The sequence below is a fragment of the Malaclemys terrapin genome, chromosome 3 (assembly GCF_027887155.1).
Source record: "Malaclemys terrapin pileata isolate rMalTer1 chromosome 3, rMalTer1.hap1, whole genome shotgun sequence".
NCBI classification, from domain to species: Eukaryota; Metazoa; Chordata; order Testudines; family Emydidae; genus Malaclemys; species Malaclemys terrapin.
In genome coordinates this window covers 11,890,139-12,170,877 of record NC_071507.1, presented here as the reverse complement: position 1 = coordinate 12,170,877, position 280,739 = coordinate 11,890,139, and the positions used below count along the sequence as shown (strand labels likewise).

Below are 280,739 nucleotides of genomic sequence, written 5' to 3'. Positions count from 1 at the left end.
ACAAATCAGTGGCTGGAGAGATGGAAAGATCATAATGCAAAACAGTCCGAGGACAGGATAGTGACAAAAACAAACGTCGGTTTGCTGCTGTGCTCTGGGTAATGTAAATCCTCCCTGATCTTATGAAAGACTATGAACAAGTAGAAAGGCATCTTTAGTCCAGATGAGCTGGGTTTGTACTAGTGTGTGTTTCCTGATGGGGCATTAACTTCTTATGTGTCAAGCTGTTGTGCAAAGATGACGAAGGACAGAGCAACGATACTGTTGACAGTAAGTGGATGGCAGCAAGGAACTGGATTCTCTTGTGACTGGAAAAAACAAGGATCCACATTGTTTTAAAAATCTCGAAACATCACTTGTTCCCCCATGGTGCCAACAACTCTGCGTGGATGACTGCAGAGACATGGAAAAATGATTACACAACAAAATGCAGAATAAAAAGAGCAATTCTGCTCTGTGTCTGTTGCGTGGCTCATATAGATAAACCGTAAACATTTTTAAGTAGGAAACATGACTTCATTGGTACATCCAGTAGATTGAGGGCATAGCATGGGGTTAAAGTAAAGGAGTTTTGCTAAAAGCTGTGGGAGAACTCTTCCTCTGGTGTGAGGCAGACTTGCTCCACCACCTGCCATTTCCTCACTGGGTAGTGAAATGAGGACTCATCAGGAAGGGGGATTTCCAGTTGAGGACTGCAGGAAGAGCTGCTGTCTAGCCTGGGGAGTTTTGGGGGCTCCCAGCCTTAATGATAGCAATACCTAGCTTTTATGTAGTGCTTTTCATCAGTAGATCTCAAAGTGCTTTACAAAGGAGGTTAGTATTGTTAGCCTTATCTGTAAAAGCTGAGGCATAGAGAGGTGAAGGGACTTACCCAAAATCACTCAGCAAACCAGTGGCAGAGCTGACGGTAAAACCTAGGTCACCTGAGTCCCGATCCAGTGCTCTGTCCCCTGGGACACACTGCCTCCCACTTCTGTAAAGTAGACGCAACTCGGGTTTCCCAAGTCAAGAGACTCCTAACAGTCTGTTCTAGTTGGTGATGTGTCCCTTTGCTAGCTCCCTGAGAGTAACGAGTCCTCCCTCTTTCCTCTCCCTGCCCAGGCTCTGAGAGAAAAGGAGACTGAAGACCACTGCTCCTCTCACCTTGAAGGCTTCAGCTTCCTCTCCAAGGATAAAAACAGGCACAGACAGCTCCTAGAGCAGTAAAATGGCTCCTTTCCCCTCTGCTCTCCTGGAACTCCACAGTGAGTTGGGAAATGAAAACTGAAAAGAGACAGGCACATAGAATAACCCCATTGCCTTCAGATTATGCCCTCAGTTAACCTCACTGAATGAGGTTGCAGAGGTGTTGCTGAAGGCTTGATCTGGAGACTAGGAGGTTGTTTTTGAGGATAGCTGACTTAGCTTTTACAACCTCTTCTGCTGGTGACATGAAATGCAGGAGCCCATCTTGATGCTCAGTCTCAAGGGCAGTTTGCAAGGCTGGCAATTTGAAAAAAAACATCTTTTCACTTTCAAACTGAGCAAATTTGAGATGGAAATCGGTGCATATGAAACCACACTGTCATTTTCACAGAGTAACTTCTCAGGGTAATACCACACTTCTAAAATGCAGGAAACTGCATCAGTTATCCCCAACTTTCCTCTGGGAGGGACCTCCACTGCAAACACCTAGTACATGCCTATTCTTTGTCTGGCAGGGAGCCTTCTGGGAAACAAAATCCTTTTAGTATCAAAATTCATTAAAATTTCTATTACAGAGCATCAGTATTAGGCCCCCATTGTGCTAGGTACTGTACAGACACATATAAAGACAAAGTTCCTCCTCCTAAGAGTTTGCAATCCAAGAAACTCCTTTCAGATACGTTTCTTCTCTTGACCTAGTTCTCTTCTCCAAGCTGTCTCCTGTCACCACAAGAAAAGGCATGCAAAGCCTCTTCACTTCAAGGCATGGAAGCTATAATGACCACCAAAATGACTGAGTTCCCTTCTTCTTTAGGTGTACTTATATGACTAATCATAGCTGACTTTAGGAAGCAGCGTCTATCACTTGTTCTTCATCAGACTGCAAACTATTGATGCTTGAGGTGATAAAAGAGTTGTTAACACAAATAAGATCCTGAGCTGCTAGAGTCCTTGCATGGAGATACTCTGGATTTTATGGCTGACTTAGAACAACGCTCTCGTCCCCTAACACCCCTACTCTACTTGCGTTACATTGATGACATCATCATCATCTGGACCCATGGAAAACAAGCCCTTGAGGAATTCCACCATGATTTCAACAATTTCCATCTCATCATCAACCTCAGCCTAGAACAACCCACACAAGCGGTCCATTTTCTGGACACTACTGTGCTAATAAGCGATGGTCACATAAACACCACCCTATACCAGAAACCAACTGACCGCTATACTTACCTACAGGCCTCCAGCTTCATCCAGAACACACCACATGATCCATTGTCTACAGCCAAGCTCTAAGATAGAACCGCATTTGCTCCAATCCCTCAGACAGAGACAAACACCTACAAGATCTCTATCAAGCGTTCTTAAAACTGCAATACCCACCTGCTGAAGTGAAAAAACAGATTGACAGAGCCAGAAGAGTACTCAGAAGTCACCTACTAGAGGACAGGCCCAACAAAGAAAATAACAGAACGCCACTAGCCGTCACCTTCAGCCCCCAACTAAAACCTCTCCAGTGCATCATCAAAGATCTACAACCTATCCTGAAAGATGATCCCTCACTCTCACAAATCTTGGGAGACAGACAAGTCCTTGCTTACAGACAGCCCCCCAACCTGAAGCAAATACTCACCAGCAACCACACAACAAAAACACTAACCCAGGAACCTATCCTTGCAACAAAGTCCGATGCCAACTCTGTCCACATATCTATTCAAGTGACACCATCATAGGACCTAATCACATCAGCCATGCCATCAGGGGCTTGTTCACCTGCACATCTACCAATGTGAAATATGCCATCATGTGCCAGGAATGCCTCTCTGCCATGAACATTGGCCAGACCGGACAGTCTCTATGCAAAAGAATAAATGAACACAAATCTGACATCAGGAATCATAACATTTAAAAAATAGTAGGAGAATTCTTCAACCTCTCTGGTCACTCAGTAACAGACTTAAAGAACAGAAAAGCTTCAAAACCAGACTCCAACGAGAAACTGCTGAACTTGACTTAATATGCAAACTAGATACCATTAACTTAGGCTTGAATAGAGACTGGGAATGGCTGAGTCATTACACAGATTTAATCTATTTCCCTATGTTAAGTATCCTCACACCTCTTGTCAACTGTCTGAAATGGGTCATCTTGATTATCACTACAAAAGTTTTTTTTTCCTGCTGATAATAGTTCATCTTAATTAATTAGCCTCTTAGAGTTGGTAGGGCTACTTCCACCTTTTCATGTTCTCTGTATGTGTGTATATATCTCCTTACTATATGTTCCATTCTATGCATCTGAAGAAGTGGGCTGTAGCCCATGAAAGCTTATGCTCAAATAAATGTGTTAGTCTCTAAGGTACCACAAGTACTCCTGTTCTTTTTGTGGATTTACAGTGTAAGTGTGATCAGAATTTGGTTCCTTCTGGGCCAGATTCTCATCTGGTGTAAATTGGCATTGTTCCATTGGCGATCCTGGCCCAGGGAAACTTTGGAGAGCATAGTAGCAGTAACAAGTGCAAATTGCTACCAAAGGGCAGGTTTATTAAAACAATAATGGATGGGATAATATACAGCAGGACTATTGTTGACACTGCTCTAGTTGTTTATGTTCTTCCACAAGAAAATTTCAACCACTCTGAAAAGTGGAATTTGGCAAAGGGAATGCTGCTGAAGGCCCGATAAGTGATTCTGATTCTACACCGTGTTGTGAATCTCAGTACAAAAATAACAGAGTTTCTCATGGGGACATGGAGAGCACAGGTGAAAATGAAACTGCTGTACATGGGCAAGCACCAGGTTTCTTTTTGCCATCACACCTCTTGGATATAAGGTGACCATTTTTAGTGACCAACGGGATTCCATCCTAGGACACTGCTATCGTATAATCTTTGGTTGCTCATTCAACAATGTCATTTTGACCAGGGCCGGCTTTAGGCCAATTCCACCAATTCCCCCGAATCGGGCCCTGCGCCTAAGAGGGCCCCGCGCCCAATGGCAGGGCCGCCCAGAGTGGGGGGCAAGTGGCCGAGAATCCCTTCCCTGGCTAGAGGCGCCTTTTTAATTTTTACTCACCCGGTGGCGCTCTGGGTCTTCGGCGGCACTTTGGCGGCGGGTCCTTCACTCGCTCCGAGTCTTCGGCGGCACTTCGGCGGCGGGTCCTTCAGTGCCGCTGAAGACCTGGAGCGAGTGAAGGACCCGCCGCCGAAGACTCAGAGTGCCGCCCAGTGAGTACAAGCCCTGCGTGAGTACAAGCCCTGCGTATTTTTTTACGTGGTTTTTTTTTTTTTAGTCATCCCTGCCAGGGCCCCGTCAAAACTGTTCGAATTGGGCCCCACACTTCCTAAAGCCGGCCCTGATTTTGACAATATTGTAACACAATCACCAGTTATTTTACAGTAGGAAGTGTGACACACACAAGCAGGGGTGGCTCTAAGCACCAGCTAAACAAGCAGGTGCCTATGGCGGCAAAATGTATGGGGCGGCAAAATGCTGAGGGGCCTCCCCTCAAGCAGTGTCCTGGGCTGGCTCCTGTTCTGCTGCTGGGTGCGGCGGGGCACAGAGCCAGCTAAGTGGGGAGCATGTCCTCGCCACTCTCCCGCGGGCAGCGGCCACCCCCCCCCGAGGCGGGAGCCGGTAGCGCTGCCCTGCCCCGCCCCGGCTGCAGAGGACGGACAGCTCCTCCTTGGCTTGACCCCGCCGCTGCAAGCCGAGGAGCGGCCCATCCTCTGCAGCCGGGAGAGGGCCGTGCTACCGGCTCCGCCTGGGGGGTGGGCGCTGACAGCGGGAGAGCGGCGGGAGCCGGTAGCGAGGCCCTGCCCCGACTTCAGAGGATGGGCCGCTCCTCAGCTTGTTAGCGCCGCTCTCCCGCGGGCAGCGGCCCCCCCCTCAGGCGGGAGCTGGTAGCACAGCCCTGCTCCGGCTGCAGAGGACGGGGGAACATGGCGCCCGGGCGGTCCGCTCCTCCTTGGCTTGTCCCCACCTCTGCCTCCTCCTCCTCCTCCTCTCTGTACCGCCTCCTGCCAGGGGAGGGGAGAGGGGAGCGGAGCGGCAGCCCAGGCTGAGCCCAGCTCGTGCCAGGGCCAAGGCGAAGCCCAAGGATGAGCAGGGCTGGGATCCAGCAGCAGCCCCAACCCCTGGCCCTGGGAGCGGCGGTGACCGGAGATGACTCCACCTCAGGCCAGATCCGCAGCAAGGTAAGAGTCGGGCCAGGCGGGAGGGTCCCCAGGACTCCTGGGGAGCTTCTGCCTGCTGGAGCCCCAGAGGCTGCTGCCTCCCTCCCCAGCCCCTCACAGCACTCCAGTGCCTGGAGTCTCCTTCTGCCTCCTCTCCTGCAGGGGGCGAGCGACCTGGCAGAGAGGAGCAGCATCTGCCCAGCAAGCCCAGCACCTCTTCCTTGGTTCCTCCAGCCCCAGAGCTCTCTCCGTTGCATGCCCCTCGGGCTCCCAGCAGGGTGGCCTCAGGGTGCCGGTGCCTGGAGTCTCCTTCTGCCTCCCCCCTGCAGGGGGCGAGCGACCTGGCAGAGAGGGGCAGCATCTGCCCAGCAAGCCCAGCACCTCTTCCTTGGTTCCTCCAGCCCCAGAGCTCTCTCTGTTGCATGCCCCTCGGGCTCCCAGTTGGGCGGCCTCAGCGCTGGGAAAACGCCAGCAGGGCTGGGTCCAGTGTGTATCCGAGCACGTGGGGAGCTCTCTCGCCCCAATGACTAGCGCCTTACCTACGGCAAGTACAGTAGTGCACTAGGAGTGTGACGTGAAAAATATCATGTCACGTTGTGACACGGTCACTCAAATCATGATTACGTGTGCGTACTGTGCTGCCCTATCAGTGCCATTCGTGCTAATTTCCGTTTCATGTCAGTGCCGGTGGTTATAGGGCTAAAATGCCGGGACAAAAACGAAAATGACTTTCTGGTGCTGCTTACCGGCAACAAAGAGAGAAACGGCAAAAAGAATTAGAAAAACTATCTCGTACTTCAAAAAAGTATTTTAAAAAAGTCGACAATCAAGGAGAAGGCTCTAAGCAATGCATTGAAGGTGATTATTCATCAACTGATGAAGACCTATCGAACCAAAGATTACCTTTATCAATTGATAAAGATGAACAACAATCTGACCAAAGATTATCTTCACTAACTGATAAAGACGAACAATCACAATCCATCCAAAGATTTACTACTTCAGCTGAAGAGTCCAGAAATGAAGAACTGTTATCCAAATATAAAACTGAAGAACAATTATTGGAAGGTGGAGAGACTGACATAGGATCGGATCCAAGTACATGGCCGACAATAATTACTGATACAATGCGAATTATTATTGTGAAAAAAGGTCCTTCAAAACTAGATCCTACATTTGAATATCCATTTAATGAGTCGAATTGTCGATTTATGCCATCCAGTATGAAGAAAAAAATGAAAAATGGGGAACAAATTAATAGATCGTGGTTAGTGTATTCACAGACCAAAGATGTGGTTTTTTGTTTTTGCTGCAAACTGTTCTGTAACTCGGACATTTTTCTGGCAACTGCAGGTTTTAATGACTGGCGAAATTTGCATCAGCATTTGAAAGAACATGAAACATCAAAAAATCATTTATGCTCATTGACAAACTGGATTGAGCTGTCAAACAGATTACGTACCGGTACAACAATCGATGTGGTACAGCAACGTCAACTAAATTCAGAAATTCTACGTTGGCAAGCAGTGTTGGAACGTTTACTGGCAATCATTAATTTCCTAGCCGAACAGTGCCTTGCATTCCGTGGATCCTCAGATATTTTATATGAGAATAATAAAGGAAATTTCTTAAAATTGGTTGAGTTATTGGCAAAATTTGATAATGTTATGGCTGAGCATGTACGAAGAGTGAAAGATGGAGAGATTCACACCCATTATTTGGGTAAAAATACACAAAATGAGATAATAGAATTAATTTCGAATGGAGTGCGTAATGAAATTTTATCGAATTTGAAACATGCCAAATATTACTCAATTATAGTTGATTGTACTCAAGATCTCAGCAAAACCGAGCAAATGTCAATAGTTTTACAATTTCTGAAAATTGATGAAAATGCAGAAGTGAAAATTTGTGAACACTTTTTAGAATTTATACCAGTGAATGAAACTACTGGGAAAGCCCTCACAGATGTAATTCTACAGAGATTGGAACACTATGGAATACCTTTAGAAAATGTGCGCGGCCAAGGGTACGATAATGGCTCAAACATGTGAGGACAACATGCAGGTGTACAGCAAAGAATATTGAATTTAAACTATCGAGCTTTTTTCATTCCTTGCCATGTGCATTCGCTCAATCTGGTTGTCAGTGATGCCGCCAAATCATCTAAAGATGCGGAGTACTTGTGGCACCTTAGAGACTAACAAATTTATTAGAGCATAAGCTTTTGTGGACTACAGCCCACTTATGCATCCGAAGAATGGGCTGTACTCCTGTTCTTTTTGTGGATACAGACTAACACGGCTGCTACTCTGAAACCATCTAAAGATGCCGTTTCATATTTTACCACAGTGCAAGCAATTTACAACTTTTTTAATGCTTCCACACACCGTTGGGCAGTCTTGAAAAAGCATCTTGAACAAAAATTGAAACTTAAACCTCTGAGTCAAACTAGATGGGAAAGCAGGATAGAAGCTATTAGACCATTCCGATATTCATCAGGAGAGATTTACGATGCACTATTCGAAATAAGCCAGGACTTGTCGTAAGATCCTTTATTTCGACATGAAGCTGAAACATTGGCTCAGAAAATGATGCAGTTTCAATTTTCACGTTGCATGGTTATTTGGCGCAATATTCTAAATCAAATTAATTTGACCAGCAAAGTTATGCAGAACATAACCATAGACATATCCGAGGCAAAGATCATAGAATCATAGAATAGCAGGGTTGGAAGGGACCTCAGGAGGTCATCTCGTCCAACCCCCTGCTCAAAGCAGGACCTATTCCCAACTAAATCATCCCAGCCAGGGCTTTGTCAAGCCTGACCTTAAAACCTCTAAGGAAGGAGATTCCACCACCTCCCTAGGTAACCCATTCCAGTGCTTCACCACCCTCCTAGTGAAATAGTGTTTCCTAATATCCAACCTGGACCTCCCCCACTGCAACTTGAGACCATTGCTTCTTGTTCTGTCATCTGCCACCACTGAGAACAGCCAAGCTCCATCCCCTCTGGAACCCCCTTCGGGTTCTACTCTGCAAAGAGACTGCAAAGCTAGTTCTTAACCTCCAGCTGTGACCTGTGTGCAACAGATCAGTGACTAGAGTTTGAGCACTTCAGACTCCCCAGGGCGCCAGAGACTGCACAGCAGAGAGGGCAGCTGGAGTCTATTCCTACTTGTGCGTCAGAATGGTTGGATCTAGCCAGTGACACATGCGAGCCTTCTGGAATACAGGGGAGTGCACAGGGGTCACCAAGGGCAAGATTTGGCCTGCATAACCTATGTGAGGCAACCGATGAGCGAGAAGTAAAAATCCCAGCTTGACCTGGAAATAGGGTGAGGCTGCAGGGCTGGGAGTTCTGGAAGACATCCCTGCTGGATTCATTGAGAAAGTGAACACAGAGACTGCAGCGTCCTTCTTATAGGGACCCTTGCCAGAGAGCCGTGCCAGCCCCCCACCCCACACCTTTCCTCACTGATATCAGAGTCTGCATTGAACTCAAACTCCCCTTCTCCCCTGCACCTCAAGACCGAGGGGTCTCCCTCGGTCACCCCGCCTGGCACTGTGCTCACTTTTCTCAGGTTGTGCAGCATGGACAGTGGTGCTAACTGGGCATGTTCCAACAGCAGGTTATAAGCTACATCCAGGTGCTGCAGGTTCAGCAGCTGCTCCACCCCAAAGATGATTTTGAATAAAACGCTGGAATATTTAAAAAACTACCGTTCAGATGAAGGATTTGAAGAAACTGTCAAAGAAGCAACAACAATAGCAGAGGATCTTGATTTTTGAACCAACGTTTGCACCTCAAAAATTCATTCGTCCTCGGAAAAAAACAAGACAGTTTTGTTATGAGGCTCATGATGATCCTATTCTCAATCCAAACGAAAGGTTTAAAGTTGAATGTTTCTACTGTATTTTGGATGTAGCTATAACTTCCATTGAAGAAAGATTTTGTCAGTTGCATGGTTATTGTGAAACTTTCGAATTTTGATACAATATTGGAAATACTAAAAATCAGTTTTCCAAAGAAGACCTCTTGAAGCAGTGCCAAGACCTACATTTAGCGCTCAGTACTGATAACGCTGCTGACATTGATGCAGTAGAATTGTATGATGAATTAATAGCTTTATCTGAGCTAATAAGTCCTAAAACTTCTCCTCTAAAAGTATTAGAATTTATAGCAAGAAATGATTTTTTCACTCCAAACACTGCTATAGCATTACGCATTTTTTTAACATTACCAGTATCACTGGCTTCTGGTGAGCGCAGTTTCTCAAAACTGAAATTACTAAAAAATTATTTGAGGTCCACCATGTCTCAAAATCGTATGTCAGGACTGGCATTAATTTCAATTGAAAGTACTATTGCAAAAATTTTAGATTTCACTGACTTATTAAAAGACTACGTGAGTGTAAAAACCAGAAAAATTCAGTTCATATAAATTCTTTTAATTTATGAGAAACTGGAAGACACTAATGTTTTTCGTTGCAGTGTATAGTTGAACTCAAATTGTTTGTAATTGTGTTTTTGTTAAAATTAAATGTTAAAATTACACTAATAGGAAATTGTTTTATTTCACTAACTACAAATTCTCTGTTTTCATTTTTAAAAAAATTTTAAACAGTCAAAACAAAACTGCAAAGTGCAAACGTGTAAAAGCCAAAAAAAAAGCGCGGTGGGGGGAGCCAAAAATTTTTTTGCTTGGGGCAGCAAAAAACCTAGAGCCGGCCCTGCACACAAGCCGGCCTGTTGTAATCAAAGTACAATGTGGTCTTTTCTTTTATGTTTTTTTTTTTTTTTTTACAATAAATGCTTAATCTTCTTCTTCTTAGCATATGTACAACATGCCTCAGGTGACACATGACCAGGATTCATCACCAAATTTGGTCTGCTAGTTGGAACATTAGCTTCCCTGGCCGAGGCCAGGTACTGACAGGGAATGCAATGTGAACGCTGATTCATGCCCCCCAATGTATAATAATACTGTTGCAATAACATTCATAAGGTGCAGTTAATTTTTCTAACTGAATTTTAATCTGAGTTATCTGTATTAAATGTTTTTATGCATCCTGCATGTATTAAGTGGCAACTCTATTTATTTATTTATTTATTTATTTATTTATTATTTGTATTCCTGTAGTGCCTAATTGCCCCAGCCATGGGCCAGGACCCCATTGTGCTAGGAGCTATGTATACACAGAACAAAAAGAGCTCACAATGTAAGACGTATAGAAGTTTCAAAAATTGATCTTAATCTTTTCTCTTTATAAATACTTTGCAGCTATAGTTCTTTTATACCGCATCTATGAGATTCACTTGGGTATTCCAGTGTGTAACAAGTATTTTCTAAGTGAGAAATTTATGGTAAGTCCACTGGTATCTGTTAATGTAAAAGAGCCTTATTTTGGACTGGCATATAGGCTGCTTAATTGCATGTTGTGATGGTCTTGAAGCTCTGTTGATAAGTGTATGCAGAGTCTACTGTACTAGAACCTAGAATAATTTAAGCCTTATTCTCAGAACAGGGAGCCAGTGTGATTGCCTGACAAGAGGGCTGATAGGAACTGTGGAAGGTGGTGAAAAGTTAATGTTAGTGTGTGTGTTTCTTTCTTTCTTAGAATTACTGGGAATACCACCACTTTACCAAATCAGCTCCCCAGCCATTTGTGTCAGGTCCCTTGCTTTCCCCTGGCTGGTCCAGTGTTGGTGTCTTATCTTCCAGTTTAAACCTCTACTGTGGTTTCTAGGCTTCCATTGCTTGATTCTGTTTCTCATGGGTGGCTGTTCCAGTCTGAATTTTCCTCCAGGCTAGTAGATCCTCAAATGAACATAGCTTCTCTAGGCCCCACTCTCTCAACTCACCCGTATTCCTCTCCTACTCCCAAGACACTGTTGTTTGTCTTTGAGCTCAAAGTTTCTTTAAAACTCTCTGGGGTGAATCCTGGCTCCACTGAAATTTTTGACAAAGCTCCCATTGACTTCAGTGGGGACAGGATTTCACCCTAAAACTCTTTGTAGATTATTGGAGAATGAAAAGCATACATCTGGATTCTCAAGGGCTATGGATGGTGGTGACCTCTGCTCTGGTAAGCATTGAGCAAGACTGGGGTGAGATAGATGGCTAAAGTTTTCCCTGCCTGTTCTATTGTTTCCCCACAGCCCTTTTGCTTTTCAGCTCATCATCACCTCTTATCACAGAATACCTGCCTTTGGAATGTAGTGCCTGTTTGTTTCCCACCTCCTTCCCTCTTCTCCCCACAAACCAGGGACAGGAGACAGAATGGCTGATTAACTGCTAACTGGAACCTCTTAGCTGCAAGCTATAAATGCACAACCAAGGTTCTTCTCTACAAAATAATCTTCCCCCGAAGCAACAAAACTCTTGTTATGATGCATGGTTTTCTTGAATAACAATCAGAATCTTTTTCAAATAATTTGTCAACTTGTGGCATCCATTTTCCTGCTTTTCTTTTATCTAAGACCCCATATATGCAGCCGCAAGTTGGGCCTAAAGACAGTGGCAAGGTCCCTGGATTCTGCACAGTATCTGATGAGACAGACTGGAAATTCACTGGAATTTTTATGTATACATGCTATCGTTTGGAAATCAAGCGCACAATCCAGTACAGTATCCCCTGTGTTATTTATTTTTTTTATACTAAACTCTGTTTATACACTCCCACATTTTCAGTTTCAATATTCTACAAATTTTGTATTGACAATGTGGAACTGCATTGTGGAATTTGCCATGGGACAGCTGAGGCGTCGGGGAGGCAATGTGGGATTGTGTATTCAGCCTCACAATACAGACTATCGGGTGTGTGTATGTGTGAATTGCAGCACACATTATGGCCTTGGCTACACTCACCGCGACAGCGCTGTGAAGCGCGAGTGTAGTCGCGCCGCCAGCGTTGCGAGAGAGCTCTCGCAGCGCTGTAAGTACTCCACCTCTCCGAGGGGAATAGCTTGCAGCACTGCGAGGGAGCGTGCAGTGTTGCAGGCTCTGATTACACTGGTGCTTTACAGCGCTGCACTCACTGCACTCGGGGGAGAGGGGGGCGTTTTCACACCCCTGAGCGCAGCAAGTTGCAGCGCTGTACAGCCCCAGTGTAGCCAAGGCCTAAGTAATGCACTGTATCTGCTCCATGTAGATCCTGCTGGCAGGAACAGGACTATGTTAATGTTAACTAGGCAGCCTTTAGTATGTGCTAGCAGGGTCTTCCCTGAGCAGTTACAGTGTATGTCTACACAGCACAGCTACACTGCTGCAGCTGTAGTGTAGATGCTTCATATGTTGACAGAAGGGGTTTTTCCACCTCTGCAAGAGGTGGTAGCTAAGTCAATGAAATAATTTGCAAGCCTGTGTGATGTAGCTAGGGGGTATGTCTACACTAGAAAAGCTACAGCGGAAGCACTGTAGTGGACACACTTAGTATAGTAACAGAAGGGGTTCATCTGTTCTTCAGTGAGGGACGGTAGCAAATCCACTTCTCTGAGAAGTGTTATGTCTACCCCAGAGCTTAGGCCAGCTTTACTACATTGTTCAGGGGTGTGAATTTTTCACATCCCTGAGCAACATAGTGAGGTCAACCTGAATTTTGTAGTGTAGGCCAGCCCTAGGTCGCTTTAACATTTGGGGCAGATCAGGCCTTAATGCATGCTGCAGCTCACACCTCTCTAGTCTATTCTGTGGGGACATATAGCTGATACCTAAGTTCCATTGACTTTTGATGAGATTGGGGCCTTGTCACTGGAAAGTTTTGCCGCTTTAACTATACAAGTGTAGTTAAAGCGGCAAAACCTAACTATTTCAATATAGTTAAAGCTGTACAACCCCTTTATGTACATATAGTTATACTAATATAAAAGGGTATCCACACTAGAGCTGTTACCACTTTGTCTCAGAAAAATATCCCACCCCTAATCAACATCATTATAGTAGTAAAACTGTCAAGTGTAGACCAGCTTTGAGGTCCTGGAGTACCTACACCACTCTTGAAAATGGGACTTAGGGCATGTCTACATTTACAGTGCTGCAGTTTCTTAGAGATCTCATGGGACATCCCGGTGCATATAAACAAAGTTCTCAGGGGCTAAATGTGTGAGGGAATGAGAAGCAGATAGCAACTCCACCTCTGTTGGCTATTTCACTACCTCTACTAGTATGATTAAAAAGGAGTAAATGAACAGATGTGTCCCCGCAATATCAAAGCAAACTGCCTACTTACCAGAGGTTTCTTCTGCATCAGGCTCACCCGAGCTGGACTGGCTTGACTGCTGTGTGGAAAACAGGTCCTGGCTCACTGCACCACCGGATACCCTGGTTGCCTTTCCCCCATACTCCTCCTCCTCTTCCTCATCCAACACCTCCTCCTGACTGTTCACACCGGGGGCCTGTGACGCTGTGACTCCTCCAAAGTATCCACCAGGCTCTTGGGGTGGTGTTGAGGTCTCTGCTGAGGATGGCATGCAGCTCTTTGTAAAAGCAGCATGTCTGCACTCCGCACCAGAGTGAGTGTTGGCTTCTCTTGCCCTCTGGATGCCTGCCCCAGCTCCTTGGCTTTCACACAGCACTCCTGTGTAGCCCTTCTTCTCCCCCATGCCCCAAGTGATCTGCTCATAGATATCGACATTTCTGTGGCTGGATCGGAGCTGTGCCTGCACAGCCTTTTCTCTCCACAGACCCAGGGGATCCACCACCTCCTGTGAACTCCAGGCAGGAGCGCGTCTTTAGCCTCTAGCCGGCATAGTCAGCTGGGCAGTTGCCAGGTGAGCTCTCCACGCCCAGCAAACGGGAAATAGAATTTCAAAAATTTGTGGGGATTTAGAGGGGAGGGGCACATACGTCTGTACCTGGCTGCCAGGCAGCAGAGTTCAAAATGGTGACCAGAGCAGTCATGGTGGGGCATTGTGGGACATCTCCTGGAGACCTCTAAAGTCGATGTAAGTAACGCAGTGTCTACACTGACACTGTGTCGACTTAAGTGCATCGACCTAAGTGCTACGCCATTGTCAGAGACTGGATACTGGACTAGGTGGACTTTGGGTCAGATGCCGTCTGGCAATTACTATATTTCATCTAGAAATGTTTGAACAACACTTAGGTTTAGTGAAAGGGTTATAAAACACATATGTTTGTTATGATGCAGATGAAAATCTACAATATAAAGAAATTCTTTCTTATGTAGTGTAGAATTATGTTCAATGACAGGTTTCAGAGTAGCAGCCGTGTTAGTCTGTATCCGCAAAAAGAAGTACAGGAGTAGTTGTGGCACCTTAGAGACTAACAAATTTATTAGAGCATAAGCTTTCTATATGCATCCGAAGAAGTGGGCCTTAGTCCACGAAAGCTTATGCTCTAATAAATTTGTTAGTCTCTAAGGTGCCACAAGTACTCCTGTTCTTCTTTTATGTTCAATGAGTTCACATTGGTTACACAGTAGTTTGGCGTGCAATAGTGAAACATCCAACAGGAATAGGCAGAGAGTTACTTGTGCAGGTTAAGGTACAAACTATTTAAACTGGCATATATTTCCATTGTCTTCATATTTATTTGTTATATATCACCTAGATCTTCATTTCGCTTTGGTTGGATTGGAGACAGAAGATCCGATTTGCAATTCTCTTACACCATAGTCTGACTCCAGATAAGTCAATGGCCTTGCATGGGCATAAAATTGTATAAGAGAATGGAGATTTGACATAGAGTGTTTCTGTTAATAGCAAGAGAGTCCGTTGTTCTTTCCCTGAAAAACAGTTCTTAGTATCAGTAAATATTAATATGAATAATTAGTAATACAATTAGGAAAAAATTCTTACCTGCCTTGTAAGCTCCTTGGGATGAACTGTCTCTTTTTGAGGTATTTGTTCAATGCCTAGCATGACAGGGTCCTAGTTGATGATTCGTGTCCCTAGGCACTACCATAATACAAATAATAATAAATAATAATAGCAGTGAACAGTGCTAGACTCCCCAGATGGAGTCACAGTCTATATATATATTAGGGACCACTTGACATTTGTCTTCAAATGGGTACTGAGCTGAGTAAAGCAATGCAGCAACAGAGTAACAGAGCCTTGGCTGGAATAGGTGTGCCAGGAGAGCCCCCTGTAGAGACGCAGCATAAGCCAGCAGAAGTGCTCCTGCCAGCAGAGCTACCACCTCCCCAGATGGTGCTTTGTTGCATCTGTAGTGCAGGTTTGCCGGCATAGCTATGTCAGCTATAGATATGCCAGCAAAACTTTGTAGTGTAGACCAGGCTTCAGCATCTGGATCCTTTAATTCAACACTTTCCAGATTCTCAGAAAAATGTTTTCTCCTACCCTATTTTAAGCATCCAAGTAAGAAAACAAACTGGTTACTCTGATCAACAGTTAGGGTACGTCTATACCCAGCCGCTAGTTCGGCGGCTGGCAATCGAACTTCTGTGTTCGACTTATCGCGTCTTGTCTGGACGCGATAAGTCGAACCCGGAAGTGCTCGCCGTCGACTGCGGTACTCCAGCTAGACGAGAGGAGTACCGTGGAGTCGACGGGGGAGCCTGCCTGCCGCGTGTGGTCCGAGGTAAGATCGAACTAAGGTACTTCGAACTTCAGCTACGTTATTCACTTAGCTGAAGTTGCGTCCCTTAGTTCGATTTGGGGGGTTAGTGTAGACCAAGCCTTAGAGAAGTATTGAGAGTAGGGCTTGGAATGGAAGTGTAAATTCAACCTTATCTATATAGAGTCTTGACCAAAGCCTTCATTAATATGGTTGGGGAAATTGGTGCAGGTGTAAACACCTCTTTAATTCAAAGCAGATGTCCTATCTGTGGTGTCCCCCCACGCATCGTATTATGACAACAACTGCAAGTTATAAATAAAATGTAATGGGAAAAGTGCTTTCTGAACCCTGTGTCCTTCCTGGTGAGCTTATGAAGTTGACTAACAATTGGTAACCTTTTTTCCTTTTCATTACTAACATCCTGACCATCCTGCTGCAATAAGGATCAAATACCAAGGTTATTACTTGGGCCAAGTTCTTATTGGAGTCAATGGGAATATTGCCTGAGTAAGGAGTGAGTAAACACTGAGTGGAAAATTTGGCTCTAAATGGTCAAATATACATGTAAGTGCATCACGCATTGCTGTAACCACTGTCCAGTCTTTACAGTTATTTGGTATTCAGCTGAACACTAAATATCAGACATTCCTATTTATAAAGTAATTGTGTTAAAATGAAGGAAGAGTCTCTTTTTCATATTGACCAACCTGATACAGCCTCTCACTGTTTGGTTTCCCCTCTTTAGGAAGAGTTAAACGCTGTCAGGCAGTTTTGTGGGAATTAAATCCACTATGCAGGCGGTGGAAAGGATTACTGGCCCAAGAAAAAGAAAGTTTGTGGTTGGGCCCGTTATAAAAGGAAATTCTTTTCAGTGATTTACAAATAAATTCACTTCCATGCGGGCACGATCAGACCCTTGTTTAGGAAGATTTTCTCTTTTACTGTATATGGAGAAATGAAAGGGATCTTTGTTAAACAAGAAAAAGCCTGAAATGGAAAGGGCTTGAGGGAGAGGGAGGAGGAGAGAATTAACCCTCTTTTGACTATTGGTGCCTGAATTCAAGTAGCACCTTTAACAGATCCACAGGGGGTTACATCTGTAAAATGCTACAACTGGTTAAGTCATTGGATTTAACTACAGGATGCTGCGTTTTAACTATTACAGACAGGAAAAAGTTCCAATGACACCTGCTTTACACAACAAATGGTACACAAGTGATGAAACTCATTTCAAAGGGTCTGTTTGTTTGGATTGAAATGGGGTGTGAGTATTTAGGGCTCGATCCTGCTCCCATTCCATTCGATGGAAAACCCACTATCATTGCCTTGAAAGGTGCAGAATCGAGCCCTTAAGCAAGAAAGGCAGTTGGCTCGTGCTGATGTTTGTTACTAAAGATTCTGCAATAACTGAGGCTATAGAATACTTCTGAAGTGTTTCATTTGCAAGCCAGATGTTTGAAATATGAAGAGTCACACTTGTAAAACTTAGAACAACACGAGGAACGTTTAGTGAAAAACAATCGGGAGTACAAGAAAAGGGTGTAACTTTCTGAAGAGTGCTAAGAACCACAGTGTTTTGGTTTTTAAATGTGATTTTTCATTTCTTTGATTCAAGTCTAGTTCCTTTTCGAAAATTCTTCCTGTCTAAAGCAATTTCTATTTTGGGGGAAAATACAAACAAAAAATGTGCTGAAATTATGTTGTTTGAACTTCAACCCCCAAAAAGTTTAGCAAGGGGAAAGCCATTGAACAAAACTGTAAATGTCTGTGGTGGAAGCTGGTGCATTCAGCTGCCTTTATTATTTCAAGCAGGGCATTCTGCTGTATCCTCACTGCTCTTAAGGTTTCTCACTGCCAATGGTTTCTTCAAGATACCCTGATTAGATACTGAAGCAAACACTTCTTAAATGTCTATATGTTAAAACAAGTTCATATATAAATTATGTTTCAAAGGAATATGAGCGTGTGTGTATATATGTACACCCTTCCCAAATGATATTTTGTGCTTTGAGAAGATTACAACTCCTTCTATACCTACCCAACAATGCCACTCTTCACTGTGTTGAGGGTGAGGTTGTGAAGAATGGTTCTGGAGCTCAGTTCTGCCAGTTGGCAGAAAAAAGCATCACACTCAAGTATTCTGGCAGATCTTTGCTTCAAGGGGAGCAGAATGCTGTCTACCAGTTATTTTACTTTGATTTTGTGTCAGGGTTTCCAGATCCACACTCCTGCCAAATAACAGGCCAAATTCTGTCTTCAGATGCATACCTCTAATCCCCATTAAACTGGGGTAGGGTTTGGCCCATACTCAGTTTTTAACTCAGACTTATGATCATTTATGGGTCTACACTGATACCTATGTGTTTCTGAATGAAGATGGGAACAAGGGAGGGCAGTTAGGGAATTCAGATTCTCCTGAGTGTTGCCAATTTTTGTGACTTTATTTTGAAGCTCACAATTTGGGGTATTGCCTCAGCTCCTGGAATCATGTGATTATGCCAGAATCTCAGCCTTCACTTTTTAAAAAAATTACATTTCTAGCCCTTATGAATGTAGAAAAAAGCTTAAAAATATGATCCCTAAAGGTTCCAAAACCAGAAGGAAAATAATTTCCCCAAATCTCATGATTTTTGGACCCATGATTCATGATTTTAGTATGCAGTGGTGTTGTAGCTATGTTGGTACTGGGATATTAGACAAGGTGGGTAGGGTGACCAGATGTCCCAATTGACATTAGGGGCTTTGTTGTGTATAAGGAACTATAAGGGAAAAAAAAGTGTCCTGATTTTTCACACTTGCTTTCTGGTCACCCTAGGTGCGTGTGGAAGTTGGTCCAATAAAAGATATTGCCTCATTCACCCTATCTCTCATGATTTTAGAGCACTTGAGATTGGTGCTACCGGATTCAGCCCTGACCTGGCAATGAAGTTGAAGAGGCCTGTGAGCAGAATCTAGGGTAGTTCTCTGGGTTCATGCAGGTGTGATGCAAGGATGGGGCTATATGCAGCTGGATAGGATTCATAGCCTTAACGCCTCACTGTCTCCTGGAACTGCAGGTTCTTAACAGCTTATGCAACGTATGTATAGCCAAGCCATACAATAACATTTGTATGACAAAAGCCCCAATTCTAATGCACACATGCAAGGATGGGTAAAGGCTGGACTGGAGACAATCACTCTGAATTTCCTGCTTTTTGTAAGTTAAAAGTTTCACTCTTTAAGTTCCATTAGCAAAGGGTTTTGGTTTTGATTTTAGTGTTAGTGTAACATCCATTTGCTGAATTGGTTTGCTATTATTATAGTCCCAGGTGGTTACTAAGGGCTCGTCTAAACACAATTTTTATACCACTTTACCTAGATCAGTTTGAAACTAGTATATTTAAAGCTATACAATCCCCAAAGTGGATGCAGTTATACTAGTAGAAAGGTGCTTATATCAGTATAATTTATTCCCATACATTTAGGGGAATAAGCTATGCTGGTATAAGGCACCTTTATACTGGTATAACTGTATCCACACTAGGGGCTGTACCAATTTAATCATTTCTGTAAAAAATCAAATAGTTAAACAAGTACAATAACTGTGTGGAGACTACTTGTAAGAAGTAAAATGGCTAGAAAGGATGGCCACAATTGGCTTCATAATACAATTGTGTTTTGTGGTATTAGATTCCAAGAGACCAATTGCATGTATTAAAGATTTGGTGAATGTGTAGTGATGTGCCAACATTTGCAGATGACACAAAATTATTTAGGTTAATCAAGACTGGAGAAGACTGTGGATGAACTCAAGAGACCTAATAAAGCTAAGTGAATGGATAACATGATAGCACGAGAAATTCAGAGTAGACAATAGTTAAAAGAATCTTATTTTGGAAGGAGTAATATGAAGTACTCATATGCATTGTTTAAGAGCCGAGCTTCGGGCAGCCCCCTTGTCTCCGGACCCTGCGCCGCTGGAGCAGAGCAGCTGGAGCCCGGGAGGGGAAGTGCCCGGCCGGCGGCTGGGGTCCGGAGGCAAGGGGGCTGCCTGAAGCCAGTAGCGCTCGGGCAGCTTGGCTCTTAAACAGAGCCGAAGAGTCAGGGGAGGAGCACAGCAGCTGCGGGAGGGGAAGTGCCCGGCCAGTATTTTCCCGGACATGTTCGGCTTTTTGGCAATTCCCCCCAGACAGGGGTTTGATTACCAAAAAGCCGGACATGTCCGGGAAAAACCGGACGTATGGTAACCCTACCATTGTCTATAATAGGATTGTAAACTGGATTTTAAGTTAAGTTTTAGCTGGGATAAGTTTATAAAGTTATTTCAGCCCGAGCCATGTGAGAAGCACATGCCTCGGTAAATACCACCCCGAGGAATAAGTGAATAGCAAATAACCCAACCAAAACAATTTTTTCTAAGTTAATAATGAGCTAAGAATTTTATAGCTTCAGTTTTTACATGTATTTTATAATTAGAACGTGATGACTTTTTAAATAACACATGGACATACATATCCAACCAATAAAAAGAACAATAGATTAAAGGATTCATTTAATGAGTAAAAAACAATGTGGATCCCATGTACACCCTGCCAGTAGTGCTAGTGTTTTTCCATGATATGCAGAATGAATGACAATATAAATGAAAGTGCCAGCAAGTAAGTGCAACAGGTGTGCTTAACATTCCTGGGCAGGAAGAACAAAGAAGAAAAGGGAAAGACAAAGAGATTTGACATCTATTAACTGTTTTGGGGTTGTGGTTTTTTGCATTCAGTTGAATAACATGTTAACTACACCATATGTGCACAAGCTCAGTTTAGGAGGAGTTCATTAACTCTAGAAAAAAACAAAACAAAAGGCGTATCTCTCATTCCAATCCCTGACTCAGAAGGGCACAGGGCCAGATCCTCAGAGGATGCAAATTGACATAGCTCCTTTGACTTCAGTGATTCAACAGACTCACTCCGGGTGGAAGAGCCGGACGTTGATTAGTTTGGTGATCTTGCAAGGGAGATGGTTTTGATGTCATCATTGTCACCGAATGCAGCTGTGATCATTTAAAACCATATTCCAGGCTTTCCAAAGGGTATTCATCTTCATCCTCATTCAGCAGCAGTCTCTGCTAAGGCTGTGAGAGTAATTAAGTTTTTGATTCACTGGGTGAACTGAAAAATGGAAAGAAAAAATGTGTTTGGGTTGTTAAAATTTTTGGGAAACCAAAAAACCAAAAATCAAAAAAGTTGTGCATTGAATGAAAATATTTCATTTCATTTTTGACTTTTTTAACTTTTGTCTTTAATTTTTTTTAATGACATTGAAGTATACCAGAAACAAAAGGTTATTTAAACTCAAAAACATTGAAAGTTTGAATGCAGAAAATGTCAAAACGACAACTTTTGATTTTTTTTTCTGAATTCTTGTTTTTGTTTTTTGGACTGAAACAATTTGGCAATTTAGACATAAATTCAGGATATGTTTCGATTGATCTGAATCTGCATTTTTCAGCAAAACAAATTTTTGTCTGAAATACTGTACCCAGCGCTATTCTCTGCTCATCTTTGATGATGATCAGCAGCAGGAGTGAACCAGAGCCATAGCTCTTACACAGGAGTGGAGCAATGTCCGAACCAGTTTATCACATCACTTAAGTATCTGAGCCATCCCGCTAAAGTGAATGCTCCAAGTTAGACACATGTTTAAGTACCTGGCTGAATTCTGTTCTAATAAAGGATAAGGATCTGTGCAGCCAGGCTCTGGGATTTTATCTTATGCTAGATAGGAGTTTAAAGGATTTTCCTTCCTTTTCTATATATTTTAAATTCCATTGCTCCTGGTCTACATAGAAGCTAAAATAAATGAAACTGCTACTGAAATATTGGAGAGAGGCTTCTTTAGCTGGATATTTTGGACAGTGAATCCTGAGTTTGGTTATGTCTATACTACGGACCTTATAACGGCACAGTTGTACAGCTGAAGCTCGGTCACTGTAAGGTCTCCTGGGTAGCTGCTCTATGTTTGCGGCAGAGAGCTCTCCTGCTGGCATAATTAAACTACCCGGAACGAGTGGTGGTAGCTATGTTGGCGGGAGACGCTCGCCCTCCGACAAAGCACTGTCCACACCGGTGCTTTTGTCAGTGAAACGTATGTCGCTCAGGTGGGTGTTTTTTCACATCCCCAACTGACAAAATTTTGCTGGCAAAAGTGCTAGTGTAGACAAAGCCTTTTACCTCTTTGCTGCATCTGTTTGCAGTTATGGATTTGATGCAGTGGTGGTTTTTTAAAACTGTGAACACTGTATGGAAGTATTTTTATTTTTATTTTTTGACCTGATATGCATCAGGCTTTGCTCCTTTTCTGCATAAAGATAAAGATGTTATGTGAAAAAAAATACAAATAATATGAACATTTTAAACCTGACCATTAAGATTTCATCTGGATTTTTCTATAGATTTTTATGAGTGCTTATGTGTGTCAATCACCATTGGTAGCAATAACATATGCATGATAATCCTCTACTAATCCTTGAGTTGTATCCAGAAGGCTAGAGTAGCACAACTTGCTATTTTATTATCCGCTCTACCCTATGTCAAAAGTACACATGCCCTTGAGAAGTTTACATGGGAAGCTTAGAAATCAAATGACCATCCAATTAGCTACATCTCACTTTGGTATGTGAATAATAGATCTAAATGAGCATCTAAAGTACAACATGTTTACTTTAAATATCCTGACTCTGGAAAAGGGACCAGAGAGATCTATGAGGACTTTTGGGCAACATATAAAGATTTCCCTTCTCTTCCCTCTTGAATTCTGCGGTGGGCTTAGGAGGGAAGGGATATAAAATTGTGGAATTTTTAAAAGACTTTTCTTTTGTTTTCTGTTCTCCTTGGCTGCGTTTGTATATTTTAATGCCATATAATAGTAACGCACAAGGAGAACCATTCAACATATTTTTAATCTTTATTAAAAACAGAACTGTCATTTGTTGCCACTGGACCAAAGTTTATAGAAAACCCATAAAATCCTACAATGGCTGACAGGGCTGTAACCATCACTTTTATTCAAATTTTGAAAGGACTGTAACAAGACTTTAAATTATCTCAGTGAATGTAGAATGTTGTACTGTTTTCATATCCCAAACTTGCAGGCACCATCTCTCTGTCTTTCCTGTCTAAGTTTTTATATGATCCTGATCTCTGTAGTATCTGAACACCTCCTAGGAATCTAAGAGAAACAACAATAAATCTCTCTCTCACTCAGCAGATAGGAAAAATACTTTAGTTAGATTATGGGTGATTTCCCCATTTAGGCTCTGATTCAGCAAAGCACTCAAGCATGTGTTTAACCTTCTCTGACTAAACCTGAACATCACTGCTTAACTGGCCATCAGCGATGTCACATGGTACTAGCATATGCTATATAAAAACCTCCTAGGATCAACTTATTAAATTTAACAATAGAAAAAAGAAGCAGCAGCCAAGCTTAGTGGCAGAAGTTTAGCATCCAGCTCACTGGCGACTCTGGAAGAGTTGGATGCGTGTGCATAAAGGAATGGGAATTCGTAATACAAAAACATTTTTGAATTATGATTTTCCACCCCCACCCCAAAAAAGAAAAAAAGGGGGATGCTTTTTGACAAAGACAGAACCATGTTAGCTTTCAGATTCCTTGAACACAAATATTTTGAAGGAGTTCTATAGCCTGTGACTGTATTACACAGCAGGTCAGCCTAGTTGATCACAATGGTCCCTTCTGGCCTTGGGATCTCTGAAAAATATGGCTGGTTTATTTTGTTTCCAGGACCTGCAGGCCCACTCGCACCCATCCACCCACTTACTTTTATAGTCTGTGTCGAAGGAAGGAATTTTAAGGACTTACATGAGATTTGCTGGGGGGGTGGGGGAATTAGAATAGAATGGGTCCTTCATTGAGGGATGGGTGGCTAGATTTGATGATTTACTAGTCCTCCCCCCTCCCCCATCTCTAATGTTTAAGATTTTGCAGAAGTTTGCAGTAATTGGCAGTAAATTCCTGTGTTACTGGAATTCATGGATTTTCTCCACCTATGAATTTCTGTTTCCAACTCCAGTTTATAAAAGGGATAATATGTTTTATCCCAAATTCTGGCCAAGAGCAAGATCTCAAGCTTCTACACAACAGAAATCAAACCTGCTGATGAGTTTAATCCAGACTAATCAAATAGTCCACGTGAGTTGCTTGTTGATAGAAGCACAGCTATTGTAATTTGCGATTGATTGATTGATTGATTGATTTTGTATCTATTGATTTTGTAAAATGAGCACCAATATTATTATCAGGCCAGTCAAATGAGTCACTGGATTCTGAAGTAAAGTCATGCATGGAAGATTTTAAGAAAGGAACATTTAAATATGTTTACATAGAAAATCACTGTTAGCCATCAAAGAATCAAACAGTAATTTGGTCTGCACTATGTATGCTGAGCTTTCCCATAACTATCTTTGATCTTGAGAGGAGTCTTGCCTGATCTTGAGAAGTAAATATGTGAAATGCAAAAACAAATAAAGAAAACTGTAATCTGTCATCATCCTTTTAAAATCAGATGAAACATTCTCTTCAGAATGTGAACATCATAGTACTTCATCTCGTTACAATGGAAATTCTTTTTTTTTTGCCTTGTGAAGAACTGGGGAAATTTATCTTGAACAAATACCCTGCACACAGAGTAAACTGACTGATCACAGTCTATTCTCTATTCACCTAAGAAAAGTATCCAGCAGAAATTACAGCAACGTCACCCTATCTGGAGGGCAGTATATCTGAGGCCATTCGGAGTATCTATTATTGCCAGTTTTTATCTGTCTCCAAAGGGAAGCGATGTCTGACCCCGAAGGAAGGTCAACAACTTAATTATTGTACTCGAGACAAAGCTACTTTGTGCACAGGAAATGAAAGCAAAATAGAAGCACTTTGAAAAGAAAGACATTTTGCTCTCTGAAATAAATGAGACTTGCAGAATCCAATATTCTTTTCATCCCAAGCAGCATTCTGACTAGATGTTAACTGATGTGCATCCTGCAAACAGGGGAAATCCAGCATCCTTCCTGCCTTTGGAACACAAGAGTTGTAGAAGGATGAAGCTACTCGGAAGACAGTAACATAAAGGATTTTACACAGGATGGGTTTTTAAAGCTTTTTGCACTCTGTTTATACCCAATTAGAAGACCAAATACACTTCCTTTGGAGACCCAGCAACCACAGGGAATATTCTTATAAAAACACACATTCTCTGTACAAGGGCTATTGGGGAAAGGGAGGGGTGCAGCACGGAGAGGGTTCAGCTGGTTATTTCTCTCCCCCCTTGTCTTTTTGGAAATTAATAACTAATTATGTGGAATCTGCCATTTAAAAATGAGAAGGGGCAGGAGCAAAGTCTGTCTTAGCGAATCGAAACGTTCCCTCTCCTGGGTTTGGGATTTTGTTGGGAGGATTCCAGGGGACAGCCCTGTGAGACTTGGCCCTGGGAGAAGGGTGAACCTAGAGAGGTTGTGGGGAGAAGGCTTGGAAAAGAAAAACTATGGTAGGAAGAAGTCCAGGGGGGGAAGCAGCAAGGACTATATTAGAGCTGACCTTGACTGCTGGGTATTGGAACCCAGTATAGGGGGATGGGGGTGGGCCTGGGTTTCCCCTACCAGTCACTAGGGAAGTTGGCATGAGGCCCCTGAGATGTGGCTAAGGATGACTGAGAGCCCTGAGTGAAGGGACATAAAGACTGCAGTGCCCAGAGTTGCATGCTGAAGAATCCAATGTAAGGATTTGACAGGTATTTGTTGGCTTTTGTGAATCCCATTCTAAGGTGCCTATCTCTCCCTGTTCATTGTCTAGGCACCTCCCTTAGGCTTTGTGAGTGCCAATGCCTTTTCAAGGCCCCTAAAAGTTAGGTGTGACAATGCTCAGCCTTACCATGCCCAAGTTCCTTTGTGAATCTAGCCGTAGGAGTCTCGGTAACTTTTAGGGTGCACTGAATGTAGGGTGACCAGATGTCCCAATTTTATAGGGACAGTCCTGATATTTGGGGCTTTGTCTTATATAGGTGCCTATTACCCTGTCCTGATTTTTCACACTTGCTGTCTGGTCACCCTAACTGAATGAGACAGGGGCCCCATGGAAAAACAAATATGTGGCATTGTAATTGAAGACTGTATCATAATGCATATGCACAAGGCGGGGGAATTAAGGTTGCAAGGACAACTTTAATTGAGCCATTCCTAACTTTTGAGTGCTTGATTTTGCAACCTTAGAATTCTTTTAATGTAGTGTTTGGTATGTAATAAAAAATATACAACAGGGATCATTCTATTTTGTATGGTTTAAGTCCAGAAACTCTTCTTTTACCATTTAGCCAGTGCACCTTTTAAAGCATTTGGAACTGCTTTTAGATTTTTCTTGCTTTGTTTCTTCAGTAGTTACAAGATACTGAGCTGCTCTAAAACTGGAATCCCTTTTTTTTTTTTTAAGAATTGGAAGGGACCTCAGGAGGTCATCTAGTCCAACCGCTGCTCAAAGCAGGACCAATTCTTTAAAGTAACTACTTTAAAGTAATTGATTGTCATAACTAGTAACGTTCACAATAAATGATCACTGCTGGGGTGAAATAATGCACATCAGAGGGAAAGGAATGAACTGAGCTTCAAAATCAAAAGTGGATGCTTTCTACCTTTTTCTAGGTATGGGGAATTATGGACAGATTGTGTTGACCATGTGGACTTTAATCCCAGCCTACAGAGTGGCTGGGAATGAAAAAGCCTGACTACTTACATTAATCTGACATATTACATAGATTCAGACCAAACAAATAGATTTAAACTATGGAGGGTTGGATTTTAATTTGTCTGCATGTGTGTATTTACAAAGAGCATCGTATACATAGAAGCCAAAGTTTTTGCAGTCACTAGGATCCAGTCCCCCATCTATGTTCTTTGTTCCCAGATGTATGGTCTGGCATTTGGCTGTATAAACACATGTTATTCAATAGAGCCCAGTTTACCAAATGATACAGATTGCTGACCTGCCTTATTCATTGTTTACCACTCCAACAATCTTTGTCAGCTGCAAATTTCCTAGCAATGATTTTATATTTTCTTTCAGATCGTTGCTAAGATATTGCATACCATTGAGCGAAGAACAGATCCCATTAGAAACACCCCTAGCGGATAGTGAGTTTACTTTCTGAGATCCAGTTTTTAATTCACTAAATATGAGCTACCTTGACTTTGTAGGGTGCTAATTTTTTAATCAGAATGTCATCCGGTGCTAAGTCGGACAGAAGTCTGTTGTTATATCAGCACAATTCCCTTTATCTACTAAACTTGCAATCTCATGAAAAAATGTCAAATGTATTTGACAACATGTTTTCCATGAACTATGTTGAGTGGCATTAATTTAGGTGCCATCTGTTGTTTACTGAGTGAATCCATATCAGCCTATAGTTACCTTTTTTCCAGGCCTCTGGAAAGTTTCCAGTATGCTCTGAATTAAGGGGCTCAGACAAGATTGTGCTGATATAAAGTTGAGAGAGCTCTGTAGGCTACAGAAGAGAGAATTGGCTCAGATGTTTGGAAACAGCTGCAGGTTTCAACTCAGTCTGTATAGAATTGGATTGCTTCAGTTCTTGGGGGTTAGCTATGCTACATAACAAGTTTCAGAGTAACAGCCGTGTTAGTCTGTATCCGCAAAAAGAAGAACAGGAAGAAGTGGGCTGTAGTCCACGAAAGCTTATTCTCTATGCTACATAGTCCTTTCTGGCTTTGGTTTACTTGTGTTCAGCTCCCGGAGTGTCACCTCAATTTTTTGAGGTCCACACGAGCCCAAAATCTCAAAGCAAAATTCACTCAGTTTTATCTACTCATGGATCAAAACCATGTGAAACTATTAAGCTCTGTCTGGTTCCCACCTGTAACTATAAATTATCCTTGGTTCAGTCTAAATGTGGCCCCAGTTTGCATGCATCAGCACAACTGGCCTGAGTTGCAGGTTTTTAATAGGCAAAACAGGTAAGCGTCATCTGGCCTCAGTATGAAACTTTTGCACTGCTCTAACTTCAATCATTTTCATGGTTACAGAGGCAGCACCGCAGAAGTTAAAGATGGAGAAGACTCTTATCTTTCAGCCCGTCTCCACCCCTGCAAAATTGTTCTTGATGGTGCATTTTCAAGTGTTTTGCCCAGTCTAGTTTTAAAAGTCCCTAGTGATGTGGCCTCCACCCTTACCCTTGGGAGAGTATTTTAATTTCTCTACTGCACTAAATAATTCATCTCCCTCCCTGGTGTTTTCACCTTTCAAGATTATTATCCTCTCCCCTCTGAATCATAGCTTATTTAGTGAATCATAGCTTCTTCCCTAGACTTTACGGTAGCCTGCTTACATCTTGACTCAATGCTGGCAGAGCTCCCGCATTTAGTGTATAGCGGGAGGGGTGACATGTAGGGACAAGGAGGCACCTTCTTGCAGCAGCACGAGCAAAAGTTGGCTGGCTGTGTCCGCTGGGGGAAAATAACTCTCTGCTTAAGTCTTAGATCTGAAGAGGGGAAAAAGACAGCCATCCTCCCACAGTAAGCACCCCTCTGGAAAGCGAATGTCAAAACTGGCCGCCATGGGGCAAAACATCATTTCTAGTTCCTAAGGTTGGACTTGACTCGGTGCCTAGTCCCACAATTCCTGGTGCTTCTAAGCCAACACTGAGTCCCCCTCTCTAGAACCACCAGTTATCAGGGATTGGAATGTATACGTATGCTGGAGTGGCTGCCTTGGTGTGAGCGGGAATGAAGGAGCATGGGGGAGGGGAAGAGTATAGGTCAGAAGGAAGAAGTCAGGGAGCATAAGATGATGAGAAAACAACACAAGAAAAGGAAGAAGGGACATAAAGAGTGATGGAAGGAGAGAGAAGGAAGGATGGAGTAACAAACACTGATTGCGAGGGAAGAAAAAGAGAGACCAGTTTCTACATCGGCGAAGGCATGAAAGAGTAGAGAAATTAGAAAAGCATAACAAAACCAAGGAAGACACTGTACATTACATTAAAATTTATTACATTGAAAGTTGTCAAGATGTTACTACTAAGCATGAAGACTCTCTGATTGGATTCCTTGGTTCATAAAGAATAACTGTTTTGTCCCCTTTGGAATACATCAGATTGCCCTAAATGGCAGGCATTTAACGTTTGTTTTGTTTGGTGTCTCACAACCCACAGGGATTCTTTCAGTTCTGTCCAGTTCTTAAATATTTTGTCACCAGCTCAGAAGATACTAACTGGTTTGGTTGGATCAGCCCTATTAGGCGACAGATTTTGTCAATGGATTTACTGAAATCAGAATCTTGCATTTAGCTCTGTCCCCTTAAGCAGTAAGAGACCACACCGTTTCTGTACATCTGGATGCTATTTTAGGGCTTGTCTACACAGGTACACTCAGGAAAATTAATGTGGATTAACTGAAGGTGTGAATTAAAAGTGGATTAGTTACACTGCATTTAAACCCATGTTTGGACACGCACATTCAGAATTAAAGAGGCCTTAATTTGGTTTAGTTTAATTCATTCACTTCCAAAGTAAATTATGTCCAAAGTGAAACTAAACCAAATTAGAGCCTGTAGAAGGTCCGGACTCCCCCCTGTGGCACCTCCTGCTGGTCGTCCAGGGAATTAGCTCACCAGCCTCTGAAGCAGCCTCTGCAGGCCGGTGATTGACCTTATCCTCTGCACTGGCCCCCGTGTCCCTCCCAGGACCCCGGTGCCACTTGCCCTGGGTGCTGCGCCCTGGCAATACCCACACACACACTAGGTCTCCCCTCCCAGGGGAACCCCTACCCACTAACCCCACCTCACCTCAGGATAAGGCCACTGCCAGTCACCAACTAGCCCCCACTCTCTGGGGCAGACTGCAGTATAGGCCACTCATCACTGGCAAGGAGGGTTTGGACCTGCTGCCTTGGCCTAGCCCTGGGCTGCCCTCTGCAACCCCCAGTATCCCTTGGCCTCCTACCAGGCCGCAGCCTGGGGCTATCCAGGCTGGAGCTCCTCAGTTTTTCCCCAGCCCTGCTCCACTCAGGTACCCTGTCTAGCTCCCTGCAGCCAGGCCCTTCAGACTATCTAGTGAGCTCCTGGCTCCTAGCCTCTTATACAGGCCAGCTGGGGCCTGATTGGGGCGTGGCCCAGCTGTGGCTACTTCCCCAATCAGCCCAGAAGCTTTTCCCTTTGCCCCAGCCCTCTGCCAGGGCTGTTTTAAACCCCTCTGCAGGAGCGGGGTAACCACTCCGCTACAGAACCACATTAATTTTGAATGAGAATGTCCATACTTGTTTTTAACCCTTTCCATGCCAATGTTGGTGCACAAGGCAGAAAGCATTCTCTTCCATTCCTCTTTGTCATTTGCTGTTGCTTCCATTTGCTCTATGATGTTGAGATCGACTATTCTGCCCTCCCTGCTATGAGTTCTTCTTAAAGTTTCTCTTAAGCACCCTTGTTTGCTCACACCAGAGGAGTTGAACATCCCTTATAATCTGTAGCCTACCAGGAGCTGGAAAAACACTTGTTCAGGTTCCCACCCCCACAACCTGTGTCATGAGAAGGGATATGAACAGGGCTCTGCCACCTCTGCGGTGAGTGCCCTAACCAATGGGCTATAGATTCTTTCTCTGTCCCAATTAATATTTAATTTATGCTGGCTTTGTAGATCCCATTCTAAGGCAACTACGGCCTTGGCTACACTTGCAAGTTACAGCGCTGTAAAGCCGCCCCCAGCGCTGTAACTCACTGACTGGCTACACTGGCAAGGCACGTACAGCGCTGTATCTCCCTGGGTACACCGCTGCAGGTACTCCACCTCCCCGAGAAGCATAAGAGATACAGCGGAGTGGCTACGACTCTCCCCTGTGAGTATGTACCAGGAATCAACCTGCAGCGCTGTACTGATCACCTTGTCAAGTGGCCAATCCTCTCCATTGTTGTGACCGGCTGCAGGAATGCGGAAGTGCCAGTTTCAAAGCTTGTACCACGGAGAAAAAGCAAACAGTTTGCTGTTTTTTTGAGTGAGTGAATGAATGAGCAGGGGGCCGGGAGTTCGGAACTTGCAAAATAGAGAGCTGACATGCTCCAAAAAGCACTCTCTCTCCCCCCACACTCCCTGTCACAATCCACCCCACTCCCCCCCCTTTTGAGAAGCACGTTGCAGCCACATGAATGCTGGGATAACTGCCCATAATGCACCGCTCCCAATACAGCTGCAAATGTTGCAAGTGTGGTCACGCCATTGCGCTTGGCAGCTGTCAGTGTGGACAGACTGCAGCACTTTCCCTACTCAGCTGTACAAGGACAGGTTTACCTCACAGCGCTGTACAGCTGCAAGTGTAGCCAAGCCCAAAGTCTCCCTGTTCATTGTATAGGGAGCCAAGGCACCTAACTTAGGCTTTGTGGGTCACAATAGCGTTCCCGTTATTTTTCTAGACATTGCAACACTCAGTGTTGCTCTGCCTCAGTCCCTTTGTGGATCTGGGCTTCAGAGTGGGACTCAAGGTCTTATGTCCCCTAATGGAATTCCCCACCTTGAGTCTCCCCTGTAAAATGCATGGGGAGACGTAGGCACCTACGACTGGCGTTCATAAAAACCAGCACACCACAGGCACAGCTGCCAAAATATAGGTGCCTTGGGGATATTAACAGTGGAACGTAGGTGCCTAGGAACTTTGGCTCCTACATGGGTAGGCAGCAGCTGAGCAGGGGTTTTGAGAATGCCACTGGCACCTAAATGCTGAACTTTGCAACCTAACTGCCATATTAGGACCTGAGGGTGCAATTCTCAAGGAGGTATTAGGTGGTTAAATCCTACTGACTCTCTGAGACTTATGCTCCGAAGTTCCAAAGGTTTTGAAAAATGGGACTTAGACTCCTAAGTCACTTTGACACTTTTGAAAATTGCACCTCTGGTCTCTTGCTTCCTGGGTCAGAGGAGAATGAATACTTTTCCCTCCAGTGGGGCCTCTGGTCTGAGCAACACAGATGGGCTCCAGAGGCCATTCCATCCAGCCCTACGTGGCCAAGAGGAAGCTGATTCCTGCATGAGACTGGGGGCCAGGTTGAGGAGGAGCTGTGCCAGAGGGAATCTCCGCTGACACATGGAATGTGTCACTTCAGGAGCTCAAAAAGAGGCGCTTGTCAGCTGTTGTGCCATTAGCTGATCCATTGAGGATACCATTTTAGATGTTAGTAACGTGACCAGCTGCGAAGAGAAAGCCTGCATCTGTAAGCTCCACCCAGGGGTACTTTAGAGCACGGGTCTGGACTCAATAAAGCAGTGAAATATTAAAGACACGAGGGCTGATTTACCGTCATGTTACTCTGATTTTATGCCTGTGTAACACCGCTGAGCTCAGGTGGCAGGAAGGATCTGGATTCAGGCTATAGCTGTCTAGATAAGAATTCGCTGGGGTGGGGGAAGCTTTCAGGTGTCACAAAGCCAGTGGAGCTGGCTACTGTTGTAGCATTCCCCCTTTCTCCCCCTCCCCCCGCTATGGGATTAGGGATCATGGTAGGGCAGAGAGGGTGGCTGCTGGAGGTGGGCATGGGTGTGATGGGGGCTAATTCTCTTTAGGTTTGCTCTCACACCAGGGCCAGCTCAGCCTGGCCCAAAGAATCAGGGAGCCATAACTGGCTTCCCAATGCCTCCCTCCCTTCTCATATGCAAGAGATAATTTAACCCTACGGAGACAATCCTGCGCCAATGCCATTGACCTCAACAGGAGCTGGATCAAGCCCTATAACTCTACTCTGTCTAAGCCTCTTTTTATAATTGGGGGAAAAACTAAATGTTTATCCCAGCCTCCCAAGTGAGGCCAGCAGATTCCACCCGCCCATAGCATAACTGATTTCTGCATGAGTGCCTTAGCATAGAGAAATAAATAAATCCACAGGGTAAGAAGACTGACCCACTTTTATAGGAAAACGGGGTGTCCACTTAAAACTGAAGCCTCACAGATTTCTGAAGAGGCCTGGTAGATATAAGGATGGCGATTAAAGGGAAAGGAAGGAGAAGTTAGCAGTTGTAACAACATTAAGGAAGGAAAAAAGACAGTATGACTATCACTGAGGTACAACCTTCCAGTGGATGCATCTGATTCCAGTCTGACCATTCCTGCTCTTTCTTCTTGAGGGAAATATATTCTTCTGAAACATTAACCTGTCTTTGGGCTGGTCTACACTGAGGGGGGGGGTGGTCGACGTAAGATATGCAACTTCAGCTACGAGAATAGCGTAGCTGAAGTCGACGTATCTTATTTCGACGGCGCGGGATCGACAGCCGCGGTTCCCCCATCGACTCCGCTTCCGCCACTCGCCCTGGTGGAGTTCCGGAGTCGACAGGGAGCGCGGCGGGGATCGATTTATCGCGTCTAGATGAGACTCGATAAATCGATCCCCGATAGATCGATAGCTACCCGTCGATCCAGTGGGTAGTGTGGACGTACCCTTTGATACTAAAGATCTCTGAAATCAGACCCTTAATTATAGAGGAATAAGAGAGCCTGCATGCTGAGATCACATTAGGAGAAATCAAGCACGAGAACAGTTCTTTGATTACTGATCTTTCTTAACAGATCCCCTATAGATTTCCACTAAACATACAGTAGATTCAGCTGCTTGCCCCGGTGCTTGTGAATACAGACCTAGTCAGAATAAGGGACACTCCCCTCCCCTTGTCTTCTTTGTTAGGGGTACGTCATATCTGTTTTCTTAGAACATTCGTTTCCTTTCATCGGGAAGAATGGTGTTCACAGATACAATCTTTACATGGACAGAGAGGGTCAAACTTTGTGCGTTTTCCCTAAATCCAGACATAACCTACTTTCAGCAGTACAAAACTACATAATTACAGAACAGCTCAGCTCTGCTTTTAGGGTTGGATGCGATCTCAGCTTTTTCTTTCCAGAATAACTCTCTCTCTCAATATTATGTAGGTGGAATTGTCCTACAGTCATTAATGAATATTCAGAGGCCCAGCTCCTCAGCTGGTGTGACTAAAACTGTATTAAAAGTAGTGAGAGAGGAAAATCCAACCCTTAGATCTTGTTCCAGCAATTGGATCTACATGGGCCTACGTGGAGTGCCATTGGCTTCATAGAGGTGCAGGGCTCCAACTGCAGAGTCAGAGTTTCCTTGTGAATAAATGTATGTCCTTTAGTTGTGAAAGTCTTGTTTGTGCCTTACCTGACGACTCTGCTTGTATTGGGCTCTCCCTGTACCCACTGAAGCTTCTCTACCACTCTCGCTCAATCTTGTTGTGGGAAGGCCACCTGTGTGGAAGAGAGAACAGTTCAGTGGGTTGACCCCATTCTGTTCTTGGCTTCTCCACTGAGATTGCAAACAAGGATAGCTAGTTAGCACCAGATGTAATGTGCTCTCCTATCCATTAGGGACCAGGCTGAGATACTCACCTTCTATCACAGATATGCATCAGCATCATCAAACATGCACAGTCTACTGAGGACCATTGCGCCAGCCAGAGTGACCATGGTTGACGGCATTGCATCAAGCATTGTGTAGTGGAGTTCCCAGATTTGTCTCAGTCCTGTGAATCCATGAATTTCTGGGCCAGCCCCATGGGCAGCACCAGGTAGGGCAAGGTGTACTCCTCTTCATGCATCAATGGAGAGTTTGAGAGCATGGTGTGCTGAGGTGTTTTTGTCCGCCCTGGTGATGTGGCTGAAGAGCATGCAATGTTGCTTTTGAATATAATGAGGGATTGGAGGAAGGCCAGATCTCTGTGAGATTGTGACAATATGCACAAAGCCAGACCAGTTTATGCTCAGGATTTGGTGCTGACAGCACATGTAGAATACCTCTAGCCACGCCAAGTCTGTCTAAACGAGGGTCCAGGTTTCTGACCTGTCTACCAATACAGGTTGTATGCAGGTTTGATAGATCCTGAACTCTGTCTCAATGCAAAACATGGACTTCAAGCAGGAAGCAGTGAGACCTATTCATCAAATAACAACCAGTTTGCTGTGACCTTTTGGACTCTGCCTGCAGCCTACGTAGATGAACCTGTAATGCTTTCCACAATACTCAACCCCACCTGGCTCAGCTGTGAGGTTCGGGACCTTGGTCTTCTGCCATGAGACATATATGTATATGATATAATTAAGTGAAATCATTAAGGTTTGGTCACCATAAGAGCTTGCTCCTGAAAGCATAGAAATCCACTGAAAATTCATCTGTTTAATGTGGGCAACTGGAGTAGTGCTGATATTTCAAATCTTTCAGTCCTTGTCTGCTTTGCTTCCCCCACACCTAGAATGTGGCTCTGTTTCTGTCCATACATGCATGTCCAATGCAGCAGCAAATGGCAATGCAGTTTATACGGATATCGGAAAATAAGGGTGTTTTCTAGGGCTGTCGATGAATCGTAATTAAGTCACGCAATTAACTCAAAAAATTTAATCGTGATTTAAAAAATTAATTGTGATTAATCGCAGTTTTAATCACACTTAAACAATAGAATACCAATTAAAATGTATTAAATATTTTTGAATATTTCTCTATATTTTCAAATATATTGATTTCAATTACAGCAGATACAAAATGTACAGTGTTCACTTTATATTATTGTTTTTATTACAAATATTTGCACTGTAAAAATGATAAACAAAGGAAATATTATTTTTCAATTCACCTCATACAAGTACTGTAGTGCAATCTCTTTATCGTGAAAGTGCAACTTACGTAACTGTAACAGCACTCAGAAACAAAACAATGTAAAACTTTAGAGCCTACAAGTCCACTCGGTCCTACTTCTTGTTCAGCCAATCACTAAGACAAACAAGATTATTTACATTTACGGGAGGTACTGCTGCCAGCTTCTTATTTACAATGTCACCTGAAAGTGAGAACAGGCATTTGCATGGCACTTTTGTAGCCAGTGTTGCAAGGTATTTACATCCCAGATATGCTAAACATTCCTATGCCCCTTCATGCTTCGGCCACCATTCCAGAGGACACGATTCCATGCTGATGATGCTTGTTAAAAAAAAAAATGCATTAATTAAATTTGTGACTGAACTCCTTGGGGGAGAACTGTATGTCTCCTGCTCTGTTTTACCTGCATTCTGCTATATATTTAATGTTATAGCAGTCTTGGATGATGACCCAGCACATGTTGTTTGTTTTAAGAACACTTTCACTGCAGTTTTGACAAAACACAAAGAAGATTTCTAAAGATAGCTACAGCACTCGACCCAAGGTTTAAGGATCTGAAGTGCTGTTCAAAATCTATGGGGGATGAGGTATGGAGCATGCTTTCAGAAGTCTTAAAAAAGTAGCACTCCGATGTGGAAACTACAGAATCTGAACCACCAAAAAAGAAACTCAACCTTCTGCTGGTGGCATCTGCCGCAGATGAAGAAAGTGAACATGCGTCAGTCTGCACTGCTTTGGATTGTTATCAAGCAGAACCCCTCATTAGCATGGAGGCATGTCCTTTGGAATGGTGGTTGAAGCATGAAGGGACATACGAATCTGTAACACACCTGGCATGTAAATAACTTGCGACGCCAGCTACAACAGTGCCATGTGAACATCTGTTCTCACTTTCAGGTGACATTGTAAACAAGAAGCGGGCAGCATTATCGCCTGCAACAGTCTGAGTGACTGGCTGAACAAGAAGTAGTGGACTGGACTGAGTGGACTTGTAGGTTCTACAGTTTTACATTGTTTTATTTTTGAATGCAGTTATTTTTTGTACATAATTCTACATTTGTAAGTCCAACTTTCATGATAAAGAGATTGTATTATAGTACTTGTATGAGGTAAATTGAAAAATACTATTTCTTTTGTTTTTTTTATAGCATAGATATTTGTAATAAATATAAAGTGAGCACTGTACACTGGGTTCTGTGTTGTAATTGAAATCAATATATTTGAAAATGTAGAAAACATCCAAAAATATTTAAATAAATGGTATTCTATTATTGCTTATCAGTGTGATTAATCACGACTAATTTTTTTAATCGTTTGACAATCCTAGTATTTTCTTAACTGGTATGCTCCAGAAAGGAACAATAATAATAAACAAACCCAGATGAAAATCTGAGAATCCACTTTCTATTAAAAAAATCACTATTAACGTTAGGCCAGTGGTGCCAAATTCACCCTGGGTGTAACTCAGCTAACATCAAAAGAATCATTCCAGGAACTAATTTGTCCATGGGATCTAAATGAAGATATAACATGCTCTCACAAGAATGACCATCTTACACACTATGCAGAGAACCAATCTAAACAGACTGTGTTTTGTGCAATAAATATGCAACAGAAGTGTACAATGAGTAAACACGCTGGCCAAAACATGAGCTGGTATAAATAGGCATAACTCCATTGATGTCAAGAGAGCTATTGCAATTTATATCACTTGAGAATCTAGCAAGCTGCCTCTTCCATCCCAAATGGGAGATCACAGAATAAATTTTATTTAGCACCAACATAATGCTCTACCCCCACCAATGTGTGAGTCCTTTGCTAATAAAACCAGAGAGAAAGCAAATGGAGTTAGAATTTGTATGAGAAGCCTGGTAACCAAAGATCTAAATCAAATGGCAGTATTAATGTGCTAATTCCTACCTCCTCCCCCATATCCCTCCCCTTCCCACCCTCCAATGGGCTGCCGGGAGGCTTGTTAACTGTTAAATAAGAAACACACAGCAGTATTGTTTGTTTTTGGAGAACGCTCCCGTCTGATTTAATTACAACATTGTACAAGTTTAGTGAATTTTCCAATCAGTGCAAACTCCAAAACGGGATCATGCCATTAAAAAAAGGGCCTATTTGTCAGCTGTGATCTAAGTGTGTTATTGCCCCAAGTGTGTTATCTAATCCTTTGCTGAACATTCCTTTTGATTGTGATCTACCTCACAGCCACATTTCCATCAGGAAGCTTTTTCAGTATGGCTACCCTAAGCATGCCCTTGTTTAGTTTAAGGCCTATAAGTCTTGGGGGCAGATTTTAAAAGGTATTTAGTGGCCTAACTCCCAATGATTTCAATGAGGCACCTAACTCCCATTGATTTATACAGTATTATCGGTCCCCCCCCTCACCCCCCCCCCCCCGAATCGAGAACTTTCTATGTTTTCTCTCTCCTGCACTGGCAATACCTCTGCCTTTTGATACTACTTGACTATTTGATCAGCAGAACTCCTTGTTTTATTTTCCAGTTCATTTAGGTTAGGGAGGTGGCCAAGTACTGACTCTTGTGCAAATGCCCCCACCCCAGAGATTGGGAACTCTTCCCAGTCTGAGAATTAATCATTTGTCACAAGTCTTGTCTCTGATTTGGGGACCAACTCTGCAGTAATGTTTTGTTTTCCAGTTTTGCCACCAACATTATTTTTCTTTAGATTTTAATTGCTAGTCCATAGCTTGGCTCTCCTTGTTCTCCCTTTCTCAATGTCTCCTGTCCTCTCTCAGCTCCTTAAACAGGTTCATGTGACCACAATTAGTATTTGTGTTATGCATCAGAACCCATGCTGCTGTCCTTATTCTGTAAGTTCAAAGGGGGTTTTGTCAGAAAAGGGATAAGATTTGCTATTTAGTTTTATTTTATGACTCTTCCTTGTGGATTTACCTTTGATTTTAATATGCAGTTGATTGGCCTGGTGCTAGCTAGACAAGGACTCTGGTAATATTATGCCCATTTTTAATAACTCTGTAATGAAGGAAACAATTTTTATTTCCTGAACAAATGGGGCCATTGTGAAAGATCTTTGGTTGGTATGAACCAGCCTACCTCCATTGCAGCGACACCAATTTATACCAGCTTGGGATGTGACCCAGGGAATCAAGTACCCATGGATCCTTTGAAAGCCAAAGTTCTGCCTGCCCTGAAATGAGATATCTGGCACTATATGTAAATGTGTCAGCTCATTGGTTGCATTAGTTCTGGGGAGATGGTGAATTTCTGAGTATTCTCTGCTCCGGCTGAAGCTTTAGCTTCCTTTCCTTTAGAAAGCTGAGAACAACATGATGATGACGAACTGCCTATATATGAGAATATACTCCATGTTGATCTATGTCGCACAGAGGAGAGCACTGGAAAGGACATAAATAAAATCTTGGCAGAGCAATACAAATATTTCCCCTTCAAGGACCTGGGGGTGGAGGGAATCAAAGTCAATTTGCATCCGCTGGGGGTATTTAGAAGGATATTTGTAATTCACCACATGGGCAGCCACACTGTCTGGTAACCCTTGAGATCATTTGTGGCAATGTACATGACATTAGATAGGTAGTCACTGAAGTGAGAAAAAAAACTCAGTCTTCCTTTTAAATGCTAATGGTTCCATATGGATGGGAACTAAACTTCTTTTTGCTGGTGGCAGTAACTGATAGTGTTGATAGAGGGAAAGAAATTGTGTACCTTATTGTTAACTCACACTGTGTTCCACACTCTGTTCTTGTTAACAGTGGCCTAATTTTGTATGTAACGAATCTGACGGAAAAGATCTTCAAGATCAAAGAGCTTTGGCTGGGTTACAAACACCATGAAAATAGTAAAGGATTATTCTGTCCTGGCATGCCAGGCAATGGTTTATCATTTAAAATGAAATAGTCTAAGAAGGTTGTGAGAGATCTTGTTATTCATATTAGCACCGGTTGGCTGAGTAAACACTCAGGGCTTGTCTACATGTGGATGCTTAAGAACGTTAATCCGAATTAACTAAAAGGTGTGGATTAGTTAAACTACATTAAACCCATGAGTTGACTCTTTCATTCAGAATTAAAGTGGCCTTAATTAATTTTAATTTTGAAAGAGAATCTCTTGCATCTGAAGAAGTGAGGTTCTTACCCATGAAAGCTTATGCTCCCAATACTTCTGTTAGTCTTAAAGGTGCCACAGGACCCTCTGTTGCTTTTTACAATGTCGACACAGAAGTTTCATGCAATTTAAGTTATCCACATTGAATTCACACCTTTAATAATTCAGATTAATTTTCCTATCTCCGTGTAGACAAGTCCTAATAGTAAACAACTGTTTTATGATTTGACTGCCAAACTTCTTCTGAGAAAGGAGGAAAACATATTTCCTGACTCTGCTCTACACTCGGAAATTAGGTCAGTATAGCTATGTTGCTCAGGAGTGTGAAAAATCCACATCCTGTAAACCAACCTAATCCCTGCTGTAGACTTGTCAACCTAGCTACTGCCTCTCGGAGAGGGTGGATTATCTATGTGGATGGGAAAAGCCCTCCCGTTGGCCTAGGTAACGTCTTCACTGAAGTGCTACAGCAGCTCAGATGCAGCGTTTTAAGTGTAGACAAGCCCTGAGATTTAGATGTAGGGCTCCAAGCTAAGACACGTAGGTTTTGTATGCATATCTTGTTTTCCTCCAGTAAGTCTTCTGTGCAAATGGAAGGGTGTACTGGTTGCATAGTATTAACCCGAAGATTATTGGTAACATGATGCTGGTGCAGCAGAAAAGGTGAGCTTTGGGTCAAAGTGCATTCAAGTTATGATCCTATTCAGCTGAATAGCAATGAGACAATGCACCTTTCAGAAAGAGACCACACCCCAAAGAGTGTTAGTGTGAAGAAGAGTGATGGACAAAGTTTGGTATTCTGATCCAGAACAGATTTGGATTGGGCTGAATTAAGGCTCGGGTTAGAGTCAACGGCACCAAAACTATGGGAGTTGTTCTCAGGAGATTTTGGCCCAAAGTGGCAGAAATCTTGTGAGATCAACTTATCCCATGTCATTTCTGTCATCATAAAGTGTAGGAATCTGGACAGGAAAGTTGAATGTGAGGTTTCAGGCTCATCCAAGCCAGAAAACTTTCCCGTCTTTTGATTTTGGATCCCAATCAGACACAAATCTCTTAAGGGTGGGTTTGGATCTGGGGGTTCAGGAGAGAATGTGAAATATACACTGAAGCCAATAATACTAAATCTTTTAATAAAATCATAATTCAAGAAAAAATATGCACCTGGTAAATAAACCTTTTGGAGCTCTCAGCTGGGTCAGTCCCTTCTCTTTCAGACACGAGGGAAGTCCTCCAGCACATACGCACAGAGGGAATGGGAGCTCCCTCTGTTCTCCTCAAGGCCCCACCATCGCACCGCCCATTCCCCCTAGGCCCCGCCCCCTGCTCACTCCTCTCCATGCCTCCCCCCTGTCACTTGCCCTTGGGGCCAGTAAAAGGTGGGAGGACATAGCCCTCCCACTTTTAAAAGTGATGGGGCCGTGGCCCCTGGCCCAACCTGTTCCGGCGCCCCTGCATACACACTGAGGTTCTTTACGGATGATTCATACTCAGTTCTAGGAGAGAGAACACAGACACCCCACATTTCAAGACTGTTTTTTTTTAAGAAGTTTAATGGAGTTGGCTATTGAAATTCCATGGGAATTGGTTGCCTAGATTTACAGTGTGGAATCCATCTTGGTCTGGAACAAAATTAGGCATCTGGGCCAATGAAGAGGCTACTGTCATATGCTATTAAGCAATGACATGATATGCTCTGTTGTAGTTGGACATTTTATTGATTTATATTTGAAATCCTGGATGGCAATGTGCAGAGAAGATGACATGTCAGGTTCAGATTTAATCTGCATATTTCTACTTAAACTGTGATATAATTTGAACACTACTGTTTCAGGATTCTGCCTAAAGAGTAAAACCGTCCGAGCTCCTACACTCTGGTTTGAATTAGCTCCTGGAAAAAATATTTTTAGCTTTGAAGACTGTGCTATAAAATCTTGAACATCACATTAACAAACAGACAACAGACATTTAACAAATTGGAAAAAGGTTGGCTCCAAATCTTTTAAAAGATAAATTCATATGTTAAAAAGATTAAAATCTGACTGGCATTAAGTAGAAAGAACCATACAAATATAGCAGAAAGCAAACTTTAAAAGTCAGTATTCCAGCAATTTTTATACAGAGTTTATAATTAATCCCTGTCATTGTACTAGTTATTAGGTTTGGTATGCATAAACCAGGGGTCGGCAACCTTTCAGAAGTGGTGTGCCGAGTCTTCATTTATTCACTCTGATTTAAGGTTTCTCGTGCCAATAATACATTTTAACGTTTTTAGAAGGTCTCTTTCTATAAGTCTACAATATATAACTAAACTACTGTTGTATGTAAAGTAAATAAGGTTTTTAAAATGTTTAAGAAACTTCATTTAAAATTAAATTAAAATGCAGAACCCCCTGGACCAGTGGCCAGGACCTGGGCAGTGTGAATACCACTGAAAATCAGCTTGAGTGCTGCCTTTGGCACGCATGCCATAGGTTACCTACCCCTGGCATAAACTAAGCACTCTTCTAATACTTTTAACAAGAATAATGGACCAGTTCTGGGATCGATAAATGAAAAGACCAATTCAGATAATAATACCAAGTTCTTACATAGCGCTTTTCACCCATAGACTCAGAGCACTTTGCAAAGGAGGTCAGTAGCATTATCCCCATGTATAGATGGGGAACAAGGGCATAGCAAGGTGAAGTGACTTGCGAGCAGGGCCCATCGCAGTGCTGGGACTAGAACCCAGCTTTGTTGAGTCATAGGGTATGTCTATGCTTAAAATGCTACCGTGGCAGAGCTACAGCACTGCAGCTGAGTCGCTGTAGCGCATCAGTGTAGAATCACCCATGTTGACGGGTGGAAAGGTTTATTTATCAGGTGCGTATTTTTTTTCTTGAATTAAGATTTTATTAAAAGATTTAGTATAACTGAGGTAAGTGTATGTTTCACATTCTGTCCTGCAGCCCCCGATTCAAACCCATGCTTAGGCGGTTCATGTCCAAAACCAAAAGAAAGGATTTTTCACACCGCTGAGAGATGTAGCGATGCCAGTGTAAGTTCACAGTGTAAACAGCCCCTACTCTGGTGCTCTATGCACTAGGTAACACTACTGTGAAGAGACTATATAATGTGGCTGCTGAGGTGCGCATCGGGGTGCCCTGAACATTGGGAATTTTCAACCCTGAGCAGATGGTCCAAGAGCTCTGACAATATCACCTCTATTCTGACTGTCCCAGCTGTAAATAGCAGAGCCCTCAGTCTTAGGAATGATCAAAGGGCAGCTTCCCCCTTAGATTAGAGTATCCAGCAACCGTGGTGCCCACCAACGCCTGCACTAGTCAGGAGACCCATCTGGTGACCGTGAGGTAATTGTAAAACAGACGTTGATTGAGGAAGCTTTGCCTTCGGAATGCATACACTCATCTCATCCGCCAGATGCCAGCTCAGAATAGTCGCTGGAGAGGAATTGTAGAGAAGGAATTTACTTCAGACCAGGGGCTGTCACAGCATACCTTAACTGTCAAACGATGTCAGGAAACATCCTTTATCTGGAGCTTCGCTTGGAACACTGGACACCAGACCAAACCTCCATTACCTGCTGCTTTTTAGACCACTGGAGATCATACCCAAGCTGCAGGCATGTTATAGTGAGCTGTGATCTGCATATGGAATATAAGATAGGTAAGTTGCTCTCTGTGCTATGGGTGGGTATGGAGAACCCCTCTTTGTCCTTGTCACAGGCACTAAAGGCAAGAACCATGGACAACACCTGCAGAGAACTCTACTGAATATTCCCCTTCCGCTAAAGATTCAGTGAGTCACCAGACACATACGCCTTGGCCTTGTATAAGAGGAGGGTGCCAGCCTACTTTCATGGCTGAATTCAGTCAGAGGGCCTATTTCAGTGGGAGGTTCATGAGAAAGCAGGCTCCACTACCCAAATATTACACCGTTCCCCACCTCTACACATCCTAATTCCTCAACCCTAGGCCTGCATATGTCAGAGCGCCAAGATCAACAGCCAATTATGTCACTGGCATTGCTTGTAGCCGAGTTACCTGTGAGCATCCATCTCCTCAGACTGGCTTCCACGTCTTGCTTTCCCAGCTACATCTGGTTGATCTTGCCTCCCGGTGGATGGGAGACTCACTTGCTGGAGAGACATGCATGCAAAGTTTTCCTGAGAAAGGAAGATATTGTCATGCCACTACTGGAGCGAGTAGGAATAGCAGCTACTCCCAATACAGCGCCATGCTAAACACATACTATCCTCACCAAGCCACAGCAGATGATTTAATAAAACCCCCAGACTTACCCTACCTGCTTCCCAGGCAGGGCGACCCTACTGGAGATGAGGAGGCACTGGAGGCCACACTTCGAGGACCCAGTGACACTGCACAGCTGCTGGCCCGGGGAATACAGATGATGCGAACCCTCTTGGCCAGTTGCCAAAGGGAGAGGGTCTGTTGGTGCGTTAAGGGGATTTTAAGATGATTCCAGCCAGTCTGACGAAGGCACAGAAAAATCTGAATTGCACAGATTACATTAACCCATTCATTGCTGGCTGATACAAATGGGAGCAGTGTGACCAAGGAGGTGCAATGCATGGTCATTGGTGCCAGTGTCCCTAGGGTTGCATGCAGAATCTGCATCAGCCTCTATGGATGCTGGCGGACACTTGCTGGATCAGATGTTTCAGCAAATGCAGCTGTCCCATTAGTCTCTCCTAAATACCAAAGCATTAGAAACAGGTATATGCATGAAGCCATGACACCTGAGCAAAGATCTCCAGTCCCCCGTCAACACTACCATACACTGAGTCCAATACCAAACTGAGCCCTGGATGTGTGCACTCCCTGAGCCAGAGGTACCAAATGAGCTCACCTCTGATTCTGTGATGGGCGGGTCCCCACCCTTTCCAGTGACTTTCTGCTGTCAGACTCTCTTCTAGCCACATCAGCCAGCACTGTCATCACTGACCAGCACAGTGCTTCAGCTCTGCCAAGAGGAGGGTGTGTCACTAGTGCTCGTCTGCCCCAGCACAGCTCCCCACTTGGCATAGGGTGCTGCAAGAGGGGGGAAATAGGATAATAGAGACAGATGCAGCCATCACCCCAGCCTCCTGCTCCCCTCTTCATGAACACATTGGAATCACAGAGTGAGATTAATAGGCTGCTCTTTGCATGAGCTATAAGTAGGCACCATCATGATATCACAGGAACAATTTGCACCCACAGAAATTGCACGATTCAGTCCCTTGTGCACTGCTCACCTGGAAAACTGTGTGCACTTTGTCTGGCCCTGATTTGTCGCACCTGGATGCTGCCCGTGGTCCCCAGCTCCACCACCTCTGTCCTGGTCCTGCACCCTCCATCCCTCTCCTTAGCTAATTATCTTGCAGCACGAGCTGATTTGTGTCCACTCCCTCAGGCGAGGGCCTGACAAAGATGTCTCCTGGTAACGATGTGGTGTGCACCCCAGGAATAATAACCTTTTGGGGGAGCCTATTGTGCCACCAAGCTGATGCAGACATCAGGATCTGGAAGGTGAAACAGCAAGGACCCCTTCTTGACATGGCAGTAAGGAAAACTTCCAGGCTGAGTGAAAGGCAACAGACTGGCTGATGCTAGTGGTGTCCCCCATGGTCCCAGGTGAAAGGACTCAGTGCTAGCCTGCCCGAGTAGATGGCGACCCTGACAGGGTGCCTGCAGGTCATGCTTCAGCTCATCACAACCTGCACGCCTCCAGGCTCCTACAGGATAAGCCCTAACATTGCATTACCTGCACCATGGGGCAGTCTTCCTTGGCTCACAGACCCTTTCTGCAGGGTGTGGACCCCTCCTGTGTGCGACTCTGAGGCAGGGCAAGTGGTGCCGGTCTCCTCCTCTGTTTCACTTGCCCTCTCATGGCTGAGTGTTGTGCTGAAGCCAGAGTCTGCTGTGGCCCCTTTCCCCCAAATGCCAAACAAGACTGATCCTCTTTCAGGCCCTCTTCCTCCCACCCCCGACTCCCTGTCCTTTCCCTTCTAGTCTAGTGCTCCTCCTCTTGCTTACCTCCGGGCCCACGTGACTCTGAACAACTGCTATTACTCACTCTATCCCCATTGGGCTAGCCAGAGTCTGGTTTGTGAACACAAACTGTATTTGCACATACAGGAGGGAAACACCTCAGTACTCTATTTGCACATACAAATACAGTTTGTGTTTGCAAATACGCTCCTGCACCCCCAAAATTTGAGATGTGGCATTTGGAATTGCATCTGCAAGTTTTTTAGTCTGTATATTGTAACCCCTTTGGAAAATTTGGGCCTGGATCTCTGCTTCCACTGGGAGAAAAATGAAATTTTATGTATGAATAAAATGAGAACATGTTTTAAATGGGGTGGGGGTTTTTGTGTGTGTGCATTTTTGAGGCAGTTGGAGATTTGTTTGTTGCAGCACATTTTAGATGAAAGAAAATAATTTGCCTCCATTAAACTAACTAACAATTTTTTGCCCTGTCCCTATAGGCTAGCAATGCTTTGTGTGAAATGCTTTCACCAGTGGACAGATTGGGAAAAAAAAATGAAGTGATGGTACTCTATCTAAATGCTTCCCATAATCCAAAACTTCACCCTGAATCTTCCTACTAGTGATCAGCTGTGACATAGTCCAGATAAAAAAAATCTCATCATTAGGTTTCCGAGTTAAAATTCCATTGAAATAAATGCGGGAAGTTCACACCTCACTTAGACCTATTGGGCCTGATTCTGCTCTCACTTACACCAGTGCAGCTTCTGTTGACATCAGGGTAGGAGTCAGTCCTTATCTACACTAGTGTGGGTGAATGGCGAACCAGGCCCAAGCTCAGACAACCCTGCATTGGTTCAAATTTGTAAGGTTAGCACCGTAATGAGGAACTTTCCTTTTGAAAAATGAAAGGTTAGAATGAGCAGACACTGATGGGGCCACCAAAAAGCACTGGCACAGCGTACCGTGCCTGTGATGCCAATTCTCCCCCCACTGCTGGATTTTAAACCTGTACGTTCTGAAGCTGCATGGGTGCTCTCTGATGGTTATAGCAAACCAACTGCACAGGAATAAACACACACACAGAAGTGGGGCTGGGGCACATGACTTACGAGGAGAGGCTGAGGGAACGGGGCTTATTTAGTCTGCAGAAGGGAAGAGTGAGGAGGGGATTTGATAGCAGCCTTCAACTACACGAAGGGGGGTTCCAAAAGGATGGAGCTCGGCTGTTCTCTGTGGTGGCAGATGACAGAACAAGGAGCAATGGTCTCAAGTTGGAGTGGGGAAGGTCTAGGTTGGATATCAGGAAACACTATTTCACTAGGAGGGTGGTGAAGCACTGGAATGGGTTACCTAGGGAGGTGGTGGAATCTCCATCCTTAGAGGTTTTTAAGGCCTGGCTTGAGAAAGTCCTGGCTCTGATGATTTAATTGGGGTTGGTCCTGCTTTGAGCAGGAAGTTGGACTAGATGACCTCCTGGGGTCTCTTCCAACCCTAAACTTCTATGATTCTAACTGGATGTAAACATGGGAGTGTAGCGAGGCGGTGGGATACCCCACAGCCCCGCTGAGGGCCGAACCTCCCCTAACACCAACATGATCGGAGCCACCGGGTCCGGTGCCCGCCCCTCAGAGGTCATGGTGCCGACCCGGAAGTATAAAAGCCTGCCTGCAGAGCTCAGTGGAGAACAAGCCGGCGGAGAGAGCAGACATCTGTGGCCGAGCTCCCGCTTGGGAGACAGCAGCAGGCCGCAACCGGCCTGCTGACTCACCAGGCCAGCCGAGCCTACCCCTCGCCCGTTACCCCGAGGAGGACTGGCCGAGCCTGCCCCTTTCCAGCTACCCTGAGGAGGAGCCGAGCCTACCCTTCGCTACCTACCCGGAGGAACCGATGCTGGTGGAGAGCACCGAGGACACTAGTCCGTGCCAGGTACCCTACGAGGGGGAGTGTGGAAGGAGCCTGGGGGCAGCCGACCCTAGTCTGGCTGCAGCACGGCCAGAGCCTATGTCAGTGTATTACAGCCAGGATCCCCACTGACAGCAGCGAGTTTCTGCCGCTGCTACGGACCCGGGATGGGATGCAGTAGAGTGGGAGGGCCTGCGTCCCCCCTGCCACCCACTCTTTGGGTGGCAGACTCCCCCTTTTCCCTGGCCTAGAGAGGCTGGGACATCTTGCTCATTGACTCAGCCCCTGCTTGAGGGCCTGAGCCCCAGACTGCGTGGTTGCTGCCCCGCCCTGATTGAGGGCCTGGGGCTTTTTCTGACCTATTGGCTTAGCCCCTGCTTAAGGGCCTGAACCCCTAACCGTGTGTTTGCTGTCCCACACTACCGCTGGACCAGGACTGATGGCAGACCAGAGCGAGGCGGTGGGATACCCCACAGCCCCGCTGAGGGCTGAACCTCGGCCGAGACTTCTACAGGGAGGAAAAGGAGGAAAAACATCTTGTCAAGCAAGACAGGAAAAGGTGAATAATAAAATATAGGTGGGAGTGTGAAGGAAGAGGAAAGAGCAATGGTTCAACAGCTTTGTCACATAGACCTCTTAGGTCTTACCAAAGCACCCACCAGTGAACCAGTACTTAAGCTCCCAAGGCTGCTGGCGCTGGCTGATTTTACAAAGGGTTATTGAGCTCACTAACACAAGACTTGCATGAGGTTGTCACATGACATCATGAACAATCTTTATTGATTATCCAAAAAACTTAGGAAGAACTTCTATTAAAAGCTTAAAATAAACCAACTCTGGATCTCCACCTATTCAGATAGAGAAATAAATCTCCCACAGATGTATACTCCTTCAATGGAATACATTTGATGAATCATATACCAAAAATCTGTGATCATTATACTTGATGTGTTAATTTCCCAATAAATAACCCATCACATGATGACTTTTTAAAAATGAAGTGAAGTGCCTTCATTACCAAGGGCTGGCCAAATTCTGATCTCACGCTGGTGTAAAGCTAGAATAACTCCACTAAGGTCACACTGGTAGAAAACTAGCGTGAGCTAAATTAGGACCCTGTGGAAAATTCTGGCCCCGTTGAAGTAAATAGGAATTTTGCTATTAATAGCAATGGGGCTAGGATTTCACCCCAAGCGTTCAAAGCTGAATACTTTTTCTAATACGTAAGATATGGAGGGAATCAAGGGAAAGCATATAATATTTATATATAAACTGACAACTCTGAAAAATACAGGGCCTGTCTCCTTAATATGAGAGCGCGAGCGAGCAGAGAGTAATTTTTGAGGGCAGGAGGAATTTTGCTTTAGACAGACAACATTCCCCAATAGGATGAAAAGTGATCAGTCTCTAGCTTAATGAAACTCAGGCCTTGCTGAGAGAAATATAGCATGGGTTGTACCAGCACGTGTAATGCTGTTTTCTGAAGTATAGACTGTGACCATATACTCTAAGATGGGAGGTCAGAAGTCAGCTATGCCAATTTACATTAGCGGAGGAACTGGCCACAGATGTGCAGGAGTGGAGAGCAAAACTCTATATATCAACTCAGTACTTTTTCCTTGAAGGAAAGCACTCCAAAGCTGCAGGCCTTTCCCCTCTTTTCCCCATCCTCACAGAGTAGTGTTAAGCACACACTCGCCCTACAGGCAAATTGCCTGGAAGCTGTATCTTGCAAATAGGGGGCTTAACAAAGAAACAAAAATCACGTTAAATGTAAAAAAAAAACCCAAGAACATTTTAAATATTTCTGCAGTGCATTTACTCTGATGCACAAACATCTTCTCCATCGATCCTCTTTAGTGCTTCTCAAGTTCAGAGTGAACAATCATATGACACTATGTACTTCTCCTTGTCCCCCAATATACATGTTCTAAGCTGACCTCTGATGTCATGGAATGTTTTGTAATCAATTCTTAAAGTTATAGCACCACTGGATTTTATTAACTCGCATAACAACAAACAACGACAACAAAAAACCCAGGACCTCATAACTGATCAGCCTTGTTTTATCCTTAAAGCTGCTTTAACAAGCAGGGAGTAATATATTGCAATTGGTATGCCACAATTTAATTGTTCTGTTCCTAAATCTAATATTGCAGCTGTGGGTTAAGTTTACACCAGAGCTTTCAAGAACATGAAAGTGTGGTACATCTGTGCAACAGAAAGCTAAACATCTCTTGATCTGACGTGTTTACAATGACATTTGATATTGTGGAATGGTTGGGAGTTTGTTAAAGCTACAGAACCATTTTTAACTGGTGTCATACAACCACTATGGTCTGCAAAAATCTCCTCATAAACTGCTCAGTCTGATGTGAGACAAGTAAAGCTGAGGAGGATAATGTTTTTTCAAGAATCTTTGTAGATTCATCTGATGCAATGGAAATGGAACTCTGACCATAACTTCTCTTTCCGACTGTGGGCCATAAGCTCAATTATTTCAATCAAGCATTTGAAAAATAAACACCATTTAAATAAAAACACCTGAATACATCATAATAGCATAAAGAGAGAACACAGTAGTTCAACGAGTGATACTTAAATCAACTAGGGAAACTTAGTACATTCAGAAATCAAAGAGTCTTCAAGTTAACAGGTGGCAGAGCTGTGTAGGGTACCCTGGACTTCATATTCTGTGTAACGAGCAGCTTCAGCATTATTTACTAGTTAGTGCATTTATTAAGCTCATAAGTAGTTCGGGAAACTTGGTAGTGGGTCATAAATGTCAGCTGCAGTTTGTGAACTGCAAGTATCCGAGTGTTTTGATCAATGCTTTTACAGGAAAGTTAAAGGGTTATTAAAATTGTTTACTACTGCTACATGAAAAGGGAACAAGCCTGCCGAGTAACTTCAGTGGCAACAAGATGCAGAAGGCTGCGGATTGAATGCTGTAGCAGAAAAGAATTTCCACCTTTAACGAAAAGATTCAATTCGCACACAACCTCCGAGTCCACACACTAGGAAGCCTGTTGTGTGTTCTTTCTTCACAATGAACTATACAACTTTATGGTTGGTTGGTTTTGTTTGCAACATTAAGTGACCAAGAACACAGGTTTCTGTCAGAAATATTTAATATGAGTAGGTTTCTGTATGAACGTTTTCTCATGCGCTAGTATGTCCTTCTGACACCTGCTGTCCTTTGAGAACTCAAAATGTGGAAATTAGGTAAGCAGATCCTTATCTGCCATTTCCTCCAGGGCAGTCCACATTGATGCATTAGGTATTATCCAGTCTGACAGTTGAAACTCATGTAAGCTAACATACTACACTGGAATCCATTCAGGTTTCAAATTTATTATTTCAACCAGAATTAAGAACTAGCCAAAGCCTCTTCATAAAAAGGCACCAAAGCTGCACAGTGGCAACTTGACCAATGGGACAGAGTCTGCTTGCATAAAAAATACCTTAAAAAGCATATAATTCCATGGGAGTAGATCTGTAGCCATAGTCTCTTGCACATGGAAATTTGATATAGTAAAACGCAACAACAGTGCCTCCCCTCAGGTCAATTAATAGAGAAATAAAAATTGCCCTTAGAAGGGAAGAAATGCATTCATATTTCTTAGGCTTTTTCTCTTTTTTGTAATATCATAATGTTCTCTTCACGGGTGGGAAACTCAATCTTCAAGTTCAAAGCTTGTTTCATCGTATAGTTCAGGACGAGATGACCTGGAGTGCCGTGAATATTTCAGTTGCAGAAAATCGCCCAATTCATCAAGGGCATTCAGGACCTGCAAGATCATTACACTGTATCAGTTATCTTAAAAGGATTTAAAGCTGTTCTCACTTCTGCTTTACATTTGAACAGCAAGTGACACAAAAACATATGTGGCTTTCACAGTTTAAAAATCAAAGAAAAAGGAATAAAGCCAAAGGGGTGAATTTTGCTATCAGCTACACTGGTGAATGTCAGTGAAATCAATTGAGCTACACTAGATTTACATTAGCATCACTGAGAACAGAATTTGGCTCTATGGTAGGCTATGTTGTATTAGCCAATGGCAATATTTATTAGCCGACTGTTGGTAAATTGTGTGTATTTCTCAGACATGCAGGGAGAAAAATACTCCAACTAAGAATTCTCGTTTTTACGTGAAAAAGGCACATACATAACATAAGACAACATTGCTGTATCTGAATACATATCCCAAAGGCCAGTTTTACCATTGTATAACTCCAGTGGTGGACTAGGCCCAGATGTTTATCAGGGTCATTGGGAATATCTTGAACAGGATTACGTGGTTTGAGAGCAAAAGTGGAAAATGTGCTTGTATTAATATCACAGCTGGCCTCATCCTATAATGTGAGTGGCTGCCCATCCTCAACTCCTATTGGATTCAATAGAAAGCAAGGGGATTCAGAATCTCCCTGGAGAAGATCAGAACCCTGCAGCCTCAAGCCCACGCTGAAGAGCAGCCAATAGGTTGATATCAAGTAAAAATATAGCACCTGTTCTTTCAATCCTGTTTACGCAGTAACATATGCTCAGGAATAGAAAAGTCCCCCCTCACTTTCCCCCTCTTCCTCCCCCCCATTTAAGAATGTGGTAAAATGAGCTAAATAAAGAAGGACCTGCAAAGTAATTAAAAAAAAATTACCATCCTTGAAAACTTTCCCATTTATGGGTCTTCCCCCTTATGTATGACTGCCAGTGGTTTAAGCCAGTGGTTGTTGTGATGAAAAATGGCACAAGAGCTGTGTGTTTTTATTTTACACTGGATTTACAGCACATTCACGCAGTGGTTGTCCTTAAAAACTTTTCAGCTGCCTGAGGTAACTAAACCACACTACCCAGAGTGTTTCCCATTCCCCACACAAGGCATAGGGAAGTTTAGATAGTGTGGCAAATACTATGGCAATGATACCTAGCTGCAAAGGCAAAACTTGTAAAAGGTGACTGCCGGGGAGTGGCATTCAAGGCCCCAATTTGCACACCGCGGTGAGATGAATTGCAAGATTAGTGCTTGAAAATTGTAACTTTCATGTGTTTAATGCTGCTGTTTTAAGGAAAGAAAACCTAAGCGAAATAAAGAGATTAAGCTCCTAATCTCCAGGGTGATTTCACTGTGTATTACTGCAGTTGCATAATCAAAAGCTTATGCAACTCTGGAACTACACAGCGAAATAACAGCCTACCTAACTACACCTCGGTAACTAAGCATTGATATAGATATAGATATATGTTACCATTTAATTTTAACTTCGTGTTGAGTAGTCCATTGTTCCTTACTGTAGTTTTAAGATTAGCAGGAATTTCCTACCGCACATGTGCAAACCAGATTTTTCAATTTTGTTTCTAAAATGGTCTAAATTGGCCTGGAAATTAGTCTTGAGTATAGGACTAAGGTCTCAGTCCTCCAACTGTGTTTGGATCCATGTGCGCACATCAAGTCCCACTGAGGTCTGCGTAGGCACAGGGGCCAGCTGCATGGAGTCAGAAGCAGGATCAGGGCTCTTCCCACTTGAAAACACTGAGTGTATAAAATGCATCAGTTTCTGAGAGTTATGCTCATGCAAAAAGAGCCTTAAAATCTGTTGGCAACCAAAAAGGTTCCACCCTTACCTAACTCAAAAATGGATGAATGTATTTCATCCAAATTTGCTTCCTTACCCTTGGACTAAGAGGAAGATGGAAAATTTCAATCTTAAAAATACTTTTTTTTAGAAAGTTATGAACAGATGGAAACAGAAGTTTATAATGGACATCTCAACAGAAGTGTAACTGCCCTTCTGGAAGCAGGTAAAGATACAGGGATCAAACTGGTCATATTGCACCTTTTAGCCCTCTTGTTAGATACAAACAATTCCAAATATTGGACCGAAAGTTCCATATGCATCATACAAAACCCAAGATGGTGCCATATTTTGCTGCTGCAATGTAACTCACATAAATATGGAATAAAAATAAGGGCATTGAAACCCTTATATGCAATTATTACCACATCAATTAGGGTTTCCTGCCAAAGCAGTTAACTTTGGTCTTGGTGTGCTCCTCATGTAGGTCTTTATTAGTTATTACAGATTAGTCACTCTTAGGAACAGGGGAATATAGTCCAGTTAATTGTTGTATAATTTAATATTTTAAATAAAATCTGTAATTAGGCTTTAAATATCAAGTGACAACGATCAAGAAAATCAAAAGCAAAATGAATTATTGAGATTCAAAGTAACAGACTTGTAGCTTCTCCCAGCCCCTCTAGCATCTGTTGTTAATTTCACCAGGACATCTGCTGTTCTTACCGTGTCTAACATCTCCCGTGTATGTGCAGCCGACACACAAAACCGAGCCCTCGATTCTGCGATAGGAGTAGCTGGAAATCCAACCACAACCACCCCAATATTTTTGTCTAACATGCGCCTTGCAAAAGCCCTGGGAGGAGGGAAAGAAGAAAACAAAAGTGAATTATTGCCAATAAACTGAGCACAAAGAGAAAACACTCAAGTGTGAAAAACAATGGTTAAAAAATCCTGGCCCTACTGAAGTCAACAGGCGTTTTACCATCAACTCTCCACTGCCTTGCAGCTTGTGTAGTCATTTTCATCTTTGCAAAGCGACTGTCAGATACAATCACTGATGTAAGTGAGCAGAGAATTCTGATTAGGAGCAATTTGCAATCACTGAGCACAGGTGCAAATGTCTATGTAAAGTGTAAGGCAGCAAGAATCAGACTCAATATCAGGCAAATATTTAGACGAACAGATGGTGATGAATAAAAATTAATGCCATTTAGATCAAATTTCATTGAACAAGGCACTGAACATAAAGTAGAACGATGGTCTTGTCGCTGCAGCACGAGACTGGGACTTGGGAGACCTGGGGCTAATTCCTGGCTCTGCCAAAGACTCCCTGAATGGGTCGGTCATTTAACCTCTGTGTGTCATTTCCCCACCTGTGAAATGGGGAGAACAGCTACCTGCTCAGTGTCCCTAGGAGAAAATTGTTCATATTTGTGAGGTAAGTAATGCAGAGGGACAGAGATCGATTCATAACACTTAGCGTGGATTAATTGGCCTCAACTACAACCCATTCTACCAATGTGTGCAAATGGGTAGAGGAGACTGTGGCCACAAATAAACTGATCCAAAGAGGAAGCATGCATGAGCCACTGGGACAGCTACAGAGGGGCTCTGACAAACAACTTCATGAGGGAGTTCCAGAGATGGGGCCCCAATGCTGAGAAGTTTCTGCACCTTGACCACTGAACTTCCAGATGGCAAGGGGAGACATCTTGGTTGATCTCCAATGCCTCAAGAGGGAAACAAGATGATTTTGCAACTAAAGTTGTCTCCCATTTCTCCCCAGGCCAGTTATTAGGGTTGTGTTCTGGGCTGAGGATTTTCTATAGCTCATAAGACCTGTTTTCTGCCCGTCAGATAGTCCTTGCAAGAGGGCTTGATAAATAGTTAAACTTCAGACTAAAAGGATCCTGGTGTAACTGGGAGACAGGGGAGTTCACTATTCCCCACAGATCCTGAAACGCTTATGGACGCTTGGCCATAAAAGGGCACAAGTTCTCCGTGCAAGAGCTGGCCTGTGATCACATGGGAATGAGTAAGCAATTATTCGGATGGCTTTACTGTTACCAGGTCTGATGGGCCAGGGTAGGACCCATATTTATGGTATCTCAGAAACAAAGGCTCCTCCCGAGAGCTACTTTTGCAAAGACTCCAACTCCCTACGCTCTGGGCCTTCGTTGAGAAGGTAATAGTCAATCAAGACATAAGTCAATCAAGAGATATCATCACATACCGTAAAATGGTGAAATGTATGTCAGTCTAAGACATGTCATATCTTAGATGGAAAACAATGAAATACCTTCAAAATAATTAGACAATGCGCAGCTTTTAAAATTATTATAATTTTTGCAAAACATCAATAGAAATTGAAAGAAGAGTTTTGATTTTTTAAAAATTCTATACACTCATTTAGTGTACGGAGAAGCTGGCTCCAAATTAAGGCCAGGATTCAATTTAAAGCTACCTATGGCAAGTTCACTGAAAGGAAGAAATTTCTCCCTTGCAACATCTACAGCAAGTAGCCGGATTGAATACTTTAAAACGTACCCTCCATATAATGTTTGTGTAGTTTGTTTGCCTGCAAGGCACATTTCAGTACTTACCCTATTTTACCAGGCATATAAAGGAGCAAGGGGACGACAGGGGAATCATCATTTCCATATACAATGAAGCCCATTTCATGCAGTCTCCGCCGGAAGTATCTTGTGTTTTCTCCTAGCTGGCGCACTCTCTGAAGCCCTGAAATGAGACAGTCATGAAATCAGTCAGGGCACAGATCCCAATGGAGCTTCTCTCCAGGAAAAACAAACAACCAAACAACCAAAACAGGGTTGTGTAAGTTTCAGAACCATTTAGCTATCCGTGAGATCTTTACGTAGCTATTGGAGCCTCAAGTTAAATATTTAGTGAGTCCAACTGTTCAAGCCACATAAATACAGAGGCACATACTGAATTTATGTAACAACAGTGCAACTCCACTGATTTCTGCTGAATTATGCCTGACCAACATTGGCATGAAATGAAACTCAAACCTAATGTATTCAGACACAAACACCTAAAGCCAGGAGTATTCTCTCTCTGTCTCGCTGGACATAGATTATAGTGCATAATATAGTTTAAAAGGACATGCTGGATGAAATATACTCATTGGCAGCAACGGTGGTCTGGTATGACAGTATCTGGTATACATCCATCCAATTCTATGATTGTTCTTCCCTGATTAAAAATTTCCTGCTATATCCTTGTGCTGGCAAGATGTGCAAATTCCATTCAAAATAGTTGCAGAGATTTTTCAATCGTAACCTATTTTCACAGGCTCTTGTTCAAGGAAACCCGATTCCACATGTCCCATGTCCGAATCGCACTGCAAATTCATAGACCAGGTTCAGGTTCTCATGGGTTTGCACCTGTACACATGAGCTGGCCAAGAACAGAAGTGAAACTGGTAGCCATGGAAGAACGAAAGCAGAATTCATCTTACTGCATTTGAGTACCATCCCTTCTGGAAGACAGAGGCTGCTCACTTCCTACGCCTCTAGCACCCTCCCTTGCTAGCCTAGAGCTAGTGAAACATTTCTGGCTAAAGCAAACAAGGAACAATTAAAGAGAGGCTAGAAAGTCAGCTTTGTATTTTTTCACCTTTAAAAAAAATATTGCGCCCACCATTCTTTTGAAAACAATGCTGAAGTAACCATTTTTTCCACACATACATCTTGAGGTCTTCCTCTCACCCTCCTCACAATTTAGTGCACAGGCACAGACTTTCTAATGTGGCAGGGGGTGCCTAACCCCTCGGTCTGCCCCAGGCCCTGCCTCACCCCTTCCTCTAAGGCCCCTCCCCCACTCCACTTCTTCCCCTCCCCCAGCACGCCACGCCCTCGCTCCTCCCCCTCCCTCCCAAAGCCTCCTGCATGCTGCAAAACAGCTGACTGTGGCGGGTGGGAGGTGGGGGGAAGGAGGGGGAGGCACTGATCAGCAGGGCCTGCTGGCGGGTGGCAAACACTGGCAGGCTGGGGGAGCTGATAGGGGGCTGCTGTTGGGTGCTCAAAACCCACCATTTTTTCCCCATGGGTGCTCCGGCGCCTATGATTAAGCGTACATATTTATAAGACGAGCCAAATAAAAATGTTTTGCAATAGAAAATACAGAGGTAGGGAAGGGGAAACCATTTTTTAAAAAATCCTTCAAAATCTTTACTTCGGAAAAAGGCAAACGAGTCCCATACAAATGCAGTTCCACATGCACCGTAAACAAAAAGGGTAAAGGAATATCTGATATCAAACTACCTACAAGAGTGTAACATGAAAGCATTACATAAAGTCTCGGGCAGTGGTTAATAGTTCAGAGGAACAAAGGAACTGCCAGACTGGATTAGAGCCCAAAGGTCCATATAGTCCAGTGTCCCATCACGGACAGTGTCCAGCACTATTCTGCCATCAGGTCCGAAGCGGGGTGCCGCGGTTTTTTTTGAAAAGCTACATATGAGGACAAGGGGGGGAAAGCTGCCTGTCTCACTGCCCCGCCTCCTCTGGGGCTGAGCAACCAATCACAGCTCAATCACCCTCTCTTCCCCACTCTGCTCCTGTGTGAGCGATGGGTCGGCTCCTTTGCCCCTCCCATTCCCTCCCGCAGCTGCTGGCTGGGGCGGGGAGAGGGGGAAAAAGCCCCTGGAGCTCGAGGTGTGCCATGGCAGAGAAAAGGTTGGGAACCACTGCTTTGGAGGAAGTTGTAAGAACCCTGCAGTAGACAGATGTGGGGTAATCTGCCCCGCACGTAGGGTATCAGCCTGGTTTCTAATAGTTAGGGATTGGCTTAAGCCCTTATGCCCAAGCTTTAATATCCCGTCTATGTTTTGCTGCTAGTAATTATGATAATTCTGGATCTTGCTGATATCCATATAAATATCTAATACATTTTTGGATCTTATTAACTTCTTGGCCTCAACAATGTCCCATGGCAAGGTCAGGGCCATCTGCTTCCCTCTGCTTCTGTAAATTGCTCCATGGAGGCCCAAAAGAGAAAGAGCCAGTTCCATGGCACGCTTCCTCCTTTCTCTCAACCCACGGCAGGCAGCTGATCACTAGTCTGGAAGGGGTAGGCTGGGAGGCCAGATGAGCTCAACGGCATTCTCCCACCCCCAAGCCACAGGAGAAAGCAACACAAGCTACAGCAAACAAAGCCTGTCCTCTGTGCTCCACTGGGGGAGAAGAGAGTGACAGGACCAGGAGTTGGCTGCCCAAGACAGCTACATAAGCTAAGTCAAGAATTCGGCCTATCAGATATTATCAGAGTTGAAGGATGACTTTTGATCATTGTAGATCATGTGAAATGATTAAAGACACTTCAACAATATTTCAGATGTATTAATTTTCTTACTAAGTGACATCCAGGGATGTCTGCATGGCAAGAAATTGCATTCATATAATGTTTTTAGTTGCTTTGGAAAGCACTTTTACTTATATCAATGTTGAACAGAAAACAGCAATACAGGTCAAACAAGTGTCTTGAAATTCATTCAGACATTTGAAATATTACACAGTTGCTTTTATTTAATCTCACATATTACAGTCTATTAAAATGATTTTCTACTCCTATTGTTTTGATGGCAGCCTAAGTTGAATGTATTTTAAAATAAATTGTTCTTTCCCCCGCTGTCAACCTTGCAAATAGATCAAACGCATACAACATGTAATGCATGTGTAGTTACACTAAAGTTGTATATAAGCAGTTCCATCCAATTCTAGAATAGCTATACAAGTCATAACATTATGTATATTACCCACATTAATTTGGAAAGTAGAATCCCCAGCTGATGATCAGTTTACACCCTGAAGCAAGAGAACTCATAGACCTTGTCATTTTTTTAATGCTAGGTAGTGTAACAGATGTTCTTCCAATTCATAAAATTGTATTTGTCCCAGTCATGTCCTGTAGCATTGATTATTATGAAATAATTATATGTTGAATTAGAAAGTATTTCCTTGTATCTGTTCTAAATTTGTTGCCTTCCAACTGAGAGTGTCCATTTGTTTTTGTGGTATGGGAAAGGGGTAAATAGGAATGTTTAGAATCATAGACTATCAGGGTTGGAAGGGACCTCAGGAGGTCATTCACCTTCACTATACTATGCTGTTCATTGTTTTACAGACCTTCACCATATGCTCTCAGTCTCATTTTTATTCTTTCCAAACTAAATAATCCCTGTCTTTTTACACTCTCCTTTACACATCTTCTTCTAATACCTCTGATCTTTCCAGTTGCTACTTTCCTTCTGGTGATTCCAGTAATTGAGGAGATGGCATGATACCATGTTCCAAGATGTATAATAACCATGTAAAAGTATCCATGTGCTTTATTCCCTAAATATCAGTCATGCCCCCCTGGCATGTTTCTGGCTTGCCTGTCCCCTGTCCCCTGCAGCTCGAATGGCAGCAGGCCGCCCCCGCCCTTCCCCCCCCCCAACTCACTCACAGGGGCTGAGTGATCTGGAGCCTCCTTCCCCCCATGGCATGCTGGGCCCCTGTCCCCGGCAGCCTGGCTGCCACTGCCTCCCAGCCAGGCTCTCTCAGGCAGAAGTGGTTCCATCCATTGTCAGAAGCTCTGGGACTTTTCACAACTCTCGCTATTTTTGACTGGGAAGTTGAGTGAAGACCACATAGAATCATAGAATATTAGGGTTGGAAGAGAGACCTCAGGAGGTCATCTAGTCCAATCCCCCGCTCAAAGTAGGATCAACACCAACATATAGTAGTACTGGTCCATTAGGCACTCCAGCATAAGGATCAGATTGTCCTTGGTTCTTGCATAGAGGGAGAGAAGAAGGATGAGTTGTGCAAGGGCCAGGGAGCACTGCAGTCACTGGGAGCATAGAGAATGCTCCTTCCATTTTGTCCCAGGTGCATGATCCACCTTAAAGGAGGCAGGGAGGAGACAAGGCCATGGAGCTGACTGGGAGGAGCAGCATGTACCATCAAATGAATGGTGTAGCTGTGTGATATGGTACAATCCTTCCGGTGTGCCCCATGGGGCAGTGCATCTCCGTATCACACTCAACAGAGACCAGTGGCTAATGCCACAGTCTAGCCCTTAATCCTTTTCCACTGTAAGAATTGCCCATGTTTTACTGCCTACATCTTAAACAGCCTATACTGCATGACAGGGCCTCGTCTCTCAACCCACGTTTCCTCAATAGCACTGCAGAAAGGACTTTCAGTAACAGCTTCTGGAATGTGTAAACAAGTTATGTCCACGAGTTCCTTTGTTGTATGCAGTGTTGTGGTAGCCATGTCAGTCCCAGGATATTAGAAAGACAAGGTGGATGAGGATAAAAATAAATAAATAAACAAACAAATAAATAAAAGAAATTACATCACCCACCTTGTCTCTCCATGAGTTCCTTGCTCGATTATTTTGTGGGTGCTTTCAGAGAATACCTTTGCCACACTAATTTCTCCCCATCAGTTTATACTCCCCATAATTCTATATAACACAGTTTTCTCAGCAAGAAATCCCAGGACTCCTGGATTTACTCTTTCTATTTTTATTAAAAGTTGGCACCATAATTGGCCATCCTCCAGTCCTTTGTTTTAATAGTAGCCTAGATGGTCTACCCTTCAGTTCCTTTAGAACTCTGATGAGTGCCATCTGGAGATTTATTGCCATCTAATCAGCTTTTTCATTTTTGATACCTTTATCTCCAACAGTACTTCATCTTTATTACCTGTGAAGGATAACCACAAATAGACATTTCCCCCCCATTCCTGTCTTCCTGGTGGGGTGAAGACTGATGCAAAAAAATCCCACTTAGCTTCCTTATTATTTCCTCCTTTATATCTAGCTAACCCTAGCTTCTTAATTCTGATATACTTCATATATGTGTAATGTGTTTGCAGGGCCGGCTCTGGCTTTTTTGCCGCCCCAGGCAAAAAAGCCGCCGGCCGCCCCCCTGCGGGGGGGGGGGCGGGGCGGCTGGAGCCCCGGGGGGCCGGGCGGAGGGGGGCCGGAGCCCTGGGAGGAGGGCGGTGAGCCCCAGTGGGGGCTCCGCTCTTCCCCCGGCGGCCAGAGCGCAGGGGGCAGGGCGGCGAGAGGGCGGCGAGCCCCAGCCAGGGCTCGCCGCTCTCCCCCCGGCCGCCAGGGGGAGGGTGCCAGGGGGGAGGGCGGCCAGAGCGCCGGGGGGAGGGCGGCGAGCCCGGCCGTGGCCCCGCTCTCTCCGGGGGCCGGAACGCCGCGCCGCCCCCCTCCAGGTGCCGCCCCAAGCACAAGCTTGGTGGGCTGGTGCCTGGAGCCGGCTCTGTGTGTTTGGGTCAACAGCTTTAGCTCTTTGTGCTTCAAATTCCCTCAGAATCACAATTTTGTCTTTCCTTGTAGTAATGTCCCTTGGACTGAATTTGCATTATTAAGAGGATTCCTTTTTTTTGCCCGAATGAACTTTTACAAACCTGGGGCTGAACTGTGGTATCCCATTCACAGGAAGGTGCAATTCATCATGTCCAGAGGGCCTGAACAAAGTTTATGTGCCACTCCAGTTCATTTACTCATATGACCAATCCCATGGGCTTCGCTGGGACTAACTGCATGAGCAAATGCTCACCAACGTAAGTAGAATTTCCATAGTTGGGCTTTTGGCATTCAACTGTTGCCCTACTCTTCCCCGGTTTTTGTTCTCAGGAATGCAGACTTTGTGACTCTAATCAGGTAATTCTTTAGCCTTCTCCATTCGGATTCTATGGATTTTCATTTCCTAACTTTCCCCTTCAGGCTGTATCAAACTTCCTCTTTAAAAAGAAAATAAAATCCACTTTTCTGGAAAGGTGCCATCACAGTACTATCTCCTGGCATGGTCCCTTGCTGAGGTCATGTCAAATGGTATCCTTTTATGTCATTGGGCCAAATGAGGCAGTTAGAAAAAGAGCCATAGAATGGTGAAGAGTGTGGTAAGTTAAAAGTGATCTTCCAAATAAAAAAATGGGTTTCTACCCTTTTTGGTTTTAATGAGGCATAAAAAAAGATGTAAAGCGTTTTTATTTGCCAAGGTATTCTTTCCTGCTTGTTTTTTATCTTAGAAAAAAAGCAGGAATATCAAGCCTAATCTTCCCTCTTTAAGCTGGGGGACTCATTGGAGGACTGGAGAACTGGAGTTAACTTCCTCAGCCATCACTTAAAGGGTAGTATTGCTGAATGTTTCAGAAAAAGAGCTTTTCTCCCAAGCCCTTGCCAGGAGTTAGAATGAACCAACTCAATCTCTCTCTCACCTATGCCTTATGTGGCCCTGTTATGATCATTCCATGTTGACAACATTTAATAATATAAAATCCGGATAAGCTCATTTGTCTCTAAAAGTCTCTTCCCCTCTCAGTTGCTCAAGTCCTCCAGCAAAAGCAGGGGAGTAGAGAATCAATATTTATGTTAAAAAAAGAAGCAGTGAAAAATCACTTATGTTTGAAAAACCTTTCAGTCCTTTCTACATCACAAGGAAACAGATTTCTAGCAGATTTTGTTGCTTCCCGTATCTTTAACAGCTTGATTGCACAACCATGTTTCCAGTAAGAGGTCCATATCACATGCTTCATTACTTCATTTCTGTTTCTATAGATTCTACAGTGAATCCAGCTCTGGCTCATCCAGAATTTTTATTCAGATAGTCTAGGAATTCTTTGTGGTTAGTACCATTGCTCCATTGCTGCAAGTGAACCTGTTTTAGATTTCCCCCCAGTAAATACAATAACCCATAGATTATTCTTCTCACTAAAGCTTCAGAAATTCTGATCATGTCTCCCAATACAAAGTATTTCAACTTCTCTCTTTTGTTTGTGAAGTGTACAATATCGGGTACTCTACATGAATAGTTTTTACTCTTAATACCTATTTTTATTTACTTCTTTCTGCTGACTCCATCCACTTACTGTATTGCTGTTCCTTGGTTCCCCATTCTCCAACCTGGTCCAGCTGTGATTACTGTGTTAACCCCTATTACTAGCTAGGTACTGAGCAGATGGCATTGTCAGACTACACTGTTCCTCAACACCTGTTATCTTTCATTCTCTTCCCTTTTGGTTAAAGTGGGTATCACCACACCTATGCAAGCCCTGTTCCTCTAATCATTTCCTACTGCTTAATAAATTCTAGGTTTAGCTGAGATCTATTGCTTCATCCCTTTTGTATCTCATCTAGTCGAGATGCTCTCCTGACAAGCTTCTGGCTGGGAAATTTATAGGGAAACTGGGACTTGCTCTATAGTGATCAGTGTTTTGTTGAACAAATTAAAAGATCCCATAAAACCACTGCATTTGTAACTTCATGCACAAAACTGCCCACGCAGACAACTGGTTAGTTACAGTTTCTGCCATTCAGTTTAAAACGTTCTGTGTAAGAAATCTGCTGGGTTAGTAGAGGCCACAAATAGTTTAACCATCTCTCCCGTGCTGCTAAAACAAAAACAGCTGTGCCAGAGCAAGGAAAACAAATGAAACACAAAAGCATCCTACTACAAAGCTTTCCAGTCTCTAATAAAAACAATAGTCTGTGGTATTTCCAAAAGTATTTTTGGTGTAGTAGCTTTCAAAAAAAACCAGGAGGAAATATTGAGGGGCTCGGGCGGGGGACCACAGAATAGCTTGACTGAAATCTACAAAATGAAAGTTCTCCCTTCATTTAGTAACATGTTATTAGTACCTCTTAATGCATAGAAAGAAGTGTGTGTGTGTGTGTGTCTTAAAGATTAAAAATAACTGTAGTATTTTAACACTACCCAATCTAATACCTAAACTCTCCGTCCACTGCATTTGAAACTACTGACTTTTCAACTAGGGAAAGTTTTCATAGATGCAGATATTGCTGGGGGATGTAGTTTAAGATGTCTCCTTTCTAGTCAGCTATTTACCACAACGCTGGAAAGAGAGTCTCAGCCATTCAAAAGTCCAGGCTTTTAAATATTTATCAAAACTATTGGATCATTGCATAGAGCTGACAAATAAAAAATATGTAACAATTTAAAGTGCAGGTTATATTCATTCCCTATTAAGGGAAAAATCCCACCCCGGAGTGATGTGGCTATACTGACATAAGTTGGTAGAATAGCCTCAGACAAGCTCCTCAAAACTGAATATCCAACCACCCCAAATCTACATCCTTAGACAATTTGTAAGTGCGGAGGGAGTGTTCTCCTTTGGAGCATGCCCACAGGGCTCAATTCAGGACATTCAAATGCTGATGTAGGAATGCCTTTTAAAACAGTGTGACATCCCAGAACATTAGACTCAGAATGTTAACACCATTTTGCTGTGGATGGAAAAAGCCTAGAAAAAGATCAGAAAATGGATGAATTCTGGATAGTAAGGTGATCTCTGAGGGAGAGAATACTGGAAGAGGATGGGCAGGTGGGTGACCATTTCTTTACCAAGCCTCACCACTTTCCTTTCTGATGTTAAGTTTTTTGGTTACAGACCACCTACTTGCCTCATACACATTGTCATCTGATGTAGTACTGCTCCACTACTACCATATATAATCAGTTATTTATCTCGTACGCTACAGTGGTAGGTGCAGCAGACAAATCTCAAGTTTGCAATTATATTTCAACGCTCCTTTTGTTTTTAGTTTTATGAGTCTCTTCAATACTAGATGTAAGGGGAGCTTTGGGTAAAGCACAGGCTTTCATTTGAAGGGCCTAATTTCCCTCCCACATACCTGACCCCAATTTCTTCCCCAGGCTTGCTGGCTCCCTTTGCCGGCTGGCTGAATTGAGGAGGCAAAGCCTACTCTTTGCCCCTGCCCATTTATTCCCCATCACATGTGGGAGGGGAGAAGTAGTTTTGTGGAGGCTGCCTAGGGTGACCAGACAGCAAGGGTGAAAAATCGGGAGAGGGGGTGGGGAGTAATAGGAGCTTATATAAGAAAAAGACCCAAAAATCGTGACTGTCCCTATAAAAATCGGGATATCTGGTCACCCTAAGGCCGCCACCCCACCTGCATTGTGACCTGGAATATGGGTAATCAGTGCAAAGGGACAGGAGGTGCCCAATGCCTTCTCATTGTCTTGAGTGAGCTCTCTGGGTACAAACCTGCTTTGACTGGAGTCTCGCAATGTGAGTGTTGAATTCAATAGCCTAACTGTCTGAGGACCAGATTCTTAGCTGGCGTAAATCATTGACTTCAATGGAACTAGGCTGATTTACACAAGCAAATTATCTTACCCTCTGACTGCAAAATTATCATCCCTCTCAAGCAAAGTTTCTTTTACTCTTCCAAAGACATTTGTTTTTCACTTCTGAAAGCTTTTAACCAGCAAAGACTTTAGATGTGTCCAACTTCTGCACAACATTTTTACCTTTGAACTCCACATGAAGGTTTTTAAACCTTGGAAATTCTTACTCAACATATTGAAACCAGGAACAAGCAACCTGTAGCCTTTAATGTTTATATCTCAGGTGTATGTTCACTGAAAGAGGGTTATTTTTCCTGAATCTGTTCCAGAGAAGATAATCCCGCTCTTTGTACTTTTCCTCAGCATACAGTGGGCTAAGCAAGACACAAATTCACCTGCTTTAATCTTCTCCAGCTGTTTTTTCATGGGGACTTTTTAGATAATTAGTCATCCAATCAAACTTCTACATACCAGTGTCAGACTGTCTCTTCAATCTATGTTCCTGAGATACAGAACTTTACTCCCCTGCCTTCCTCTAGTAACAACTAGATAGTAAAATGAAAACTTTAATAGGCTGCAAATTTTTTTGAAAAACAATAGCTGTTCTTCTCCCCTAAACAGTTACAGATGGACTGATTTTCTTTCCTTCTCTGGTTCCACTATAGAAGTAACACATATGTACCTCCATGTGCACTAAATCACAAATAGAACATTATAAAACCAGGGTGCCTAAAGGAAATGAACTCTAAGATAACAGTTCTGTATAAAAACAACTTTGTTATGGATTAGGGAGAAGCAAAGGGATTTTCTTCTACACTAACACCACCTATAAACCAAAATGATTTAGACTAATACTCCTGCTAAATAAGCCTTTAAGGACTAGAATCAGTCTAATTTTAACTGTGAATTAAGTTTTCAGAGAAAAAGCAATGGTAATTTCAAATAAAGGACAGAGAAGAGGAAGAATTGTACAAAATGCTGTTGATTTTTTTATTGGCCAGGTATGTACAGGCACGTACACACAATATTGATAATGCAGTATCATGTACATTAAAAGCACCTTGCATGAAAACAGGGAGAGAGGGACAAGCCCTTGCTGTGCATATTTATTACCAAACACAGGTGATTAATCACAAAGCATGTCAGTCCCTCAGCTGAAAGCCAGCCAGCACACATTGCACTACATCTGTAACATATTAGGTATTACTGAAATGCCAAGGATCTAAATGCATTTAGGAAAGGCAAGTCTCTCTTTTGTGTTCCTCAGACTGATTACCCACTGCCAATTGGAGTAATACGACAGCAGCAAGCTTCTTCTGGAACTGCTGGGGAATGGAAAGGTCTGCTATCTCTAGAATGAAGAAGGTACCCTGACGTGCCATGGAACGCTGTATTATCGCCTATTGTAAAAATGAGGTTTTGCTTACGAAACGCCAGTTGTGAACCCCTTGCTCATGCTGAGTAATTCCTATTTCCTTGACTTCAGTACCACTACTGGAGGGAATAATTGCACACAAGTGTGTGCAAAGGAGTTCACAGTCTGACTTCATAAGAAAAACTGTGAGATTGATTTCCATGTTAGTCTGTGGATCTCTTTCACAACTTCTTTCTCTAATGCTTAATTTGAGACTAAGGGGAGATCATTATTGTGCGAGGGATTATCAAAAGCACCCAGCATTGGCCTCTGTCCAGGTATGCCGGAATGGGGGGAGGGGCGGGGGCCAGGGCCCCATCACTTTTAAAAGGGGGAGGGCTATTCCCTCCCACTTTTTACCATCTATAAGGGTGAGTGACAGGGGAGAGGGCGTGGAGAGGTGCAAGCAGGGTGTGGGGTCTTGGGGGGAAGAGGCAGAGTGGGGGCAGGGCTTTGGGGGAAGGGGTGGTACAACGGTGGGAGTTTGGGGAGAGGGAGCAGTGAGGGGGCAGGGCGTTGGGGAAAGAGGAGGCATGGGGGAAAGGGGCAGTGCGGGGCCACAGGCGCGCACCAGTGGCCCTCCACTTTTAGGGAGCTTCTGCCACTCCTGTCTCTGTCCCAGTGGTGGAATGAATGGGGGGAAGCAGGGGTGACCGCACCCCTAGCAGCCATTAGGTGTATGCGTGGCGCCTTTTGTGGCACGGAGAGTGAGCCCGCCCTACACTCACACGGTAGCGGTGGCTCCTGGCCCATGGAACTAGGCTCAGCTTCCTGCTAAGGCATTGCAGCATGGTGCACGAGGTCGCATAGTGCCCAGGTTGCAATGCCTGGAGGAGGGAGCTGGGTAATGCTGCAGGACGGGAGCTGCCTCTGCCAAGTGAGTGCAGGGCAGGTTTGCTCTCCAGCTCACCACCAATGACCCATCACCCCACCCCCTGCCCTCCAGTGGCAAAACCTCACTCCAGCACTGCTCTATTCTCACTGACGTCAACAGAAAATCTTCCACTGACTTCAACAGGAGCAGCATTACGCCGCTGTTGAGTACTTTTGAAAGTCTTGCTCTATAAGCCTATTACTCAAGTCCCCTTGCCTGGTAGAATCAATAGTCCATTGTTCTCTAGGGACGCAATTCTCCCACATATAGGGTGAGGAGTACCTTACTCTGCAGGTGGCGCCGTTGAAATCAGCGCAATTACATTCAGGGTTTGTTCTGCTTCAGCTTGAGTACTGGTGGCAGAATCCAACCTGACTCATCATCTGCTGCTGAGAAAATGGCTATGATGCAAGGCCCGGATCCAGCCAGGCACTTAAGCATTTTAAGCACATCACACCTGGGTAGTCACATTGCATTTAATGAGAATATTCATCGGCTTAAAATTAAGCATATCCTTAAGTGTTCTGCTGGATCAAGACCTAAGAGAAGCGATTGCAGCTCATAATAAAAGACAAGAAGAAAATCTTAGGGATTTGAAACGAATGTAGTTCATCATGGATGGCTCCAATCCTGCAAGCTGCTGCGAGTGGGTGCTGGGACCTGCCCACACAGAGGAGCTTGCAGCATTAAGGCCTCAGATTTTAGAAGAGACACCGACAGCCATATTTAGTTTTACAAAACATGAAAGGCCAGATTTTCAAAAGAGCTCAGCTCCCATTTAGCACTGGAATCAGGAGCTGAGCTCCTTTGAAAATCTGGTGCCAATTGTGGGTGCTGAGCATGTTTGAAAATCTGGTCCTATGTTTTTACAAAACCCAAGACAAATGTAAATGTTTCCAGGGATTCAGCGCCAATTTTTAAAATAAACCTTTAAAAAACAAAAACATATTCCCCGGCAGGTTTTGCAATCCAAAGATGCCAGCTTTGATCTAGTACATGAGAACTCAATTCTGACGACAAACTACTAGTCCCATTTTCAATTTCCAAGCAGAGAGAGCAATTGTGATCCAAACTTAAACCAAAGACCATAAATAGTGAAAGTCATTTGCATTTTAAAAATATCTTGTCTGTTTTAATAATCTCAGGTATTGTTTTGTAACATGCATGAGGACAGTAGCTTCTTAAGAATATATTTAAAAACTGACAGAGTTCCATAAAAGCATATAGGAAGGAATGCTACTTTATTGTCAATGAATTACCACGTATTAAATAGAAAAAATATGACTTTTGAACTGCTTCATTAGCAAGTTACATCACTACATTTTATTCTTCGTCAGTATGGAAACTGCTTTTGTTTGTTAGCAGTCTTAAATCTGTCCACTCAGTGGTTCTGTTTTGTTACCTATCAAATTTAAGTGTAAAAATATGCTCGTGATATTCTCAATAAGAGAAAAAGGTGCAAGGTCACAGCTGGAAGGGGCTAGCATGGCTTTCTCAGGCCTAATCCTAGTCGAGAAGCTCTGTCAGTGCCTTACAGGCAAGTACGCATAGTATAAGCTATATTAAAAATCAGACAAAGTCCAAGTATTCTGAGCCAAGTGCAGGCTCATCTAGGGGCTAAAACAGCTGTTGAGTTTCCTGAGGTATCTCCAGTGGTGCAATGAGAAGCCATGAAGAGAAGGTATAAAGAATATATATATAATCCAAACTATAAAGTGAATGTCATGGGAACTTCTGCTTACCATATCCCATATGAATGAAGAAGGGTATATTTGAGATTAAAAGGCAATGCAAGTTTAAAAGGGATAAAATGACTTTAAAACAAAACAAAACAAAACACCGCGAACTATCCTATAGAACTCACTGCTATATGGTATTAGTGAGGAATATAGTTACAGCTGTGAAAGGTTCATACAGGGATTAGACACTTGTATTCTATTAACAATTGTATTATATGAACTACAATAGAACATTTGCAATTACTCTATCTAGGATAAACATTGCAGATGCTATGAGTCCTCAAGCTTTAGTGCCTGAACTGACATATCGACTCAGGGAGAGGTTTCCTCCTCTTCAACTAAGAATGCTCTAATACTGAACAAATGGCTAGAGGCATTATGGAATTTTTCACCATTTTCTGAATCCTCTGGCACAGGCCATTGTGGAGGCAGAATACTTAACTACATGGACCATTAATTAGAGGGAGCCTGGCATTTCCTGGTTCGATTTGCTCAGTGAACAGGAGAAAACAAGGTAGAATGAAGGGTATGCAGTAATGTACTCATGGATTCTGTAAAACTGTTACAGGCCATCTAGTGTACATAAGATAGTCAAGAGATATTGGTGAAATGATCATGAAATGGTGCTTGATGGCTTCAGGACTCTATCACAAATTCTGTGCCAGGTATTCATTTGTAGATAAATTTTGGGGGAGACCTTGTATTTCCTGCATCTCTTTTTAATTATGTAATGTGGGAGTTTTTGAATGATAAAATGGAACATCCCACTGAAAGTAAAACACATTTTGCCAGTGGGTACACAGCTATTTGCTAACAGTAGAGGAATGGTGAGACTCAGGACTCCTGGGTTCTATTCCATGTTCTGAGAGGAGTATACCGCACTATATTCCTGTCCCACCCAAGCCTGAAATCTTTGCTCCTGTCCCTCCAATATATCCATGTCCCAGTTTTAGACCTTCCCTTCCCAACCCAACCTGCAACCCCTTCTTAGTCCCAGTCTTCCCCTTTATCCCAATGTCCTCCAACTCCATCCCTTATCTCAGTCCACTACCTTCCCACCAAACTCTAACAAGTCTCTACAGAACACTTGAAATGGAGATGTTTCAGAGACTCACATATGGGTGGATTTTCACAAAGATGGCAAAAGGCACAACCTTGACATCAGGATGACCTTGTGCCAAGTTTCAAAGCATGGAAGTGTTAGAGCTACTCGATGAAACATCTATACATTGTTTTGCCCATGTTAAATATTCTTACGTTTCCCTAACTTTATTGAGAGAAACAACAGAACTTTTTTTGTTGAAATAAATAAATAAAAAAATAAATTTGGCCATAGGCAGACACCTGGCATCCATGGAAAATTTCAGTCTGAAAGGTTGAAGTTTGGCAAAGTTATAAGGAACTGAAAACAGGGGCTTATCATGGAAACTGTTGGGCAACACTGACTGCAGATATCAATACCCGCAATGCCTTTAATTATTTATATATATTTTATATATAAAAATGAGGAGTCTTTGTGGCACCTTAGAGACTAACAAATTTATTTGGGCATAAGATTTCGTGGGCTAGAACCCACTTCATCACCACTAGTGCACACATGTATCTACTCATACCCTCCAGTCATGCATCCATTAATTAGATCTTGGAAATTCAAACCTTGTTTTCTTTTTCAACCAAGCATAATCATGCTAAAGCAAAATAACTGCAGAAAAAACAACAGCAAATCGATCATTTTGATACACGAGAAGGTAAACACAAACACTGGCTGCATTTCTGGGCTTTGATTACATCCAATGTGTAAGCACATTTCTCTTGCTCTACTCGAAGTCAGATGTTTACCAGATCAAGGCAGAGTTACTTTAACAACTAATGGAAGGCAGGGTGGAAGCCCTATAACTAACTTGGGAAATGTAAAACAAAACTGAGCAAAGCACTAGAAAATATACTATAGGGAATAACCTGGAAGCTGTAAGGGACTGACTAGTCACTAAATGATCAAATAGGTCTTACCCTGTCTGATTTCTGTACATCTATCATTCTAGGATCCAGTGATGAAGACAACTGTAAGAACGGGACAAATGTACTCATTTGCCACCAAGGTATTTCACTGTCTCTCTCTTTGTTAAGTTAACATGGAAAACTCACCAAGTTGTATTTTCTTTCCTTTTCAAAATACTTAATACATGTGCTGGCAGTTTTCCTAGATATCTGAGAGTCAGCACCTCTCCACCTACAGGAATATCTGTCGGAGGGGAAACACTTTGTGAGGCTCTCCTTATAGAGAGTCCCCCAAACCATTCTGTGGGGAATGGGAACGGGAACAGCTTTACTCCCATGCAATGAATTCCATTCTCACAATCCAGCAGACCCTCAGGGAGAGGCCATCCCTCCTCACTTGCTCTGGGGTTCCAGACTCATCTCCATTCCATGGTAACACACAACTCATTGCAACTTGCCTACTGGGGCCTCCTCTGCCACTGGGACCTACCCTGAAATGGAGGCTTCCCCAGTACAGAGGAGTCTGTGAAAAAGGTAATATGGCCTGCAGCCATGTTATCTTTCCTGGGTAATTGTCATAGGGCTCTTGGAATACCCATACCCACCTTTACCCATTCCTCATGAAGACCCCATTCTTCATAGAGTTTTCTGTGTGTTCCTTAATTTGGGGTTGGGAAGAGAAACGTGTGCATAGAGGTGGATTACTTAACCTTCTGCACGGGAGAGATAAACTCCATATGTTGATGGTGTCTTCCATTTTGGGATTTAGGGATGTCAGCTTGTCTGAGTTGAGACTTTCCCATCATGTGGCATGTTGCCCCACAAGGATCATTCAAAAATTAACAGCTGCTATTTTATATTATATTAGTGCACAAGGGCCCCAGCCAAGTTCAGGGCCCTGCTGTGCTAGGTGCTAAGCAAACATCTAGGAAGATTCAACCAGAGCACGCTCTCTCTCTCTTTTTCTTTTTACATTCTGAGCCACAACCTCTGTTCCTGATGCCAAAGCAGCATCAAAGCCCGATGACCTGATGCTCAATACATTTGTATTCAATTTTACAAGGCAAATTAAAATAAATTGCCAGAGCTAACAGATAAGCGAAGCAACTCAGTTCATGTAAAAATACATTGTGTCACTAAACTACATTGCTGCTCACAGAACTTTTTCTGAAACTCTAATCCTCCAAATCACCTAGGGATGGACAGCTTTAAAGGCCCTCTCTTGAACCCAGATCTCCTATCAGAGTGCCCTACACTGTACACAGAATCATGTTACCCCAAAGCCATTTGTAAGTAGCTCTGAAAGGCTGAGATTAGAAATGCTCTACAGATAGAATGCTTTACATACCATGTGTCTTAGGCCCTAAAGATATAACTCTTGAAAAGGGTTAGTACAATATTGCCCTCTGTTGGTGAGCATTTTTATAAAACTGATTCAGAGGATTATATAATGTATCAGGACCATTTGAATGTACAGGAGGCAAAATACAAGGAATACATCAGAGTGAGTCTCTTATATCAGATGCTACATAGATTTTACTATCCCCAACCCTTACCTTTCAAATTGGAGAGTATAACAACAACTTCCTTAATCCAGTTTGGATTATCTGCCTAAATGACTAAAATATTGTTTCCCCAGCCTGCAGGCATCACAATGGAATGTTTCTAGATTCCAAGTAACCTTAATTTTTGCTAGTGCACTGAAGTGAATTTTGGTATTTTGGGCCAGATTCTCCATTCCTCCTTTTCTGCACTGGCACCTTGCAAATGCTGGTCTGGACCAGAGGACCCATTGGCCTCGGTGAAAATCTAAATAGCCCCAGGCTGGTTTGCAACAGTGCTCTATGGGGCATTGCATCAGTACAAAATAGTTGGAGTGCAGTCTGATGTGGCCATGCCTCCATCACTCTCCATCCTCTGCTTGCCCCCCAGCCCAGGACTATGAGGGAAGGCCACCAGGAAGTCATTGAGTAGCTCTTCTCCGGGCAGGGACCCCTACTACAAGAAGATTCTACCTTCTTTATAAATGAGCTGCTGTTCAAGACACAATCCAGCTCTTCAAGTGTATGTTATACATAAAATTGCAAAATCCACATCATTCTCCCTAAACACCTCCAGAAAATTCAAATGCATTGGTACATCAGCTATTACACCTAGGTTAGGATACATTTAAGTCCTAGGAGCTTGGATATATGTCAGTAACATACTGCAGTAGTAGCAGATAGTTACATAACACCTGTAGGAGAACACTTCAACCTCCCTGGCCACACAATTGCAGATGTAAAGGTAGCCATCTTACAGCAAAAAAACTTCAGGACCAGACTTCAAAGAGAAACTGCTGAGCTCCAGTTCATTTGCAAATTTGACACCATCAGCTCAGGATTAAACAAAGACTGTGAATGGCTAGCCAACTACAAAAGTAGTTTCTCCTGCCTTGGTGTTCACACCTCAACTGCTAGAAGAGGGCCTCATCCTCCCTGATTGAACTAACCTCATTATTTCCAGACTGATTCTTGCCTGCATATTTATACCTGCCTCTGGAAATTTCCATTACATGCATCTGACAAAGTGGGCATTCACCCACGAAAGCTTATGCTCCAATACATCTGTTAGTCTTTAAGGTGCCACAGGACTCTTCGTTGCTTTTTACATAACACAGTTGTTCTATCGTTTATATAGTGTACATTATACAGAGACTCTGATCCTTGGCTACATTAAAGCAGATCCCGTATCACAGAAGGAATACAAATAAGACTTATCCTCCATAAATGACATCAACACATCTTTATTGAGTTTCTCTAGAACTTGGGAACAAAGCATGTTTGAAAACAAATTTAACTTCAGGACACTGCAGTCTAGTTACAAATTTAAGTGTAACATTGTCATAATTTTAGTAGTACCATCCTATACAGTGTCACACCTGGGTAGAAAGTCTATGGCATGCTTTCAACTGTTTGCTGTTTCAAACATTTACATTCATCAAGAACATCATGCAGCAACCCCTCTATTGAGACAAGGCTGAGTTTGAAACTCTGGGAATGGTCTCTAAGTAGTATTTTTATTGCAATATCTAAGCCCAACAAGATGATTAATGAGAGATCCTCAGCTTTAACTCTGAACTCATGCTGTGAAGTCAATCATAAGATTTAAAGAGTTTATATCCTTTTCATATACGTTTTTGGGAAGCTATGTGGTCTAGTGGCTAGAAAAGGCACTTGAGAGCAAGGACTCCAGAGAGGCACTTCCATCTCTGCCACTGTCTTGCTCTGTGACCTCAAAAAAATCACCTAACCATAGGGTGACCAGACAGCAAATGTGAAAAATCGGGATGGGGTGGGGGTTGGGGGTAATAGGAGCCTATATAAGAAAAAGACCCAAAAATCGGGACTGTCCCTATAAAATTGGGACATCTAGTCACCCTACCTAACCACTGCGTGCCTCCAGTTTACTCAACAGCAAAACAGACATCTTCTTGCAGGAGTGTTGTGAAGCTTAGTTTGATAATGGCTTCCAGTGTACTCTGAGATCATTGATAAAACTTAGCATAAGTATGTAGGGGCATGCTAGGATGGATATGATAGATAGTACAATGTGAATGACTGCATTTACATTGCATTTTTTACCATACTTTTCTACTGCCTTTGGGACCTTTGTTGTTGGAAGGTATTTTTTGCTCCTTGTCAGTAAATGCTAAGATTCTAAATAAAATGTGTGTAGTTAATAAAAGGGGTCTTACCTTGTGTTGTTCCGTCTAGTCCCATGACACATTTCATCGACCGAATGATCTGCTCTGCTACAGGTGGACACATAGATGTGGCATAAATAGCACTGTGCGAGTGAGTTCGTAAAAAATCCACAAGTTCCTTAAACAAGTGAAACAAAATTTGAATTCACTTTGAATTGTCAGGAGAGGAGAACGCCTTCCCAACTACTGATACAGGTGAGGACATATGGAGATCAAGGATATTTGACTGAGACATTTCATGACTGATTTATTTTCTTAATTGTTATTAAAAATCCATGGTCTGAAGAAATACAGGTGATACTTGGCAAATGTAAATCCTTTAAAATGTAAGCTATGCACCTGCAGCTGAAACAAAGCTACAAACTAGAATACTGCTTTGCTTATATGATGAGAATCTTTACAGAAGTAGGGTAGGGTAGGGGGAGGGGAACCTGGCCTCACTGAGGCACTAATCAACAAGCTGCATTTAAAATACAGAATTGTCCCACCTTTCAGAAGGATGAATGTGATGGGCAAATGGCAAATAGTGCAGTTTGTCTCCCATTGGATTTAGCAGAAGAAAAGTAACCTCACTAGTGTCTGTATTCAACTTCACAATAGTCTTATTAGTTTGTCTTTAATATAAGGCTGAACCCTACCTAGCAGTTCCACCAAAATCCATGGCAACTCCCCATTGCCATGTGCTCCCCACTTTAACATACTCCTTAGTCCTTGACACATGCTTCTGCATAAGCTTAAAATGAAAACAGGCCCCAATCATGCAATTGGATCCACCACCTGCCTGAACCCCTACACACCTGTGCAGAGCACTACAGACTTAAATGGGACTCGATGTGGGCCTGGGGATTTGTGCTAGTGGCTCTGAATGCAATTCTTAGGCCCTGATGCTGCAGGGATGCCTCCCCTGCCACTTACCTGAGCCAAAGGACTTTATACAAACTAGGAAAAGTCATAAGTAGGAGGCCTAGTTACAGGACATAAAGGTTTAAGGCCTTGTGTACACAGGAAAGTTTTACCAGTTGTACTGATATAATTTACATGTATAGTTATACCAGCGTAATCCCAAACTGGGCATGCAAATCTGTACATCAAAGCGTATCTAGTCAAGCACAGAGCTGGCTGAATATCCCCATTATTTGTAAAGCTCTCCACTCAGGTTTGGGACAAAAGTACCAATAGCCCAGCAAATTACCTAATATGAATATCAAACAAAAATAAGAAAACTGAATATTTTACCCATTCCAACAAACAGAATAGCTGAACAGTTCAATCATTCATTTGGGATCCAAACAGGAGCGGTGCATTCTCTATAATAGCACTACTATGTGGCAGATTATATGGAAAGGCAGTTATATATGCCATGCACAGATAGGATGCCATTTGTTTTAGTGTCAAACAGAGACTAGAAGTTTTCTATTTACCTTCTTGCCAGCTATGTATCCTCCAGCTGCTCCAAAGCTTTTGGTGAAGGTACCCATCAATACATCGACATCTTCAGGGTCCATTCCAAAATATTCCACGACTCCCCGGCCGGTGGGTCCCACAGCACCAATGCTGTGAGCTTCATCCAAGTAGAGGTAGGCTTTGTATCTCTTCTTCAAGGCGACTATCTCTGGCAGGCGCACAATGGAACCTTCCATGCTAGAGAACGAGAATTGCTAATGAATCTTTTAATCCCCATCTCTCTTTAAATCTTAGCACTATGGTACACATTATGGACGGCAGGGTTACCTGATACCAAAAAAGGCCTCTTTAAAGCTCAAACCAAATTCGTAGCTCAAAGAAAAACTGGGAAGTCTTAATGCCCATTGCTGAGCAGGCAGTCACTCACATGAGCAGTCCCAGTGACTTCCTTGGTGTTTTTGCAAATTATCAGCCCTACTTCTGCATGCAGAAAAGAGAAGAGAAGGGAAGGGTTCAAATGACATGCTGGACTTTATCCAGATTAGTGTATATAATTCAATACAACCCCCCCACAATTAGAAGGTATTTGCAACTCTGGCCCCCCACTTATGTCCATATGCCCCCACTCTGACAACATTTACAGGTTATAAAGGCAACAGATCCAGGCAGAATTCCCCCAGTGCAGGAGAAGTCTAGGGTAGCACAGGTGGGAGCCAGGGACAGAGAGATTTATATAGATGAGCTTCAGAGCAGCCCACAGGCACATGTGGGGAGGCTCCCTAATTTAAGGCAGACTTGGCTCTTGGAGAAGGAACAATCTGGAGGTTCAAAGGTGACTTAAAGTGATCTTTGACTCCTTTGCTCCTAGCCTGTCTCTTTCAGGGGATGCCACACACGATCTAGCACTGTACAGGAAAAGATCCTTAATATTTTATGTTTTTTTCTCCTTAGTACGAGAGCAGAATTCAATATGCTGCATTGATGCATTAACAGCATCTTGACACTCCTAGGGAAAAAAGGAAAAGAAACCCAGCGCACTCTCGGTAGTTACCTCAATAGGGTAGGTGAACAGCAGGAATTAGCCTGTAAGATGAACTCCCCAGGAAATAAGTTAGAAATCCACTTTAATGCAAGGCAGTTTAGTTATCCGTACCTTTGCTGTGGACACTATTATGCCTTGAAAACCTGGGTGAGATTACCAAGGAAGCTTATCACCAGATACCTTCAGATGTATTCAATAGTTTATTTTTACAGTGAGTTAAACTTGTTCTCTTGCACTAGCTGTGGTGAGGGAAAAAACATCTGAAAGTGCTAACATATTTCATACCAAAACCAAGGTGCTGTGTGCCAAGCAAAACCTACATTCTGTGGGGAGGCCCCCTGCTCAGGTGGGTCAAATTGGAAATCTTGAGGCAGCTCCAGCTACATTGAAAAATGGAGCCTGTTCCCCCAATTAAATGTGCAAATGAGTAATACAGTCAGTATGGCCTCCCGGCGTTATTTATCTCGATATCAGTTTCAAACTGTTTTATGCTGCACTCACAGATTTTAGTATTTGCAACATGTAGCTGCATTGTACAAGTTATAATGGAGAAAGTTTGGCAGTCAAGTAGGGGAGGTTTGGCAGTCTGGGGTGGGGCGCGGCCCAGTCCAGCCCCCCCGGCCGAGCGGCTCCCTCTGGCGGCCGGCCGGCCCAGGCCAAGAGGCTCTGGCCCCAGTGTCTCCCACCCGGCTTGGCTCGGGCCCTAGGGCAGTCTGCCCCCTCCCCTGAACACTCCGCCCCTCTGCTCCTCCCCCTCCCCTGCTTCCCGCGAATCAAATGTTCGTGGGAAGACGGAAACAGGGAGGCAGCAGGTAAACTGGGGCTGGGGAGGGGTGTGGCCCAGTCCTGCCCCCCCGGCCGAGTGGCTCCCTGTGGCGGCCGGCCGGCCCAGGCCAAGAGGCTCTGGCCCCAGTGTCTCCCGCCCGGCTCGGCTCGGGCCCTAGGGCGCCGGCCCTGGTTCCGGCCGAGTGGCTCCGGCCCACCCTGGCCCCGGCAGCCCCAGCGGGCCCGGCCCCTGGCCGAGCACCGCCGGCCCCAGTGGCCCCATCCCCCGTCCAAGCACCGCCGGCCCCAGTGGCTTTGGCCGGGACCCAAGTCCCACGACCCCTCCCTCCCTGTTTTCCTGGACATGTCCGGCTTTTTGGGATTTCCACCCGGATGGGGATTTGAGGCCCAAAAAGCTGGACATGTCCGGGAAAATCCGGATGTATGGTAACCCTAATTGTGCCTCATGGGCTCAGCGTGCATGGGGCCTGTGCAGATTACACTATTCGTTTAGGATGGCGCAGACTGCTCCTCCTCACTCAACTGGTCTTTTCCTCTGTGAGGTAATGCGGAGGAAGTGGGTGAGGCCTTGATTCTGCTTCCTTCCTGTTTCTTTTGGGGCAGTGTGTGCCTCAGGAGAGCACAGGGACTGCAGCAGTGACAGAGGCCCTCATTTCGGCTGCACAATGTAGTTGGGGAAGCAATCTGTGCACCCCAGTTTCCTGCCTCCCTCTTGGGGCATTTCCACCAGAATCTGGCCCCAAATTAATCTACGAAGCTGAACAATGAGTGCATGCTGTCACTGTCAGGGAAACAGGATTGGGTACAGAAGTACTGTCACTGTCAGGGAAACAGGATTGGGTACAGAAGTCCGACATTGCTGTCTTAGTGCCTCAAACCCAGCCCAACTGGAATTTGTCAGAGTTCAGACCTGGCCTGGTGGAGTTTTGTATGGTCCTTTTGGCCTATAACTTCTGAAGCTGTTTTCCTTCACACAGTACTCTGTCTGCAGCCCTCCGCTGTTCGCTCTGCAGTGCATCGTAGGGCCAGCCTCCCACACAAAAATGACCGTGACCTGTTCACAACACTGATGTCCCCTGACCTAGTTACAACAGTTCAGATCTGTACTGCAGACAGGATCTTAACTGCGTTCTGGGCCAGGGCTGAAGCGTCGGTTACATACAAGGTTTTAGCTGTGCTACATAACTTGGTCACAACATGATTACGTCCCAGTTGCTCTACAATGCCAATCAAGTTTTAACGAGGCCACGAGACAAAAGTGTTGGAAAGAGGTCCCCTGGCAAGGTTTATACAGGACACAAATGATGTAGTTTCTGAATCACTGAGTTTAGGTCCTGATTCAAATCCCATCATAGTTAATGGGAATTCTTTCCATTGGCTAAAATGAGCTTTGGAGACTGGGAGATGGAAGAGACATATCACCGTAGGTCAACTAAATCTTCTCTGTCTGGCAATGCAGGTTTACTCTATACAGCACACTGACAGCATTTTATCCAGTTTCATTTTAGAATTCTCGGGCAACTGGGCTTCTATCATTTTTCTCAGTAGACTGAGGCCTTTCCATAGCCTTATTCATTGCACTGTCAAGAAGATTGATTTTACTGATATTCAGACAGCCATTTCCCCTTCTTAATTTCATCACACAACTCCTAGATATGCCAGCATGTAATACCCTTCCAATCTCTGCAGATTTACTCTAACCCTTCCAGTATTTGAAGACTTATCATATCCCTTTCTTCAGTCATTGCTCAGATTACATATAAATCTTTCCTTATAAGTCAATCCCTTTGGCCCCTTGATCATGTCTGTCATGGGTCTTTAAACTCCTTTCCTCTGATCTGATATACAACTAGATACACACGCTGTATTCGTGTTGATCTTGATCTTCCAAAATACACACATTAAATCTTAATCTTTGCTTTTAGCATTATTTTCTTTGGTAAACTTTGTCACAGTGCGGCATTTAGGAGACTTGACACAGACTTCTCTAGTTTGTGGTTTACAGCAACAGTTTAAAAAGTCAAATAAATTACAGTGTTTTGAAATGTTAGGAAGCAGCCATTGATTGATTAACCCCTTTTTGTTGGTCTCTGGCCAGTGACGTAAAATGTTACCCCTTTGGACGAAGGGGCTGGCAATCACCTAATAGCAGGATATAAAAAATTGCCTTAATAGGCTGCCTAGAGTACTGGCACTGAATCGCAAAAAAACCTCAAGTATACATGAAAATGCACTGGACAGTATCCAAGCGATCAGAGAAATATGACCACGTCAAATTAAAATGAAAATGGAAAAAAGTTTGATGAAAAACCATCGGTTTTGACCATTGTATGTTGCCCCTCAATTGTTGCCTTGGGCCTTGGCCCATCTGACTCATAAGTAAATATGTTACTAGGTAGCACAAATCTACCAGAAACTGAGCAAGAATGCAGTAATTGACTGATCCTGAACTGAAAACAGTAGAAGCCAAGGAAAACACTAGCTAGAATTTAGATAATAGAGACATGATTTAGCAAGTCAATTTAATTTCTGCCATGGACCCTGCCAAAACTTGTTCATGCTTTTGTACTGAGGATTGATGGCCATGTGGTCTCTCTCAGCTTGGACTGAATATGGAATAAATTTACTCTCAAACTAGTCCAAGTTAAAAGCCAGCGTTCATTAATAGTTACATTTACCTGTGCTGAGCTTTCCTTTTCTGAATGTTAAATAAATTTTATAAAACTGAAATGTTTTCTCACTGTTTATTTGACACCCAGCTTGGGTCCTTTATAAGCTGTGGGCCAAATTCTGCATTTACTTATCCCCATGCAAACTCAGTGGGCTATGATTCTGAAACACCAAACACCACGGTGGCTCGCAGTAGTTCTTTTCAACTTTTGCCAGTTTGATAAGTCAAGGTTCATGTGCAATGTTGCTGAGTAGGATAACTCTTTCACATACCCTTAACATACCAGTGAGCTTGCAGGAGTGAAAATGAAGGCAGAATTTTACCCTTAATATTGATCTCATCAGTGTCGTATATTGCCATCTTAAAAAAAAAGTGGAACGTTACATCCATGCAAAAAGATGCCAAGCCAAACTTGTAAATCAAGATACTTTAACTTGCATTATGGATCTGACCAAGTGATTTTAATTCTATATAATAGTTATCAATGATGCTCCATTTCTTTAGAAACCCATTTAAGAAAGCAGCATATAACCTTACCAAGAAGGATATTTTAAAGTATGAATGTGTAAGAATGCTAATTTACCAACTGTCAAAACTAAAAAGAACTAAATCTAGCCTACTCAGGTAGTGGAGTCATGCTGCTACTTCAAAATCAGAGTCCAAGAAAGGAAAGGGTCAGAAGGAGAGAAAACAGCAGCTCAAGCACATATCAAATGAAGAATTCGAGTATGTCTTCCCTCACCCTTCCTTTTATGTTTAAAATGTTATTACCAATATACTGGATTGGTTTTGGTCTGCTACTCTGTACCTAGCAATATTGAATATATGGAGGTTACTTCCCTATAACTGGAGGTTCTTTGAGATGTGTGGTCCCTATCTGTATTCCACGTGGGGGGGACGCATGCACACCATGAGTCTGAATCTAAAGGTTTTTAGTAAACAGTATCCATTGGTCTGCACAAACACAGTTGTTCTCCTTGTGCTCCTCATACAAAAGGGCAGTGCAGGCCAATACCGCTCCAATTCCTATATTACCAGGAATCCGTTCATGATTGGCAGCAGAGGGGATGGAGGGCGGATAGTGAAATGTAGATAGGGACCACACATCTCAAAGAACCTCCAATTACAGGTAAGTAACCTCCATTTCTTCTTCGAGTGATGGTCCCTATGTATATTCCACACATGGGAGATTAGTAAACTGTAGTCAAACAAGAGATATGTGTGAGGATGCAGATGGTACGGATGTCTGTAGTCTTGCCATCCCCACAGCTGCATCTGCAGTAGAAGTCTGCACCAATGCATAGCGTCATGTAAAGGCGTGTATGGATTTCTAGGTAGCCGCGCCGTATATATCTGTAAGGGTATGTCTTACAGAGAGGCTACAGAAGTTGGGGGGAATGAGAGCTAATTGGTAACAAAGGATGATGCAGCTTGGTATCCATTTACAGAGTCTCTGAGCAGATAGAGCTTGACCTCTTGATCACTCTGCTACGGTGATGAAACGTTTAGGAGTTTTTCTGATTGTTTTGCTTTCTAGATAAAATGTCTAGACCAGTGGTTCCCAAACTTGTGCTACCGCTTGTGCAGGGAAAGCCCCTGGCGGGCCGGGCCAGTTTGTTTACCTGCCGCATCTGCGTGTTCGGCCAATCGTGGCTCCCAGTGGCTGCGGTTTGCTGCTCCAGGCCAATAGGAGCTGCAGGAAGTGGCGCGGGCCGAGGGATGTACTGGCCGCCGCTTCCAGCAGCTCCCATTGGCCTGGAGCAGCGAACTGCGGCCACTGGGAGCCACGATTGGCCGAACCCATGGACGCGGAAGGTAAACAAACCGGTCCAGCCCACCAGGGGCTTTCTCTGCACAAGCGGCAGAACAAGTTTGGGAACCACTGGTCTAGAAAGTTAAGCTGTCCCTTCTCATCAGAGGTATGAGTTTTTGGAAAAAATACTCGTAAGTGAATGGTTTGATTCATGTGAAACTCCAAAATTATTTTGGGAATGGATTTTGGGTGGAGGCAAAGAAAAACCTTCTCTTTATGAAAGATGGTATATGCCATGAGTGCTCTCAGCTTGCTCACCCTCCTGGGATAGAGAGTAGGAAGGCAACTTTATCGAGAGATGGAACATAGAACCGGTTGCTAATGGTTCAGAAGGAGGTTTGGTGAGAAGTGAAAAGATGAGATTGAGACCCCATTGTGATGTTGGTCTCACCACTGGAGGGGAAGTTTTAACAAGTCCTTTTAGGAATCTATTCATCACAGGATGAGTAAAGATAGTATGGTTCTCAACTGGTGCTGATTGCTGCAAGATCGATCCATATGGAACTGATTGAGAGGCCCAATGTCTAAGGGCAAGGAGGTATTCTAGAATAACAAGAATCCTAGAGGACTCTGGAGATAACTAGTATTGTCATGACCAAAAGGAGAAATGCTTCCATTTGGCCAAGTAGCATCTCCCTTCCTGCTTTGAGAATGGAGTGAATTGCCACTGAAAACATGTGCTCTATGTCAGATGCCCAACCAAATACCAGGCCTGCAGTTGTAGTGGTCCTGGGTTGGGGAGTGCCTGATTGTACATTGTGTTGCGACAGGAGATCCGGAAATAGGTGGATGCTGGGGCGGGGGATTGGGGGCGGGGGGAGATAGAGGGAAGGTTGAAATCCACAGGAGTTCTCAGAACTGTCTCTGCTAGTTTGGTGTGGTGAGGATGACCTGAGCCCTGTTGTGACAGATCTCTTGCAGAATTTGTGGTATTAGTAGGGTGGGAGGTTAGGCACACCTGAAGTGGTCTGTGAAGGTAGCAACCAGGCATTGCCCTTCAGACCACGGCCATAGCTGCTCTGGAGCAGTATAGGGGTAGTTTCTTGTTCCCTTGCAAGGCAAAGAGATCCCAAGATGGTGTTCCCCACCCAGTGAAGATCTCATTCAGAACAGAATTGCAATTCTCCCATTCATGGCCCATGGAAAACTGTCTGTTGAGACTGTCTGCTAGGGAGTTGTGTGCACTTGGTAGTTATATTGCTGAGAGGATTATGCGGTTTCTAATACACCAGTTCCAGAGGATGACTGTCTCTACACTGCAGGGAGGGAGGAGATTTTGTTCCCACCCTTTCCCCCATTTGTTTATGTAGAAGACAGCTGTCATACTGTCTGACATAACCTGGGTATGTCTGGATTGGAGGAGTGGAGGGAATGCATTGCGGGCCCAATAGACTGCCCTTAATTCCAGTAAATTGATATGGATTCTGGCCTCCCCAGGGGTCCAGGTGCCTTGTGCAGTGTGATTGTCAATATGGGCTCCCCAACTTAAGAGAGAAGCATCTGTGAGGATAGTTGCCTCAGGTGTGTGTCTTTGAGGAAAGGAACTCCCACTTGAACTTTCTCTGGATTTATCCACCAGGCAAGAGAGGCCATAACTTTGGCTGGAATTGCTACTCTAGCACTGAGGTTATCTTTGGTGAGTAAATGGACTGAAGTCGGGCTTGTAAGCAGTAGAGAAGCCTGACGAATGGTGTTACGTGGCTGCATAAGGTCATATGGCTTAGGAGGGAAAGACAGGTTCTGACCATAGTCTGAGATGTGAGGGTGATCTATTTTATCAAATCACCCCTGGTATGGAAGCTTTCCAACAGGAAATAGGCCCTTGCTGTAGTCAAGTCCAGAGTCGCACCTATGAAATCTATGGACCTCGTGAGAGTCAATGTAGACTTTTTGTGGCTGACACAGATTCCCAGGGAAGATAGTAGCTGGAATTAAGGAATGCCTAACATAGTGAATGCTAATGGGAAGGGGGTAGGTTTAGCGGATAAAATAAAAAAAGAACAAGTTAAACATCACTTAGAAAAGTTAGATGCCTGCAAGTCACCCGGGCCTGATGAAATGCATCCTAGAATACTCAAGGAGCTAATAGAGGAGGTATCTGAGCCTCTAGCTATTATCTTTGGAAAGTCATGGGAGACGGGAGAGATTCCAGAAGACTGGAAAAGGGCAAATATAGTGCCCATCTATAAAAAGGGAAATAAAAACAACCCAGGTAACTACAGACCAGTTAGTTTAACTTCTGTGCCAGGGAAGATAATGGAGCAAGTAATTAAGGAAATCATCTGCCAACACTTGGAAGGTGGTAAGGTGATAGGGAATAGCCAGCATGGATTTGTGAAGAACAAATCATGTCAAACCAATCTGATAGCTTTCTTTGATAGGATAACGAGCCTTGTGGATAAGGGTGAAGCGGTGGATGTGGTATACCTAGACTTTAGTAAGGCATTTGATACGGTCTCGCATGATATTCTTATCGATAAACTAGGCAAATACAAATTAGATGGGGCTACTATAAGGTGGGTGCATAACTGGCTGGATAATCGTACTCAGAGAGTTGTTATTAATGGTTCCCAATCCTGCTGGAAAGGCGTAACGAGTGGGGTACCGCAGGGGTCTGTTTTGGGACCGGCTCTGTTCAATATCTTCATCAACGACTTAGATATTGGCATAGAAAGTACGCTTATTAAGTTTGCAGATGATACCAAACTGGGAGGGATTGCAACTACTTTGGAGGACAGGGTCATAATTCAAAATGATCTGGACAAATTGGAGAAATGGTCTGAGTTAAACAGGATGAAGTTTAACAAAGACAAATGCAAAGTGCTCCACTTAGGAAGGAAAAATCAATTTCACACATACAGAATGGGAAAAGACTGTCTAGGAAGGAGTACGGCAGAAAGGGATCTAGAGGTTATAGTGGACCACAAGCTAAATATGAGTCAACAGTGTGATGCTGTTGCAAAAAAAGCAAACATGATTCTGGGATGCATTAACAGGTGTGTTGTGAGCAAGACACGAGAAGTCATTCTTCCGCTCTACTCTGCTCTGGTTAGGCCTCAGCTGGAGTATTGTGTCCAGTTCTGGGCGCCGCATTTTAAAAAAGATGTGGAGAAACTGGAAAGGGTCCAAAGAAGAGCAACAAGAATGATTAAAGGTCTTGAGAACATGACCTATGAAGGAAGGCTGAAAGAATTGGGTTTGTTTAGTTTGGAAAAGAGAAGACTGAGAGGGGACATGATAGCAGTTTTCAGGTATATAAAAGGGTGTCATAAGGAGGAGGGAGAGAACTTGTTCACCTTAGCCTCTAAGGATAGAACCAGAAACAATGGGTTTAAACTGCAGCAAGGGAGGTCTAGATTGGACATTAGGAAAAAGTTCCTAACTGTCAGGGTGGTTAAACACTGGAACAAATTGCCTAGGGAGGTTGTGGAATCTCCGTCTCTGGAGATATTTAAGAGTAGGTTAGATAAATGTCTATTAGGGATGGTCTAGGCAGTATTTGGTCCTGCCATGCGGGCAGGGGACTGGACTCGATGACCTCTCGAGGTCCCTTCCAGTCCTATAATCTATGAATCTATGGAGCAGGAATAGGGTCACCAACTGGAATTCCCTGCTGGATCTGCCTGTCTGGAGCCAGTCATCAAGATATGAAAAGACAATAAACCTGTGTCTTCTCATCCAAGACATTACCATTGAAAGGACTTTTGTAGAGACCCTGAGTGCCATAGCTAGTCCAAATGGGAGCACTCTGAATTGGAAGTGGTTTTTCCCAATGAGGAATACGAGGATTTTTCAGTGGATCAGGTGAATGTCTATGTGAAAGTAAGCATCTTTCATGTCGAGGGTCACGAATCATGTGCCCCCTGTTCCAAAAAGGGAATTATTGATGTTAATGTGACCATATGGGATTTTACTTTTTGGAAGAATACATTTCGTTGGTGTAAATCATGAATTTGTCTCCAACCACCAGACTTCTTGGGGACCAAGACATATGGGAGTAGAATCCCTTCCCTTGATGTTAGTGTGGCATCCATTCTATGGCTTCTTTCTGGAAGGAGAGACTTTACCTTTTGGTGAAGAACCTCCTTGTGAGAGTGGGTTCCTGAGAATGGGCCAGGGAGGGGTATTGTAGTGGAGAGATGAAATAAACTCGATCATGTAGCCATGGTGGATGATCTCTAGTACCCATTTGTTTGTTGTTATTGCCCCCCAGTTGTGAGCAAAGTGCGTAAGGCAGCAAACAGAGTTTCGGGGGGCAATAAGGCATGGCATCAATGTTGATATGCATTCCTTCAGCATACCATCCAAAGAACCCCTTGGACAGTGGGTGGGGTGGCCATCGCAGAGGTGGACGAAGCCATGTGTCTGGGTCTTTGCATACTGCCTTTTGTGTGATGGTTCATAAAGGCACTGGCAATTGAATGCTTGAGGTGAAGGTCTGGGCCTGTAGGTTTGCTTCTGATGTTTCCTCTTCAGGACGGGGGTGTAAATGCCCAGTGATTGGAGGGTTGTCCTCGAGTATTTAAGAGAGTGTAGAAACAGTCTTTTCAGTAAAGAGTTTAGACACAAAGGGAAGTTCCTTAATGGTTTTCTGGTCTCCCCTGGAGGACCCCAGAGATTGCAGCCACAATTCGTGCCTTGTGACTATAGCTGTGGCAATGGCTCTAGAAAGGCAGTGTCAGATGCTTCTACTGCCACTTGGAGTGATGTAATGGCCATCAGCCCACCTTCATCAATGAGGGCTTGGGACTGAGCCCTGTCTTCCTACGGAAGTTTGTCTTTAAAGTTTAGACATTTTGAATAATTCAAGAAATCATATTTTGCTAACAGCACCTAGTAGTTAGCAACTCTGAAGTGGACACTAGCTGATGAAAATATTTTCCTGCCCAAAAGGTGGAGGCATTTAGTTCCCTTGTCAGTTGGGGTAGTCGTAGGGTGCTGTGTCCTGGACCTTTCTGTAGCTGCTTGCGCCATGGAAGTGTTGGGTACTGGATGAGAGAATAAAAGCTCTGCTCCTTTAGCTAGCATAAAATATCATTTTCCAACCCTCTTCAAGGTAGGGGCACAAGAGGCAGGGGTATACCACATGGATCTGGCAGGTTCCAAAATGACCTGATTGATTGGCCTTTCTAGGGTGACCCATCCAGAGGGCTGGATGATATCCCAATAGACTATGCTGCGTGTCCTGGACCTCCTCAACAGGTATCTGAAGCTCAGTGGCTACCCTCTATGACAGCTCCTGGTACTGCTTGTGGTCACTGGGCAAGGAAGGGGATGATGGAGCAACTGCCTCCTCAGGTGAAGAGAATGATACACCCATCTGAACTGGCAGAACCAGTGGGTCCAGCTCAGCTTCTTCCTCCACAAACGTGGATGGAGCTGGTTATTACTTGTTGGGAGAGGAGGGTCGGTCGGTGTGATTCTTGCACAGATCCAGTACGTCTGTTAAGTGGCTCCCATTAGGCTAGTAAGAAGGATTGACTGATGGGGGGAGTCCCCCAGACATAGGGTACTAACGGTCCCCTGAATAGCCATAACCTGAAGGAAGTGGATGGTTCCAAAACCTCCTGTGGGTTCTGTCTGGGCTTGTTTCCGTTGGGTGTGGTGGGAGAAAGAGACTTGTCTGGAGCCTCAGATTTGTTTGACAAAATAATAGATTCCTGCTCTACTGGCGGTGCCATCTGTACCAGTGGGAGGATGCTCCGAGCTGTGGATGCAGTAGGGGGCGATCCTCTTCTTCTCAAGGTGATTTTTTTGGGCATAGGGATGTCTCTGAGAAGGACTGGGCCTGGGAGGAATATTCTACTGTGAAGTAAAGATTTTGGTTCTTCCTACTGTTTGGGGAGCCTCTGAGGAGGGGACTGGCAGATGCAGGGCCCCCAATGGGGTATTCAGAGAATGCCACATGGACTGAGCTGGAACCATTGAATGGGGTCCCAGCGTGGGGCTCTCAGACAGGCCTGGTGGGTACTGATCTTATGGTCTGGGGAATGGAGCTGGAACCAGTACTGTTGGATCATTTTTCCTTTGCCTTCTTGAATGTCAGGTTTATGTGGAACTAACTCCTTGTGACCCATGTGTGAGGACTCACATGACTTGGACCAAGATGGGTAGAGATCCTTTTTCTTAGAGGCAGATCTGGACGAGAATCTATCTTTATGCCTATATGGTCATGTCCCCTACTCTCATGAGAGGGTTTCTCACGCTTAAGAGTTTTAGCCTCTACTCCAGAGTGCACGCTTGGAGAGGTGCTGCTCGCAGTCTGAGGGGGTCTCCCCCCAGCCTGGATCCAAATGAGGCCTCATGACCTGCTCCATGAGGTGCTTCAGCAGGTGGAGCGCTTGTCTTTCACTAGTTTGGAGAGGGAAGGAACAGGGCCGCCCAGAGGATTCAGGGGGCCTGGGGTTTTCGGCGGAGGGGATCCTTCCGCTCTAGATCTTCAGGGCAGTTCAGCGGCGGGTCCCGGAGCAAGTGAAGGACCCGCTGCCAAATTGCTGCTGAAGATCCAGAGCAGAAGAAGCCCTCACCACTGAATTGCCGACGAAGACCCGGAGCATAAGAAGAAGCAGCTCCGGGTCCTCGGCAGCGGGTCCGTCACTCGATCCGGGTGTGTTCGGCGGCACTGAAGGACCTGCCGACAAAAACTCTCATGGGGGTCCCTGAAAACTCTTGTGGGGGCCCCCTACAGGGTCTGGGGCAAATTACCTCACTTGCCTCACCACCCACCGGGTGGCCCTGGGAAGGAACAGCAGATAATGCCTTTGGTGAGGCGATGAAGGGCGTGCTGGTGGTCTTTTGCTGATGGAGAAGGAACTGGGGCAGGAGACACAACTCTCTTGGGACTCTTGGCATAGTTCCTCTCTACACGGAGAAGCTTCCCTGGGCAGGGAGAACTAAGCTCACAATACTAATTATAAAACAACACTATACTAAACTAAAAAAAAAAAAAAATCACTAAAACTATTTACAAATTGTTTTACTGATATTAAAATAGGAAGATTGAAGCGGACACAGAATTTTTATTCAGGCCATGAGGTGGTAAGAAGAGATGTTGGTTTGCCCTGGCCTTTATATCCTTACTTCAGAGCATGAGGAGAACAACCGCACATGTGCGGACCAATGGACCCGGCTTACTAAAGTTCTCTAGACTCAGGTACGTGGTACGTGTGCATACTCTTGACCATCGCTCAAGAAGAACCAGTCCTTCATGGACAGGTCAGCTCTCATCCAATATTGCATCTAGCCAGTTATGCAATGATCTATCGTGGTGGCAATGCAGTAGGGGTTCCTTCTCGAGCCAGTACAGAACTGGTTTGCCATCTGAAGCATGAGCTTCGATTTCTTGTTTGCCTACCTCACAAGTATACAATAAAGATTTTAAAACTAGCTAATGTTTGGACTACTTTCTGATGAGATGCTATAAGAAAGCTAGGTATTATTACTACTTTTATTTTATGCTTTTTGCTTGCACAGATACAAAGGCTATTAGTGGAAATAAATGGTTCAGCACTTAAAACAAAAAACAAGAGATCCCAGGTACAGTATTTGACTCCATGTCCTCTTATGCAGACTTTCTTTGACAAACACTTAGCAGGCGCCACACTCAGGTTAGGAATTTAGTGGAGACTAAGGGAGATAGGTGCCCAAATCCCACTGAAAGTCAGCGGCTGTTGGGTGTCTAACTCCTGTAGGCTGCTTTGAAAATCCACCCCTGCAAAGAATTGAAGCTTTTGAATCAAACTCTCTCTCTGAAGTTTTACATGCTTTGTGCATAACAAGAGAAAGACACATGGCTCTTCTGCTTTCTTCAAAAAGAAAATTCTCTGTGAATATTAGCTGCAGATCTAAGGAAAACTAACGCCCAGTGTCCCATTAAATGGGAGATTGATTAAGTGACAAATGCCAGAGCAAGTTGACATTATGGGTCTGTGCAACTGCTCACTTTAACCAATGCATCCATGACACAAAAGTACCTTCACTTTCCCTGGTTGGTGCACATCCAAAGTAAAGGATTTAAAAACTGAACAAAGTAGAGCAGCTAAAGGGTTTTCTGTAGGCCATGTGACTGCTAGGAGTATTTGTCATTAAAATGTTGGTGGTCCACTTAATTTCTGCATGATCAAAGTCCTTAAAACTTAACTTTCTTTTAGCCGCACAGAACTATGTTTATTTGCAGCTTTGCTCTGTTTATTCTGGCTAAAGGGAGATATTCAGCATGTTTTGGATCAGGGGTCTGCTGTTCAACTGTTCAGTCCTGAGTGACTGGTGTTTAGATGAGGGCTGACTTGTTCTCTGCAGCAGCTGGCACAAGTTATGCCAAAAGAACATGCTGATGACTATGAAGTTATGACGACATGAAAAAAGAAAAGGCATCATTATTAGAGCTGTGCAAGTAACTGATTTTTTTTTTGTTGGTTTGCTTGTGATCCGAAAAATCAAATAAAATCATTTTGGGTCAACTTGAAACTGATTTTTTTCAGAAGTTCTGGCAAAATGAAAGGTCAAAAAATTTGTTTCAAGGTGTTTTGGCATTTTTAACTGTTTTTTTTTTTCTAAAAAATAAACGCAAATCAATTCCCTTGTAAATCTAGCCAGAAAAAGCAAAACATTTCATTTCAGAAATGGCATAATGAACCATTTTAATATTTCTAATTTTTTTCCTCTTTTTTCCCCACGGAAACAATTTGCCCAAATTGACACAAATTTGTGAAATGTTGCGGTCAACCTGAATCTGCATTTTTCAGTGAAAAATTTGTCGGCCAAATTTTTTGGCCTAGCTCTAATCCTAATGAAAAAAATATCTTGCTCAGGATGACTAGCGTTAATTATTCAAAAACCATAAATTGCTGCCACTCAGCGTGGCTGTATTTCAGTGATGGATAATGTGATCCTTGTGTGTAACTTTCAATATTGGTTTGTAAATCACTTTGACATCCTTTGGGCTGAAAGGATGCTATATAAAAAACGGACATGCAAAATGTACACAGTGCCAGTACCTTTTTTCAATTTATCAACGCGTAACAGAGAACTCTAGAAGAAGAACAGGAGTACTTGTGGCACCTTAGAGACTAACAAATTTATTAGAGCATAAGCTTTCGTGTTCCATTCTATATGCATCCGAAGAAGTGGGCTGTAGTCCACGAAAGCTTATGCTCTAATAAATTTGTTAGTCTCTAAGGTGCCACAAGTACTCCTGTTCTTCTTTTTGCGGATACAGACTAACACGGCTGTTACTCTGAAACTTGTCAGAGAACTCTAGAAAGCTGTTCTGTTTAATCACCCTGAGGCAGATTGTGAGCTGTTGTAAATTGTCACAGCTCCGTTGACTTACGTGAAGCTACAACAATTACACCAGCTGAAGAGCTGCCCTTTGCATTTAAATAACATACTCCATCCCAAAGGAAAGTGCTTTGCAAACCAATATTCAAAATCACACACAGGGACCACACTGGAGTTGCTTCTATTTACACTAGGGCTTAGACTGACCTTCAGGATTTATATATAATATATGGAGATATACCTATCTCATAGAACTGGAAGGGACCCTGAAAGGTCATTGAGTCCAGCCCCCTGCCTTCACTAGCAGGACCAAGTATTGATTTTGCCCCAGATTCCTAAGTGGCTACCTCAAGGATTGAACTCGCAATCCTGGGTTTAGCAGGCCAATGCTCAAACCACTGAGCTATCCCTCCCCCCTAAAACACTGAAACTGTCTTTATTGCCTTATTACTGTTAATATTGCAGACCAACAATTTTTAGCAAGACCACTGAAGATCCTACTTGAGCTGTGAAGCAATTAAAAAAATACACTGAATTTCTCAGGCAATCTCAGTGTTACGCCTATTAAATTCCTTTATAATACAAAGTACTCACACATTTGTAAATGCCTACATACCTGTAAATGCCCTCTACTAGGATGAGAATTTTTTTCCATGCTCTGCGACTTCGAGGCTGCCCATATGCTATTGCATCCCTCAGTAATTTCTCTAGGCTCTGCATGTCTTTATTTAAAAATAAAAGAAAGGAAGAAAACAAAATATTAACATAAGGGGCTTTAAGAGGAAGTTTTAAGTTCTTTCTGGCCACTATTTTTTTTTAATAAGAAATTGACAGAGAAATGTCTCCTAAATGCACACTTCCGTTGTACAAAGGCTACAGGCCTAAATATTTGATTTAATTTACTTGAATTTAATCTTGTGATAATATGATCAGAAGAGCTTTCTGCAACTATGCACCTCAACGGGGAAAAACTTTTCCTTTAACCATTAGAAACTCTCAGCTTCTCTATTTAAAAATAAAACGGAAACACTTTTGTCAGCTCCTGATTTTAACTGTCTATAATTCTTTAGTTGCACTGAAGAAATGCACAGCATCCTGAGTGTCACAGGGGGAGATTTTCAAATGAGTCTAAGGGATTTAAGAGCACAAGCCCTACTGAAAGTCAATGACACATGAAAATTTTCCCCTACAAGTGCAAGCTTGTTGTCATAAAATCTATGGGCCAGATCCTTAATTAGTATAAATCACCTTAGCTTCCTTGACGTCTATGGAGGACATTGACGGACACAAACTGAGGATCTAGTGCTATAGTTTTCTGATTATTACAATTAGGGACAAAAGAGGAGATTAAGTAGACAGATTATAATTTGTATGTATTTTGCTTCCCTCCATCAGCACCTTCCCCTTTCACTAAGGGAACGTCTACACTTACAGTGCTGCCACTGACTGAGGCTCTATGCTAATGAAAAAGAGCTCTTCCGTGAGCATAAAAACCCACCCCCGTGAGCGGCAGAAGCTATGTTGGCAGGAGAAGCTCTCCTGCTGACTTAGCACTGTGCATACTAGCACTTATGCCGGCATCACTTATGTCTCTCATAGGGTGGAATATTCACACCCAAGTGACATAAATTTTGCCGACATACGCGGTAGTGTAGTCACAGCCTTAGACTCCAAATCTGAGGAGAATTGAAGCAATTACTTAAATTTAAGACACAAAAGTCACCACAATGGCAATACACTTGTAACAAAAAACGTTAAGAGTGTTATATACAATAATTCAGGCGACAGGATCGTGATGAGAAATAAGTTTTAGAAGAGTATATAGTATCGTGGTCATAACCTGCTGTGTTTAACACAGTCATTAAAAACAGACTGGTAACAAAACAGAATCGCTGAAAAGTTATTTCATTATGATCACCACAGGCAAATGCCACAGAACTTTGTTTATTTCATTTGAAATTCATTTAGCAGAATAGAGACTCGGTAAGCCTACTTCAGTTAAGCGGCTTTGGGTCAGTTCCATGCATAATATCAGCAAATGCTTGGATCTTGATGCATGAAACAGAGCAAGAAGAGGAATCTTGTCCTTTACAAGAAAGGTGGGGAGTGGGAAAAGACTAACGAGAGAGAAAATATGCAAATGGGTACAAATGCCCTGAAGGGACTCTGCTTCTTAGCCAAAAAGACAATGTTTGGCATTGATGAGGCTTTCCTTTGAAAGAAGCCTGAAGTAGTGTTAGAAACTTTGTTGCTCCCTCAGGCATTGGTTATGGACAATACGAAGCCAATTAGATACTTTTTAAAAAGTGGAATGGCAAGTACAAAAGAAAAAGAAAAGAATGTACAAAGATTAGGGCAGTACCAAAATTTGGCTCCTAATTGAGAATGTTTAAAAATAGATGATACAGGGTCTTGAAACTTTAATTATTAGTCATCGGGGGTAACATACAGAGTATAGGGGGATGTTAGTATTTTGATATTGGATAGCACATAACACATACAGTCTGCAATATCCCCAATGGGGGGGTACAAGGTGGACGAATCAGGGTATAGTCAGCAAGCAGTGAGGGTACATCACTGATACAGGAATTACAGGCAGTCATAGATATAAGTAAGTGGGCCGAGTAATGAGGATAGGATGACCCTCATATGGTGGAGTTCAGTTCGGTTCGGTGGGTTCAGGGTTCAGGGGATAAGGTCCAACAGAGGAAGTCTTCAGGTCTCTTCCTCATTGTGGGTGCGTGAAGTCACGCCGGCTCACTCTCGTTATTGGTGGTGGCTGGTGATGTGCTCTGTATAAATGTCCCGGGACCACCGGATAGTGTCTGAGACCATTAGATGTCGCATGAGCCGTTTTGGATGAAACCTCTTTGAAGCGGATTACTTCCTGCAGTTTGTGAGAACCTGGAAGTACACATTCCAAAATGCCTCAAGACAATACCCTGCATGGCATTTGGAAATGTGCAGTCCCAATTTCCCGACTGCTGCCAGAACTAGGATCGAGCTGGTGGTGGATACATGAGGGATAGGTCTGTATCTACTTCATTTGGCTGAACCCTTTTCTCTACCACTCTACTGTGGTTTAGACGTGGGTCCATATTCTTGGATCAGATCACCTTCAAATTTGGGTGGGAAATTCGATTTCAGATTGTGAACTGGGATCTGATCTGAATTTCATAGGTGGCCTTTACCACTAAGAAAGGGGTCAACCAGAATGTTAGATCTGAATACCTTTGAATTTGGGTGTTTGAAACACAGAGCTAGATCTGAATTCTGCAATTCAGGCTCAATGCTCTGTCTCACGTTCACCAAGCATTCTGGAGTGCTTGAAGCCCATGAGCACAATGCAATTTGCAGTGCCTTAGAATTCAGTGACCATTGTAGAAGCAGTGGCTGGCACTAGAGCATTAGGGCCCTGTACTCTCCATTAAAGTGATTTGATAGTTTGACACCCATGAAAACAGTCCTGTGTGTCTGTGTTTGCAGGTTGGTGGCTGGGAGAAGACAATGATACCTTACAAACACTGCTGGCATGTTTTGTATTCACTAATGCCACATTTTCTGCAATAAAACTTGAATGCAGTGTTATTCTTTTAGCATTACGACATCTAATCTTGATCTTTATATTTCTAAGGGCTTGTCTATACTTACGCGCTGGTTCGGCGGCAGGCAATCGAACTTCTGGGTTCAATTTATCGCGTCTTGTCTGGACGCGATAAATCGAACTCAGAAGTGCTCCCCGTCGACTCCGGTAATCCTGCTCGCCGCGAGGAGTACGCGGAGTCAACGGGGGAGCCTGCCTGCCGGGTCTGGACCGCGGTAAGTTCGAACTAAGGTACGTCGACTTCAGCTACGTTATTCACGTAGCTGAAGTTGCGTACCTTAGTTCGATTTGGGGGTTTAGTGTAGACCAAGCCTAAGAAAATACAACCCTTCCACTTTATGAAGATGCACTTCAGTCAATACCAACATATTTTAAACTATGCAGAGTAAATGAACTGTGTTTGTGCACCTTGTCCTTACACCGGGTTAGACTGTGGACCTTACTCAGTACTTTACTCCATGAGTAGTCCCGTTGACTTGATAGCATAAGGTATTATCCAGCATCACTAACTATATCCCGCTTTAGCCCTTAGCAAAAAGTAGGTGCTTCCTCATGAACTCTTATGTATACTGAGCTGAGTGGTTTGTCAATGTATAAGGTATGATTCACTTATTATAAACGGCAACTTTTTTTTATTTGGCTGTTCAAGAGGAGTTGGAGAATACAAAATACATTCTGAATGTATAGCTGTACCATTAGTACCCTCTTTTGCCACTACAAAAGATCTCCGTGGGTCCCCTCAATGCAGCCAATCACTGGCTGTATTTGCTGCCCTCTAAATGGAGGTTAGAGATAATACAAGGTTCTTCAACAGAAAGAGCAAGAGGTTAATGAAACAAATTGACACAATGTTAGGAGAGGAGTAGGAATCAGATGGATCCCGGAAAAGATTATTCAGCCCTCCAGCCTTCGCTTTTGCAAGCCCCAAAGAAAATTAATTGCTTCACTTAAAAACAACACCTTTCATTAGTCAGTGGTGGTTAGAAAAGGCAGGACAATAAAATAATACTCCAACAATGAGAGGAAGTGTTGCTAGTGCAACCTGATGTTAGTTTCTCAGGAACATTCCTGTCCTACCACTTTGAACCAATATGTTGTCCCATCTGCAAAGCCCAGGGCATCTGTATAGACAGAACACATCTGCTACTGCAAATATTCAAGGAAGAAACAAACCTGGTGTTTCCCTTTGTGGATTTGTGGCTCTGTCTCTGGGCACTGGCCATTTCACTACCCTGTCTCCAACATGACCAATCCCTCCTTCCAACCTTTCTAGCATGATTCCAGTACAATGCTGCTCCATGGCACAAAGAAGGATTGCAGTCTCCCTCCATGGAATATCCCTTGGCTTGCATTCTAACACAGCAAAACTAGGTTATCTCGAGTCTTTTGAAGGTCTTTCATACCAGTGGAGGGAGTTCCAAATTTGCCACTTAGGGTGCAGGCAAATTGTGGTAACGATCGCTCACCTGGCTGAGTTCTGAGATTGTGATTGTTGCCCCGTGGGGAAAAATGCAAGGTAGACAGAACAGTTGTCCACTAGATGGCAATCAAGTAAATAAATTCTCCTGCTGTTTCTAAAATGATTTGCTTAGCAGCTATTCAGAGCACTCATTTGCAGCCCCACCAGAACAGCCAAGTGCTTTGAATATTTAGTAAGTGGAAGTTCTTCTTTTTGCATTCTGCCTTATCCTATATCCAAACAAACCAAATCATTTAAGCTGAGCGGGGAGCAAAGCCTTTCTCAAGGCTGGTGTCCGACTACCATTAGCATTTATGAGGTAAAAGGACTCCAAGGATGTGGGGCTAATAGAATATGTAACTGGCTGCATGACATCAGCCTGACAATAAGGGGGGAGATTTTCAAAGACACAGAGGGGAACTTAGGCACCTAATTCTCAATGAAAATTAATGTGGGTTGGCCTGATGCCTCTTTGTGCCTTTGAAAATCTCCCCCAGAGTCTATAGGTTCTTTCGGCTTAGGAACCTATACTGTTAAACTGGACTAGTGCTGTAATCTATCTTTGGAAAAGGCCGTTTGCCCAAGCTCATGAGATGGAGTTAAGGTTGGAAGGTCTGGTTATCCTAACACCCACGGGATCTGAGGGGGGAGTGTGGAGAAGAGGGTTAGCAATCACTTGGGTGTGTCAGCACTAGTGAAGAGGTAGATTGCAGAATTAGGGGAGAATCTTTCTAAACCCTTGATTCTGCCAACCCTCACACACGTGCTCAACTTTGCTCAACACATGCGAGTAATCCTGCTCAAGTCAAAGTTAAGCACTAGTGTAAATGCTTGCAGAATCAGGGCTTAATCTATGTACCCCACACCTGTCACTGCGGTTGTAAGTCTATTTCAAAGCGTGGGAGGTGGTGAAGAAAAAAAGCATTTAGTTGCCCTATATTTTAGAATGTTTGTTTATTGCATTATAGCATTGAAGGAGCTTATGTTTTAATCATCTTACGCCTGCAAGCCTTTAACCCATAAAGGTGTTACATATGCAAATGAACTTAATTTCCCCCTTTCCCCCCTTCCTCTGCATCTCTTTAGGACATGGTGATCCAGAATGGGGGGGGAAGTCTAATACTGCCGCCTTCAAAAAACAGAACAGTTGCCACACTGACTCTGGTTCCCCACACTGATCCATGCTAAAGTTGATATGCGCTTTGGGTGCACGAGGTTGGAACGTTTTAGAGATCAGGGCCTTTTGGGGGCATGTGCCCACCCCTACGGCCTCACCTGTGGATGTGTAAAATTTCTGTTAGTATCAACTATAATAACTCTGGATATTCTTGTTATCCACTGCAATGGAACATGTCCCCCTCAACTTTTCATTACCTGGTTGATACACTGGGGCTACTGCTGGTGGGCTAGTAGTACTGGTAAGAACCCAGATAAAGACAAGGCTCCATCCAATGGTTTCTGGAGATTTTAACAAAGCCCTGGCTGGGATTATTTAGTTGGGGTTGGTCCTGCTTTGAGTATGGGGTTGGACTAGATGACTTCCTGAGGTCTCTTCCAACCCTAATATTCTATGATTCTATGCTCAGTTAAACCTGCTATAGGGCTGGACCAGAGGGACCACCAGTGGTCTAGGATAGACAAGTTGCGTGTATGTCTGTCTGAAAATAAGTCTGTAAATTAAAATATAATATTGAGGGGGAAAGGCTTGTGTAGCATCAGCCAAAAGTTTGCAAGTTGTCCACACATGTCTTGTGAAGCATTTTCATCCAGCTAGATTTGGAGTCTCTCTCCCCCCCTCTCTCTTGCAGTGACATTTAGATTTCACTTTGCCAGAATTACTCCATCTGAGTTTTGAAAGCATTTTATACGTCTTTATTTGTGGAATTAGAGGGAAACCATGGATTTGTCAAAAGACAGGATTTTTTGGATGCCTTCTACTATTTTACTTGGGGGAGGAGGGAAATCAACGTCCTAGCTTGCTGCCCTATTTGTACAATGCTAATCTTGATGGATAGGGTGGTTACGGAACACACCTTGCACATGTTTTCCCTATAGTAATTCAGGAAGTATGTGGCCCAGAAAACTTTTTGTTGATTCATGAAAGTGTAGTGTAAGTTTCCCCCTCATTTTGATAACCATTTCCAGCTGCCAACAAAAACATAACAGCAACACACTATTCGCACCTTGCCCTTCTCTCCAATGTATCTTGTATACACGTACAATCAAAGAAGTCAGAGTGAAAGTAAATGAGATCTAAACAGTTTAATCAAGGCTGTTACGCTCCACGTAAAAGGAGAATGAACTAGACAGTGGGGAGCAGTCACTTTCTCCAACCTTCCTCATTCACATGTAGGCACGCTTTGAAAATGTCATTCACAAGGCTGCCAACCAATTTGGTTTTGTTCTGGCAGCAAACAATACAGAAAGAATGTTTTCGTCACTAGTTGAGTATTATGTGGCAGTGGCACAAAGGTCTTTGACTTTTCATACTATGTTTACAATGCTGTAATACCAGGTTAAACACTATGCTGCTGTAAACTGGCGCAGCGACAGTGGAACGGTGCCAGTTTATATCAGCAAAGAATTTGATTCCATTCTCATGTTTAATAAGTGACTTTTTTAGAGTGCCGTATTACAACCCATTGCTGTTTGCCTTCCGGGCTGACCTTATCTTTAGAGCTCTCACAATTTCATAGCTGGATTCAATTCTACTCTTTGACCCTTGGCTTCCATGAATGGAGTATTTTTCCAGCTATTCAGCAGAAGGTCCTTGACATGGTGACATCCTCCAACTGAAGGCAACTACCAGACCCCTTTCAGAGAGCTGTTTGCTCCCCTCATCAGCCATGACACAAACTAGTTCCCATTCCCTGCAGGTAATGAGTATCACCTACCTCCTGCTGAGGTTGTGGGAAAGTGATTTTTTTTTTTTTTTAAAAAGGACAAAAATACTTTACAATTTTAGAGTCAAATTAATGCTCATTAAATGCTCTGCACCGGATGCAGAGTTTTCTTTTTATCCACAGAGCTGATACAGCACAGGGAAGCTTCCCCATCCACCCAGCAACGTGACTTGGATAACAGGTAGATCAGTTGACCTATTTCCACTAAGTGTGAGAATGAAAGCACAAGTCTAACATTTGGGTTACGGGTGGCCAATGAGCTTAGCAGTTCAAACATCAAGGCCCTGACCCCTCAAAGCACTTAAACATGTGCATAACTGTCAACAAATGAGTGGTCTCATTAAAGTCAATCGGACTATTCATATACTTAAAGCTATGCACCTGCTTAAGTGCTTTGCAGTATTGAAGCGGAAGGCTGGTATGTCTAGACAAACTGGAACAATAGGTTCAAATATCTGAACAAGGCTAAGTGTTTGAGGCAGTTAAATGAAGAACCATTTAGATTACTAAAGGCTTGTCTATACTTAAAATATTATAGCGCCACAACTGAGCTGCTGTAGCGGTTCAGTGTAGACACTACCTACGCCAAAGGGAGGGCTTCTCCCATCAGTGTAGGTAATCCACCTCCCAAGAGGTGGTAGTTAGGTAGACTGAAGAATTCTTCCATGGACCTACCACTGTCTACACTGGGGGTTAGGTCAGTATATCTACATCTCTCAGGGGTGTGGATTTTTTATACCCCTGAGAGACATAGCTAAACCGATGTAAATTCCTAGTGTAGACTAGTATAGTGTGGATCTTTTGGGCAAGCCATTCCCTGTATACACATTACAAATGTAAGGATGTTGGAGTAGCCAGCTACAATGCTACTGTCCTCTGACACAGTCCATTTTGCAACGTAAATAGCACCTAAATATATTTTTTAACTGATGTCAAAGCCCTGGACATGCTGTTTTTAAAATTCACTTAAGTCCCATTTACAAAGCAAACCACAACTTGCTACAAGACAACTGCATCCGAAATGGGTTTACAGTGTAGATGGGGCCTTCACAAAGGGCATTCTGTCTGTCCTGCTGGATGTGTGCCAGTTAGCTGCCACGCTGTCCAGCCGTGCTGCATTTCGGTAATGTGTCACACGTACAGCGCTGGAAACCACTTGGGATCTTTTAGGATGAAAAAGTATTCCATACGTGTAAAACTATTCTTAATAGTTATTGGATGAGGAAAGTGAGTTGGTAGGTAGGTTCTGGATTTGATTTATGAAATCTGTTTATAAGAACTCTCCAAAATAGCAGCTTTATAGCAAGGGTATTTATCTATATGGCTTCCTATACGGGGTGGGTTGGGGGTTGAAGATCAGAAACTTAAAGTATACAGAGTTTTACAAAATGTTCATACCGTTTCACAATGAAAAGGGTTCTCTAGGTATACTTCATGTTAAAGTCCAGGCAGAATGGGGTTAACTCAGAAACGATATATAATGCTCCAAAAGGTTCCCACTGTTTCATAATGATAAGCGTTGTCTTACTGTAATTCTGGTTAAGGTGATAAGGCTCAAAATGGTTAAACTAGTCAGCTTTTAAATAAAACTAGACTGGCTTTGGCAAATCAAATCCCTAATCTAGGGAACAATGGGTTACATAGAAAGAATCTGATGAGCTTCCAGTGGTGTTTGCTGAGGTGCTTAAGGGAATTACCTAATTTTCCATCTGCAGTTTGGTGTTTGTGGAACTAGTTAGCTATTGCTGTTAATTTTGCTCCACATTCTTTACAGAGAATATCAGATCTGATTTATCATTTACCCTAACAGCAGGCTGATTAGATGTTAGTTCACTGGGGGAAAGGAGGAGAACGTGTATGATGGCTCTTTGACAAGTGATCAGGCGGGGAAGGGGTATTAATTTATCAACATATGGGTCAAAAATCAATGTGACGTCTTCAACATCCTTTTAGGAACTGTAATCTGAATCACATTCCCTGAATGGATATCTTCTTTCAAGTGCTATGGGAAATAGCACAAAATAATCAGGGGGTGAATGTGGAGATGGTGTTGGTGGGGGAGTTGAGAGCCCTTGGGTTTTGGTTGTTAGAGGTCATCCTTCAAAATGTCATGCAGCAAAAAAAGTGTGACTGGGATAAGTTACTGAGTGGAGCACAGTGCAATCTAAGGAAGAGGTCAGAGATCAAGAGAGACACAAGTATAGAAATACTGCCTAGTATGTCTAAATCTCTAAGGTCGGATCACTGAATGTTAGTAAGCGCATCACATTGTAAATTTATAAATAGTTACTTTTGTAAATATGTTTTGAATCCGGCTTATTCATAAATGGTGCTTAATGAGGTTATGGAATTGCTTCTTGGCCAATTAAAATGATGCTAATAATGATACTGTATCTTATAATTATAGTGCACCTTTCATCATATGTTTTTATAAACATATACATAATTAATGACTTCACTCACCTCTGGGATGGGGTAACGTAGTAACTGGTTACACAGTACCTGTACATGGCATGATACAGAACAGTGGAGAATAGCAACTGAAATTGAAGGGAGTATTTAGGTAGACAATATGCAGTGACCGTGCTATAATCTTTACAACAGGGGTTTGCAAGTATAGCAAGTACCACCAATGCCACAGTGTCAGCAGCATTAATTAAGTAAAAGGCCATGTTGTCAATGTTTTAAAAGGCCATGTAACGGGATGACTGGCCCTTTAAGGGGAGATGGGTCCAGCCCCATCTGTGACACACTTAACTCACCTGCCCACGTGGAGAAAATGAGCTAAGTCATCTGACAGGCAAGGCATGTAGGGGAGAAATACAACAGAAGCCTATGGACAGCCAAAGAGAGAGAAGAAAAGACCCAGGCAGAAAGCCCAGGGAGTTGATGCTCAACAGAAAGCAGGGAGAGGTTGAAATGAGCAGAAGGACCGCATGAACTGCTCCACACAGAAAGGCTCTCCCTAGCTCCTACGCAGAAGGCCTGGGGATGCACGCCTACAGGGAGCAGAAGCTAGCTAGGGAAGCTAGAGTGTAGTGGGCAAGTCTGCTAGAGCAAAATCTCAGCAGGGAAGGTATAGGCCTAAGAACCCTACACCAAGGACTGTGAGCCAGCTAGGATGTTGGATGGGAGTTCTTCTGTCTCCTTGTGAACTTTGTTAATAAATCTAGGACACAAGAAGGGGTGTTACTTGACACATGAAAGCCTATGTTGAAGTTACTGGGGAGTGGCTAGCCTGAAGCCATACCAGTAGGTGGTGCTGGTACAGACCGCTATGCAACAACAGCGTTATAATGTAGAATTAGTATCAGTCTTGTCCTAAAATCCTATTTTGGTGAAGTCAGTATGTGGGCAGATGCTTATATCCCAGCTTTCTGAATACTTGAAAAAACCTGCCAGAAATTTAGGGTGGGGTTTCCAAAAGTGCTCTGCATTAGCTTAACTCTGCTCTCACTGACTTCAGTGGTAACAGAGTTAGGCCAGCAATGAGCGCTTCTGAAACACCTTAGTCTTTTGTACTGATTCTCTGTTGCAATTGTAAATAAATGTTTCTAGCACCGTACAGAATCTCAGCAACACACCAAGCCAAAAGGGTGGTTATGGTGAGAAATATTTTTGAAAATTAAGCTCCGACATGGCTAACCACGGCACTGGTCATGGTCTTTTATCAACTGCAAACTGTCATTGTATGCATTTCATTTTTCTCTCTCCAAACCCAGAAATCATATATAGCTTTGAGAGGCGAATCCCCCGCCCCTTATAAAATATTCTCAAATAGGTGATGGCAAAACTTGTATAAGCAGTTCTGTCTGGTTGGAACATCTCTGCCACCAAACATCTCCAGCATCAATACTCACTGTTGTGTTTGAAGATTCTAATGGTAGCACCGGAAAGTCTTGCACCAAGAACAAGAGATGTGTGGTTCAACTCATCACTTAAAATGAGGCAACCCTGTGGAGGAGGATCACAATAAATATCCACATAAACCTTTGGAATATTCACAAGTTAATGTGAGTGGATAGATCACATATGACCAACCAAACTGCAGTGCTTAAATGTGAATTGGAAAATTTCTTAAGTCTGGGGGTATTTGGACCCAATATTCTGCTTCAGGGACATATATGTAAGTAGCCAGCGGTGAATTACCCTGGTGGAGGGGATGCATGCGCGCCCACAGTGGGATCCACACTGACATGTACTTGAAGAAGACTACTAGAGATTCTGCTCCTTCCTTCCCATACAGTACCTTTGAGTATCCCAAAACTGCAACATGAAGCTCAGATTCTACAAATAAGGAACATCATTTTCCCATCATTGTGTCCCTGCACTGTACCCCAAATTTCCCTTCACTAGACTATTGGAGAAAGTTTTTTTTAAATGATATCAATCTCAATAAAATATATTTTTCACAAATATGACTGTTATTTTATCCTAGGACATAGTTCTCTCCCTTCTCAGGTGCTCCAGGCACTTTGCTTTCAACCTCATGCTTCACAAGGCCCTTAGCATTAATGTTCAAACATACACTACACTCTGGGATATCAACATTCAGCTCCAAGAAGGATGCAATCTGTTTCACAATCATGTCTAACTCAAGTGAGGTTAGAAATTTCCCCAACTAACAGCCCAAACATACTGTGGTTCATCACGCCATTATTGGACCAACCTTCTGTAAGATAGTCTAAACTTTGTGCTTGTGTTTATTGACAGCTTTCTTGCAACGTTGGTCTCAGATTTATGTAATATCAATACTGATCCTCTCACAAAACATTTCTCATTTCCCAAAACCTAGTCCAATTCTCGTCTCAGATCAGTTTTATGCTGGTGTGGCTCCACCAACATCAATGGATTTACACTTAAGTAAGCAGGAGGAGAATCCGTTCCACTATTTAATTCTTACAACAGCTCTCTGAGATGGGAGGCAAAAACTATTAACATTTTAGAGAAGGGTAAATGGAGGGAAAGAGGCTAAGTACTTACACTGGTACTTAAATACAAGGGTGGTAAGTGTCTTAGCAACACACAGGAGTGACTGACAGAGAGCGTGATGAAATGGTGAACCCGAGGTGAAGAAGAGCATCAGTGTCAGAACTCAGAAGTTCCTGGTATCTAATCTTGTGTTCAGACCAAGCCTCACCATTTATTGTGCGTTTGAAGTAGCGTAACTGTAGGCAAAACAATTAGCTGGCAATAGTCATACTCACCTTCCCAACCAGTGATGGAATATTCATAGAGTTAGTAGCAAAGCCCATGCCAAACACCATAGCTGCTTCCACATCAAGAAACCGGGCCACCAGGTTCTCTAGTTCTATGTGTTTGTCAAGGTTACCTGGATTAAGAATTACAAGGCATTTTAACATCTCATTACAATATAAAATGTATATAATTCAAAAGGAAGGAAGGATAGAAAGCAAGAAAGATCTGGAAATATGCAGTTAATTTACATGGATGCTTCAGATCTGACAAAGATTTTCCATTTATATCTTGCACACCTGAGACAAAATGTAAAACAGAAGGATTCAGATGAATTATAATTCGGCCAAGGAGGTGAGCGACATCTATTGTTAAAGTAGCACAACACTTTTTTCGACAGCATCCTATTTTCACATTCTAATAACTTTCTGAAATGTTCACCTCTTAGTCTTTATATTTTCCATGCTGACTTTTTTTTTTTTTTTTAATAATCACCTTCAGAAAGAAAATTGTCCTTATTTTTGAGTTTTGGTAAAACGGGAAACAAATGGACAACACCCTCCCCCACTTTTCCCACTATGTAAAAAAAGAGGGGGTAATCATTACCATGCTTTGGTAGAGAGGGATGAAGAAAAATGTTTGTCCTGCGTCTTTTTGCATTTTAAAAGCTGTGAAGCAGCAAAAACCTCTTCTGCTACTAATATTTAACTGAATAGCAGAGAACTCACCCCTTCACAATCCATTCATCTCAATCAGGTGTGAAAGGTCTGGTAGCCGGAAAACAGCCTTTATTATTATTTTGTATTTGTATAAGGGTAGTGCCTCTAGAGATCCCAATCCAATATCAGGGCCCAACTGTGCTAAGTGCTGTACAAACAAATAAAAATGAACGTTTCTGCTCCAGGCTTAGGCTGACCCAGTTGAAAATGAACCCTGGTGGCTCCAGGCAGCGCCACCGACCAGGCCGTTAAAAGTCCGGTTGGTGGTGCTGCAGAGCTAAGGCAGGCTAGTTCCTACCTGTCCCGGCGCTGCACTGTGCCCCGGAAGTGGCCAGCAGCTCCAGCTCCTAGTCGGAGGGGGGAGGGGAACAGGGCTCCGCACGCTGCCCCTGCCTCGAGCACCAGCTTCACACTCCCCATGGTCGGGAACCGTGGACAATGGGAGCTGTGGAGGCGGTGCCTGCGGGCTAGAGCAGCACGCAGAGCTGCCTGCTGCGCCTCCGCCTAGGAGCTGGACCTTCTGGCCACTTCTGGGGTGCAGCGCCGAGTCAGGACAGGTAGGAAGCCTGCCTTAGCCCCCCTGCCCCTGCTGTACCTCCGACCAGGAGCTGCCAGAGGTAATCCCGCGCCCCAACCCCAAGACCCAACCTGCTGCCCCAGCCCTGAGCCACCACCAAACCCGGAGCCTCCTCCTGCACCCCAAGCCCCTCACCCCCCGCCCCACCCTAGAGCCCGCACCCCCAGACAGAGCCCTTACCCCCTCTGCACCCCAATCCCCTTCCTCAACCCACAGCCCCCTCCCACACCCTGAACCCCTCATCCCCAGCCCCACTCCAGAGCCCGTACTCCCAACCGGAGCTCTCACCCCCTCCCACACCCCAACCTGCTGCCCCAGTCCGGAGCCCCCTCCCACACCCTGAACCCCTCATTCTAGCCCCACCCCGGAGCCTGCACCCCAAGTTAGAGCCCTCATCCCCTCCCAGCCCATTGAAAGTGAGTGAGGGTGGGGGACAGCGAGTTATCGAGGGAGGGGGAATGTAGTGGCCTTGGGGAAGGGGCGGGAAAGGGGGTGTGGTCTCGGGGAAGGGTCGGGGCTAAGGTTTTCGGTTTTGTGCAATTAGAAAGTTGGCAACCGTACTCCAGACAGATCATATTTTTAGGATGATATCAAAAGCAATAGGGAACAGACAAAAGACTGTGCGGGAGGGAGATGGTAGGATAAGATATGAAGCAATTTTGCATAAAAAAACTAGTATTCTCAACTTGCTATCTGCCTAGCCACAAGTGTGGTAGTGTTCTGTAGGCACTATGGCAGAGATAAGTCTTAAGCAGCAATTTGATGGAGGAAGGGAGGTATTTTTATGGGTTTTGACAGCATTTTCCCAAGGAATATGGTTAGGGAGCATAGGATAAAGTGTGACAATGCCAAAGGAACAAGTGGACCTATGCATGATAATGGCTCATGTCACCAGCAGAGCAGAGGCAGAGTTGGTGTCATGACAGAAGAGTAGGTCTGATAGGTGAGGCAGAGCTAAATGATGAAGGGAACTGAAGGTGAAGACAAGAAGCTTTTGTTTGATCTGGTGGAGACAGGTGAACAAATGGAGGGATAATGAGAGTGGTGAGCCAGAAGGGTGATCTTACCTGTCATAATTAAAAACCAACCATAAAATGGCCTCATTATGGTTCCAGCAGCAATTATAACTCAGCTGGTTGTACTGAGGTAGTGTTTTCTATTCCTGTTTTTCTGTTCACATATATACAGTAGCTTAAAGGAACATCATCAACTTAAAAAAAATGCATATCTGCTGAAAAAAATTGTATGCCCATCTTTCCCAATCTGGTCAGTTGTCCTAACAGTAGTTCTTGCAGGTATGTTTTTGTCACTCTTAGATCAAACAGAAAAGGGCAGCATCTCTGGTATTTCTTTAACCTGCCTTTGCTGACTTTGCTAGGATGATAGACTGAACAATTTGAGATTCACCCATCACTATTTGTGAATGACAAATCCCAGCAATGGAAGCTAGGTGCCAATAAAATGCAGTCACTCTATAGAACTATTGGATATAAATCCAAACTGCAAACCAGAACCACCCCTGAATTTGGTGAGTTTTGTTTTGCAAAACCCAAACCTGACTGACAAGGATTTGCAACACCAGCCCTGGCTTTGCACATCTCTAATTATGATGGAACTACCGTAGGTGGTGGGTGAGGTGTTACGGAAGAAGTATGATGCATAGACCAGATCTTATCAATGAAAGACTAGTGACAAAATCATACGGGGGTGGGAAGAACAGAGCTGATTCAGATTCAGCCTACTTAAGATTCTTGGGTTTTAAAATGAGAGAATATTAAATGTATTAAAACCAGTCATTTAAGTATATAGTCATATAGGAGGATTCCCCCAGCATGGGAAGGTCCCCAGGTGTGTACAGCCAGCTACACCAGTTATACTTACCCTCACCCACTCAGCCCTCTAGTTTTGGATACATGTCCAGGGGAATGGGGTTTGGCCAGTGTTCTGGCAATCCCCAGCTAGTGGAACTGTCGCTACCAGAAGGTGCAAGTTATAGCAATCCTAAGACTGTTCTGTTTTGCTGGGGTCCCATGATCAGCACAAAGTCACCTTGACGTTACATTTTCCCTACATCCCACCAGACTCCGCACTGATTGCAGCCCAGCCTGACCGGAGAACTGGGGCCACAGAGCTTTCCTAATCAGGTGGCATAAGCGGTCTACTTAATAAAAGAAGAAAAAACAGCCATCAGCAAATTTGAAAGGAAAACCCAAATAATTCCCTCCCATCCCTCTTCCCAGTTGTGAAGCAGTTATAGGATAGTGTGGGTTTGTCAGGTTGGTGTTTGAAAAAGGCAAGGGTATTATGGGAAATTCTGATAATCAAAGATTGTTATAAAAAATTGTGACTTTCATATTTTCAGCCTTCCACACCCGCCTCTCCCAAATTAAGTCACCTTTACGTTAATGTCATTCCTGAGCTCACCTGAGTGTAGGGAATGTGAAGTGTACACTCCTACAGCAAGTTGCCCAGGCTGACAAAATCCAGGCCCGGTGATTAAAAGTCACTGACAGCTTATGAAATATTTAAACAACAAAGTTAAAAGTCTTACTCACTTTCCATTATCTGTGCTAGCACAATGCTGTAATGTCTGATTTGCAAACGCTGGTGGGCAATATTTAATTTGTTTTTTTAAATTAAATTCTTTCCACTGGATTTAAAAAAAAAATAGTATGGAAAATTTTCTGTTACTATTGGATTTAATAAAAGCTGATTTTAAAACAAACAAATCCCTTAAATCTGGGGCCCAAAGCTGACCTGACAGAGTCCCAATAATCCTGACATCCCAATACAAGTCACAGGCCTAAATTTTAAAAAGTCAACGGTAATTGTGAGATTTCAACCTGAGTCACATGAAATAGTCCTAATTTTCAGACTTACCCACTCTCTGAAAATCAGGCCCTTTTTAAAGGTGACACCCACAAATTGAGACACCCTAAATCGTTAGTCACAGCCGAAACTTCAGGTCATAAATACTGCAATTGTTTCTAAGAGTACAACTAAGTTCACATTAGCTTTAGTTTCTTATCACTATATCATCTTCAAGGCAGTAACTGTCTCATCCTGTGTTTGTACAGCACTTGGGGCAATAGGTCTTGATCCTGATTAGGACCTTTGGGCACAATTTTAATATAAAAAATAAAATAAAAATAGTAACACAACCACCACCTCCCTCCAGAACATGCTGCTAAAATGTCACATGCAGCCTTAAAGCCTGAAAAAAGTAAAGTGCTATTGTAATTTAAATGTGGACATGGAAATTTAGATTTTCCCTGAATAATCAAAGAAATTAAAATACCAATCAAATAATAATAAAAAACAGAACAAAATGACAACTGATTTTTGGTTGAGCACCAAAATTTAAACTCTCCCCACAACCCCCTCTGATACAACTCACACCCAACTTATTCTGTGTGGGCTAAATCTAGACCTTTGCTCTTAGACTGAGTAGCAAGGGGAGAATTTCAAAAGGGGCTGGGTGCCAGCTCCACATGGGACAAAGAAGAAATCCTACATGTGGCTGCTACAGAGCCCTAATGATGCAGTACACACTACTGCTTTTGGGTGCCAGCTCCACATGGGACAATGGCCAGTAGATCCCTAGAGCAATAGAACCACTAAGTGTTTAATTATAGAGTCCCCAGAGAGCTAAACTTTGTAGTGGGCAGGGGTGCAGATTCTCATTCAGGATGCACAGCTTTTTAAAATAAGAGGAAAATTCACTTTCAGATTGAAAATCCCAAAAGCCTCCCATAGATTCAAAGATCCCAAGGACGGTAGAGACCACTGTGATTATCTAGTCTGACATCCTATATAACATCCTATATAAAACAGGCCATAAAACTTCTCCAAAATAATTGATAGAGCAGATCTTTTAGAAAATCATCCGGTCTTGATTTAAAAGTTGTCAGTGATAGAGAATCCACCACAACCCTTGGTAAATTGGTCCAATGGTTAGTTACTCTTACAGTTGAAATGTATGCCTTATTTCCGGTCTGAATTTGTCTAGCTTCAACTCCCAGCCATTGGATTGTGTTATATCTTTCTCTGCTAGATTGAAGATCCCATTTTTAAATATTTGTGCCTCAGGTAGATACTTATAGACTGTAATCAAGTCACCCCCTAATCTTCCCTTTTCTAAACTAAATAGATTGAGCTCCTTGAGTCTGTCATTATAAGGCAGGTTTTCTCATCCTTTAATCATTCTCATGGCTCTTCTCTGAACCCCCTCCAGTTTCTCAACATCCTTCTTCAATTGTGGACACCAGACCTGGACACAGCATTCCAGCAGTGGTCACACCAGTGCCAAATACAGAGGTAAAATAATCTCTACACCTACTCGAGATTCCTCTGATGATGCATCCCAAGATTGCTTTAGCCCTTTTGGCCCCAGTGTCGAACAGGGAACTCATGTTCAGCGGATGAGCCCCAAATCTTTTTCAGAGTCACTGCTTCCCAAGATAGAGTCCCCTATCCTGTAAGTATGGCTTATGTTCTTTGTTCTTTGTATACATCTATGTGTATGTATCGAATACCATTTTCTAAGATATACTGAAAAAGTATCTTGCCCGGTGGGGAAAAAAAAAGGAAACGATTAAAAAAAAACAAAAACGTAATGATTGGCTTGTCTCACAAACTGACACAACAATCTGGATACGCCATTCTCTCTTTTTATTAGGCCCTTATGCTTCTGTATTATAAATTGCATATTAAAGTAACATGCAAATGACTAGCTATTTCAGAGACAGCATGGGCAGGATTTTGCTTTTCTCACTGTCATTAGTTTTTAATCATGTTTACTCAGATTGCAATCATTCCTGCTAAAATATGGAATAACTGCGGACTTGCCTACACAAACAATTAGACCATCATGGCAAACTTGGGTGTCAATCTACCCAGCACTAGCCTGCCCTGGATTAACTGTCCTTTTGCACCCTGCTGACGTGCATTAATAGTTTGTGAGAGTGCTTTGATCTAGTCCTCTTTGAACCAGAAGTAGCTCAAAGTGCATTAACAAACTGTAAACTCATGACAGCAGGGTGGACAGGGACAGTTAGACTGTAGCAGGCTAGTGCGGGGTAGATTCACACCCCAGCTTGCCGTGGTCTAATTGTGTAGACAAGCCCTAAGTATTGTCTTTGGCAATATTCTGCCTTGATTAGAATCTCTTTTGTAAAATGCAGACGTAATTTTAAATATATCAATGGAAACATTAAAATTTCCATGTTAATCTATTTCCAAAGCCAATTTTTATTTGGCATTTGTTTTTAAAATAATCATTTTACTTCTTCATTCTCCCCTCTCTTCACTACACTTCTCCAAGAAATGAAATATTCCCTTCATACCCAGACCTATCAATGCTTAGAAAGAACACTTACTAATAAGGCCCTGAACATACAAAGTACTTACATATGTGTGTAACTTCAAAGGCACTATTTGTGCTCACACTTACTCACATGCTTACGGGCTTTCTTGGGCTGGGACTATAAAGAGTCTATAGCTCTAGCTATTATACCTTGATTTATTAATACTTCAAGTACGTAAGTTCAGCCCAAATAAATCGTTTTGAAAAAAAGCTTCTTGCCCAGCCTTATTATGATGAAGGTGATAAAAAAATTAATATTATTTCACACAAAAAGTCAAACCAAAAATATTACTCATCCCAAGTGGGTGAGTAAATAATTCAAGTTTTGTAAAGTTGCTTTAGTATTAACTAGCACAGAGTAAAGCAGAACTACAGATATAACACCAAATGATCTAAACCCATCCTTATATCTTCTCTTCCTAGTTTTTATAACCCATTACCTCCTTCTGTTCACTGTAATTCTCCCTCTGAAAGGCTGTACATTTTTGAGTAAAATATGAATGCAAGAGAGCTGGGTTCCCTTTTAATGCTTACTTATTAAAAATAGCTAGAATCCATACAATCAAGTGCCTCATCTTCCCAGCCACCAGCATTTCCAACAGGAAAGAAATCAAAGGTCATGTCACTATAGGACTGACTACAAGCTGTCACATTTTTAAATCCAAACTCTGTGCAGGTTCAATGATTTTAGATGGGTGGAAGTCTACTGCAATATGTTCCTTGGAGCAAAAGAAGAGAAACGTTTATAATTTAGGACCTGATCCTGCAAAGACTTACGCAGCTGCCTAACCTTACGCACTGAGAGTAGTCCTAGTGTGACATCAATGGTGCATTCAGTTAAGCATGTGTGTAAGTCTTTGCATCACTGGGGCCTAAAGGGCTTGTTATAACAATGTATTAAGTGCTGTAGATAAGCACTGTAGGCTATGCTAACAGTATAGGGAAGGGATCGGCAACCTTTGGCACGCGGCCCGTCAGGGAAAGCCGCTGGCAGGCCGGGCTGGTTTGTTTACCTGCAGTGTCCGTAGGTTCGGCCGATCGCAGCTCCCACTGGCCTTGGTTTGCTGTTCCAGGGCAATGGGGGCTGCGGGATGCAGCGCGGGCCGAGGGATGTGTTGGCTGCTGCTTCCCGCAGCCCCCATTGGCCTGGAATGGCGAACCGCAGCCAGTGGGAGCTGCGATTGGCCAAACCTGCGGATGCTGCAGATAAACAAACCATCTACGCCCACCAGCTGATTTCCTGATGGGCCGTGTGCCAAAGGTTGCCGATCCCTGGTATAGGGACAGTAGAGTGAGTGCAGCCTAGGGGCTGTCGATCAAGGTGTCCACTGTGTGACCTTTGTGTATCTGCACATGTGCAGAAGGGACTCCTGGCCAGAGAAGCACAGGTCTCAAAGTCCCGTGATGGTTATGATTCATGTGAAGGGTACTAGATTTACTTTGCCCTGCAACAGTTACTAGTTTACCTAGCAACAGTTCCTAATTTGTTAATCTGTTTACCTGTCAATAAGTCCATCATATAGTGATTGTAAATCAGTTGTTAATATATACACTGTATATACTGTTACCAGTTCTTTGGCATTACCTGGCTAGGCATTATCTGCTAGCTAGGTTCTGCCACTGTGACTCTGCCCAACCAACAGCGTTACAGTGTTTATGATTTCATTTCTATAATAAAAGCTATTGTTTAAATGCTAACCAAAGACTCCGGAATTGGATATCTGAAACCAGGCGGGTAGCAGGAGGAACCCGCCAAGGAGCAGTATTGCTAGGGAAGGTAAAGGCCTAGTAGTACCGTCAACAAGCATGTTTTCCCCCTGCAGTCAGAAAATGAAATTGACAAGACCTTTGTAGGTGGTGAGCCATCATTTTGATTTTCCCAGAGGAAAATTGAAATTTGTCAGAAAAATTGATATTTTCCCACAATTTTTTTTTATTTTTTGCAAAAAAAGGCATTTTCCATTGAAAAATTATTCTGATAGAAAATTCCTGACCATTTCATAATCAGCAGGAACATTGAGCAGATCAAGAGATTTCAGGCTCCCATGAACACACACTGCTAGTCAGATTTCATAAAGTTCTGTCCAAACTTTTTAGTATGATAACTATGACCATTAACAGAGATCTCCAAAGGAGACAACAACAACTGATAACCAAAAACTCTGGAGACTTGCCAGTTGTAATATGTAAAGTTATGTAAGTTACCCAAATTAGTCAAAACAGCTTTGAAAAGACACTACAAGCTCTCTTTGCAATCACTAGTAGCTGACAGCAGAAATGTGTAAGGCTAGCATGCTGTAGTTCTATATTTTTGCACTACCCGCATCATACATAGAAGAGTTCCAGAAGACTATTCCTCCACAAGGAAAGGGCTTCTGCACAGAAATGCAATTGGAGTTGCTTTCAGATAGAGACAGATGCACCTTTCTTGGATGGCAAGCTAGCACATGGGACAAAAATTGACTCAAGCTTTTTAATAATTACATAGTATTGAAAATTAACATTCCTTTTAATAGCCAAGCAAGAAATAGTTAACAAGCATAGAATCTTACAAGTATCCAGTTTCATCATGGCATCTGTAAAATGTCCCATCTAGCAATAGAAATCATAGCAGCAATTTAGCAGTTTACTCCACTTACCCATTTCCTGCCTGGTACTGCATACTCCTGTCCCATAGTTCTGTAATACATCAGCCACTGTTTTCAAAGCATTAGCATCTGTTTCTGCAAAGCCGAGGTAGTTATAAGAGCCCATGTTGATTACATCCTTGATAGTTCTTCCAGTAAACCTACAATTAAAGCAGATTTTAAAGAAGGAGGCAATAAATAAATAAATATTTATCCATCAAGTTTGGTTCTATTGCCATATTCCAATTTGGGAAATTACATTCTGGATACTTATAGTCCTATTTATAGTTTCCAATTGTTTTTTACTTAACTGGGTCAAAAGAGGAGGTCACTTACTGTAACTGGAGGTTCTTCGAGATGTGTGGTCACTATCTGAGTTCTACATGTGGGTGCGCATGTGCTCCCTGTGCTTGAATCTGGAAGTTTTTTCCAAGCAGTGTCTTTTGGCCCGCACATGTGCAGTATGCCTCCTCGTGCTCCCGACCAGAAGTATAAGGGACAGTGTGGGTCGATACCACTCCCGTTCCTACTCTTACTGCAATGTGGTCAAGTCCCAAGCAGAGGGGATGGAGGACAAGTAGTGGACACAGATAGGGAACACATATCTCAAAGGACCTCCAGTTACAGTAAGTAACCTCCTACTCTTCTTCTTCGAATGATTCCACACATGGGTGACTTGTGATCAGTGTGGTGGTGGATGCAAGGAGGCTACTGGCAGAGCCGTTTGCAATACAGCTAATCCCACGGCTTTGTTTGCAGCTACTGCATGATCGAGGGCATAGTGCATTGTGAATGTGTGTATGGAATAACATGCTGTGTCTTTGCAGATGTCTTGCCACAGAATGTCAGCTAACGAAGCGGAGGAAGTGGCTTGTGCCCATGTAGAACTGTAACGCCCCTGAGAGCAAGCTGTAACGCTCCCAGGAGAGGAGAGGTTTGATATCTTGTAGCATTCCAGTATGCAGCCTGAGACCCACTTGGAGATCCTCTGTCAGGATATGGTTTGGCCCCTTGATATTTTTGCCAGGGCTACGAAGAGTGATGGAGACTTTTGCAAGGGTTAGTTCTTTGTAGGTAGAATGCCAGGGCCCGACTGACATTGAGGGAGTGTAGTCTCTTGTCTGTAGGGGAGGTGTGTGGTTTTGGGCAGAACAGAGGCAAATGGATAGATTGGTTGAGATGGAATTCTGACATAATCTTAGGGAGAAATTTGGGGTGTAGTCTCAAGAAAACTTTGTCCTTATGGAATACCGTGGAGGGAGGGCCAGCCATCATGGCTGCTAGATTACTAATCCTTTGGACCCAACTTGGAATGCCACTTTTATGAACAGATGGGCCATGGTATAAGTTCGAAAGGTAGTCTCATGAGGCCTGAGAGGACGAGGTTAAGGTCTCTCTGAGGTGTGGGTTTGGTGAATGGTCGGAAGGTTTTGAGCAGGCCTTTCATGAATCGTACCATCGTAGGGTATATAAAGATGGAGCATCTGTCCACTGGGGGAAGGAAGGACACCAAGATGTACATCAATAGAGCGGAGAGCTAAACCCAATGTTTTTAGGGCAAGGAAGTAATCTAGGATGACCAGAATGGTCACCCTGTCTGGTGAATGGTGGTGGCGGCAGACTCACTCCAGGAAGCAAAACCACTTTGCTTGATAGCATGTTTTGGTTGATTCTTTTCTGCTCTGGTTAAGGATCTGCTGGACTGGCGTGGATCTGCTCTATGTCAGACGCCCATCCAAACACCAGGGTGTGAGGTGAAGTACAGCCAGGCAGGGATGTTTGAACCTGCCCTGATATTGTGTGAGAAGATCTGGGGATAACCGGAGCCTGATTGGTGCATGGGTGGAGAGCTTCATGAGGTCTGTGAACCAGAATGGTCAGGGAGGGTAGGGTGTTGTGAGGGTGATGGTGGCTCTGTCCCGATGCACCTGAGAACCTGAGGCAACAGGGGAATGGGGGAGGGGGAGGAGGAAGCATATTGGAGGTGGCCCATCCATGGGAGCAGGAGAGCATTGCCCCGAAAGTCTCTTCCCACAGTGCCCCTGGAGCAATACAGGGGGCGCTTCCAATTTGCATATGACTTGAAGAGATCCCAGTTGTAGAGGTTGGTCAGTAATGTGTCCTGGAGTTCCCATTCGGGATCAATGTGGAAAGTCTTGCTCAGTGTGTCTGCCAGGGAATTCTGGGTGCCCAGGAGATATACAGCCTTTAAGGTCATCCAGTTTCTATTGCACCAATTCCACAGTCTGACCAATTCTGAGCAGAGGGAGCGAGATATGGCCCCTCCTTGTTTGTTGATATATGCCACTTTGGCAATGTTGTCTAAAAGGATTTGTATGTGGAGAGCACATAAGAGGGGAAGAAAAGCTTTGAAGATTAGGCAGACTGCCCTGAGCTCCAGGACATGTGTGTGTTTCCTGGCTTCCCATGGTGTGCACATGCCCTGCATTGTTTGGTGGTCCAGGTGGGCAACCCATCCCATAAAGGAGGTCTCCATCATGATGGTGGCCTTCGGAGTGGGAGGGCTGAAGGGAGACCCACTCATGACCTTGGATGGACTGGATCACCAAGCAAGAGGGGTCAGAACGTCCAAGGGGACAATGACTCTGGATACGATGTGGTCCCTGTTTGGCTTATAGGTCAGGAGGAGCCGAGTCTGTAGTCACTGCATTTGGAGTCTTGCAAAGGGCATCAGGTAGGTACAGGCTGCCATGTGCCCCAAAGGGAGAGGCATTGGTGGACTGTCATGTGGGGCTTGCGGCAGATGTAGGCATTTAGGGAGCTCATTGTGGCAAAGCCTTCTGCCAGGAGGAAGGCCCACACAGCAACCAAGTCCAGTCTCATCTCTGTAAAATTTATAAATCTGCGTAGGTGACAAAATGGACTTGTCTTCATTCATGCAGATTCCTAGGGAGGCCAAAAGTCTTTGAAGAGATTGAGTCATGGAGACAACTTCTTGTCATGATTGTCCCACTAGAAACAAATTGTCCAGGTAAGGGAATACGGTGTGACCCTGGTGTCTCATTTGAGCCGCTATGAGCATTAATACCTTTGTAAAGATCTGTGGCACCCACTATGCTGAAGGGAAGAAAACAAAACTGGAAGTGTCAATGTCCCACCTTGAAACAAAGGAATTTCCTGTGGAACAGATGGATGTCTATACTGAGGTATGCAATTTCATGTCAAGAGCCGGGAACCAAGCTTCCTCGTGGAGAGAGGAAATTGATGTCAACATGATCATGCAGAATTTCAGCTTCCTGATGAATGTAATTTAGCTGATGAAGGTCCAGGATGGGTCTCCACCCTATGCCTTTTTTCAGGATGAGGAAACATGGTGAATAGAATCCTTTCCCTTGGGGTTGTGGGGGAATGCCCTCTATCACACCCTTGCGGAGCAGGAAGTCAGTTTCCTGCTGAGTAATCAATTGGTGGGAGAGATTCCCTGAAGGGGGTCGGGGGGCAGAGAGGGATGAGGCGGGAAGGAGACAAACTCTATGGAGCATCTTTGATGGATGATCTTCAGTATTCAACTGTCCATGGTAATCTTGCCTCAACTGTGAGCAAAATGGGCAAGGCGGACACTGAAGATGCTGAGAATGAAGCGGTTAGCATTCATAGTGGTTTGAGGGTGTTGACCTGCATGTCCAAAATGGCCTGTGGCTGAGATAAGGTCAAGGAGATGGTAGTGGTCGGAGCTGGGAAGTGGGGCCTCTGGAACCTCAGTTGTTTTCAAGGGGGTTCCGGTGGCTGCTGGTAATAGGGCAGATAGGCAGCCGGTGGATGGTATCTGAAAGGCTGCAGCTGGTAATTCCATGTAGGGGCTGTGGTGTAGATTCCCAAAGAGCGTAGAGTGGAGCATGAGTCCTTCAGGAAGTGCAGGGATTCATCTGTTTTGGCATTGAAGAGATTGGCTTTGTCCAAAGGGTGGTCTTCTGGACCTCCCAAAGGAACCCGGACAACTGAAGCCATGAATCCCTGTGCATCACAAGTCCAGTGGCTAAGGAGAGGGAAACAGTTTCAGCTGCCTCCACCGCTGCCTGGAGGGCGACCTTCACCACCAGTATACACTTGTCTATTAGGGCCTGGTCTTCCACAGGAAGCTTGTCCTTAAACTCTGCTAGCCTGCCATATATGTAAAAATTGTACTTAGCTAGCAGAGCCTGACAGTTCACTATGTGGAATTGCAGACTCGCCGATGAAAATGGAGATAAGAATGTCTTTGTATGTCTGAGTGTCAGCGGGGTGCCCATGGAGACTTTGGAGGGACCTGATTCCATAGTCAGACCTGTTCTGTCTGCATGATGTTGAACGGCACCATCGGAGTATCCGAAGCCGCACTCATAGACGGGCACTTTAAGAGTCCTTGTACTGGCATTACTGATGGGTCCTGCTTCTTCTTTGCCTTATCCTCAGATGGGGTGTGTGTGTGTGTGTGTCTTTGGCACTGGTTCCGCGGGGTCCGGGCGTGACATCTCACCCAACTTGGCATAACTTGAGGAGGGAATGCATCTCTTATGACCAGTATGCTGCAGGGATCTGCTCTTGTGCCCATGAGAGTGTTTTTTGCTCTCATGGTGGGACTTGTCCTTACTTTTCAGTGTTGGCGGTTACACACCATGGTTTGTGCTTGGAGAGGCACTGCCGGGTTGTGGAGGCTGTTGTACAGAGGGGGTCTCCCTGGCCAGGATCTGAGTGCATCCAGGGCCTCATCGCCTCTTCCATCAGGAATTTGCAGAGATGGAGCTCACAAGCCTTTCTGGTTCTGGGCGGGAAGGACTTACAGATGGTACACTTTGCCGAGATGTGTGCTTCTCTCAGGCAGTATAGGCACCATCACTAATAAAATAGGAAAGAGGGCAGGAGACGCAGTTCTTGAAGCCTGGGATCTTAGACATAATCCATCAGTGTTGAGGGGTTGAGTCCCCCGACTGGGGAGCGGTTCTACTAAACTACAAACTATATCAACTATATTAATTATCCTAACTAAGCTATAGAGTAAAATTAAGTCTAAATTATTTACAGTAGAGAAAGGCAAGTCTCATCTGGTAAGAGCGAAGGGGTATCAGGGGTTCCAACTCAGGCCATGTGGCAGTAAGAGGGAACTGGAGTGGCATTGCCTGGTACTGTTCCATATACCTTCAGTCGGGAGCATGAGGAGATGTACCGCGCATGTGTGGGTCAACAGACACTGCGTGTGCACCCATGTGTGGAATACATACAAGGCCCATCACTCGAAGAAGAACTGTTTGCTTACACACAATGTTTGCCACAATGTTCCATCCTACAGGTGACTGCATTTCAGGGTCGAGTGAAACAATGCCTGTATATATTGTTTCAAAATTGCCTTAGGATTGTTCAGGAGGAACAATGTACATTTGACATGTGCTTATCCACTTCCAGACTCTGTTGGACCATCAGAGGCATGGCTTCCATCAAGTTGTGTTGAGAGCCATTACCAGAGGAACAACCGTGCATCATACATTGGAAAAAATAAGGAGATATTTCAATGTAATTTCAATAATCTGAAAAATAATCCATAAAACCCACATGCTGCAACACTCCCATGTCTTTCCAATACGTGCATTTACTTTTTCAAAATATTTCAGCAACCATAGTGTAAACAGGGACACTACATACGCTTTCACTATAGTGCTTGTCTACCTCAATTTCAATAGAATGACGTTGAGAGTATATAAAGCCTTAGGTTCCAAGCTTGAAACTCAATACCAAAGAATTGGGGCAGATCCTTGTGTGTAATTCAGAAGTCTCATCTACACAGCACAAGCATTCATCGTTCACAACTGTGCTTAAGAAAGGTTTAAACCAAACTGGGTTATAAGAGAGTGTGGCTGAGCAGTGTGGATGGGTCCAAACTGTGTTATAAATGCCTTTAAATCTCTTTTAGGTTTTTACCTGGGTTAAAGCAATTTTTTTAAAAAAGCCCATTTGCAACATAATTTGGCCTCCTTCCATACTGCCTGCTCAAACAGTGTTTAGAAGCGCAGTGCTCGATCTTCAGCTGGTGTAGAACCACTGACTTTAATGACTGAAGTGTTAAATGCTGTTGTTTGCCCTTTGTAGATGGGTCAGAAATGTAACCTACATTTAAAGCAGATTTTAGAGACGGGGGCAATATATAAATAAACAAATAATATTTACCCCTCAAGTTTTGTTCTGTTGCCATATTCCAACATGAGAAATTACATTCTGCATACTTATATTCCCATTATAGTTTTCTACTTTCCTGGCTAAAAAGCTGTTGCTTGCTACCTGTAGCCTGACCCACCTAAATGTCCAGTTGAAATCATCTGTAACACGTTCCATCAGGTCAAACTGTGGCCCTGGGACGCTGCAGATTGGACGGTTCCAGTTATCTCGTATTCTCATGTAGAGGTTTCTTGTATAAAAGTTCTCAAAATCTTGATAAAGTGGCACAAAATCCTGGTTTGAAAACACGTACAGGGTTACATTTCTAGGAAAGTCACCATCTTATGTCCTTTATTTATTTAAATTAAAAAGACAGACTAATTCATTAAGAAACTGGTAGTAGTACAAGCCTAGTGTTCCTGTGCCATATATAAACTCCCACATTTGCAGATTTGCTTAATTACCCTAGATTACCATGTATGGCCCATTTATTTCTGCCTGGCAAGTAGCAGAGAACTCATGAAAGGGCCCAATCTTCTGAAAGCTCATACCAGGAGGAGCCATCATGCCAGATACACACTGTGAAAGTTACTTTGAAAATGGAGAGTTTCATTATAATGCAGAGCTGCTAGCAAATGTGGGATAAAAAGCCCATCATAATCCATAAGAAAACAGGTTAATTAGATATAACCTGAAAACCTACAATGTTGGATATTTTCAGCCTAGACTAGAAGTTCCCACCTCAGTTTATACATGCCTTCTTCTTGTAGGGCATTGACTTTGGTTGACAAATACTTAACCATGGATTATATATATGTTGCATCACAGTCATACCAGTTAGCAAATATATACATATGAAATACGAGAATTAGCAGAATATACAATGGTGTGGTAAAAAGGTTTTATTGGAAAGTTTAGGATCATCATTATTCACAAGTGGCCAAATCACAGAGGACATATCAAAAGTGTGATAATGAAATCTTTATATCCTGCTACTTCATTATGTAGCTTATGCTCCTTTAAAAAAACCTACAAAAACAAAAACATCCCGCTCCCTATTTTAGGAACAATACCATCTTCCAGATTTTTTGAATGGAGTTGGTATTCTTTTTTTGTATCTCTCCTCCTATAGCTCCATGTCCCTTGACTCAAACTACAGAAGGCTCAGCAGGAGAAGGAAATTATAAACTAATCAATTTTAGAATCCATACAAATGATTATAAAATAGCTTTTCTGTGTATCACAATGCCGTGACTTTAGGGTCCCATATCTTGAGCCTACCAGGGAAAGAAGCAATTCTTGGGTGTCTCGTTGGAATATGAGGATCCCTCACTTATTTCTAGCCCTGATCATGCACACCAATCCAAAAATGAACTGGTCAGTCCTGGCCCTCAGACCAATGTAATTTTGGAGTGGGGACAGGTGAAGAAGGAAACGTTTGTGATATATATGGCCCATATTTGAAAGCTGCTCAGATTGTTAGAAATAGTGTCCCCATGGGAATCTAAGGGATCAAGCATGAATTGATCATCGATAGCTGCTTGGGATCATTCATGCTTCCACTTCCTCTGGCAGGTCTGCTTTAAATTGTCTGGATCAGTATCAGACAGACTGGTATTCGATACAGATATGGTCAATTTAAAGCAGACCTGTCAGAGGAGATCGAAGCAGGCATCTAAGGCAAACTGTTTTTGTTTTGTAGCTGGAGCAGAAGAATCAGACTAATTTATGATTTACTTGGCAAACACACACTCTGGGATGGGAATCTGCCAAAATACTCTCTGTGGAGTAGCGAGAGGGCAGCACGACAATGGTCTCCATTTTAAAAGGGGATAGTATCATAATATTGTCATTATTGTACGCTGTATATCAACAGTACTCCAGTGTATTCCCAAAAACTCTTCAGGGGCATCATTTATGCACGTGTTAGCATAACAGAATTAGGGCAACAGCAATCCCCAAATTATCCAGGAACAACGCTCCAGTTTCCAACAATTGTTATAAATCAGGGTTTTATATTTTGGTATCACAGCTTATTTTCTGCTTGATGGCTACCTATGTGTGAACTTCATTTGTATTTACCATCTTTGTGTTTATAGGAAGAAAACAAGTCACTCTCTTAAAATAGCAGTCTGCAAAGAGTTTTTTAAAATACATATTCTTAGGTTAAAAATGTTGATGACTAAGCTAAAGAATACCACATGCCTGAGCTTTGTTCTTTCAGGACATATTGTAGCTTTCAAGCAAATATAAAGCTCTTGATTCTGCAAATTGTCACCTCTCTCTCCTTTTACTATTATGGGCTGTTACTAACAAAATTTCCTTTTGGACAGATAGAAGAGGAAACCCAGCTCCTGGAGAGGCCAGCCAGATGGGTTTGTTAGTGTAATGAGAAAAGATAAGAAACAGAGCTAAAGTGTTGCTGGGTATGCCAGGAGATAAATATATGAACGTACACTTGGAGACCGCCTCGACTCCTGTCTTGAGGCAAGGTCAAGCAACCAGTTGGGAGGGACAAGGGGGTTGGGGCAGGGGAGGCATACGACACACTAAAAGCCAAAGAAAAGCCTGACCTTGGCCAGAACACAACCTTACTCCTTACTTTTCCCATGGGATACAAAAGAAGTGGTACCAAAGCCCCCAGACTCACGACCCACCAAAACGGAACATGACCATAAATTGTAAGGGGTGGGACCAGGGGCATGTGTAATCCACACACACCCTGGGTGTGGTGTTCTGTCCCATCTAGTGGCACTGAGAGCACTTAGAGAGAGAAAGAAAATGTGTCTGCTCTACAGGCTTAGCTAACTGCCAATTGGCTTTTAGCTCATGTGGTAGAGGTGCCTGCTTTCAGCTACAGAGGTCCCCGGTTCAATCCCACTCGCTGACAACCAGGGTCTGTCGGCATTACAGACTCATTTTATCTCTCTGTTTAAGTGGTCTTGGTGCCACTAGATGGGACAGAACACCACACCCAGGAGGTGTGTGGGTTACACATGCATTACAGGTAGGGTGACCAGATGTCCCGATTTTATAGGGACAGTCCCGATTTTGGGGTCTTTTTCTTATATAGGCTCCTATTACCCCACCCTGGTCCCGATTTTTCACATTTGCTGTCTGGTCACCCTAATTATAGGTATAATTAAGCCTGGGAAGGAGGAGGAGGTGGGAAAAACAGAGACTCTGTGGCGTACAGATCTATGGATATCCTTGCTTGATTAACCCCAATAAACATCTCATTGTCTGCACTTCAGATTTCTGGTCTTCTGCTTCCTGTCTGCATGACAAGAACCAGGAGAGAGCGAAGGGAAAGCCCTTAACACAATACACAAACTTTTTTCATACATACTTTTTGTTCTTCTCTTTCTGCAGCAAGGTTACATCTTTCTAATCCACAGGCTCTCATAAAATCTCGCAGGTAGCCAAATATTGTTCCAACGCCAAAGCCCAAATAAGTCAAAACAGCAACATACATTGGTGCTTGTTCAAAGTGTTCATTAAACGGCCTTTTGTAGAGCCCTCCATTTGAGATGCCATTTTTCTGAAAATGCAAAATAAGAATTTGTGATTAAAACATTTCAGCTGGCCTTAAAACCAAAAATAATTTGCTTCAAGATCTCAGGCTTTTAGACACAATCTCTTCCTATAGAGTAGCAGAGGTATATCACCACAGCATTAGACCCAGCAAATCCTAAATTTAAGGAGGATTACTTCTTATGCTGTAGTCATTGTGACAGGTTCTAGGAATAAGACAAGCAATAACAGGAAAGGGGGTAACTTGGGCTTGTACCTTGAGTTAGCTTACAAAATTGAGATTGTAGAATATGCCAATGTTGAAATCAAGAGCTGTTATTTGTGTCCATGTAATAAAATTCAATTTTTTCCTGTGTATAGAAAAGTGTCCACTGGACACTGATTGAAGGCTTTGCAGGCACCAAGAGCAATGCATAGATCCACTTAAAAAAAATAACAGAAAGGGCAAAAATCAATAATGGTGCTAATGCTGCTGATGCTCAATTTTATTTATGAAAATTTTATAATTTTTACTTGAAAGAGAGAGAGAATGAATTCTAGCTATATACACATACACATATATTTTATATACACACACAAACCCTGATTTGCTCTTGAGGAATTTGTCTCTACCTCATATTGGATTGTAACCTTATTATAAACCCTTTGTTTATAAATGTAACAAATTTTGGGTCACAAGTCACTGAATGACTAAACATCCAAGATGAAGGTTTGACAGGCTAAACCAATACTAATCAAAATTGATGGAGAAACATGATCAGAAATATGGATCTTATCAATACCTACAGCGTCTATCTGTGCTAAGAATATGGAAATTCAGAAGAATATCTAGCATGTAGTGAGGCGGTGTGAGAGAAGGGGAGGAACCACCCTCCATGCACAAGTGGGCGGAGCCAGGCCTGACTCGCTCCTCCCGCCGGAAGTACATCACTGGGACAGGAAGTATAAAGGGCAGGGCCTCCCGCTCAGTTGGGGCTGAGACACCAAAGGAGGCAGCCGAATCCTGCTCGCTCCCGGACGCTGATCTGCTGCTGAACCCAGTGATGTCCTGCCCGCTGGGGAGCCCGTTCCTGCCACGGACCTGCCAGGACTGCTACAGGCCATCTACCCAGAGGAGGCGGAGGACACCCTGCTGTTCCACGTACACCCCAAGGGGAGGGGAGGAAGTGGCCCAGAGACAGTCGACCGTAGACTGGCTGCAGCTTCGCCTGAGGCACGGCCAATGTGTTACGATTGGGATCCCCGCTGTCCCAGTGGCAGACCACTCCACCACTGTTAGGGCCCTGGGTTGGGATCCGATAGAGTAGGGTAGGCCCGGACCCCACCAGCCACCCCACCCCTGGGGTGGCAGCCTCCCCTCACCAGGCCCAGTGGCCTGTGTCCGCTGGTTGTCTGCTGGAGCCAGGATGTCCTGCCTGTGGGGTTTCCTCTGGCTCTGCTACAAGAGCCCAGAACTGATTGACTACTGGGTTTGCTCTGTCTCTGCCTCCATAGGCCAGCGCTAATTGACTGGTGGGGTCGCTCTGACCTGGGCCAAAGGGCTTGGAGCTACTTAATGCTGGTGTTGGCCCGAGCCCCTGCCCCAAGGGCCCCAAGGCCATAGACTAAGGTGGGTGCAGCCCCTGCTTGAAACGTCCAAGGGCCCTAGACGGTTGGCTGCACAACCCATTAAAGTGGTCAGGACGCTAATGCCTACGCTGATTCCCCTGATGCGAGGCGGAGGCCCTGATGACGAAGTGAGGCAGTGTGGCCTCCCTCCAACCCAGAGGGAGAGGGACAACCGCCCCACCACTACAAGCCTCAAAAATGTTTAGTGAACTGGAAGATTTAAAAAAACAAACAAACACATTCCCTCTCTGTCAGGTTTAAATGTTGCAAAGTGTTCTGCATTCTTCAATGTATGTAAAGTATTTATTGTATCAGTCTTTGAGATGGGTTTATTTGTTCCTCATCCAGGATTACACATTTTGCCAATATTGACTCATTCAGAACTGTCTCATTTACTGCATTGCAGTTCTCAACAGTAATCAAACAGAATCATTTTTGTAGCTCTCTTGTGATGGTTGAAGCTATTGTACCATGGTACCATCCACTCCAGTGTGGTCACATAAGTGGGTCAGCTGCACATTGTGATTAACTGTGTGAAAATTAAAGGATGAGTACTGAGGTTTGGCCTCCAACCATGAAGATCAGCCTTTGCAACACCAATGGAGATCTCCATGCCATGTCCTGACATTGATAAAACCTACCACAAAATAAGGCGAGGCAGTTTGTGAGCTACATGATGTGCACAGCTGATCTAAGTGAAAACATATTTCTATTATTGTCACCTTATATCCCAGAGCAGGGACACAAGGGTAGCAGCTTTGAAGGAGCCATCCTCTCCTTCACCCACAGCTGTGGGATTATATTTAAAACTGGTGTAGTGTGGCAGGTCAGATCCAATGTCATGCAGCTTTTCACATCTCCAATTCTCTTCCTCTGTGCTGCAACTCCACTGCTTCATACTATTCTGGGTCCCTCCAAGATTGAGCCATCTCCAAGGTGGCCTGACCACAATCACAAAAATAAGAAAGAGAAAAAAACCTAGGAGAAATGATCTAGTAGGAAATGGGAATATTCAGCCACTGGTAGAGAACACATTGGCTAAAGCGCCAACCCAGAGGACAAATGACACAGGGCAGTCGTTCCTCAGTGGGGGTGGGGTTTTAGTGGCAATTTGTTTCTCATTTGCCTCCATCACAACACCCTTCACTAATTCAATAAAGAATTCTGCCCCCAGCAAGTCCACTGTTGCTTCCATGAGATCAGAGCTTTGAAGAAATGAAAAAGATCCCGTCTCTTCTACTTATCTTGTGCAGTCTGCACTCTGAGCGAGAGATTGTTTTATAGACAGGCGTACCTCAGAGAGCCCAAGCAGTCTTGTCACAAGAATTCTGGTCCTTTTTTCTGACTAGAGAGCTCCTACCCAGAGAGATTACATACTCTGTAGTGGAAAAGAACATCTGGCAATCCACTGGGCAGCAGGGGCCCTATACTATCCATTCCTTGGAATCCCATTCTTGCTGGTCAAACAAGCACTGTTCAAATGGCTACATGCCATGAAGGGCTCCAACCGAGACATTACTTGAAATCAATAGGGCTGTGATGCCAGGTAGTTAAGTGGGACATCAGAGAGGAACATTGTCTTCCCCAAGCTCTTATGGCCTTCTGTTCCAAGGGCCACGGTGGTAGTTGGGGTTGGGGAGGAATGTAAAACACACAAATGGCAGGTAAGTATCTTCAAAGGCATCTCCAGCCACTTGGGCAGCGATAGGAGATTCCGACAATGATTTTGCAGCATTCCCCAGATCTGCAGGTCCCCTGCTCTCTCATCCGGAATCCTCTACTTTCTTTTTCATTGTCCCCAAATCCCAAATGTCAGTCAGACGCAGAGGGAAAAGGACAACGCTTGCAGTCTTAATCTTTTCTCTTGATACAGCCGTAGTGGCTCCTGCAGAGCGCACTGAACTGTGGGCCCCACGCACCAGTAGTAATGCTGGGGTTGGATTTATCCCGCCTGGCTTGTATCACACACATACACACACAAAAGACTTCATAGCTAAAAATTCAGGCCAGGTCCTCAGCTGGTGTAAATCAGCCTACCTCCTTTAAAGTCATGGAGCTAGGCTGATTTACATTAGCTGAGGATCTGGCCCTCATTCAGTAGTTTCACACTATTCTTTGCCGCGAGTATAGTCTCAAAGAAACATTATAGTACAGGCATTAGACAAGTGCAGAGCTATGAAACCTTTTCTTAAACGTATGAACACAGCAAGGCTTGTAGAATTAGAAAGCTGTCAACACGGGCTTGTCTACATGGTGCGGCAAACCATGCCAGAGGGGAGTGATTTGTAAAGTGCACTAACGTGCTGTGCTCCAACTGCCCCATGTAGTCCCTGCTGGCGCACTCTAAACGATACTTCATTCATGTAAATGTAGTCCTGTTTGAAACTGGATACCTTTTAGAGTGTGCCAGCAGGGTCTACCTGAGGCAGTGAGAGCAGATCACGTTAGTGCTCTTTGCAAATCACATCCCTCTACAGTGCACTTTGCTGATGCCGTGTAGACAAGCCTTAATTCCTTCCCGCCTACTTTCATTTTGCATTTCTCACTTTATTTACCCATGCCTCACACAGCAGAGCAAAGTTCACTTGATTCCCTTTCAGAGTAAGAACTGCTGGACTCTAACAATTTCTTCTCTCTCACTCACCCCACCCAATGCCCTCAACTGCAGGTGTCTGCAGAATCACTTGATGCTATACCCATCCCTCATATGTTTTGAAACTTCTGACGCTTATGAAAGACAGAGAACATATTGTTGTGTAACTTTAAAAAAATCTCACTGGTGATTACATGACAATCACAAAACTCTTGGTGTTTGCAAGCCTTTTCAAAATGACAGAGGTAAAAGAGCTATATTCACAACTCCCCTACAACAAACCTGAATTTCCCCCCACAAGCCTTGGGTAATTCATGGGAGCAGCTAACCCATATATAAAAAAAAACTTTCTAAAGTCAGACACTTATACTACACAGTACTTCAGAGGCAAGCAAGTATCCACAATTGATGCAATCTCTCGCTTTCTTTCCATTTCAATTGCATTGTTCCAAATATTTTTATTGGATCGGAATGCATTTTTAGTGGCATGTGCCCTACCTATAAGAACACTTACAAAAAGGAGAGACATTGTATTTTGTCAGTATTTCTGCCTTTCGCAGACAGTGTGTTATCTTGTTACGAACAGGTCTTGTAAACCAGGGTTGTCATTTTATTTTGGATTAAAAACAATGCCCAAGAACCACCACCATCTTTAATACCAGAGAAGCTAATTCTCACACTATTGCAAGCTTTGCCTTTTCAACACTTCTGCCCCAGACCAAGCTGAAACCCCCTATACTGGCTACGGATTAGCCTGCCCTTTGAAGACTAGATATCTTCAGTTAATCTGTGCAAGGGATCTTGGTCATCTCTACCAAGGCATTTAAATGCCACCCATAAACGCTACCAGTAGTATCCAGTCTACTAGTCAAATAACCAAGGGTTAGATTCACAAAGACATGTAGGTGTCGCAACACTGAACTTTGCCATGTCTCACTTTCAGCGACCTATAAATTCACTGCCATTCATGAAGCCTGACTTAGGCACTTAAGCTCCCTATACAATAAATGGGACAAGATAAGCGCCTAAGACTGGGATTCACAAAAGCCAGCATGCCAGGGAGTTCCAAACCTAAGTTAGCCAGTGGGAGATGCCAACATGAAGGCTGTGCCCTAAGCTCTGCCCCCTGAAGGAATTCATTGCCTATGTCCGGGATGGAGGGAAGACACCTTAAGTGACACACAATTAACACAGGACAGGCAATCTTATAGGGCTTCATCAGCTTGGCTGAAGATAATAGACACAGATTACTTAAAGACAGCATCACTACCTAATTGAACCCTTTAATAGCCTCTGTGCAACACCAATATTAGTAATTCAACAAGGAAAGAGCAAAGCTACTGCACTGATGCTGGAACACATAACAAAATAATGGTTAAAGGAGGCTTATTTTAGTCATGAAGTGGATTATGGCCTGGACTTGCTATTGCACATCATTTTTCCTTAATTGATGCTAGACCTCCTGCATGGCTATTGGCATGTAGCTATACATGGAGAGTTAAGAGATAATACAGTACTCATCTTACAAGCAGGGCATTATCATTTCCATGTTATGCTCATGGACTTTGAAATGTTCCCAGCACCTTTAATAATCTAATGAACGTTGTATTGGCATACCTGGTTTAAAAATCCCCTCTCATTTGCCTATTTGGTTGTAGGTTCTACAATGTTTGGTCAGCATTTGCAGAAGCAATGAGACCTCCTCATACTGAAGGAAACAGGACTGGTTATCACAACTCTAGTGTCATTTATGTAGATGAGAAAAAGAGCTCTCTGCAAACCATGTCTTGTTTAGAAGGGATAAAATCTGATCCCCAAAAAGATGAAACTCTCTAATTTCCCTCAACTGAGGGATATAATGTAGATCTGCTAATAGCTGGGATTTAATGGTTATTATAGGAAATTGATCAAAGACTATGTGAATCTGGTTGATCTATTTGTAGCTTTTAGTAGGGAGAACACAGAATTCAAGAGGGATATGCAACATCAAGAAATATTTGATGAAAACAATAAATCACATGATTTCTACATCTGTTCAGAATTTCACAGATTTCAAGAAGCCATTCCAAATGCACACAGACACCTATGACAGTGCATTCCTATGGCAGAAGGCTGATGAGAGGACAGTGATTATTACCGATGTAATCCAAATGCTATCTGGAGTGAGCTTTCTCAGTCAGAGGCAGAATACCTGGGGCTTAGATGGACATTTTCTCCCTAGCACTAAAGGAAAACACTTATTGCTCATCACTGTCTCAAGTGGCTGATGATAGTTCTGTCCTGTAAGGAAAACCATCAAGATGCAGACTGAGTCTCAAGGAATTTGATGTGGATCTACTTAAACTTTCTAGGACAAAGGCCGCACCCAATACCTTCCCTAGAAACCTATTCCTTGATATCCTTAAGAAATAGTTTAGTTCCACAACAAGTAGGGATTGTAGGTCTGAATCTTACATGATCAGGCATTATCCTCCTTGAAAGCAAAAGAAAAGAAAACAAAAAACCTGAAATAACTTCAATCAGAAGACCCAATGATTAAAAGTGTTATTGACACAGCTCCATATGCTTCCATTGATCTCCACTAGTACTCCTTAAGAGATAGGGTATCCTTTACTGTAATGACATAGAATCATTTCTGATACAATCATCCAGGATGTCAGTTCAGATCAGATATGCCAGACTCTTTAACAGGAATACTGTTACTAAGGCTATACACTACCGCGGAATCAACGCTGCTGCGATTGATGCACCTGGGGTTGATTTAGCGGGTCTAGTGAAGACCCGCTAAATCGATGGCAGAACGCTCTCCGGTTGACTCTGGTACTCCACTGGGAACGAGAGAAGTAAATTAAGTTGATGGGAGAGCATCTCCCATTGACCCAGCGTGGTGTAGTCACTGCAGTAAGTCGACCTAAGCTACGTCAACTCCAGCTGCGTTATTAACATAGCTGGAGCAGTGTCACTTAGGTCGACTTCCCGCGGTAGTGTAGACATAGCGTAAGTTAGGGATGATCATAGAACTGTTGTATCTACAAGTTGCCAAAACAAGAGTTACAGCAGCAGGTATTTTGACTAGGAACAAGAAAGTATCATTGACTCATGTCCTAAACAGCGAAGCTCAGTCAATGAAAAGTAGAGTCATATATGGTCACAGTATGTTTACAGTGCCCTCGACTGTATGTAAGAGAATGGCCCCTGCTGAAGGCTCAGAGAAAACATATACCCAATAGAGAAACAGCCTATATAGACTAGTAAAATTTTCCAGAAATGCCCAAGTGACTTAGGAGCCTAACCCATACATCAACACAGCAAAAAAAGACCCATGGCAGTGAATATCGGAGCCCGGATCAATTGACTTGGTCTCGCACTGCAGGGCTGAAAATAATAGTGTAGATGTTCAGACTTGGGCTGGAGCCCAGGATTTCAAACCTCTTGAGGGGGAGGGTCTTGGAGTCCGGGCTCCAGCCCAAACATCTGGACTGCTGTTTTAGTCCTGCAGCAGGAGCACTGTGAGCGTGAGTCAGGTTCTGAGACTTGTTGCTGAGATTTAGGAGCCTATCTCCCTTCAATAATTTTGAAAAATGTTACTCTAAGTGAACAGTATTAATTGTTTGCTCTGTGCATCAAGTTTGTGCAACTCTTCCTCTGCACTTCCCGCAAGCACAAATTTTATATGGGAATACCCTTTGCTAGTGAACTTTAATCAAACTACAGCCACACTTCTAGGCACACAGTACAAACTCACGAAAGCATATGCCTTCTGAGGAATCAGACACACAGGTGTGAATAGTACTTACACAGGGAATTGTCATATTCATTGGGACCTGTCATTTCTACAAATTGCTTTAGATTTCAACACTTTTCCATAGTCAAGCACAAGTGATAATCCAGCATATCTACTATATGGTAGAATTATTCCAGATCCACTTAGCCCAGTCTTGAGAAGTGTCCTGAACATGAACCATTCTACTTAATACTATGAACCTAGAGATGAATGACTATCATGCTAGAAATGTCTTGGACCAGTTCCAAATACAAAAAGCGTCATTAGAATATATATCCAGGAGAGAAGCTGTTTTGAGTGTAAATGACTTGGTATGAGCTGTAACTTATTTCAACTCCAACACAGCTATGGTTTTACTGCAGCTCCCTTTCACACCGCCACAGGTATTCAGCAGGACTGATTATATTGAATAGTTATTTGAGTGAAGATGCTACTGTCTACAGAAAATGCTCGAGTATATAATATTGAATTTGGCACTTCTCCCAGTAAAATACATGGGAGTTTTGACACCAACCCCATTGGGTGGAGGAGCAACCTCCTACTCTCTTACAACACTTTGCAATCTTCACAATGAGAGATTTGAGATTTTCCAGCCAGGAATGAGATCGCTGTATCTGTCAGAACAAGTGCCTTTACTCTGTTGAAATGCACAGCTGAATTCAGACATGGAGACTCTATACTCAATTCATCTAAATAACTGAGGAGATAGCTCATGTAGCCTGTCCCCAAGATGCGGCTTGAGCTTCTACCTAGTGCTTGCTAGTTAGAGTGGCCCTTCCCTCTCCTTGCCTCCTGGATTCTTTTTTGTGACACGTTGTGCCTCCACCCAAGATGGTTCCTCACTGGACCGGACACAAGGGGTGCTGTGCCTTGGGAAAATGAATGATGCTGCTAATGGGCATGGGAGTATAAAAGCCAGCACAGAATGAAACTATGAAGTACATCAACAGAAACCCCAGCAAAGAAATGACACATCCAAAATTAACAATGCAATGAGGGACTTTACTGGGAGCAGGAAAATAGGACCTGGAAAGGAAAGGGTTAACTAATAAGTACTACAGCATCAACAAATCAACCAGTTTTCCACCTCACCACACTCACAATTCTTCCTGATCCCCAGCTCCCTCCTGGCTCCATTCCAGGCAGGTAGTATGCGGAGTATGATCTGGAGACGAGTGCACAAAGAACATTTGGGCCGCCCCTCCACCCATGGCCCTTCTCTCCGCTCTTCTCCTTCCCCACAAGGCCCTGCCCCCTGGCCTGGCCAGAAGCCAGGCCCTGGTAAGAGCTGTGCAGGGAGCCCAGGACACTGTGAGGAGCCCTGGACCCTCCACCTGTCCTGGGACACGGGCTGGGAGCTGCTCTTGGGCATCCCAGCCCCCTGCCCAAGATAGGTCCAGGTCTGGGGCTCCCCACAGCTGCCCAGGCTCCCTGGGCAGCTCTTACCATAACCTAGGGCAGTAGTCCCGAAACTGTTGGGCACGGCCCCTAGGGGAGCATAGAGGAACATTTGGAGGGGCATGGCAGGGTCCAGCAGTGCCCTGCCTCCAGCTCTGCTCCAGCCCCAACCCAGCCCTGCCCACAGCCCCAGCTGTGACTCTGCTCCCGGCCACACCCCCCCTCACCGCCTCTGACCCCGTTCTTGGCCCCAGCTCATCTGTCCTGTTTGCTCCTGCCAACTGATCACCAGTTGGCAAGAGCAAATGGGACAAATGCCCAGTCTTGCCAAAAAGGAGCTTGGGGTGGGGGTGAGCGGCAGGGCTCAGGCCAGCCCTACGCGGGAGAGGAAGGGGGCTTCATCGAGTGGCTCAGCCAGCCCTGTACAGGGGTGGGGAGAGGGAAGAGGGCCAGTTCCAGGGAGGAAGGGGAAAGTGAGAGAGGTTCGATCCAGTCCACCACAAGGCGGCGGGGGGGGGAGGGGCTCATTCCAGTGCAGCCGGGGAAGAGAGAAGGCCCTCAGCTCGGCAGGGGGAGGGCCCTCAGTCTGGCATGGTGCGGTGTTCGGGTGAGCAGTTCAGCCAGCTCTGCCTAGGGGTGAGGAGAATATTGCTCACGTTTCCACAGGCTTCTGGCTGGGCTGGAGGCTCACAGTAGTGACCAGTGGCGCTGGAATGGGGGGAGGGAAAGGGGGACTTGATACCAGTCAGCTCTGCGTTCTTGGGGAACCAGGGTGCAGTATCCAGCCTGACTCATGAAAGACACCCCCCACCCCAGCCTCTGCTTAAACCAAAACCCATCAGAGGAAAAAGCCTGCAGAGAGCACTGAAGGGTGTTGGGAGACACACCTAGACCCCTACTGACACGGGTGACAAGAGTAAGACATCTCAATTTGCATACAGAATGGAGAACAGAGAACTGCACTGAACTCTGGGACCAGAAAAGCAAGGATGCACTGCATCTTGGGAATCTCTGCTCCAGATGTTAATGAACCTATGCCTGCCCACACCCAGCTCAACAGTTATCAGACCAATTCTAGTAAGGAATCCTTGATTGATATTCAAAATACTGAAGCAGCCTAGTTGCATTGTGAGCTCCCTGGAAGAAAACACCACCCATAGCCAAGAGTGATCAGCTCCTATAGTCTAGCCTAAAGAAAACCCTTGAATCATCAGTTTACCTATAAACAAATCTGGTGTTCTCCCTTGAACCATGGTATTTTCTCTACAAAAATCCCTACTCACCCTCCAGTAAGTGTTCTGATACTTAGATCCAAACTATGCATCAGTTCCACTGGGACTCCATCTTCTGACTGATCGTGCTGGGGGCTCTGCTTGTCTCCAGCACTCAGGACCCTGAGCTACCACCATCACCTGGGAACCCCGACTAGTTCAAGCCTCATGGAGTGGGTGAGATCCCCCTCTTTCTCTCTCTGTTTTCCTTTCTACCTTAGGTATTAACCTTTAATAGTGTATGTTATGTTGGTTTAGCCCTCCTTGTGTAGTTACCACTATTATTCAATAAACAATGTTTACGGTTAAGTTGGTTGCTTCTCTCTCTCTTTCTCTGAACTTTACTCTTTTGTGTTTTTAGCTTCCCCCATTCACTCTACAGCAATGCTTCTTTTACCTAATCTAAAGATCCCTGCAGCGCCCAAAATACTGTGGGGTTTGCTCATCAAGTAGATTACTGCCAGTACCATTGTGATGTGAGAGTGGGGATAGGGACGTGCTGAATCTGGGACGCATAAGGGTAACAGCATGAAAGTGCTGCTTGACCCAGTCCATGGAGCCCAGGGGCATATAAGGAGAGGCAGCTTGAAAGTGCTGCTTCCTCCAGCCCAGTGAGTCCAAAGACATATAAGGGGTCAGCTTGACAGTGCTGATTGACCCGATCTGCTCAGACTTGCTCTGTTAGAGAGAGAGAGAGAGAGAGAGAGAGAGAGAGTGTGTGTGTGTGTGTGTGTGTGTTCATCCGTTCTGGGGCTAGAGGAACCCAGCCCTAGGGAACCTAGGTCTTGCAGGAGGGGACTTGCAGAAGGGAGAAGTAGAGCTCCATATGAAAAGACAAGTGACACAAGCAGTACATTGATAGAATTATAGAACCCCCCCCACCCCGAAGAGTAACCCGAATAAATGAGCGTACCCCGAAGGAACAGGCAAATCTGGTAACAGGCCTCACCTGTTCACTTTTCACAAGAGCGGACCCCTCCCCATTCCCCTCTTGCTCCACCCCTTTGGTCCCCAAGCCAGGCCAGTGTGGAGCCCAGCCGGGGAGCCCGGGAAATTGTTGGAGCCATGGCGGACCCTCTACCTGCCCACGATGCAGGGGGGTGGAGGGGGCTAAGAGCCCCAGTTATGTCCCCATCCCCCAGGCTCCTCACCCGGCCAAGGGCAGGTGGAGGGTCTACAACTCCATGCCAGCTCCCCACAGCTGCCCACACAGCTCTCCCCAACCCGGCCCCGGTGCAGCGCAGACTCTCCACCTGCCCTGGGTGGGGAGTCTGGGGGGGCAGGGACACAGGCCAGGGGCTGCTCGGGCCCCCCCACCCAGGGGAGGTGGAGGATCCGCCGCGGCTCCCCACAGCTTCCTGCTCAGCTCTTATCAAGGCTGGGCTGGGGCTCCGAGCCCGCCTCCCCGTCTAGCTGGAGCCAGGTCAGGGAGAGCCTCGCTGGCAGCTGTGGGAAGCCTGGGTCCCTCCATCTGCTCTGGTGAGTCTGTGCTACAGCTCCGGAGCCCTGCAGACTTTCAGAGATACAAAATTTGTATCTGCATCCAAGCTCCTATCCGCAAAAATGGTCCACAGATACCCGTGGATTTGCCAGGCTCTATAGATGGACCTTTGGTCTGTCTCAGTATGGCTGTTCTTATTGGCCTTAATGGGAATTTCTAGTCCATTCTGTCCCCACCCCGATTCCAAGCATGCTGGGAAATGGAGTCCGAGGGCTCTGGTATCCATTATTGTTTTAGTCCACAGAGTAGGACCCCCTAGAGGCTCAGTACATTGTTCCTAAAGCTGGCAGACTTCAAGTAGGGGCTACCCTGAACATTTATTTGATGAATTTCCACTTTTAGAAACAGAAAAGATAAAAATTATTTTGGCATCAACCTTCGTTTGTGACAGAATGACCTTATTATTGATGAGTTAGTGGAAATCCTAGAATTACAGAGGACGAGCAATCAATACAGAATCTGTTAAAAATTGAATATTTGAGGGGAACACAAAATAAAGAAATATATTGATCTCTGCCTTTGTGGGAGAGTAGTGGCATCATAACCCTTGCACCAGCTAAAACAAACTCCTACATTCCTGCTGGAGGAACCCAAATATTAGGACTTTAAAAAAACAAAAAAACAACCTCCCCCCCCGGCCTCTATATCTACTAACAAAGACGCAGCAGGAATAGTGCTGGGAATTGTAGCTATGTAATGCACTTTATTAGCCAAAAAGGAGGCAACTGAAGCAAGAAAAAAAAAAAAAAAAAAGGTTTAGGAGAATTTACAGAACCTGTTTGATCTTCTAAATAGTGCTATCTTACAGAATCATTTGCCTGTCAGAACTTGCTTGTTACAGATATTGGCCTAAAATAATATAACCTTTATGAGCCTGGTTATTACTCTCTGTGCTGTCTAGAACAAAATAAAGAGGAACCAATCCTGTCATTTAAAAATAGCAAGCATCTTTCCACTCAGCGGTCATTTACAGTCTATTTCAGTCCTCATCCTCAGCAGCATTTCATCCTGGGAAAACGTACCCCACAAACAACATCACTGGGCTGGGTTCATTGCTAGTATTTCCTCAAGGAAGTCTATTGTGTTACTACCAAAAGATCAAGAAGTTAGTGCTGCGAAATAAGTGTCCGAAGGCCAGCATTGCAAATGACACCTTTTTTCAGGAGTATTATTAAGTCATCATAGTATAAAAAGCACTTTGAAGGCGAAAAGGTTTGCATGCAAAAATCGTACAGATTGCACCAGTAGCATTTATCAGGAGCATCTGCTAGGTAGCCACCTCCATCAGATGAGATAGGAAATATTTGCCACCAAACAGGGCCATTTCAGAACAGGTTTCATTCCACAGAATGATGAAAGTTTGCCTTCTAGCAGGAGGACCAGAAATTATGTTTTTGAATGCAGAGGGCTGGAAGGGTAGAAGATATACTCACTAGGGTTACCATATGTCCGGTTTTTCCCGGACATGTCCGGCTTTTTGGTAATCAAACCCCGTCCAGGGGGAATTGCCAAAAAGCCGAACATGTCCGGGAAAATACCGGCCGGGCACTTCCCCTCCCGCGGCTGCTGTGCTCCTCCCCTGACTCTTCGGCTCTGTTTAAGAGCTGAGCTGCCCGAGCGCTACCGGTTTCGGGCAGCCCCCGTGCCTCCGGACCCTGCGCCGCCAGCCGGGCACTTCCCCTCCCAGTCTCCGGGGGCGCAGGGTCCAGAGGCACGGGGGCTGCCCGAAGCCGGTAGCGCTCAGGCAGCTCGGCTCTTAAACAGAGCCGAAGAATCAGGGGAGGAGCAGAGCCGCTGGAGCCCGGGAGGGGAAGTGCCCGGCCAGGGGCGCTGGGTCCAGAAGCATGGGGGCTGCCCGAAGCCCGAGCGCTACTGGCTTCACGGTTTGCCGGGCAGTCTCCAGACCCTGCGCCCCTGGCTGGGCGCTTCCCCTCCCTGGCTCCAGCTGCTCTGGGGAAGCGCCGGCCGGGGGCGCAGGGTCTGGGGGCTGCCCGGCAAACCGTGAAGCCGGTAGCGCTCGGGCAGCCCTTTTCGCGTGGCTGAGAGGGAGGAGGGGGAATGCGGGGCGCTCAGGGGAGGGGGCCGGAGTTAGGGCGGGGACTTTGGGGAAGGGGTGGGGAAGGGGTGGAGTTTGGGTGGGGCGGGGGGTGGGAAGGGGGCGAGGCCAGGGCCCCAGGGAGTGTCCTCTTTTTTTATTTTTTAAATATGGTAACCCTAATACTCACAGACAATATTAAGGCGGAAGATAAGTTGTATAGGCCAAAAGACAACAGTACACAAGAAAAGACATCATATAGGATATAGATTAACTAAGGAGAATGTTCTACCATTAAATTAACTTTGGAAGGTTATGTAGACACTCATCACATACTTATTCAAGATTTCTCTCAGTCCTGGACAAGGGGATCTCAGCTTCTACCCCTGCATACTCTCCAAGATTCCAGGAGCAGTATCTGTTATATATCCCAGTGGATACCATTATAAACATAATGTCCCTGCACCAAATTAAACTTGAATCAAAGGTTTTTGGGGTGAATAGAACCCATCCCTACTTGCTATTTGTAGCTAACATGGCACTCTAGCATGCTTGGAACTTCCCTGACATCCACACATGACTTGAAATAATTTCCTTTGGAAAACTTTTAAGGTCAGTCAACAGCATATGATGTGGGAGGTTTGGGAAAGATCATAAACCTGGAGAAACACCACCTGTTTTGTAAATCAGACTGTAAATTCTGAAACTCTTACAATGCCAATTGTCTAGATAAACCAGTATATAGAAGGGAAAAAAAATCAGCTGCTATGCTCGATCTCCCATTGGCTGGCCATTGATATGTCAAAGAATAACCTGAAAGTGAGATGAGCATTCAGAAGTACCAACGCAGTTGCTGCTCCATCTGCCATTACACTCAGTGAATTCAGTACCTACTCAAATTAAGGTAAGTGGGGAGCAAGAAGGCAACACATGGAGTATAACTACTAACCTCAGAATCACTGGAGACACAGGGATTGAGGGCACTACGCAGAGAGAGACTTATAAAGAAGGAAGATATTTCCCAGCGTTTCAGCATTTATACAGGTGAAAATGCACTAAATGCACTAAATCAACAAACAAACCCTGAGTGCCCATGAGATGCCTAAGTAAAAGTAACATTGGCATGGCTCACAACATCTAATTGCAGGGTATATTTTCTGATTATTTCCAATGAACACATGGACTTTTGGATTCATATTGTCTCATTGTTTCCTTGTATCCCCCCCTCAACCTTTAACCATCTGTTGTCTCTTATTTTATACTTGGATTGTAATCTCTTTGGGGGCAGGGCATGTCTTTTATTCTGTGTTTGTACAGCACCTAGCACAACAGGTGCTATGGCCTATGACCAGGTCTCCTAGGTGCTGCCGCAATACAAATAATAAATAATAATATGGATATTGCAGCATCTCGACTAATCATTCATCCCAGTGTTTTGACAATGTATAACGTTGGGGGGGAGGAGCAGATTATGCCCTATCACTCAAAAGGACTTTAGCTTGTTCAGTTCCGTGATGTGTGATATTGACATTATTATCCTCAGTTCAGAAAGTGTCTCCCAGAAATTCTGTCATTCAGGAAATTGTTATATCAGTTTTATGAGACATGGAATTTATGAGAAGTTGACATTTGATTTGCAAGTTGCAGAATGTGACTGAATGGACAGACACTTTATGATGCTCTAATTCAGAGTTAGTAATTGGGGACAGTCTGAATTCTCAACAAAGACATGGCGTGATCCACTAATTCAGTTACATGCAAGTTGCCAAGAAGGCTAACGGCATCTTGGGCTGTATAAGTAGGAGCATTGTCAGCAGATCGATGGATGTGATCATCCCCTCTATTCGGCATTGGTGAGGCATCATCTGGAGTACTGTGTCTAGTTTCGGGCCCCACACTACAAGAAAGATGTGGAAAAATTGGAAAGAGTCCAGCAGAGGGCAACAAAAATGATTAGGGTGCTGGAGCACATCACTTATGAGGAGAGGCTGAGGGAACTGGGATTGTTTAGTCTGCAGAAGAGAAGAATGAGGCAGGATTTGATAGCAGCCTTCAACTACCTGAAAGGGGGTTCCAAAGAGGGTGGATCTAGACTGTTCTCAATGGTAGCAGATGACAGAACAAGGAGTAATAGTCTCAAGTTGCAGTGCGGGAGGTTTAGGTTGGATATTAGGAAAAACTTTTTCACTAGGAGGGTGGTGAAGCACTGGAATGGGTTACCTAGGGAGGTGGTGGAATCTCCTTCCTTAGAGGTTTTTAAGGCTCAGCTTGACAAAGCCCTCACTGGGATGATTAGTTGGGGACTGGTCCTGCTCTGAGCAGGGGGTTGGACTAGATGACCTCCTGAGATCCCTTCCAACCCTGATATTCTATGATTCTATGAAGTTAAGTCATTCTGACTCAGCAAAACACTCCACTTGGCTAGAGAATGCATTAGTATAAAATGCAGCTCCTTACAAGGCTTTTTCCTCGAGGAGAAACTTTTACAGATTTAAAAACGGATACTACATAACAGGCTGGAATGGTTGAATCATCAATGGATTCCAGGGCTTCACCCACGGTATTATGCAAAGGCCTGAAACAGAGCCAAGATTCTGCACAGATGACAGGTGGAAGAATAGTTTAATGGTAACAGATGCATATGCTTTTCTAGAATGGCTGCATCTCTGGAGTTCCTGGCGCATGGCAAATAGACATCACAATCCTCAATCTTGACAATTTAAAATTACAGAAGCCTTCTCAAGGTAGCATTTGTCACTGACAGAGTAAAATAGCAATTTTGAGGAAAGCTGTTAGCAGCGTTTAATGCACCAGGAACATGTTTAGACTCACAGACCTCCACTATTGCCTTCACATTGTCGATCTCATTTTTGTGTTGGCATCAAAATAATTTGAACATTATCTTAGGGATCCGAGAGTCATGCATAGACTAAACAAAGCAGGAATCACTGCAAAGCACCAATGATCATGGATTGTAATGCTCTACAATGACAGCTGAGTAGGTTAGTTTATTCTGGCCACCTTTAGTAATTTATTAGGACTCAAGATTCCACAGTGTTTGTTGTGCAGTGCTACATAAATCCAGGAGTCTGAGCCTTGCTCCAGTTGTACTATCCTAAACACATAGCAAAAACTAGACAGGAAAAATCCACGCACCCATATGAGTATGAATCTTTTCTGGGCAAGTGCCATCAATTCTGCAAAACCTAAGTTTTCATTTAAAAAACAAAACAAAACCGCCGCCACCTCTGAAAAACCACTTGAGTGCAAAGAAAACCTAACAAATGCATATAGAGTGTAAGCTAATGTATTGATACCTTCCTAGTCTGAAAATGCACAGCTCTGGTGCTTCTACTGGAGTGTGGGGGTGAGGCAGCCACTGTGGGCTCTGCATGTGTGTGAGACCTCTGCCAAAATTTCCCTGCCATCCCAGCAGCAAGTTGTGTGCTTGACACCGGCAAGGAGTGGAAGTTTTACCTAGAAGCCCCAGATCTCTTTTTTTTAAAGGGAAGGGGAGGCGAGGACCACAGTGGCCAAAGTGCTACTGCTTCTTTAAGGAGATGGGGATGAGGTGAGCTGTCCAGACACTGCTGGTGGGAGGGGAAAAGGTGGTAAGGGACCAGAGCAGGGCTTCAGCTGCTATTTTCACAGGCGGGGAGGAGCAGAGGACCCAGGTGTAAGAGGAGGAACAGTTGGGAGGACAAGGCCTTTTTGTGTGCTAGGACAGGGTTAATGGCACCAAAACATGGAATGCGGTAGAGAACTAGGTCAAATTCATTTAGTGGGGATAAGGTAGCTTAGCAGAGCAGAGCATTTTGAGAAAACTAACCCAAAATAGTAATTATGAGTTGCCTCAGCTATTCACATATGTACTGGTCATAGAGTATGTCACAATGGCACAAAGTTTAGAGAAGCATTTGCTCAACACCTTCAACAATTGCTTGTTGGAACAGCTAGTTCTGAAACACACAATAGGACCAAGTTAAGAGCCACCTCTCCTAAGTAAGAGACAGGAATTTGTTGAAACAGTAATGATAGTTGGGCAATTAAGTAACAACGCCTATAGCATAATTAAAGTTCATCATCCCTGGGAGACACATCATACCAAAAACTATTTTAAGAAAAACCATACTGGATAAGTATCCATGGTACATTTAATATCCTGTCACCTGTAGCGGCCACTATCAGTTGTTTCAGACAGAGGTGCAAGAAATCCTGCTGTAGGTGGTTACTATAACAACACTGGATATTCTTGTTCTCCATATAAATGTTTAATCATCAATGTTATCCTTTGGCAAAGAGTTCCACAGGTTAATTTTGCATTTGTTAGACAAAAGCTTTTTGTTTTTTGTTTTAATTTTTTTATTAAGGCAAAGCTACAATAAAACATTAACATACTACATCATATATTACTTATTACTTATTCAGGAACAAGTTAATATTCAAAGAACCTGGTAAAGTTTCTGGCTTTTTGAATTTTTCACCTTTTAATTTCAGAGAATGGCCTCCTGGTTTTATACTATGTGAAAGGGGTGAATAGAAATTAATTCCCTATACTGTTAATGATTTTGTATACATCTATTATGGCCTCTCTCTAAGTTAAACAGTTCCAATCTTTTCAATTGCTCTTTATCTAAGAGGTTTTTTTCCCACACCTCTAGACATTCTTTTCACCTGTCTCTGAACCCCCTCCACTTCTGTTATGCCTTTTTTTGAGATGGGTTGACTAGGATTAATTGCTTTATCTCAGGCGATAATATAATTCCCTATGCACTCTAGCATTTTATTTGCTTTTTTGATCACTGCTGCACATTGAGTAGAGAACTTCATTGAACTATGCATAAGGCAAAATTTGGAGATGATACAAAATTCTTAGGATTAGTTGAGATTACCGTAAACTGTAGAGAACTCTATTGGGATGTAATAAAGCTACGGTAGGCGAATGAGCTTGGCAAATGAAATTCATTGTTGACAAAAGCAAGGTAACACATCGGAAGAAATAATTTGAACTCCTTATGATGCCTAGATTTTGAGTCCACAAGGGACCATCATGATCATCTAGTCTGACCTTCAGCATGTCGCAAGCCACAGAACTTCACCCATCCACTCCTGCAATAGGCCTATAACCTCTGGCTGTGTTACTGAAGTCCTCAAATCTTGATTTAAAAGCTTCAAGTTACAGAAAAACCACCATTTACTCTAGTTCAAACTAGCATGTGAGCTATGTCCCCTGCTGCAGAGGAAGACAAAAAAATTCTAGGGTCTCAATACACACTGCTGGGTCCTAAATGAATTGTAATCACTAAGGAATTTTTTTTAAAGGCCTGGGTATTATTGTAAACAGCTCAGTTAAAACACCTGCTCAATACACAATGGTTGTCAAGCAAAGCAAACAAAATATTAAGATATACTATATAAAGAATTAGATAGAAAATATAAGAAAATTCCTGTGTTAGAAGGTTAAGCCATTAGGGGGTTGTTTGCACTTTCTTTTCAGTCATATAATATGAGTAGGCCAGAATCAGGATAGTTGACTAGGCAGAATTTTGGTGTGATACAATATAGCAGTACTTATATTACAAGTATAGCAGTTACTTTTTTTGTACAACTTCGCTTTTTTGTACAAGTTTTGCTTCTTATTAATCAACATTTGAAACTTGTGTAGCAGAAGTGCAACTTTGCATCCGAATGGAAAACAGTTTCACATATTTTTTCTTCTGTTAAGGTTTATAAAAATTTGTTTGCTTAACTGACTTCAACAAAGTTCTTCTGGCTACTAAACTTTTTCTTAGATACAATAGTTAACAAGAAGATAATGTTAAGGGTCAGTTACATCACCATAGTAAGTTCTGGTCTCATGGCTTCTCTGAAGACCTTATTCCTCTTAACCAACATATCAGGAAAATAAAGCATGTTGTTTAATATAATCATAATGCATGTTGGTAAATAGTTTATCTTGGTAGAAACAAACCTCAAGACTGTGAAATTAGGTTTTGAAAAAGAGAGAAAGTTGAGTTAAGACTTTACTATGGACTTGGAAAGCAGCCCCAGTGAACCTTCAGAGAAATCTAAGGACAAAGTCTGATATTTTCTTTTATGCTTTATTGTTTGGTGATGTCCTAATGAAATAAAAAAAAAAAGGACTTTGACATGCTGGTGTCTTTGAAACATACAGACAATACACCCTACCCCCATCTCACAAGGGCCCTCCGTGACTCAAGAGCCTGGATTCCAGAACTGCACTGGTTTGTGGGGGAGACACACAGTGGGGCCAGAAAGCTGCCACTCTGTGGCTCTCATGCAGATTTTCTGGTGTATTCAGCCACTACCCAAAACATGGACCCCTAGATTTATTTAAAGTTACTGGACCATAAAAGCTCAGTGAGAATCATTAAGTTTTCCAGAAATTATTACCTCAGGTGGGATGGTTTAGGCAGGCCTGGAGTAGGCCAGGAGTAGAACTTCACAACCCCACAGACCCTAGAGATCCACTGGGAAGCAGCATTAACTCCTAAAAGGATAACTGCATGGATAGCCAGGGACCAGCTGGAATGAAAGCATCTGGTCCCAACTCCATCCTCTCCTGCCCCCAAACTCTATGGATCTCAATTCCTGCTATGCACTCACAGAGGGACTCCTGCGGGATACCACAGAGGGCTCAGTTGTTCTATGGAAGAGGCACTGCTCACTCCATGGGCGGAGTTTTCTATATTTGTGGAGACAGAGAGAATGATCTGGCCCTTACTGACTTCTGCTTATATCTATTTATTTGTAATACTGTCTTTGAGTGAAAAACAATATTTATTGGACATGACTAACCTCGAAGTAATTCACACAAAGCAATTCTTGCACTATGTCTCAGTACTTCAAATTACTGTCCAAAATTAGGTAAATCACAAGTAACTATTTTACGCAATCAGTTAAGTAAAAATTGCTACGTGACTATTTTGAGTACAGTGCCAATGAATATGCTTTTAATAAGCTGCTCCAGTAATTATGCAGGTTTCTACAATGACAGGAGTAACACTGGCATTCTCTTGCATACACCTCCAGCAATTATTACATTCAAGGAGACTAAACTTGAGTAAATATTCTGGGCAGGGCTACTCTACGGTAAACCCAGACTCCAGACATTGGAACAAATTGGGTCGCCACCCTTAAATGTGCCCTGATTCATCTGCAGACCCCCTCCCAATCCCTGGCCCCAAGTCTGCACAAAGCCCATGGCTTGAGGGGGGGGGGCGAAGGTGGCAAGCTCTGCAAAACCTAAGAGGCAGGTGTGTGCAAGGAGAGAAAGAGGAGGTGGAAGGAATGGCTAGTTGAAGCATGTTTGGTTTGGCCCCTCCAAGACACCCTTTTAAATATCCAGCACAGAGCAGAGTCTCTTGCACCTGCTATTGAATCCTTTACCAATTTTAGTGGTTTTACAATCACATTTCTCCTCTCCTTCTACCCCAAAAATGTAGTTGTTGCACCTGTTGCTGTGAAAGAGGAAACTAACTTACTATATAAAAGTTAAACAGTGACCCTGACAACACACAACACACTATTAAATGCACAAATAGAATTAACATTTTACAAATAAACCTATTTTATACTTTAAAAAACCCCACCACTTTACAAGCCATAGCTTTAGTGCAAAGAGTTCTTACTTTGAGCATAACCAGCAGGTGTAATTTTCTTCTTATAAAAAGAACTTAACTTTTCAAACATACCTAAGTAGCGAGCTGGCTGCCTCTCTGCAATTTTCTTTTAAATGAAATCTTCAGACCTGTAGAATGAAAGTCTGCTGTCCTAATTCCACTTGCTACTATTACTCAGGCTTTTCCCAGTGTCTCATCTCAGGAACTGTTTATTTGCCTACAGACTCAAATTTAGCATAACAGCTTTAGAAACTGCCAGGAAAATCATTGCTATTATGTTGACATAATAAAATGAGTTGGTTATTAAGTTGTTTTTCTTAAATATCATTGTATTTGGGCAGGGGAAGATTGGTTTTAGATTCCATTCAATAAATGACTGTGTCATTTTCAGGTCCCCCCCCACCTTTATGAAGGATCCTAAATTGAACTAAGATTCTTTCAAATGACAAACTTGAGAGCTCTTCTTATCCAAAAATTATGGGATGACCAGTGCCTAAAGGTCAAAGATAAATCAACACTTACAGTATCTAGGTTGAAAGGGGATGTGCAAGATAAAGGACATAACACCAGGAGGAAGAATAGCCTCTTTATGGATTAAATTCATACCAATACCAATGTGAGCTTTAGCAACTATCCTTTCAGGTTAAAGCAACATAGAGGAAAGCTGATCTAATATAATATACTGCTGGAAGATTACAAATATGGTAACAGACTACTGATAATTTTTATAAATTGGTCAGGTCTTTGCTGTGTTCTTCTTAGGAGCGTGTCGGAGGAAGATGGGAGGAAACAACAGATGAGTCTATCTGACCCTACTGTAGGGTGTTTATGGGAGTATGGTGGCACACCAGTCCCTTCTAGATACTTCATAACACTCTGGGCACTTTGAGCTTGGAGTAATGCACTGTGGGCTTTACAAGCTTTAGCTCTTGGTGAGCTCCCACTAAACACACAAATACCACAATGATGGGCACCCACATAAGAACCTAGAGAGACTTTCATAGATTCTAAAGCCAGAAGGGACAATTATGATCACCCAGTGTGACCTCCTGTATGACACAGGCCAGAGAACTACCCCAAAATAATTCCTAGAGCAGATCTTTTGGAAAAGCATCCAGTCTTCATTTAAAAATGGTCAGCGATGGAAGATCCTCCTCAATCCTTGGTAAATTGTTCCAATGGTTAGTTACTCTCACTATTAAAAATGCACACCTTATTTCCAGTCTGAATTTGTATAGCTTCAACTTTCAGCCACTGGATCATGTGATTCCTTTCTCTGCTAGACTGAAGAGTCCATTATTAAATATTTGTTCCCCATGTAGATACTTATAGACTGTAATCAAGTCACCCCTAATCTTTTCTTTCTTAAGCTAGATAGATTGAGCTCCTTGAGTCTATCATTATAAGGCAAGTTTTCTAATCCTTTAATCATTCTCATGGCTCTTCTCTAATCACTCTCCATTTATCAACATCCTTCTTGGATTGTGGGCACCGGAACCGGACATAGTATTCCACCAGTGCCAAATACAGATGTAAAATAATTTCTCTACACCTACTCAAGATTCCTCTGTTTATGCAGCCAAGGATTGCATTAGCTCTTTTGGCCACAGCGTTACACCGGGAAGCTTATGTTCAGCTGAATATCCACTATAACCCCCAAATCTTTTTCAGAGTCACCGCTTCCCAGGACAGAGTCCCCCATCCTGTATGTATAGCCTCCATTCTTTGTTCCTAGATGTACATATTTACATTTAGCTGTATTAAAATGCATGTTTGCGTGTGCAATTTACCAAGCGATCCAGAATCTTATGAGTAAGTGACCTAATATCTTAATTATTTACCACTCCCCCAATTTTTGTATCATCTGCAAATTATATCATTGATGTTTTTATGTTTTCTCCCAGGCCATTGATAAAAATGTTAACTAGTCTAGGGCCAAGAATTGATCCCTGTGGGACCCCACTGTAAACAGACCCCTTGATGACAATTCCCCTTTTACAGTTACATTTGGAGACCTATTAGTGAGCCAGTTTCTAATCCATTTAACTTTTCACCCCAGTTCCATTGTCAGTTTTTCTTCCCCAAGTATTTGTGACTATTTCTCGAATAATAGGACCTCCAAATAAGAATATCATTCAAAACTTGAGGTGTTTCCCCATTACTATGAGTAACAGAAAAACAGCTGAGCAAAATCAAATGAACAATAATCACTTCAGACTTGACATGGTGCAAGTTCTCAGTGAGGACAGATATTTTGGAAGTTTGAGAAAACTTGTCTTTAAAAGTTAGACTAAATGTTTCCTGCTGAATGTACATAGTACTTTCAAAATCAGACCATCAAGTCTTTAGAAAGGTGCTGAATACCTGCAGCTCACATTGACTTCACTCTGAAGGGCTGGAACTCTGCTTCTTTGAAAATCAAGCTTTTGAGAATCTAAGGAAGCATCACCCAATATATCATAGTTACATAAGAGGTAAGAAGTCCCTGCAAGTAGACATGGGGAAGGAGAACAGGGAAGGTTGCCGTAGTTCTGCTTGGCTCAGTAAGGCAGAGCAGAACCTTTCTGCATTAAGGTCAGACAGGAAACAGGTTGCTGGACAATAACTAGCCCACATGGATCCGGTGAAGGAGTTGGGAAGTGGTTCTCAACCAGGGGTCTGGGGCTCCCCTGAGGGGCCGTGAGCAGGTTTCAGGGGGTCCGCCAAGCATGACCAGCATTAGATTCGCTAGGGCCCAGGGTAGAAAGTCGAAGCCCCACCATGCAGGACTGTACCCAGGGCCCAGAACTCTGCCATCAGGGGCTGAAGCTGAAGCCTGAGCAACTTAGCTTTGTGGGGCCCCCTGTGATGTGGGTCCCTGGGCAATTGCCCTGCTTGCTCCCTCCTAACCCAGCCCTGGCTTTTATATGCAGACAAACAATTGTGGAACAATTGGGTTGTGGAGTTTTTATAGCATGTTGAGGGGGTGTCAGAAAGAAAAAGGTTGAGAACCCCTGCAGTAGGGGATCTCCAGCCTGTTTCTTCTGGTGAGTGGATCTCCAGGCCTCACTCCAGCTGATTTATTTGAGGCACTGGTGTAGTTACAAAAACCTGTTGGTACCTCAATTAATTGCATAGTCCAGGAAGTGCACAATTAATCAGGTGCCCTGGTGAATAACATTTGAGTTATGGCAATACCTAGAGGCCCCAAACAAGATCAGGGGCACCATTGCGGTAGGTGCTGTAGACATACATGAGTGACAGTGCCTGCCCTGTAAACATTACAGTCTAAACAGATGAAAAGTGGGACTTTTGACTTTAGCAAAGCTTTTGATATGGTCTCCCACAGTATTCTTGCCAGCAAGTTAAAAAAGTATGGATTGGATGAATGGACTATAAGGTGGATAGAAAGCTTGCTAGATCATCGGGCTCAACGGGTAGCAATCAGTGGCTCGATGTCTAGTTGGCAGCCAGTATCAAGTGGAGTGCCCCAGGGGTCGGTCCTGGGGCTGGTTTTGTTCAACAGCTTCATTGATGATCTGGTTGATGGATGGATTTCACCCTCAGCAAGTTTGTGGATGATGCTGGAGGGAGAAGTAGATACACTGGAGGGTAGGGATAGGATCCAGAGTGACCCAGACAAATTGGAGGATTGGGCCAAAAGAAATCTGATGAGGTTCAACAAGGACAAGTGCAGAGTTCTGCACTTAGGACGGAAGAATCCCATGCACTGTTACAGGCTGGGGACCGACTGGCTAAGCGGCAGTTCTGCAGAAAAGGACCTGGGGATTACAGTGGATGAGAAGCTGGATATGAGTTAACAGTGTGTCCTTGTTGCCAAGAAGGCTAATGGCATATTGGGCTGCATTAGTAGGAGCATTGCCAGCAGATCAAGGGAAGTGATTATTCCCCTCTATTTGGCACTGGTAAGGTCACATCTGGAGTATTGCATCCAGTTTTAGGGCCCCCACTACAGAAAGGATGTGGACAAATTGGAGACAGTCCAGCGGAGGGCAACAAAAATGATTAGGGGGCTGGGGCACATGACTTATGAGGAGAGGCTGAGGGAACTGGGCTTATTTAGTCTGCAGAAGGGAAGGTGGGGGGGGGGGGGGATTTGATAGCAGCCTTCAACTTCCTGAAGAAGGGGTTCCAAAGAGTATGGAGCTCGGCTGTTCTCAGTGGTGACAGATGACAGAACAAGGAGCAATGGTCTCAAGTTGCAGTGGGGGAAGTCTAGGTTGAATATTAGGAAAAACTATTTCAGTAGGAGGGTGGTGAAACACTGGAACAGGTTATCTAGGGAGGTGGCAGAATCTCCATCCTTAGTGGTTTTTAAGGCCCGGCTTGACAAAGCCCTGGCTGGGATGATTTAGTGAGATTGGTCCTGCTTTGAGCAGGAGGTTGGACTAGATGACCTCCTGAGGTCTCTTCAAACCCTAATCTTCAATGATTCTATGACAAAAGAAGAGTTGGGGATCTGAGTTCAGAGAGATGCAGTGATTTCATGGCATGTACATTGAAACAAGGTTCTTGGGTGGTTCTTAAAAAAGTCGGATGGGTGTCTCAAAGAAGAACATATACGAGTTGCTTTTAAGAACGGCACTGGTGCTGTTATAAACTCCCCAAGCAACTTCTATTCATTTTTTAATTTGACTTATTTTTTTGAATTAGCAATTCTAACATTGCATTGAGGATTGTTTTTCTTTAAAATAAAGCAGATATTGCCTCTGCATTTAAATAGATTACATTTGGTTGTCTTGTTTCATTCTAGAACTTCAGTAGAATCCCGATAATCCAAAACCTTGGGTGACATCAAAATATCATCTGATAATCAGCAGTCAATAGAATGGGTCAACAGCTTGTTAGAAAGAGAGAGAGAGAGAGAGAGAGAGAGAGAGAAACAGTGGAGGTTCAGATAGTTGGGATTCTACTAGAACACACTGTACAGAAAACTATTCTAGAGTTGGTATGCTCAAGTAAAAAGAAAAATAAATAAGGAAGCATACCAAACTGTATTGTAAATTATTTCATGCTGTCAACTTTCCACAATGAACAGGACTTACATACCAGCTGGAAAGCAAAAACATGCTTGCCAAACACTGTGGTGATGAGTGCAGTATAATAACCCATCTAGAATAGAAACCATATAATCATAGAAATGTAGCGCTGGAAGGGACCTCAATAGATCATGAAGTACAGCCCACTGTGCTGAGGCAGGACCAACTAAACATAGACCATCCCTGACAGGTATTTGTCCAACCTGTTCTTAAAAACCTCCAATGATGGGGATTCCACAACCATCCATGGGAGCCTATACCCTGATAGTTAGAAAGTTTTTCCTAACGTCTAACCTAAATCTCCCTTGCTGCAGTAAGCCCATTACTTCCTGTCCTACCTTCAGTGGACAAAGAGAAGAATTGATCACAGTCCTCTTCATTGGTAACTACTCATTGAGTATGGTCTTTCAACCAGTTGTGCACCCACCTTACAGTAATTTCATCTAGACCACATTTCCCAAGTTTGTTTATGAGAATGTCAATAGAACATTACAATACATTATATTTAAGAAGTCCTAGCAGGTACAAATCTTCGCGTTCTTTTGGAATGGGGTGGAGAAGTCAGCATCTTTAAAGGATTCTCACTGCATTGCCTCACATTAAGTAAAACATGTGGTGAAAGTACATTGTAACCTTGGAGGGAATATTTATACCTTGAATGGAATATACTTACTGCTATATGAAAAGTACAATAGAGACAAAGTTCATGATGTTAGTTCATTATGCCTCCCTGAACAAGACATGGACATTTCTGCATTCCCATAAAGAAAAGACTAAGGTCAGATTTTCAAAAGAGTTAGCTTCCATTTACGTACCTAAATGAAGTGGCCAGATTTCAGAAAAGTTCTCACACCCAACAATGCCCATTGTTTTCAATGGAAGCAATGCTGAAATTCTGGCTACTTCAATCAATGCCTAAATAAGACTTGAGCTCTTTTGAAAAATCTGGCTCAAATGCGGGACATCGAACCCTTTTGAAACTCTAACCCTATCCATGAGTCTGTGAAGTGAACGAGAGTAACCTCTTTTAATTAACATTGGTTACATGGGGGAAACACATAACTGAATAGCTTGCTAGACTGGTTCCAAGCTAAACAGAACTTCGGATCTCTACCCTTGCTTCCTAAGTTCACCCCAGACATCATGACTTTCTGTTATTTTAAAGTGAGAGTTACCTGACTAATAGACTTTGTCAGGAAAGCCTTTTTTATTCCACCGCCCCCCATGTATAAGGGCTCTCTGTTGGATTTGGAAAGAAATGATAAACTTGACATAATTCTTGAATATCAAGGAAGCATATTAAGATAGATCACAACACTTATATCAGCAGACTTGTACACAAAGACCAACCTAATCAAGTCTCACAGTTGATTATCACAAGTTTATTCCCAGCATTCTCAGAATGGGAGCACAATAACAAGATGGGAGCAACAACCATGGGCTGGTAAGGATGTATTTTTCTATTTTGCTGAATACATTTATTAAAACAATGATGAAATATTTCCTTTTTAAGTATTACAATTTTATTTATACGAATATTTTGGAAGATAACTTGTCCACATGCTTTTGTTTGTTTGTCTGGACCATGTGCTAACCTCTATATAAATCACATCACTCACTGTTCACGCCTCTGTCTGTAGTTTGGTAGCCTAATTCTTTTTAAAGATCCAGAGTGCTATAGTTAGAAATTGAAGACTCCAAGCATAGTCCCTCTTGGAGGCACTTCACTGACTCCTCATTGTGCTAGGCATCAGGATTAAGCTTCTTGTCTTTGCTTTCAAGGCTCAACATCAAGCATCTTGCCTATATCTCTGACTGGCCAACTTCCACCTCCCCCTATCTCCACCTCCCCTTAATACACCACCTGTCTCCTTACAAAAACATCTTTGTGCCTTCTTCTATGCTGCCCTTTATGCTTAGCAGACCCTGCCAAAAATCTCTCTGTCAAGCTTCCATCCTTGATTCATTCAATTCACACCTAAAATCTCACTTCTGCAGCATTGCCTACAAAAAATAAGGTTGCGTACAATTTACCAAAATAGCCATCTCCACCACCAAATTACAGGACTACCTATACTGATCAGTCACATTGCCATACATCTATAACTTGGTTCCTTCACCTTTTCCCCTTCCTGGGGAAGGCTATAGTTTCATTTGTCCGTCAAGTCCATAATTTAGGGTCCAAAAAGACTTAAGAACAAATGAATGGCCATACTGGGTCAGACCAAAGGTCCATCTAGCCCAGTGTCCTGTCTTCTGACAGTGGCCAATGCCGGGTGCCCCAGAGGGAATGAACAGAATAGGTAATCATCACGTGATCCCTCCCCTGGTGCCCAGTCCCAGCTTCTGGCAAACAGAGGCTAGCAACACCATCCCTGCCCATCCTGGCTAATAGCCATCGATGGACCTATCCTCCATGAACTTATCTAGTTTCTTTTTTAACCCACACATACGCGAGCATGAGCAATCCCCTTGACTTCCTCCTCCCCTCTTACTCTAGTGCTTCTATTCTCCCACTGCTTCTGACCCTTCCTCACCCATTAGCACAGGTCTTCTCACCTCTACCACCTCCTATGCTTCCTCCTTCAGGGGTGCCATTTCAGAAAAATTCAGCGGGGAGCAGGGGAGTGGGGAATTTGTATCAGCATCCCTGCTTCTGCCTCCTGCTGAAGCCACTGCTGCTCGAGGGGGGGTTAATGGCCACTCCCATTCCTGATGTGGGTGGGGAGATGGCAGGCTGGTCCTATCCCAGGGAGTGGGGCAGGGAGAAGGGCTGGAAGGGGGTTGTCTCAACCATGGTCAGCCTAGGGTAGGGATTGAGGTGGGCTTGCTCAGATCCAGCTCTGGATGCTCCCGGTGCTTCCTGTCCAGCCAGTGGGGTGAGGAGCAGGGCTGGCTCTAGGCACCAGCAAAACAAGCAGGTGCTTGGGGCGGCACATTTGCAGGGGGCGGCATTCCGCCTATCCTTTTTAAAAAAAATTATTTATTTTTTACTCACTTCCTCCCCTCTCGCAACGCTGCAGAAGCAGAGAATCCACGGGACCCTGAGAGCTGTAGTTCCTTGCCTAGCTCTCTGCCTATAGAGCCAGCCCTGGATCAGGGAAAGAACTACATTTCCCAGCAATCCCTTGGCAGCTATCAACAGAAAAGGGCGGGGGAGGGAGTGGGGTAGCTGAGCCATGCTGCAGCTTGCTGTGAATGGAGAGCTGGTTGCTAGAAGGGGGTGGCACTGTGAGTGGGGGACAAGTGTGCCCAGCCCAAGGAGAAGAAGGCTTGCCCCAGATATCCCCTTCAGAAGACTTCCCCAGACTGGATTAGGGATACTGGTGTGACCTCACCTTGCAGCCCCCAAAGAAGAAATTGGGTGGACTAAATGGACAGTGCACCTCTCTACATAAGAACATAAGAACGGCCGTACTGGGTCAGACCAAAGGTCCATCTAGCCCAGTATCCTGTCTACCGACAGTGGCCAATGCCAGGTGCTTCAGAGGGAGTGAACCTAACAGGTAATGATCAAGTGATCTCTCTCCTGCCATCCATCTCCACCCTCTGACAACAGACTTCTATCTGAAGCCTAGCAAGGGAGGTACGTGGATCCCACTAGAATTTAAAATTAAAAGTAAGGGAGGGAAGGTCTCTGCTAGAGGACTTAGGCAGCTTTAGATACAGTACCAGGCACTTAAGAGGATTTCCACTTCTGAGCCATGGAAGCAGAAATTGACTTTTCCTTTCCAGATATAGCTAATATTCAGAAAGGGAATCTAGCACCTACCTTCCGGATTTGAACACCCTCAAAAATTCAGGAGTGCTCAAGCTCAATTTGGGCAGCTGTTACTTCATTTCTCCCAAATCAAATATACTGATCCACTGTAACTTGCTGTAGAAAAAGTAGGATAAAATTGAGCAAGAAATGCTTCTCAGTGGTTATTAGGACTGGAATTGCTATTTTCAACAGCCATTGCCTTTTTTTTTTTTTTTTTAAGTTTTATTTGTTTAAAAGGAAGGCAGTGATATTGCATTGGCAAATTCCCCACAGAAACAAAGAGTAGAACAAAAGAATAATAAAGGCACCTCAACTTTTCCTCATTTATGTAGGACAGTCTTATAATATGCATCCAGATATCCTCCAGTCACACAAGCTGAAAATTGTTCCCCTTTACTGCAGTTCTGTAACCATATGGGAACCAATCCTGTCTGTGTTCTGTGCGCATCAAAAATTCCTGCTGAATGACCCGCCATGGGAGCAAGTTACCAGTGACCCAGGGCTGAGACAGCAGGAGGGTGCAGGTTGAGGGGAGAGCCCAGGGCTGGGGCGGCAGGGGTGTGTGTGTGTGTGTGTGGGGGGGAGCCCAGGGTTGGGGGGCAGCCAAAATTTGTTTGGCTTGGGGTGGCATAAAACCTAGAGGCAGCCCTAGTGAGGAAGGTGGTGCCGACAAGACAGCAATTAGGGACCCTAGCCCAGCCCAATTCACAGTGGACCTGCAGATCTGAGGAAGTCACCACAGCATTGACTGGTGAGGAGCTATGAAAATCTGGAGGGAAAGGAGGGCAAACCAAGTGGTTTTTTTTTGGTGGGGGAGCACTGCCTCATTTCCCCCCAGCAAATGATGCCCCTGTCCTCTTTCCTGCTGAAATCTGTATTAATCTTTGTTCTCCCTAATAGCCATTGTCTCTTCCCTTCTTCCCGTCCTTTCTAGCTCCTTCTCTTCCCACTAGCTCTATTCCCACTCAGTTCTCCATCTCTAAAACTCGGCAGTCTACCACCTCTTCTAGTCCCTTGCCCTCTCCCACTGCCACACTGGCAATCCGTGTGACTCACTTCCTCTCTTCCCACTCTTCCTTCTCCTTTGGCCTCCAGCTTTACAGACACCCACACCTACTATCTTAATCACTCTCCTGACCTAGTTCTCACTAAGCATTTTGTTTTCCCAAGCAGCTCCACCTCATCACTACTTTTCCTTTCAACACTGTTCACTCCTCAGGACAATCAGATCAAATTATCTGAGTTAGCAGCTGCTCTAAACCCTTCTTTTCCTCCCTCATTAGTAAACTATAATCTAAGTGAAAGTTCTTCTTTCTAAGCGGTTGACTATTAAAGACACTAGTAAACTTGATATGACAGGGAGGATCAGTTTTCAAGATCACATGCAATATTGTTATTTGAATTATTAAAAATTGCACCAGAAAAAAGCAATTGTAGGTCTTTGTTTAAATATATGCTTTAGTCTTTATAGGTGTGAAATAGGTATCTAAATTGAGTTACTCCAGATATTATTGTAATCTGACTACTTTAGGAGATATGCCTACAGTATCTGGTTGCAGAATAATCTGATTATGATTATGGTTCCTCCCTTCCCCTCTTAAGTAATCAAAGTTAATTAAAAAAGAGATCACTCCCATTTGCTACACTGACTAAGGGATCGGGCCAGATTTTCAGAACTTCTTAACACTCACAATCGGGGTTAGATTTCCAAAAGAGTTTGTCTTCTATTTAGGGAAAATCCCCCACCTTTTAAATTAATGTCTAGCATCCTGCTTAATTCTGTTTTAAACCACAAGGTGTCTTGAGATTTTTGTCTTTTTGAGGCTCACAGTTTTCATGGTTACTTTATCATTAAAGTGATTTTGCTTTATGGGCCTTGTTTTGGACATTCTTATTGAATGACTTATGCTGGAATGATAAATACAAAAACATTGGGAAGTTACTGTTTTAAGAATCAAGCCTTCAGTGATTTCAAAGGACCTGTGAATTAAGAAAACTGTAGATTGCACAAAAAAATAACTGCTTGTTCTAGTTTGAGATGAACTGAGCTCTAAAGCCAATAGGGCTTTATAAATTAATTCAAAAAATGAACAGAAGTAGAACGAGAATTTTTTTTCTTTCCGAAGGTGTAGTAAGTAATATTAGCTGGTTTTGCTTCTATTATAAATTCCAAGTAGGTTGGGATTATGGGTAGTTATAATGTTCTGATTTGTAAATCTGATTCCAACAGTAGTACTTTGCATATATAATTTGTCAGTAACCCAAAGATTCTCCTTCCTCCTAACCACATATCCCATCCTTCATCCTCCTCCTTCTGGCAACACACTGTACCAAACATGCTGTGTCAAATGTCCTCCTTTGCTTCGCTACATGGTTAGTTAGGTGTGCAAGATACACCCTCCCCCTCGGGAGGCCATGCAAGGCTCAACATATTAGTAAGGGGCCAGTAACATAGATGAGTTGAACAAAGGGGCAGGAAGAGAAAGAATAGCAAGTAATGAGGTCCAAAGACAAATTCATGGTGAGGGCAACTCCTGAGCCTCAGCTACTGAGAAGCAAGGTAGGTAAAAATCAATTAAAATTGGATTTAATTTAAATATATTTTAAAATAATAAATCTATTTTAAAATAAATTTGAAAATATGACAACCTATGTTAAGGACTAAACTTACTATCGACTATTAAAATAATTTAAATTAAATAATTAAAATAGTTATTTAGTAGTATGTTTGCCCCCAAAAAGTTTTAAAGAAAGACAAACCACTGAAATGGTAAAAGGCACTGGATAAGAACCGACCATCAGAATTTGTGGAAGTGCTAACCCAGCTTTTGACAACAGTAGCCTCTTCTACAGGTGCAGAAAGAATATTTTATTCATTATTCAACTAGTTCAGTTCAATGACTATTTCATTCAAGGTTAAGAAACTAATTGGGAGCTGAAAAAGCAGGAAAGCTTGTTTTCCTCTTCCACTTGATGAATAACAATTAGGTGTGAGAGGAAGAGATCAACTAGTTTTAAACTCTCAAAGGACATGGTGACCATAAACAATCAGTTCAATTCACTTACTATAGATAACACTTCTTTTGTTTAATGAATCAGTGAGTTTTGAAAGCAAAATATGTTTTAAGAAGAAAAAGTAAGTTTATCATGTATCCAGCACATTTGAGGTAGTTTTATTTATTTTTTGTGCTTTTTTAATTGAAATTCCAATTTCCATCCAAATAGAGCTTGACACAAATCATGAATAAAAAATTAATCTAGTAAATAAGAAATACATCAGTCACTGTTTTCTAACAAAGTAAAAACAAGTAAAATTTAAGTATTTGAACAAATGTATGTTAAGCCGCATAATTGCTTAAATAAATGTATACAGATTCTGTATATCCTCCTGGCTAGCAAAAAGAAGGGCCAAAGGCTATATTTAGTTGCAAATCAACATGTTTTAAAGGTTTTCAACCAGTGACAATCCATCTTTCTTTTGGAAAACAACAAAAAAGTACAAATGCAAAACAACATTAAAATTGAGGATTTAAATCACGGTTTCCTGCTTCCTGATTTAAATCATGATTAAAATCAGTTTGATTTAAATCAATTCACCCTGCTCAGAAGTGGCAGCATGATTGGATTTCTATTAGCTTTTTTGCTAGTCTCTTCATCTGTAAATTCTGCATATATTGGTATGTACACTTTAGACACTATACAAGTTATTCTAGGGCCCATTAACCTAGGCTCCACACACAACTGCATAACTCCCTTCTAACCTACAGTGATAAGAATCAGCTCTGGGAATGAATGGCACATGAAGGTGAACTTTGGGCCCAACAATTCAGTACGTCCAAATAAAAGAAGTTATTCGATCTATTGATCCCATGGTGAGCTTTCGTGATGAGGTTATCATTTCAGACTTGGGATCCAGGAACTCCTCACTTTGGTCAGTTTTGTGTGCAGAGAAGCTGTGAGTGGAGTGTATGAGGAGAAAAGGAGACAGCGGTCAAATTAGGTTTGGGGGAGGAGTGATGGTACTCTACAAAAGTACCAGTATTTTTTTTGCTAAAGCAGTCGATAGTTAAAGTAGTAGTTAACAGATCTGATATTCAAATTGGCAACAGCCTTCAGAGGACCTTTTCAGCACTTATTACTTCTGTATTCTGAAATCAGTGGGAATTCTGCTTGACTAACGAGTAAAGGCTGATTCTCAGGTGCGGAGGAACCACAACTCCCAGGGCAGCCTCCTCTGAAAATTAAGCCCTGAGTAAAGAATGTGGAATCTGGCCTTCAGAGTTACTATTTCACTTTTCTTGCCAGTCTGGTAAGACATCATTGTGTGGCTCGCATTTGAGTTCTCTGCAAACATAAGGGCTAGCATTTTCTTTTAAATGAAAGCTTTAGTTTTGCAAAAATTGATGGAGTCACTACAGAAGTGTTACTATGGTGACTCACATCTCAAGGGCTCAGTTGAAACCCGGAAAGAGTTGAGAAAAGGGGCTTAGTTTCCATGTGTAGCGAGAGGGCGTGGCCTCCTTCCAAGATTGACAGGGAAGAACCCATGCCAGGGGAGGAGCCAGGAAAACCCCTGCCTGCCCCTCTGGAAGCAGAGGGGTGGGACAGGAAGTATAAAAGGTGGGCCCAGCAGCTCAGTTGGGCTGGAGCCGCTGGAGGAGAGAGATGCCTTTCACCCGCTGCAGGGGCTTGAGTCAGACAGAGACTGCTACAGTGCCGAGGGCCTGCAGGAGCTGCCAGAGCTGCTTGCTGCCAGGAATGCCGGGAGCTCCTGGGATTGCCATTAGCAGTATACACCGGAGAGATGGAGGATGATCCTGAGCCACAGATGCACCTTAAGTAGCCCAGGGACACTAGACTATTATCTGGTTGTGTCGTTGCCTGAATCCAGGTCAACGTGTTTCAGCTGGATCCCCGCTGACCCAGTGGTGGAACACTCAGCCACTGTCAGGGCCCTGGGCTGAGACACGGTGCAGTAGGGTAGGCCTGGGTCCCCCTACTCCCCTGATGCCAACCCCACCCCTGGCGTGGCAGCCTCCCCACTCTAGGCCAAGAGTCCTGAGTTTGTCTACTGTCTGCCAGAGCCAAGATGTTAGACTGTCTGTTTGCTGCTCTGCCCTGCCTGAGGGCCAGAGCCCTAGACTGTTTGGGGCTCCACCCTGCCTGAGGGCTTGAGATCCAGAGACTGATTACTGCCCAGCCCAGGTCAGAAGGCCTGGGCACCAGAAACAGCTAATTTCTCCTTTTCCAGACTGCCTTTTTAGGAACGAGATAGCAAGGGGGTGTGGCCTCCCTCCCGAGATTCACAGGGAGGGAAGGCCACTCACTCCTACACCATGGTTCACACTTTGTGAATTCGTTAACATTTTAAAATGAATATAGTTTTTGTGAAAAGAGCTGGATCAACAGACCTGGAAATGAAAATCCTCTAACATCTTCAGAACAATGACAGTCCATATGTTCTGAAACTGCCTTGCCAGTGTGCTTCAACCATGACTTGGAGGGACCATTTCTTGTGGTTAGATCTACATATCCATTCAATGCCTGTCCTCTATGCGAAGACTCCCAACTATGGCTCTGATTGGAATGCCATTATTTTAGTAATGTGGATGCCTGTCAAACAGGAAATGGACTGAAACCATCCACGGAGTTCATAAAGGTTACACAGCAATCAGATGGTGACAATGACTTTGTTGCTGTTGGCAATTAATTAGAATGGCAGCTGTGCCAATTACATTCTACTGTATAAATCATTGGCACTTGCAAGTGGGTATGCTCCTGATGAATCATAAGGGCTGACACACACACTTAAGGATGCTATGTGCTTTACAGGAAGGGCATAGAAAATGGGTCCCTGCTTGAGAGCTCTACAATCTAAATGATGAGCTTCACAGGGGCATGAGGATGTAACATATGCCAGGAAGGGATGAAGAAGAAGATGAGTGAAAAAATAATTGAGGTTATTACTCCATTTAAGCATATATGCATGTATGTGTACACACATATATGTGCACCATCTTGCATTGGAAAAACTAGTGGCTCTCTTTTTAATGGTACACAAACCAAGAGTTTCTAAAGTGAACACGTTTTCTACATGAACTTGTAGAAGGTACAACTAGATGTCACCCTGTTGGCTTGCACACGATTATAAAGAAAGCCATTAATTTTTCTAATACAAGCTAATTAGTAAAAAAAATAAATTATTTAAACTACAGAAGAAATTGAATAAAAACCTGAAACTAGTCCTATGTCATTTACTTATTATGTAATTAAAAAAATATATCTATATTCATGGGCAGAAGAACCTAAATGTAGGGGAGCCATGAACTTGATGAATTTTTCTCGATAAGTATGTGGGCATTCCCACATAAATGGAATCCTTTTGCCTATTCTTTGCTGTGCTCCTTGTCCTTATAAGGATAAGGTGTTCCACGTTGTCCAAGGGCCATGTCATTAAAATGCAAAGTGAGAGAGAAGACTGGCTATGCAGATTCTGTAAGCAGTTGGAATGTCCTTCATTGTAAGAACCTGCAGGACTAGAAGCTAGGACCATGGATGTTCTGGCTCGCTGACACCTTCACGCAGTCACTAGAGACTTAGGCTAGGCAGCCCTGGGAGGACACTCTAAAGCTAGGCTTGGCAGGAAGTACTGCCCAAAAGGGTCTGATTGGCAGATCCCCCCCCAGACCACTGATTGGCTGAAATCAGTATATAAACCAGGAAGCCATGATGGGGAACTGTCTGAGCAACAACACAAACTGTCTGCCTGCTTCTGTTTCAGACCCTGCTGATGCTAGCCCTCAGACTCCAGCTTCCAACCCTGGTTCATCCTTGACCTTGCTCTCTGATTGCGGTCTGTAACCTGATGCCTGACCCAATCTCCTGGTAACCTGATCTTGCCTGACTCCTAAATCTTGGTTTGCCCCCTGGCCTGTCTTGGAATCTGACCTAGTGATCAGAGCAGGAGTCAGGAGACAGGCCAGGTCAGATGCCAGGAGGTCAGACTGCCCATGCCCTGGTCATGACAATTTGCTCAGACAGCCTTTACTTCGTCCCCCCACCCGCCAAATCTATCCAACCCCTCCACCGATGATGGAAGGGCCAGGCTGTCTCCAACCAGTGGCTTCTTGAGGGTCTGGGACCTGCCTGGGCACCACCCGAGCTCCAGGCTCCAGTGAACCACCCTATCTGCTCTCAAGTAGAACCAGACCTGGGAACTGCATTTCCAGTTGCTACTGTGGTTGGAGGTCTTGGTGCAGGAGCAGCAGCTCGCCCCACAACTAGCAATGATAGATTCTAGGGCTTCTGCCAACTTTATAGATGCTGAGGCAGCCAAAAACCCTCCAGATCCCTCTCTGGCTGAAACCCACAGCAGACCTGGTGGAGACAATTGATGGGTCGCCCCTATCATTGGGGCTGGTGAATCAATAGACCATCCCCAAAGAGGCCCGTAGTGGAATGGCATCAAGAAACAATATGTTTTGATGCGATCCTCTCCCCATTCTTCTTGATAATTCTTGGCATTCCTTGGTTGGAGGGGCATTACCCGTGTATCTCCTGGTGGCAGAGGAGCATTAGCTTTTCCTCTGAATATTGTCGGAAAGCGTGTCTCCAGTGAAGGCACCAGCCCCCAAGTGACCTTCACCCAGGGCCCCAGGATTGGATGAGACCCTCAGAAGTGGAACCCTGAACAGCGGGGGCTAGCCAGGCAGGAGTGGCTCCAGGTCATAACCTCAGCCTAGCTGACAAATACCATGACTACCTGGATGTGTTTAAAAAAAGAAACATGTAGACTCATTACCCCCACACAGAGACTGCAACTGTCCAATAGACTGACAGCTTGGGGCAAAGGAGCCCTATGGATGGATATACTTCATATCTGAACCAGAACTGGAGGTGCTATCTGCCCTTGGAAAACCTCACCAAGGGCTTCGTTTGGTGATCTGCCTCTCCAGCTGGAGTACCAGTCCTCTTTGTGAAGAAGGACAGGTCACTATGCCTCTGTGTAGATTATCATGCATTGAGCCAAGTGACTATTCATAACTGGTACCCCTTGCCCCTGTCGGAGAATAACATTTGTCGGAGAATAACAGAGTTCTCACTTTTTGTTTTGGTACAGCAAGTCAAATACTTTATTTTCTTTAACAATTGCATAGAGGGAGAGAGCTAAACAGGTCTCTCTACAGGTAAACAATTACAGCAAACCTTTATACCTTTCATTACAGACAATAATAAGCAACAGCTGCATTTCGTTTATACATAGGCCATCTTGATATCTTATTTTTCTCACTTGTTTTGACTCTAGTCTACATACAATATTTTCTACACATTATCTACACAAGGTCGCAACAACTTCTCACACAGTTCTTTCCCACTCGCCTCACACAATCCTTGCTTCTACAAATCTCGCATTATTAGGGTTACAGTTAGCCTGACTCTTGCTAACGAACTGTCATGCATTGCATCCCCTTCCTGTCAGTTCTTTCTCTGCTTCCACACCCCTCATTCCAGAATTTCTGGACTGCCTGAGGACTGCCAGGATCTTCGTGGGACATACAATCTAGTGTGCAGAAGTCCTGAGGATTAATAGAAGACTGTTTTTCGTACATGATACCGCAACTTTGGTCATGCCATTTGGCCTAACCAACGCCCCTGCAACATTCCAACATTTTGTAAACGATGTGTTCAGGGACATCCTGGGCCAGTGCATGATTAGCTACCTCAATGATACATTGGTATTTTCTGAGAACCCTGAGCAGTTCTACCATTATGTCTGGTCTGTCCTGGGGAGATTATGGAAGCATGGTTTGTATGCCAAACTGAACAAGTGCACCTTCGACCAGGTTACCATTGAATTTTTGGGGTACATCACCCCAGAGGGAATTCAGATGGACCTGCAGAAGGTGGAAGCCATCTGCAACAGGAAAGCATGCCAGACTGGGAACTCCAGTGCTTCCTGTACTTTGCAAATTTCTGTAGGAGATTCATCACAATGTCTCTGAACTAATAACTCCCCTGACTTCCCTCCTTTGCAAAGCCATACAATTCACTTGGTTGCCTGAAGCCCAGCTTGGTTTTGGTAACCTGAAAGCTGCCTTCACCACGGGCTTGATTCTGGAACACCCTCACCCAACCATAGTGGAAGCAGATGCATCCAATATGGCCTTGGGGGTGGTACTCTCAGAGCAACTCGGATCTCAGTCAGTTCTGCACCCTTGTGCATTTTATTCTAGAAAACTTGCTGTCTGGGAAAGCGAAATGGGAAAGCCCATGCTCTATCAGAGCAGAGGGAATAATACCGTGGAATTGAAGAACCAACTTCTGACCCCTCTATCTTCTCAAGCCTGGTAATTTTGCTAATGCCACAATTCAGTGAGACCTGCTCTCCCTCATGCAGTCTGCACTGAAAGAAGACCAACTTGCCCAAGGGACACAGTCCATGCCATTGAGGGCTAAGATGCACCACTCCATGTGGGATGGGATAACATACTTTGGTGAGTATAGATATGTTCCCCCAGGGTGCCCATGACTGGAGGTAATAGAGCTGTGCCATGATGCTCTGCTGGGTCACTTTGGCCACTGGAAGACCTCCTGCATGGTTGCCTGCATGTGGGCTGAGGTCCAAGCTTAAGTGGACTCCTGCAAGTTCTGTACACGTACCAAGACACATTGAACCAGACACTTTGACATCTTAGTACCCCTGGAGACTCTGGCTAGGCCTTGGTCTGCCATCAGGCTAGACTTTGTTGTGGAACTCATGGCGCCTGATGGTCACACCATAGTCTTAGCGGTTGTGGCTGCCTGACCCAAATGGCCCATTTCATCCCCCTGCAGCCATCTGCTTTCTGCTGAGGCTACCACTCAACTCCTGCTACACCACCTGGTCTTGCTCCAGGGGCTCCCAGACCACACAGCTTCTGACCAAGGCCCATCATTCATCTCTTGAGTCAGGCACAAAATGTTCAGGCACTGGACATCTGCCTATCTACTTCCACCGCATACCATCCCAAAAATATGAACAAACTGAATGGGTGAACCAAGTACTAGAGCAGTACTTGTGGTGCTGAATAAACTACCACTGTTGCGGTATATATGCGGAGTTTTCATACAACAATGCCAACCAAAAATGCCTCCTTGGATTTGAGCCCCTTCTTTGCCAGTTATGGGTTCCACCCCTGTTTCCACCTGCATTAGCAGCAGCCTCATCAAACCCTGCTGCCACTGGTCTAACAGATCCATTTTATTCAGAAAGAGCTCAGGAATCACCTAAAAGAAGCAAAAAAGGACTACAAGAGACACGTGGGCGGCAAGCTCTGATGTTCACAGTGAGCCAGAATGTGTGGCTCACTGCCCTAGATCTCCAGATCTGTTGATCCTCCCAGAAATTGAACCACCAGTTCCTGGGACCCTTCCTGATATGTCAGCAAATTAATAGTTGCTTTCAAACTCTAGCTACCCCGTCTCTCAAAATACACCCAATTTTGCACGTTTCCCTTCTAAAGCCTTACACCGAGAACCTCTTCCCTGACAGAAACATACTATCACCTCCATCAGTTAAAATCCACGGTCATGAGGAATATGAAGTACATGCCATCCTCAATTCCTGAAGTACAGACAGCCATGTGTACAAACTGTTTTACTGGGAAGGCTATGGCCCTGAAAAGTGCACTTGGGAGCCTACCTCCCATGTCCATACCCCTGACATGGTGAGGAAATTCCACAAAGGTCACTTGGACAGGCATCACCCCAAAGGGAGAACATGATGTAAGAACCTGCAGGGCTAGAACCTGAGACCATGGGGGTTCTGGGCCTCTTCCACATCCACATTGCCACTAGAAGTTTAGGTTGTGTGGCCCTGTGAGGACCTGATAAAACTAGGCTTGGCAGGAAGTACCACCCCAAAGGGCATGACTGACAACCCCTCACAGACCACTGATTGGCTGATATCAGTATATAAACCAGGAAGCCATAATGAGGACCTGTCTGAGCAACAACACAGATTGCCTGCCTGGTTCTGCTCCAGACCCTGCTAAAACTAGGCCCTAGACTCTGGCGTCTAACCCTGGTTCATCTGATCTCAATCTCTGATTGCTGTTTGTAACCTGAACTTGCCTGTCTTCTGATGCCTGACTTTCAGTTTGCCTCCTGGTTTGTCTCGGACTCTGACCTCCTGGCATCTGACACTGCCTGACTACCAGCTACTGCTCCAACCACTAGGTCAGACTGCCCACATCCTGGTCATGACATTCATGGTAGATAGTATGGAGACGAGGGACAACTACTCCTATATATTTACCTCTCTGACCCAGTTAGATTTTACATAGTTCATTCATCAAGAAACTTTAACCACCTCATTGAGACTTTCATTCTCTTCACTGTGACCCATTTGTTGGAACTTCAGCATGTTTTTGTAAGTGGATGAATGTAATTCATAAATCTGTTAAATCACTCCCGTTTAGAGAATGCTTTACATGAGGTAGTAAATAGTCCTAATATAGCTAAATATTCTTTATTGCAATTTTCTGCCCAATTCCCAAGTTTTGTTTTACATATTACAGGTAGTTTCCTAAGATTAAGTACACAATTGCTTTAAAAGGTCTCTTGGTAATACATGGATCCGTACTCTTAAAGAAAAATTTGCTAAGGTGTGACAGCTGCCATCTTGACCAATGCATCAGTGAGTGAACCAGAGACCTCCAGAGCGAAACAATAAAGTTAGAGTTGAAGGCCAGAAGGGACCATTAGATCATCTAATCTGACCTCCTGTATATCATAGACCATCACCACCACCAGCACACCAAACCCAACAAGTGACCAAAGTATTACAACCCACATGAGTCTCTACAGCTTGAGTTCATTAGTTAGTGTTCATTAAGATCCTACCCTTCACATCAGCTCAGCTGTAAGTCTCTTGACACTTGTAATGTCATAATTTCGCTATTTCTCTAGTTACCACAGAGTCTACCATAGTAGACAAGATCTGAATTTCTAATGCAAAAGCCAAGCTACCCTTTTTTCTTGGGGGATGGGGGGAGAGGAAAAGCGGGAGAAGGGGGTAGGGAAGGACCTCTCACCACTATTTTTTAAATACAACATAGAGCAGCAAAGAAACTCAAAATCCCCCTGCTGACACCCCCCCCCTCCTGCATGCAAGCCACCTTCATTCGACAGTACCTTCCAGCAGGGAACTCTATGAAGAAAAAAGACACTTATTAAAAGCATGGGGAGGTCTGTTGAAAATGGATAACTGAATCAATCTGCTTGTAAAGACAATATACCATACAAAGAAAGAGAGATGAAAAGAACCTATAAAATAGTAAGCATCTGTTTACACTCAAAGCTGCCAGAGCCATCGGAAGGATTTCTCTGGTAGGTTTGTGTCCAGAGCAAATTCTCAAAAGGTTAAGTAGCCGGGGACTGCTTGCATGTCTTCTACACCAAGATAAAGCATATTTAAGAAATATTTGGGCCTAGCAACTACGTTGATTCTTTAAAATCCTTTTTGCCCTGGAAAGTTTTAGGTTACAAAGAATCATCTTTGGGTCAGTCGTCTTTCTTTCACTTTTATTTGAGGACAAGAGGAGTGGGGAAGGCAATGCATTTCTATGTTAGTTACTAGACATTATCGGCTTAGCTTTCAGAGGGGCCAAGGATTTGCAGCTCCTGTTGAATTCAATGGGAGCTGCAGGTGCTAAGCACCTTTGAAAAATCAGGCTCCACAGGGTAGATTCTGACTAGTACTGATGTGGCCATACAGGGAGCAGAGGTAAGGATCCCCTTTCCCTTTGTGGTTTTGTTAGGGCTAACCAGATCTTGGGTCTGGGTCTTATGGGCACTCAACATTTTTTCTAAAATTACTAATACACTAGTTTTGTTTATTATAACTTTCCCCACTACCCCATTTTATACAGCAAGTTTAAATTTCTCAGTTTGAGCTGAAACTAGACTTTACAAACACCAACGACCCACCCACTTTATAACTCCCATAACAAATTCACCCAGAGATGCACCTGCCCAGCGAGTTATTAAACATAAGTATGTGTTTTACATCTGTAAGCAGGTACAAAGAACAATGCCAAGCAAGGTAGATGGTAGCCCTGAGTAAAAGAGTGAGTTGTATAGACGGGGTGTAAGATGTATTTGGACATAGCGTGAAAGAAGTTTGTATAATTTGTGATTATAAAAAAAAGTTTTTTCCTTTCGGGCTCAACACTTGTTGGTAGTTGCTTAGCACCTCCCTATCAGTCCATAAAATTCACACATGTAAATCTAAGGGCTGCTTGTATAATAATGATGCAAGTTAAATTTTTATATAGTGACAGTATATGGATGGCAAGCCAAACCTTTTATAATGTGGATATGGCTATATATTACAGAAAGTGAAAATCTCCCACCTTTAGCAAATCTCTAATGACTCTAGCTTGTTGCAAGTTCAGAACCTTAAATTGGATAGTTAAACTTGTTCTTAAAAGCTGGGCAAGTTATATTAAAATATAATGTATTCACTGAAATTTACACATTTTTTCCTATCATGAAGAGTAAGATTTTTTTTTTTTTTATGATGGAAGCTCGATGTGACACATTTTAGCCTACTGATTGCTTGCAGATAGTTGGTTGTAGATATTGCTACAAGCATCAGAAGTTTGAGGCTTATGATTGGTCACCTGATTGGCTGAACCGCAGGAGCACTTGTTCGAGTCACTGGGTTTAAGGTTCTTTCAGGGAGAAGAATGGAGGACTTTAGAGTGAGGATGAGCAGGCAGATATAGAAAATTCTTCAGTCTATATTCTGATCATGCCTTGTCTTTATTGGTTTCTAATTTCCCATCCACATCACTATGGTCAGTGACACATAATAACTGTGTGTTTGTGAATATACATGGCCCAAACTGTGAGGGGTCGGGGCTGATCACAAAAATAGTCTGCATGGGGGCTCTTTGTCCAGTGACCTGGGGAATATTTACAAATTTCCCCCCATGGCTGTGTTACTTTAAGCAAGTTCTTCTTTGGGACTGCCTTTATTGGCCTTCAACACATGAAGCTAACAAGAGAGGTAGGCACAGCAGCAGTCTAGGGAGAACTACAGAAGAGAAACGTTAGGCCTTCTACAACTGCAAAGAAACCACCCTAAAGAGCACCAGCAAAGCTTCATTATAGTATCTCTGCTGGGGGCAGACCACAGCACAGAAATCAGTCTATTTAGCAGCAAACAGGCAGGGCTTCAGGGAATGGAGGGAGAAGGCAGGTCCTTTAGGTACAGAAGATATGACAGTCTGTTGTGCAGTTACAGGATGATGCAGATGAAGTCAGTGCATCGGGAGAGGAGTGTTTGTCTGCAGATGACACACTTCAGGGTTACTCACTTGAGATCGCTGAGGACTGTTACCATGGGGCTTGTTACAAAAGTGAAGGACGGGTCTAAAGGATGTTGTGAGGAGACTCTGCTTTATTTAGTTCCTGAGAAATGAAGTATGTCGTGGTTTGGGGAAAATGTCTGCTTATGTGTCACACAAACTATCTAGGTTATAGGATGGGAGTCAATGGAAAAATACTCCTACACCTATCATTGCTAAACTGACAATTTAACAGAGGCTGCACTCTGCTCCTGTTGGCTGGCTGCCATCTCCATGACCCCTACCGATCCTTGTCATATCCTTTGTTCCAGTACCAGTTTCGTCCCACCCCCTCCCATTCCATGCTTTTAAAATTGGATTCTGTTAGCAGCGTATGACGGTGAGCTCATTTCTGCACACCAGTACCACATATCCTATGCAGCCTCACTGACCAGGTACAGGCGGTTGACTTTCTGGCCTGGAGAGGGGTGTTTAGGTAGAAATTCTATATGGCTACTTGTGATTATAGAGATGGATGTGTGGCATGGGGCACTAGAACAGTTCTTCTAGTGGGGATGCTGAAAGCCATTGAACAAAACTGTGAGCCCTGTACATGACGGAGGCCATGCATTCGGTTGATATTATTCCTCCCGCATCCCCACCACTGCTCATTCCAGCGCCACTGGGTGGGGTAGAACTCTGCATACCATGTGTCACCACCTTCTGGCTTCCTCCAGAGGCCGGAAAGCTGATCCCCAACCAGAACCTCCCCGAGGAAACAAAGCACAGCTCGAGGCTGGCTGAAGGGGCTGCAGATCTTTCAATGTTTGTGTTGAGAACATGCTCCGAGATCTCATTACTGAGGAAAAACTTGCTCCTCACTAAGCTGAGGGGAAAGAATGGAAGGATATGTGGAGCGGGAAGGAGGAAACTAAGAGCACATGTCAAAGTCTGCTATTGGGAAGGCAAAGGGGAGGATCTAGCTGAAGAGGTCAAAGCAAATGTTGGGAGTCTCATGGGCATGTGGCTGTGCAGGAGGGTCTCCTTGCCCTCCATCTGTGGGTTCAAAATTCCTCCACTGCTTGAGTCACACAGTAGTCAAATGAGGCAGCTGTAAGATCCTCCTCTACGCCCGCCTGCTTCTAATATTCAGATGTCACCTGACATTGTTGCCTGTGGACTCCTAGTATGGCCAATGGTGTGAGGAAATTGTTTGGGCACAGGGTGTCCTGCAGGTCTCTGAGCTGCAGATACAGGAGTACACACAGTGAGTTTGTCCTGGGGTGCAAACTCCCCACTTCACAATCCAGCTGCTCTGAAGGGTCTCATTGGAAGCTCTGTCTCTTGGACAGGACTGAAGTATAACCAAGTGAGGAATTCTTCGACTTCTGTTGTCTCTGCTCCTTTCATTCCTGCTACCCGTTCTAATCAAATTATTAAAATCTCCCTCCCACATTTTCCCTCCCAAGCCTGTCACAAAATGCAAGGATTTCTGGTGTGGACTCTTTCTGCAAATGATTTGTGCAAACACATATTCTCCACAAGGAACTCCAGGAGACCTCTGTTTGGCCAGTGGAAGAAAATGTAGACTTCCCTCCTACTACCCAGTTTTTCCTCTTCCTCATTCATTCCTACTTCTGTTTTGCTGTTCTATGCCGCATCTCTAATACTAAACAGCAGCAGAGTGAAAACGATTTTTAAAAATCTATGAAGTGCTTCTGTATAGTTCTTTAGATCAGATCTGCCTCTAACAAAGAAACAATCATTCATTCTTCTGCAGCTCACCAGTGCAAGCAGACACACACAAAATGAAAGGAGAAAGGTTGTTTGACAGCTGCCTACATCCCTATAAAACTGGACTTTAATCTTCACTGCACATTTACAGCCAGCATGCTGTTAAAGGCAGCAAGATTTTAATTATTATTTTGATTAAGTGATGGCTAACGTCTAGTTTGATAGGGACCTAGACAGCCCCCAGAGAACTATTAACCTATCATTTTCTTGTTGCTGATATTAATTATATGTTATGCTATATCTCTGGCTATCACCGCAGGTAAAGAATGCTGACAGCAGTCAGTCTATTTGTCAGAAAAGGCAAAATGCCATCTAATAAACTGTTTGCAGTGTTGTAGCCATCTTGGTCCCCACATATTAGAGAGACAAGGTGGGTGAGGTAATATCTTTTATTGGACCAACTTTTGTTGGTGAGCGAGAGAGAAACTTTCGAGCCACACAGAGATCAGTGTCAGACCCAGTTTTATCAACTACATCACCCAGGTAGTCTGTCCCAGTGGGATACTCCCCATGCAAGTGACTTACTCATCAGTAATGAATGGGCAGAAAAGTGGGGTCAAGGTGAAGTGCAAGGATAAGTGGGGGAAAAGGTTCAGTGATTAGAACGCCAGCCTGAATTATGGCAGACCTGGGTTCAATTCCTGCTCTGCCACAGGTTTCCTGTCTGACCACTTAATTTCCCTGTGCCTCCATTTCCCATCGGTAACATGGGGATAATGGAGTCTCCCTATGTCACAAGGCAGCTGTGATGATAAATACATCAAGGATTGTAAAGTGCTATAGTGATGGAGGCCAGACAAGTACCAGAGACAGAGAAGCATCAGCATCCACTACATGTCTGGATGTAGGGTGACCAGACAGCAAATGTGAAAAAATGGGACCGGGGTGGAGGGTAATAGGAGCCTATATAAGAAAAAGACCCAAAAATCGGGACTTTCCCTATAAAATCGGGACATCTTGTCACCCTATCTGGATGGCAAAGAATTGGAAAACATGATAAACAGAGGCAGGGTTGGCTGGGAGGAAGAGACAGACCAGACATGAAAAGGTAGATTCCTATCAGGAACAAGATTCCTGTTGTACACAGCTCTCCTGTCTGTTCTTGTCCCCTCCTCCTTCAATCTGTGTTTGTAGCAGGCAATGTAGTTCAATGAGAGAAGCAGCATGGTATTCTGAATAGGGCAGACAGATAATAATAGGGCATGGGACTGGAATTTAGGAGACCTGCGGCTTGTCTACACTGCCCTGCAGTTTGGGCTATGAGGGCATAAACAGCAGTGTGCACCGAAGTGCTGTGATGTAAACCATTCCCTCACCCCCCGTGGATACTGCAAGCCTGAACTCAAAGGTTCCTAGTTTGTATTCTTGGTTTGTGTTCATTTAATGCTTTTCAAAAAGGACTTACATTAATGGGAACTAGGAACCTTGTAGTTCATGTCCGCAACATCCTCCCGGGGGGGTTACACCCTTTATGGCTATTTACACCCTTTACTGCTATTTACACCCCTGCAGTCCGAATGGCGGGCAGCATAGACATAGTCTTGGATTCTCAGACCAGATCTGCACTGACTCACTGTGACCTTCAGTGAGCCACTTAATCTCTCCGTGCATCCGTTTCTCCAACTTTAAATTGGGGAGATTGATATTTCCCCCCATAACCGTTTTGAGATATGTAGTTGGAAAGTACTACGTATTATAACATTGTCTCTTTCGGAACAGCAGTGGCAGCCCGTAAGCTCCTGAAGCTGGCACCTCGACTGGCAGCAGCCCCTGGACACATTCACTGAGGAGTCGCCAACCAAGCAGTGGAGCAATGGAAAATCCAACTGGGACTTGACCCCAGCTTGGAAGGCTAGGAGTGCCTCAGCGATCTACCTGATTGGTCGTTTGTAGACAGGTGCCCTACCCCATCAGGGAAGGGGCAGATTCATCGGAAGCAGGACAATGAGGCATTCATGCGGTGGGTGGGCCATGTTGTCCCAGGACATGGCCCAAGGGCTGCAACAACTGTGAGATCCAACAGCACACGAAGCAGGAGACCACGGAAACCAAAAGGCAGAACCAGCTGCAGCCTTCCATCAACTGAATCCACCCAATAAAACACCCTGCACCCTCCGAATCCCCTCAACAGCAAAATGATTGATTAATACCCCCCCTTTCCTCCACCCATTTGCTGTTTAAGGGTAATAATTCCCAACTTTTACAGGTGCATCAAGTAACCACCCCCCCATGCTCCAGTCATTGTTTTTTTACCGCTCATCCCCAAACACACGCTATTTTGTTTTTCTGGCTATATTCCTATTTATTAATAGGTGGCAAAGCTTTTCACACCTCTGAATTTGCTACTGTAACAATTTCTCATTCTTTGTCCAGCCGCTAAACTATTTCTGGAGGGTGAGATGCACGCCTAAGAATTTGCTACCAATGCTAAAAGTATAGATTTCATACATTACAAATGTAAATATTTTTAATTTTTAAACCGATGCCACAGAATTTCACGTCTGGTTTATAGGAGCAAATCCTAAGACATGGTTTTCCCTGTCATTGCACAAGTTTTCTTCCCTTCCACAATGGGGTTGGGCCAGCAGCCAAGAGCCACTCACACTGGAGACTCCTGGGGCCAGCACCCACTAACTTTTACATTTGGTGTGTCCTTACCCGCCTGAATGAGGGTGGTAAATGCACGAGCTTCTCATTATGAAAAGACTTAAGACAGAAGTTTCTTGATTTTAATGCATCTAAGCCTGGCAATTCAAAGAGCTACAGTCATTGCCTAAAGATTTAGGCATAGGCCAAATTAGAAAAAATATATGTCAGGTAAGCACTCAGGCACAAGATAGTGTTGCTTACTGCTCCGCTTCCCAAAGCACAAAATTTAGCTCTTAAACTTTTTCTATTCCCAACTGAAACTTTAGCTCAAAAATTATGTAGCCATCAATATATTCTCAAAGCCAGCACAACTTTGGTTTGAAGATCCAACACATTTCTGATAATGATAGGCTTCACCTACATACATCTTTTAAAATGTAGTCCATACAACCTGTTTAACAAGAGAACACCTGTGGTTTTGATGTACCGTATGGGAAAAACCATGCACCTCTCATTAGCTGTAGTGAGGCATTCATGCAAATGAAAGGCTGTGGTTTCAAAAGAGGCAGGTCAGACGCCAACACCTTGAAAGAATGGTCTGCAGATTAATCTGATTTTTAAGTACTACTAATACTGTAAAATTAATGTAAATAAAAAAAGATCAATTGTTAAGCCTGTTAAGCATGCCTTGGTAAACCAGACACAGTGCAAGGCACACAACAGTATAATCACCAGGAAAATCAAACTACAAACAACAACAAAAACCTCTCTCCTTCCTCATTTTTCCTTCCTTATTTCCAAGTCACACGTGTGCAGTGTCAAAGCATAATAAAAACACTTCACAGAAACTTTCTAAGAGGATAAAACACGTTTTGATACACAGTATCAGCACCTTGAGTAGGAAAGCTTTAGGGAACCACAACTTTAAAGTGTGTGTTGTTTCTCTATTTCTGATATGAAATACCAAAGTCTAGTTAGATCAAGGGCTCCACTCTATATTCCTTGAGCACCCATAACAGTCACTGACTTAAGCCAGTGATGCAAAGAAAGCAGGATCAGGTCCCATGTGGGTAAAACTTAACAGAAAAAGCCAATACTGTACCATCCATTAAATGAAAAATGAAGACAGACTATTACAAAGCTAGCTTATTAAATACATTTGTAACTGTTAATCTAAACGATTTCAGAAGCAATTCAATAAGTGATTAGTTAAATCTTACCTGAATTTCTTTAGCAATTCCATTTTTCTTATAGATTCCACTTTTTAAGAGGTTATTCCGTTTCTGATGACAATGTAGATGTCCATTGCTGACAGCATTGGGATTAGCCATTTGTTTAAATCAATAAGATTCTCAGTTCTTAAGAGTGTCTCAGGTCTTTCTGCTTTAAAAAGGCAGAGGGATGAACAAATAAAGTTCTGAGTGAGGCCTGAAAGGTATCCAACTGGTCTGTCTGGCTTTTCCAGGAAGAGAGGAGGGACTATCGTTTTGCAAGATCTTAAAAACTAAAACCAAACTGTTACCTTTATACAGCTTCAGCCCCAGTGAGGTAGAATGGCAAGTACATGGTAACAGGTCTGCTTTTAAAAACTACGAAGTGTACAGCTCATGCCGGTTACTGTATGAACACAGCACCTATGTGAGTGAGTCAACAAGATTATTGCAGCTAGAAAGAAGTGGGTGGATTCCAAGGTGGAGACGCTTAAAGATACACTGTCTCCTAAATATTTTCCAGTACCAAACTTTAGTCCCTTGATAACACTCAGAGAAGTGATAGATTATCCTGCTTTGTGGAGTAAAAGGTTGAAAGTTTAAAGTTTAAAATTTAAAAATAATAATAAGAAGGCAGTAAGACTATATATTTTAAACTTATGCAAATCTTGATACCAGCCACCATTAGTACTGAAATAGGACCAGTAGCCAAATTAGCACAGATTTCTTTGGCCTCGAGCCTGTAAACACTTGTGCTAACAAGGGGACTACTTACATTAGTAAAGATAAGCATATGCAAAGTGTTTGCATATTCGGGCCTTTATTAGAATGTAGCACTTCCATTCCACCTTCAGCAGAATACCTTTTTTAAATATCTTCTTTACCAAGATATCCTGATACAAGTCCATAGTCTTTACTCAGGAAAAACTTCCATTTGGTGAGATCTTTCTGATACAGCCCATTATTATGCTGCTGTGTTAGCATAGGTCTCAATTGCTTTAGCTTTGTTAACAATAGGATTAAACAGATTGCTATGCAATTCAAATGATGAGACATGTTAAAAAAATTGTTACAGGTAGGTTTGAGTGGGTCTTATTTTTAAACTTAAGCCCCCAAACATTTATGCATGTAAGTAGTAAATGGGTCTACTTATGTGCATGCGTGTAGGATTGACTTTAAAGGAAACACTCGTGCTTAATGTCAAGCATGTGTCTTTGCAGAATCAGGGCCCTGTAGATTTTACAGACAAACAGATTTTCAGGATGCTTTTTCCTATAAGATTGCTTATCTATTTGATTATAGGAAGTGGAGATCTTTAGAGTATCTATGTTCTAATAACAACTAAAACTACAACTTTAATTTTTCTGATTAAAGGAAAATGTCTATATCATCTACATTTCAAAGAAAAGTAGGGTTGAGGCTTTAATCGGTAAAAATATGTGAAGTGTTTAAATAAAAGAAACAGTGGAAAAGAAAGCTGCTCTCTTGACAGCAAACTGTAGGTTACAATGCAGAAAATGAAACTCACTATTTGACGCCAAAGCAAATACAGGAAACTTTCAAGTTATCATAAACTGCATTATCAATATTTAAATGTTGAATTAACCAGATTTAAAATCTGGAGTATAACACATTTTTGCCAATTCTGAAATCTGTTGCCAGGGTCATGTACTGAAATATTGAACTGTATTTCCTCTCTTTCTCTCTCTCTTCTTCATGACTTGCAAAGGAAAATGATTTAAAGGAGCTGAAACCTCTTTTGCTTCTTCAAAATATGTATGTAAGGCCTGAAAGGTGTTTTTTCCTTTAGAAGTTTCAGGAATGTCAAATTATGTCTTCCCTTATTTGTTGAGTGTTGGAGGACTCAGAAATGTGCATTCAGGGTTTTTCTAGCTTTGAGTTGATTATAGGGAGGAGTGTTGAATTGTTTACAAAGAAAATTTTTCTCCCAAGAGTCTTGAATTGTTGTTTGGTTTTTGTAAATTCCCTAAAACTCATTTCCCTCTTCAATGAACCGGGTTTTACTTCCTTGGTACGTCAGAATCCCCTTACTTCTCCAATTGTCCATAAAGTCTTCCAGGGTATTCAAGAGCTGTACAAAGATAAAAACCCTTTCAGGCCTTTAATTTATCAGAAAGCAGCAAATCAAACAACAAACCATGCCACCAATCCAACAAATCCACTTCTAAACAAGCTTGATGCCTGATTTTGTCTTCCTTTGCAAGTAATCTTTGACCTACATCCTCAGTAAGATGGTAACAGCCTTTGCTGAAGACAACAGAACCACTCACAGTTATGGAGCTACCAAAACAATGACAAGGGTTATTAAAAACTGGAAAATGTAATCACACAGGAGTCAGTGTTAGGATTAGAATTCAGGAGTTCCTGGCCTTTGACTCTTGCTCAGTCTACTAGACAACACTGTCTTATTTTTGTATGAATCACAGTCTCTGATAGACTCCATTAAGCCAATCACCAGGGTGACTGCATGATGGGTTAGTTATTGTTAGTGTGCAGTAATAGGCTAATAATCAGTTATAGTAAGTGATTGGGACTTGGGGAAAAGATCCAGGGAAGGACAGCCAGGAAATAGGTGGGGTGAATGCCCAGTAATAGTTAGTGGAATCCTGTGGTTTTCTTGCATCACTAATAGAATCCTTACAAAATTAAGGATGACAAGAATGAATCATATCTGTTCTTTCTGTACCTAGCACACCTACCTAAAAGAAAGCCATGCTGAGCATTCTCCACATTGGTCTTATTCCTATGGTTTCTCAGTGAATCCCAGTCTCCTGGAAAAAATGCTTTGTGCTCTTTGAGACTGACCACCCACCCTATGGTAAGAAACTGTACTATCTTTGGACACATCTTAGTAGCAGAAAGCCAGTGATTCTAGTATACCTGAGTTTGTATATGCTAGTCTACTCTATAAAGAATCTTATTCTCCCCTCCTCACGGTAGTTTCTCAGATGTAGGGTATTCAGTGACATGATTAACATCTGCCACATGTGGTTCATTCTCTCTCTCATCCCTTCCCCATGGGAGGGATGAAACTACCCTTGAGCTTTAAACTCCACCTTTAGTCCTGAGCTGTAGGGCCCAGACCCTCAAAGGTGTTTAGGCTCCTAATTTTTATTGAAATCAACCTCGGAGGGCCTGGGCCTAGTCCCTATTTGTTACCCATTTGGGGGGCCTCAAAATGGGCCCTAGATTGCCTGTGGCTTCTCAAGTGAGTAAAAAAATAAACACGCTCCCTATAGTATTTTTACTTTCCAATGTGTCTATCAACATCTCTCTGAGCTCATGAACAATCAATATGAAATTAAAAGACAGCACGAGTATAATCATGTTACCTAACAATTTTAAAAAGGCACGAGAGAAAGGCCATCCTGCCCAGGCTAAACTCTGTCCTCTCAACCCACCCTGAGACTCAAACAAAACATAAAATTTGGAGTTCACAAAACAGGTATCTTTTGAGGGCTGTCTATATTATAGACAAATTCATCCCCGATGCAACTTTGTTCAGGTCAATGTTACCTGGTTACAACATACATGGTGGAATCCATATTGAAGGTTTTTTCTGCAACAAAATCATGTATTGATCATGCTTGTGCAGTCATGTCTATTACGCTTCCTAACTGTGTTTGCACCAGTGAATAATTCTGAGAAAAGGCAGACTGTTCAATAAATATTTCTGTTCTGTGTTTGGGGAAGAACAGATGATATAGTCTCATCATGCTAACAATCTTTCCATTCCACTAGTATCTCTGGAAAATGTTAAACAGATGCTACTAAAGTTAGACATTTTTAAATTAGCAGGTCCAGATAACTTGCATCCAAGAGTTTTAAAAGAGTTGGCCGAGGAGCTTGTTGAACTCTTAACATTGATTTTCAATAAGTCTTGGAGCACTGGGAAAGTTCACAAAGAGTGGGAAAAAGCTAATGTTGTGCCAATTTTTAAAAAGAGTAAATGGGACAGTCTGAGTAATTATAGGCCTGTCAGCCTGACATTGATCATGGGCAAGATATTGGAGCAGCTGATCTGGGACTCGACTAATACAGAATTTTAAAAAAGGGAAAGTAATTAATGCAAGTCACCATGGGCTTATGGAAACTAGGTCCTATCAAACTAACTAGATATCTTTTTTGATGATATTACAAGCTTGGTTGATAAAGATAATAGTGTTGATATAATAGACTTCTTTAAGGGTTTTGACTTGGTACCACACAACTTTTTGATTAAAAAAACTAGAATGCTGTAAAATGAACATGGCACACATTAAATGGATTAAAAACTGGCTAACTGATAGGTTTCAAAATTTAACTGTAAATGGAGAATTGTCATCAAGCAGGACTATTTCCAGTGGGGGTACTAGAGGGACTGGGTCTTGGCCCTCTATTTAACATTTTTATCAATGACTTGGAATAAAACATAAAATCATCACTTAAAGTTTGCCGGTGACACAAAAATTGTGGGAAGTGGTAAATAATGAAGAGGACAGGTCACTGATTCAGAGCGATTTGGATTGTTTGGCAAACTGGGCAAACGCAAACAATATGCATTTTAATAGAGCTAAATGTAAATGTATACAGCTAGGAACAAAGAATGTAGGCTACACTTACTGGACTGGGGACTCTATAGGCACGGATTCTGTGGGTGCTCTGGGGCTGAGCACTCATGGGGAAAAAATGGTGGGTGGGCAGCCCCCCTATCAGCTTCTTCTCACCCCCCAGTGCCTCCTGCCTGCTGGCGTGCCCCACAGATCAGCACCTCCCCTTCCCTCCCAGTGCTTCCTGCCCGCAGCAATCACTGTTTTGCGGCATGCAGGAGCCTGGGAGGAGGGAGAAGAGTGAGGATGCGGCACGCTCAGCGGAGGGGGTGGAACTGGGCGGGAAGAGGTGGGGCGGGGGTGAAGCGGGGTGGGAAGAGGCGTATGGCCATGGGGGAAGGAGTGGAGTGGGGGCAGGATCTGGGGCAGAGTCGGGGGTCGAGTACCCCCCAGCACTTTGGAAAATCGGCACCTGTGGGGGGACTGTATCCTGGGAAACAGCGACTCTGAAAAAGATTTGGGGGTTGGGGTGGATAATCAGCTGAACATGAGCTCCCAATGTGATGCTGTGGCCAAAAGAGCTAATGTGAACCTGGGATGCATAAATAGAGGAATCTTGAGTAGGAGTAGAGAGGTTATTTAACCTCTGTATTTGGCACTGGTGTGACTTTTGCAGGAATACCATCTCCAGTGTCAACAATTCATGAAGAATGTTGATAAAGTGGAGAGGGTTCAGAGAAGAGCCCCATGACTGATTAGAGGATTAGAAAACCTGCCTTATGGCGATAGACTCAAAGTGTTCAGTCTATTTAACTTAACACAGAGAAGGTTAAGGAGTGACTTGATTACAGTGTATAAGTGCCTACATGGCAAATAATTAATAATGGGCTCTTCAGTCTGGCAGAGAGATATATAACATGATCCAATGGCTGGAAGTTGAAGCTAGACAAATTCAGATTGTAAATAAGGCCTACATTTTTTACAGTGAGGTTAATTAACCATTGGAACAACTGGATTCTCCATCTTAGACAATTTTTAAATCAAGATTGGATGTTTTTCTAAAAGATCTGCTCTAGGAATTATCCTGGGGAAGTTCTATGGCCTGAGTTATACAGGAGTCACACTAGATGATCACAATGGTCCCTTCTGAGCTTGAAATCTATCACCATATGAATCTATGAAAAAAAAATCTGGATGACTGTCCTGCCTCAACACTTCCTGAGCAGGGGATATAGTGCCCAGAAAATATGCACTAGCAACACCACCATCACCTGGGGCAAAACCCTCTGAAATGGCCCACTACACAGAGAAATGGGATAAAGGACTTCGTAGACTGGTCCCATATGCACTGCCAATGGATACTAATCTACAATGCAATATAGCAGGAATAATGACCTGGTCACAATCTAGGGACCCCGTCCTGCAAACACTACGGGCATGTCTACACAGCAAAAAAAGACCCAGAGCAGTGACAAGAGCCCAGGTCAGCTGGGACTCAAGATAGCAATGTAGACATGTTGGGCTCGGGCTGGAATCTGGGCTCTGAAACCCGGTGAGCGGAGAGGGTCTTGGAGCCCAGGCTCCAGCCCAAACCCAAACCACGACACTGTTATGTTTAGCCCCGCAGCATGAGTCTAGTCAGTTGACCCAGGCTCTGTGACTAGCTGCTGCAGGGTTTTTTGTTTTGCTTTTGTTTTACCCTTACACACATTCTTATCTTTACTAGTATGAATAGCACTCATGGTACAGTAGTAAAGTTAAGCACATGCGTAAGTGATTGCAGGAGCGAGGCTGCTGACAAGGGAAGAAGATGGTCAGCTGCCAAGCATAAACTATTTTGTATATAGACACAAATCACAATTGTGAGGATGTGTGTACTATAATTCGTAGCAGAAAGGCAGGCAGGAAGATAGAAGCATGGCCTAGTAAATAGAGCTGTGCAACTCCAGGGACTTGGGTTCCATTCTTAACTCTGCCACTAGACTCCTGGCTGACTTTGCGCAAACCACTTTCCCCCACTCCTACTCTGGTCCCTCAGTTTCCCCATCTGTGAAATGGGGATAACAACACTTTAACTCCATTATAAAGTGCTTTGAGATCCATATAACTTATAAGAGTTAGGTGGTATTATTATTAGGGAGAAGCTCTATCATGAAGCAGACAGACAAACTAGTTTTAGGGATTTGTTTTAGTAAAGTTTTCTGTTAGGCATTAGAAGAAAGTTACTTTTTCTGTGATCCTGTAACATTGCCACATGCTGACTCATATTGAACCAAGATAAGAAAAAAACAAAACAAAAAGTTAAACCTTCCGTAAGATTTTCACTTTGATAAGCCTGTGGAGGAGCCTGAGTGGAACTAGCACTTCCCTAGATTCCCATTTGCAATCACACTGCTGGTCTAAATATAAGTGGAGAAGAACGTATGTTACAGTGCTCAGGGCATGTGATGATAAAGGTGGAAGAGTGAGGGCCACTACCTTTTTGGAGAGGGGCATTTTTTGTGTATTGGAAATGATGCTGTTCCTCTGTGTGATAGACATTTGGGCACACCAGCAGATCACAAGATAGTTGCAGGGTCCTGACCATTTCAAACTTTGATCAGATGCAAACCAGCCACACCATTAACAACCAGGACAGTTGGCCTCATTCTGCACTAATCCAGTTTTAGACTGGTTTCATTGGCGATACACTGGTGTCAAATTGCTGCCACAAAAGGGAGAATCAAACTCAAGCAGCCATTTATTTCATAGAATATCAGGGTTGGAAGGGACCTCAGGAGGTCATCTAGTCCAACCCCCTGCTCAAAGCAGGACCAATCCCCAGACAGATTTTTGCCCCAACTGGGGCCCTCAAGGATTGAGCTCATAACCCTAGGTTTAGGAGGCCAATGCTGAAACCACTGAGCTATCCCTCCCCCCACTTAACGATCAGAAGTTGCTTATGCATCCGATGAGGTTTAAATCAGTTGCTGAATATGCCTCAATTGGCCATTCAAATTCCCCAGAGGTGTGGCCTGCTATCAAATCGCATGCGGTTATTATTTATTGTTTATACTGCAGAACTGCTTAGAGGCCTCAGTCAGGGAACTGGGCCCCATTGTATTAGTTGATAGGCACCCACATAACAAAAAACAGTCCCTGACCCAGAAATCTTAATGTTTTAACATGACAAGAGGCAATGGATAGATGCAACAAAGCAAATATACAGGGGACAGAGAGGGTAATAATCACAATTAGTTTAAGAAGCAGTAATTGCCCATGCCAGCTGGCTAGCCATAGCATGCAGGTACCATTCTGAGTGGCTTGCCAGCTTATGACAGAAATTAGAACTGATTAAATAGCCACTAACATTGGTACACAGCTGCAAACCGTAACCAAATCTACAAGACATGATTAGCCTAGTAACTTATCAGCAGGCCAACAGGCAGTTTGTTACTTTTGTGAAATGTTGGGTTACTCTCTGAAACTGCAGTCTGCTTACCTATGGCGCTCACACTGTAGTCCCACAGTCCTTGCAGGATGACATATTGGAAAAAGGACATTAAGCTCTCTGATGCCTCACAAAATGCAGCTGTCTGAGGTGGGCCAGTGAGGAAGATCTAGCATAAGAATCTTGCAAAGTTACCAGAAAGGTGAGCAAAGAACTGCCCTCAGAGAAGGGGGCAGGTGTGGTGGGAGAGCCATTGGCAGCATTGCTCCTGAAGGACCCTGGTTGGTGGGCCATGGGAGGGCAGCACTGTGGAAAATTTGGCCCTCCAGCTAGGGTTGCCAACTGTCTAATCACACAAACCCAAACACCCTTGCCCCGCCCCCTGTCCTTCCCCTTCTCCAAGGTCCCACCCCCTTCCCTCCATCACTCACTTTCCCCCACCCTCACTCACTTTCACTTGGCTGGGGCAGGGGGTTGGGGTGCAGTTTTTGGGCTGGGGGCAAGGGTTTGGAGTATGGGAGGGGCTCTGGGCTAAGCCTGGGGCAGAGGGGTGGGGTGTAGGAGTGGGTGCGGGGTACAAGCTCTGGGAGGGAGTTTGGGTGCTGGAGGGGGCTCAGGGCTGGGGGGGGCAGGGGTGTGAGAAGGAGTGTGGGGTGCAGGCTCCAGCCTGCTTTGGAGCAGTGCTTACCTCAGGTGGTTCCTGGTGAGCAGCGCAGCAGGGTTAAGGCAGGCTCCCTGCCTGCTTTGGCCCCAGCCCCGCGCCATTCCTGGAAGCAGCCAGCACATCCCTGTGGCCCCGGCAGGGGCAGGGGTCTCCGCATGCTACCCATTCCCCAAGCGCTGACTCCGCAACTCCATTGAACTGCGGCCAATGGGAGCTGCGGGGGTAGAGCCTGCCTTAGCCCTGCTGCACCACCAATCAGGAACTGCCTGACGTAAGCAGGGCAGGGGTCTCTGTGCGCTGCCCTTGCCTGCAGGCACTGCCCCTGCAGCTCCCATTGGCTGCAGTTCCCAGCCAATGGGAGCTGCGGAGTCGGTGGTCGGGGCGCAGGCAGCATGTGGAGACCCTTCCCCCCCACAACCCCAGGAGCTGCAGGGATGTGCTGGCTGCTTCTGGGAGCAGCGTGGGGCCAGGGCAGGCAGGCAGCCTTCCTTAACCCCACTGCGCCGCCAGACTTTTAGTGGCCTAAAATCTCCCCGTTTGGCTGCAGTAGCCTCTGGGAGATTGAGCCCAAAACTGAGAGGGTTGGCAACCCTACCTCCATCTCAATACCCAATGACTCATTGGGCTTTCTCTAATGCAGTGGCTGCACTAAATTAGCATCAATACTGCCTGCCTCAGCGTAGCTTATACAATTGCCTCTCAGTGAATCTCCTCGCAACTCACACCGTGTCCCCCAGTAGTGGGGGCAGGGTGAGGCAGGCCATTAATCCTTGCACCCCTCAGTGGTGGAGGGAAATCAGCTTAGGGGTGCAAAGGATAGTTGGGGGTAAGACCTGGGGGGGACAGAGATGGGGGTTACCAGAATAAGTTTGGGGGAGGGGACTGCTATGGAGGGGGAAGGCTGGAGCAGCAGAGAGGGGGTGTGTGAGATGTGGGGAGCTTCATCCTTCTCTCCATGCTGCCATCCATATTCTAACCCCCCAGCTTCATCCCCTACCACCCCCGTCCCCCAATTCAGTCCCTGTCCCCATCCCCCACCTGTCCTGCTGGCAGAGAGCTGTGACTGAGGTGTTGGGCAGTTTCTGCCTCCTTCCCTGTCCCACACCATCTGCTCTGTCTATGCTAACTGGGACCCAGCAGGGGGAATGGCGGGCAGCTCAGAAAAAAGAGAGAGAGAGAGACTTCTTTTCATATCTGGAGCCACAGCAAATGCTAATGACTGGGTGGAGCAATTGCAGGAAAACGCCCACTCAGTCCCTGCCGGATACATGACGCGCAGAGTCCTCTAAACATGTCTGTCACGCCCACTGAGTGCCACTTGGCAGAGCTGCATGTTTTTGGCATGTGCTCACCCCTTAAACATCCAGTAGAGGCGAGATTACAGCGGCAGCCACGTCAGAACAGTAGTGTTTTGTACCTGCTTTGCAGAGGGGTAAAGGACTATGCGAAGTGCAAGGGGGTAGAAGAGGCTGCTAACACTATGCAGGTGGAAATGGGATTGTGGGCTGCTGAACCGCAACGAATTTCCTCTGGGAGCCACATTTAGCTAATTCATTCCTGCCAATCTACTGAGAAGATTTGCAGTGTTCAATACAATTACCTACAGCTCAAACAGATCCAGCTGGGGTGGAGCAAGAATTTGACTATATTCCCCACTGGGCCCCAGAACTTCCTGCTACTTCAAACGGCAGTAGCTTAGGCAGATATGCTGATTTTTATCAAAGGAGTGGGACACTATTAACCTGTTCTCAGGCACATTCAGCAAGGAGCAGGTATGATGTCATCCTTTTATGGCAGGTCACAGCAGTGGTGCATAAAGGAAGGATCTCACAGAGAAAATAGGAGATTTTGAATTTGTGTGCTCAACTGCAACAGAATAAAAAGCTCCCCTTGTCCCCAAGTAATATTACCTTAGTTAACCTAGAACAGGTACCAGCTCTCATGTTTAATACTCCTCATAACTTCTCTCTCATTTTTTCCCCTTTAGTGGGTGGCCTAGGGGCAGCTCGTTGGGAAATACTGCGAAGCAGGCAGGGACTTGAATTTTCACACTCTCTGCCTGAGTTTCACCAGTATTGCTTTATTATCAGTCTCCTCTTTATATCTGATTTCCCTCTCGCTCACCTGCCAAAAGGACGGGCCCAGATTTTGTGGGCTAGCGGTGCAAAGGAATGTACCATTTTAGTTTTGACCCACATGCATCCTATATACCCACAAACTCTACTCCCACCCCATCACTGAGCTCTGGCAACTACCATATATCATCCGGAAAGAGCTTGAGAATTTAAAATGGATCAAGCCTTAGCTAATACATCAAAAACACCTAACTCTATGGTGGAGAAGTGAGAGACAGATGGCCAGTTACTGGGTTCAAGCTGACAGCAAGGCAGTAGGATATACAGGGTCTGATTCTCCACTGCCTTGCGCTCTGTGTAGCTATTCACACCCATGCAAGGAGGATATAAAATTTTACTTTTGGTGTGAGTAAGTAGAAACATAGCATTTGTCAGTGTTTTACACCCCCAATACACAGAGTATTGGCTACACAAGGTAGGGGAGAATCAGTCCAACAGTGCAGGTCTTTTTTTACCACTATGTCCAGAGAACATAAGAACGGCCGTACTGTATCAGACCAATAGTCCATCTAGCCCAGTATCCTGTCCTCCGACAGAGACCTGTTCATTCCCATTAAAGCATCTGGCATTGAACAGGACAGTTATCGTGTGATCCATCCCCTGTTGTCCAGTCCCAGCATCTGGCAGTCAGGTGCTCAGGGCCAACCAGATCATGAGGTTGCATTCCTGACCATCTTGGCTAATAACCATTGATGGACCTTGTTGGGATGGTGCCAAATTGGTGTGGCCGTACTGAATCAATGGTGTGAGAACATGGCTTGACATGACTGCACTGCGAAAGAGGATTCTGGGAGCAGAATCCCTCTCTTAGCATCTGGCAGATGCCAGAGATGAAACTGACTGGCTCCAGGCCGCATGTACGATCAATACGGATCTTTGAGTCAGCAAATATGTCCACTTGAAATTAAACAACACGGGTAGAGCATCCTGAGTGGATCGTGGGCTGACTGAGGTATCTCGGCCCTGTTGAAGGACATCACACAGGGGCCTGAAGTGAATGATTGATAAGGGAGTGAATATGGGGTAATGTTCAGCTGGCACCACTCTGCAGTCTCCTCCTAAAGTATTAATTAGGTAAAAATTAGTAGCCACACGCCCACTGGGCATGCCTTTAAGACATCTGACTCCTTTGAGGAAAAAAAGTATAAAAAGCAAGCAAAGTAATTACTGTTGGGGGATTCCTTAATTGACGCTTGAAGAAGCTGCTAGACAGAGTAGCCAAAACTCTGCTCCGTGGGCTTGAGTAGGACTGTGAGCCAGAGGGGTACCAGGCAGCCAAGGCCTTGCCTCGGGGGATTCGGAGACCAGGGCCGGCTCTAACTTTTTTGCCGCCCCAGGCACAAAAAAAGAGCACTGCCCTGCCGTAACCCCCTCCCCCCGAGCACTGCACCGCCAAACCCCCTGCCCCCCAGCGCTGCGCCGGGCTGCCGAACCCCCCGCCCCTGGCCACCAAACCCCACCCCCAGCGCCACGCCGCACCGCCGAAACCCCTGTCCCCCCCAAGAGTCGCACCGCCCAACCCCCCCGTCCTCCCCCGAGAGCCGCACCGCCCAAACCCCTGCATCCCCCCGAATGCAGCGCCACCCAAACCCCCGCCCCCTCTCGAGCGCCACGCCGCCCAAACCCCTGCCTCCCCCCGAGCACCACGCCGCCCAAACCCCTGCCCCCCTGAGTGCCATGCCATGCCACCCAAACCCTGAGCGCCGCGCCGCCCAACCGTCCCCCCCCAAAGCGCCGAGCCGCCCAACCCCAAGTGCCGGGCTGCGCCGGGCCGCCCAAACCCTGAGCACCGCGCCAGGCTGCCCAAATCCTGAGCGCCAGGCCACCCAAACCCTGAGCACCACGCCGTGCCAGCCCCCACCCCGCCCAGCGCTGCGCCAGCCCCTGCCCCCCCCAGTGCTGCGCCGCTGAAACAAAAACAAACAAACAAAAAACCTCGAGCCAAAAAACCCCCACCGAACCAAAAAAAACAAAAAACCCCGAGTGCCCCCCGCCACCCCAAGATTGGCCGCCCCTTCCAGGGTGCCGCCCCAAGCACATGCTTGGTTGGCTGGTGCCTGGAGCCGGCCTTGTCGGAGACAGATTAGAGGGCTGAGGAGACCAGACCTAGAGAGAAGAAGTCGTCCATAGAATTGGTAACCATCTTATCTGTTTGCCAAGCAGGAACTGTGTGAGGCTAGCACAGGGCCTGTTTGCGTATGTTTGTGAAAGAGATGCTCGCTAAAAGGAATGTATAGTTCTTAATCTATAATTCTTAATGTCTAACATAGGAGTTATGTGCTTAATGTAACCCTTTACTGCTTGTGTAATTCCTTCTCAAAAAACTGCAGTGTAGGCAAGTTAATGACTGTGGACCTTTTCCACTAGTTTGACTGTAATCTACCCCAGTGGGAGCCATTAAAAATCCATTCGGGGTAGTAGCTCTCTGGTGCCAACAGACCTGTACTTCATAATCTTATCTAATTATTTTTTGAACCACATAATACTTTTGGTGTTCACAACATCCCCTGGCAATGAGTTCCACAGGTTGACTGTGTGTTGTGTGAAGAAGTACTTCCTTTTGTTTGTTTTACATCTGCTGCCTATTAATTTCATTGGCTGACCCCTGGTTCTTGTATTATGTGAAGAAGTAAATAACACTTCCTTATTCACTTTCTCCACACCATTCCTGATTTTATAGACCTCTATCTTATCCCCCTTTAGTCGTCTCTTCTCCAAGCTGAAAAGTCCCAGTCATTTTTAATCTCTCCTCATATGGAAGTTGTTCCATACACTTAATCCTATTTGTTGTCCTTCTCTGTAACTTTTCCAATTCTAATACTGTATATTTTTTTGAGATGGGGAGACCTGAACTGCATGCAATATTCAAGGTATGGATGTACCATAGAATCATAGGAAGGGACCTCAACAGGTCATTTAGTCCAGTCCCCTGCACTCGTTGCAGGGCTAACTATTATCTAGACCAGGGGTCGGCAACCTTCGGCACAAAGCCCATCGGGGTAATCCGCTGGGGACTGCGAGACATTTTGTTTACGTTGACCGTCCGCAGGTACAGTCCCCTGCAGCTCCCAGTGGCTGCAGTTCGCTGTTCTTGGCCAATGGGAGCTGTGGGAAGTGGCGCGGGCTGGCTGCTGCTTCCTGCAGCTCCCATTAGCTGAGAACAGCAGCCACTGGGAGCTGCGGGGGCGGGGGGGTGTCTGCGGATGGTCAACATAAACAAAATGTCTTGCGGCCCGCCAGCAGATTACCCCTCATGGGCTGCACGCTGAAGGTTGCCGACCTCTGATCTAGACTATTCTTGACAGGTGTTTGTCTAATCTGCTCTTAAAAATCTCCAGTGATGGAGATTCCACAACCTCCCTCGGCAATTTATTCCAGTGCCTAACTACCTTGACAGCTAGGATTTTTTTCCTAATGTCCAACCTAAATCATCCTTGCTACAATTTAAGCCCATTGCTTCTTGTTCTATCCTCAGAGGTTAAGAACAATTTTTCTCCCTCCTCCTTGTAACAACCTTTTATGTACTTGAAAACTGTTATCATGTCTCCTCTCAGTCTTCTTTTCTCCAGATTAAACAAACAATTTTTTCAATCTTCCCTCAGAGGTCATTTTTTCTAGACCTTTAATCATTTTTGTTGCTCTTCTCTGGACTTTCTCCAGTTTGTCCACATCTTTCCTGAAATGTGGCACCCAGAACTGGACACAATATCCCTGTTGAGGCCTAATCAGCTCGGAGTAGAGTGGAAGAATTACTTCTTATGTCTTGATCGCAACAATCCTGCTAATAAATCCCAGAATGATGTTTGCTTTTTTTTTCTGCAACAGAGTTACACTGTTGATTCAGATTTAGCTTGTGATCCACTATGACCTCCAGATCCCTTTCTGCAGTACTCCCTCCTAGGCAGTCATTTCTCATTTTGTATGTGTGCAACTGATTTTTCCTTTGTCAGTGAAATACTTTGTATTTGTCTTTACTGAATTTCATCCTATTTACTTCAGACCCTTTCTATGGTTTGTCCAGATCATTTTAATCCTATCCTCCACAGCACTTGCAACCCCTCCCAGCTTGGTATTGTTCACAAACTTCATAAATAGGGCTGTCAATTAATCACAGTTAGTTCATGCCACTAACTCAAAAAAATTAATTGCAATTAGAAAAATTAATCGTGATTAATTGCAGTGTTAAACAATTGAATGCCAACTGAAATTTATTAATTATTTTGGATGTTTTTCTACATTTTTAAATATATTGATTTCTATTACAACACAGAATACAAAGTGTACAGTGCTCACTTTATATTATTATTTTTGATTACAAATATTTGCACTGTAAAAATGATAAACAAACAAAATAGTATTTTTCAATTCACCTCATACAAATACTGTGGTGCAATCTCTTTATCGTGTAAGTGAAACTTAAAAATATAGATTTTTTTTGTTACATAAGTGCACTCCAAAAACAAAACAATGTAAAACTTTAGAGCCTACAAGTCCACTCAGTCCTACTTCTTGCTCAGCCAATCGCTAAGACAAACAAGTTTATTTACATTTACGGGAGATACTGCTGACTGCTTCTTATTTACAATGTCACCTGAAAGTGAGAACAGGCGTTCTCATGGCACTTTTGTAGTTGGCGTTGCAAGGTATTTACGTGCTAGATATGCTAAACATTCATATGCCCCTTCATGCTTCAGCCACCATTCCAGAAGACACGCTTCCATGCTGATGATGCTCATTAAAAAATAATGCGTTAATTAAATTTCTGACTGAACTCCTTGGGGGAGAATTGTATGTCTCCGGTTTGGTTTTACGTGCATTCTACCTTATATTTCATGTTATAGAAGTCTCGGATGATGACCCAGCACATGTTTGTTTTAAAAACACTTTCACAGCAGGTTTGACAAAACGCAAAGAAGGTAAGGTGAGATTTCTGAGGATAGATACAGCATTTGACCCAAGGTTTAAGAATCTGAAGTGCCTTCCAAAATCTGAGAGGGATGAGGTGCGGAACATGCTTTCAGAAATCTTAAAAGAGCAACACTCCGATGCGGAAATTTACAGAATGCAAACCATCAAAAAAGAAAATCAACCTTCTGCTGGTGACATCTGACTCAGATGATGAAAATGAACATGCGTCAGTCTGCTCTGCTTTGGATTGTTATCGAGCAGAACCCATCATCAGCATGGATGCATGTCTTCTAGAATGGTGGTTGAAGCATGAAGGGACATATGAATCTTTAGCACATCTGGCACATAAATATCTTGCGATGCCGACTACAACAGTACCATGCAAATGCCTGTTCTCACTTTCAGGTGACATTGTAAACACGATGTGGGCAGAATTATCTCCTGCAAATTGTAACCAAACTTGTGTGTCAGAGCGATTGGCTGAAGTAGGACTAAGTGGACTTGTAGGTTCTAAAGTTTTACATTGTTTTATTTTTGAATGCAATTATTTTTTGTACATACACCTCTACCCCGATATAATGCTGTCCTCGGGAGCCAAAAAATCTTACTGCGTTATAGGTGAAACCGCATTATATCGAACTTGCTTTGATCTGCCGGAGTGTGCAGCCCCGCCCCCCCAAAGCACTGCTTTACCACGTTATATCCGAATTCATGTTATATCAGGTTGCATTATATTGGGGTAGAGGTTTAATTCTACATTTGTAAGTTCAACTTTCATGATAAAGAGATTGCACTACAGTACTTGTGTTAGGTGAATTGAAATATACTATTTCTTTTGTTTTTTACAGTGCAAATATTTGTAATAAAAATAAATATAAAGTGAGCACTGTACACTTTGTATTATGTTGTAATTGAAGTTAATATATTTGAAAATGTAGAAAACACCCAAAAATATTTAAATAAATGGTATTCTATTATTGTTTAACAGTGCGATTAATCACAATTAATTTTTTAAATTGTCAATTAATTGCAATTACTCTTTTTAATCGCTTGACAGCCCTATTTATAAGTGTACTCTCTATGCCATTATCTAAATCATTGATGAAGATATTGAAAAGAACCGAACACAAAACTGATCCCTGTGGGACCCCACTTGATATAACCTTCCATGGATTTTATATGGTGGCATTATGATATTTTCTGTCTTATTATCTATCCCTCTCCTAATGGTTCCTAACATTCGGTCACCTTTTTATATACAACTCCATCGAAGCTAGAGATGCATTTGATCCTCACAACAGCTGGATTTAGCCACCTCCATGAATTGAATGTACAATAACTTGAAACTGAGGGGCTGATCCCACTTCAGAAATTGCTGTTTAAGGGATTGTAGGTAAGAATCACGAAAAGGGAAGAGCTGTCAGAAAAAAACAACAACATCCGAATGAGAGATTAACTTTGTTTAATCTGCAGTTCAGTTATGAATTGCAAATCAGTCACTGAGTGCTGGTGACGGAAATGGAGTGTGTTTTTTGTAACTGTTGACTTTAGGGATAGGAGGGGAGGTTTCCTCACAGTTTCACTACTGTAATGGTTTATTAACTTTTGGGAGATATATTTTTTCAAAGACTATCTTTAGAGAAGCTCAAAAAATGCTGCATTTGCTTGCAGCAGATGCAATTATGTCAATTGCAGGCCACTGATACTGGAATAAATTTTTTTATGTTATGTTCCTTTCCTCCAACCCTGAGTGGATTTGTGGAAAAAAACACATTCAGTGGCGGGGGTCCTTCCGCTCCGCGTCTTTGGGGCACTTCGGCGGTGGGTCCCAGAGCAAGTGAAGGACCCGCCGCCGAATTGCCACTGAAGGCCCAGAGTGGAAGGACCTCCGCTGCCAAATTTCCGCTGAGGACGGCAAAATAACACCTGCCAAATCCTGCCGGCCTAGGCAACCACCTAGGGTCGCCTAGTGGAAGTGCCGGCCCTGCTACAGTGTCTCTCCAATCAGGGGCTTCAACCAGTGACGTCCCAGCCATGGCCTCATCCTTAAGACAGAATCCAGTCTCCCCATTGATAGGACTAGCCAGGGTAGCATTGCCACTTCATCGACTCTTCAACTCCATTGATGAGGTGGGGATATGGATTTTTTCCTTTCCTTCTCTGTGTCCTCATCAGACTGACCCAGGCAAGTAATGTCCAACTGTATTTGTGTGGGACACCCAACCAAACACTCAATTACCTGGGAAAATAAAACTGATCAACATTAATGTTAAAACTGAACCGAAAGAAGATCAAGACATGGTGGTCACCTCGCTCCTGCCTTGAAGGGCTTAAAACAGCCCTGGGAGAGGACTGTGGTGGGGAAAAGCTAGGCTGATTGGGGAAAGCAGCCACAGCTGGGGCCATGCCCCAGTCAGGCCACAGCTGGCCCTATAAGAGGGCTGAGGGCCATAGGCTGTAACAGTCTCGGTCTAGTTCTTAAGAGAGAGGACCTGGCTGCCTGGAAGAGAAGGGCATCTGAAGTGGAGCAGTGCTGGGGAAGGGCAGTGGGAGCTGGGGAGTGCCAGTCTGGTAAAACCCCAGGCTACAGGCCTTGAAAAGGTACTGGGGCTGCAGAGGGGCAGCCCAGAGATAGGCAAAGGCAGCAGGTCCTAACCCCCTTGCTGATGATGAGTGGTTTGCAGACTGCAGTCTGCCCCAGTGAGCAGGGGCTAAATGATGACTGGTAGTAGCCACTTAGACAAAGTGGGGTTTAGAGGGTTGGGGGTTCCCCTGGGTGGAGAGACCCAGATTGTGGGTTACTGCTGAGGGCAGAACCCTGACGTAGAGGGGCACTGGGGTCCGGGAGGGACACAGCGGCCAGCAGCAGATGAGACACCGGCCTGCAGAAGTCGCTCCAGGCTGGAAGAGCTAATTCCCAGGATGACCAGCAGGAGGCGCCGTGCCGGTGAGTCCTCATTTTGCTACCCATGGGTTTAAAACTACAGCACACACCATGATGATGTAACTTCAGTTTGTACATAGGAAGATTGCCTCAGGAAACCAGGAATGAATTTCAAACATAGCAACCTAAATGCTCTGCGCACATATAATTTTGTACCATGGGAAGGATGACAGCCATACCTCATCCTCCGGATGAGGATCGTGGTGAAGATTCCTTCTTTGAAGGAACAAGGTTGTGAAATAGCAACAAAAAATAAATACTCAAAATTACAAAGTGTTCGATTCTGCAATGCTAACTCATACCGAGGAGTAACACTTACTCACTCAAGTAGACTACTGAAGTTAATGAAACTACTAAGTACTAGTTCGGTTTTAGCACCCCTTCACTAAGTGCTAGTGTTATATATAGTGATGTGACGCTGGTGGATGGCTCTCAGCAAACAGTAGACTCTGATGACCCACACGTCACAAACAGTGACACAGAATTAGGCAATTAAGTTGCAAGGTGACTCTCTATATGGCATACCTTAGTTGTGTTTCCTGGTTCCCTTGATTTTATTTCCTTGTCACTCATTATTCCAGCCTTGCAAATTTTCTAGCCTTGCAAAATTCTACTCACCCCCTACGTTAGGGCAAGTAACTTTAAAAAAAATGGGTAAAGGGCTGGTGAGAAGCTCTGTTTTGTGAGGGCTAGTAAATTTTCACGGCAAGCTTCCATGGCCATATGACTCAGCACGCTCATGATTAGCGTAACTTGACTATCCTGCTGTGTGTACTGATTATTTTTAATTTACTACCTTCAAAAATAAAATGAAAGCGTTATTGTTCGTTTTATTTACAAATTGTAATCTTTCTGTAATTACAGTTTAAAAGTTGTCTCTGACCCACATCTTTCAGTTCGTACTTAGACAAAATTCCTGTTGACTTCAGTGGGAGTTTTGCCTACATAAGGACTAAAGTGGCTCGGCTCTGATACTGTGAGCTGATTGGCACACCTGGATTCCTTCCCCTGTACACAGCCTCCTTGAATTCAAGTGCAGGTGTTCAGCCTGTGGGACTGGAGTCCAAGTAAGGATTTAGAAGTTGGTCTCAAATGTAGGTGGGCCCAAGCCACTATATTTTGATCTGGATTTTGAAACCCCACAAGGTTCTGGGATGGTTAGATCTAGAGGTTTGATTTCCTAGCTTTCATCTTTAATTTCACAGCAATGATTGTGAGACTTCAATGCTGTTATTCTCTGTTCATGGTTATTTGTGAAACATTACTTGATGAATCAAGCTAGACGTTAGAACAGCCTAAAGGTCTGCTGCAACCGCTCCCTTTGGGTCTCGGAAGCAGCCCAGATTGGTCAGGTATTGGTGCACTTTGGCCAGATCTCAACCGTCCCTCCGCAAACACTTCTTCCTTCCCCAGTTGATATCAGGGGCTGTGAGGGGGGAGTGTCCCAGGCTTGTTCTGTGGTGACCTACATCAGAGGCATTTCCAGGTAGCCGTTTCTGAACAGGAACAGTCTGTAACCCAGAGTCAGGGGCCTAGTTTTGGTTTTTCTTTTATGCCTGTAAAGTTGTAACCTGGTAATGGATCAGCCACATTTGCCCAATATCTGAAGACTGTGTAACAAGATGGTATAGAGAAGATGATTATTTTAGTGAAGTGACAGATTACTAGCTTGTAATCAGATTTGATTTGGTAACTGGATGCCTATGTGCAAAAGTGGCTTAAAGTGAGGCTAAATTCTGAAATCCTTACTCAGATATTACTCCAGGAAAATCTCTGACTCCAGTCGGAGTTTCCCTGATTGAAATCTGACTAAGGACTTCAGAATTTAGCCATGGCTTCCCTCCATTTCCTTTGCCGTCAGTAATGGACTATTAGGGTCCGGCTAAACTGCAAAACAAAACAAAAACACTATGGCAGTGAATCTCAGAGCCTGGGGCAACTGAGTCAGGATTGTGGAGCTTGCACTATAGGACTAAAAAGAGCAGTGCAGATCAAATACCACCAAAAGAGTTAGGTATGGGCTGGGTCAGTTCCAGCCCGTATCTAGAGCTTTCCTTCAGAGATACATGGGCAGTCTAATCCAATCACCGAGTGGTCAAACAATCCGATGCCTTTGCTAACCAAGGAAGTCCCTTTTTTCACCCACTGTCTGTAGATTCCAAGTCTACAACATGTGTTCTGGAAATTAATATTGCCTTAGTCAGCGTAGCCTCCTCAGAGACTTGCCTTCTTTCTTTCATAGCCTGTTCCTTCCTGATTATTTATTACATCTGGAATAACTTCCCACCAAGCTGGACAATTCAGCCAGGTGTGTTAGGTGTCCAGGACAGACCATTAATTCCTTACTGGCTTGGCCTCGTGTGGGGGTTTGTATGCTTCATCACCGGTGTTACAGCTTTTTCAGGAGATTGGTTGGTTGTCTTGTAGGGCTGTGTCAATTAGTTATTTAGGTCCTGCAGTAAGTTTTGTGTGGTCATAGCTTTATGCAGGGAAACCCCTCGCTGAAAGATCAGGGCCTTATCTTCAAAGGGAAAGGCAGCTGTTTCAAGATGACTCTGAGATAATTTCTCTATTTTCGTTTGATTTTTCTTCCCTTAGATAAGGGGGAAATAAAGATGCCACACTCGTAATCATGGTATAAATACCAGGATGGATGGATGGATGAGGGAACTAGAGAGGAATTTTCTTTACTTGGTAGCTTCTAAGGGTATGTCTACACTGGCAGAGTTACAGCACCGCTCAGAGAGTGCTGAAGGGAAACTGCTGTTGTGTGTTCACACTGTCAGCTGCCTGTGCAATAGTGTGTTCACACTTGCAGCACTTGCAGCGGTATTCGGAGTGGTGCGCTCTGGGCAACTATCACACAGAGCATCTCTTCCTCTTCTGCTGCTAAGAGTTGTGGGAAGGTGGAGGGGGTTATGCGGCATTCTGGGTCCTGTCCCAATGCCCCATGATGCATTGCTTTGCATCCCAGCAATCCCTGTGCTTCCATCCTCATTTGGCGCCATCTGTCAATGGTTTGTGTACTGCGTGCTCTGCTCTGCCTCTTCAGTCTGCAAGAATGGATCCCGCACTGTTGACCAATATTCTGCTTGCTCTTACTAACACGTCATGAGTGGCAGTGGAGTTATTCCTTAAACTACAAAGGCAAGAGCAGTTCGACACTGATCTCGCCACATGTAGCTACGACACAAGATTGCTTGTGGCATTCATGGAGGTGCTGACCACAGGGGAATGCCACTTTTGGGCTCGGGAAACAAGCAACAAGTGGTGGGATCACATCATGATGCACGTCTGGGATGCAGTGGCTGCAGAACTTTCGGATGAGGAAAGCCACATTCATGGGACTGTGTGATGAGCTCGCCTCAGCCCTGCAGCACAAGAACACGAGAATGAGAGCTGCCCCATTATTGGAGAAGTGCGTGGCGATTGCGCTTTGGAAGCTGGCTACTCCAGACTGCTACCGACTGGTTGCTAACCAGTTCGGAGTGGGAAAGTTGACCGTTGGGCTTGTGTTGACAGAAGTGTGCAAGGCCATTAATCGCATCCTGCTTCAAAAGACCATGACTCTGGGCAACGTGCGTGACATAGTGGATGGCTTTGCACAAATGGGCTTCCCTAACAGCGGGGGGTGATAGATGGCATGCATATTCCAATTCTGGCACCAGACCACTTAGCCACTGAGTACATTAATTGCAAGGGGTATTTCTCAATGGTTCTCCAGGCACTTATGGATCACTGTGGGCATTTCACGGACATTAACGCAGGCTGGTCTGGAAAGGTGCATGACGCATGCATCTTTCCGAACATTGGCCTGTTCAGGAAGCTACAAGCAGGCACTTTCTTCCTGGACCAGAAGATCACTGTAGGGGAAGTTGAAATGCCCATTGTAATCCTGGGAGATCCTGCCTACCCCTTGCCCCCAGCCCCTCCTGCCCTCCACGATCAGCTGTTCCGTGGTGTGCCGAAGGGGCTGGGGGGAGGGTGGAAGAGCAAGGGCAGGGCGTGCTCGGGGGAAGGGGCAAAACGGGGGCAGAAAGAGGTGGGGTGGGGCCTTGTGGGAAGGGGTGGAGTGGGAGCGGAGTCTGGAGGTGGAGTTGGGGGAGCACCCCCCCAGCACATTAGAAAGTCGTCGACTTTGCTCAGATACCCTACTGAGGTGTGTGGTACAAGAACCTAAATAGATATATTTCATACAAGGGATTCTAAGCAACTCCTGGAGATATTGATTTGAGATGTTACGTAGAGGTAGTGGTAATTCTGAGTAGCCAGATTCTAGCAGTCGTCTATATAAAAAGGGGGAAACTCCACTTATGAGCAAATAGGTTTCTCCTGTAGTCATGTTTACTTTCTCTCTTTTGTATTTGAATGATATATTCCAGAATATTCTTACACCACTTTTTTTTTAATAAAAGTGAGCTACATGCTTGAATATGTGAAGTGAGTTAGATGCCCTTTCACAGTGTATATAATCTGAGATTTTTCTTTAATTATGTGTTGTCCTATGTTAATCATAGTATTGCCCTAAGGGTCACGCAGCAGAGAGAAATGGGCTGAAATATTTCATGCTTGAGGTCAGCCTGGAAGTATGTGTTTCGTTCGATGGGTGGACCCCTGCACTGGTGTGGAATCTCCTGGAGTCAACAGGGCTCTGTAAAGGCACAAGGCTCAGCCAGCCGAGAACTCATGGCAGGGTCACAACCTGAGACTTTTTTCCCCTCCAGATTCTGTTGTTGCATGGAAGTGCCTTTTTTTTTTTTTTTAAATTAAAAGCCTTCAGACCTGGTCTGTGAATAGCCATGAACAAACTGCCAAGGGAAATGGTGGATTCTCCATTTCTTGATGGCTTCAGTTCAGATCAAGACTGGCCTTTCTGGAAGATCTGTTTTAGTCCAACCCAAGTTATTGGACTCAATGAAAAGGTAACTGGTGGAAATTCTATGGCCTGAGTTATACATAGGGCTTCTGATTTTAAGCTTTAACCAATAAACACCCATTTTTTCTCCCACAGATACATCTCTGAGCAGGAAACAGGAGGCACAATCCTTTTCTTGAAAGTCCCCATGATTTAAGGAGCATTGTGCATGCTGTACCATATCTGAGGATCATACTTCCTACTCCACTGTCCCATGTGGAGGAGGCAGGTTAGAAGGGGCCAGCTGGAGGGAGAAGTTTTTGTACTCCTCCATTGTAACTGTGCCTGGTCCTTCCATATGGAGCAGAAAGCTGGAAGAAGTCTCCCTGAGCCCTGGCCCATACTCATACTACACACTAGCACAAGGTTGAACTAGCCCAGAAATAACAATGGTTGTAAGCAATGGGTAATGGGGTGAGGCTAGGAATTAGGATCATTAATAGAAATTAGGTAATGTTTGTGGGCTGCAGGGCGTGAGGTAAGGGGAAATGGGCTAGAGATAAAACGTACATTGTATGGGTTTGTATGGATCATATCTGTTCCCCACTCCTTTGTCTCTGTGTTATCTAAGTTCTTCATGGCAGAGACCTCTCTTCACGTGTTTGTAAAGTGTTTAGCTCACCTTTAGGTGTTGTACAATTAATTAAATGATAATAGATCTCACGGCGCTTTGGGAAGGTGTGTGAACAGGATTAACCCCATTTTACAGGTGATGTAACTAAGGCACAGAAAGCAAAGGTCCTTTCCAGTGTAGCTCAGCTGAATCATACCAGGAATTAATTTAGCCCAGAAGGTTTCAGTAATTTTCCTGTGGGGGGGTGCCAGGGTTGAATAGATAAATATATGGCTAGTGCAGGGGCTAATTTATTTTGTAATGTGAGCTACCTCTTAACAGACACAGGGCCTGTTGGGCAACCTCTGCTTCTAACCTCCCATGCCCCCATTTGCAGTCACACAACATTCCTGTGGCAGTGACACTAACAACTGATCACCTATGTGCTCATGGAACCCATGGCCTGATTCTCCTTCCTCACTTAGGAACTGTACAAAGCTGAGGAGCTTAAGAATTTTGCAAGACCATAAATGCAGCCCTGAAGGGTTCATGAGGATCAAAAATAATGGTCACCCCATGTGAACCTGGTCATGCAGGGGAGCTGACTGAGCTCTTGGTTGAAGCTGGGAAACTGCTGGTCCTTACAAAGAGATTTCTAATACACCTCTACCCCGACAGAACGCTGTCCTTGGGAGCCAAAAAATCTTACTGTGTTGTAGGTGAAACCGCGTTATATCGAACTTGCTTTGATCCGCCGGAGTGCGCAGCCTCGCCCCCCCGGAGCGCTGCTTTACCGCGTTATATCCGAATTCGTGTTATACCGGGTCGCGTTATATCGGGGTAGAGCTGTACTAGTTTTGTCATAGGCTTCATAGGACCTTTGAGTGTTTGTTTTCTCTGGACCTCCATTAGTCCATCTGTAAAATGAGGGTAATAATATTTTTTCTACCTCACACAAATGGTGTGAGGCCTAACTAATGTCTGTAAAGAGCAGAGCTTTGTTAAAGCTTCCCTCTGGCTGATGTAATAGCACTCAGGATGTTGATCCCCTCCCCTGCCATTATGCTCAGAGCCTCAGGGCAGGCGATGGGGCTAACAACGATTGACACTGATGGATGATCTATTTGATCAGCTCCTGGCATTTCCTAAGACATTTCCTAGGATTGTGACTGTTTCCTGGAAATTTCAAAGAGGTTTGGTGCTACTAAGCACCAAAGGGTGACAGGGATCACTTGATAATTACCTGTTCTGTTCGTTCCCTCTGGGGCACCCGGCATTGGCCACTGTCAGAAGACAGGATACTGGGCTAGATGGACCTTTGGTTGGGGCGGCGAGTTGTATGGGCCCATGATGCCCGGGCTCCAGGAATATTCAGGGCCCGGGGGCCCGACTCCACCAATGTTTGGAACCGGGTCTCTCCCCCGGCCTTGCCTGCCGCCCCCGCGCGCCTCCCCGGAGCATCCCCCGGCCTCCGCCTGCCACCCCCGTGTGCTTCCCCTGGGCCCTGGAGCGTCCCTGCCTCAAGCGGGTGGCTGCTCCCCACAACTCTGCACTGCACTCCCTCGCCACAGCCGCCAGCCGCTGCTGCCTACTACGCAAGAGCAGCGCCGGTGGCAGGCTGAGGCGGCTGCTGCACCTGAGGAGGGGAGGAGGTGCACACACGATTGGCAGCCCTCCCCTCCCCCAGCACTCACCGTGAGGCGACGCTGAGGGGGCTTCTGGGAGACAGAGTCTGGACCTCACCTGAGCAGCTGCTGGGGCGTGGATGAGTGTCCGACCGTGTGACCTGCGCCTCTCCCCGCCTGCAGCCACCACTCCTGCCCCACGCTGGGCAAGGGGCAGCCCTATACCCCGTGAGGCTATGGTGAGGGGCAGCAGCAGGGGAGGAGACCACACATGATGGCAGCCCCCCCAGCACCCACTGCAGGGGAGGCAAGGGGGCTTCCTGGGCCTGAGAGGGGCCCTAGGAACACGTGCAGTGACGGTGGTGCAAGGTGAGGTGCTGTCGGGGGGGGGGGGGGGAGGGCGGAGGAGAGCAGGTCCCTTCCTCCAGAGCTCGCTGCTGCCAGCGGGGAGAGGGTTGGGGAGAGTCCTCCTCTCTGGCCCTAGTCTTGGGGCAGCCTGTCTGCACTCCAAACTCCTCATCCCCAGCCCTGCCCCACCCCAGAACCCACACCCCTGCCAGAGCCCTCACCCTCTGCACCCTAACCCTCAGCCCCCTCCTGCACCATGAACCCCTCATCCCCAGTCCCTCTCCAGAGCCCACACCCCCGCCAGAGCCCTCACCCTCTGCATCCTAACCCTCAGCCCCCTCCTGCACCATGAACCCCTCATCCCCAGTCCCTCCCCAGAGCCCTCACCCCCACTCCAGAGCCCTCACCCTCTGCATCCTAACCCTCAGCCCCCTCCTGCACCATGAACCCCTCATCCCCAGTCCCTCCCCAGAGCCCTCACCCCCACTCCAGAGCCCACACCCCCGCCAGAGCCCTCACCCTCTGCACCCTAACCCTCAGCCCCCTCCTGCACCATGAACCCCTCATCCCCAGTCCCTCCCCAGAGCCCTCACCTGAGGGAAAAAACACACAACTTAAATTTGGTGGTCAATTTGGGGTATGATCGTGTTTAGCACACTACTTGATTATTTTACACCCTTTAACGTATATAATTGGTTGTATACAGTACAACAAAATATAATGTATTGAAGCAGGTGAGTGCTGCTTCTGACTTTCCACTTTTAATTGACCCTTGTAATCTTGTGGCGCCAGCACGTTGTAGCTTTGTTTTATCCCAGCAACAAATTCTTGATTTATAGGACCAGTAATAATCAGGAATGGATAAATTCTTAATAAAGTTACCCAGAGAAAAAGAAGAAAAGGGTAATTCATCAAGTGATGGCCTGTTGTTCGACACCCAGCTTTCAAACTGAAGTTATACAAAAGAAAGATGCAGCAAATCTACAAGATAAGAAAAGTAGTTTTCAGCAAACTTGGCTATCAAGATTTACGTGGTTGGAGTACAATAGCGAATTGAACAGAGCTTTTTGCTCAGTCTGCAAAAACTGTTCTGAAAAGAAGATCTTAATATTTTCTACGAAGGCCGAACCAATGTTTATTTGGTCCGGATTTCAAGATTGGAGACACACATTCCGTGGTTTTACATCACACGAAAAATCCTCCTGTCTCAAGGAAGCTGTAATGAAGTATGCTGCTCTGCAATCACAGGTAAATGTTTCTGCACTAATGTCCGCCAGTTACAGAAAAGAATCACAATCAGCTAGGAATTCACTGCACAACATTTTTAACAGTGTTCAGTACCCAGCTCAACAAGGAATAGCATTATGTGCACATAATGAGAGTGATTCAAATTTGATGCAGCTCTTGTTGCTACGCAGTACACATTCAGAGGAATTGAGACAGTGGCTTAGTCGCACAAAATACAAGTGGCTGTCACATGAGATTATTAACGAAATAATCAAAATGATGGCTATGCTGGCGCTAAGACAAATTGTGCAAAAGATAAAGGCTTCAAAGTTTTACGCCATTGTAATGGATGAGACTACTGATTTGTCAAGAAAAGAATAAGTGTGTTTTTCTTTAAGGTTCTTTTCTAGTGAAGACTGGGAGATTTATGAGGAGTTTATGTGGTTTTACCAAACTGACACAATGGATGCTGCTTCTCTTTTCAAAATTGTGGAAGATACACTTCTCAGGTGTGCTTTGCACTTTTCTGATTGCCGGGGCCAGTGTTACGACAGAGCCAGTAATATGTCCAGCAAATTTACTGGGGTCCAAGCCAGAGTGAAGGATTGAGAGCCGAGAGTGGAATACGTGCACTGTTCTGCACATTCCCTTAATCTTGCTACACGGGATGCCCTGCATAATATTCCAGAATGTCGTGATATGTTTTCAATGGTGAAAGATCTCATCAAAAGCCTATGGCAGCATTTGTTGGGATGGTGCCAAATTGGTGTGGCCATATTGAATGAATGGTGTGAGCATAACTTGACATGACTTCAACATGGCTGGAGAACTGCAGTGGATCCTGGGAGCAGGGTCCCTTTAATTAGAAGCAGATTTGATAAAGGACTGGCAAAGCCTGTGTGTGTGATCAATATTGAACCTATTGGTCGGCAAATATGGGCCAATGCAAAAGTAAATATTACATGCATAAAGTTCCAGCATGGAGCAGGTAGACCTGGTTATAGTGACACTAGAGCAAGGACACCACACGGAAACAGAGTGAATGATTGATGAGTGAGTAAGCGTGGAGTGATCTTTGTTTGGTACCGCCCCCAGCCCCTGCTAAAATACTAATCAGATAAAATTTATAACCACACGCCCAATGGGCATGCTTTTGAGACATGTGACTCCTTTGAGGAAAAAGAATATAAGAATCAAGCAAAGTAATTACGGTTGGGGGATTCCTTAATTGATGCTTGAAGAAGCTGCTAGACAGAGTAGCCAAAACGCTGCTCCGTGGGCTTGAGTAGGACTGTGAGCCAGAGGGGTACCAGGCAGCCAAGGCCTGGCCTTGAGAGAATTGGAGACAGACCAGAGGACTGAGGAGACCAGACCTGGAGAGAAGAAGTCGTCCATAGAATTGGTAACCATCTTCTCTGTTTGCCAAGCAGGAACTGTGTGAGGCTAGCACAGGGCCTGTTTGTGTATGTTTGTGAAAGAGAGACTCGCTAAGAGGAACGTATAGCTCTTAACTCCTATGTTAGACACTAAGGACTATACATTATGTGCTTAATGTAACCCTTTACTGCTTGTGTAATTCCTTCTCAAATAAACTGCTGTGTATGCAAGATAATTACGGGGGACCTTTTTCACTGGTATGACAGTAATCTGCTCCACTGGGAGCCATTAAAGATCCATTCAGCGGTAGTAGCGCCCCCTAGTGCCAACAGCATTTAGAGAGTTTCAGAGTGAAGGGGAGCCTTCTTTATGACCATTGTGCCCAACAAGATGGACACTAAGGGTATGTCTACACTACCTGCTGGATCGACAGGCAGTGATCGATCCAGCGGAGATCGATTTATTGCATCTAGTCTAGATGCGATAAATCGACCCCCGAGTGCTCTCCCATCGACTCCTGTACTCCAGCGCCACGAGAGGCGCAGGCAGAGTTTACGGGAGCATCAGCAGTCGACTCACTGTGGTGAAGACACCACGGTAAGTCGATCTAAGTACGTCGACTTCAGCTATGTTATTCACGTAGCTGAAGTTGCGTAACTTAGATTGATTCCCCCCCTCCTGCCCCAGTGTAGACCAGGGCTTAGTCTCAGTAGCATTAAATCACTGCTCCACAATTAAGAGGCCATGATGAACTGAATAGATGAATTTAGTTACTCTTCAGATGAATTTGGCTTCAAATGTAGTGGATTCTCGAAGCAACTTCAATATTTTTCAACATACTTTACACTAACAGTTCTTGTGAAAGCCATGGGTCCTGTAGAAGAAGCTAATGCAAAAATTCAAAGCCCAAACATGTCATTGGCAAGTATTATGAAGAAAGTTGGCTTGCTGCAAGAGGTGTTGAGTGGGATGAGCACTGACTCCTCATACAATCACTTCTGGGAAACAATAGTAGAGAAGGCAATAAATCTTTATTTAGATGATCCTACATTCCTGAGAAAACGCAAGCCACCGAGATGGCTCAACTATGGAAGCCTTCCTCACACCTTCAGTGACCCCAAAGAGTATTTTCATCAAATATATGTTGGGATCATTGATGATTGCAAAGTTGCCATTGAACAGAGGTTTTCAACAGAAAGCTTTACTTTAGCAGTAAAATTGGAGAAGCTGATGCAGTAAATGGCTCGAAACAGGACACTGTCCCAATAATTGAAGCTTTCTATGGTGACATTAATACAGAGAAGCTATCTCTTCATTTAGAAATGTTGAGTGATATTTGCAGATCGAGAAATTGCCAACTTAATTCAGTGAGTGAAGTGAAGCAATTTCTGAAACAAAATGAAGGCTTGAGTGACATGTCAGAAGTTACAATTCTCCTGAAATTATTCTACACAATTCTGACTACTAGCTGCACCTCTGAGCGATCATTCAGTTGACTGCGCAGACTGAAATTATTTGCGAATGACAATGGGCCAAGAATGTCTAAATCACTTGGCATTTCTGCACATTCATAAGAACTCTACCTCTGAATTGGACATTGCAAGTCTCCTGGATGACTTCATTTCAAGAACTGAACGACAATAAGTGTTTGCTGTCTCCTGAAGAACATCGCAAAAGAAGGGGCTACATTTTGTTTTCATTTTAGAAAGTATTTGCTTTTGAGGGTTATTGATCCATGAGTGCTTGGTTGTTTCCATATTCAAAATTCAGTATTAATAAAGTTGATATTTTTAGTTAAAATTTCTTACGATAGTGATATTGTGCAATATAGGGAAACTGTTAAACGCTTACTGTTTCCAGTCCATTTTTACATTATTTTAAAAAATATATATCGGCTTACAAGACAGATGGTGGGGGGTCTTGTACCCGTTCTGGGCACCACCAAAAATTATACAAACCTGCCGCCCCTGCCTTTGGTCTGACCCAGTATGGCTGTTCTTTTGTTCTTAAGCATTCTGTAGCAACTGTACTCCCCTATGAGTCACACAGGGCTTCTCCTTCCCCCCATTCAGCATTTCCAGCTCTCACAATTTAATTTTGAGTCTCACGCTAGTCGGTATTTTTCTTAAAGACCCAGCTCCTGCAGTCATAGGATTCTCTGAGATTCTCTTGATCACATTTTCAAGTTTTTCTCCACAACCACAAGGATCAGAAACTTTTTAAAAACAAAAGCTGAGATTTTCGCATAAGCAGATGACTGCAGGAGCTGGGGCTTTAAGATAAACAACAAGTATTGTGGAAGTCACCATAAATTTGGAGAGTTGGCAACCCTGCGGGGCATGGCCTTTTGTACCAATGCATAGGGTCTGAAGCTGAATTTTAATATTGCTCCCTCAGAGACAGTGAATATATTGAATTGTTTGTTTTTAATTTATTTTTTTTCTACAGCTTTAATTGCATATAGGTGGTATGTTGCATGACCAAAGAATGACAATTCTATTTTGCAACAATTTTTGGAGGTTTCAAAATTTGTTTTGGTTACTCACTGGAACAATGTTTCAATCTTTTTTGCAAAAACGGAACTGTCAAAGTGTCTGATTCAGAATAAGAGCTGAGATTAATGGTTCAGGTTATGTCTCGAGAGAGCACAATCGTATTTGATAGCCTGACTCTTAGGGCACTGACATGTGGGAGACTCAGGAAGAACAGGGACTTGAACCTGGCTCAGAGCAGACATGTTTTTTTTAAATTCCAGATTACTCTGAATCAGGCTGAGGAGGGATATGAACTGCTGTCTTCTAAATTCCTGACCACTGCCCTAACCACCAGTCTGGTGAGCATTTTTAGCCAGACAACTTTGTCAAAAGTGTTCAATCTGCTCTAATATCCGTATATGTGTTTTGTGATCATGGGTAAGGAAGTACATAAGAACAGGCGTACTGGGTCAGACCAAAGGTCCATCTAGCACAGTATCCTGTCTACCGACAGTGACCAATGCCAGGTTCCCCAGGGGGAGTGAACCTAACAGATAATGATCAAGTGATCTCTCTCCTGCCATCCATCTCCACCCTCTGACAAACAGAGGCTAGGGACACCATTCCTTACCTATCCTGGCTAATAGCCTTTAATGGACTTAACCTCCATGAATTTATCCAGTTCTCTTCTAAACGCTGTTAAGTCCTAGCCTTCACAACCGCCTCAGGCAAGGAGTTCCACAAGTTGACTGTGCGCTGTGTGAAGAAGAACTTCCTTTTATTTTAAACCTGCTACCCATTAATTTCATTTGGTGGCCCCTAGTTCTTGTGAGTAAGTAAATAACTTTTCCTTATCTTCTTTCTCCACATCACTCATGATTTTATATACCTCTATCATAAGTAGAATTAAACACTGGTGTGAAAAAATAAACTCTGAACTTAATTTGTCTGCCATTACAGATTCAGCTGTACTCTTTCAGCAGCAGTTTTTAACATAAATTAGACATTTCTGTGTTAAGTAGGGTTACCATATTTCCACAATCAAAAAAGAGGACACTGGGGGGAAGCCACGCCCTAGCCCCGCCCCTGCCCCGCCCCCATCCACTCCCTCCCACTTCCCACCCCCTGACTGCCCCCCTCAGAACCCCAACCCCCCCTGCTTCTTGTCCCCTGACTGCCCCCTGCTGAGAACCCCCCTAGGACCCTACCTGTCCCCTGACTGCCCCGACCCTTATCCACTCGCATGGGTGGCAGGGTTGTAGAAATTTTGGTGGTGCCCAGAACCCCCCCAACACCTGCCTAAGGCTCTGGGAGGGGGGTTGGGTGGGGGGAGGAGGTCTAGGGTGCAGGGATTAGGGTGCAGGAGGGGTGCAGGGTGTAGGTTCTGGGATAGAGTTTGGGTGCTGGGTGCAGGCTCCGGGCTGGGGCAGGGGGTGGGTGTGCAGGAGGGAGTGAGGGGTGCAGGCTCTGGGATGGAGTTTGGGGGTGGGAGGCGGTGCAAAGGGAGGGGGTGCAGGCTTTGGGAGCGGGTTTGAGGGCAGGAGGGTGTGTGTGGGAAGGGGAGGGGGTTTGGGAGGGAGTTTGGGGATAGGAGGGGATGCAGAGGTGAGGGCTGTGGGTCTGAGGATGAGGGGTTCATGATGCAGGAGGGGGCTCAGGGATGGAGCAGAGGATTAGGGTGTGGGGGGATGAGGGCTGGGGCTGAGGGGTTTGGGGCGTTGGACAGGCTCAGGGCTAGGGTGGAAGGGCAGGCTAAGGGCAGCCTGTCTTCCCATTAGTGGATGGGGGCACTAGGACCCAGGGGCAGCAGACAGCAGTTGCTGCTGGCTCTGCAGTACAAGCAGACAAGGGAGATGCAGGGACGGGTGGTCCACGGGGGGGGGGGGACACATGGAGGGGGGATGGCAGATGGAGGCCGGGGACCCATCCAACACTCCCCCGCTCCCTGACTGCCCCCCCTGGACTCCCCTTACCATTCTGGCTCCACGTGTTTGCAAAACACGCTGCCCAGTGGGTTGGTCTGTGTGTTACACAGGGCTGCAGACAGAGGGAGAGGGGAGCAGGGGAGGGCTCTGGCTGCTGGAGGCCAATGGGAGCGGGTCAATCGGCCCAGCCGCCCAATCAGCAGCCGCACTCTGCATGGAAGGGAGGGAGGGAGGCGAGGGAGAAAAACCCCCCGGACATTTTAATCTTGTTACCAATTCCTCCCGGACGGCTATTTAGAGACGCAAAAGCTGGGATTAAAACAATAAAATAAAATCAGTTACAGATCAGCAGAATATAACAGAAGTTACTGCTTACTAGCAAACAGCATTTTCTCTTATTAAGAAGATCTATCAAAATACTGGCCAAAGAGCTCTTATGTCAGCTCACCAGACTTGGGTTTGAACAGGGCCCTGAAACAGCATTTTCCAGAGCCATAGGTTCTGCATTGAGAGACTCTCCTGCTGCCCACCCATGAGAGTTTAAACCTTGTAATCAATTACAGGAATGGTACAGCAGAGCTTAATGTGGCCTACAGATCAATAACCTTGAACTGGGCCCAGAAGTGGCTAGTCAGCCAGTGGAGATCCCATGGCAATTGCTATGTATGCTCCTATGACAAACATTAAAGGGTATTTTTTATTGATTGAAGCTGTGACATCAACATACTACCCCATCTTTATTTTTTACAAGCCCAAGGCATGTCTTTGTTTAGTTTAAATTTATGATGGACATTGAGGATTGTTTTGGTTTTGAATGTTAAACTGTTATAAAAACAGAGCCAAGGTGGGTGAGGTAATATCTTTTACCAGACCAACTTCCGTTGGTGAAAGACAAGTGTTCGAGCTGCACAGAACTCTTCTTCAGGATAGAGAATACATACTGGAAAAATGTGAAGATTACTGAGCTTATACTGACCTCTGATGGTCATAAACATGTATAATACATTACTGTAGGGTAGCTATTTGTGTTTGGAGAAGTGCAAAGCCTCAGTGGAAATAGTGCTGGCATGACAAGCAACAAAAACTCTTCTGATGAAGACTCCGATGAAGTAGTGATTTTTTTTGTGATTTTTTTTTAAAAGCACCCTTGCCTTTTTAGGGATAGCAGGAAAACATGTGACGATTAACCAAAGCTTACAGAAAAGAGTTCTAACTAAGTTTTATTTCTCTTCCATTTGGTCTATCAGGAACTTTCCCCAAGGCATTGCCAGAAATTAACCATCTTTCTATCACATCCTTTTTTTTAGACTGTTGATCCTTCTGACAACAGGGGAAATATTTAAGATGTTTAAATATTTTAAACATTTAAGATACATATTAATGCTCAGTGGTTTGAGCATTGGCCTGCTAAACCCAGAGTTGGAAGTTCCATCCTTGAGGGAGCCATTTAGGGATCTGTAGCAAAAATCTGTCTGGGGATTGGTTCTGCTTTGAGCAGGGGGTTGGACTAGATGACCTCCTGAGCTCCCTTCCAACCCTGATAGTCTATGATTCTATATTGCCAGCATTTTTCAACTTGGATGCTTGGCACCAAGATCCACAATCCAGGCTTCACAACTACTACCGGCTTGATTTTCAGAAGTTCTGGGAAATCCACAGCTCATCATATGATAGCAGAAATTTAAAAACCTTATCATGATATTATAACTCCTCTGATCTCAGGGAAAGGACCATCTCTCCCCAATGCTTTATTCTTGAGGTACAAAGCACTGATGAGCTACAGGGGGCTTACATGAGTCCCTTGTTAACAGAATCTTTGAGCCCCATACGTGAGTATCTCATCTTTCATTAAGAAAGCATCTATGCCCTTGCTTACGAAGATATGTTTTCAAGACTAACTCTAAGAATACTGAGTGCTAGGGTTGACAGCAAGAAGCAGCTGGGCTCCATACTTTCGGCAGGAGGCTGGGGAACTAAAGGTCCACCCTGCTACTTACAACAGTTTGTATAAAATAATTCCCTAAAGTTTCAGGTACATCCCATAGAATCACGTCCGCCAAGACCAAATTAGAGGAGTGGTGGATGTAACTTGATTCTACTTTGTCTCTGCATTTTGTGTACTGCACCTTTGAATCTGTAAGAACAGTATCTAGCTACATTTTATTCTCCGTGTCACTGAGGTCTGATACAGAGGAGACAGACACACCATGCTTTCTCATGGAGACCTTACTTTTGTTTTCTCTTGTTTTCCTTAATTCATTTTAGACTGGAAATTTGTTTTGCTCTCTTTGCATGTAAACATAACAAGGATGAAATCCCTTGCCATTTTACAGCATCAGGATATAGGAAAGAGGAATAAACAGATGATATTTTGTGAAGAAATGGGGCATTATGGGAGTGTTACTGAAACGGACAGTCACAACTGACAACTTACCTAGAAACTGAGTATCAAAACTCCATCCAAGTGGACATATTTAATATGAGGCTGAAGTTTACAGAGACTTGTTTTTTCAGCATGCACTGTTTTATTTTGGTCACAACACCTTCACCAATTGGCTGCAGGTGGAGTAATGAATAGTTTACAGCAATCCGACACATTATGTTGCAAGCAACCAATATAGACAGCTACTCAGATTGCGACAGAGCAGTGCATTTTGGGACTTAATCTCTTTGGTATGCCCCAATTTATTTAAGGGTGGTTCCATTCTGAGAAGTTATTGTGTAAAAATTGCATCTTCCTTCTTTCTATGTGTATTCAGGGTCACATTTGCTAATTTTAGTGAGAAAAACAAATGCTTGCTTAACTTTACTCAGCCTTGAAGAGTCTATGCTGCAAAGGGGGAATGAGTAGGATTCTATTCCATCCTGTGCATCTGAATTGTTTAATAATTTCCAATCATTTTCACTTGTGCTGCCCCAGAGGAGGCAAAGATGTCACTGAGGGTGCAGTCTGGCCTGCAGTATTAATAAATTACTGGTGCTGCACAAGATAGAAAGAACCTCACTTACTTGTCAGAACCCGTCATGAGTTTGCAGGGCCAGGAGTTAGAAAAAAACATTGTACTTGAAAACTGACTGTAAACTTATGGTGCCATTATTACATAGAAGAAATGAACTGCAATAATAAGCCACTGGCCATATGATAGGACTTTGTGTGCCCCATCTGCACCGCATATTGGATATGCCAGTTTACTAACAGCCTGAGTTGCTTCATAGAAAAAGTTGCAAAGGGCTGGCTGACGCCTAAATGAAATTTAATGTTCAAAATCTTACTACAAAGAGTGAAAAAGCAACATTCAGAAAACAGTACCAATGGAGTCCTGCGAACTTCTCTCCTGCAATACTAATCACAGCTTGATATTTTTATTCTTTCAGAGAAAAGTGAAGTTTGCATTCAGGTCATTCATTGCCAGCTGCACAGTGAAACTGCTCTCTCTATAAAAGAGGAAGCAATATACACAGCACTCCAGGACTTTTATGCAAATATTTTTATCCCTGAACATACTTATTGCAATGCTAGTAGCGTACCGCATAATAGCTCACCTCAAGTAATCACAGCCAGTGCTAAAAAGGAAATTAAGCACCAAAGAGCTAAGTGATGCTCTACAAAAAATTCCATAAAATGAATCATCAGGCATAGATGGGCCCCACTGTTGAACTTTGCAGCCATCACATTTTCTTGCTGAGTTAAATGGAGGATGCTTAAAAGCAGATTTCTGTTGCAGTTGGTGCTTTGAGAACAGAGCCAAGAAATATTTAAATACAACAAAAGAGAAAAAACTTGGTCCTCTCTTTCAGTTGAATCTAAGATCAGACTCAAATCGATTTGAAAAGAGTTTGCTCAGGCCCCCAGAGCTCTCACACAGTTTGGAGCGGGGTAGAGAATAAGTCTACCCCAGAGAGAAGAGATAGTTGGAAACAAAGTTTCCATCCCACAGGAAATTCCAACGTGGATGAAAAGTTAAAATCTTGAATTATTTTGTGGAACAGAAACTCTGAAATATTTCGATTCAGAAACATTGAAACGAACAAAATATTTTGACAATGCTAAACTGTTTCATTTTGATAATGTCAAGACATTAAAGTACAGTGAAAGTCTAAATGAAAGTTGAGAAGAAACAAGAAAGTCAAACTGAAGTAAAACAAGAAAGTTGGAACTAAATGAAACAAGACAATGAAATATTCTATTTTGATTTTGACTTATTGCAAATCTTTTCTGTTGAAGTCTTCATTGAAAGCAACATGCTCCCACAAAACATTTTGCTTTCAACGAAAATGCATTTTCCCACAGAAAACTGTTCTGTCAAAAAGTTTTTGACCAACTCTATCAGAGCTAAGAAAGCTGATTATCTAAATTCTGGAGACTTGTCTACACATGTTGGTTTTCCGGAACAGCTATTTCTGAATAACTCCATGGACAAGCCCTAAGTTTCCAAGAGTCATGTGACAGAAATCTCTGAGCAGAAGAATGTGCTATGCAAATTTTGGTGAGTGCAGTTAGGAGGGATTCTGAAACCAAAATTCCCTCTCATCCCTTTGTGATTTTAGAGGTGTCAATAGGAATACAAATTTGATCAGAGGAATTTTGATCATTACCCGTCGTCATTATCAGGCCATGTGTGCTGTGTCCCCTGCAGAAGTGACCTAGTCTAAACCTTTCTTGATCTACCTCCAGCTACAGCTATCTAATATTTGAATGAGGAGAATATGCTCACATTGTGTTCTGGGAAGAACCCACTGCTAAAGGACCCTCCCGCAGCCTATCGGGAGGATTCACTGGGCCTGAGACTCAAATAATTGCATGGGACCATGGTCGGCTCCAGGCAACAGCTTGGCAAGCTGGTGCTTGGGGCGGCCACTCCGGACAGGGGCGGCAGGTCCAGCCATTCGGCAGCAATTCGGCAGATGGTCCCTCACTCCCACTAGGAGCAAAGGACCTTCTGCCGAATTGCCGCCGCAGATCGCGATCCCGGCTTTTTTTGTTTGTTTGTTTTGTTTTTTTTTGTGGCTGCTTGGGGCGGCCAAAACCCTGGAGCTAGCCCTGCATGGGACAATGGAAAAAATAACAGGGACAAGTGTGAGGGTCAAAGGATCAAAAGTAGGGCAAATTCCTTGATCCACATGTTTTCCAGGTAGAGCTCCTCAAATGACTCTTTACTTCCTCCCCTCCCCATTTATCTCTTCTGTCTTCCTGCGTTCCCACAGCATGTCGTTGTCATAAGCAGCTATAATCTTGCTCAAGCCTATTCACTGAAGTGTGGGTCATACTTACCTGGTTTGTTGTGTGAAGCATTAAGTGGAAGAAGTAAGCTGGCAGGGGATGAGGGTGCAGTGTGGGACTGTGATTGAAGAACAGGAAATCTAGCTGGAGAAGAAAGCATGTGGATGGACCTGGCTGGAAAAGGAAATAGAGCAGTGGTTCTCAAACTGTGAGTTCACGGGTGGGGCAGAGAGGGTTTTAAGCCAACTGTATTGCAAGGCCATTCAGTGGGTGGCCCAGCTCCCTGTATAAGTTAGGGCAGCCATAATTTAATACAATCTGGCCATATGTTCTTCCTGTCCCCAACAAGCTGCCTATTCCAGGGACTGGAGAAGGGCTACGATAAAACCCTTAAACTAGTTTCATGAGAAGCCCCCTTCACAAGGTATATTCTCAGCATGCCATTTCCAATTTCCTTAAGGCTCCTGCATGCTGCCAAAGTAATTTGGCTTTAATGTAACGGAGAATCAGGCCGTGGATGTCTGTCCTTTTCACGTCAGACATTTGCAGTTGCTCCAAATGCAGTGTTATCGCAGTTCCAGATATAGACAGGGGCTACTCTTAATGAGAGGGCAGACTAGGATAGCCTCCAAAGAATATGATGTGAGTTTAGAGATTGGTTAGAGGATTTTAATCCACACTGCAAACTGAGTGAGCATGCACTAATATCTTAGAGCAGCACTGGAGTGAATGATTGGGCATTGAATGCTCTAGTTACTAGAGCACTCTAATTAATTGCTATTCTTTACTATTACTATTACTGATGAAACCTATCACCTGGGCTATTGGGGAAGCTGTGCACCTGCCTCTTTGCATGCAGTGAGATTTGACGACTAACATTCTCTTTGGACTGAACTGTGTATGTAAAACCAGATATTATGGGGCTTGCAAACATGCGCTCTTTTCTTATTTGAATATCGGTGTGTTATAGTGGTCTGGGGACACAGACATGGAAGAAACATGTACCTTGACTTTTAATTTCTGCTCTGTCCCATGTTGCATTATAGATTATGGCTAGACATGGATTTAATCCTAGCTATTTAACTGTACGCATTTATTTACTATGGTGTTCACAAAACTGTTAAAAGTTAACAAAAACCTTAAGTCAAACCATTGTCTGGCTGAATGTTTCTTATAGTAAGGTATCACTAATGTATCCCAAAATGAATGCTTCACAATTCACTTCCAGAGTTATGGATACAATCGGGGGGGAAACTGCCAAGATTGTCATAAAACTAATCATGTTTGCAAGCATTATGCTAAGACCAGCTGTCATTCTACGTGGCTTCTGTTAACATGGTTTCTTATCAATGTTTGTAGTTCAAATTAAAGCCATGACAGTGGTGGACAGGACCAGTTCTTGAATATGCTGCGCCTTCTGAGACTTTTTACCAGTCCCCCGGGTGCACCCCTTTCAAGTGACAGGCCCGTGCCTCCACCCTGAGAAATGGATCTAAACCAAGAGATCTGTATGAATATTGTCTTACCTATGTTTGAGACAAGGCGGTGAGGTAATATTTTCTATTGGATCAAGTTCTTTGAACTAGGAAAAACTTTTGCCAAAACATTACCAGCTAGGTCTGTCTTCCTAATGGTTTTGGGGGTTGAAGCTCATGTCTCTCACAATTACAATTATGGTCACTCTTTGTACTCTTAATGTAATCATTGAATCATAGGACTGGAAGGGACCTCAAGAGGTCATCTAGTCCAGTCCCTTGCACTCATGGCAGGACTATTATCTAGACTATTCATGACAGGTGTTTGTCTAATCTGCTCTTAAATCTCCAATGATGGAGATTCCACAATCTCCCTAGGCAATTTATTTCAGTGCTTAATCACCATGACAGTTAGGAAGTTGTTCCTAATGTCCAACCTAAACCTCCCTTGCTGCAATTTAAACCCATTGCTTCTTGTTCTATCCTCAGAGGTTAAGAAGAACAATTATTCTCCCTCCTCCTTGTAACAACCTTTTATGTACTTGAAAACTGTTATCCTGTCCCTTCTCAGTCTTCTCTTTTCCAGACTAAACAAACCCAATTTTTTTCAGTCTTCCCTCAGAGGTCATGTTTTCTAGACCTTTAATCATTTTTGTTGCTCTTCTCCGGACTTTCTCCAATTTGTCCACAGCTTTCCTGAAATGTGGCGCCCAAAACTGGACACTACTCCAGTTGAGGACTAATTAGCATGGAGTAGAGCGGAAGAATTACTTCTCGTCTTACTTACAACACTCCTGCTAATATATCCCAGAATTATGTTCGCTTTTTTTTTATTGCAACAGTGTTACACTGCTGACTCATATTTAGCTTGTGGTCCACTAGGTGGTCCACTATGACCCCTGGATCCCTTTCTGCAGTACTCCTTCCTAAGCAGTCATTTCCCATTTTGTATGGGTGTGATTACATGCTCATGATTACTGCCTACCCATTCTGACACCTAGAAGGCTCATCGGGAATTTCTTAACGAAATATTTTTTCATTGAAAAAAGCAGATTTGTCAAAACCTAAACTTTTTACAGGAATGTATCAGTTTCGACAAAGCTTGAATTGGGAAGGTTTTTCAGGTCCAGGATGGAATTTCTGGTCAAACCCACAACAAGCGAGAGAGCCTGGTAGTTAAGATACTCATTTAGGATGTGGGACACCCAAATTCAAGTCCCTGATTCGGAGCAGGGACTTGATCCAAACATTCCAGCTCAGTGACCTAATTACTAGGTTATTGGCTTTTCTGGTGAGTGTTTCTCTCATTTTTTGTCAAAAAATTTCAAAAGGTCTCGTGTTCATCCTGATGTAGAATGGGAAGATTTGACACATTATATATTTTAAACCACACAGGACAGGAAAGCCATTTCCCCCTGCTGAGCTATAGGCACCCATTTTAATTGAGGTGTAATTGAGGTGACTTAAATGGGGCATGGATAATTAGGGCAGATACTTTCAAGAGAAAAATCACAGGGAAGCTTGCACACACACATATTTTTAACAACATGGACATGAATGATCCTTCCAATTTAGGGAAGCATAAAACAGCTAGAGATGTCAATGAATATTAATAGCTGGGATATACCAAAAGAACTAGCAAATTCCAGGTGCTATTGGAACAGAACTGAAATTAAATAAATATCTTTTTCATGCCATCAGCTTTATGAGACTGGATCTTTAACAGTGAACAGTGAGTTGGGAAGACCTAGGGTCATAGGAAGGGAGACAGACGATGCTTCATCTGATATAGACTAGAAATGATTAAAACAATCACAGGAAAATATGATTCTTGTCTCTTTAAAGAACGATTATCTACCTTCAGGCTTGACACTTTAGCTTAAAGAGGCTGTCACCCTGCCACGCAAAGATCCTAATTTGAATTGAGGCATCAAGAGGTATTAACTTGTTAATTGTGTCTGATTCAATGGTGGATCACTTAATGATGTGGAGGAGGCAGAGAAGTGGATGCGCACCTTTTGTTATAGTCCCATAGGTCTGAACAGGTCTACCGTCTCACAAACAATCGCAGATTCCCATGTAATAATGAATAAAATATACATTTAACTGCCCATTTAGCCAGGAGAAAGCAAGCGAGCCTTTTTGCGCAGAAGGTAAAAGATTAGTTGTCTTCATAAAACAAATGTCCCTCCAGAAATATTATGGTTGCTCCACTAGCCACTCCAAGGGCTCTCTAATGTATTTGATCATGCAAGTTAACACCTTTATGTGAAGGATATTTGGTAGTCAGGGGGAGTTTTTCTGATGGGGACAAATCATTGGGACTCAGATTGATGCAAAAGACATTTGTTCTCTATTTTTCACAAACATTAAAGTTTGTACTAGTCTAGATCTCCTTTAACTGAGTTGTGGCTAGATCTGATTTCATATGCCACATGAGCAAAGGCTGAAGGAACTGGATATGTTCAGTTTGGAAAAGAGATTAAGGGAGGGATATGATAGCAGTCTTCAGATACTTGAAAGACTGCCATAAAAAAGATGGAGAAAAGTTGTTCTCTTTTGCTACAGAGGGCAGGACAAGGGGCAATGGGTTCAAACTATAGCACAGCAGATTTAGATTAAATCTCAGGAAAAACTTCCTAACTGTAAAACCAGTAGGACAATGGAACAGACGCCTCAGGAGATTGTGGAAGCTTCTTCACTGTAGGTTTTCAAAAGGAGGCTGGATAGCCATCTGTCTTAGATGGTTTAGTCACAATAAATCCTGCATCTTAGCAGGGGGTTAGACTAGATGACCCTTGTGGTTCCTTCTAGCCCTACGATTCTATATACTTTAGATGTGGTGATTTTTCTCTTTGTGTTAACTTGGTTTGAACAAAGATCCTTTGATATCTGAGGAGGATTTGGGGAAATTCATGAAGTCCTTCCTGGGAGAGGTACATGATCCTTTGATCCTTAATACATGCCACCTGGGCTAAAAGGCTTAAATAAATCAATCAAATCTCCTAGAACTGGAAGGGACCTTGAAAGGTCATCAAGTCCAGCCCCCTGCCTTCACTAGCAGGACCAAGTACTGATTTTGCCCCAGAACCCCCTCAAGGATTGAACTCATAATCATGGGTTTAGCAGGCCAATGCTCAAACCACTGAGCTATCCCTCCCCCTTAACTTAATGCATTTTTTACTGTGGGGTAACTAACACATATGAGCTATGCCACTGTATAAACACAGTGAGACAAAGCTCAGTAGCTAAACTAAGTAGTTGTACAAGGTGAACTAGGTGAGGTCAGGTGGAGGTGTAATTCTGACTTTGCCTAGCTATCTAACGGTAAACTCTGCACGTGCCTTGTATCCATTTAGAATGAAAAACATCTTTGTAAGCAGTGAAGACAAAGCCTTTCTCTACTTGGTATTCTTGGTCAAAAGGCAAGGCCCAGATGGGTTCATTAATAGGGCCTAAGGTGCTAAAAATCACTGGAGAATCTTTTCAGAGTATTAAGAGTTTTCCTTACAACAGAGAGTACAGTGTCCTAGCCTGAATCACTGACACTAAGGCCAGGTTTATACTACAGATCTATATCGGTATAAATACGTTGCACAGGGGTGTGAAAAATCCACCCCCCAATCAATGTAATTATACTAACACCCCCGTGTCAATGGGAGAGCTTCTCATGATGACATAGGTATCGCCTCTTGGGGAGGTGGATTAACTATGCTGACACGAGAAACCCTCCCGTTGTCAGTACTAAACTACTTTTTTTAGTATTGATGACTCCCTTTGTCAAAATACCTAGCATCCTCAAGGTCTATACAGCTCTCTGGGTGCTATCCGTGGCTTATATTAGCTACCACACACCTGTTTTGGAAAGAGGATTCTGTGGTTCCCTTGCCTTTAACAGAGACTGGCCTATCTCTCCTACTTTATGTATGTCACTCCTGACTGCTTCTGAGATTGAAGTTATGTGGGTGCTTAATTGCTTGCAGAATAAGATCCTTAGCCTTCTCTGAGAAAAGACCTGATCTCTCTTCTCATAGGAGCCTCTGGCAGTAAATATTCCCAAACCGAAACAGTCAGCAGTTTCAAAATTAGGTTGTTTTCTTTTTTTAAGACAGACTTTATAAATTAATAATGGGAGAGTCCTGAAGTTTAAATTAAGCTTAATATAAAATCATAACTAGTCTGGACCTTCTTTATAGTTGCTGATTTAAGGAAGAATAAAACCTTACATGGCAGAAGGGTCCGTTTCTCTCAAAAGCAACACACAAGCTAGGTTGGCAAGTTCCTGTCAGTCGATCTCCTGCAGCTGCACAACCTTTATCTGCCTCCTATCTGGAGATTTGCATTCAGGGGAAAAGTTCCATTAGTAACAAGTGGGACATTGTCATTTCTCTAATTCAAATACCCTTGTATACTGAGCATTTGCAACATTTTAAATTGAATTCCTTATCCACAAACTGGGTTGGGGATTTCCTTCTAATCTGCATTTGGGCATATTTGACATATCAAGGGTTATGCGATCATTTCAAAGAGGTTTTTTTTATCCTCTGTTAGGAGTTGGGGAATACGCAATTAAAAATTTCTTCCTAGGTACACTGAAAATTTCGTAATTTTCCAAAGCCACTGAATCTCTGGGAAGGGCCTAAGCCAAGTCCGCTGACAGCAAGGTCCTTTAGCAGCTAATTAGCTTCCTCACCACAGGTGCTATCCTTGTTTTCCCAGCTACACTGTCAGTTTTAACAATTGCCTTTTAGATACAATCTTAATCTGCCTCTAATAATTCACAGGGCAACTATAAATCATATTTGGCCTGTCCTACTTCATATGCAAAAGTAGTCATAGCCCAGAGCAAATTATTCAGAGGGAAAAAAATCAATAGTGCAAAAGCTTATCATTAGCCCAGGGAATGCAGTCCTCAAATACCTGGTGTTTGCAAACATTCCAAATATTTTTTCTGAAATAATCGCATACTTAAAATTTCCACACTAAAATCCCCCAACCACAAGCGCATGCAAACAATCGTTCGTGACGATCAACTGGTACTTCTCTTTACTTACTATTTAGTATGACCTGCTATTCAAACACCTGTCTTATATCTCAAACATTTCCCCCCCTTTCACAACCACTGGGCCATACACCTGCTGTGCAACATTTTTTGACATCCATAGGAGTGCTCCATATAGATCTAGGGTAGAATGTGTGCCACAGAAATTGAAACAATGCAGAAACAAAAGTAATGTATATTAGTTTAAAACTATATTAGAATTAATAGAAGATTTTGAAAATGAGAGAGAAACAATTAATGTCCAGCTACCTTTATTTAGAGAGATTTAGGGTGAAATTTTCAAAAGCTCTCAACATTGGCCTAACTCTTCTCCCATTGAAGTAAACTGGATTCAACTCAGTAGGAGCAGAGATAGGGTAGCACGGAGCACTTCTGAAAATACTACTCTCTGGGCCAGATCCAAAATATTTGCTATCATGGCTGTCTTTCCATTGATCAGGTCCTTAAAGTACAGATTGGAAGCTGTAGTGACAACTAAACATAGCAGGAGTAGTCAAACTTTATCAGCAGAAGACACCCACAACCCCCAGTCAACACACATTGACACACCCTTATCATATGATATGACAACCACCCCGTCCCCTTGCATCACTTGGCAACTGGGACAAGGGGAGCAGTCAGGTGCCCAGTCACTGAGTGTTGTAAGATAGACAATAACTCCGTTCTTCTGTCTCCATCTCTTCTGGCTGGGATGGGCATATGATGGGTGGAATAGCTGAAGATTAAGGTGTTGGGAGGGGTTGTTTCCTAGATCTACTCCCAACCCTCTTCCGTGCCATCTCTCTGTGGCTGCTGTAAATGATGCTGCGGGCGGCCCAAACGAACCACAAGCAGCCCCAGGATTGGGTGCATACAAAGGTGGTGGAAGCAGAGGGCTGTAGCACTGCAGTGTAGATTGCTCACTAAAGCGACAGGAGGGGCTCTCTCATCACTGTAGGTTTGCCACATCCCTGACCCCGAGAGGCCATAAAGCCTCACCATGAAGTCAGATTTTTGGGGGGAAATCTTGCTGTCATCTCCACTGAAGCATTCTGACGTGTCTCTGTATTAGAGTGGAACAGAAGTCCTAACTTGCTTGAGCAGGCCAGCTTTTGGTCTATAAGGAGGTATGTATTAACCCCCCAACAACACCACCACTTTTTTCTTATCAAATGATTATCCTTATCTACTACCTTAGATGGCATCTGGCATCATGCAACAGGGAGCTGCTGGCCACAAACAGGACTACACAACCATTTTAAACACACTGTTACAGATATGCCCACACCATCCGTGTATAAGCTAAGCTGAGACAGAAGTAATTCAAAGTCCTTGTTTTTTCTAGTCTACCGAAGGCACACCCAGTGACTCAGAAGACAAGCATCTTTCTGCACAATCCAATAGGTGGCTGTATTGCATTTCTTTCTATTAACAAACAATCACATTTGCTAGAGAGAAGCACAGCTGTCACTGTGCTATGGAATTTATTTCTAAAAATTGTAGCAAAAGCTAGCATGGTGTTTTTCACAGCACCTGAAATAGAGAGAAAGTTATAGTTGCCTCATTAGAACAACATTATTGTATTTTATTAACTTTCACTGTTTATTGCACGGTACCTGCTCTCTTGGTGGGCTCCAACTAGTATTATGCCAGCTTCTCCTGCTTTATTTTAATCTTCTTTCCTTGTGTTGAACAGAGAATTAAAAACAAAAAACATTTGGAAAGGTATAATCAATAATGGGGATAACTGGGTCAAATTCTCTCAGATTAGATGGTCTAATGATCCCTCCTGGCCTTAAAAAAATAAATCGATGAATCTATGAACAGTTATATGGCCCCTAATAGAACAAAAGAGATTAGTGAATATTCTGTGACTAAATACTGTAAGCTCTTTCAACTGATTTTTGTGGCTCATACTATTTATTGTATATGAATGTCTGCTTGACCAATGTTTTTCAGTTGTGAAAATGTTCATGAAACCTAAATGTTTAACAAATATTAGTATGAATGATTATTCACCTCGATAATGTGTACTTGGCGTCATTATTGATTAGACTGTATTGGTTATTCTCCTGTTTAAAAATGATAAATTATCTAATCATGGTGCAGAAATAAGATCACGTGACTTAGATGACCAATCAACGCCACAACTAAAGATCAGTATATACACAAAGCAATAGCAGCAGTGAATACTTCACACACACACACACACACACACACACACACAAAATCCTCATAAAGTACTAGAGGAATTTTTGAACAACGAATACATGATTAGAAAAGGCGCAAGATTCATCAGATCATTTGTTCATCGAAAGTAATTTGAATGGTGCGAGTTCATCATGGACTTATAAAGATTTAGAATTAATCACCATTGCCAAAACTGAATTAACTCAATCCTCTAGTATTAAATAGGTATTAGACTGTAGTTTAGAGAGCTCCACTGTTGCCAAGACATAAGAAATAGACCCCAACAGAGAATCTAGCTCTGCTTAGCAGAGAGTGAAGCTAAGCAAATATTTCAAAATATAGTTCCTGAATATCTGCACAAATAGTTGTTTTCAATCAGGGAGAATGGGAGCATAAGGATGTCACTGTTCTTGATGTTGTGGAAACACAGAACAAAAAGATAGTTCCTGTCCTTGCTTTGGCCAAGTTCATACCCACTTCTGTTTGCTTTTCATGAACGCTGCAGGGGAGCATATTTACAAATAGCAATGTTTGCAGAGAGGGCACATAAACTAGCAAATATTTCTATAAAGTAGAGCTGGTCAGAAAGGCTCCCCACCCCTGAAAATGTTGTGTTTGTGACAAAAATATCAAAATCTAGAATATATTGGCCAAAAGTAGAAATATTTCAATTCTGAAATGCCACCGTAGTGCATTATGGGATGAATAGTTTGGGTGCTTCGTCATCCTATTCTCCTCTAGAGATTGTGCTCTCTGATCAGATTACACCTTCCATGATGCACCATGGTTTCCTCTCTTGGTGAAAGGGGGCGGTGCATCATGGCAATCACAGGCAACAGTGAATCATGGAGATGAAATCTGGTTGGGGATTCTGGCTGAGAATAGAAGTATGAGGCCACAAAACAGCATTTCAGAATTGAAATATTTAGTGGTTTTTGGCCAAAATAGTTTTGCTTTGCTCTGAAAACCAATTTTTTGTTGTTGCATTTTTTGACAAAAATTAAAATTTACCAAAGAAAGCAGAACTTGAGAGATTTCTTTCAGTTGAAAACCCAGTTTCAGTTCTGTTGAAAAAAAGTTACAGTGGGAAATTTTTCACCAGCCCTAGTATAAAGGTAACTTCAAATTCAATATTCAACTATTTACACCAGAAACCTCATCCAATCAGAGAACAGAAACACTGACATGTGACCTAAATGTCCAATCAAAACTAACTAGTAACTTGAATTCTGAAGAGCAAGTATTATCAATAAACTTCTCATGAACAATTTACAGACCAATCATTCACCAAAATTCATCATCATATCCCTTCAAATAACTAATAAATGTGCAAAAATTATATCCTTTCTGCAGGTAACAAGGATGAAATTCATCACCTGTAATTATCTACAGCTGGTTATTTGCTGAAATCTAGCAGCCAGACTTTTCAGGCTGCAATTGCAATGTAAGTACTGCCCTCAAATCAGGAGAAAGGGTTAGTGTGAATTATGGGATTCCAAGCAAAACAGAATTAGACTTGTACTGATGATTGGTTCTTTTGGTTGTGCCATCAAACAAACAAAACATCAGGGCAAATGTTCATTCTGGGTCCAAAAATATTAGGGATTTGTTACACAATTGGAAAAGACCATTTTGGGCCAGCAAGAATAATGATTAAGTAGAGTAGATCCTTCCCTTTAATTCAGTAGTTCGGGCCCTTGCCTGGGATGTTGGATATGCTGGTTTCAATCCTGACTCTGCAGCAGGGCCTCAAACTGAGACTCTCTCCTAGGTGAACCCTAATTGCCAGGCCATAGGCTACAAAGGGACACACAGTTTGCTGGTCCTGAAAAACTTTTCCCTGGTCAAATTTGCACTTGGTTTCAGAATCGGTTGATTTGCCAAAATGCAAATTGGCTGACAAATTTCACCCCGCTCTAAACAGAATACACTAAAGACTTGGATCTGCAGTAATTGAGTACAAAAATACATCCAGTGGCTTAAAAATACTAAACGACTGCAAGATCAAACAGTAAGGGCCAAACTTTCAAAAATGGCCTCTAAACATTTGCTCCTAAAACAGCCTGGCAACTCTTTGCAGACACAAACTGGTGTATTTGCAGTTTTGGTGGTGAAAGTTTAGTGGCCACTTGAGAACGTTTGGCCCCATATACAATATTCACAAGTAAGTCCAGGTTCGTTAGAATGGGAGCTCTAAATTCAGAGTTATAAGGAATGGGCGGAGGCCTGGGAAGCATAACTATAACTAAAGCAAAACACAGTTCTATAATTAATTAGATTAAATGCTATATTTAAGAGGTTTTTCAGGTTGTGACTCATCCTGACAGGAAATTCAAAGTTGAGGCTAAAGGGTGAGTTTAAGCTTTAGAATTTCCTGTATTGGTTGACTGGTGTCCCAACTTTAAGGTATTTTAATTTAGATTTGATTTGTAATTTTTAGAGTAACTAAGTTTATAGCAGGTTCTGCTTGAGTGACTAACTCCCTTACAATTTAAAAGACCAAACACACCATTGTAATTTGTTGGTTTAGTACAAGGCTCTGGGGAGCACCAGGGTTCCTGGAATTCTGGCCCCCCCTTTAGTTATTTATTAGAATAATAATAATTATTATTAACAGAGTACAGCGTCAGGTCCCATCCATGCCTGCCCAGTTCTACTAGACAACGGAAAGAGGGGCAAACACATTACCCATCCTCTTCCCAACCTCTCTGCAGAGGGTAATGCCACCACCACCACTAGTCTTGCAGAGTTCTTGGGCTCATTGTGAGAGGCCACCCATTGTATTTAGTCTCTGTATAGGGGGTGAAGGAGTGAGAGGGATTCTGTAATGGGTTTGGGAAAGCTCTATGCTAACCTCAGGTATAATCCCTGTCCTCAGCTTTACTAAACTTCTAGATTTACTAAATCTCTTTATGAACACAAGTTTGTTAACAATCCTTGAACCAATTGTGAATACTGCCAGTAACCAGACTTTACTACCCCCCCTACTGCCAGCCTTCTGGTTTTATAGAAGCCCCCACCTGTTCCATCACAAGTGAGCTTCTGGCTAATCAAGGCTCGCTCATTTGCCACTTAATTAGCTGTTTGGGCCCACCTGGCCTAATTCAGTTCTTTCAGGGCCAGTGTGGGGAGTAAACATCTATCATAGGTGTCTTATATAAACTGGTATTGTTCTAGTCCTAAAAATCTTTGTATGGGGTATGTAGAAAGGGTTATAAATATATGCTAGAAATATATTCTTAAATGGTGTTTGACAAGCAATGTATAAGTCCAATTTGCCCTAGAAGACAAAGGAGTGTGTGTTTGCTTGTCTAACCAGACTGGTCATCAGGCAGAGACAATGAAGGCACATTTACTTGCTAGGTAAACAAAACTATCAGGAAAGCAAGTGGGGAAAGGTCTCCATGGGGGATGGAGGTTGAATAACCAGGAAGCCTTCCTGTCTCCTGAAGCAGGGTCAATGAACTTTGGGAAGATATAAGGAGAGAGAAAAGGCCATTTTGGCATCCTTTATCTGAAGAAACAAAGGAATAAATACTCTGAGATCTGTGAATGGTCCTGGCCAGAGAGTCTGTTCAGCTGTGCTGAGAAAGAGACCTAGTGGAAAACTCTTCTTAGAACAAGAGACTCTAATCTGTTAAATCAGGCTTTTGTCTTAAAAGTGTATTTTTACTTTTGTTTGCTTGTAACCCTATCTATCTTTATCCTTATACTCAGTATCACTTCATCCGATGTCCTTTTGTTAAATACATTTGTTTTACTTTTACTACAAAAAATTAAGTGCACTGATTGAAGGGAAGGGTGTGTGAAGCTAACAGGCTGTGGTGTATTGTCTCGTTAAAGGAGCAACAAACAACTTCTGTGAGTGCTCATAAGGGGGCTGGGCAGTGCAGGGAGACATCTCTGGGGATTTCTGGAGTTTGGGTTCCCTCTTTGTTTCTTACAAGGCAAGATTTGGACTGGCAGAATCCTGAAGAGTTTGCTGGTAAGGCTGACAAGCTGGTGTGTCAGGGAGTTGTCACACAGCTTAGCAGTAGCAAATCTTTCACTGGCTGAGAGGGATAACACAGTAACTCACAATTCTGGGAAACCCCAGCAGATTGTCACAATTCTCTGTCATCTTCACGGGTCACCTTTGTATATAGCTGACCAGTGGCAGATGAAGCACAAACGGAGGAAAAAGACTGCTGGTGAAAGAAGTCAAGTTCTGGGGTGGCTGTTGGTGATGAACTTTTGAAACAGTGTCTTCTCCTCCACCAGCCACAAAGTCATGACTAGTGGAACCCTTTCCTTTCAGGTAATGGGTATATTTATTAGAGCATTTGTTAGTCTCTAAGGTGCCACAAGTACTCCTGTTCTTCTTTTTGCGGATACAGACTAACACGGCTGTTACTCTAGATTCCCTCTGTTCAGGAACAAAGCTGAATGTTTCTCTTTATGAGTAGTTTTTTTATCTATTTCACAGACAGGTCATGTAGCTCTGGACTGCACTGGTTACCTGTGTGATATCTGCCCCTTCAGTCAGGGATCTGCTAATACATTTCTGATTGAATTTTGACAAGTCTCACAGTATTGATGTTCTGGAGGAGCTGGAAGAAACGTGGGTTGTGACTTGGATCTAGCGGTATTCAGAATAGAAATGTCCACACTTTACCCCTTTTCCGCACATGTCTGGTTCTAGGGGTGGGTGAGCAAGGCCATTGTCCTGGGTGCCAACTTCCAGGAAGCGCCATACCTTTGTACTGCTGAGCTCCCCCCCCCCACCCTTTGCTCTGATTGGCCAGCTTCTCTGTTTTGGTTTTTCTTGCTCTGCTGCTCAGGTTGGAAGTGCTGAAAATGTTTTCCACTCTGGCTGGCAAAACAACTAGGGCTGCTCCAGTTGATAGGATTTCCTTTATTGTTAGTTTCATTAACAACAAACATAAACCTCTGCCCGAGCTTTCACCTGAATTGGGCTATCTCCCTCTGTTTGTTTACCTAGTTCCTTCTTGATGCAAACAGACTGAATCTGTCACGCTCATGGGTTGGAGTCTCAACTGATCTATCTATCAAGGTGAGTCAGCAGAATAGCTCTGTGACTGTGCAGGGACATAGAACCTGACACCTTGTCACATTTCCTATGAGATGGTAAAGTACCATCCTCCCTCAAACATGCAGTTCTTATGACCGCATTTGCTCTGTCTCTATCTTTCGTGTTCTGAGAAGGTTGAAATGAGACATCCCTGGTTTTATCTAGCATCCTCTGAAATCTGTAATTTTGTAAGTTTGGGCATGGTACATAGACTGCACTGGGCTCATTCTTGATTGCCAGGAGGAGGAGATCATTGACCAAAGGTCAGGTTTGCATGCAGCCCCAGAGCACGCCCACTAGACTGGGCCCCTCCCTTGTGCCCAGTGCCCCACCAGTAGGAGCTCTGATCAACATTGTGGGAGATACGGATTCAAATCCCCATTCGGCCTGACATAAAGCATGGATTTGAACCCAGGTCTCCTACATATCTGATGGGGCCCAAACCAGCAGGCTACTGGCAGGTGCACTTCTCTCAATTTCTCCTCTTGAAGCTGATCAGCTTTGTATAAAGATACTTAAATATTCACTGGAGCATTGACTGGAACCTGGGGCTAACAGGTGTGCGTACTAACCACTAGACTATCGAGTCACTCTCTCTGGCCCTATGAATAGTCAATTATTTTATACGAAATGTAACAGCTTGAAGAGGAGAGATTTGAGAGAAACCGCACAGGGTTTAAGGGGGTCATGACCACTCCTTGCTCTTTGTGAGAAGGAACTAACCTAGCAAAGGCACCTATTTCCGGGAGAGGTTCATGGCTGTGAATCCTGAGCAGAGATGAGCACCTCCCTTTGGCCTGGACTTAGGATCTACGTCTCTGAGAGGGAAGAGTCACACTCCTCTCTCCTCAGCGTTTCCTTCTGGCTAGCTTAGGAAGCTCCCTGCTCGGTATGCTGGCTCCTGGGAATTCCTTTTTCAGATACCCAACTCCCACCTTGCATTGTATGAGGAGCCTAGGTGTCTCACTTGGGGTTGTTAATTCCACTAGAAGGCAGGGCACCTGAGTCCCCATTGTGAATCTAGCCCTTAGAGTTTCAGTTCTCTGTCTGGAAAATGGAAATCATCCTTCCTCTTCCTCACCATTTGTGAGGGTAACAAGAAGGGTTTCTTCAGGTATGTTAGCAACAAGAAAAAGTTCTGGGAAAGTGTGGGACCCTTAATGAATGGGGGAGGCAAGCTTGTGACAAATGATGTGGAAAAAGCTGAAGTACTCAATGCTTTTTTTGCCTCGGTTTTCACAGACAAGGTCAGCTCCCACACTGCTGTCCTGAGCAACACAGTATGGGGAGGAAATGAGCAGCCCTCAGTGGTGAAAGAACAGGTTAAGGACTATTTAGAAAAGCTGGACATGCACAAGTTGATGGGTCCAGATCTAACGCATCCAAGGGTGCTGAGGGAATTGGCTGATGTGATTGCAGACCATTGGTCATTATCTTTGAAAACTCGTGGTGATTGGGTGAGGTCCTGGATAATTAGAAAAAGACAAATATAGTGCCCATCTTTAAAAAAGGGAAGGAGGAGAATCAGGGGAACTACATACCAGTCAGCCTCACCTCAGACCGTGGAAAAATCATGGAGCAGGTCCTCAAAGAAACCATTTTGAAGCACTTGGAGGAGAGAAAGGTGATCAGGAACAGGCAACATGGATTCACCAAGGGCAAGTCATGCCTGACCAACCTGATTGCCTTCTGTGATGAGATAACTGGCTCTGTGGATCTGGGGAAAGCGGTGGACATGATATATCTTGACTTTAGCAAAGCTTTCGATACGGTCTCCCACAGCATTCTTGCCAGCAAGTTAAAAAAGTATGGACTGGATGAATGGACTATAAGGTGGATAGAAAGCTAGTTAGATAGTTGGGCTCAACTGGTAGTGATCAAGGGCTCGATGCCTAGTTGGCAGCCGGTATCAAGCAGAGTGCCCCAGGGGTCAGTCTTGGGGCTGATTTTGTTCTACATCTTTATTAATGATCTGGATGATATAATGCCTTACTCTTTTCCCAGTAGTTAATTAGTTTGCACTGGGAATGCACCTTTTCCCCCCCACCACCCGCCTTTTCTTCTGTTATTAACTTTTTATTGAACTTCCAAGCCTAGAAGCCAGCAATCCACTAAATATCAATATATTGTATAAGAAGGAGGTAAAAGCAACACATCCAATAATGGACATGTAAATATTATCTGACTCAGAGGCAGGGTCTGATCAAGACCTTGTGTCATTAATGAGACGAATGAAAGTAATTTTGATGAAGTTACGAGCACATTGTAACTTCAATGGAAATGTATGGGTTTGAATAAAGAATTGTTTATTATTGTATACCTCTGTGGGATACTGACTTTTGCCGCCCCACCCCCCTTCCTCCAAATCCAAGCAGCACTATGTATAAAGAGAGGATTAAAAGGTGTCTCTGACATATTCCAATGTAGGGCAGTTGTTTTCCTCTTTTTGCCTTCATTGCTTTGAATTCAGCACCGAGCACCTGTTTAAAACAACAGGAAGGTCACAAAGGGTTGTGTCGCTCACACTCGTATTTTTAGCCTGGTGGGAGTTCACACCCTTGCCACGCAGGCATCCATGTTGAAAAGAAGGTCAGCTGTGGTGTTAAACAGCACTTCATTATGCTGGTTGGTAGTTTTATGTGAACTGCGTAGTCTCCCGGAACAAAAGTTAATCTTAAAATCCCACTGCTAATATTGCCATAATCTAACCCATGCTAGTAATGGGAAGAGCCTCAATTGAGGATAACCGTGAAGTAAGCCACTGTTCTGCTTTTCATCCATAGATACGGCTATTTATATTTCCCACAGAAGGGAAACTACATTGTCAGAGAACCCTTGCAGGAAATAACAGGGATAGTGATGTACAGGCTCAGCTTTTCGAAAGCGCTGATAAAAAGGCATAGGCTGTGTAGTGCACCCTGAGCGATAATGCAAGGCTGTGGGATGCAAAGTAAGAGAGGGATGAATGTGTTACGGGTAGAACAAAGGGAAAGCAACCTAGAGAAGGTGACTCTGACTTAATGATTTCTTCCAGCTACGCTCACTGCTGAAACATAGAAAACTGTGTCCTGGCCATATGGGTACGACAGAGTAAACACTGGGATACCTCCATTGTTATCCTGTTGCAATGAAGGCAGAGGAGAAGAATGATCTGAACTTAGCCTGACTCCAGCCTGCCCTCCCCCCACCCCCAGGCATGCTCCCTCAAGTGGGAGGGGCTGGGGGAGGGAAGAGCTCAGCTAGGTCTTCAACCCCCGGTTCCCCAGGGGGGCCACTCATCCTCCCCTGGCCAAAGGAAAGCCTCTGCCAGGGAAAACCAGCCACACTGCTTTGGATCCCGCAGCGGATTGCTCTTGCTGGTGCACTGGCTGAATGCTGTTGTGATGCTGGGGTGATTTCAACCGGCCTTCCCTGGGAGCCTGAGGCTGCTGGGGTACCCAACCTGGCATGGTGGGGCTCCGGGGGCACATGTAATTGCAGCGGGCTCCTCTGCTGCCTCCGTGCAGCAGCTGCGGATCAGTAATTGAGAGAGACCGTTCCCTCCGGAATGCAGAGGTATAGATACCTCTCCCTTTCCCCGGGTGCACAGGTGGATCAGTGCCTGGCCTGGCCACATCCTGTTTCCCATTCAGGTAAGTCCCACTTTCCCTTCCCTTATAATCGGTGTTTCTGAAACTGGGAGTCACCAGGCTATTATAGGGGGGTTGCGAGTAGGGTTACTACATCTGGGTTTTCCCAGACATGACCACTTTTTTTGTCCTCTGCCTGGGTGGATTTTTGAAATATGAAAAAATGTCCATGATTTTTCCTTGCCTTCAGAGCTGGACGCCTGGACAGTGGCAGCTGCTTGCCAGGCACCCAGCTCTGAAGGCAACGCCGCTGCCAGGAGCAACACTGGAGGAAGGATGGCAATCCCAGATGCTGCTGTCTGGCTGCCCACCTCTGAAGGCAAGGAAACATCATGGACATTTTTTTTTTTTTTTATATTTCAAAAATCTGCCCAGACAGAGATCAGAGGACCAAAAAAGAGGTGATATCCCTGAAAACCCAAATGTATGGTAACCTTATCAAAACTGCACCCCTCGCATTATGTCCAGATATTTAATTTGTATATAGTTGTGTATAAACCACAATCCTTGGACAATGTTATGATTATTACCACCAATTTGGACAATGTTATAATTATTGCCACAGTCACTAAATGTCCACATATTTAGTCCTGAAAACTGTTGCTTTACACTTTTTTAAAAGGTTTCAGTGCCTTTGATGGCAGGGATAATAATGACATGCTTCATTCAGTGCTTGTATGAGTATGTACAGTAATTTGCAATCACTTTTTTGGGGGGGGCGAGGGAAGGGAGGAGATGTCATCACAGCCTAAAATATTTTCAAAGGGGGCGGGAACAAAAAAAGTTTGACAACCCCTGCCCTTGTGAGTGGAGGAGTCCCATTGTACTTGTACCAAAGCTGAATGGATCAACTAATTTTCCCATCAATTTCTGGAAAATAAATGAGCTATCACAATTCAACACATCCTAGGTCTAGAGTGGACAAGTTTCTGGAGAGATTAGTGGCCACCAAATATCTCCCCTTTGTCAGGGCAAGAGTGGTATTGGCAGATTTCTCTTGTGACTCTGGTGGCAAAGGAGATCTTTTGGCCAATATCAATTCAAGATCATATTATTTTGGTATTCATGTATCCACAGCCACCTTCTGATACCTGATGGATGGAGTACTTCACCATTATGGGAATGTGCCCAGTGTACGTCGATGGTATTGTCATATACAGCTATAATTGGCATGGCATTCCAAGGCATGTTACCGCTGTCTTGCAGACCGTCAAGGAGGTGGGACTAATGGCCAACTAGGAAGTGATTTATCTGGACTATAGGCTGATGGGGAGGAGGTGGAATATTATGGCCACTGGTTGTAAAGTTCAAGTCTTAGCACAATGCCCTATCCCAGCCACAAACAAAGAAGTGCAGCACTTCCTGGGCCTGGCCAGCTACTGTAGAAGCTTTGTGCCAAACTTTGCCACAATTATGGTGCTGCTGATGGACCTAGTGAAAGACACAACTCCAAAGAAAAATTCAGTGGCCTGAGGTGTGTGAATAAGCCTTCAGAACTCTGAAGGACTAGCAAAGTTGGGAGCCAGTCCCCTTTCTCTGGGATCTTTCAGGGCAATTTATCTTGCAGACTGACACCTCGGATGCATGACTTAGGGCCATGATTCCCCAGGACTTTGACGAAGAAGAACACCTTGTCCTCTACCTTAGTAGGAAGCTGTTCACCCAAAAGAATACCCTACTCTGTCACTGAGAAGGAGGCCCTGGTGGTGAAGTGGGCTGTAGATGCCTCATTGGGAAATCCTTTGCTCTGTGTGACAGACCATGCACCACTGGCTTAAATCAGTGGAAGACACTAACCCTAGGATTACATGATGGTACGTCTCTTTGCAACCCTACAGTTTCATGTATAGCTGTGGCTGGCTAATGCTTTGGTGCACTCTATGCATCCGAAGAAGTGAGGTTTTTACTCACGAAAGCTTATGCCCAAATAAATCTGTTAGTCTTTAAGGTGCCACCAGACTCCTTGTTGTTTTTAATGCTTTGGTCGACAGCCTAGGCAAAATAAGATGGAAGAGATCACATATTAAACTGAAACTGGACTAGACAATGACGACAGGGAAAGCACTGAGGAAGACTGGATGCAAACACGGAAAAAGAAAAGGGTAGATTCTCTGGAACCAGAAAAGGGACCAGCAAATAGGAGGGCAGGAATGGGAAATGAGCAGAATTGCATAATAGTAGAATCCATAGGCCAGGACATAGGGATAAGGGATATCAATTCCCTGAGGGTAGCCGAGAGGATCAAAGTGCTGGAGATATAGCAAGGGCTAAGAGACTACTTTGTAGAGACCTGTTAGTGAAATGTAAAAACAAAGAACAAGTGGGGAAACTCCCTAAGACAAAAATGCTAGGTAATATAAAAAAATAAGCTGTCAGCTACCAAAATTCTTCACTGAAACAGGAGGGCTAGTATACGGTGTGCACCAACTGAGATGTCAGAAGAGGAAATAGAGCAAGGATGAGATGAAGATAAGGTGATAACTGCTAAGAGGCTAATTAGCAGAAGAGGAGGTGATAGCAAGCCCTCAACAGCTGTCCTGGTAATATTTAAGGGAAGGGAGCTATCTGACAGTAACGTTAGGGTATCAGATATTCTGGACAGAGCCCTATATTCCTCCTGTGAGAGGCTACAGCGGCCAAAGATTTGATCGTGTAGCAGATCATTTCAAAGGAAAAGTAAGTTTGCAGTAAGAGTGGCGGTGAACAGTTATATGAGAATTGTGAGGAAGGGACAGAACAAGAATGTTGCAAGTGTGGAGGGAAATGCAGCTCAGCATATGGAAGATGTACTGAGGAAAAGCAAGCTAGAGAATTACCCCCCCCCCCCAATTACTAATAACATCTCATATGCAGAAGCTGCTAGGGGATAGCTAAAAGAAGAAAAAAGAAAACTGGGGGAAAGCAAATAGCCAGCTATAAATTAATGGGAAGGAAGTAACAAGTAACATTGGGGTAAAAGGATATGACATACTACTTACAGAAGCAGATTCATTGTGTTGATGATACAATTTATTACTTCTATGTCTCAAACAGGAAAGAAAACCGAGACTGTGAGAATCATAATGAAAGCTGCTGAAAAGTACCTATGGATTAGCAACCAATCAGTGGAATGACTTCATACTTTCCTAATGAAGAAATATTGAAGGTTAAAAGAACGGCGGTGTCTATTTTCAGCAGGAGTGCCCATAGACGAATAGTGCATGGGCAGGAATTAAAGAAAATATTCTTGATGTGAAGCCTGATATAATATGCACATAAGAGACTTGGCTAATAAAAAAAACTAGATTACAAAATCTCAGCATATGGTGTGTATATATAGGCATGCTAGAGAAATAGGACAGAGTGGGGGTATCTGTACCTTTGTTAAGAAGAACCTGAACTATCTTGAAGTAGAGGTTAAAAAGCTAAACATCGAGTATCATGATATTGCGATGCTGACGCAAAACAATTCTGTCTCTCTAAAACTTGATACTGTTTATAATCCATGCATGTAAGTAGAGGTTATGGATTGGAAAGCATTAACTGCAGATGCCACATGCCGATTCATGATCTGCAGTGATCAGAATAATCGCAAAAGATTGTGCAACATTTAGAAAAATGATAAAAATGGAAAATGTTTAGAGCAATTCTTTGAAGAGAATAATTTAGTAATATTAAACGATGGAGCAGCTACCAGATTCAGTACAGATGACAGAAGCCTCTCATGCCTGGATCTGGGAATAGCTTCTGGCACCATAGCAAGTAGATACAGCTGGGAAATTTACAGAAAGGAGGGAATGGGTAGTGACCACTTCCTGCCAAGAATTACTTCTCAAGTAAAAGAAAATACTGAAGATGAGGATAATATCCCTGCTTGGAATCTAGTGTGTGTGTGTGTGTGTGTGTGTGAGATTGAGCAAATATACGGACATTACTTAAAAAATAGGCAAAGTGGTGCTACAAGGAATGTGCAATGTTAATTAGGGAATGGAATTAGGCATATAAAACAACAAAAAGTTCCTTAAATAGCAAGGACTTAATGAACTAGAAGAAAAGTAAGGGAGTTGCCCAAAGGGCTATAACAAGGGAAAAAGAGAAAACTGGAGAACTGCAGGACACCAGAGGCATAGAAACAAATTAGGAAAATGAATGGAATAAAGAGTAAGAGCCCTATAATACCAAGTTGTGTGGTTGAAGGGCACGGAGTAATAATCTCCAACAAAGAAAAAGTGGAAATTCTAGCCACCATGTATCAAAAAGTTTGTAACGAAGGCGAACTGAGGATAGAAATTAGGGCGAGGAAAAGAACATTCATTAAAGATAATTATGAGGTTATGTGTTATGGAGAGTGGGATTATTTCATAAAGTGGCCTCCATACGTATTATAGGAAGAAGGTTCAGATGGATAAGGGACTTCTTAAGCAAAAGAACTATATAAGTCCGAATAGGGAAAACTTTTTTCAACGTATCTTCAATTACAAATGGCACTCCACAGGGGAGTATAGGTGGCCCTACCCTCGTTAACATCATGATAAATGACCTCCCTAACCGTACAGGAATGGGGATCACATTATTTTTGGACGACTGTGCCATGTGGACCAAAAGCAGAAACGATGAAAGCACCGCCAGAAGGATTAATGATGCACTTAAGAGAAGTGCAGAATGGGGAAACAAATGAGGCTTCAAATTCTCCATAGATAAAACTAAGGGAATGATCTTCACAACAAGGGAAATCCAAAAAAGATGTAAAATTGTATCTATAGGGCCAACAGATAAATATAATGAAAAATAAAAATTTTTTTATGTGTGCTATTTAATAACAAGCTGACTTGGAGGGACTATACTGAAGATAAGTGCAAAGGTAGAATTATCTTACTCAAAAGTATCTCCGGAACATTCTCGAGAGTGGATAAGAAAACAGTAGCGAGCGATTACCGAGTATGGATGCCAGGCCTTTGAGTCAGCAGAGAATACAAATCAAGAAAACTAGACTATATTCAAGCACAGGCATTGTGTATCGCATGTGGTGCCTTCATTACTATACCCCTGTGTGTACTACAGATGACAGGCAGGAAAATGCCAGTTATTCTTACAATGAAGCTCCTAGATTTAACTTTTGGGACCAAAACACTAGGTAATAGCGAAGATGACAACACGAAGCTAATACATAATGATGGTTGGGGGTTAAGTGAAGGCCAGGGTAGGACAAAAACTAAAATCCCCTATGTAAGTGGAGTATAAAAGTGGATAAAGGAACCTAATGAAAGGAAAGGATTGAAAGACCAAAATCTAGAGCTAGAGCAAAATACTCTTATCACTGGAAAACCATTCCCCTAAAGATAGACATGGAATTACATAATGAAATAAGAGGATAAGTATGATAAATATACAAGATATAATGAACCAATACACTATGATAAGTGTGGACACTATTGGCATATATATACATACAGATGGCTCCAAAGATGAACAGGAAGAGTGGGAACAGCTTTCCCTGTGCCCTAATTAGGACTCAAGAAGCCATAAGGCTAACTAACTTTGTATCTATCATTACGGCCAAGCTAGCAGGGAGTATGCTAGCAATAAATTGGACTTTAGATGTGCAGCCAACTGGCATGGCCATCCTGTCTGTTTCCTTATCAGGGCTGCAGGCAATTTAAAATGGTGAGTCTGACAGCAGAAAAGATATTCTAAATGAAATATTCCTGCTAACAACTGAACTGGTACAATTGTAATAGCATGGATCCCGGTGCATGTAGGGATAGCAGGTCATGAATTGGCAGACACACAGGCAAAAGGTAGTATTAATCATGAACAAGTTGATCTAGGAACCCCCTTAAGCAAACTGGAATTTAAACATCTAATAAAAAATGAACTAAGGAAGGAATGGCAGGAATGAAGGGGGAGATGTTCCAAGAAGTATGCCCAACAGTTGAAAATGCTGAGATAATACAAGGCCCTAAGAGGAAGAGTGAAGAGAATCTATTTAGAATTCTACCAGGGCATTGTGGATTAAATAGCAATTTATTTCTAATTAGCATGCACAGAGATGGATTATGTATAACATGTAAATTCCAGAAAATGGTAGATCATATCCTTTGGGATTGTAAAGACTGTACCAGTGAAAGGAGGTGTTTATATAGAACACTCAGAAGTCTTAAAAGGTATCCTATCCTATCTCCTAGAACTGGAAGGGACCTTGAAAGGTTATTGAGTCCAGCCCCCTGCCTTCACTAGCAGGACAAAGTACTGATTTTTGCCCCATATCCCTAAGTGGCCCCCTCAAGGATTGAACTCACAACCTTGGGTTTAGCAGGCCAATGCGCAAACCACTGAGCTATCCCTCCCCATGTCTATATTGAAATTAAAAACCTGCAGCTGGACCATGCCAGCCGACTTGGGCTCACAGGACTCGGACTAAGGGGCTGTTTAATTGCGGTATAGATGTTCGGGTTCAGGCTAGAGCCTGAGCTCTGGGACCTTCCCCACCACAGAGTCCCAGAACTAGGGCACCAGCGATTAAACAATACTTAGCCTGAGTCCATTAGCCCGAGATAGCTGGCATGGGTCAGCTGCAGGCATCTAATCGCAATGTAAACATACCTAAAGTAACAAAAATTTCCTTGCCTCATCTATCATGAATACAAGGAAAATGGGGCCCAATTGAAAAAGCTCTTCTGCAATTCTTTAAGAATACCAGGAAAGGTGCAAGACTCTAACTAATGTACAAGATACCTCATGGAGGTAAGAACCATTTACTCCTCTAGGCACTGGGGCTCAAAGGAGAGAGATGATGTCCCTGATCCATAGCCTGTCTGGGAGCTTTCCCTATCCGTGGATCCTAACCTTCATTTAAAGACATCTTTATCATCATGATGTTCTTGTTTGACTCCTAGGAAGAGCATGCCCAGAGTGTCCTGGATCCTGGACACTTGTTTCCTGCAGGACATTCCAGCCACCTTGTGTGACAAAGTGGGAATTTTCTGTAAAATGTTGATGAATCTTATGTGTGCCTCAGTTCTCTCAATATTTTGCATGGCTACCCAGTGTGGGGAAAAGGACTAAGTTTGCTCTCATGGCAGGCTGAGACATAGGGATGTGTGTGTCACCTCACTGTCTTCGGCTGAACATCTGTCATTAAAAAGGACAGGATGAAGCCAACCCCATGTCAGTGGAAAATCTGAGAAGACGACAATGGAAAACCCAATCACCAGGACATAATCTCCTAGCAACCAGCGACCCAGAGGGAGATGGAGTTCTCCATCTCAGCAGGAAAGCTGAGCAAAGACCCCAGCTCGAGAACAAAGGACTAGAGAGGTGTGTGGTGAAGGGTAAGTGTTTGGCTTCTGGAGGAAGCAGGGCTCTCTCACCTGGGAACTAAGGCGGTGAGTTAGAAAGAGACACACATAGACCATGAATATGGGGTTCATTACAGCTTGCCTGGGCCCTGCACTAGCCAGAATGAACTGTGCTTTAACCTTCATTTCTCTATGCTAACCCAAGGATATCCTATGCTGTATTCCAGCTGACTAATTAACCCTGCTGTTTTCAAAACACTGCCTGAGCGTCATTGTAAATATTCAATGAGGTGATTTGTACCCTCTTCAGGGATTAGTCTCTAGCAGGGGTCTATCTGAGACATACCAGGGTACAATCCAGCCCACTGAGTAGCAGGGTCGCCCCTGCCCTGTAACCTGGGTGCCCGTTAAAATGCCTTACAGCTGTAGCCTCCAACCTGGACTGTTCACAAACACGCCCAGCTATGTCTCTCTGTGTGTGGCAGCCAGCCAGTCATACTTTGGCTCTTACCAGCCTTGATTTATGCTTCAGGGTGACCCCCCAGTCCCAGATCTTCTCCCAGAACTGTATGTCCTGTACTGTTCAGCCCTCGTCTGGACAGTACAAATATACTGAGCCTTTTATTCCTTGAAGGGAATAATATGCACACAACTTGTTACCCGAAATGGAGTTACCCAGACACTTCAACTTCAACACATTGTATTAGATAGAAAGGTAAAACAAGTTTATTAACTACAAAGTGATCGATTTTAAGTGAGTACAAGTAACAAGGTATAAAAGTCAGATGGGGTTACAAGAAAAATAAAGATAAAATACTTGCTGGTGCCTAACATAACAAACTCCATTAGATTCAGTGCAAAGTTCTCACCAGATGCTTTCAGGAGTCTTCCCATTCTCCTTCCTGGGGCTGAAGGGACTTTGGCCCTAGCTTCCCTGGCCAGTAGATTCTCCCTCAGGTTCAGGGGATCTTCCCAGCCCTCCTTCTTGGAGCTGGGTTATAATTCAAAGTCTCACTCTCCTTGAACCAGGAGTCCACAGCCCCCTCCCTTCACTGGGTTATTATGCAAATAAATTCCAGTTTTTCAGACCAGGCGACCACAGCTCTCCATCTGGATCTGGGTTATGTTTCAGATCAGCTTTAGCACCCAGTCAGCTTCTCCCACCCCAAAGCTGGCCCCTTCCTACTAAGTCCTTTTACCTGTCAGCCTAGAGAGTTTAACTGGCTGTAGCTCTCCTTTACCTGTAGTAACAAAGAACTCCTGTCTCCAGGAGCACCACCTTGCAACTGAGCCCTGATGGCGTTTTATCTACCTAGATATCTAGCCCCTGGCCCTGATAAAAGGCCATCAGGGCTCAGTTGCTACATGGGCTCTTTCCCTTTAAATTAGCTCCTCATATGTAGCTTCAGCCCAAACTCCCCTTAAAGGGACCAGCAACCCCATGACGCTTCTGCACTGACATTCGTTATTCTACATGGAATGCAGGAGCTATTTAGCTAGGGTCTTCAGTGGTGCCCATCACTACAGTATCTGGGTGCCAAGTACCTGAGTTCCATTTTTCCTGTGTGGAGGCAATTTCTCTTCTCTGTTGATAAGGGCCTGACCTTTATTTTTTAATTTAATATAAAGGTGCATGAGTGTTGGTGAGCAGGGGTTTGTTTACACTAGACTGATGTACTGCTTGAGCTCGGTAGTTAAAGCCGTACAATCCCCCTAGTATGGACACAGTTAGATCAGTATGAAGGTGCTTTATACCAGTATAGCTATTCCAGTACAGGGAGGGGAATAAGCTATATTGGTGTAAGGCACTTTTATAAAGCTGTAACTGTGTCCACACCAGGAGTTGTTCCAGGGCAACTATTTAGGTAAAAATAAAATCAGTAATGACACCCCTAGCCAAAACAGTTATATAAGTGCAAAAAAACGTGAGTAGACCAGGCCTTTAAAAGTTAGGAAATGCCAGAATTAAGGTTGCTTGTACGACTTCAGTGCAGCTCCGTTGTGCATATGTATGATGATACAGATTCACAAGTGTGGCCTTGGGGTTAATTCGCTTCCCTTCACTGCATCAGTTTCCTCCTCCAGGAAACCTGGAAGGAGAACGTAACACCTCACAACCCCTCATGGGTGTCCGGTCCTGAGAGCCTAAGTCAACTGTGAGATCAGCAAGGTTCTTTCCTGGCCCTTACCAGATCGGATCAAGTCTGCGCTCCCTGGGTTCTCAGTCCTGCCTTAGCACAGGCTGTCCTTATATCTCCCAGCAGGCTTGGTTCCTAGTCACATGCTGCCCTTGTCACGAGACCCCCACACCTATTCCTTTCTCTTGGAGAGGTAGTGCCGCAGGTGAGCTCCGCCCCCTTAAAGGGCCACCTCACCCTTTGACAATCTGAAATTGAACCTTTTGGTTTAACATACATTGTTTGCCGTCAAAAGTGCTCAGCACACAATGGAAGAGGAAATCCTTTTGACTGTATTTAAATTATTCTGACTGAAAGTGAACGATAGAAAATATGTCCAGATTCTTTCAATAGCAGCAGAAACATTCATAGAGTCAGAAAGGACGATCATGACCATCTAGTCTGACCTCCTGTATAACACAGGCTGTAGAATGTCACCAAGAGATTCCTCCTTCAAGCCCATAACTTCTGATTGAGCCAGAGCACGTCTTTTGGACAGACAGTCACAAACATCAGAGCCAATCTGGGTAACAGAAAATCTTTCCTCTGCAGCTAAGTGGAATTAAGGGAAATGAGAAAAAGAAAAAACTCTAGTTGGGCCATGACTGACATTTGAAAAGAGAAGCCAGGATAACAAGAGCTAGGGCCCAGGACTGGCTATCACACGACCTGCCCTTTTCTATTCTTGTCTTTCCTATTGAGTCACCGAGACCACGAATAAGTCACTGGACCTCTCTGCCTCAGTTTCCCCAATGATAAAATGCAGATAATCAAGGTGGGGTTTACTATTCCAGTTTTACAGGATGGGAAAATGAGGCAGATGTGGGGCCTGTCTACATTACAGCTCTGTAGTGTATTTGTAAGCCGGTGACAGCCGCACATTTGTTTCATAGCCCCAGCTGACAAGGTTCCTTAGCATGTATGTGTCATTTGCTTCACCCCTATGTGAAAGCAGGGCTGGACACCCTTTACTAGTTGTGCAGGAGGGAACAGGTACCTGATACCTCAATTCTGAACAAGCTCTTGAAAACGAACATTTTATTCAATGAACTGGAAGTAAATATAAAATCACTGCTGATCACATTGGTGGATGGAACCCAGTCTGGCAGAGTGATAAATACTGATGATGACAGGACAGTCATACAGAGCTATCTGGATCACTTGGTAAGTTGGACCCATTCAAACGTAACAAGTTTTAACAGAGCCAACTACAAGGTCATATGCCTAACAACAAAGCATGCAGGCCAATCCTATGGAATGGGGAACTGTATCCAGGAAAGCAGTGACTCTGAAAAGGATTTAGCAGTCATGCTGGGCAAGCCACTCAACATGAGCTCCCAGTGTGATGCTGTGGTGAACAGGGCTAAAGCCATCATTAGACGTATGAGCAGAGTAGTGCGTAGGGTAGGGAGGTGACCCAGCATCAGTGAGACTGAGATCGGAATACTGCATCCAGTTTTGGTGTCCACATTTTAAAAATATGTTGAAAAATTGGAGATGATGCAGCAAAAAGCCATACAATGTTTTGAGGGCTGGAAAAAAATTCCTTCTAGTGAGCTACTGAAAGAGCTCAATCTGTTTAGCTTAGAAAAAAGAAGATTGAGAGGTGACTTGATTGAAGTGTTTATGTGCCTTCATGGAGAGAAAATATCGTGTATTAAAGGGCTGTTTAATGTAGCTGAGAAAGGCATAACAAGACCTAGTGGCTGGAAGGTGAAAACAGAGAAATTAAGATTAGAAATAAGGAACAAATATTTAACAGTGAGGCTGATTCACCACTGGAACCAACTAAGAAGGAAAGTAGTAGATTTTCCATCTCTTCATGTCTTCTAACGAAGACTAGATACCTTTCTGACATGTGCTTTGATCCAAAACTAGCTATTGTGGTATATAGAAGGCCTATGATATTCAGGGGGCCAGATAAGATGCTGTCTCTTCTGGCCTTAAAGTCTACAAATCTATGAAAAACAGAGTGTGGCATGGGGAGCAGACTCTGATGTTTTCTTGTGTAGCTGGCCTGCTCCTCAGGTCCAACAGTGAGTGAATGAGGTGATCCACGTCCAGCTCAAACATCCAAAGAGACTGGCCAAGGGCAGGACATTAGCGCTGCAGGGGCGGGATGGGCATGGCAGTGACATCACAAGGGCCTTTTGCAGGACCTCAGCCTATTGGGCAAAGGTGGATGGGGAGGTGGTGACCTCACAGAGAGACGCTGACAGCCAGGCAGGACAGGGGTGCAGTCCTGAATGGATTTTAACTGAGATAATGGTTAAAATTTGGTCCCGACCATTTCTTGTTTCTCTACATTAGACATTTTACCAAATGGAGGACAAGGAGAAGATGGAGACATTATAAACCCTGAGGCAAGGGTGTGCCACTCACAGGTGACAGGAGGTGAGTTGAAGATCCTTTCTTTTGTGGGGATATTGGACTTATGCATTTTGTTGGACTCTTTTAACTCAGAAGGGGGCCAACACAATTGGTGAACTGGCCCAAGGGTTAAGTTGCTACCTACCAAAAGGTGCACCACCATAGCATTGGAGTGATTGCTGGCAAGGGAGGCTAGAGATGGAGGAAAGTTACCTAACCACTAGGTGGAACCACTGTTAAGCCCAGCCCCCATCACAATTTGGCAGAGAAAGCAGGCAATGTTCTAGACCTACTGTAAGGCCTAAAAAAGAGAAAAGGGATAGATGTGGAAAAGTTATTGAAGTGGCTGTTGGATAGCAGCAGCAGATGGCCAAACAGGAGAAAGAATAGTATCAGCTGCTCCAACAAATGGCCACCTAGGAACAACAGGTGACCCAAGAACAGCAGCTGCTCATTCAGATGTTGGCAGTGTAGCAATAAGAATGGCGACAATGCCTAGTCCAACAATTAGTGACCCTCTTTTGATGCAGGGATCAAACGTAAATCCTTCAATAAGACCTTCAAACACTGCTCCAGCTCAAACATTCTGATAAAACTCACAAAGAAGTGGCCTGAAGATGACCCAGAAGTCATCCTTGTACCTCTGACCAGGTCACCATGGCGGCCACCCCAGGACCAGATTATTTTGTGCCAGCCCCATCACACAGACAAGCTGCATATCTTGGCCTTGATGCCATGGCAATGCCCAACTATGCATGGGTCAAGGTGGCTATCTCTGACATCACGGCCAAAACCAAAGAGTGCCTTTGCTGGGTGACAGACCCACTGGGGGCCCAATCTCGAGCAGTGGCCCAGAGACTTTAGAAAGTTGTTGGCTCTGGCTTCAACCTGAAAGGTGACTTGGGCAGCAGGTACCCACTAGTGCCTCTCCTAGTAGTTTGAGAACACTTTGAGAGGATGGGTATGGATCAGGTGGGGTTGCTGGGGAAAAAAGCAGGCACCAACACATCTTGGTGATACTAGATTACACAACACCGTATCCTGAGGCCATCCCCCTTTGTTCAGTGACTTCATCAGCCATCACTGCCACACTTTGCTTGGGTGGAAATACTGAAGGAGATACTCACTGACCAGGGGACCAGCTTTACTTCAGAGCTAATAAAGGAATTATGTGTTTTTTGCAAAACACAGGGCCACATTCTCAGCTGGTGTAAATTGACATAGTTCTGATAGAGCCAGTGGAGCTATGTGAGGTTTTGACCAGATGAGGATCTGACCCATAGTTTAGACAGGACCTTTCCCTTATGAACTTGCAATCCAAAGCAGAGGGTTGCAATATAAACAGAAGATTTGCTGTGAAGGTCAAAGCAGGCAGAAGTGACCTGTAATCTGTCATCACTGGAAGACTAGGTGAAAGCAGTGGGTCTTAAATAGGGAATGTGTGTGATTAAGTATCAGAACAGGATTTCATCAGCCAAATGGGTTTCAGGTTCTTTGCTGGCCATTTTACAATTCTCTCGCTTGACTTGTTTACTGATGGGAATGTTTGCCAAGGAACTTTGGAAAAATAGTGACATATGAACAATCTGTTGTGGCATATTGTAGTGGTGTTGTTTGTGCTGCTATAGTTACTAAGCTTTTAGCATGTTCATAATTTAGCTTTAAAAAACTGGAAATTGGCACCCAACGTTTTTGGGGCCCACAGCTCCAAGTCAGATGTTTTTCGTTTTGTTTTTTGGTGAGTTTCTGTTGTAAACGTCTGTTCAGTTGAAGGGAAAAAACCCACACTGTTAGTGGAGCCGAATAGATATTAAGTGCAGATCAAGTAACTCATCTGCCCCCTTCCAGAGTGAGCCCAGGGACAGAAGCATATTTATAGGCCAGGCTACAACTACTAAGACTAAGTGTCAGCGATTTAACAAGTATCATAGGGGTAGCCGTGTTAGTCTGGATCTGTAAAAAGCAACAGAGAGTCCTGTGGCACCTTCATAGAATATCAGGTTGGAAGGGACCTCAGGAGGTCATCTAGTCCAACCCCCTGCTCAAAGCAAGACCAATTCCTAGACAGATTTTTACCCCAGTTCCCTAAATGGCCTCCTCAAGGATTGAACTCACATCCCTGGGTTTAGCAGGCCACTGCTCAAACCACTGAGCTATCCCTCCCTCTGTTTAAGGCTAACAGATGTTTTCACCCATGAAAGCTTATGCTCCAATACATCTGTTAGTCTTAAAGGTGCCACAGGACCCTCTGTTGCTTTTTAGTGATTTAACAGGCTCATGGGTGAAGGGTCTAGGGATTTTTACTATACATTGGCCCCAGAAATTTCCTGACAGATATCATCATTATGATTTCCTGAAACTTTTAGCTGTTTTCTACAAGACATTAGCCCTGGGTCTAGAACTTGCTCTAAAAAGATCTCACTGACACATTGCATAAAGTGTTGCTGACAACTGGCAGGCTGTCTGTAGTAGGGCTCCCAACCCTGCTAACACCAGTGCAGCTGAAATGAGATGTGCAACAGTAGGAAATGTTTGAGAAGTTTCTCCAGTAGACAGGGCCGTAGAGTGATGCATTACAGGAAGGGAGTTCATCAGAGGTACTTAATAATGCACCCAAAACAAGGGGACACCAAAAGTACCGAGGCCAAAGCGACTGCAGAGTGTGAGTGAGCTTGATAACAGGGAGTGAAGCAACATCTCGAATGTATCCTCAACAGGGAGGAGTGAACTCAGGAACTAAAAGCAAGAGCCTCTACACTGCCTGACCTAAAAGACCTATCTCTGTTGGCTCAAAGCAGACTCATAAATCCATCCTGTGGCCCGGGAAAAGTGGGACTAAGAGCCACCTTCTATAATTGTGGGTGGCACAAGCAAGCTAGACATCTATGAAAAAGAAGTCCCAAGAGAAAGGAGAATGGGGAGTAAAGAGGGGGAAAAGATAAAGAGAGGGAGAGAAAGGAGGTTTAGCAGATGGAAAAGAAACAGCATTCAAGGCAACAAAATAACAGTTTAAAGGGGGAGGGAGCATCAGCAATATGGGGAGCTGGGCAGTGTTCTCAGGTGTTTTCCTGTGGCGAAAACATGAACAACGATTGGCATATGTTATGTGATGAGGGGCTGTCTCCCCACATTCCCCCCATGAACTCCCCTACAGAGGGCATCCACTAAATCTGAATATGACACTAGATCTTCGCATTGAATAAAGCCACCACAAATCATGTCCTGGGCTCATGCCAGGCATTGCTCCAAACACAGGGAAAATCTCCTCTGGCGTAGGTAAGATTAAGAGGCATTTGGCAAGTGTTATGGAAAGTGTTATGTCACCTCATCACATCGCTGAAACCATTTTCTTGACACCTTGGACTTTCCATAGGTCTCTTAGCTTGTATCTACACTGCAGTTAGACACCCATGACTGGCCCATGCCAGCTGACTTGGGCTTGCAGGACTCGGGCTGCGGGGTGGTTTAATTGCAGTGTAGATTTCTGGAGCCTGGCCTCTAGGACCCTGCAGGCTGGGCGGTCCCAGAGCTTGGGCTGAAGCCTGAACCCCAAAGTCTACACTGCAATGAAACAGCCCCCCAGCCCGAGCCTTGGGCGCCCGAATCAGCTGGCATGGGCCAGACACAAGTTTGCATTTGCAGTGTAGACACACCCATAGAGTGAGAGGGCAGTTGAAAGAGATGAACATATAACATAGGTCCCTATTGCTGGGCCTATGTTAGAAATAGCACCTAGTCTATGGAATCAAGAAACATTCTTTGGCTCTATGGGTTTTCCTTTGGTATTTTCATATTGGTTCAAGAGCAAAGGGGTGTTAAAAAAAATTAAAACACGGCATGTAAAATAAAAGGAACATTTTTGCATAATTAGCTTATGGAACTCATCAGCAGAAAAATATCACTGTGGCCTACATTTTGGGGAGGGAGTGCAAAGGATTAGACATTTATATAGATAATAATAACATCTATGTACATTAAATAAATAACAAGGACCATAAAGAAGCCTCTAGTAAAGGGTATTGGGAAGACACTTCTCCAAGGTGTGGCATATTCCATAATTATCCATGTCACGGTTTCTTGTACCTTCCCCTGAAGCAGTTGGTTTTGGCTACTGTTGGAAGCAGGCTCTGATGTAGAGATGGACCACTGGTGTTACCCTACGGGTACATCTACACTACAGGGGGGAGTTGATTTAAGATACGCAAATTCAGCTACGTGAATAGCGTAGCTGAATTCGACGTATCGCAGCCGACTTACCCCGTTGTGAGGACGGCGGCAAAATCGACTTCTGTGGCTTTCTGTCGGCGGCGCTTACTACCACCTCCGCTGGTGGAGTAAGAGCGCCGATTCGGGGATCGATTGTCGCGTCCCGATGGGACGCGATAAATCGATCCCCGAGAGGTCGATTTCTACCCGCTGATTCAGGCGGGTAGTATAGACCTAGCCTGGAATACAATGTTCTGATGATCCTCCATCAGCCCCTATCCTGCCATCTCACACTATAAAACACAAATTGCCTGTAAAAATGATAATTTTCCTATCAATTTTTAAGGTCAAATCAAATGATGTGGAGAATATGCAGTGGTGTGACAAATAATTCACATAATTACCATAAAAAACTCACTACACTAGAGATGAATGAAGGAATCAAACTTCACTTTGGGAGCACAACCTGATGGACCAGATCCCCAGCTAGCTTAAAGGAGGGTTGTTCCCCTGAAGTAGGACTGTCAGCAACATCCCCCGCTACTCTGACTAGTCTCAATTTTGACCTCACCCTCACACCCAAAAAGAGAAATATCAGCGGACAGTTTTGCTATTTCTCCTCCCACCCTGTTATTTTACCAGCTTTTGTTCCAGATCTGGAATGCAGTCTCTAAATGCCTTACCCACCCAGCCACTGTCACTGGGACAGGGAGCCAATCTACAACACCCGTGTCTCCTATCTGGTTATCAGAAAGGGGCACTCTGTGACCTTCAAGCCAGTATACAGCAAAGGAGCTGGCTGGTACTAGTGGGTGGAGTCCATGCACTGGGTCTGCAAACTAAGCCAGCAGCACCGTCCAAGAGAGCCTGGTGGCTTCCTCTGGGCTGGCCGACCAGCAGTGTGTGTAAGGGGTGGGGGCTGTACTCTTCTCTAGGAGGGGTGGTCCAGAGCACAGTGACGAGGCAGGAACCGATCCTCTTGTCTGTTGGTGAGCATTGAGGAAGCTAGCTGGTGGGCTGTTCTGCTCTTTCACAAGGTGGTTTCGGGAAGCAGTTGAATGAGCTACATTCACTCTGATTCGGGGAAGCTGTCACCAGCTCTGCACTCTGCTCCAGCTGTTGGGGACACAGGAGTGTGTGAGTAGGAGTTTGTTATCTAGCTTTTGATTAACTGACTGAATCAGGCTGAGCAGCAGATGCTGGTCGTATTCTTGTGCAGAGAAGATGGAAACTCCACCTGTGGCTTAAGTTTTATTTCTTCATGGTCCTTCTGAAAACAGGGTACTTGATAAATAGAGGTTGAACTCATAAAAAGCCAAACTCCAAGACATTTAGAGGAAGCTTCTGATTCCCCTGCTATCAGGGCACCCACTACCTAAACTGGAGAGCCATGCCAGGTCTTCAGTGGGAGCTGTGTGACAGCTGCTTGCTCCTCACAGATCAGACTACACAGCCGCAAGAGAACATGAGGTGCTATGACATCATCGTTGGATACAATGGACAGCCATGCAGCTGTTCTGGTGCTGACTGTTTTACAGTTGCTGCAGTGTAGGGAATGGGAGAACTCAGACCGCTAGTAAGAAGCCTGACATTTACCCATCCTTCCTCAAGATCAGGATTTATCCTCATCCCTTCCATCTTTCTGTCTATGTATTTCTGGCACATCGGTCACCAGGCTAGCTCATATGTTGGCCATACCTCACCGCTGAGACAAATATACTTATTTCTGGGGCGCGGCTGTGAACTAAACCTGTTCCTCTCAGCAGCAATTTAAATACAGTCATGTGCTGTTAATCATTTTAGTCAAAGCTTCCTGTGAATGTGCCCTATCCAGTGTTCATTGGAATCAGATGGTAGATTCATTAGAAATGATGTTGCACAAAAATAAGGTGGCACATTTAAAGGTGAAAATAATTGAATGGAGATAATTTAATAATACTTGAAAAGATGCACAATTGGACTCATCTTCTCCCTGCAAATACATGACTTGCCATCAGCTACAACAGGGGTAGGCAACTTATGGCACGCGTGCCGAAGGCAGCATGCGAGCTGATTTTCAGTGGCGCTCACACTGCCCTGGTCCTGGCCACTGGACTGGGGGGCTCTGCATTTTAATTTAATTTTAAATGAAGCTTCTTAAACATTTTGAAACCTTACTTACTTTACATACAACAATAGTTTAGTTATATATTATAGACTTATAGAAAGAGACCTTCTAAAAACGTTAAAATGTATTACTGGCACGCGAAACCTTAAATTAGAGTGAATAAATGAAGACTCGGCACACCACTTCTGAAAGGTTGACGACCCCTGAGCTAGAACAATTTGATGGCTTATGTTGCACTCTAATCCATATTAAACAGCTGCCTGAAGGTTTAAAAACTCGGGTAAGAAGCAAAGGAAAAGAGGGCATTGTTCTTGTTATGCCTCCATTTTTGATTTGGTTTCCAGGACAGATGACATTTTTTTTTACCTAGATCCTTAAGAAAACATTTTAATTGGTGTGAATGAGATGGAACCTGTTTATTTAACATCCCAGAGATTAATAAAAGTGCAAGGAATTAACAAGCCAAAACAGTCCTTTAGAAACTCTGCCTTCTTTCTGAAATGTAAAAGCTATATTATGTAACAGAGGAGCTAGAATTTTTCTTTGCCATCAACCGGGATTCAGTTAATTCACTGCCTATACTGCGTATATTCAAGGTCAAGTTATTCTGCATTTCCATAACACACACACACACAAAGATAAGAAATACAATTGGCACATTGAAAAAAGGGCATCAGGCAATTAGATGAGGATCATTCATGATCCTGAGACTCAATAGTTTTAAAACTAAATTTTAAAATGAGTGAGGCTATATGATGATCGAATTAACAACAAAGCTTCCAAAAAATGCAATACTGCAAAAATGTATTAATGACACGATAAAAGCGACTCTATGTATGGCTATCAGAGAAGCAGGGAGAGAGATTTCAGACAATACTGATCAATTATAGAAAGCCCCTTTACTTCTCAAATACTGCCAAAAGATTTTTTAAATACATATGAAGCTGGGATTTTATTTTCTTTAAATATTTACACACACAAGCTCATACACTGTGGTGAGTTGTGGTGACTGCTACTGATTGTCTACAAACTGAGCCCCTAGCTTGTCTATGCTAATACATCCTATTATTTTTATTACCCCATCCTTAACACCTGTCTTTTTGCTTGTTTCATGCACCTGTTGTGCCTTATCTTTTAGACTGCATGTAAACTCCGTGGGGCAGGCACGAGCGCCGCCAGCTTTTCTGCTGCCCTAGTCGGTGGAAGGTCCCACCCCGAAATGCCGCCCCCCACAGAGGCGGCGGAAGGTTCCGCTGCCGAAATACCGCCGCGGTCGCCGCCCCCCAAATTGTAGCGCCCTAGGCGACCGCCTAGGTCACCTAATGGGTTGCGCCGGCCCTGGGGGCAGGAATGGTCACCTACAATGTTTGTACAATTGTACAATGCCCATCACAATGAGGCCTCTAGGTGCTATCATCATAATAAACAATATGACTATTCTGGAGGGACACCTCTAGAAAGTGAAATGCTTTGTTGATTCACAAAACACTTACAGCTCAAGCCGTAGTTGTGCAAACTACCCCACATCAACCACACATGTATCTCAGTGCTCTTCCCATAGGGGTCCTCTTCTAAAAGTGGGAAAGTTGTGGCGTTCCTTGGCTTCTCCTCCAGGACTGACCCCACACATGCCAGTCATAGAGCTGTTTGTGTCATGGTAAAAACTGAACAGAGACCTCCAACTTATTTCACATGGGATGGGCAAGAGTCAGGGCCGGCTCCAGGGTTTTGGCCGCCCCAAGCGGCGGGGGAAAAAAAAAGCTGCGATCGGCGGCAGCTCCACTGTGCAGCTTCATTCTTTGGCGGCAATTCGGTGGCAGGTCCTTTCCTCCAAGAGGGACTGAGGAACCCGCCGCCGAATTGCTGCCAAAGAGCCTGACATGCCGCCCCTTTCCATTGGCCACCCCAAGTACCTGCTTGCTGCGCTGGTGGCTGGAGCCGGCCCTGGCAGGAGTGAAGGTCTCCATGGTCCTCAACCAGAGGGGAAGAATAGCCTTCCTTTTATAGACAGTGGGCCCGATTCTCATGTATACTAAGGCCATGCTGCACTACTCTACCAGCATAAAGGGGGCCTGAAAGTGGGTGTGAGTAATTTATACCCACTTTAGGCCATCGTGCTGGCCGAGCAGTCAAGGCGAGGATCAAGCCCAGTACGTATTTCTACTTGACATAGCTACCGCTGTCAGGCAGTTCACTTCCAAACCTTTCACCTGGGAGCAGGAGATCCACTTCAGGAGGGCCCCTCTGTGGGTAGAGCTTGGGGGTATAAGTAGGTCTGGAGTGAGCATTCTGCTGCAAGAATTGATAATAGTGTGACTGCAGCGTGTTGTTGCCGATCTTTGTAAACATAATCCACGACAGCAAACCAATTCTTTGCTACATAGTGGGACTATGTTCCTTTTACCACTTGAGATGTGGGTGTCTACAGGTAACTATATCGATGGCGGTTGAAGTTAAAGAATACTACTCTGTATGATCTCTTGTCTGATGTCCACTACAGATACTAATGGAAACACACCTGTTTCCACTGTTACCTAGTCCTCCTTTGCTCTCCCTTTCTTACAACCATTTGCCTGTTGCATACTGTTTAAATCCTAGACTGTGAGCTCTCTGGGGTAGGGACTGTCTTTCTGTTATTTGTTCAGCAAGGTGGCTCGATTTCCTGTTGGAATAATGTGTTGCTACTACACCACCATATGTATTCTTTTGGACAATAGGGTAAAATCATACAAAAAAGATTGGAACTGTGAACTCTGATTTCAAAGTCCAAGGTAGTATTTGGGAACTGGGGGAGAGGGGATAGCTCAGTGGTTTGCGCATTGGCCTGCTAAACCCTGAGTTGTGAGTTCAATCCTTGAGGGGGGCCATTTAGGGGGATTTGGAGCAAAATCAGTATTTGGTCCTGCCAGCAAAGGCAGCAGGCTGGACTTGATGACCTTTCAGGGTCCCTTCCAGCTCTATGAGATAGGTGTATATCTCCATAAAAAAAACACTGGGCATTATTATTTTTGGGAGGTAGGGATATGTTGGGGGTATTTTTCACAGTCCCTTACCTCCTCAGTTGTCATACCATTCTCTGATTGTAGCAATAGAAATCTTATACTTATGAGGGCTTTCTTTCTTCTGCTATGTAGACGGAAACCCTGTTACTCTAAAATGGGCACAGCGAGAGACTTCCAAAGCAAACTAAAATTGTTGTTTACTATGCTGGGAGCAGTTACACTTGTACCGAGTTTCAAGATCAGGCGAGTTTTCACTTGTAGCTTGTTCAATGTGTGGGAAGATGAGCACTGTATTTTGTCTGTCTACTATGTAATAGCTCTGGACTGGAGTTACATGAGTGAAAGAGACATTTCTGAAAAATGTCAGATGTGAAAAGGCACTGAAAGGGGTAGACAGACCTATGTTACCAAACGTGAAGATTATGTACGCACCAGTACATACACCATTACTGTCAGAAGATGAGAACAAGATTTTACCCTAGAGGCTGGTGTTGATCAAAGCAAAGAAAATTATGTCCCCTGCGCCTTCCAGAACAATGTATTGAAAGCCTGGTGATTAAGGTTCACCACAGAAATAAATGCCATTTGTTGACAAGAATTAGTATTTGTGCTTTTCCTGGGGCAACTGCCCATCATAGAGGAAAGCCAGGATATTGGTGTAACCCTGCTAGCTTCAGGCTATACAAAATACCAACATTTAAGAAAGATGCATAACTTGCTTTTTATATAATTTTTTTGTTCACGTTATTGACTTTCCTTGTTTTATACAGTCTGTCCTGGAAATATGGTGGCGGATGAGACCAAAGTAGAAATCAATTACCTTAAATTAAAGGCTCAGGTGCCTGGAGTTCTGCTTGGCTCCACTTGATGCACCAAACAGTAACTGGGACAAATTCTGATCTACCTTTTTGCCCTTCCCCTATTATGGTGACGGTAGGGGGCCAGACTGGCTCTGATTAGTACACTCTATTCATGTCCTTGGAACCTTATTTACTTTGGGACACCAGGAGTGGACAGCGTACAGTCCCCTGTGCTGGCATGCAGGAATTCCTCTACAGAGGGGAATCCTCAATTGCCCCTTTAAGTTGCCTTTGTGCCATTGGAGTGGTACAAAGTAGCTTTAGGATAGGGCAAGGATCTGGCCCTGCGAAGTCACTTACACCCCTGCAAAGTGTATATAAAATGGTTCCAAATCGATATTCTCCACTCACTCACACCAGCTACACAAGGTGCAAGGCAGTAAGGACTCAGGTCCTGATTTGGAAGAACATGGGCCTGATTCTGCTACTACTTGCACCAGTTTTACTGTGGGGTCACTGCACTGATTTCAGTAAAGTTAGTCCTGATTTACACCAGCCTAAGTAAGAACAGAGTCAGGCCCAATTACTGTGGAATTGTGGATTTTTCTGACAGCCAATTCAAGAGTACCTAGGGCTAAATATTGTCCAGAAGGGAGGAAGGGCTTTTCATAGACTCCATAGAGCATAACAGAGCTGATTCCACTACAAAAGGAGCTGGGCTGTAGAGAACTCTCCCCCACCACACAGTGCACTGCACAGCACTGCTCTGTGGTGGCTCTCTTTGTGGTACAGCAAGTGTGTGTAGGGAGCTGGGACCATTGTAATCCATTAGAAAGCACCACAGGCCTAAATCTCCTGCTTGGAGGCATGCAGTGGACCATTTGCTACTACATCCCATGGACTGCAGAGGTAGTGAAACAGCGGTGCAGCTGCTCCATGCCAAGTTTCTGGGCTATGTGGGGGATTCCTTCATACCAGGCCCTAGCTCCCTGTGATAGGGTGTATTCCCTACACAGGCTCTGAATGGGCTAATGTGGGGGTGATAGGGTGTGTATGCCACACAAACCTTCAATGGATTACTGTGGGCCTGTCAAGGCTGCTTCCCCACTCTGAAGTTTAGGGTACAAATGTGGGGGCCTGCATGAAAACTTCTAAGCTTAACTACCAGCTTAGATCTGGTCCGCTGCCACCATCCCAAAGCTAATTCCCTTCCCTGGGTAGCCTTGAGAGACCTTCATCAATTCCCTGGTGAATACAGATCTAACCCCCCTGGATCTAAAAACAAGGAAAAAAAAAAATCAATCAGGTTCTTAAAAAAAGAAGGCTTTTAATTAAAGAAAAAGGTAAAAATCATCTCTGTAAAATCAGGATGGAAAAATAACTTTACAGGGTAATCAAACTTAAAGAGCTCAGAGGACCCCCCTCTAGCCTTAGGTTCAAAGTACAGCAAACAGAGATAAGCACTCTAATAAAAGGTACATTTACAAGTTGAGAAAAGAAAGAAACTAACACCCCTTGCCTGGCTGTTTACTTACAAGTTTGAAATATGAGAGACTTGTTTAGAAAGATTTGGAGAACCTGGATTGATGTTTGGTCCCTCTCAGTCCCAAGAGCAAACGAACTCCCAAACAAAGAGCACAAACAAAAACCTTCCCCCCAAAAAGATTTGAAAGTATCTTGTCCCCTTATTGGTCCTTTGGGTCAGGTGTCAGCCAGGTTACCTGAGCTTCTTAACCCTTTACAGGTAAAAGGATTTTGGAGTCTCTAACCAGGAGAGATTTTATAGTACTGTACCCAGGAGAGCAGTTACCCTTCCCTTTATAGTTATGACAGTGCCTGAGAGGTCAATTAACATACCAGACTGCACCTGAGGGTGGGGAGCTAGGTTTAATTGATTATGAAGCCCAGCTGGGCAAATACAGGCTGGTTAGCATAAAGAGAGGAAGTTTGTAGCAGAAAGGAGCTGGGCTGGCTGAGGAAGCTTGGCTTGTTGATAGGAGGTAGGAGAAAGTATGGCTAGGAGTAGGGTAATGAGAGGTAAGCAGGGCTGGAGATGGAAGGTTTTCTGACCCCCAAGTGAAGTCACTCTACAAACTGAAAAAGAGCCTAGCAGAGAGGGAGAACAGATACAAAGTAGGGGGGAGTAGAAACAGACAATGAGGATTAGTCTTAAAGGTGCCACAGGACCCTCTGTTGCTTTTTACAGATTCAGACTAACACGGCTACTCCTCTGATATGCGACACAATGAGGATATTTGTGCCAAAAAAAAAAAAAAAAAAAAAAAAAACCCTGATGAAGGAAGTAAACCAAAATCTTATGACTGTAAGATCACTAGCCAAAGAAATGAGAGTAGGTGACATTTTAAAAAGCCTAGGGGATATAATAAGAATTATGACATGAGGTTGTGAGATGGGGATCTTTTAGTTGAATGTAAAAACAAAGAGCAGGCTAATACATTACTAAAAACAAAACTAAGTAAGTTGCCAGCTACTAAAGTATTTTCCTGAAAGGAAAGAGGTAATGTAGCTGCTGCCATTAGAACTGACCAATGATGAGGTAACAAAAAGCACAGGAGACAATCAAGTGTTAGCAAGTGACTAAACAGTAAAAGAGGAAGAGAAAGCAAGTAAAAAAAGAATAGCTCTGGACTGGAAAGAAAGTAGCACTAGGGTTTCAGATATTCAGAACCAAGCCATATAACTCTTTAGTGGAGGAGGAGGGATACAAGTGCTAATGGTAGGGATATGCCACAGATGTTTGTAAAGGGAAAACATGATGCCATTAGTGTGGGTGAGAGCATTCCTATGCAAATTGTATGGAAGAGGCTGAGGTCAAGTGTAGTAACTGTGGTGGTAGTCGGAGGCCTGCGTATTGAAGGTGTTCTGTGACAAGACAAGCAAAAGAGATGGAAAAAGATAAAAATTATTAATGCATCTTATAAGGAGAGTGTAAGGAGATTCTCAGAACATCTGGTGGAGGAGGAAGAGAAAATCAGCACAGGCCAAAGGGAACTGCAGACACAGCCTCGGTCTATAAAGAATATGATAAACACATAAGGAATTCATGATGGATGTGGAATAGGATATCCTGGTGTTGCGGGGTATGGGAGGGTAAAGAAGTATATTACATATGTGATAGAAGTGATAAATTGCACATCATAAATGAGAAATCAGAAAAAAATAAATTCTAGCAAGGGCAGCAGAAAAATACTTGCAAGTTAGCAATCTGTTAATGGACTGTATTCATGTGATTTTTTTTTTGATTGAAGTTAATGGTGAAATATGACGAGTATGGGGATCTCAGTCTTTTGTAGGAATGTGCACAGCCTGATAGCACACAGTCAAGAACTAAAAGAAAATATCCTGGAAATGAAAACTAAACTAGATGTCCTTCATATCCAGCAAACATGTTTGGTTGAAAAGCTTGCCTTTAACATTCCAGAGCATATTGCCATTAGGCAAGATCAAAAACTAGGAAGAGCAGGAAACGTTTGTACTTTCATAAGGGAAAGATTTCTTCATTCTTTACTGCTAGGCAGTTTAATAAGTCTAGAATATAATGCTTTTGAGATCCCAAAGCAGAAGAGAGATTTCTTTAAGGATTTATAATATCTATAACCCCTGTGGGAAATTAGAAAGCTCGGTGTTACAAGAAATAGTGATGATGAATGCTAAAAGATCATATATTCTATCCAGTGACCTAAATAGTCATCATAAATTGTAGATAAATCAGACAACTGACAAAAATGGTGCATACTTAGAAAAGTTCATTGACGAAAATTAATGGTTTTAAATGATGGTACTGCAACTAGATTTAGTGCTCCAGGGGGTAGTTTTTATTGCTTAGTCCTGGGAATTATAACAGCAGATATTGCAAGCGGATGCAGCTAGGAAATATATAAGGACAAAGAAATGGGTGGTACTTATGACTTTTCAAGAACAAGGTAAGGTGGAAAGTAATGGAAAGTTACTCACCTGGAATTTTAAGAAGCTAACTGGGAGCTATTTACAAATAAACGTACCAAATTTGTGAATGATCACAATGGCACAAAGAATTAAAAAAAATCAAAGACAGAAGTTGGAAGAAGCACTGCAGGCATATAAATATACCAAGACATCCAAAATAGACAGGGAAATCAGAAGAATGAATGAATTTCAGACCATGAGTAGCCACATCCCAGGTCTTTTGGGGACTGACCAAAGAGTGAGAAGGTCTGATAATGAGAGAGCAGAAGTTTTAGCAGAAACTTTCCAAGGGTTGAGTAAAATCAAAGTGCAGTTCTCCAGCAGAATAAAAGCCAATTAATTGAAAAGCATCATGAACTATTATGTAGTTGAGGTAAACCTGAAGATACAAAACCATTCATGCAATATAGTATGTGGAAACTTGAGAAAGCTATTGCTATCTGCAAGAATATACCCCCAAGAAGGAGCTAAGCTCAAGGAACCCAGCAGAGTCCATGCGTATAAGCTAGCTCCACCGAGGGGGAGCCAAGCTCCAGGAGTTCCATGGCACTCTGAGAACACTCACAATCCTATTTTAAACATCTGCACAATATACTGGGAGTGGTGTCTCATTTTTGACAAGTTAAGCAGATGGAGCTTGTTAGGTGGGTGGGGCTTGGAATTGTACCACCCATCTGAGCCCTGTTTGTACCAATGCAAAGTGCATATAAAATACCATCATTCAGATTTGGTAGCATTTAATACCCATTTTGCACTAGTATAAATGACTATACTAGGTGCTGGGAGGCCCTTGTCACTATCTATACCACACTCAAGCTGCAGCAGAACTCCTGAAGTTAAATATATCCCCTGAGGGCAGTATATCATCTCTACTAGAGGTGGCTGAAAAATAGACTATTTGTTCCACTATCTCAAACTTTTCCATCACTCATCTGAATTATTTTTCAACAGAATTTTCCAGCCAGTTTTAAAGTTGATTGTTTGTTTGAAATTTTTTCACAGCCTGCTCTACTCCATACATAATAATATTGCTTTTTAACTACTCTGTACAATTATCACAATGCAGGATTACAGATGACTACTGCAGGACATCTGTTGCAGCTTATAAAATACATTGCTCAAGAAGACTAAATGTAATTTCTTGGCAGTCATATTAGAAAAATGCATATTGTACAAGCATATTGCCCTTTAGCATTCATAGAGGTACCCTAATATTCACAACAAATACATCATATTAATGCATCAAGCCATTACCAGGGAAAACTGAAATCAGATCAGTGAAGTACAAAATTGACTCAATATGGTTTTAATGTTGCAGTGCGGTTAAGCTTTCTCTGTGTTCTACCTTTTTGTAAATATGAGGCATCCTAAAATTACTTTGGAATGCGGATAGGTAGGACTCCAGGAGGGACTCAGAGCTAAACCAGGGATGGCAGCAGAGAACAGAAGCCGTACTAGGAAGTGGCTCAGGGAGGGGCACCTGCCCCCTAGGCTGCACGTTTAGAATTGTTTCACTGGGCCCTGGGTTGGAACCTGGTGGAGCAGCGAGGGCCTGAGTTCCCTACCCTGAGCTATCTACCTCTACTGCACGGTGCCAGAGCCCAGAGTATCACCACTAGATAGTACTAGTACTACAGGGTCGGGCACCAACCCTGACAGCAACCGATTTAATATTTGATCTAGAAGTTATGTAAAAAGGCACACTTCTGCATTTAGATTTCAGTGGAGTCTATTAATGCTATAAGCTCGTGAACATCATGCATATGCACACAGGCATCAGCAACTAAGAGTTCCATAGATCATTTATGCTAGATACTTACGATAACGATTGGAATAAAGTGAAAACAGAAGAATTCGTCTGGCATGTTACGATAAAGGCAAGGTGTAGGACATAAGTAAGGATTCTGATGTTAGGTTTTAAACACCAATGTGTGCACCTGATACAAAAGAAAATGAAATCAATGTTTCTCCAATAAACACCAGAAATGATGACTCAATTCATGTTGACTTCACCCCTTTCCCAGTGCAGTTTGTTTAATCTAGGCAATGTCCCTGCTCTCTGGCTTGTATCTAAGGTCAGAGCAGTAATGCAGACTATAGTGCACTAACATGTTGCACAGGAATTGGTCCATCTAGACCCTACTGATGCATGCTATAGGTTCCCTAGTGCACTTTAATGTAGTACTGTTGGAAGCAGTGCTATGTGTGTATACAAAGAGTCCCAACCCCCAAACTACCTAGAAGTCCTAGACAAACATTTTGCTGTGTAGGGGAAAAAATCAAAAATATACAAAGACACCACTTCTGTCCATAAAGTCCTTGGCTCATTCATAGTTGAAAGTTACTTTATGGGGAGCTGATGTTCAGGAATTAGCAGAATCTCCATTTTGCTGTAATGTTGGCCACAAAGATTACCCATATAATGTAATTCCACAAATCATATTTTGCATGTTGTGAGAGCATCATAATGGACATGTAATTAACTACTATAGTAAAACCTTTATTTTTTCTCTGCACCTACCACTGGGGTAAAAAAAAATAACATCCAAATGTTATGTGAAACAAAAGACTTTAGTAAAGATTGTAAGAAACAGGCCTTTTAAAATTAAAGTAAAACTGCCATTGTTTTTAATGGAAGTTTATCTTGGGGTGGACTACAGCACTGGGCCCAAAATTTTGCATTTAAAATTCAAAATATTATATATAGGCTTATCAACTAATCTTTTTCCTGTAACAGTGGAAGAAGAGCCAAGATTTTCATTAAATATGGGTGGCTATTTTCTAAAGGAGGTGCTTTGAAAGACAGCACAATACAAGGCCAGATTGTGTGTATGCCACTCTACGTATCCTGATGGGAATTAACTCAGACGAGTATTCTCATTGATTTAAGCAGAATAGCTTGAGTGAGTAACTCCTCTCAGTGTACATCAGGGGTTTACAGTCTGGCCCACAGTGATCAGGGTCCCGATTCAGTAGTCCATCCATATTCAGCAAAGCAGTTAAGTACATGCTTCAATGCTTGACAGAACTGGGGTCTAGAACATGAGTGGAAGTCAGATAACTTGGGATCTCAGCCTGCATTGGGACATTTTGTGACTGGATTAGTAATTTAGGCCAAGATTTTTAAACGTTGACACCTAAGGTTAGTCACCCAAGTGCATATTTAGGCTTCTAAATGATGTTCAGAACTGATGAGCACCCACCAATCCTGGAGTTCAAGGAGATCCAGTTTTGAGGTTTCTGGTTCAGCCCATTTTAAAGAGAGCTCTATTTGCAAAATCAGATTAAAATCGGGGGTCAGATTTCTGAACACCTCAAAAGTTCAGGAGTGTTTGACTGGGGTCTTGAGTTGCACCCATATCTAGTTTGAAATAAGAAATGCTGACCTGGCAAAGGTACACTGAGATGGATGATATGGCTAGCTGTTGCCTATACTCTGGAAGAAAACTGTGGCATAATAAAAAATGCTAAAGAGTAAAATAGTATGTTTTCATTGTAAAAGTCTCTTTACTGTTCTCCAGTATTGCTGTTGTGCCTGACCTAAAAAATCAAACCCAAATAAAAAGTAATTATAAAATAGGAACATAGACACAATGGGCATTAAAAATAAATAGCAAAGCTAGAAATTAATTTGTTTTTCTTTACTTGGCCTTGAAACAGCATTTCTACCAAGGGAAGTAAATTGATGTCGCTTCTTTATCCCTGGGAAACTGTCCTAGCCGTACATACTCAACTCCAGTTAGTCATACTTCTTTTTAATTTATTTTTATGAAAACAATGACATCTGTAAAACAGATGCACCTTTTTGTTCCATTATTATAGTCATCCAGATGAAAACCTTTGGACTGAAAAGTCTTGAAGGTGAGGACAGAAGGAGACAAGGAGTGAATGGAGCTTGGATTAGAGAGTGGTGAGGTTGGCCGTACAATGTATCAGTAAAGCCTCAACTCACCAGTTTTGTGATAATCTTAAAATTTATGCTTTCTGATTTGTCTGTCTAAAACTGCTGGTTGTAGATGGACATTAAGCCCACATAATAAAATATCTGAAAGGAGCAACTTGGGCGATTGATGTACACAGATCAAAGGCACATGATGCAATTCATAAATTCTGTGGAGATATATATATAATTGTTTACCCAGTCCTAGCTGGTAATTTCAAGGAGCTTTATCTTTTTTTCCTCCTAGTTATTTAGGCAGCATAACAAGCTATGTTGTTTTTATGTCACTATTGGGGACAGTCTGTCAATGAGCAAGCGGCAACTAAATGAATAATAAATAACCACAGACAAATCATGCTGAAAAGATAATCGGTGGTCAATGGCTCATTGCAAACGAGCAAGGAGGCATGTGGATTAGACAAGTTATCTTTGTACATGCTCACGTCTTCCAGTGATTTCATTAATTCTGCATTTATTCTGGCTTAAGTTTTTATTTCAGAGAGGCAAGCAGGAATAATTTCCAAAGGAAAGTGCAACATTAAATCTGGGACTACCTAATGACCACTATGATCTTTCTTTAACTCTTTACTGCATCTTAGTCTCTGGGAAACAAGTGTGTTTTTTTGCAGTGTTACTGAAGGACTAGCAGAAATCATAGAAACCATCCTCAAACCACTTGCTACACAAAGGGCAAGTTTCCTTCAGGACACAACTGATTTCTTCCAGAAACTCTGCAATATCAGCAGCCTCCCTCAGAACAGCATCCTCGTCACCATGGATGTCACCTCCCTCTACACCAACTTCCCTCATCACGACAGTGTTGCTGGCTTCCTCAGTATCTACAATTCAATGGACAACACTCAGATATCAGCTCCAACCATGATTGCCAAATTCATCCATTCCATCCTCACCCATAACAACTTTGCATTCAACAACAAACACTTTGCCCAAACCATGGGAACAGACGTGAGTACTAGGATGGATCCCCAATATGCCAGCCTCTTCATGAGCCACCTCAAGAAAGAATTTCTGGAAAAATGCAACATGAAATCCTGAGATACATCAATGATATCTTCGTCTGTAGGACGGATGACCTAAAATCCCTTGTAGATTTCCACACAAAGTCAACCACCCCCAAACACCATCAAGCTCTCTGTAGAACACACCCACACCAGCATCAACTTCCTGGACCCCACGATCAGCTTTGACAATGGAACCCTACAGACAATTATAGACAAGAAACCCATGGATCACCACACTCGCCTCCTCAGACCTAGCAACGACCACAGATGCACCAAGAAATCTATTATCTACAGCCAGGTACTTTGATACCGCAGAATATGCTCCGAAGAGAAAGTCTGGGATACATACCTTAACTCGCTAAAAACACTTTCACCAAACCAGGACACTCCATCAGAGAAGAAGATTGTATCATAGACCAGGCCTCTCTATTCCCTAAGAGAACTTCCTTCAATATGGAACTAACACCACCACCCCAACCACACACCCCTAGTTGTCACCTACCACCCCACACTGGAACCCACACAGGCTATCATTAAACAATTACAACCCATACTTGATGGGAACCACATCCTGAAAGAAATCTTTCCTGAACCCCCTCTTCTAGCCTTCAAACAATCCTGCCCACCCAACCTCACCAAGCTCATCATCAGAAGCAAGCTCCCCACAGACTGGACATGCCAACTCCAAAGCGGCACCAGACTGTGCCAGAACAGACGTAAAACCTGTAGCCGTATGTCCACTCTTATAATGATCAATACCCCCCACAACACACCTTTCACTGATCCATGGGTCCTACTTAAACCTCCACAGCATGTGGTATAGTTCATCCTGTACATTGAATGCTCCAACAACAACTATGAAATGAGACAATCACCATGCTCTGAAGTGAACTCATGCAGAAAAGTGGTAAAAGACAAAAACAACCTTTCACCTGTAGGCAAAGACTTTCTGCAAAATGCTCACTTTATAGCTGACCTCTGTCCTTGTCCTCAAAGGAAACCTCCACACCATCTTCAAAAGGTGTCCCTGGGAGCTTAAAGTCCATAATGCTGCTAGACACCAAAAATCATGGACTCTACAGAGATAATGAGGAGTCTGGTGGTACCTTAAAGACTAACAGATTTATTTGGACATAAGCTTTCGTGGGTAAAAAATCCACTTCTTCAGATGCATGGAGTGAAAATTACAGATGCAGGCATTATATAATGACACACGAAGAGAAGGGAGTTACCTTACAAGTGGAGAACCAGTGATGACAAGGCCAATTCAGTCAGGGTGGATGTGGTCCACTCCCAATAATTGATGAAGAGGTGTCGATACTAAGAGGGAAAATTGCTTTTGCAGTGAGCCAGCCACTTCCAGTTCTTATTCAAGGCCAAATTAATGGTATTAAATTTGCAAATGAATTGTAGCTCTGCAGTTTTTCTTTGAAGTCTGTCTGTGAAGTTTTTTTGTTGAAGGATGGCTACTTTTAAATCGGTTATAGAATGTCCAGGGAGATTGAAGTGTTCTCCTACTGCAGGGATCGGCAACCTTTGGCATGCGGCCCATCAGGGAAATCCACTGGCAGGCTGGGATGGTTTGTTTACCTGCAGCGTTCGCAGGTTTGGCCAACTGCAGCTCCCACTGGCCATGGTTCACCATTGCAGGCCAATGGGGGCTGCAGGAAACGGTGGCCAGAACATCTCTTGGCCCGTGCCACTTCCCAGAGCCCCCATTGGCCTGGAACGGCAAACCGCAGCCAATGGAAGCTGTGATGGATCGATCGAACCTGCGGACACTGCAGGTAAACAAACCATCCTGGCCTGCCAGCGGATTTCCCTGACGGGCCACGTGCCAAAGGTAGCCGATCTCTGTCCTACTGGCTTTTGTATGTTATCATTCCTGATGTCTGATCTGTGTCCATTTATCCTTTTACGGAGAGACTCTCCGGTTTGGCCAGTGTACAAGGCAGAGGGGCATTGCTGGCACATGATGGCATATATCACATTAGTAGATGTGCAGGTGAATGAGCCCCTGATGGTGTGACTCATGTGGTTGGGTCCTATGATGGTGTTGCTAGAGTAGATATGGGGATAGAGAAGGGATTGGTTCCTGGGTTAGTGTTTCTGCGGTGTAAGGCCATTGGATTGTGATCTGGAGCACATGTGCAAGTGTGAGTGAGACACAAACTGAGACTGACAAAACAGAGGCAGATGGTAAGAAGCAAAAAGCAAGACCGCTAAGCAGCGGTCTTTTTACCACAGTGTATGACCCTGGAAAAAGCTAGAGAGAAAGATGGTATTGGCCAAAGAGGCTTGGGGTTGTTAAGCTAAAAATCTATCCTTTTGTTCAGGTTCCTCCTGCATTTGGAGAAGCAGGACCTTGTACATTTGCTTGTAAATAAACAAGATTACCCCATGGAAAATACCAGACTCCTTCATTAATTTCTCTCCCAAACTGGAATATTCCCAGGGCCATGAACCTTGATTAGCTGCTTGGGTAGAAAAGGGGCAAGAACAGCTTTTAATTACACCATGTGTGGGCTGGTGTCAGGATGGATACTGTTTCAACAAGAGGCAAATTAAAACTGTCCCAGAGATATCAAAACCAGCAGAATTTAGAGATTTCTTTTTCACAGTCCACAGCAGCCATATCTAGAGCTGGCTTTGCATGTATCATGTCCCTTAGCAATAACTTGGAATGAGACGGATTTAATAGTATGCAACTATATTATTACTTCTAAATATGTCAAGGGACCAGGCACTTGAGTATATGAGCCTTTTGGAATATTAGTCTGCCCTTTCCATCATATTCTAGGGAAAAAGCTAATTAAAAAGATTTTCCCTCACTCAAAGAAATATGCCAGTATTTCTTAATTGGCACGTACACTTCTCAGAGCAGTGTGCCTGACACGATACAGCTTCTGAGAGCAAAAGGGTTAGTAATTGGTCTAGTTTTTGGTCTGTTACTTTTCCCTCTCTGCTCAGGTTATTTATTTTATGTGGTCAAACTTAATTTTAGAAGGAAGAATAGAAGTGGAATTAACGAAACAGGTACCATGCCTGCCAATCATTGACTAGATATTCTGAGCAGATTTAGCCAATTAGCAGGACTGTCCCTCTCACCGTTTGGATTCCTTCATCTGAGACAAGCACAGCATGGTGGTCAAGGCTTGATTCTAGGACCTGAACAGTCCCAGGTGAACTAAAGAGAATCGAGTGCCTGAGTGAACTAGTAAGGGATCTGCTAAGCTTTTCCAAACTGGAAATTTGACTTCCACAAATCACATTTTTATACTCTGCAGATATACTTAAATATACATAGTTGGAGGCTTTAAAGTAATCAAACTACAAAAGGATAATTGTAGATTAAATGAGCAGGTGCATATCTAAAGAACTATTCGAGGCACAGAAAACAGTAAGATTTGTGTAGAAATGTTAATGTAATTTTAGTGTAGAGAAGCCAGTGAAGACAAGCCCTTGGTCACCTTTTTTACAGTATCTTCCCTGAGTAATGTGAGCAATTAGAGTGAATTTCCCATGACACCCACCCTATACTAAATAAAAGGTTTGCTTCTTGTTTTTGAAGTGTCCAAACTATTGCCAAGTACGGCACACTCCGTGGTCATATGAGCCGCCTCACTGATTTCAACAGTGCCATGTGCACTGCACCTTGTACAATCATTTACACCCATGTGAGGTGGGTGTAAAGTGCTGCGTGATTTATTAGCGTTTTGCATCTACTTTGCACAGCAACAAATGAGGACAAAGTGCAGTGCCATGGAGAATCAGGCTCTTGGTTTTTAAAAGAGTAGATAGGGCTGGTATTTGGCAAAATCCATCAACAGGGGCTTGCTAAGCTGGGGCTGCACAATACCTTCTTTAAGGACAGCGGGTACTATCCTTCTATAAGGAGGCATTGATTGGCTTCCACCAACAGTGGACTTAGAACATCCTCACCAGCCAGGGAGGACAAGATCCAGCAGGCAGGTTTTGATGCAGAGAATCACTGGAAACTCCAGAAATTCAGTGAGAGAAACCAGCCTGAACATAAGCCGAGAAGGATCAGCCTTTGTGCCCTCATGCCATTGCTCTGTCCCCATAGAAGTTCAGTTCCAGCTGCAGTTTCATGGTGCAGTCCATTAAAAATGGACATCTGCTAACCTAAGTGGCTTGGGCTCTTACCTGAGAGTCTTTGTAGCCCTTCCTTGGTAGGTGCAGTTATCAGGGTCATGCTGTGCCGGTCAATATTAGCAGAGCTGCTTAAGCTCTGTAAAAGAGCTGGGGTTAAAGAGAAAATGCTACCAATGAGCCATCACTAGTGAAGTGTCCTCAGCTCTGGAACTCATTTCCCGCTTTGGTCCGTCAAAGCTCAGGCTTGTTGTCCTTCAAGGCACACTGGAAGGGGTCAGGGTTCTGGGGTGCTCACTGTGGAAATTAGTGTGTATTTAGGTTCTTGGGTTCTTTATCATCAATGGGCAATGGTTTCATTGCTGAAGAAGAGGAGTTTGGTCTGAGAGGTTTCCGAGGCTATCATTTCAATTTGTGCAGGTAGAGGAGAAGGTAGATGAGACATTTCTAGAACAAACAAAAATTCAAAACACAAGACCTACTAGTAATGGACAAGGCTCCATGTTTGTCACGGAAGTCACAGATGCTGTGACCTCTGTGACTTCTGCAGCAGCCCGTGCGTCTGGCCCAGGTGCCACCTGAGCAGCTTGGGCATCCCCTGGGCCAGTCGTACTGGCTGCTGCTGGGGCAGTCTTGGGCCCCCAGCAGCAGGAGTTTGGGTGTGTGGGGGCTCAGGGCTGGGGGTTGGAGTGCATGGTGGTGCTTACCTGGGGGTGCTCCCCGGAAGGGCGACAGGAACTCCCCTCCCTCATCTCCTAGCTACATGTGCTGCCTCCACCCACAGGCACCACCCCCGCAGCTCCCATTGGCCACAATTCCCAGCCAATGGGAGCTGCAGAACTGGGGCTCGGAGCAGAGCGGAGGCAGCACATGGAGGTAGGAGCTGGAGGTCGCTGCTTCCCAGGAACTGGGTAGGGAACCTGTCCCAGCCCCACCAATCCCCTTAGGCACTGGTGGTGCCTCCCCATCACCTACGGTGCCCCCCCCCCCAGGCCACATCCCCTGAGTATCCATGGCGTCGTCCTGAGCCGCCCTGCCCACAAGTTTTAGTCAGGGGTATATAGTAAAAGTCACGGACAGGTCACAGGCCACGAGTTTTTGTTTACAGCCCATGACCTGTCCATGACTTTTACTAAAAATACCCATGACTAAAGTGTAGCCTTAGTAATGGGAGACTTTAATTACCTAGACAGCTGTTAGAAAAGTAATATGGCAAAAAATAAAATGTCCAGTAAGTTCTTGGAATGTGTTGGGGACAACTTCTTCTTTCAGAAGGTGGAGGAAGTAACCGGGAGGAGCCATTTTAGACATGATTCTGATAACGGAGGAATTAGGTCCATTACTTAGCAGGGAAGGAGAGCTAATAATGGATGACACCAAGAAGACTTATGTATTTAATGCCTATTTTGCTTCAGTCTTCTCTAAAAACGTTTAAATGTGGCTGGATGTTCAGCACAATGTTAACCAGAAGGGGAAGGCATACAACCCAGAATAGTGAAAGAACAGGTGAAAAAATATTTAGATAAGTTAAATGTATTCAAGTCAGCATGTTCTGACGAAATTCTCTCCAGGGTTTTTAAGGAACCAGCTGAAACAATCTTGGAACAATTAGCAATTATCTTTCAGAACTCCTGGAGGACAGATCATGTCCCAGAGAACTGGGAAGGGCAAACATAGTATCTGTCTTTGAAAAGGAGGACAAAGAGGACTTCGGGAATTACAGACCAGCTTCAATTTCTGGAAAAATAATGGAACAAATTATTAAATGATCAATTTGTAGACACCTACAGGGTAATCAGGTGATAAGCAGTAGCCAACATGGCTTTATCAAGGACAAATCATGCCAAACTAACCTAATTTCCTTTTCTGACAGGGTTACTGGCCTAGTGGATAAGGGGGAGGCAGTAGATGTGATATCTTGACTTTTAGCAAGGATTTTGACAGTCCCATGTTACACTCACAAGCAAACTAAGGAAATTTGGTCTAGATTAAATTACTATAAGATGAGTGCACAACTGTTCAAAGACCGTAGTTAGAGTAGTTATCAAAGGTTCACTCAGACTGGGAGGGTGTATCTAGTGGGGTCCTGCAGATGTTTGCCCTGAGTCCAGTACTACTCAATGTTTTCATTAATGACTTGGATAATGGAGTGGAGAGTGTGCTTATAAAAATCTGTGACTGCCACCACGCTGAGAGGGGTTACAATCACTTTGGAGGACAAGACTAGAATTCAAAATGACCCTAATAAACTGGAGAATTGGTTTAGAATCAGATGAAAATCAATAAGTACAAGTGCAAAGTACTATATTTAGGAAGGGAAAAAAACCCAAATGCATAACTACAAAATGGGGAATAACTGGTTAGGCAGCAGTACGGCAGAAAAGGATCTGGGGGTTACAGCAGATCACAAATGGAATGAGCCAATAATGTGATGCAGTTGCAAAAAAAGGCTAATATCGTTCTGGCGCATATTAATAGAAATGTTATATGTAAAACACAGGAGGTAACTATTCTGCTTTACGTGGCACTAGTGAGGCCACAGCTGGAATACAGTGTCCAGTTCTGGAAAAGATGTGGACAAATTAGAGACAGCCCAGAGGACAGCAACAAAAATGAGAAAAGCTTAGAAAACTGGACCTATGAGAGAAGGTGAGAAACTGGGCATGCTAGTCTTGGGGGAAAAAAGACAACTGAGGGGGAACCTGATAAGTCTTCAAATATGTTAAGGGCAGTTATAAAGAGGATGGTGATCAATTGTTCTCCATGTTCATCAAGTGTAAGGCAAGACGTAATCAGCTTGATTTGCAGCAGGGGAGATGTAGATTAGATATTAGAAAAAGCTTTCTAACTATAAGGATAGTTAAAGCCTGGAATAAGTTACCAAGGGAGGTCATGGAATCCCTATCACTGGAGGTTTTTAAGAACAGGCTTGACCAGCGCCTGTCAGGGATGGTTGTGTTGTACATGGTCTTGCCTGGGCGCAGGGGGATGTACTAAATGTCCTCTGAAGGTCCCTTCTAGCCCTACATTTATGATTCTATTCATTTCATGCTTGGAAACCATTTTTAGTCTTGTTCGATCCATTTTGCCAGAGCAATAACATAGCATAGAAACGATCCATTTTGATCCCCAAGAAAAGTAGCCAAAACGCTTAAAGATTTAGTGACCCAATGAGCCTGACTTTGGAAGCCAAAGATGGGGAAGAGGAGCTAACTGAATCGGAACATTTTCCCCCGTGCTTGCTCACTGCTCTCAAGGAAACAAGCTGTTTTCTCAAAAAGAAGAACAGGAGTACTTGTGGCACCTTAGAGACTAACAAATTTATTAGAGCATAAGCTTTCGTGGACTACAGCCCACTTCTTCGGATGCATATAGAATGGAACATATAATGAGGAGATATATATACACACATACAGAGAGCATGAATAGGTGGGAGTTGTCTTACCAACTCTGAGAGGCCAATTAATTAAGAGAAAAAAAACGTTTGAAGTGATAATCAAGCTAGCCGAGTACAGACAGTGTGATAAGAAGTGTGAGAGTACTTACAAGGGGAGATAGAGTCAATGTTTGTAATGGCTCAGCCATTCCCAGTCCTTATTCAAACCGGAGTTGATTGTGTCTAGTTTGCATATCAATTCTAGCTCTGCAGTCTCTCTTTGGAATCTGTTTTTGAAGTTTTTCTGTTGTAATATAGCCACCCGCAGGTCTGTCACTGAATGACCAGACAGGTTAAAGTGTTCTCCCACTGGTTTTTGAGTATTTTGATTCCTGATGTCAGATTTGTGTCCATTAATTCTTTTGCGTAGAGACTGTCCGGTTTGGCCAATGTACATGGCAGAGGGGCATTGCTGGCACATGATGGCATATATCACATTGGTAGATGTGCAGGTGAACGAGCCCCTGATGGTATGGCTGATGTGATTAGGTCCTATGATGATGTCACTTGAATAGATATGTGGACAGAGTTGGCATCGGGGTTTGTTACAAGGATAGGTTCCTGGGTTAGTGGTTTTGTTCAGTGATGTGTGGTTGCTGGTGAGTATTTGCTTTAGGTTGGGGGGTTGTCTGTAAGCGAGGACAGGTCTGTCTCCCAAGATCTGTGAGAGTAAAGGATCATCTTTCAGGATAGGTTGTAGATCTCTGATGATGCACTGGAGAGGTTTTAGTTGGGGGCTGAAGGTGACAGCTAGTGGTGTTCTGTTATTTTCTTTGTTGGGCCTGTCTTGTAGGAGGTGACTTCTGGGTACTCGTCTGGCTCTGTCAATCTGTTTTTTCACTTCAGCAGGTGGGTATTGTAGTTTTAAGAATGCTTGATAGAGATCTTGTAGGTGCTTGTCTCTATCCGAGGGATTGGAGCAAATGCGGTTATATCTTAGAGCTCTACGCAAAAGAATTAATGGACACAAATCTGACATCAGGAACCAAAATACTCAAAAACCAGTGGGAGAACACTTTAACCTGTCTGGTCATTCAGTGACAGACCTGCGGGTGGCTATATTACAACAGAAAAACTTCAAAAACAGACTCCAAAGAGAGACTGCAGAGCTAGAATTGATATGCAAACTAGACACAATCAACTCCGGTTTGAATAAGGACTGGGAATGGCTGAGCCATTACAAACATTGACTCTATCTCCCCTTGTAAGTACTCTCACACTTCTTATCACACTGTCTGTACTCGGCTAGCTTGATTATCACTTCAAACGTTTTTTTTCTCTTAATTAATTGGCCTCTCAGAGTTGGTAAGACAACTCCCACCTGTTTATGCTCTCTGTATGTGTGTATATATATCTCCTCATATGTTCCATTCTATATGCATCCGAAGAAGTGGGCTGTAGTCCACGAAAGCTTATGCTCTAATAAATTTGTTAGTCTCTAAGGTGCCACAAGTACTCCTGTTCTTCTTTTTGCGGATACAGACTAACACGGCTGTTACTCTGAAGCTGTTTTCTCCTTCCCTCTAAAGAAGCCGATGATTTGGTGGAAGAAGAGTTGGAAATAACAAGCACTACTGCAGGATAAGTCGTAAACCCCTCCAGAATAAAATAATCCTTTTTGAAGCACTCCCACCAAACCTCTTGATAATACTGTAAAATCCCCTTATTTTGGGGACAGATCATAAGCTTCCTATCAGTGAGAAACAGTCAGTATAGACAGGCTTTAATTTTTTCTGGGTCTCCCAGAAAGAGATTTACCTTTCATTTAAGGCATTGACATTCTCCATTCACAGTATAGTTTTTGCTTAATAAGTATTAACATTAATATCATTCCCCCCCCCCCGGCATATAGGACACACACGTGCCCCCAACAGCTGTCTTAAGGAGTCCTTTTAGTCAATTCATTGGGTAATGAAGTAAACCTTACATTAAAAAAAAACCTATAAGCATCATTTTAGACTTAAGTAACAGAGGGGTAGCCATGTTAGTCTGAATCTGTAAAAAGCAACGGAGGGTCCTATTAGACTTAATCCATTCACCTCTATGAATATCCAGTGAGTATCAAGGCTTATGTAAGACATGTTCATCGCTAAACAGCAGAGATTAAGGTATAAAATCAAAACTGTTTCGTTTTTTCCTCCCCGCTTCTGAAATGAAAGCTAATAAGACCTAGAGTGACTTGAGTCTTGGTCTGGAAAAAGCCAATAGAGATGCAATCTGCTGGAGTGGGAAGCAGGTTAAAATGTGCTAACGTTTAGTGGAAGGCACTGGAGCATTTCCAGCATGTTACTGTTTGACTGCCACAAAGAATTCAGATAACACTGACATCGGTGTGATCCAGATTTACATGTATGCTACAAGGAAACGTATTGGATCCCATCCAGAGCCCATTGAAGTCAGTGGAAATCGTTCCATTCACTCCCAATAAGTGTTGGATCAGGACCATTATCCTCATTCTGCACAATGAGACGGGTGCCTCAAAGATCATGGGAAGAGTGGTCATTTATGGAAAGCCAGTTTCTTGGCACTAAAAAGTCCCCATGCTGAATATTACTTTGGGTACTTCTAGTCTGATTCCTTTCGTTACCATTTGGGAAAGTCATTTACTTCCTGCCCTTACGTTTCTACTCACTGGTCAACAGGTGCTCACCATTTCAGCCAAGAAGTAGCTGCGTTTCAGGGGTGGGCAAAATGGTATTTGTGATGCTCCCTGGGAACTTTTGGGAGGAAATGCTCTCGAGAAACATTACGTGTCAGTGAGAATGGCCACGTTTTTATACCGGACCCTTGACCTTAAAGAAAAGCAGCATGTTAATTGTGCACATAGATTCATAGATTCATAGATTCTAGGACTGGAAGGGACCTCGAGAGGTCATCGAGTCCAGTCCCCTGCCCGCATGGCAGGACCAAATACTGTCTAGACCATCCCTGATAGACATTTATCTAACCTACTCTTAAATATCTCCAGAGACGGAGATTCCACAACCTCCCTAGGCAATTTGTTCCAGTGTTTAACCACCCTGACAGTTAGGAACTTTTTCCTAATGTCCAACCTAGACCTCCCTTGCTGCAGTTTAAACCCATTGTTTCTGGTTCTGTCCTTAGAGGCTAAGGTGAACAAGTTCTCTCCCTCCTCCTTATGACACCCTTTTAGATACCTGAAAACTGCTATCATGTCCCCTCTCACTCTTCTCTTTTCCAAACTAAACAAACCCAGTTCTTTCAGCCTTCCTTCATAGGTCATGTTCTCAAGACCTTTAATCATTCTTGTTGCTCTTCTTTGGACCCTTTCCAATTTCTCCACATCTTTTTTAAAATGTGGCGCCCAGAACTGGACACAATACTCCAGCTGAGGCCTAACCAGAGCAGAGTAGAGCGGAAGAATGACTTCTCGTGTCTTGCTCACAACACACCTGTTAATGCATCCCAGAATCATGTTTGCTTTTTTTGCAACAGCATCACACTGTTGACTCATATTTAGCTTGTGGTCCACTATAACCCCTAGATCCCTTTCTGCCGTACTCCTTCCTAGACAGTCTTTTCCCATTCTGTATGTGTGAAATTGATTTTTCCTTCCTAAGTGGAGCACTTTGCATTTGTCTTTGTTAAACTTCATCCTGTTTAACTCAGACCATTTCTCCAATTTGTCCAGATCATTTTGAATTATGACCCTGTCCTCCAAAGTAGTTGCAATCCCTCCCAGTTTGGTATCATCCGCAAACTTAATAAGCGTACTTTCTATGCCAATATCTAAGTCGTTGATGAAGATATTGAACAGAGCCGGTCCCAAAACAGACCCCTGCGGAACCCCACTCGTTACGCCTTTCCAGCAGGATTGGGAACCATTAATAACAACTCTCTGAGTACGGTTATCCAGCCAGTTATGCACCCACCTTATAGTAGCCCCATCTAATTTGTATTTGCCTAGTTTATCGATAAGAATATCATGCGAGACCGTATCAAATGCCTTACAAAAGTCTAGGTATACCACATCCACCGCTTCACCCTTATCCACAAGGCTCGTTATCCTATCAAAGAAAGCTATCAGATTGGTTTGACATGATTTGTTCTTCACAAATCCATGCTGGCTGTTCCCTATCACCTTACCACCTTCCAAGTGTTTGCAGATGATTTCCTTAATTACTTGCTCCATTATCTTCCCTGGCACAGAAGTTAAACTAACTGGTCTGTAGTTGCCTGGGTTGTTTTTATTTCCCTTTTTATAGATGGGCACTATATTTGCCCTTTTCCAGTCTTCTGGAATCTCTCCCGTCTCCCATGACTTTCCAAAGATAATAGCTAGAGGCTCAGATACCTCCTCTATTAGCTCCTTGAGTATTCTAGGATGCATTTCATCAGGCCCGGGTGACTTGCAGGCATCTAACTTTCTATTTAACAGTTCTATTCTTTGTGCTCTGCACATGCTGGTTTTTCTATATTCTAGAAATATAGGTTGGATTGTCACAGCCCTTACTTGGCTGCACAAAGGAAGAAGTAACTCTCTAATCCCCTTGCTTGGATTGTGATTCCAGCCATGGGGACGGAGCAGACATTGCTTACCTGATATTCCCCCTTGTGAGGGGCACACAAGGGCAAAGATTGGGATGATCCATGGTTCTGGACCCCCTCTTTTCCAACCAGGTGCACACGGAGTAAGCTGCTCCAAATGCCAGATTTTCAAAGATATTTAGGCACCTAAAGATGTACAAAGCAGTCCAAAAGTGTCCAAGCAGATTAGGTGTCTGAGTACCAATGGGACTTACTCCCTGTCAGAAGCAAGATGTGAACAGGGGTAGAACTGACCGAATCACTATTCATACTCTGGTTTGCTCTTGAGGTGATGCAGCTGTATACCACTGCTTCCTCAGGTCAGAAGGTGGAGTTATAATGCTGCCCTCAGTGAATATCACTTGAGTGATTCATGGCTTACTTGCTTTCATTGGTTTAGTGTATCTACAACCAATAATCTCTTCCCTCTCCCCTCCTATTTAAAATACAGCCTTTACTGTAAGCTTCTTGCCTTTGGCACTTTGTTTAATTCTTTGCTCAGAATTGCTATTGTCCAGAACCAACACAGTGAACGAGTGATTTAATGTGTCTTCTGCCGTCCGTCACCTATTGCCCCTGTGCATGGCATATCCAGATGCTGGACTCCATAGCTACAGCTTTAGCTTCTCTTGTAAAGAGTCAGTCATCTTCAGACATGAAAGAAACAATGCAGGTTGAAAAATAAATCATGGTTTTGCTCATAAATCCATTGAGACACCACCAATCCACTCACAACAATCTGCATTACACAGAAAGGTGCAAAAGTCTCTGTGTACAAAGGTGATGCTTTGTGCAGGTAAGTGGCTGCATTGGCAGGCCTGCTGGACATTTGGGCCTTAATATTTTTGGAACATACCTGATGACAGAATGGCTGGAAGTGGAAGCTAGACACATTCAGATTTGAAATAAGGTGCAAATTTTTAACAGTGAGGGTAGTTAGCCATTAGAAGAAATTACCAATGGTTACAGTGGATTCTTCATACCTCCAGATTTTTAAGGCAACATTGGATGTTTCCTAGAAGATTGAACTAGATCCTAATAGGAATTAATTCAGGAAAATCCTGTGACCTGTGTTATACAGGAGGTCAGACCAGATTCATAGATTCTAGGGCTGGAAGGAACCTCAAGAGGTCATCGAGTCCAGTCCCCTGCCCTCATGGCAGGACCAAATACTGTCTAGACCATCCCTGATGAACATTTATCTAACCTACTCTTAAATATCTCCAGAGATGGAGATTCCACAACCTCTCTGGGCAATTTATTCCAGTGTTTAACCACCCTGACAGTTAGGAACTTTTTCTAATGTCCAACCTAAACCTCCCTTGCTGCAGTTTAAGACCATTGCTGCTTATTCTATCCTTAGAGGCTAAGATGAACAAGTTTTCTCCCTCCTTCTTATGACACCCTTTAAGATAGCTGAAAACTGCTATCATGTCCCCTCTCAGTCCTCTCTTTTCCAAACTAAACAAACTCAATTCTTTCAGCCTTCCTTCATAGGTCATGTTCTCTAGACCTTTAGTCATTCTTGTTGCTCTTCTCTGGACCCTCTCCAATTTCTCCACATCTTGAAATGTGGTGCCCAGAACTGGACACGCTATTCCAGTTGAGGTGTAACCAGCGCAGAGTAGAGCAGAAGAATGACTTCTCGTGTCTTGCTCACAACACACCTGTTAATGCATCCCAGAATCATGTTTGCTTTTTTTGCAACAGCATCACACTGTTGACTCATATTTAGCTTGTGGTCCACTATAACCCTGTGGAAGTAGAGAAAGAACTGACAGGGATGTGAAGGGGATTTCAAATCCATGCAATCTCCTTATGTGAGCAAGAGTCAGGCTAGCTGTAACCATAATAACGCGAGGATTGTGTGAGGCGAGTGGGAAAGAACTGTGTGAAAAGTTGTTGTGACCTTGTATTAGATAAGAATGGAATGTAGACTATAGTTTAAATTGGTGAGAAAAATAAGATATCAGGATGACCTATGTATAAACAAAATGCAGCTGTTGCCCATTATTGTTTGTGACAAAAGGTATAAATGTTTGCTGTAATTGTTTATCTGGAGAGAGACCTGTTTAGCGCTCTCCCTCCATGCAATTGCTAGAGATAATAAAGTATCTGACTTGCTGCACCCAACCTGAGAGTGAGAACTCTGTTTTTCTCCGACAACCCCTAGATCCCTTTCTGCCATACTCCTTCCTAGACAGTCACTTCTCATTCTGTATGTGTGAAACTGATTGTTCCTTCCTAAGTGGAGCACTTTGCATTTGTCTTCGTTAAACTTCATCCTGTTTACCTCAGACCATTTCTCCAATTTGTCCAGATCATTTTGAATTTTGACCCTATCCTCCAAAGCAGTTGCAATCCCACCCAGTTTGGTATCATCTGCAAACTTAATAAGCAGATGATCAGAATAAGTCCCACCCAGCCTTCTAATGTCTGAATCTATGATACTACTGAACCCAGAAATGATTCACCTGTCTGAAAGATGCCTCAGGAGAACTTGGCTTCCAATTCCATTTTTAGTATATTTTTTAAAAATAATTTGTTTTGCATTATTATTAAAGACACAACGGAAGACACAGGGCCAGATTCTCAGCTGGTACAAATCCATGCAGCTCCATGGATTTCCACCTGCTGAGAATCTGGCCCTGTGTCCCAGCTACCAGCAGCTTCGAATTGCTTAGCATGTCTGTAGTTATGCAGTATCGTTAACTTTTTGGGCAAAATATTAGAAACCAAGTGGGGTTGAAAATGCCTGGGCACCTCTCAGAATTTTCCCCTTTATTTTTAACTTCATGGGGGCCAGCAGTTGCTTCCCCCCCCAGCTAGTATTGAAATGAATAAAGGCCTTCAAATTTATGCTGGTATTTTTCCACAGCTGAGTAACTAATGTGAGGAACGATTAATGGGCTGCTGAGATCTGCCCTGTCCATGGTAATGCTGCAGCCTTCTACCGTACCTGTGATTATCATCTCAACCGGAGGCATTTGGAATCCCACATCAATCTTTAGAATGTGTTAAGTCTACTGTACAAGCTAGGATACAGGCTTGTTATGTTGACCTTGAACAACGCTTTCCGAGGCAGCAATTCAGTATGAAGACAGATGCCAAGATTTTGTATTTTTATGGAGGGAAAAAAAGGCTGTTGAAGTTATGAATTTACTAGCTTGTACCATTAAAAAGCTGGATGGAAGTGTAGAGCTTGTGCCATTGCAGCAATTAAATTTTGAGCTAGTGTGACATTATACGGAGCGGGTGAAAGTTAGCAGACTAACAGCCACATTATCTTCCTAGTGCAGTACAGTGGCTGGAAGTTTCTAATTACTTTCTTCTTCTGACAGCACAACATTCTGCTTCTAATGGCACTAGGGTTGGGTCTAGGGCTGACAGCAACCTGTCTCTACTCCCCTCTAGAGCCAGAAACGTACCGAATGAGCACAAGTAGGGGTGCCAAAGTGTGTATTTGTTTGCAGATGGGGAGACCACTGCAAGACAAACAATAAACCAGGGAGTTTTGGAGTACATGAGCTAAACTCTTCCACCCCCACCCCCAAATTCTGCTTTAAAACATGCGGATTTGTTGTTTGATATTAGGAAGGTAATATGTATAGTTTCTTTAAATGTGAAGCAAGTAATCATACAGGGCTGTGGAGTGAGAGGATAATAGTTTTTCTTGTTCTAATAAAGTTCCAGGTTCAGTGTTAGAAGAAAGTGTGACTTCCTATGACTTTTCTATACTAGTACACAACAGATACCTGAAAAAAATGAACCATCAAAGGCCTGCCCTGTCTTTCACCTAGTTTTGTCTCAGTGGTGGCACTATTCCAGGATTTACAGTAAAGGTGTCTCCACCTGGCCCCATATTCAGAGACAGGAGAGTGAAAAGTGATAAGGAAAGAAAAGTTCACTGTGCCATAAGCAATTTCCCTTTGTCTGTGATGGATTGCCCCTCCCAAACAACCACCAGTCATGTTGCATGTTTAGCTAATAGATGCACGAACAGTGAGAGAAGTATATTTAGGCCCTAAATAGAGTGCAGTTGCTAGAAAACTGAGCCTCATGCCACAAGATCTGTGAATAGAGCGGATCAAAAAATAAAGAAACCCTCAGCGCCCAGGAGCCACAATTCAGATGAAGGCAAGGGGAAAGGTAGCTTAAAGTCACCTTTATGCCCTCTTTTTTTTTTTTTCTGGGTCTGCTCCACTGGAAACTGCTTTAATTTACATCAGCTTTCCACAGTTGCCTATGGGCAGCTGCAGGACCTAAAATAGTACTATGGCCACATCCTACCATCTCCACAACATCCTTGATGCGCCCTCATACTGGGGCCAATACCAACCCCGACACTGCCTGGGTACCTTTCTGTGTGTTGGTACTTGAGTTTCATTTCTTTCTATCACAGGAGCGGTGAAAAAGGGCTGGAGTATGGCTCAGAATCGAGGTCAGTACCTCGTTGCAAATGACTGACTGCCAAGACCTCTTGCTGTGTTATACTGAAAGTCACAGCGAATATCTGGTGATTTTGCAAAATATTATTTTAAAACATTACAAAATACTTACCCCTTTGCTTCAAATTAAGGAAATACTGTCTTTGTGTAGTTATGAAATGATAGTGAAAGCAATGTCCCCTGCAGTTAGGTTAATAGATGCATAGATTTTTCCTCCTGCATAACAGTGGCCATAGAACTTCACCCAGTTACCCCTGTACTCGTTTTGTTCCAATAACTTAGGAACAACTTTTACCCCCTTGACTACTTCATAATATATCAGGTAGATGGGAGAATACTGGAAGCGTGGGGACTGTTCATAACAAAATGGAATGTTAATCAATTTTATTTTGGTATTCCATTATAAGATCCAAAATGGAGCAAAAGCTCAAAAATGTAGATAATGTATACAGTACAACTTGCTCAAGCAAAAGCAGGCCCAAATGGTACAGCTTAGTACAGCAGGAGAGTGCATTTACAGATATAAGAATGAGGAGAACTTGTGGCACCTTAGAGACTAACACATTTATTTGGGCATAAGCTTTTGTGGGCTAAAACCCACTTCATCGGTTGCATGCAGTGGAAAATACAGTAGGAAGATATATACACACAGAGGACATGAAAAAATGGGTGTTGCCATACTAACTCTAACGAGAGTAATCAGTTAAGGTGAGCTATTATCAGCAGGAGAAAAAAAACTTATCACTACAATTTATATATACAAGATATATATATATATCTTCCTACTGTATTTTCCACTGCATGCAACCGATGAAGTGGGTTTTAGCCCACGAAAGCTTATGCCCAAATAAATGTGTTAGTCTCTAAGGAGCCACAAGTACTCCTCGTTCTTTTTGCTGATACAGACTAACACGGCTACCACTCTGAAACCTTTCCAGATATAGTCCATATTGGTTCTGCAAATAAAGTAAGCCATGCTAGAAAAAGCACTTCTATGCCCATATATGCTGCATCTGCACCAGGGCTTTTGCCAATATTGAAATGCCATAAAAATATCACACTCCTACCTGGCTTAACTGTATCACTTTGTTGAAGAAATAAACTTTTTTAATATGTCTATTCCTGTGTGCGAGAGATTTTTAAGGTGGTGCTGCTGCTTTGTGAAACAGTTTGGTTTGCTTTATGAGTCGTTTATTTCTCATAGATAGATTTCCTTATTTCAAGTTTATCCAGGGTAAACTTATTCTTCCAAGAGGTGTATTCCTTTGTCAGCTATTCATTTTAAAGCACTCAACTGCATTACCATTTACATAGTGGTTTGGTGCAGGGAAAATATATTCTTTTACAGGTTTATTCAACTCACACGTTGTTCTAATTGGCCTCCCATGTAACTGTCTTTCATAGGGAGGCTGGATGACTCAGGGGAATGGGCAATAACTTTCTATGACTTTCCAGGTCAATGGCTCAAGCAGTCATTGGTGACTGAAAGTTATCATGTAAAGACTGTTTGATGGCCTGTGTGAAATGAATTGATTTCAGTCCAGTTGCTGTTTGACAGGTTATCACTAAAACCAATTAGCGCTCTAGTTTGGCAGTCCCAGAAGAGAGGCCAGGGAATACAGTTCCCTATCAGCTCAAGAAGTAATGTTTTTATGTTCGTGTTGAACCACACTGGCTGGTCAGCGTGGGGGAAGCTTTACTGCCTCTGCCCTTGACTGACCCGTTTTTCTGATCTGTAGGCGGATTTCATTTCCCCCCAGTTCTGTCAGTTGGGCACTAAATGCATTGAAAAAAATTGGGGCCATATTCTGCCCCTGCTTATATCTCGTGACATCGCACAGTTGCATGGGATGTGGTGAATTAGGGCTTCGTCTCTCATCAAGTTATAAATGCCATTAAGCTGTGTCTGCCCTGGTGGTGAGTCTGGAGATCTGCTTAGCAGTCCTGTGGAAAATGAACGCCTTTTCACCTCCTTGTTCAGAGAGGGCTTTTAGAACACACCCCTGGCTTTGCTTAGCCATGACTGTCTATGTAAACCTCTGTGCAGTCTGGTGATAATTTGTTCTTGTGGGTGGGCTTACAAAACAGCAACAATGTTAAAGAAAGAGAACATGCCTAAGTCTCAATTCTTTTTGCTTTACTAAAGGGAGTGATGCATTGCAAAATAAATTAACATCTGGAGCAAAAGAGGGTTTGCATATTAGCCAGTTCATAGACTGCAAAGTCATGGTGTCTTCAAGAAACCACCACACCGATTCAGTTAATATTCAGATAGAAAACAATTACATCCCTTGTTGTCCATGTGTCTTACATTCCCACATGGTCCTTTCCCAATTCCCCGCTAATTCTTACTGTGAAGAACTAACCATCGTGGAATTGTTTAAATTTTCTCATGGTTAGTTTGCTTCGTTCTAAGTGGTATAACAGCAGAGGGATATTTCATTTGTTTTTTTCTTATGATGTTCATAATTAACTTCTGCTGGGAACAAATTAATGAGATTGTCAAAAGCTGCGGTGAAACAGTACCACAGCAACTGTATGCAAATGATAGGCTCTATTTAAAAAAAAAAAATGAGCACGGAAAAATCTGCTGGCCTCAGCTTCATATGAAGGAAACACTGAAAAAGTTCATACTGCAATGGGTAGCACTTGAGGGGGATGGGAACCCAAATTGAATGGAAAGGGATAGCCCAAGGGAAGGAGAGGGATCAGGAAAGAAGGCTCTCATGAGTCTTAAATAGCCTAACCAAACCTAACTTTCCATTTGGTTTCTAGCAGTGGAAGAAGGTGAAGAGAGCTGCAGTTAATGTTTCTGGTTTCAAGACAATT

The 280,739-nt window shown here is 43.7% G+C and overlaps 1 protein-coding gene across 1 annotated transcript; it reads right to left on the bottom strand.

Moving 5' to 3' along the window:
* Positions 1-48,434: 48,434 nt before the first annotated feature.
* Positions 48,435-175,192, bottom strand: SPTLC3 (serine palmitoyltransferase long chain base subunit 3). The gene is made up of 12 exons (XM_054021441.1): positions 174,806-175,192; positions 124,050-124,241; positions 120,840-120,994; positions 114,566-114,714; positions 105,277-105,401; positions 103,930-104,023; positions 92,720-92,825; positions 76,530-76,749; positions 75,100-75,226; positions 55,800-55,935; positions 53,920-54,049; positions 48,435-51,410 (listed from the first exon to the last, which is right to left on the bottom strand). The coding sequence occupies exons 1-12, from the start codon at positions 174,914-174,916 to the stop codon at positions 51,297-51,299; spliced, it is 1,659 nt and encodes a 552-aa protein (XP_053877416.1). The 5' UTR covers positions 174,917-175,192; the 3' UTR covers positions 48,435-51,296.
* Positions 175,193-280,739: the final 105,547 nt, after the last annotated feature.

What these genes read in the sequence shown, in the direction of transcription:
- SPTLC3 (XM_054021441.1), bottom strand. Translation starts at nt 174,916, where the DNA reads ATGGCTAATCCCAATGCTGTCAGCAATGGACATCTACATTGTCATCAG. An exon ending in TTCCATCACTGGTTGGGAAG is followed by an intron (nt 104,024 to 105,276) that starts GTGAGTATGACT and finishes CCTCCTCCACAG; the next exon opens with GGTTGCCTCATTTTAAGTGA. An exon ending in ACTAGACGGAACAACACAAG is followed by an intron (nt 55,936 to 75,099) that starts GTAAGACCCCTT and finishes GTCTCATTTCAG; the next exon opens with GGCTTCAGAGAGTGCGCCAG.